We start from the raw sequence: 243,793 nt of genomic DNA on the forward strand, positions 1-243,793 counted from the left end.
AAGTTGAAATGCAGGAAAAACTAGTAGGACTTAGTAATAAGATTGCTGATAATTGTAAAAGGTTAGAAGAACATATCCAGGAATCGCGTGAGGAAAAAGCTCGCATGCGAAATGATATTACTGACTTAACCGAGAGACTAGATAATGTCAATATCTTAGTTGTAAATGAAATACAGAAAAACAACGATATTTTACGAGATGAATTTTCTATGCAAACAGAAACTGTTCGTAGAGAATTATTAGAATCTATTAAAGAGGTCTCTACTAAACCTGTAGAGATTTCTTCAATAGATAATGTAGAATTAGAGACATTAACTCTTCAAGTAGAAAAAGATCATACTGACATAGAAAACATGAAATTTTTAATTACTGAAATATGCAGTAACCTTGAGACCTCCAAAGATAATAACATTGACGAAGGTACAGAGCGTTCACATCGTGAACACGGTGAAGAATCGATACTAGCTAATCGCGTATCCAATACAGAAATGCGAATACAGGAAATTACTAAACGGTTATCGGAATTAGATAATAATGAAAACATTTCAGGTAGTAGAAGCAGTCAAGTAATCAGAGACAACAGTCGCATCGAGTTTGCTAGCTCGGACGACAACAATACGAATAAAGAAATCACGGCAAGCCAATCCGATGCAACTCCGTCTCTGCAATCTAAACAAAATCCAACTATGTTGTCTCTCGCAGAATGTTGGGATGATATGACGACAAATTCAAATGTAGCAAGTCGATTTCCTGTATTCAAACCAGGAGGCGAACTTCACCCTATAATCTTTATAAAAGCTTTTGAAACTTCATTATCTCCTAAATGGAGTAATGAAAAACGGATTCAATTTGTAATAGGACATTTAGAAGCCGAAGCTGCGGAGTGGGCAGTACTGCATAGAAATGAATTTAGGGACTGGGAGGATTTTGTTAAGCAGTTTAAACAAAATTATTCGTCAAGAGGGAAACAACAACACTTAACTTTAGAGTTGCTAGACCCTCCTTCATATTCTAAGCGGTGGGGAGGTTATAGGAATTATTTTGAATGGCATTTAAACCGTGCTAAATTAATTGGAGACCCAATGATTGAAAGTCATCCAATACGAGTCCTAATTAGTGGATTACTGTATTATGTAAAGGAAAGAAAAATGTTACTCTACGAATTATAGGCGAGCCTTTACTAGCTGCTCTACCTTGGCCACCAGCAAATGAGATCCAACAATGCATCCCAGACGAAAAAGTTTTCGAAAAGATTATTAAAAATGCGAACGGAGAATTAAAAGTTATAATCAACATGCTATAGAACCCTCATTTCAGGTAGGAGATCTTGTGCTAGTACGATCTCATCCTAAAAGTTCTAAGATCGGTAAGGAATGTAGAAAATTCTTCTTTATCTTTGAAGGTCCATATGTTGTACATAAGATTGTACATCCCAAAGCGTTACTTCTTATGGAACCTTCAGCAGGTGTAATTAAAGGATTATATAGTGTTGATCAAATGAAACCCTTCATTCCTAAATAAGTTAATATTTAGTATATGTTACATACGGAAGAGCGTTCATAGTTTATTCATGTGAAGTTTTTCGTGATAGTTACGTGTTATTTAAAGAAATAACAGAAAGCTTAAACAAGTGTTCTACAATAATCTACTGGTACTTCAAAAAGAGAAAGATAACCAAAAGGGGGATTTATATGGAAGAAATTTTACTATTAGGTCAAAAGGAATTTTGTATATTTTCATGTTTACTCGGATAGTAGGAACCAAAGGGGATGGTCAATAATTTTAGGGACCATGGGCGTCCAGAGCTATATGGCTCACGAGAACATAACAGAGTGCCTTTAATAGAGGTTTGTAATAGTGTTAATATAGAACACACCAAACGGGGCTCTCTCGCATGTTTCTCCTAAATAAATTGCCATTACCCAACAAGGTGTCAAGGTGTCCGAAGGTAAAGAAAGCCGTGCCGAGATTCTAAAGAAAGTTTTGCTTGATTTCTTCTTGACCTCAGGCATAAATAAGGCATTAGGAAAAGAATGAAGTAAGGTAAATAGTACTATTAGTTATTGTGAGAAACTTATTATTAATATACATTTTTTGGAAAGAATAACTCTAGTAAATGAATAAAACTGAAACTAATTTATCACAATTTGAACGCTCTGTCCTAATGTAACAACGTTAAAGAACGTACTAAATTAGTATTTACTAGCAACTATTAATTGAAGAGGAGTAATCTCCATACATTCGGTTATGAATTACCCTAATAGCACAATTAAGAGTAAATGACAAATAGTCACAACAATATCATAGTAAAAGGATTAAATCTATCTAAGAGCAAGGACTCTAGATTACGTAAAATGTGAGGAAAATGTACTAACAGTTAAATATTGTATATAGAAAAGGTCTTATTTTCGGTTAAAACCTGACAAACTGGGCTTGTGGGTGGGGTATGTAGTGGGACGCGAAATTGAAGCGTCACCCATCCATCAGTGTCAGCCCAGTTTGCAGGTGAATATAAGTTTAATTTAGTTTTGTTTATGTATTTTTGTAATATTTTTGTAATAGCTGTGAATTATCTAAAAGTTTTGTATTTTTCTTATGTTTCATGTACGGAGAGGACGGCGCAACGAACGGAGACAGCATCTTCGCGGCCGCGACCAGAGAGAAAATTGCTGGCCACTATACGTCGCGGGTCGACAGCCAAAGAGCAACAGAAGATCCTGGAACCGAGATGTTGCGTCGTGCTTCTAAAAATTGAAAATGAATGTTTTTTGTAATCTTTTTGTACAACAATGACGTCATAGAGAGCTTTATCTTATTGAAAATGTCAGTCCTAGTTTGTTAAGCCTCAGGTTCAGAACGTCTGTATGTAGGAAGTTAAAACTGGTGGATGCTATTAAAGTTGAAATACGTGTTCTGAGGCTTTATTTATGAAGAATTATGTGAACTGATTAATAGTATATTTGACAAGATTATTGAATTTTGACAGCGTTCATCGCAACTTTGAATCTCAAAGGTTTACTCAATGTGTGATTCTAATATCGATTAAATCAAGATAACGTGTGTCAATATAATTTCTGAGGAGAAACAAACGACATCTAAAATTGGAAAAAGTTCACGAAAACCAATTGACCCAAGTGACGTAATTCTTTGCATACGACTCAACTAATGTTTTACAGTTTCGTTCAAGAACCATTCTGTGGCAATTTAAAAAGAATATAAATCATTTTGAAGTGGGTTGTAACTGACGTAGGTGACGAAGTCTGCACATGGTCATATGTCGAAAGAAAATCATTTATAAGAAACTTACGTCGTTACACTACACTTCCCACACCATTATGTCAAGAGTAACACCACTGTGCCTCTAGAAAACACTGGAAGAATGAGACTCTCCCATGATCCCCACCATACTCGTGCACATGGCACATGGGATGGTAATTCCCTAGTCCGACTGCTGCTAGTCGGTTACCAGTGGTGCAGCATGACCCAGAATACGAAGCGTGTTTTTTTAAGTAAGTACCCTTTTGAAATCAAAAAAGACGTGCTGAGATATCTCAATAATTTTATTTTTAAATGAAAGCCTGTACCTTAATCTACTTTTCTACGTAATTTCCGTCAATATTGAGGCACTTGTCATAACTTTGTACCAGTTTTTGAATACCCTCGTCATAGAAGTCTGCCGCCGGACTTGTTAACCACTGCGTCACCACTGTTATGACTTCGTCATCGTCTTGAAGACGCTGACCGCCAGGTGTTTCTTCAAGTGCAGGAACAGATAGTAGTCACTTGGCGCAAGATCGGGGCTGTACGGAGGATGATCTAGAGTTTGCCATCGAAAAGATGTGATGAGATCTTTGGTCTGATTCGCCACATGTGGACGGGCGTTGTCTTGCAGCAAAACGATGCCCTTGCTCAACTTCTGTGGACTGTTGCTTTGATTCTGGTGTTACGTAGGCCGCCCATGTTTGATCGTAACAATTTGGCTTAAGAAATCATCACCGTCGTTGTGGCACCGCTCAAGGAAAGTCAATGCACTGTCTAAACGTTTGGTTTTGTGTACATCCGTCAACATTTTCGGTACCCAACGTGCGCACAATTTTCGGTAATTTGAGTGCTCGGTAACAATACCATACAAAACACTACGAGAAACATATGGAAAGTCATCCGGCAAGGAGGAAATCGTAAAGAGTCTGTTTTCTCTCATCTTATTGTCCACTTCCTGCACCAAACTTTCATTAACGACCGAAGGACGCCCACTCCGTTGTTCATCATGCACATCTGTGCGGCCATCTTTAAATGCTCTCACCCACTTTCTTACCATTCCACCACTGATAATGTTTTCTCCGTAAACAAGACAGATCTCACGATGAATATCGATCGCTTTTAGGCGTTTAGCACTAAGAAATCTTATAGCAGCCCGTACTTCACAGTCGGCGGGACTCACAATCATCGGAGGTATCTTAAACACTCAGTACACAACGTAAACAAGGAATACTCACACTGTAATGACGTCAGTGCATAGATTAAGGTACAGGCTTTCATGTAAAAATAAAATTATTGAGATATCTTAGCACGTCGTTTTTTAAATTTCAAAACGGTTCTTACTTAAAAAACACGCCGCGTATTTCAGGGATCCATTACTTGTTTTCAGATGGCAGGTGCGGATGTAAAGGGGTTACAATGTGCTTGGTCGACAATATGGCTACGTTCCCTTGTGCTGGTCAGACATGGTTGACCGAAATCTTGACGTCGAGTATGCCTGTTCTCACATTCACATGCAGTCCCATATTGCCCACTGTCACATCTGAATGTCTCACAAATGTGGACACTGCATGACACGAACAGACAGCCAAATAAGGACTGAAAATGACACCCCTTTCAAACTCTGTCAGACGCTGGTAATGCTCTGTCACCCAAGTATGCAGCGTCTCCATGTCTTTCACAGTATAAGATGTCGGTTGAGCAATTAGCATACCCATGAGATGCTATAGAATATATCCCCGGTGGTCGACAGTGATGCATGTGAATTAAAAGAAATAAAAAACAAGCAATGGATAACGACTTGTCTCATTAAATTACCAGGGATAGCTCAATTAAGCATACAAATATGATATCGCACCTCACATGGATTTATTGATAGTGTGATCCATCAGCCTGTGCAAAGAAAATAATTATCGCTGTAACAAGTAGATTTATTGCTAAAAGACATCAAATATATTTTACCCACTGAATCAAGAATATAATTATCAGTGGAACAGGGCACTGAAAACACATATGATAGCCTTGGTACAGGTGGATCAGTACATGATACAAACAATACAAAATTATGTTGATGAATATGACCAGTGAGTATGGGATAAATTAATAAGTTAAAGAACAAGTCCCTAAAATGTGTGAACAATTATCACTTCTCTCATCTAAGTGCGTAGTGGTTGCAGCTAGCTGGCTATGAAAATTAGATCAGCAAAATACAAGATAAATGACTTTTCACTCACCCTATCTCAGTAAATGCAAATACAGCTGATGTTAATGGTGTATGAGAGAAGAATATGGCTGCAGTAACGGCTACAAATTCTAAGTTCAGCCTCAGCATCTGAGTTCTGCTCTGAGTTGGAGATATCTCACCTTGCAGCTCTATGACAAAGCATAGAATCTCTATGAAAACCTAAGAATACGGATTCTCCTACTCTCCTCTAGAAAACTCCGCTGGTTCTGCCAGCACCAGAATCTCACCAGTCAATTGCAACAGACCTTGTGAGTTCTGACAAATCATAGTTTAATAAACATGTTGAGCAAATTCTCTACTCGTACAGATTCTGCTGTGGTTAATTGATGATGTAAGTTTCTCCCTTAGAATGGAGCAGAAATCAGAAAATCTCACACACTATGAAAAGGCCAGATTTCTAGTTGCAGCCAATGACATGATGTCCACAACAATTGTGCGGGAATTCTTCCCCACTGCCACAATAATTGCTAAGAGCCAATCAGAGATCTCCTTTCTAAATTTTGGATAAAAGTTCCATCTGGCCTCCTTCGGGACTAATAATTGGATCCCACGCTAGCAGTGTCATCTTTTCTCATGTCCTCCAATCTTCTTTTTCCTGTGCACACCATGAAGCTTTATAATTGGCTGGGCCACACTTGATAGTCACCCCTGTTGCATTCGGTCGGGAGAGCAGTCATCCCTGTGTTTACGTGGCTAAAATTTTGGCTCTCAACAGAAACGTTTTTACGGCCCATGCGATTCCCTCATTAGTCTCAGCTTTCGTTAGCCAGCTAATAGTTCCAGGTTGCAGCTCATTACATGACTCCTCCACCTTCTGAAAAGGAAAAGATATAGAGATAGTCAGAGTTGCAATCATTGGTACTTCTTGTTACTGCTTTCATTTTTCACGCAGCTTTAGTGATTTGGTTTGATTTACTAGATAGATCTGCCTGTTGGATTAGTAAACAGGTTACAAGACAGTCTTGGAAAAAAGCTGCCACATAACAGTGATCTCTCAATATCTGACGCTGTTCATGTTCTGTGTGTGTGTGTGTGTGTGTGTGTGTGTGTGTGTGTGTGTTGTTATACTGACATCAAACCATGTTCTGGGTGCTTCATCTCTTTGTCATATACATATATCTGTAAAAACATATTTTTGGAGGAAATCACATATGCTTCACTATTTGGAAATAAATACCATGTGACTAGGTCAACCTGAAAATGTAGTGGGATGATGGTGGATGTAATGGAATGAAGAATGTGACATGTATTCATAACACATGAACGCATAGCGAAATTTCAGTCAAAAATATTGCACTTATGGCGCTCTACCAAGGAAAAAATATTTTTAGTACAAGACACCCCAAACATCGCTAGGACTAGGGGAGGGATAGGAAGAAAGTGAAATGTAAATACAACTGAAAACGACCAGTTTTAGTATCCAAACCATATTTTCTTTCGTTGTTCGAGCAGTACTAGCCCTGATGTCATTCATCCTCGGGAAGAGTGAACAAAAAAAATATTTTGCATGATCAAGTTCTGCCTTAAATTAACATTACAGTGAGCCTGACATGTCGGGACACACTCTATTCCTCTCCGTAATTGAAAACGGAAACCACGTGTGTACGTGTACCTCACCCCTCATGGTAATGTACATGTGCGTCAGTGAAAAAGACCAATAAAAAGGTGTTCGCATGTGGACGTAATGTGCTGTTCCAGTCTCTTCTGTACCTAAGGTCCATCACCGTTCCCTTTGGATCCCTACGTAATTCTGTGCTCTCCGATACACACGGTCGAACAGCCAAAACTAACGGGGTTCCATTTAAAAAAACGTAGGTTTGTGTTAAAAAACATACTTCCGTGCATTTTTTTATGGTTTGTATTAACCAATTACACTAGCCCCTCTCCTCACGTTCGGTCTATGGAATCGGTTCGTCAGTATTTGATGTGGTTTACGAAATATATCCAGCGGTAACGTTAGGTGAGTCACCCTGTATATATATATACCCTTTTATCCCTTCTATGAACCATTGGCCCCATATTGTCAGTAGATAAAGCAAAGACATAGTCCAGCAAGGAGGTAGATCAGTGAATGCTTTGCTGCCTCAAAAATATACACTTAGGTGACAAAAATCATTGAATACCTGCTAATATCGTGTCCGACCTTCTTTTGCTCGATGTAGTGCAACAACTTGATGTGGCATGAATTGAATAAGTCGTTAGAAGTCCTTAGCAGAAATATTGACCATGCGGCATCTACAGCTGTGCATGGTGGCGAGTGTTGCCGCTGCAGTTATTTGTTCACGAAGTGATCTCTCAGTTATGTCCCACAAATGTTTGATGGGATTCATGTCGGCTGATCCGGGTGGCCAAATCATTCGCTGAAATTGTCCAGAATGTTCTTCAAACCAGTCGCAAACAATTGTGACCTGGTGACGTGGCGCATTGTCATCCACAAAAATTCCGTCATTGTTTGGGAACAGGAAGTCCATGAAAGTGTACAAATAACCATTTGCAGTGAATGGTCGGTGCAGTTGGATCAGAGGACCCAGTACATTCCATGTAAACACACCCCACACCAGCAGCTTGCACAGTGCCTTGTTGAGAACTTGGGTTTATGGCTTCGTGGGGTCTGCGCCACATTCGAAGCCTGCCATAAGCTCTTAACAACTGAAATAGAGACTCATCTGGTGAGGACACAGATATCCAGTCGTCTAGGTTCCAACCGATGCGGTCACGAGCGCAGGAGGGGCGTTGCAGGCGATGTCGTGCTGTTAGCAAAGGCACTCGCGTCAATGGTCTGCTGCCGTAGCCCATTAATGATAAATTTCTCGACCCTTTCGTGACGGATACGTCCGCCGTACGTGCCAAATAGATTTCTGAAGTTATTTCAGGCAGTACTGCTTGTCTGTTAGCACTGACAACACTACACAACCGCTGCTGCTCTCGGTCGTTAAGTGAAGGCCGTCGGCCATTGCGACGTCGGTGGTAGTGGTGGTGGTGGTGGGGGGTGGGGGGGGGGTGGTCATGCCTGAAAAATTGGTATCTTTCGGCACGCTATTGACACTGTGGACCTCGGAATACTGAATTCCCTAAAAACTTCCCGAAAAGGAATTTTCCAAGCGTCTACCTCCAACTACTATTCCATGTGCATAGTCAGTTAATTCCATCGTGTGGTATAATCACTTCAGAAGCCTATCACATGAATCATCTGAGTACAAATTACAGCTCCGTCAGCACACTGCACTTTTATACCTTATGTACGTAATACCATCGCCACCTTAGCGTATGTAAGTACGACAACGGCTAAACCAGAGAGAATCGGTCACATAGAAAGATGTGCGGGCAGTCGTCGTTTCCATGGGTCGTTCACGGTTGCGAAAGAATGATGACTATTGATAGTATATTGGGCACACTCCACTTACGGAGCATACATATGGGTGTAAGCGTAATCTGCAATTGATCTGGAACGACTCGTTACTATCTCCAAGATCGGAACAAATTTCTCACATTCTAAGTAGTATAATTTCCTTTAAGAGTCGAGATAGTAGTTTAATTTCTGCGACACTCCTCACAACGAAAAAAAAGGTCACGTATGTTTCACATAGCTAACTCTACATTTATCATTTCATTCCACAAGTTACAGCATGGCGTGTGGCGATGTGTATAACAACCTCACTAGGGATTTCAACTGCGGATGGTACGTAGGAAGAACTACTGTCGTTTACGTCCGTATAACTCCGGAATTGAGTATTTTTACCATCAATGTCATTACTCAAGATGTATGTAAGAGGACAGAATTCTTTTACTTGTCTTGGTATATCCGCTCTAGGAATTTCGACTAAGTATTTCATTCATGCGCAACATCTTTCTCCTTCGTCTCCAAAATGAGTTTTGTAACGCTTCACACAAAAGTATATAATGCCTTTGAACTGTACCAGTATTAGCTAAAAGAACGATAGTTACGTGCAAACTATTTTAACCAACTTTTCTCACTATATTAACAAAAAGAGGTAACAAGAATCACCCCAACAATACGACCGAGCGGGCTGGGTCAGCGGTTAGGATACTGGACTCGTATTCGGGAGGACGACGGATCGAATCCACTGTCCCGCCCTTGAGACTTCGATTTTCCGTGATTTCCCTAAATCACTCCAGCAAACACCGTTACGGTTTCTTTGAAAGGGCACGGCCGATTTCTTTCTCCATCCTTCCTTAACACTAGCTTGTGCTGTGTCTCTAATGACCTCGATGTGAAGGGCGGCAAAGCCAATCTTTCTTCCTTTTTTTAAAATTAGGCTACTAGAAGGTGCACTTTGACCACCAGAAAATCACTAATCGAGATAGATTCGGCTGATTATAAGGGGTAGTTGCGATTGAACACTCACCCGGAACAAAGGAAACGCAGTTCTGTATCTTCCGTGTAGCTGCATCTTTTGCCCAAAACACCGACCTTCCCGTATGCGCTTCGAAGGTCAATAAATTCTGTGCAACTGTGATTGTGCAGATGGCGTTACATCCGTTCCCCTAAACTTTATGGAAGTTAATCTCTCCGCATGTTGTAAATATACTGACGGCGCTCTCGCACTGATAGCGTGAGTGTCACAACACTGGCTGATTCGTCTGTCGCATAGCAACGACACTGCTCAGCTCAACAGAACCTTTTCCTCAAGATCTGTGACTGTTTCCCCAGATCTGCAGGCCAATCACACATAGTCAGGAACTTAAGATATTCATGTTATGTATAGCTTGACACTTGTGAGATACTGGAAATCGGTACTTACCTAGACGAGTATGCACAAGGGACTCATACGACAAATATCAACGTACTTTAATGACCATAAACAAAAGATTTCATCCTTTCTTCCAAGTGACCTATGCTGTATTTGCGTTGGATTGATTCAGTATCCTAATATTTTAGCAGATCTTAACAGAATTTACATTGCAAAATTGCGTTCTGTTCTGCAGCGCTCGAGTCACACTCTGTCGGAAGTGTATGTCACGGCCGGCCGCTGTGGCCGAACGGTTCTAGGCGCTTCAGTCCTGAACCGCGCTGCTGCTACGGTCGCAGGTTCGAATCCTGCCTCGGGCGTGGATGTGTGTGATGCCCTTAGGTTAGTTAGGTTTAAGTAGTTCTAAGTCTAGGGACTGTTGACCTCAGATGTTAAGTCCCATAGTGCTTAGAGTCATTTTTTGTACGCCACGCTCAGAGGAAATATGCATCACACAAATAAGTATACGTGAAAGTCAGTCACACCAATGTCTTAGATGTTTGTCGCGCCGAAATTGATTTACAGTATGTGCTTCTCAAAATATATAACCGACTCACAATGTCGTATCATGACAAACGTTTTTAATCATAAAAATTGTGAAACGCATAAAAGTTATTTATAGATTAATAATGATTTGGCAAAAGAAATGGTTTACTGTTTTGAAGTACAATGAACTTACTTACCAGTGTTAACCATGTTTGTACCTGTCTGAACATTAATTAGGTTATTATACTCCATTTAGAACATTTAATGAATAAACTAGTAGATCGTTGCATCCAGAAATTAAGCATACACTTCATACCTGCAATTGTCAATCTGCTAATTATTGTTTTCCACTAAGCCACAGTGACAGCATTCAGCACTGCATCAGCACCAATACTACCTCATCCTGAGAGTTTTCCAATGGAAAACCAATAATTCTACTTGCTACATCCAAATATCTCATGATTTTTCCAAGAATTTAAAACAAACGAATTTAGTACCACACGGAGATCCGATCATTTCCACACTGTTCAAAGCCATGGTAGCAGGAATTACGGAGATCGTCTTGGACAGCTCAGGAACACTCATACTTTCTGCGGATGATCTGGTAATCGGCTCAGAAGATAGAGAAGAGTTCTAAAAGGTGCTAAACAGACTCCCGTCATGGCCTGTGGAAAATGACCTACAAATAAACCACAGCAAAATCAGACAGACGATTTTCAGAAGACGTAGTAAACCCTCATCAAAAGACAAGCTATACCTACAGAACAAACCGCTAGAGGTAGTACCAAAATACAGATATCTCGGAGTCACTCTGCAAACGACACTGACATCATTCAACATCCATGTGAAAAAAAGAGCAGTAGCAGCAATAAAAGCAATTTACAACATCGAACAGTCTCAAAAACTCTCAGTAAAACCGTTAGTGACACAATTTACAATGGCCATAGCACCAACAGCAACTTACGGGACCCACATAATCTGCGACAAACTTAAAGTCAGTGACCTAGTAACACTGGAAAAAGTCAAATCACGATGTATGGAAGTGCTTTAAGTCTAGCTTAAATCCTTCTTCATAGAAGACATCAGAATGAAAACGCTCCTGTACACCACCAAGGCCTAACAAATGGTTCAAATGGCTCTAAGCACTATGGGACTTAAAATCTGAGGTCATCAGTCCCCTAGACGTAGAACTACTTAAACCTAACTAACCTAAGGACATCACACACACCCATGCTCGAGGCAGGATTCGAACCTGTGGCCGCAGCAGCAGTGCGGTTCCAGACTGAAGCGCCTAGAACCGCTCGGCCACAGCGGCCAGCAAGGCCTAACAAAGCACACGCCAACTACCACAGGAAACACAAATCGACGTGGAAAGACTTCTACTCAACTAATACCATAATGACAGGAAAATGGAAATAGGCAAACTACAAACTCCGACGTATGGTAGCAGGTACACTACATATGGATTCCACCACAATTTCTACCAAAACAAGACTGAGTTTGTGAACTGTGAAAGACTTTTGGCTACAAAACCGTATTTTTCATCATAATCTCCGTTCAATGTGACAGCCTTACGCCACATTACTGGGAGGGCACGTACGTCCGCACGGTTCGACTCCACTGTTGCACGTCGGAACCAAAGTCTTGCACTCCCTCCCCCCCCCCCCCCACCCCACCAATCTCCGCTACCCTATCATACATATATTGCTTCCCGCGGAACATCCGGGTGTAGGGTTGATGAGGAAGAACAAAAATGTCTCTAAGCATTATGAGACTTAACATCTGGGCCATCAGCCCCTAGAACTTAGAACTACTTAAACCTAACTAACCTAAGGACATCACACGCATCCGTGCCCGGGGCGGGATTCGAACCTGCGACCGTAGCAGCAGCGCGGTTCCAGTCTTAAGATGAGGAAGAACAGTCCAGTGAAGTTTTATGATCTCCTCTTGGGTGTGCAGACATTTGTGAGGCCTGGCGTTGTCATGGAGAAGAAGTTAATTTGCATTTTTGTATCGACAAACACACTGAAGTCGTTCCTTCAGTTTCCTGAGAGTAGCACAATACTCTTCAGAATTGATCGTTGCAACACAGGGAGGACATCAAGTAGATATACCCCTCCAGAGTCCTAGAAGACTTTCGCCACGACTTTACCAGCTAAGGATGCAGTTTTGCTCTTTTTCTTCGGAGGAGAGGTTGTGTGGCGCCAGTCCATAGATTCGAAGTGATGAACCCATGTTTAATCCTGTGACGATGCTCAACAAGAAATTGTCACGGTCAGCCTCGTAGCGCGCAACAATTCCACACTATGGTCCTTCTGGTATTCTGTCAGGTAGCGAAGAATGCAGCGAGCACACAACTGTTGGACTAGTGTGTCAGCGCTCCGAACAGAGACGTCCCGTTGTGCAGCGAGTTGTCTGATTGGGAGACGTCGGTCACGTCGAATGAGAGTGTCCGCACGTTCCAACATTGCGGTAGTCACAGCTGTGTGCAACCGGCCAGCACGTGGGAGATCTGACAGGTTTCCGCGAACTTGTTGCGACGATGGCAGTTGCCTCGCCGGGGACTCACGGTGCTTTTTCTCAATGCTAAGTCTCCGTAGACATTCCGCAGTCACCTACTAATAACTACGATGCTCTGGTGTCCGCCAAAACAAACTCAGTGGCAGCTCTCTGCCTGGAGCGCACCTCCGCTACAGACGCCATTTTGAAGGTCACGTATAGCGGTGCAACCTATCGAAACTTCTTGAAGCCATTGGGGCTGAAGGGGGAATATTATAGAACGTCCCTCTACAAAGTATGCATATACAGCGTGACAATTATTCAGCTATATGAAATAAAATCGTCATAACCTGTCACCGTTTGGCGAAATTTTAGTTTAATGACAATTACAAACTTCAGATTTCCTTTGCAAAGTTTGTTAACTAATCTTTGAAAAAGAGGCCATTCTCTTAATTTCATTCTGGTACAAAAAGCTAAAATTACGTTTCCGGTATTATACACTACTGGCCATTAAAATTGCTACACCCGGAAGAAATGGAGGTGATAAACGGGTACTCATTGGACAAATATATTATACTAGAACTGACATGTGATTACATTTCACGCAGTTTGGGTGCATAGATCCTGAGAAATCGGTACCCAGAACAACCACCTCTGGCCGTAATAACGGCCTTGATACACCTGGGCATCGAGTCAAACAGAGCTTGGATGGCGTGTACAGGTACAGCTACCTATGCAGCTTCAACACGATACCACAGTTCATCAAGAGTAGTGACTGGCGTATTGTGATGAGCCAGTTGCTCGGCCACCATTGACCAGACGTTTTCAGTTGGTGAGAGATCTGGAGAATGTACTGGCCAGGCCAGCAGTCGAACATTTTCTGCATCCAGAAAGGCCCGTACAGGACCTGCAACATGCGGTCGTGCATTATCCTGCTGAAATGTAGGGTTTCGCAGGAATCGAATGAAGGGTAGGGCCACGGATCGTAGCACATCTGAAATGTAACGTCCACTGTTCAAAGTGCCGTCAATACGAACAAGAGCTGACCGAGACGTGTAACCAATGGCACCCCATACTATCACGCCAGGTGATACGCCAGTATGGCGATGACGAATACACGCTTCCAATGTGCGTTCACCGCGATGTCTCCGAACACGGATGCGACCATCATGATGTTGTAAACAGAACCTGGATTCATACGAAAAAATGACTTTTTGCCATTCGTGCATCCAGGTTCGTCGCTGAGTACACCATCGCAGGCGCTCCTGTCTGTAGCTGGTCTCCGAGCTGATAGTCCATGTTGCTGCAAAAGTCGTCGAACTGTTCGTGCAGATGGTTGTTGTCTTGCAAACCTCGCTATCTGTTGACTCAGGGATCGAGACGTGGCTGCACGATCCTTACAGCCATGAGGATAAGATGCCTGTCATCTCGACTGCTAGTGATACGAGGCCGTTGGGATCCAGCACGGCGTTCCATATCATCCTCCTGAACTCACCGATTCCATATTCTACTAACAGTCATTGGATGTCGACCAACGCGAGCAGCAATGTCGCGATACGATAAACCGCAACCGCGATAGGCTACAATCCGACTTTTATCAAAGTCGGAAACGTGATGGTACGCATTTTTCCTGCTTACACAAGGCTTCACAACAATATTACAATGTTTCACTAGGCAACGCCGGTCAACTGCTGAGAAATCGGTTGTAAACTTTCCTCGTGTCAGCACGTTGTAGGTGTCGCCACCGGCCCCAACCTTGCGTGAATGCTCTGAAAAGCTAACCATTTGGATATGACAGCATCTTCTTCCTGCCGGTCAAATTTCGCGTGTGCAGCACGTCATCTTCGTGGTGTAGCAATTTTAATGGCCAGTAGTGTTCATTATCTGTTCTAAACTGAATGAAAATTACTTCAGGATGTTTCGACTGGTATTAGCAAGGAGGTTCAAACTGCACGGTTGGCCGCGGGGCATGATGGGAATTAGTGTGCGCACGGTGGTTTAGTTTAGTGACGAAGCCAGCTTTCATTTGGATGGGTTCTCCGATAAGCAAAACTGGCGCATTTGGGGGACTGAGAATCTGCTTTTTGCGATCGAGAAGTCTCTTCACGCCTCAACGGGTCACTGTGTGGCGTGCAATGTCCAGTCACGGAATAATCGGTGCGATATTCACCGATGGCACGGTGACTGCCGAACGGTACTTGAAGGTTTTAGAAGATAATTTCATCCCCATTATCCAAAGTGACCCTGACTTCGACAATATGCGGTTGTTGCAAAACGGAGCTCGACCCCATCGAAGCAGGAGAATGTTTGATGTCCTGGAGGAGCACTTTGGGACCGCATAATGGCTTTGGGGAACCAGGAGGCCACTGGCATGGGCCTCGATTGGCCGCCATATTCTCCGGTCTGAACACATGCGACTCTTTTTTGTGGGGCTATAGTAAAGAAAAAGTGTACAGCAATAACCCCAAAACCATTTCTGAGCTGAAAACAACCATTCAGGAGGCCATTGACAGCATCGATGTTCCGATACTTCAGCGGGTCATGCAGAATTTCGCTATTCGTTTGTGCCAAATCATCGCTAATGATAGCAGACACATCGAACATGTCATAGCCTAAATCCGAATACCTCCAGTGACGTTTACTTGTTCAATAAAGTGTGTGCACGGTGTAGTTGGTGACTAATTTACGTTTCTTTAAAATATAGTTCAATAATTGTCAGCGAAATTGCAGGAGAAAAAAAAATGTTGCATTACTTATTGAACGCCCTAGTAATTTTAAGATAGGATTTAATGAAAGTAACGGTAGCTACTTGAAATAAGATGATGACACTGGTTAGCATTAAGTGTAAGTACACTCCTGGAAATTGAAATAAGAACACCGTGAATTCATTGTCCCAGGAAGGGGAAACTTTATTGACACATTCCTGGGGTCAGATACATCACATGATCACACTGACAGAACCACAGGCACATAGACACAGGCAACAGAGCATGCACAATGTCGGCACTAGTACAGTGTATATCCACCTTTCGCAGCAATGCAGGCTGCTATTCGCCTATGGAGACGATCGTAGAGATGCTGGATGTAGTCCTGTGGAACGGCTTGCCATGCCATTTCCACCTGGCGCCTCAGTTGGACCAGCGTTCGTGCTGGACGTGCAGACCGCGTGAGACGACGCTTCATCCAGTCCCAAACATGCTCAATGGGGGACAGATCCGGAGATCTTGCTGGCCAGGGTAGTTGACTTACACCTTCTAGAGCACGTTGGGTGGCACGGAATACATGCGGACGTGCATTGTCCTGTTGGAACAGCAAGTTCCCTTGCCGGTCTAGGAATGGTAGAACGATGGGTTCGATGACGGTTTGGATGTACCGTGCACTATTCAGTGTCCCCTCGACGATCACCAGTGGTGTACGGCCAGTGTAGGAGATCGCTCCCCACACCATGATGCCGGGTGTTGGCTCTGTGTGCCTCGGTCGTATGCAGTCCTGTTTGTGGCGCTCACCTGCACGGCGCCAAACACGCATACGACCATCATTGGCACCAAGGCAGAAGCGACTCTCATCGCTGAAGACGACACGTCTCCATTCGTCCCTCCATTCACGCCTGTCGCGACACCACTGGAGGCGGGCTGCACGATGTTGGGGCGTGAGCGGAAGACGGCCTAACGGTGTGCGGGACCGTAGCCCAGCTTCATGGAGACGGTTGCGAATGGTCCTCGCCGATACCCCAGGAGCAACAGTGTCCCTAATTTGCTGGGAAGTGGCGGTGTAGTCCCCTACGGCACTGCGTAGGATCCTACGGTCTTGGCGTGCATCCGTGCGTCGCTGCGGTCCGGTCCCAGGTCGACGGGCACGTGCACCTTCCGCCGACCACTGGCGACAACATTGATGTACTGTGGAGACCTCACGCCCCACGTGTTGAGCAATTCGGCGGTACGTCCACCCGGCCTCCCGCATGCCCACTATACGCCCTCGCTCAAAGTCCGTCAACTGCACATACGGTTCACGTCCACGCTGTCGCGGCATGCTACCAGTGTTAAAGACTGCGATGGAGCTCCGTATGCCACGGCAAACTGGCTGACACTGACGGCGGCGGTGCACAAATGCTGCGCAGCTAGCGCCATTCGACGGCCAACACCGCGGTTCCTGGTGTGTCCGCTGTGCCGTGCGTGTGATCATTGCTTGTACAGCCCTCTCGCAGTGTCCGGAGCAAGTATGGTGGGTCTGACACACCGGTGTCAATGTGTTCTTTTTTCCATTTCCAGGAGTGTGTATTGAAGCAAAACAGTTTCCACACAGTTACATTGAGTCTGGTTTTCCTTTACATAAATAAAGTAATAACATGTATGTACCTCGCCTCGTCAGAAGCAGTACAGCTGAGAATATGGAGCAAAATGTACTTCTGCAGATTTTTCAGTTCTCTTACTAACTGGATAGCCCGAAGGTAGCGTGAGGACTACCTCTGATACTTTGTAGTGTTGTGGTGTTTGATGATTACCCTGACAAGTTGAGCATCAGCACCAAGGACAACGAGCGGGTGCAGAGGTTCCACAAAAATAGCTCTGTACAAATAACCTTCTACGAAACGATGGTAGTACACGTCGCTCAGCATAAATTCCTCTCTAACTCGAAGATCATGGACCACTTAATATCAATGTTAATGGACAAATTGGCCAAAGCAGGCTTAGCTTCAAAGCAAGCTGTGGAAAATGCTGATACCCTGATTATCAACACGGCACTACCTTTGGCCCCCTACACATTCAACCTTCGTATTTGTTGGAGATGACGTGGATCTTCTCGTCTTTCTGAGAGATCTCAATCAAGAAAACAGTATATTATTGATGAAACCAGGAAGAGAGAAAAATCCAACAGCAGTTTTACTCTCTTTAGGGAACCGACCACGTTGCTCGAGACAGTATCCTGTTTTTGCATGCAGTCAGAGGCTGTGACACTACTTCCACTATTTACAATCAAGGCAAACTGAAACGTATCACAACCTTGGACTTCAAAACGACGTACAAATACTGAAAGATACGAACGCGGCCAATAAATTCGAAAAATAAAAATTCCAAAAAATGAGGTTAGACGAGATGCAAGAATGGCCTGGGTCAAATCACTATGCTTCAGTCACTAGCGTCCAATGTTACTGACCTACATCGCATGCAAATGCAAAACTAGGTGTTCTGGTTACTCTTGCAGCTGCCTAAAAACAGGCCTCCACTACTCGAAGCCCAGTACCAAGTGTGATACGGTTAGCAAGAATGTGAGCCACCTCGAAAAGCAAGATTTAGAAGAGGCCATGTTGGACGTAGAGGATGAACAAGAGACTAAAACAAGGACAGCAACAGAGGAAGGTCCGGCCGCTGTGGCCGAGCGGTTCTAGGCGCTACAGTCCGGAACCGTGCTGCTGCTACGGTCGCAGGTTCGAATCCTGCCTCGGGCATGGATGTGTGTGTGATATACTTAGGTTAGTTAGATGTAATTAGTTCTAAGTCTAGGGGACTGATGACTCAGTTGCTAAGTACCATAGTGCTTAGAGCCAATTGAACCATTTGAACAAGACATATTTCACATTATTGTTATCAGAATTTCCTGTCGTGGAATCAAATTACCTCCTTACTGTAAGAAACAACATATATTGGTTTCAACTCTAATTATTTACCTGTTATCTGGTACGAACTGAAATTAGTCATTACTTCACTTAGGTGGAACATACCCATATATCTTCTCAGTTTCCAGACGAATCAAATTCACACGAAGGCAGTGGAGCACGAAGCGCAAACAGGATGAAGTTCCTTGGATGTCTTCAGAATTATTATATTAGTAATATAATATTACGTTATTAGTAACAAATGCCAATAAATAAAGTATAATTATTATGTCATTTGCATAAGTTGTTTTAATACCATTTAATTGAAGGACTGATGAAAAGCGTTTGAACAAACATCGCAGCATATTGAGGGATGAGGAGTTGGGTTTTGGTGGTGGTACCCGAAATAAGGCTAGCTTCAACATGCGCTACGGACCACGTGGTTGATCTGGCGAAAAAAGTCACTGAGACTTATTTTGTGGGAAATTTTATCCTCTTTACTTTCCTAAATACTCAAGCTTCTGAACATTTCGTTGTTTCCGCGCTATAAGCAAAAAGACCTTTTAAAAAGTCCCAGTTTTCGTGGTTTTTTACATTTTTTACTCATTTCTGGGCCTAAATTTTGGTGGGACTGCGAAAATTTGAAAATGTATAAGATGCTTGTCAAAAATACTTCTACAAAGCTTTCCGCTACAAATCGTCTTTTGACTGGACTGAAATCAGGGCCGAATACACCTCTGAAGAATCGCACATGGGGAAGTAGTACAGTGTCATAATAACGTTGATCAATGAGTGTACCGTGTTCAAAGAGCTACATTATGCCTCTCCACACCGTAACCTCTGAGCCATGCAACTTGGTGCATTACACGTTCTCACCTCTCGCTATAGGAGGGTGAGTCCAGAATCACTAATCAGTCTGAATGTACTCTCATCCGAGAAGAGCACGAGAACCCACTCCACGTTGGTCCGGCCCCTATGATCTTGGCACCATACCGTTGTCCGGTTGTCAGCGGAACACATCGTACTGGTCGTCGTGGAAAGAGACCGCCCCTACGCACTCGCCGTGCCACTGTGGAGCGTAAGATTGCAGTCCTGTTAAGTGCCCGCATTTTGACGTGGATCTCTTCTTGTTTGCTGCACGATGCAGCGGTCACCTTCTGTTGTAGTTGACCGTGTTCAGACATATACTCCCCTTTGGCAGCAGTGCCTGTGGTTTGGAACGCTTCCAATGCATGTGAAATAAGGCTGCGAGCATACCAAACTTCTGGGCTACACTCGTCACATTTTGTCCTCCTTCCAGTTACCTCATGACTCTTCCCCATATGAAGTCATCCAAATGTTGTCTCCAAGTCATGTTGTAACGAAGAGCACTACCATAGTGCACCGTAACTGCTCACTGATTGATCCACACTGACTTTTCCCATTCCTTCAACTGACTCGTGTTGCGAGGCCAGCGCTGTAGTCATACGGAGCTCACGCCATGTGACGTCCATCCTTCTGTGCACGACTGGGAGACATCTGGCAACATTTTCTTGCACTTTCATTCAGTTTCACCGCGCAGTTAACATTTAGTGTTACTTTATCTATTTCGTCCATAAGTTTTGCAGGGCAGTGTACGTCACCATTCGGCAAGCATCCATTTCTCAATTGTTTCTTGTCAGTTGCGTACTGGCCGCAATAGTCTTGGCCACAAGGTCATTACAGTGGAGTCTTAGAGTGCCACGAATTGTCAGCATGGCGACCTTTGTTGCATCTTCCCTTGACGCGGCAACAGAGAGAGGCGCACAACAACTTTGGACACAATCGCACAACAACTTTGGACACAGTAGTGACACCATGTCGTCCTTTTAGGCGAGTCCCAGTTTTGCGCACAGCATCGCGATGGACGTACCCGTGTGTGGGTACTCCGAGGAGAACGAACGTTGCCAGGCTCCACTTGCCGTCGTCATATGGGTCATATGTCCTGACGCACAGTGGGCCAGAATCCTGAAAACCTTATCTAAATTTAAAAATTTCTGCAACATTGCCAAAAACGGCTGTAATGGGGTTTCTGACAACGATTTTTATATCAAATTTAAAAAATTCAACCTAGGAGATGTAATATTGCGTAAAGAATCAGTAAAAAATTAATGACATGTACAAAAATATTTTCGTTGTATCTTTACAATTTTCAAGGTAAATTTTATTACAAAACTGCCCCTATTACTGTCTTATTACAGAAAATATATATCAGTAACAAAATTTGAATGTTTTACAAGACTTCAAAACCTTCTCATCTTGTGATTCTTGCTCTTCATCTTCATTTCCTTCTTCATCTTATTCTTCACCGATATTTGTATCTTCTTCACTATCCGCAGCATCTGATTCGTCGTGATCCTCTGCACCATGCAGCAAGACGGCAATAGCTTCCGACGACATTTTCCGCGGAGATGGTTTATGCAAAAAATTAATTTAGGGCTCGATTGATGCCGCAAGTCGCCAAAACACATCCTCCATATTTTTCACGCGGGAAGACTTTCGGGCAAAGCTTGGGGGATATTGCCTTATTAATCAGTCTATTGATTCCTGTGGACCTTCCGACAGCTGAGCTGTTGGTAAATGTGTAGAAGCAATTATGTCCGATACGTAGATCAACAGTTTAAGGACTCTTGTTGGCATATTGTACCATGAGTACTCATAATAACTGACTGTCGCAATAGCGTAGCTTCGAAATTTCTCGACGTCAATTTCTATTTTATCAGTGTAAATAACAGCGTTTTGCAACTTCCGCTTAAAAAATGGCTCTGTGCCAGTGTTGCGGCTAGTAGCTAGATTTTAAGGTATCATTCGCGAAGGTAATAGTACATACGGCATGAAAAAGAAGGGGGAATGTCGTGGAATCTAAAACCTATCTCAATTTTTCGCCCTCGTTTTACAATTATTTTGCTTAAGTTTCGGTAAGAAGTTAATTAAAAGGAACCAATTGTTTATTAATGATTAAACAGTGAAATAAGAGTTCCATTTCAAAAAATTTCGGTCTGATTTTGCTGAAAAAAAAAATTCGTTCAAAACGATGCAGTACCACCCTCCCGGCTAACTCGACCCACGGCTCACTAATGAACACCGCGTTGGACCTGAAATTTAACTTTCAGAAGGAACAGCTGGCCGCTTCGAACACCGAGATTCAATAGTACCAACATTACTGTAGCCAATCTATTGAAAGGAAATTGTTAACTTCGAACTTTCCTTTATTTATGGTCACTTTTTCCGGATTTGACCCAATGTCTGGTTTGATAGTACAGGATGCCACTGGTTACACAACAGCATCACCTCTGGTTCGAACAGTCAATAATTTTGACAGCAGACGCTTCATTTCTGACATGTCACATCCTGGTACTGGGGCCCATGTTCTAGGCCTCCATGACATCTTTCAACAAGGTAACGAGGCACCTCATAATGTTGTAGTGACCTATTTAGAGTGTGCTCGACTGCTTCCGCGGGCACGATGATCTCCAGAGCTGTCGCCCAATGGTAACGTCTGGTACTGCGTCGCCGAGAGACTGCCACGCCACCAGTCGCCAGCCACTACCATAGATCAACTCTGACAGAGAGGTGAAGCAGCATTGTCTGCTCGAATCTGTGATCTGAGCTTAGTTCGACACTAAGACGAGTCATGTCAGAGCCATTGCTCCTGTTGCCTTTGCTGGCAGCTCTTTGTGTTAAATTATCTACCCTGTTTCCTCGCAATATCACCTATAAATGTAATCATATCTTCTTCCTACTACGCCGTATGTACAAAATAAATAAAATTTTCAGGAGAGGAATTAGGCCAGTGATTTGCTCAACAGAAATATGTACCAGTTCAAACAACTACTGACATCGTTGGAAAAAAAGATTTTTTTCATAAGTAATCTCTGACCAAATTCATTTGCTAAGAATAGTAGTAAAATACAACTATTTTGTTTTCAGTGGCAAATTATGCCACCAGCCTCACGGCATGGCAATGGGTAATCCACAGGCAGACATCTTGGCCGATATTTTCAGTAATTCGCTGGAAGAAAAATTCTTCAATAATTTTTCAGCTGATGATCTGGGTATTTTGTCGTATTCTCGATGCCTAGACGACATTTTAATTATACACAGCAATTCCCTGGTAGGAATTGGACGCTTGTTTTAAATTTTTAATAATCTTCATGAAAAATCAGCTTCACTTGTTAATTAAGAAATAATGACTGTTGACTTCATTACATGGACCTTGTTATTGGTACTGTTAACGAGAGATATTTCTTCGGTATTTTTCGAAAAGCACCAATACTGATCACATTGTGCTCGCTAGTTCAGTGCATCCTCAGTCCCATAAAAAAATATTTTTTTCATTCACCCATTCATCGTACAGTTTCTATACCTTTGTCACCTGACAAGCTTAATGAAGTGATGAATTTAATAAAAACTATTGTAGTTAATAAAGGCTATGATCCCACGTCAGCTGAGAAGATCTTCAGAGCTAAAACTGACGCTAAAGTGACCACTTCAGGCATGAGTGCAGTTTCCGACAGTAACTAGTACAAAAATACGTTTTTCCTACTCCATTTCCAGGCCCTATTTCCTATAGAATTCGTCGCCTTCTAGTTAAAAAATGTGGATGCAAAGTTACCTTTTCCACTAACAATAAGCTGCAAAAAAATCTTATTCACAACCTAAAGTGCACAGTTGCTCCTATACACAGTTCAGGAGTTTATAAAATCGCTTGTGATACGTGTCCCGTTTATTATATAGAACAAAGTGGAAGATCTTTTAGAGTCAAAAAAATCAAAAGTGTGTGAAATCTTATGGGACTTAACTGCTAAGGTCATCAGTCCCTAAGCTTACACACTACTTAACCTAAATTATCCTAAGGACAAACACACACACCCATGCCCGAGGTTTCAGAGTCAGTTACAAGGAACATTGATTGGGAAAAAGAGACACTAATGTACATAATTCCACTTTGGATGATCATCTGTTAATTTCCAGTCACAAACCAAAAAGTGTTGAAGAAATTTCCATTTTGCATAGGACAAAGAAAGATCATAAGCTCGACGTACTCGAAGAGCTGGAGATTTTCAAGCGTATTTCTAAGAATGATGGCATCATCCTCAATGAACAGTTACAATAACTTAACAAAGATTTTTTAAATGGCTTTAACCCACTACTCGCGGAATTTTTTATTCCTTTATTTTCACTGTTTTGCTGCCTCAAGTTCGGAAACATCTCTTTCTTTGAAACTCAAATATGGGTAGTTACGTTCATGCAGATATTTTTGGATTGTTTGTATAAATATGCTATAATGTCGTGAGCTTTACGTAATGGTTATTTTCTTATAGCCTGATAGGTGGCTCTGTTATATTTCATTTGCTCGAATTTTTTTGTATTTTCAAAAGTACATTAAGCTCTATTACTTTGTACTTTTTTTATAATTAACTGTTGTTTAATTCAATTATTTCTGTTATAGTGATTCAAACGGGTACATGTTACTGTCCGCACCCGATAGGTGGTGCAGCTTCTATTGTTTTCGTGGCAGCAGTGTAAACCACTGGGCCGAGCAGTCTAATGTTGTTCCTAGCAAGGCAAACGTCCCAAAGGCCTGAACGTGATTAATTTTAATTTTTGACATAAGCATGTCTGCTCGAAACTTTGACCAACTATTTCAGCGCAGTGTAACTTCACGTAAGTAGCCTTTGTATGCCATGACAATTGCTTTCTTAATATTTTTGTCTAACTCAATTTTCTACGTATTATGTTATAGGTTTTCTTAAAATTTCATTCTAATAAATACATCTTTAGAGGTGTCTAAATCTAGGTCAATGTACCAAACAGTTATTTGCAACCGGTTGGTTATGTGATCCCTATGCTGAAACTTACACTCATGCTCATAAATTAAGGATAATGCTGATACATGGTGAAACAACGCTCTGGTGGGCGGTTTGCGGGTTTAAATCACCTCGGGGTATGACCATGTGGTGCATTTGACCTGCGGTCGTCGCACGGTGGCGCTGGCAGCAGTCCACATAGGCAGAGGTGTGTTGGTTCATGTCAGAGTACGGTGCAGCAAGTAAGTGTGCAGACGTTTTCAGACGTGCTAATGGTGACTGTGATGAAAATGGCTCAAAGAATACATACTGGTAACTTTACGAGGGGTAGAATACTAGGGTGACTGAAAGCTGGTCAAACACAGCAGGTCGTAGCACGGGCCCTCCGTGTGCCACAAAGTGTGATCTCAAGATTATGACAACGATTCCAGCAGACAGGAAACGTGTCCAGGCGCTACAGCACGGGACGTCCACAGTGTACAACACCACAAGAAGACAGATATCTTACCATCAGTGCCCGCATACAGCCACGGAGTACTGCAGGTAGCCTTGTTCGGGACCTTACCGCAGGCACTGGCACAGTTGTCTCCAGACACACAGACTGCAGACGACTGACCAGACGTGGTTTATTCTCCTGGAGACCTGCAATGTGCATTCCAGTGACCTCTGGTCACAGGAGAGCCCGTAAAGCCTGGTGTCAAGAACACAGTACATGGTCATTGGATCAGTGGTCCCAGGCTATGTTCACGGACGAGTCCAGGTATAGTCTCAACAGTGATTCGCGCCGGGTTTTTATCTGACGTGAACCAGCAACCAGGTACCAACCCCTTAGTGTCCTTGAAAGTGACCTGTATGGAGATCGTGGTTTGATGGTGTGAGGAGGGATTATGATTGGTGCACATACACTCCTGTATGTATTTGACAGAGGAACTGTAACAGGTCAGACGTCATTTTGCACCAGTATGTCCACCTTTTCAGGGGTGCAATGGGTCTCATCTTGCTCCTGATGGATGATAAAGCACATCCCCACCGAGCTGCCATCGTGGAGGAGTACCTTGAAACAGAAGATATCAGGCGAATGGAGTGGCCTGCCTGTTATCCAGACCTAAACCCCATCGAGCACGTCTGGGATGCTCTCGGTCGACGTATCGCTGCACGTTTTCACACCCCTACGACACTTCAGGAATTCCGACAGGCACTGGTGCAAGAATGGGAGGCTACACCCCAGCAGCTGCTCGACCACCTGATCCACAGTATGCAAACCCGTTGTGCGGCCTGTGTACGTGTTCATGGTGATCATATCCCATATTTATGTCGGGTTACATGCGCAGGAAACAGTGGCATTTTGTAGCACATGTGTTTCTGGACGGTTTTCTCAACTTACCACCAATACTGTGGACTTACAGATCTGCGACGTGTGTTCCCTATGTGCCTATTCTATACTACTGTCCATTAAAATTGCTATACCAAGAAGAAATGCAGATGATAAACGGGTATTCATTAGACAAATATATTATACTAGAACTGACATGTGATTACATTTTCACGCAATGTGGGTGCATAGATCCTGAGAAATCAGTACCCAGAACAACCACCTCTGGCCGTAATAACGTAATACGCCTGGACATTGAGTCAAACAGAGCGTGGATGGCGTGTACAGGTACAGCTGCCCATGCAGCTTCATCACGATACCACAGTTCATCAAGAGTACTGACTGGCGTATTGTGACGAGCCAGTTGCTCGGCCACCATTGACCAGACGTTTTCAGTTGGTGAGAGGTCTGGAGAATGTGCTGGCCAGGCCAACAGTCGAACATTTTCTCTATCCAGAAAAGCCCATACAGGACCTGCAAATTGTGGTCGTGAATTATTCTGCTGAAGTGTAGGGTTTCGCAGGGATCGAATGAAGGGTAGAGCCACACGGGTCGTAACTCATCTGAAATGTAACGTCCACTGTTCAAAGTGCCGTCAATGCGAACAAGAGCTGATCGAGACATGTAACCAATGGCACACCATACCATCACGCCGGGTGATACGCGAGTATGGCGATGACGAATACACGCTTCCAATGTGCGTTCACCGCGATGTCACCAAACACACTGTTGCGACCATCATGATGCTGTAAACATAACCTGGATTCGTCCGAAAAAATGACGTTTTGCCATTCGTGCACCCAGATTCGTCGTTAAGTACACCATCGCAGGCGCTCCTGTCTGTGATGCAGCGTCAAGGGTAACCGCAGGCATGGTCTCCGAACTGATAGTCCATGCTGCTGCAAACGTCGTAGAACTGTTCGTGCAGATGGTTGTTGTCTTGCAAACCTCCCCATCTGTTGACTCAGGGATCAAGACGTGGCTGCACGATCCTTACGGCTATGCGGATAAGAAGCCTGTGATCTCGGCTGTTAGTGATATGAGGCCGTTGAGATCCAGCACTGCGTTCCTTATTACCCTCCTGAACCCACCGATTCCATATTCTGCTAACAGTCATTGAACCTCGACCACCGCTAGCAGCAATGTCGCGATACGATAAACCAATCGCGATATGCTACAATCCGACCTTTATCGAAGTCGGAAATGTGATGCAGGCTACAATCCGACCTTTATCAAAGTCGGAAACGTGATGGTACGCAATTCTCCTCCTTACATCACAGGCATCACAACAACGTTTCACCAGGAAACGTCGGTCAACTGCTGTTTGTGTATGAGAAATCGGTTGGAAACTTTCCTCATGTCAGCACGTTGTAGGTGTCGCCACCGGCGCCAATCTTGTGTGAATGCTCTGAAAAAGCGAATCATTTGCATATCACAGCATGTTCTTCCTGTCGGTAAAATTTCGCGTCTGTAGCACGTCATCTTCGTGGTGTAGCAATTTTGATGGCCAGTTGTGTATTAGCGCCAGTTTTGTGTAGTGGCACGTTATGTGGCACTACATTCTGCAATTATCCTTATTTTATGAGCATGAGTGTATATACGTTGCGGAGAGACAGTCACGTTTAAAACTGAAACAGAATTTCGTTGCTTCTTGTCTTTGCTAATACATTTTTAATGGCCAATAGCGCACTTGTCCAGTCCCTGCTCGTCCGCGTGTACAAGATCGTCAAGCGGGGTACGTAACATTCTAGAAAGTCTTTTGCGCGGTGACGGCACGTGAACGTGGCCCGTCTACGACAAAGATGTTTCACGCGGCGCTGCCGGCTGCCGGCGCGTGAACTGTTGCGCACGCCCCGGTTGCGAGCCACTGGGCGAGAAGTAACTGCCGGGCTGCACGCGCCGCAGGCTACAAAGACAGGCGCGCCGGCTGCCCGCAGGCAGCGAACGTCCGCAGCGACCCTGAGTGCTTAGCGAAAAGCAAATAACTCGAGGAAATCTGTGTGTGATCAGGTGAAATAAATAAATCTTCACATCGCACTAAACCGAAAACAGGCAGAGAAAGTATATGTACGAACCTCCCACTGAGTGAAGTGATACCGTGGTTAAGACACGTGTAGCTGAGGTTCGGACTCGTCCCAGGTATGGATGTGCCACTGCTTTACGTCCGGAGTACTTAAGAAATAAAGTTTTGTAAGGTACGTGCACCACGCATAGTGAGGTGTGTTTAGCGACGGATGAGCGACAACTTTTAGTCAATTAGAAATGCGGTCGTTTGTACCTTCTGAGGAGATCAGTTACCATTATTTCGAATCAGATTATAAAAATCACTTTCTTGCTTACATTACATTTGACTGAAATTGATTGCCGATTTCGACTTTGTAGCCATCACCAGACCTAAGTATGAGAAAACAAAACAAAAACGTATCAATAAATTTACCAAACGAAAAAACTTTGGCAGCCACACGTAGGCACGTAGTCAATATGTAAGCAGCAAGGATAAGGGGGGCTCATTTATACTGTAGATTAAATAAAAAGGGCTCTGAGCACTATGGGACTTAACTTCTGAGGTCATCAGTCCCCTAGAACTTAGAACTACTTAAACCTAACTAACCTAAGGAAATCACACACATCCATGCCCGGGGCAGGATTCGAACCTGCGACCGTAGCGGTCGCGCGGTTCCGGACTGTAGCGCCTAGAACCGCTCAGCCACTACGGCCGGCGATTAAATAAAGTTTACAACGATAAGCCCTTGTAAGATACTAATTACAGGCAATTACTATCATATGCATCAATTACAGTGAAAAACCTAGTACACATTTAAAGAAAAAAATGCACACGTGCAACTATTTACACTATAAAAGCATCAAATGGCCCAGACTCACACGAATGTCGGAAAAAGGAATCCACTGCAGAGACTCGTTTGTTTCTTTAACAAAAGTGTGTTTTTCCCCACCTCTCTGATCGTCTAGCATCAGCAAAGTTCATCTCACAGTTTGGCCCTTTAAGTATTCTCAGATACGACGATACGCCAAAATACCTTGATGTCACATTAAACAGAACACTGACATATCATATACATCTCTCCAGTACTGCTAAGAAGGTAAAAACAAGTGTGGACCGGGTGAGGAAGTTAGTAGGTAGTACACGGAAAGAAAACTACATTAGTTCTCTGTGGAGCATTCTTTGCATTGATATACTCTGCAGCAGTATAATGTGCACCAGTTTGGGCTCCGTAGCGGTCATACGAAGAAAGATGACATTCATTTGAATGCAGCTATGAGAACCATTAGTGGCACAGTCAGATCTACAGTTACACGCTGACAGTCAATACCATCCTGCTCATCTTAACTGAAAGGCTCCTTTCTACAACCTTTGCCAACAAGTTTCTAAAAATGCGTCAATCTCTCTTGACAAATTAAAAATAAAATCAGTCAGGTCGACAGCAAACACCATAATAATTGAAATAGAATCACAAGTACACAAGAAAAAAATAATAGGAGAAAACAGCACAGCTTAAGAAAATTAGGTGTGAAGAACTCAAGAAGTTTATAGCCCTGCCGGCAGTCACCACGTCTCAACGTATTTAACTGACCAGGAATTCTTAGAAGAGCTTTACGAAATAAACCTGAGTGAACACATTACTAAAGACGAGTTCGATAGCGAGGTTAAAATGAAATTTAAAACAGGACCAAAGGGCAAAAGGACAGTAAACAGTAGTCGCCAAGAGTACGATTACTGTTGCTTCAGAAAGAATGGGTTTTTATTCAATTTTAATCTTTGTATGTCAACGACTTCGTTGCTGTACGAAGACGTTTTAACTGTTGTGACTTCGGTCACCCATCGAAGCGTACGCGGGAGATGAGCAAAACCGGGACACAAAAAGTCAGAATGCAGGCAGGAGAATCTTGCAGGCTGTATACCATGCAAACACAGAAACAGAATGTGGTGTCACCGCCAGACACCACACTGGCTAGGTGGTAGCTTTTAAATCGGCCGCGGTCCGCTAGTATACGACGGACCCGCGTGTCGCCACTGTCAGTGATGGCAGACCGAGCGCCGCCACACGGCAGGTCTAGAGACACTGACTAGCGCTCGCCCCAGTTGTACAGCCGACGTTGCTAGCCATGGTTCACTGAGAATTACGCTCTCATTTGCCGAGACGATAGTTAGCATAGCCTTCAGCTACATTTGCTACGACCTAGCAAGGCGCCGTATTCAATTGATATTGAGATTCTATTAACGTATCATCAAGAGCGATGTTCTACAAATGTGAATTTAAGTTAAGTATTCCAGAAGCTACGTACTTTTCTTTATAGCATTCATTACGTATCCTGTTTCAGACCTCACGCCAGCCTGCGTGAGTTTAAGCGCGTGCCTTTCGGCTTCCTCTCATTGTGTCTAGGCTGTCTTGTCTAGACACAACATAGAACATGCGATAAGGCAGGGGGGCCAGACTCTCCTACAATAAACAGCTCTACAAAAGACAAATAGAGCGCACCGAGGACGATGTTCTGGACAACGTCCATTAATGAGGCGTGCTAGCATAACTGTCAGAAACCCACCCCCCTGACACACGCAGGAACAGACGTAACACAAACAGGCAAAGGTACAAATCGCCATCGACTAGAATGAAAGGCCGGCGGCGAGCCGTTGCCTGGCGGCAACACATGGGAATACTACGACCCCAAATGCAGATACTAGTAATAATGTACGTGACGTAACGAGCGAGCTGTGGCAGAGATGGCGGCCCGGCAGCAACCACGTGGTGCCGAACGTTAGCTGAACACGACTGAACTACAACGGTAGTGGATGACATCGGAAGTTCACTGAGGCTTTTTGCAGATGATGCTGTGGTGTACCGAGAGGATGTAACAGTGGAAAATTGTACTGAAATGCAGGAGGATCTGCAGCGAATTGACGCATGGTGCAGGGAATGGCAATTGAATCTCAATGTAGACAAGTGTAATGTGCTGCGAATACATAGAGAGATAGATCCTTTATCATTTAGCTACAAAATAGCAGGTCAGCAACTGGAAGCAGTTAATTCCATAAATTATCTGGGAGTACGCAATAGGAGTGATTTAAAATGGAATGATCATATAAAGTTGATCGTCGGTAAAGCAGATGCCAGACTGAGATTCATTGGAAGAATCCTAAGGAAATGCAATCCGAAAACAAAGGAAGTAGGTTACAGTACGCTTGTTCGCCCACTGCTTGAGTACTGCTCAGCAGTGTGGGATCCGTACCAGATAGGGTTGATAGAAGAGATAGAGAAGATCCAACGGAGAGCAGCGCGCTTCGTTACAGGATCATTTAGTAATCGCGAAAGCGTTACGGAGATGATAGATATACTCCAGTGGAAGACTCTGCAGGAGAGACGCTCAGTAGCTCGGTACGGGCTTTTGTTAAAGTTTCGAGAACATACCTTCACCGAAGAGTCAAGCAGTATATTGCTCCCTCCTACGTATATCTCGCAAAGAGACCATGAGGATAAAATCAGAGAGATTAGAGCCCACACAGAGGCATACCGACAATCCTTCTTTCCACGAACAATACGAGACTGGAATAGAAGGGAGAACCGATAGGGGTACTCAAGGTACCCTCCGCCACACACCGTCAGGTGGCTTGTGGAGTATGGATGTAGATGTAGATATAACATGAGGGGTAGCCCCAGTGCGTGGTCCAGCTGCGTGCCTGGGAATCCCATGGTGACGTTGAGTCAATGAAGGAGACGCGCCGGGAGTGCCAAAGATGGCGGACTTTGTGAAACCATCATGACAGACAATTCACACTTCGTATAGAAATTAATAGTAGCCAGATGAATCATGATACCATTATCTGCATGACGATTCTGATGGTGTGATCAGTTTTTCAATATCTTTATTAGTTTAAAGTTTAGTATCTGATTGTAAATTATACACGTTACACCACCAACGTATTTCCAAAATCTAAACGGTTATCCGATTTCGTCGGTCTTTAGAAAGCTATTAGTGTGAACCTAAATTGGTATAAGTTACAGGCCTTGAACTTGAATAGTACGGAAGTTATTGGGGGTCAAAGTGGCATCAGGCCATAAGTACTCCACAGTTACACAAAAAACGGTAGCAGCATGCTTATAAATATATTCTTTCATCTATGTCTTTGTCTATATCCGATATATTCTATTCGTGAAGAAACTGGTCAAATATTTACTGTGTTTTAGAAAGCCAGAGACATTAGGCTACTGGCCTACTTTTGCTTGCTATTCCTTTGAGATATGTTTATTTAATTTGTTTATGTATTTAACAACGTATGTTAGAGCGTGTTTATGGTCCGGCTGTAGGAATATTTATTTAATTTCAAGTTATTTAAATGTAAATCTAGTATTTGGAATGTGTTTCATTATGTTTGTGAATGTGCGTTGGCTTGAATGGCTTGAAGACATGGCGGGAGTGCTCTAGTCAATCGCAGCGCTAGTGAGTGGGGAGACTGGATGGAAGTGGGAGAACTGTACGGGAGAGGACAGGAGAGTTCTGGACAGAGTCGCACAGGACGGGGTGTCCAGGACGCGCGGTCGCGGTAGAGACTTGGAGAGTCTGGAGCGGTTTGCGCGTGGTCGCGGCAGATAGAAATACTTCGGAGTGCCGACTTGTGCACTTGGGAGATTTTCCGTGGCTTCTACAGTGAGGATGTAGTGTGCGTTTAGAAGTGAATATCTCGCGAGCTATGTTGTTGTTCATAACTAATTACGTGCAGTAGGAATCTATTGTTTCCCTGTTATTCAACTTAGATTTTATTTAATTGTTGGACCATCGACACCAATAAGTGTTTTGCAGAAATATACCGCTTTCTCAAAAGTACTTCTACTATCGTACTCATCATTTAAACTCGATAAAATAGTACCTGCAGATTTTATTTAATTGCAATCTTTCATTTATAAATTTAAATGTTACATTCATAATTCGCAATTGCCGAGTGATCGACCATTCGATTCATACGTGTATTCACATTGTATACTGTAGACTCAGCAGTATTTGGCTTGTAATGCGGCAACTACGTATCACAGCTCCGAGACAACGAAACCAGCCAAAACTTTTAATATTTCAACTCTGAGTCTGAGCGTACATAGTTGAGGGCCACCAAACCATCACATTTCTTTTTGAAAGCCCGCATGTAGTTCTTCAGTTCTGGGAGGCTATACAGTTTAGGTGTCGGCCGGGGTGGCCGAGCGGTTCTAGGCGCTACAGTCTGGAACCGCACGACCGCTACGGTCGCAGGTTCGAATCTTGCTTCGGGCATGGATGTGTGTGATGTCCTTAGGTTAGTTAGGTTTAAGTAGGTCTGAGTTCTAGGGGACTGATGACCTCAGAAGTTAAGTCCCATATCCTCAGACCATTTGAACCATTTTGAACAGTTTAGGTACTTCAGCATTACCGACGATATAGACGATGTGATATAGACGATATATAGACTAGATAGACGATATGATATAAAGAATCATACCATTCATTAACACCAAGTCACTGGCGTAGAGTACACCAGACAAGCTATAATGGAAGACCACACCCTTCAGTTACGGAAGGTGAAGTTGAGTACAAGGACATGTTGCTCTGTTAATTACATAGCATTGATTAAAAAAATGGCTTACTATCGCACTACAGAGGTAGGGAAGCATAAGACACAAAAGTGTTGCACACACACACACAAATACACACACACACACACACACACAAGGGCTATGCTCATACAGTTGCAACACACCAGCGGTGAATTTGGAATTACTGCAGACTATGAGATTACAACTGGAGTCTCATGTTGTAAAACAAAACAACATTGATTTTAAGACAAGGTGACAAAAACACATCTGTAACGTCTGTAAAGGGTGAAAAAAAAAGCAACATGAAAGCTCTTAATCGACCATGGACACATCTAAGTCACCTGCAACAAGTGGTTGAATGGGAAAAGAAGTATCGTGAAATCAAACAATTAAGCCGGCGATTGTAGCAGAATAGTAAGCTAAACACCCCTTCAGCATCTTAAAGAGAGAGAAAAGGACTATCCGAACTGTCACTCTACTTGAGGCATACCTAACTGACCTACAACCACGTGGTTCAGTACACAACGAAAGCATCATGATATCCGACAACTAAAACCACAATTTATAACGAAGTAATAAGCAAAAATACTACTGAAATGCCTGAATGAAAGAAAATTCCCACTAAAGCATTTAGACAACACAGGAGACTACCGACTTCTATCGCATCAGACCAAGTATACCAGTGTGGACCCCTTTAGCTCTATGTGTTGGGATATTAGCATGCATGCCCCCCCCCCCTAATCCTCTGACAAAAAAAAATAGTAATAATAAAAAATCCTGCTATATCATTACAGTCATTACATGAACAAGTCAGCAGTGTACTCCTTTCCTTGATAACAACTTTATTTCGAGTTAGTTTAATTTTCAAGTGCGGTTTAACGCATTAATAATAATTGCTAGAGAGAAGAGACATTGTTGTAATAATTCCTCACGTATTCAGGAATCTAAGCCCGGGAACGGATGTCGACTGTAGCCATTTTGAGAGTTTTTAATTTACTCAAAATAGTGGCAAACTTTTAAGCGATACCTTCTTATGCCACACGAAGACGTAGATAGATCGTGAGGACCGCTTTTATGACAGCTGGGACAGAGCTAGAATGGCGGCAAAAGACGCGCTCAGTTTGCCACGTCACAGCAGATAGACTTTGGGTCTTGCCCCTCCATACACGTTGTCAATAGCCCTATATTTTGCGACCGGAAGAGCGCTATAATGAGGCGCATCTGGAGTCATACAAGGTCGGGCCGCCACCATCGCAGCCCCATTCATATCAGCTTCGATGTGGACCAACAGATGCAGCTTCGTCTGCGTAGCGGACGCGTTTTGTTTGTGACGCTTGTCGCTTTGTTCTTAGTAACCGCCGGCCGGTGTGGAAGAGCGGTTCTAGACGGTTCAGTCTAGAACCGCGCGACCGCTACAGTCGCAGGTTCGAATCCTGCCTCGGGCGTGGATGTGTGTGGTGTCGTTAGATTGGTTCGGTTTAAGTAGTTCTAAGTTCTAGGGGACTGATGACCTCAGATGTTAAGTCGCATAGTGCTCAGAGCCATTTGTACTTAGTAACCCAGCAATGTCGCTCACGTACGACTGCCTCTTCGTTCGCACAGCGGGCGCGATCATCTCTCGCTACTGCCACAGGGTGAAGACGCGAGCCATTATGTAAGATTCCCTTGTATAACTCAAGTTGATTGGCATTCAGTTGTGTAAATTCTGTTCACTTTAATTAAATTTTCTATCCATGTATTCCTTTTTGGTAACGTTTAACGTAAATGAAGGCTGCCTTCGGTTGAATATTGTGACTCTATAATGTCTGAAAATGTCCATTGTTTTCTGTGAGACATACTGTTGGTTTAACTTTTGAATTGTGACCTGTGTGACCAGTTTTATTTCGCCTTCATGCTACTCAAGGACCCCCTGCAAACAGGAACATTTCCGACCGATAAGACGGTGGTAGATATTTAAAGACTCTAGCTCCCATGTATAAAACAGCTACAAACGTCTGCTAACTTTACAAAACAAAGTTAGTGTGTTAAATACACTCCTGGAAATGGAAAAAAGAACACATTGACACCGGTGTGTCAGACCCACCATACTTGCTCCGGACACTGCGAGAGGACTGTACAAGCAATGATCACACGCACGGCACAGCGGACACACCAGGAACCGCGGTGTTGGCCGTCGAATGGCGCTAGCTGCGCAGCATTTGTCCACCGCCGCCGTCAGTGTCAGCCAGTTTGCCGTGGCATACGGAGCTCCATCGCAGTCTTTAACACTGGTAGCATGCCGCGACAGCGTGGACGTGAACCGTATGTGCAGTTGACGGACTTTGAGCGAGGGCGTATAGTGGGCATGCGGGAGGCCGGCTGGACGTACCGCCGAATTGCTCAACACGTGGGGCTTGAGGTCTCCACAGTACATCGATGTTGTCGCCAGTGGTCGGCGGAAGGTGCACGTGCCCGTCGACCTGGGACCGGACCGCAGCGACGCACGGATGCACGCCAAGACCGTAGGATCCTACGCAGTGCCGTAGGGGACTACACCGCCACTTCCCAGCAAATTAGGGACACTGTTGCTCCTGGGGTATCGGCGAGGACCATTCGCAACCGTCTCCATGAAGCTGGGCTACGGTCCCGCACACCGTTAGGCCGTCTTCCGCTCACGCCCCAACATCGTGCAGCCCGCCTCCAGTGGTGTCGCGACAGGCGTGATTCGAGGGACGAATGGAGACGTGTCGTCTTCAGCGATGAGAGTCGCTTCTGCCTTGGTGCCAATGATGGTCGTATGCGTGTTTGGCGCCGTGCAGGTGAGCGCCACAATCAGGACTGCATACGACCGAGGCACACAGGGCCAACACCCGGCATCATGGTGAGGGGAGCGATCTCCTACACTGGCCGTACACCACTGGTGATCGTCGAGGGGACACTGAATAGTGCACGGTACATCCAAACCGTCATCGAACCCATCGTTCTACCATTCCTAGACCGGCAAGGGAACTTGCTGTTCCAACAGGACAATGCACGTCCGCATGTATCCCGTGCCACCCAACGTGCTCTAGAAGGTGTAAGTCAACTACCCTGGCCAGCAAGATCTCCGGATCTGTCCCCTATTTAGCATGTTTGGGACTGGATGAAGCGTCGTCTCACGCGGTCTGCACGTCCAGCACGAACGCTGGTCCAACTGAGGCGACAGGTGGAAATGGCATGGCAAGCCGTTCCACAGGACTACATCCAGCATCTCTACGATCGTCTCCATGGGTGAATAGCAGCCTGCATTGCTGCGAAAGGTGGATATACACTGTACTAGTGCCGACATTGTGCATGCTCTGTTGCCTGTGTCTATGTGCCTATGGTTCTGTCAGTGTGATCATGTGATGTATCTGACCCCAGGAATATGTCAATAAAGTTTCCCCTTCCTGGGACAATGAATTCACGGTGTTCTTATTTCAATTTCCAGGAGTGTATGTGACATCAAACATGTAAAAATTTATGTCTGAAGACACAAACTCTAATTTAATTTTGAGCAAATGCTAGTTTTTCACGCGTTTCAGTGTTTACGACTACATACCTTCTGAAAATTGTGTCTGTACAGTGGTATAATTTTGCACACACAGCCTGCGGTGTGGAGGTTGCACGGCCTACATATCGGCAGCCCTTCTCACAGCAATGCTCTTCCAGCGGCCTAGCCACGAAAGGGTTATATCACCAGATGACAGAGCTCAATCGTGCCCGCTGCCTAGACCACCGGAGCAGAGCGAGCACCGCCGGTGGTCTCTGGCTCCGTTGATGTGTTTGCCTCCATGCGTCACGTGATCGAAAATACTTCCTCTAGTTCTCTTCGCGGCGTTTAGATTGTTTGCAGATGCTGCGGTCATCTACCGTCCCCTAAAATCATCAGAACATCAAAATCAATTGCAAAGAGGTCTAGACAAAAGTCTGTACCGTTTGAGAAGTGAAAACTGATTCTAAGTAACAGAAAGTGAGAGATCATCCACGTGAGTACCGAAAGGAATCCGCTGAATTTCCATTACACAATAAATCACACATATCTAAAGACTGTGAATTGAACTAAATACCTGGGGTTTACAATTACCTAGAACTTAAATTGGAATGATCACATAAATAACATTGCGGGGAAAATGAAATGTCGTGTGACGAGGGCCTCCCGTCGGTTAGACCGTTCGCCTGGTGCAAGTCTTTCGATTTGACGCCACTGCGGCGACTTGTGCGTCGATGGGGATGAAATGATGATGATTTGGACAACACAACACCCAGTCCCTGAGCGGAGAAAATCGAACCCGGGCCCTTTGGATTGACAGTCCGTCGCGCTGGCCACTCAGCTACCGGGGGCGGACACATCGCGGCGAGAGATAACCAATTGGCAGAAAACTTAGAAGACGAAACAGGTCTAGTAAAGAGACTGCCTACATTTGTGCATTCTCTTCAGGAGTATTGCTGCGCGGTGTGCGATCCGCATTAGACAGGACTGACGGAGGACACTGAAAAAGTTCAAAGAAGGGCAGCTCGTTTTGCACTGTCGTGAAATAGCAGAGAGACTATTACGGATATGGTACGCGGGTTGAAATAGCAATCACTAAAGCAAAGGCGTTTCTCGTTGCGGCAGGACATTTTCACGAAATTTCGATCTCGAAGTTTCTCCTCTGAAAGTGACAATATTTTGTTGACGCCCGGCCACGAAAGGAGACTCGACTATCGCAATAAAATAAGAGAAATCATAGCTCCCACGAAAACATTTAAGAGTTCGTTTTACCGTGTGCTATTCGAGAGTGGAACGATAGAGAAATAGTCTGAAGGCGATTCGATGAACCCACTGCCAGGCGGTTAGGTGTCAAATGCAGAGCAGTCATGGAGATGTAGATACAGATGTAGATCGAGGTCATTAGAGGCGGCGTACGAGCTCGGATTGTTCCAAGGATTTTTTAATAGAAAATCGGTCTTGTCCTGTTTAAGGGGCTCCGGAACGCCCTATACTTGCAATGTTAAAATAACGCTTATAAATTACATCTTTCCTCACAAAGTATTTGAGGTAGGAAGTTGAACTTTTTACAGATTATTTATTGGAATATGGGATACAACTTAACACAGGAATTTTACAAAATTTTAGTTCAGTTATTAAAGATGATTTTTTTAAATTGTAATGAAAATTCACAACATTTTTTTGCAATTTTTTATTTATATATTCAAAAATATACAGTTTTTTGGAAAAAGGCTGTGTTAAATTATGCAGAAGGTACTGTGTAACATTTACTGAAAGTTTGAAACAAATATGTTTGGAAGATCCTTAGAAAACATGTAATTAGTATGAGAAAATAAAAGTTTTGGGAATCGAGCGACAAAGATTGGATTAACTTTTTAGTGCATTCCAGGTCCATAGGATGGATTATCTTCATCCTCTGCAAACTCCTCCTCCAGCTTCCTCTTGTTCCTCCTCCTGTTTACTCTTGCTTGTATTTCCAGACTCTTTACAGCCTTGTCTGCAGCCCGAAGGCGTTCCTTGTCTAAAGCAAGCATCGCTCGTACCATGTTAGAACCTATCTTCATTCCCATATTTCTAAATACCTTGCACCTTACAATGTTGCCATCATTGAAAGTCGCAACAGCATCATACACACCAAAGTGAAGTGTTTCTATTCCAACAAATACAGTCTTGGGGATTATCGACCATATAACACTATTTACACTTTCATTGGGGTTTTGAGACGTTATACTTCGCGTACATGCAATAGCTTTGACCAACTGAGTTGAGTGGAGAGGAGCCTCTTGTAGCTGTAGATGCAGGTAGCATGCAGCAGCCCTTATCAGTTAGGAGGCCTAGGTTATTTGCAAAGTCAAACAGAAGGAAGAAGGTTCTGCTGCTAGGTTCACTCACTTGGTTACCGTCTTTATTGTTTACAATAATAACACATACCTTTGGCTTTCCAACATTTCTCCTTTTCTTAAAAGCCTTCAGAGGATTTCTAATAACTTTACTTTTACTCATTATTATACTTCAACAAAACAGAGACTCAAGAAACAGAATTAATTACGAATATTTTCGAGATAACGACAGAGTAAATAAACACGAAACAATCGACAATCACACCAGCGATATATATTGAACCATCACAGGTTAGCCACAACACATACTTTATCTCACATCACTAAAATGTACCTGATGAACACGGACGTTAATAATAACACCATTTGACAGCAGTTTAACTGCGCCACAGTGGGTCACGCCCATGTAGAACACATTTCAAAAAAAAATTAAAAATAGTTGTAGTCTTCGGAATTGAATAAATTATATATCTATTAAAAGGTAATAGTCTGCAGATTCAGAAAACGCAAAAAAGTAAAAATTGAACTTTTCATGATTTTGAGCCTTTCCGGAGCCCCTTAAAGGAACAATCCTGGCATTTGCCTGGAGCGATTTAGGGAAGTCGCAGAAAAACCAAATATGGATGCCAGGACACGGATTTGAACCGTTTTCCTCGCTTTAATACTTGACTTATTGAGTTAAACCTTTAACTGAAGTGAATATCTCTTATGAATTTTACAATTTTATAATCGGCCAGTAATTATATGAAATAGTGAAAATCAAGTATTTGTCGCCGCTGTAGCTGAAACTGGGTGACAGTTCAAGCCGTTTAGCATCACATGTTGTTAGATTCGCGGCGGTCTGTTGATCTTTAGTACCCTGCAAACTGAAGACTTAACTTTCATATCACCCGCCCGGGTTGGGAGCACTGTTAATATACAGCGAAGGCGAACAACACACGCGTGCCCACGCTTCACTTTCCGGCCAGTCGCAAAACGCAAGTGCCTCCGTTGGTGGGTTGCGGGGCCCTCTCTCCCCCTGTCGGTTCCCACCCAGAAAATTTCACCGTTACGCTTGTTGTTAACTTCGGCTCAAGGACTATTCGCAAACTTGTCTGCCGAGCGACTTACGCGTGCAAACACAGGACCAAAGATACACTACTCAGTTCTTTTGAAAATGCTGGCAGCATTACTGAAATTAGCTAAGAGAGAATTTCAGATACGATTGCTACGTTAGTAAAGGGAGGAGAGTGAAGAAACATACCTTGGAGTCTACAAAATATTATTATTAAATGGCTCTGAGCACTATGGGACTCAACTTCTAAGGTCATAAGTCCCCTAGAACGTAGAACTACTTAAACCTAACTAACCTGAGGACATCACACACATGCATGCCCGAGGCAGGATTCGAACCTGCGACCGTAGCGGTCTCGCCGTTCCAGACTGAAGCGCCTAGAACCACTCGGCCACATCGGCCGGCGCAGATTTAAAGTATTCGCCGTTACCTAACGGGAAAGACGCACTGAGGTGGCAAAAGTCATGGGGATACCTCCTAATATCGTGTCGGACATCCTTCTGCCCGGCGTAGTGCAGCAACACGACGTGGCGTGGACTCCACAAGTCGTTGGAAGTCTCCTGCAGAAATACTCAGCCATACTGCCTCTATAGCCGCCCACAACTGCGAAGATGTTGTCGGTGCAGGGTTTTGTGAACGAACTGCCTTCTAGATTATGACCAATAAAGGTTGATGGGATTCATGACGAGCGATCTAGGCGGCCAAATCATTCAATTGAATTGTACGACGGCAGTTCAATAAGTAATGCAACACATTTTTTTTCTCGGCCAATTTTGGTTGAAAAAACCGGAAATTTCTTGTGGAATATTTTCAAACATTCCCGCTTCGTCTCGTGTAGTTTCATTGACTTCCGACAGGTGGCAGCGCTGTACGGAGCTGTTAAAATGGCGTCTGTAACGGATGTGCGTTGCAAACAACGGGCAGTGATCGAGTTTCTTTTGGCGGAAAACCAGGGCATCTCAGATATTCATAGGCGCTAGCAGAATGTCTACGGTGATCTGGCAGTGGACAAAAGCACGCTGAGTCGTTGGGCAAAGCATGTGTCATCATCGCCGCAAGGTCAAGCAAGACTGTCTGATCTCCCGCGTGCGGGCCGGCCGTGCACAGCTGTGACTCCTGCAATGGCGGAGCGTGCGAACACACTCGTTCGAGATGATCGACGGATCACCATCAAACAACTCAGTGCTCAACTTGACATCTCTGTTGGTAGTGCTGTCACAATTGTTCACCAGTTGGGATATTCAAAGGTTTGTTCCCGCTGGGTCCCTCGTTGTCTAACCGAACACCATAAAGAGCAAAGGAGAACCATCTGTGCGGAATTGCTTGCTCGTCATGTGGCTGAGGCTGACAATTTCTTGTCAAAGATTGTTACAGGCGATGAAACATGGGTTCATCACTTCGAACCTGAAACAAAACGGCAATCAATGGAGTGGCGCCACACCCACTCCCCTACCAAGAAAAAGTTTAAAGCCATACCCTCAGCCGGTAAAGTCATGGTTACAGTCTTCTGGGACGCTGAAGGGGTTATTCTGTTCGATGTCCTTCCCCATGGTCAAACGATCAACTCTGAAGTGTATTGTGCTACTCTTCAGAAATTGAAGAAACGACTTCAGCGTGTTCGTAGGCACAAAAATCTGAACGAACTTCTCCTTCTTCATGACAATGCAAGACCTCACACAAGTCTGCGCACCCGAGAGGAGCTCACAAAACTTCAGTGGACTGTTCTTCCTCATGCACCCTACAGCCCCGATCTCGCACCGTCGGATTTCCGTATGTTTGGCCCAATGAAGGACGCAATCCGTGGGAGGCACTACGCGGATGATGAAGAAGTTATTGATGCAGTACGACGTTGGCTCCGACATCGACCAGTGGAATGCTACCGTGCAGGCATACAGGCCCTCATTTCAAGGTGGCGTAAGGCCGTAGCATTGAATGGAGATTACGTTGAAAAATAGTGTTGTGTAGCTAAAAGATTGGGGAATAACCTGGTGTATTTCAATGCTGAATAAAACAACCCCTGTTTCAGAAAAAAATGTGTTGCATTACTTATTGAACTGCCCTCGTAGGGAATGTTTTTGAAACGAGTTGCGGACAATTCTGGTCCGTTGACATAACGCATTTTCAACCATAAAAATTTCATTGTTGTTTGGGAACATGAATCCCGTGAATATCAGCAGATCGTCTCTTAGTAGCCGCACAGAAACATTCCCAGCCAATGATCGGTTCAGTTAGATCAGAGGAGCCAGTCCATTCCACGTAAACGAACCCCCAGAACGACGCTGCAGGCCATGACATGTGGCACTCGCGTCTGCCGTCTGCTGCCATAGCCCATTAATGCCAAATTTCACCGAACTGTCCTAACCGCTACGTTTGTCGTATGCCCCACATTGATTTCTGCGCTTAATTCACGCACCGTCGCTTGTCCTTCAGCACTGACAAATCTACGCAAACGCCGCTGCTCTCGGCAGTTAAGAGGGGGCCATCGGCCACTGCGTTGTCCGTAATGAGAGGTGATGCTTGAAATTTGGTATTCTCGGCACATTTTTGACACTGTGGATCTCGAAATATGGAATTCCCTAGCGATTTTCGAAATGGAACGTCCCATGTGTCTAACTTTAACTACTATTCCACTTTTACACTACTGGCCATTAAAATTGTTACACCAAGAAGAAATGCAGATGATAAACGGATATTCATTGGACAAATATATTATACTAGAACTGACATGTGATTACATTTTCACGCAATTTGGGTGCATAGTTCGTGAGAAATCAGTACCCAGAACAACCAACTGTGGCCGTAATAACGGCCTTCATACGCCTGGGCATTGACTCAAACAGAGCTTGGATGGCGTGTGCAGGTACAGCTGCCCATGCAGCTTCAACACGATATCACAGTTCATCAAGAGTACTGACTGGCGTATTGTGACGAGCCAGTTGCCGGCCACCATTGACCAGAAGTTTTCAATTGGTGAGAGACCTGAACAATGTGCTGGCCAGGGCAGCAGTCGAACATTTTCTGTATCCAGAAAGGCCCGTACAGGAACTGCAACATACGGTGGTGCATTATCCCGCTGAAATGCAGGGTTTCGCAGGCATCGAATGAAGGGTAGAGTCATGGGTCGTAACACATCTGAAATGTAACGTCCACTGTTCAAAGTGCCGTCAATGCGAACAAGAGGTGACCGAGACGTGTAACCAATGGCACCCCATACCATCACGCCGGGTGATACGCCAGTATGGCAATTACGAATACACGCTTCCAATGTGCGTTCACCGCGATGTCGCCAAACACGGATACGGCCATTATGATGCTGTAAACAGAACCTGGAGTTGTCCGAAAAAATGACGTTTCGCCATTCGTGCACCCAGGTTCGTCGTTGAGTACACCATTGCAGGCGCTTCTGTCTGTGATGCAGATTCAAAGTTTAAAAAAAAGGCTGTGAGCACTATGGGACTTAACTTCTGAGGTCATCAGCCCCCTAGAACTTGGAACTACTTAAACCTAACTAACCTAAGGACATCACACACACCCATGCCCGAGGCAGGATTCGAACCTGCGACCGTAGCCGTCGCGCGGTTCCAGACTGTAGCGCCTAGAAGTGCTCGCCCAACTCGGCCGGGCGGCGTCAGGGGTAACCGCAGCCACAGTCTCCGAGCTGATAGTCCATGCTGCTGCAAACGTCGTCGAATTGTTCGTTCAGATAGTTGTTGTCTTGCAACCGTTCCCATCTGTTGACTCAGGGATCGAGACGTGGCTACACGATCCGTAACAGCCATGCGGATAAGATGCCTGTCATCTCGACTGCTAGTGATACGATGCCGTTGGGATCCAGCACGGGGTTCCGTATTACCCTCCCGAACCCACCGATTCCATATTCTGCTAACAGTCATTGGACCTCGACCAACGCAGGCAGCAATGTCGCGGTACGATAAACCGTAATCGCGATAGGCTACAATCCGACCTTTATCAAAGTCGGAAACGTGATGGTACGCATTTCTCCTCCTTACACTAGGCATCACAAGAACGTTTCACCAGGAAACGTCGGTCAACTGCTGTTTGTGTATAAGAAATCGGTTGGAAACTCCTCATGTCAGCACGTTGTAGGTGTCGCCACTGGCGCCAACCTTGTGTGAATGCTCTGAAAAGCTAATCATTTGCATATCACAGCATCTTCTTCCTGTCGGTCATACTTCGCTTCTGTAACACGTCATCTTCGTGGTGTAGCAATTTTAATGGTCGGTCGTGCGCCCATAATCTCATTGGAAACGTTTTCGCATGAGTCTAAGTACATACGATAACTCCGCCAGCGTATCCCTTCGTGTACGTGATACTAATGCCATCTGTGTATGTACATTACGCTATCCCATGACTTTTGTCAGTGTAACGCACTATGCATGGTTCGGCATAGCAGATGGACTCGGTGGAGCTATTGTACTTCCTGTCAAGAGCAGGCAGGGTCTTTCTATTGGTAAATTCCACTGAGTGCAGTGTCGTCCGAGGTAGACAAGACCACACTGTGATATCTGACCCCATGATTTACCTGAAAATGCGGAATGGAATCTGACTAAAAGACTCCAATACAATGAAGAAGAGAACGAATTTCATTCATGATTTAAAATAATATTTCTCAAGCAAGGACAGCTATTCTCATGAATCACAGAAAGCGGAAAGCAATGGTGGGTTGAAGTAGGCAAATAAACTAACTAATCATACTCCATTAAAAGGACGTTTACGAGTACTAAATCGTGGTATCCTCTCCTCGACGTTTAGCAATCATTTAACAAGCAAGGTTGACATCAAAACTTCGGTTCCTTGTGGGGTTTGTATTCTTAGTAATTCTATGGACATAATTCGGTCAGTGCAGAATCACTTGTGAACACACTAATATTCAAGCACTCACTACAGAAGTGGAGGGAAAACATTAGAATGTAACTTTACCAATAATTCCTAGGAACTGCATGCGGATGTTGTAAATCCTGTCTTGTGACCATTCATTCTGCTCAAGAAAATCTGTAGAGCAAAGTGACATCCTAACGGGAGTGGCTACTAAAAATCAAGTCGCCCATCCAAAACTAAAGTAAAAATCAATAAGTATTTATACACGAGAAACTAAGTTTCATAATTACCTTAATAAATCAGTTTAATAACTGCAATGAATATCTGCATAATGAAACGAAAACGACTCACCGAAATTCCAACCAAAACGTTTTACGCGAAGTGTGATCGGAAGCAGAACATGTGACTCGCAATAGCATCAGAGCCCCACTTACTGTTACTCCCCACTTTCTAACATCTAACACATCCCAGAAGTTGAGCTCTGCTTCAGTCTCCTAAGGTGTCTACGGCCACAACCAAATGATCGCAAGGGCGATCCCGACTTCCAAGCCATTTGCCCAATCAGGTGGAATCTAAGAACGCCAGTAACCGTTACACAGACTTCCACCAGTTTACCAAACAAAACTTCGAACGAGAGTCCGGTAGAAAATTCCACTGTCTAATCCTTGGTCTGACTGATCAATCGGAAGACGTACTTTTAAAAAGAGTAGAACAATCCGTCTCCGCTCCGCACGAAAGCTTTGAAAGCTGTAATTCAACAAATGTTCCCGCAACAAGAACCAAGAAAGCTATATACTGATTCTACGACGCCACACATTCACGTGTCACAGAGCTAACAGTGGTTAGATTATGGGTAAAGCGTAAAAAATAGGATTCTGGTACGAGAAAAAGGAAACTCAGTAAAGTTGGTACCACATAAAATCCTTCTCCCTCGCATAATTACACTCTGAACCGCCAAAGAAACTCCTATAGGCATACGTATTAAAATACAGAGATTTGGAAATAGGCAGAACACGGCGCTGCGGTCGGCAACGCCTATGTAAGACAAGTGTCTGGCGTAGTTGTTAGATCGGTTACTGCTGCTACAATGGCAAGTTATCAAGGTTTAAGTGAGTTTGAACGTGGTGTTATAGTCGGCGCATGAGCGATGGCACGCAGAGGTAGCGATGAAGTGGGGATTTTCCCGTACGACCATTTCACGAGTGTACAGTGAATATCAGGAATCCGGTAAAACATCAAATCTCCGACATCGCTGCGGCCGGAAAAAGATCCTCCGAGAACGGGACCAACGACGACTGAAGAGAATCGTTCAGCGTGACAGAAGTTCAGCCCTTCCGCAAATTTGTGCAGATTTCAGTGCTCGCCCATCAACAAGTGTCAGTGTGCAAACCATTCAACGAAACATCATTGATTTGGGCCTGTGGGCTTGTGGGCTTTATTCCTCTCCTGGGCCCATCAACCCCGTCATTGGACAGTTGATGACTGGAAACATGTTACCTGGTCGGACGAGTCTCGTTTCAAAGTGTATCGTGCGGATGGACGTGTACCGGTACGGAGACAACCTCATGAATCCATGGATCCTGCATGTCAGTAGGGGACTGTTTAAGCTGGTGGAATCCCTGTAATGGTGTGGGGCATATACAGTTGGAGTGATATGGGACCCATGATAGTCTAAATACGACTCTAATAGGTGTCGACTCTGATCCTGTCTGATCGCTTGCATCTATTCATGTCCATTGAGCATTCCGACGGACTTGGGCAGTTCCAGTAGTAAAATGCGAAACTCCATACGCCCAGAATTGCTACAGAGTAACTCCAGGAACAGTTTTCCGAGTTCAGACATTACCGCTAGCCACCAAAGTCCCCAGACAGGAACGTTATTCAGTATATCTGGGATGCCTTGCGACGTGCTGTTCAGAAGAGACCTCCCCCTTGTTTATGGAGAGTCCTGCAGGATTCATGGTGTCAGTTCCCTTCAGCACTTCTTCAGACGTTAGTAGAGTCCATGTCACGTCGTGTTGCGGCACTTTTGCGTGCTTGCAGAGGCAGTACACGATATTACACAGGTGTACCAGCTTCTTTGGTTCTTCAGTGTAAGATAAACGAATAGCATAATAGCAATTTGCTGGGTTAGTTGAACCCAAGTTAATCATTACAAATAACACTTTCCTGGAAGATGGCCGAGGCAGGTGCCTTTCATTACTCCAAACCCGGGAAGAATAATCGCACTGAACCCGTTGTTATTCTATCAGGCTCTAGCGATATTTTTTCCCCGAGGTGATTCGCCCGGACTCAGCGATGAGGACGCAAGGGAGAACTTTTAACCTAGCAGCCCATCACAGATTTTAATAATTATTTTAACAGCGCACACATTATGAAGCACAAAAATATTCAGAATCATATTGGATACAAAATTTACACATGTAATACACTCCAAGGGAGATTCGTTCTAGACGTCGCTCAGACAGCACACAATTTACAAATGGGATTTAACACTACTAATTTCATAATTATACAAAACGACGGTTCAGTCATCATGATCTCATAACCAGTTTACTTGATACGGCACATAGAAACAGATTTACGGTCCCTACCACCAAATTTACCTTGATGTCTAACATAAAAAGTAAACAACCTAAGTATGTGCAAAAGGCTACATACTAGTTCTTGTACTAATGTGTTGTGTGTGTACTTACACTAGCATTTCTTACTGAAGTTACACTTCAGCCTCATTACAATACAACAAAAATCAATAATTACAAAGGGTTTGACACCCTCATTATGATCAGTTATGATTGTGTGCAAAAGATTACATGAGGATACTAAGCATGAGTGTGCGTGTGTGTGTGTGTGTGTGTGTGTGTGTGTGTGTGTGTGTGAGTGCGTGCGTACGTGTATGTATATTTGATGAAATCCTCAGTTCTTCCTAGTTAATAGGCTTCAGAACACCTTCGAACCTTAAATCAGCTCTCAGTAATAATCCATAGATGTTACAATTCGTTGCAAACTTACTGCACGCGTAATATCTTATGCGTAGCTGGTTTGGGTACAACTAGTTTCAAATTCTAATTTGAATTATTAACTGAATTATTTTGCGTACTTGGTGCCCAAAATATCAGTACATATTAGAATATTATTTGAAGTTCGTAACAGTTTGTAAATTAATATATTCTCACAAATGGCGTTTGAATATTGATAGTCTGTTCAGAACAAGCCACTAAATAAAAAAAAATACTTTTGAAATCACTCGCTAATCAATTTGTGCCACATTTATCAGCTTCCAGAAAACTGAATTAATATTTTTTTCTTGCCTGATTAGAGGTATACTCTGATCAAAAGATGTGTTCGACACAAATTAACGAAGACACACGTTTATTAATCATTTGCTAACAGGTATTACAGAATCATTATATATGAAAGACCATTTCACGACTAAGTTTGATACGTAATTCGTAATCTTTTTTTGAACATTCTCCCCAGCTGTTGTCTCCGTCGCAATACCTTCAGCGCTCTTTGTTCAGTAACACGCACTGCCCGTCGGTAGACCATCACTGGATACCATTGCCGGCCGCGGTGGTCTAGCGGTTCTGGCGCTGCAGTCTGGAACCGCGGGACTGCTACGGTCGCAGGTTCGAATCCTGCCTCGGGCATGGGTGTGTGTAATGTCCTTGGTTAGTTAGGTTTAAGTAGTTCTAAGTTCTAGGGGAATTATGACCTAAGATGTTGAGTCCCATAGTGCTCAGAGCCATTTCAACCATTTGAACCTGGATACCATTGCCAGGAACTTGTTCATTCGACGTGAAAGAGGTAAAAAAGAAAAGACATTTTTAGCATACTCATGGTATACAGTACACGTAAAAGAACAGCTAACGCTTTTTACTTAAATGGCGTCACCCAAGCGAAAAACAATGACAGTGCTGCTTCTTAAAATCAAGACCACTGCAATATGTTCTACCTATTTTATCCGGTCAGTTCACTAATACTGTCCATTGATCTACAAGCATTGACTGTTGTGCAAATAAAGTCGGCCAATATGAATTACGACTTCTGTTATTCGTTGCACTGTTTGACTTTCTTGTCACTCATGTAAAGCAATAAGGCAGAGCCTGTATAATTCCGAATTCCTATGTAAAGTTCCTTCGGACATAAGTGCATGTATGAGAGAACAGGCGCCGTGGCGTCAATAGGCGTTACGAAATACATGAAATGTATTCGCAGCTGCAGATACGGACTACCATCGGAATTCAGAACAATACAGGCGCTCCACTATTGTATTTATACGCCGACATCGGACAAGCGACTTTCAAGTAAAAGGATTCGCTTGTACGGGAATGTGCATAATGAATGTACGAGTACAGCTTGTAGACACGTGGTTGACGATTTATAGAAGTTTGGGTTTGGCTGTGAGTCGTGATCGGACAGCCAAATTGTAAGACGACAGCTCGCACTAACTGGGAAATACGTGTTCAAGTCCCGATCTGGCCCAAATTTTCATTGTCATCATTCCATAATACAGTTACAGCAGTCCATATTCGCAATTGCGAATACATTTCATTTAAAATGTAATAAATGAATGCTATGATCATTTGATGCGATAATTGCTATAAACGACGGATATTAGTAAAAATCTCGGTTGGGAAGTTTAGAGTAACAAAACATTGGGTGTCGAGAAGTAAGTACTCAATACCAAGAGGAGTCAATAAATATTCCTATCTGTAGCGTTGCTCTTGGGGGGCGAAAAGAAATCGAACTTCTGTAGCGTTGCTCTTGGGGGGCGAAAAGAAAACGAACTGTGAAAAATGTCTAAAAAGTTAATATTTTGGTGGGCCACTTGGCAACAGAATCAGGGATTGATTACAATATTATAATAACATACGTTGAGCATTAAATACCTGAATAAGAGCAGCAGATTGATGTATTCGAGACCGCCTCAACAACTACACACATAGTAGGGTGTGCTGTACGTTTCTGGTTGTTCTCACTGTTTAGGAAATAAGTATTTGAGTCATTTTCTGTTTCATTGGGATATTGTCTCGAGTTTACAGTTGGACAGGTACAATATTTCGACGACCAGAATACCGGATTGTTACCCACGAACCGCCTCAAATATACGTTAGGCAAACATTTGGAAACTATACTCGCATCTCACACTTACACAGAGATTTTACTCTAGATGCAGACAGATGGAGTACACTGAACATGTCGCGGCGGTGAATAAGTAACTGAGATCTTACGTGTTTAGTCCCATTAGACCTGTAAACAGCAGCAAGAAGTCGTTCACACTGATGCATGTGACTTTCACCGAATTTCCACTTGAGACTTTCTGATGTTGTTTCGGGAATACGGCAACTAGACAGTCAGTCAGACTCTAACCAGTTAAATACCCAATAGTCATCCGACTACATTAGCGGCGGTGGAACGTGAGAAATGCCCTGTTTTGACGGCTTGCTGCCCTGCCGCTGGGCTTAAGCCCAGCGCTTGGGCAATGACTCAGCCCGCACCTCGGTCACGGCTTGAGCAGCGCGCGGGGAAGCTCCATCAGGAAAACACGCGGGTCACTGGGCCGGTCGGCTGGGCGCAGCACGTGACGCGCCACGACTACGAGCGACGCTCAGCTGTTTCTCGGAAACCGACGGTGCTGCGCGCCCTGCCGCGGCCGGCGGATGTTTAGCAACTGGGCTGCTCGCGGGCCACAGGGAGTTCCACGGCACCCCGGCACCGCACACTCAGCTGCGACAGTCTGTGACGTATTACAGTTTCCTACCGTTCACTGCAGCATCAAAGTAAATAAACCGGAATAGTCAGAAAGCGTAGAGGGCACTGATAAGAAATTTCTTAGGGGACTAAAACCATGTGCAGGACCGAGACTGGAACTCGGAACCTTTGTCTTTCGCAAGCAAATGCTCTACCTACTCTAACAATACCACCACTTGCAAAGTAGGTTAGAAATCAGATTAATAATGTTGCTAACGCAGCATATGTTCGTTTTATCGGGCAACAACAAAGTTGTTGACTGTGGATGGTATCGTCAGAATGGAAATAATGAAGTCACTGCAAAAAAGTCATCAGTTTTGGCACTTATCTTGAATGGATTCCCACGTAGATTTCGTCGAAGTTGTTGTGGTGTCACCGCCAGACACCACACTTGCTAGGTGGTAGCCTTTAAATCGGCCGCGGTCCGTTAGTATACGTCGGACCCGCGTGTCGCCACTGTCAGTGATTGCAGACCGAGCGCCGCCACACGGCAGGTCTAGAGAGACTTCCTAGCACTCGCCCCAGTTGTACAGCCGACTTTGCTAGTGATGGTTCACTGACAAATTACGCTCTCATTTGCCGAGACGATAGTTAGCATAGCCTTCAGCTACGTCATTTGCTACGACCTAGCAAGGCGCCATTACCAGTTACTATTGATGCTGTAAAACATGTACCGTCAAGAGCGATGTTCACCAATTATGGATTAAAGTTAAGTATTCCAGCAGCTACGTACTATTTTTGCTACTATAAATTCCTTGTCCAGTTACAGACCTCACGCCAGCCTGCGTGAGCTTAAACGCATGCCTTTCGGCTTCCTGTAATAGTGGGTTGGCTGTCTTGTCAATCCACAACAGTTGTTATGGCTCATCTTGTTGATTCTAGGGTGATTCCACTTTGACTGCTAGAAGGTCCAGATCTGTATTTTGGCAATATTTGAAGACCTAACAAACGCATTTTTCAGGAAATTCTTAATGATCAAACAATCCCAGATCATGACAATGGTATGGTAGAAATAATTTTTGCCTTGGTGTTCACGATCTACATTTTCATTAGACTTCTTGTAAATTCACATATACTTCTTCTTAATTGTCACATCATCAAGAAAACAGTTTTGTATCAATCTTGATATATTTAATTTCCACTTTAAACAAACACAACACTTGACTGTTCTTTTACAAAGCGAAATAACAACTTAACTTCTGCAAAGTGAAACAAAACGCATTCGCGCCAAAACGGTTACAAGTAAGTCAATGATTATGACAGTCTCACAGAAATGAATACACACAAGAACCATATCACTGTAATATATCGATTCATCGGAGTACCTATACATTAATAAAATCAAATGTGAATATTGTCATAAAAATATGTCTGTTACTTCGCAGAAAAGTAGTACGATATTACTGGTATCGAGAACTGGGGTTGGAGTGCGGTAATGGTCACGTAAATAAAGAACCATTACAATACCCAAGCATGACTCTCGATCGCGAAAGGCAAAGGTCCAGAGTTCGAGTCTCGGTCCGGCCAACAGTTTCAACCCTACTAGGAAGTTTCATATCCGCGCACACTCCGCTGCGCAGTGAAAGTTTCGTTCTGAAATTATCCCCAAGGCTGTGACTAACAAGGGTACCATCAGAGTTGTTCATCACGAATTCCGATTGGTCTTGGGTATGTTGTAGACGGACTTGTCCTGAATGGATGGCTGGACGCTTTTCATGAGATGGACCCTAGTTTGCGAGAAAATTTTACAGACAGCCCGTACACCCGTAATGTTCGGGAATTTTCGACGGAGCGAACGTAGCGGAATTATTAGTCTTCACGGCTACGACGCTGGTTGTACGGGTTCAAACCTTGTATCTGGACTTTTTCTTCAGCTTCGTCCAACCATCATTAAATAGTGCTATTCTGTCGAAAACTGACATTCTGAACCTGTGGCTGTGTACAAAATATAGGGTGACTCTTATAGAGAAGATAACGACAGCCAGCCACTTTTTACAGTGCTATTTATTTATTTAAATAGCAGCGTTGCCGCTACCGACAGGTTCATCTTCGGATGGCTCGTTCACGTTAAGAAACAATTTACTTTATCTTTCACTTTTTGTTTCCCCAAATTATGAAATTTCCTTTGGGTGGTGGAGCCCTACAACCAAAATATGATGTGAGGTAATGTCTTTTTAACTGTAACTATCGTTGTGTGGCACAATTACAGTTGAAAAGATATTGCCTCACATCTTGTTTTGGTTGTAGGGCACCACCACCCCAAGGAAATTTCATAGTTGCGCTACCTAGCCGCGCGATCTGAGGCGCCTTGCCACGTTTCGCGCGGCTTGCCCCGTCGGAGGTTCGAGTCCTCACTCGGGCATGGGTGTGTGTGTGTTGTCCTTTGCGTAACTTAGTTGAAGTTAGATTAAGTAATGTGTAAGCCTAGGGACCGATGACCTCAGCAGTTTGGTCCCACAGGAACTTACCATCATACAAATTTCATCATTCGGGGAAACAAAAAGTTCGGGGAAAAAATGTAAAATCTATCTTAAAGTGAACGAGCCGTCTGAAGATGAACCTCTCGGTTCGAAACTGGTAACAACGCTATTTAAATACATAGCACTATAAAAATGGGCTGGCTGCTGTTATGTTCTCTGTAAGAGTCAACCTATATCATTAAACAGTATATGCCATGCTAAACCATTCAAAAGTAGTCATTCTCCCCATAATATTTCATTAATAAATCAGTTCAGTACAGCAGCTATGTTGAAGTGCCACCTATTCTGATTTTTACGGAATTGGTGGCAGTATCGTGTTACTCGCTATCACTTGCATCGCTTATTGTGTTAGAATTCTGGTTGTTATTTGTTGTAGAAGCAACCGAAAAACATTTGCAGACCGCGACGCAAGTTTAATGAAAGAAGCTGCCTTGCAGAAACACGGTTTTTCAGAACCGATACTGGAAAGCCGGCCGGGGTGGCGGGGCGGTTCTAGGCGCTATAGTGTGAAACCGCGCGACCGCTATGGTCGCAGGTTCGAATCCTGCCTCGGGCAAGGATGTGTGTAATGTCCTTAGGTTGTTAGGTTTAAGTAGTTCTAAGTTCTAGGGGACTGATGACCTCAGAAGTTAAGTCCCATAGTGCTCAGAGCCATTTGAACCACTTGATACCGGAAAACACAATTTCGTTTGCATTCAAAAAGGTTGTTCTTTCTTCTGGCTACTTCGATTCGAACTACGCGTATTTGATCACTCCTGTGAAAACAGGTGCTCTAAACTGATGCAGATTTAAAGAACGTATTTTTTTGGAAACTTCCGTCGAAGCTATTTCTGTGTTAGTCTTAAGCAAGTCGGAAGCATTCTGAACGTGTTTCGTGAAAACTTTAAACTGCCTGTGAAAGCAAACATCAAACGGAAGAATAATCCGTACCGCCTGCGTGGCAGTCGCAAGCCATTGCGCTACGCATGTTTCGTCAAAACGCGACTATCGTTACGGATGTAGGAAGAATCTGTAAAACTCTTAGCGGTGATTTTTTTTTTCGGAAAATAGGGGTCGTCGCATGATTGCCGCTAGCTATGAACTAAGAACAGGTATCTCTAAAACATGCCGGAGGCTCATTAAAGTCCGTCGTTAACAGGTCTAATGATCTCCTTGTAAGCCATGTCTCTGCAATATCCTTTCTTCCTGGAATGCCAGTCGTGTAAGTTTCGCAGGAGAACTTTTGCGAACTTTGGAAGGTAGGGGACGAGGTACCAGCGGAAATAAAGCTCCGATGACGGGTCGTGAGTCGTCATTGGGTTGTTCAGTCGATAGAGCACTTGCTCGCGAAAGGCAAAGGTCCCGACTTCGATTCTCGGTAGGATACACAGTTTTAATCTGCCAGGAAATTTCAGAAGGAAATATGATGAAAGTCACATGCATCAGTGTAAACGAATACTTGCTACTGTTTACGGTTTTAATGGGACTAAACATCTAAGGTCATCAGTTAACTATTCACCCCCAGGACATAATCAGTGTACTCCATCTGTCTGAGTTTAGAGTAAAATCTACGTGCAAGTGTGGGGTGCGACAATGTTCTCTAAATGTTTGCTTAGTGTAATCTGAGGCGGAACGTGGGTAATCGTCCGGTATTCACTTACTGGGTTATGGTAGACCGTCTACAAATCAGATCTAGGATAGCCGGCACTTGGCTTATTCTAACCGGTGATGGTGCACCTTCTAGATCCGCAAACGAGTGCCTCGACGTGCACGGCTAAGCGAACAGCCACGAATGAACGGTTGTCGACCAAGTTCTCAATGGAAATACGTGATAAAGGCGACATATTGCACTACAGCTGTAGTATGAGTCATAACGGCCGCAAACTCGAAGGACTATTTCAACACCACAACAGAGCAAAGAAGGAAGAAAGAAAGGAAGATTAAAACTTAACCTCCAGTCGACTACGAGGTCACTAGAAACAGAGCACGAACTGAGGTTGCGGAAAGATAAGGAAGGATATCGGCCATGCCATTTCAAAGGAACCATCCGAATATTCACCTTTAGCATTTCAGGGAAATCAAACGAATCCCAAACCTGGATGGCCTAACAGGAATTTGAACCGTCGTCCTTCCGAATTCGAGTCCAAGGCTGTAGCGCAGTCGATCACAATGGAGCGAGATGGCTCACTGGTTAAGATAAAAGAAAAAGTAAAACTGTGATCAACCGTAAGGGCAGTGTCAAAGCCACAGTGGATGTTGTTATTGCGTGTGGTATACACTTGCCTTCCTTCGACCTTTGAACAAACTTCCGCATGTTGTTATAAAGGGACCTGCTACAGTTTAATGCAGACACCAAACCAGGGTTGTACCTTGTCATTGCTCATGTTAACAAATTAGTGCCACAGATGTATTCACATTTTTAGCCCAGATAGACGTGTAGATGCCCAATGTTAAAACAACCTCAAAAATAAATAAGAAGTGAATGTATATTTCACATGCACGTCACGGATGTATGTTCCATTGTGAACTCCACAAGGTTAAACGATAACTGTTTACAGTGTATCACGGTGGTCTAGGAGAAGGCGAGACGAACAATTCTGGTATGTCTTGCACAACAACAAATTATCCTACAAAAGTCGTCTGAGCTGTGGTGCACGCGCGAGGCGTGAGATTTTTAATATCCTCTCGCCCTCTTACGCCAACGGCTTAGTCGTGACTTACATATTGTACAGCTGATGTTTATGTAAATGTTACCTCATAATTTCGTGAATTTTAATAGCGTATAATTAACAGTTACATCCTTTTGTTTCTCTGGCCTTCTTACCACGAGACGACTGTGCTCGCAAGGGTTAAGTTTACATCGAATTGCAAACGTAATAAGTTTTTCATAACGTATTCAAAAGTATTTTCTTTTCGTTACTCTCACAGGAAAGGTTAACTTACAAATGTTAACCAAAGCCTGTGGCATAAAAGGGCGAGAGGATATTAAAAACCTTGCACTGTACGCATGCGCTGTATCTTAGATGGCATTTGTAGGTCATTCTGAGTTTGTTTTCCGCCTTGATAGATCACAGCTGTCTCATATCAAAGTGTTCGTCTAGACAACGCCCACACTACTGTTGCCGACTGTAAACAGGTATCGTTTACACTCTATACCTATACCTATACCTATACCTATAAACGGGGTATACTTTCCTTTCTCTTCTTGGTCTTGGGTTTATTCCATTTTCTTTCATTGTTTTGTTCTCGTTGTTTGATGTTAAATATTTTGTTATGCTATAGATACCTTTATGATCATAATCTTAACAATAATGAACTTTTTTATATAGTGTCTCTAACGTGTTCAACTACCAGTAATCAAATTGTAGAGGGCGGTTCTTGTTGAAATATCAAGTACGAGTTGCAACCGGTTGGCTGTATTATTCGAATCATGTTCTTGAACGGCTGCTATTTCACAGCCATGTTTAAAACTGTCATTTCACTTACTAGATGGGATGCCCGGTTCTCTGCGGAACAATATCAACTGAAGTGTGTCTCTGGTAAACACAGAGATTTTTACTTGTTCCTGAGAAATAGTCCTTCAGTCATCAGAAGTAGAAAATTGTGTGCATTTCTGGCAATTCTTTTTTATCTCATGGTTGCTGTACTACGAAAGGTTCCATTAACAGAAAAGAGTAACGAGAATGTTAGCTTAGTGTTATGGCAGAAGAGACAGACAGTTGTCGCCTTGTGACTGTCGTTAAAGATAGCACATTGTAGGATCAAAAAATTATGTTTGGAAACCAAAACTACGCCGAAGGCAGCCAGAATACGAAATGAAGGTGGTAACTTGGTATAGAAATACGCCATCCTCCCGATTATACGGGTCAAGTTTATCTGGAGTGTGAATTATCCGTGGATAGTTCACTGGGTGTTTAAAAGAAAAAAATTATGCATAAAATATTGTATTACAATTAGAAATAATATGTCCGTTTACAGCAAAAAATACACAGACTGACTCGCTTCACTTATTAACGATATGTCGTCATCCGTAGGTGCATGTCCTGGGCGAAAAATTCTACAGCAAAACTTGCTCGCATCTGGAAGACACTTCTATCACTGCCGAGACAAAGCTCACCCTCGTTTTATCTCTAATTTTCCCTATGGTGACCTGCGCAGCAGAAACTTGGACGATGAAGACGGCGAATCGTCGTAGGATTTATGCTCTGTAAATGTGATGCTATAGACGATTACTTCGAGTACCATGGATTGAACGGCGGACTAAGCAGCCTATCCTGAGGCAGACTGGCATCAGAGTAATACTGCCAACTCTTATCAACTAAAATAAACTGAAATATTTTGGTCACATTGCCAAGGCAAGCGCCAATAGAAAGAACAATCATAAGGGAAGCCGAAGACTTAGAGGGCACCCACCATTGCGGTGGATATACCGTGATGGGCTTGCAGCAAGCAAGTCTACCTTTTCCAAGCCAGAGCTTCGTGGAGACAAGTCGTCAAGGGGCTTACCATGTGATGCCACTACGCTCTTGCGTATGGCTAAACCAAAGGGAGGGACATGACGAACACATCCGTGTGCAGTTAAATAGCGATCCCTAACAACCGGAATTTGAGCAGCTAAGTGTCGCGGGTATAGTGAACAAAATGTGTTCAGCAAAGGAAGGGAGCAAAGACGAGTCCGTTATCAAGCTCACAGAGGCACTGAAATGTGTGCAGGGAAAAATTTATTTAACTATATCGGTGCTTTGAATGTCGGAAAAAAGAGACTTGAAGTTAGGAAAAAAGTAAATGAAGAACAGAAATACAAAAAAAAAATTGAACATTCATGGCCGGAAAGTGAACCGAAAGCAAGCGATGTGAACTACGTATGTTGAGTGTAATTTTATGCAAAAAAAATTGTTACTGGCGAATAAGGCGTGATTAATGCAATGGAATTTCAAATGTAACATGTAGCACGTTTTTTAAATACAGTACATAGAAGTTTACGGTAAAAACGTGTTTCTTTTCTGTTGTCCATATTTTCCGCCTGACCTCGTAGTCTCGGATCCTCATTAGGAAGTGCGATGTTGATTTCGATTTCATCATCGACATTATACATCGACGGCTGATAGTAATCGATCCCAAAACATACATATTTAACGTCGATCACAAACGATGAATTTATAGAGTGGTGTAAAAAGCAGCATATAAAAACATCCAATATATACTACTCAATAAATGCAGTAATGAGTGAACAACTTTTTCTCTACAGATTAAATTGCTCTTTTTTTACATGCTGGTAGTTCCAGTTAATATGTGCTTGTAAACTGATTCTCAACGCTCACTGAACATTTAACCAACGCAGAATTCTCCTTCATTTTTGTAATGTATTTCATAACAAAGTAAAAGTTAAAAAAATGAAATATCAATAACTCGCTGAAATCGATTCCCTGCGAATACGACGTTTCCTTATCATTCCTTACTCATTTTTATGGTTTCGTACCTCGGTCAATGAATCGTAGAATTTGCCAGGAAACACGGTTTGACAGTACAACTAAAGTATAAAATCCGAAAATTGTTAGTTTGTATGTAATTATAACAAACGAAAAAAATTTCTTTTGATCATTTGTTATGTCCGTCCGTCTGTTAAGACCCTTTTTTCTCAGGAACAGGTACACAAATCAAGTTGAAATTTATGTCGCATACTAGCATCTACAGCCCAATGGCGTTGTAATAAATGTAACATTCTAAGTCAATGCAAACAAAATATGCGGCCATTTGTGTCACATGTTTTCTTACTCGCAAACTGAGTCAGCAAAACCTCTAGGGTCTTCCCATTGACCTAGAATCATGAAACTGGCGAGAAGTGCAAGTAAAGGATAAAATCCAAAAATATGTCATACGAAAACAATTTTTTTGTCACTTACCAGACAGTCTGTCTGTTCTTGCGTCAAGACCCTTTTTTCTCATGAATGAGGAGAAGCTTGTCTTCCCTGTGTCGATATCGATAACGCAAAAATCGTCGAGATTCTTGATTTGCGGGCTGGATGAACTACCTACATACATAATTACGACTGTACAGGACCCTCGCCACGCGAGTCATACTCGCATTCATCCGGATGTATGTCGGTTAGACAGCACGAAAATGAAAGTGTTGGAAGTGTTTACTATTGCTAGTAACTATCTTCCAACGTAACAAACGAAAACGGTAAAACTATTCGAGAGCCTACAGATCGCAAACGTCTGAAGAATCTTAATTGTGGATATGTTGTTTTCCTTTGTGTAATTACTTGCGTTCACGTGTATCATTTATCGTAATTAAAAAAATCGAAAAAATTGGGGCACACTCTATTTGGCCCTACGAAATGATGAACTGAAAGAATGGTGAAACACGATAGTTCGCGCTTAGCTGCAACAATAGCCAAAGTACTTGCATTAGTACAAAAATATTGCTCTCCCCATGTCCCTCCCCCTCCAACGATTATGTTTGGTCAAAAATGAGTTGCACTGATGGGTGTCGTTATGAAATAAGTAGAGAAAAAGGTTTGTCCTTTAAAAAATGGAAAAATTATTTATAGTTGTAACAAAAGCCTGGTCTTTTTGGCAATATCGAAGGTCGATATTTTATGTTTAATATCGATGTGTTACGATAATGTAAATGCTTTAGCAATGATATTAAAATATCGATGTTAAACTCCCAACATCAAAGTTAGTATGTATATGTAAACAAGAGTGTCTGTTTCTTTGTAATTCATACAAATTTACAGTTTTATCCCGATCTCGGTGAAAGTTTGCACACTTTACCTTCAAGACAACAGGAAGATCACTTTCCATTGACCCAGAGTACACAGTACAAGTAAAGGAAATTTGTAATTATATCATACGAAAACAATATGTTTGAAGAGGAAAGGTTGTTACCCTAAATCTCTAAGTTCTTGGCCGATTTACATCAAATTTCTACCCTAATGAACGTCAGGCGAATATGTATGTTTATTATCAAATATCTCGAAAAGTACTTGATCGGTTTACTTCAAATTTTTTGGCCGATGTACTTCAAATTTCTACATTTTGATGAAACAATGAAGAATATCAATGAAAAATTAAATGCCTAACAAACGGAATACATAGTGGTAAACTGTTTGTAACTCCTATCGCGAGAATACGTTACAGCGGCAATACCAATCTTGGAGACAGTACCATCAGACGTCACTGGATAGAGGGACGAACGAAAGGTCGAGAATTTTACAGAAACATCCAGAATGAAATATTCACTCCGCAGCGGTGTGTGTGCTGATATGAAACTTCTTGTCAGATTAAAGCAGCGTGCCAGAGATCGCGACCTTTCCCTTTCACTGGCAAGTGTTCAACTGAGTCCCGGGGACACGAGTTTCGGTCCGCCACACTGTGTTAATCTGCCAGGACGTTTCGTTGACAGAAACATGATTGCCAACTCTTATTTATTGATTAGTTGTTGTTACATATGATAAATGGTTCAAATGGCTCTGAGCACTATGGGACTTAACATCTGAGGTCATCAGTCCCGTAGAACTTAGAACTACTTAAACATAACTAACCTAAGGACATCACACACATCCATGCCCGAGGCAGGATTCCAACCTGCGACCGTAGCGGTTGCGCGGTTCCAGGCTGTAGCGCCTAGAACCGCTCAGCCACTCCGGCCGGCACATATGACATATACCATAGGAGATATTCGTGTTTCAAAGCTATTTTTATTTTTAAAGCTCACAGTGCCACACAAACGCTAAGGCAGTCCGTGGATATAGTAGGGTCTACCAAAAAATGTCACTAGATCGCACGCCGATGAAAAGATCGAATAGAACCCGAGATTTCCCACACTGTGACGTAAACTGCTCGAACAGAGTCGTACTGAAATAGAGCCTTACTTGAAACAGCGAAAATTGAGTTGAAACAATACCCTTCCATTGCAAGCGATTGCAGTTTCCCATTGTAATGGTACTTGAATTACGTAACCATTACGGCACCTCACCTCAACCTCTCGATACCAGCAATATTTTACCGTGTTGCTGTAAAATAGTTAACATATTTCTGTGACAACATTCAGATTTGATTTCATTAATGTAGAGGTACTTCGATACATCGATATGTATATATTGCAACGATATTATTCTTATGTGTATTCTTTATTTTGTCACTATGATCTTTGACATTCCTGTAACTCTGATTTTTGGGTGCGTAAGCTGTTATTAGAGAGTCAAGCATTGGTCGCCATGTTAAAAAGGTGCAAATTGCAGTCAGTTTATGAAATGTGAACTTTAACATTGAGGAAGATATTTTCAAGTACGTTTTATATTGTGAAGTGATGTTTTGGAACGAGTTACGTGTTATTACAACAAAAGTAATAAAAAAGGAAGTGTAACTTAAATTCGGAGTGCTGATTACTTTTTTATATCACCATTGTCCTAACTTGCAAAAGTTTAATCTTCAAGAATGGTTTATGAAACACATCTATAAAACTTCAGAATATCGCAGAATAACACCTAGGCCTCTTTGCATCCGGGCTTGGAATCATCACTACCTAGATTTTCGACGATTGAGCCATGAGTTCACAACGAGACCAGCGTGGGAAGCACGAAAAGATGAGTGCCTAGTTTATCAATTATTTCAAGAAATTACTTTATTAACTGTGCTCTAATGACACCTGCCACATAATATAACTTTGTTGTTGCCCGAAAATGCAATATTTAGCAGCGTGAGCAACACTACAATCATAATTAATTTTTGACCTTTGTTGTGGTAGGGTTGTTAGACCATGCGACTTGCCTTCGTTATGAGTATCAACGTGGCAAAGGACAAATAATTATGTGTGGCAGGTATTAAACGTCCCGTTCAACGCCGGGCACTAGACCTAGTTGTAAACATCGACCATCCTCGATCCCTAGCTTGCATTACTAATCGGGAGCTTACTGTACTTCTGGAAAAGGTGGACAGATTTCATAGGGGGCGACGGCCAGTTGCGGCCTTGAGATAACAACTCGTCTCGCCCACTACGAAGCTCACTCGAGCGAGACCGAATTCTCAAGGTGAGTCAACAGTCTTCAGAGTCCTTCATTGACGGCTCCACTCACTCCAGTTCCGAAGAGTACCCGCCCCGCGCCGCGCCGCGCCTCGCGACCTCCTACACAGAAGTGCCCAGCTGATCGGCGAGCTGTGTGGCAGACTAGACCGAAGAGTTTCTTGTGGCGGCGGTGGCGGTCCTCCGAATGGGCGCAAAAAAAGCCGCCGAAGGATTTCCCGAGCCGCGCACGACCTTCCCCACTCTGCACGCTGGTGCGCCCCGCTCCCCCCCCCCCCCTTTTCCTGCGCCCGACGCAGCCCCGAGCGGCGCGCCGCGGCGTCCACTAGCGGCGGCGGCGTCCGTCGTATAAAAGCGACGCCGGTGCGGCGCGCCGCCTCCAGTCGTCGGGCAGCCGTCGCCGCGTCAGCTGCACTTGTCTCCACACGCGCCGCTGGGATTTGCCCTCGAGGGCTAGCCCGGCCGACACAAACGACCTACCCCACGAGGAGGCACTACTGCAGCGACGCTACAAGACGGCGAAGGACAACCCGGGACCACAATTCGCCTGGAACGGAATGCCGCCCCAGCAGAAGAACTCCCCGCCCTCCCGGCAGAAGCAGGCCGACGACAAGGAAGCCGCCAACGGCGGCGTCGCCTCACGACCGGCCGTACCCGAGCTGGTGGTCGTCTGCAGCTCTAAGACGCCCTCTCCGGAAGATGCGCCGCTGCCGCAGCCGCCGGCGGACCAGCCCGAGAAACTGCTCGATTTCGACGACGTGTTGCCGCACATGGGGGAGTTCGGCGTCTACCAGAAGGGCCTTTTCATCCTGCTGGCGCCGTTCGCCTTCTTCGTCGCCTTCGTGTACTTCACGCAGATCTTCGTCACGCTGACGCCCGAGAACCACTGGTGCAAGGTCCCGGAGCTGATGAACCTCTCCCTAGAGCAAAGGTCAGTTGCGAATAGTTGCCCAAGTTCTTGTTCCACGAAAAACACTGGCAATGAAGTTGTAAACAATGGGAGTACCGCACAACTGCTGTATTGATCACTCCATAAGAAGCCACCAGCTGATAGCCTAATGATTTTTCTTGACACATTTCGCGTAGAACCCATCATCAGACTATCAGAAACATTTTTGGTGATCAGATAAATAAAGACAGTATAAAACAAACAAAACTTTCATCTCAGCTGCCATGATGTTTATGACAATCTGATGACGGGTTCTGCCGGCCGGAGTGGCCGAGCGGTTCTAGGCGCTACAGTCTGGAGCCGCGCGACCGCTACGGTCGCAGGTTCGAATCCTGCCTCGGGCATGGATGTGTGTGATGTCCTTAGGTTAGTTAGGTTTAAGTAGTTCTAAGTTCTAGGGGACTGATGACCTTAGAAGTTAAGTCCCATAGTGCTCAGAGCCATTTGAACCATTTTTTTGATGAGGGGTTCTACCCGAAACGCGTCAAATAATGTCATTAGGTTATCGGCTAGTGGATTCTTATTCAGTGACATATACAGCAGTTGTGAAGCACTCCTACTGACTTCCAAAACAGTCGCACTCTTACTTCATGTCTTTATGTCACAGTTGAATGGGAATATTGAGAAACATCAAATGTCCATTTTGTGACAAAATTGAGCTACATCTGATTTTGTACATACATACATGCATACAGGCCCGATCGCGAAATAGAGAAACCCCACGTGTTTTGCGATTTTCTGTGTTGTTATGCAGCAATTTTATCACATAAAACGATGGGAAACCTCCACATCTACCAAAGGTAGGGACGTCCTCAAAATTTTATGTTCTCAGCACTGTTCTAAACAGAAAGAATAATCGATATGTGCTTGTAAATGACAAAAAAATGGATTTACCTAAGGCTTTTTCCACCACCCCTAACAAAAGAAGATATCATCCAAAACATCTACACTGACGTACGCAATTGGCCAACAGGCGTCAAAGAAAGAATCATGAGTAGAGTATAATTTCACAGACAGTGGAAAAATAGGCATAATTTGTTCGATTTTTTCGGATTAATGATGAAGTACGACTTAAGTAATGATTTATGCTCGTTTATTACAAAATATTAAGAAAGCTCACATGTTCACTACATAAATTTTAACTTAACATCAAGAAAACGTATCACGATTGTATACAGTCAGTTGGTATTGTTCCCTCTACATTCATTTTAAAGAAAAATAAGAGTAAAACCAAAATCTCGGCGAAATTTTAACTCTGGAATGCTCTTGTACTTCCTGAAAAGCCTATTCTTTTTTTTAATTTGGGTTTTCTCGATATTCCTATTCAGTTACAAATGAAGTTTTAGCTTATAAGTAATGAAAATTCGTAGTGTTCCCCCTTAGACTCAGCTCTTAACCAAATACAAGAATATCGTACACATGGTCTTTCAGAATTAATATCGAAATCTAACATGGGTAAAAGTGTATGATAATAGGTGCAAAAGAACTCCGGTGAACATGGGCCCGCCATCCGTTTGAGAGATAATAACAAACGTGTGGTTAAAGTCATCGGTGACTTCACTATGAAATATTGCCCACGTTAGCATTAACGTATTTGAAGTGTTAACTCTGTGATGAAGTCCCCGTCTAGCAGGACTCAAATTTCACCCATGGCTCATGTTTGATGAATGTGGTTGATGCGTGACAGGGCACCACACATTTTGCTGCTAATGGAAGACAGCCTCTATCGTGACAATGGCGTTGAAGATAGTTAGGTTGGGCGGGGCCTGTATGTTTGCTGCAGTATCACCTGATCTCAGTCCTCTTGATTTTTCTGCCTGTGGTCAATTCCAAAGTTACCAAAGTGAAGTGTACAGCACCCCAGTTGATACGTTTGAAGCCAGCCGCTGTGGCCGAGCGGTTCTAGACACTTCAGTTCGGAACCGCGCGCCTGCTACGATCGCAGGTTCGAATCCTGCCTCGGACATGGATGTGTGTGATGTCGATAGGTTAGTTACGTTTAAGCAGTTTCTAAGTCTAGGGGACTGATGACCTCAGATATTAAGTCCCATAGTGCTCAGAGCCATTTGAACCATTTTTGATACGTTTGAAGAAGTGGGGCAGCGAGTTGCACATTCCTGACAAGATTTACGACATGATTCGGAGATGTTCGAAAGCATTCGTAAACCTTTTCTGAGACGAGTGCAGTACTGAATCCAAATGCTAAGGCGACGAACGCCTCCTTCAATAGATACAAGCGTTCAGTTGCAACATTTAACTTGCTGAACTAGTACTGTATTTCTTCCACAATGTTAATTGCACTCAGTAACGAAGTGTGAGCTGATATGAAACTTTCTGACACATTAAAACTGTGCCCCTGCAGGGACTCGAACCCGGGGTCTTTACCTTTCGCCGAAAGTGCTCTACGACTGTTACCCGAGCATGATCCATTAGACCTCCTCACAGCTTTACTTCCGCCAGTGCCTCATCTCCTACCATCCGAACTTCACAGAAGTTCTTCTGCGTAACTGGCAGGATTACTACTCCTGGAAGACATGACTTAGCCGCAGCCTGGGGGTTGTTTCCGTATTGGAATTTTCACTCTGCAGCGAAGTGGGCGCTGATATGAAACTTTCTGACAGATTAAAACTGTGTGTGGACTGAGACTGGAACACAGGACCTTTGCCTTTCGCGGGAAATTGCTCTGCAGGCTGAACTACCTGAGCACTACTCACGACTGTTTCGCCGTATTTCTTGTTAAGCACGCCATGGGCGAGATTTGAGCCCTATTAGATGTGAGCTTGATCGAAAAACTTACATTCATTTGTATTAATTAGGACAATTCTTTATGCAAACGACAAATACAGTTCAGCGATGACTTATATTAAAATATTTTATTAATATACGGCTCATAATAATTAACACAATTTCTTTTGTTTTTAACGTAGCTGGAACAGTAATAAATCGTTTACTAAACAACCTTTTCATTTTTTTACAAACCGATTTTCACAGGTTTCCAACTGAAACATTAATCAGCAAATAAAAGGGAATGGATCGATAGGCAGACGCGCATCTGTCACACTCCAGAGATAAGAGCATTTAAGTGCGTTTCTCTACAGGTCAATGGCGAGACAGATAACTGTAAAAGGCTTGTGCGATTGTGTTGTGACTAAATCGTAATCGTGGCTCCGTAAAGGTTATCAATCAGCAAGAAGCACAAATTTTCTCCTGAGGAATACCTAGCCTCTTAGTTGCTTTTCTGCAGCGTTGTTTAGCATGCTCGTTGTGTTGTTAGACGGAAATGCAATGCGTGTGATGGAAAGACAATTGTTCTGATACATACTGATACTTTTTTCCTCCTTTTTTGCGCATTCGAGTATCAATTTTTGCTGCTAATGTATGTTAATTTTTGATAAAATGAACAACACTTTACTGATTTTAATGAAAATAGTTATCTGTAGTGTCGAATTCAAAAAAACTTAGATTCATTATTACCGTTCTGTACCTTACAACAAAAGCTGATATTGGAATCTACTTGTGCAATTTTGCAGTGTTTCTGCTTCGCATTCTCAGTCCCAGTTTACAGCTGGCCTTAGAAAATATGTCGTAAAAGTTACTGTGGTTTTGCTGCATCTACTCTTACTGTCCTGGTGTCACTATGGTTAATAACGCCACCTTTCCCCATGTGTGATTGCCTTTTTAAATTACTTTTCAAACAGTCTTTCTGCCAAGGGACATTGACTTGGCTCATTTTGGTTGCTTAACGTTACGGCTGCACTGAAACGAAAATTATGACAACTTCTGCTCTGTGAAAAAGTAATTTCACTTTACGACAAAAGCGTACTGCAGCCTAAAGCAAAATCAATTCGAATAACAGACTCGACTTACGGAGAATAATCCCACTTCATCTAAATTGAAAGCCTCAGTATTTCTCTGTCAGTGTAGTGAAACGCTTCCCGTAATGTTCACGTACACTTTCATAGTGGACATATTCTTAAATTGCACGAAACGCAACCATTTCTAATTGTCACTAAAGACGACGAACACCACGCGCAAATGTCAATTTTCGTGTGCAAACTGTATTGACGAATACGGAGAGAAGGCGAAATCCTCTCTTAAAACTCTACCCTGCGGTTCTTTCCGACAGTTGTGTTACGAAAATGTAGATAGCGGAGTACAGGAAGTCCGCTAGCTGCATGCCGAGTTTCCTGTTCTCAACTTGAGCCGACCTGATTAGTGTTTCAACCGCGTCGCCGCTTCCTATTAGTTTCGGAATTGCTCCTTTACTCATCTTATGTATAGAGATTTTCAAAACCTCCACTGGTATTTTAGTGTCTAGATCGAAAGGTAGTGAAATAATTAGCATTGTCAAGTGTCTTTTTATTCATTCTCAAATACGTTTGAGGACACAAATGTGATTCTTGCCAAATATGAGTTGTTACAACGTTTCAGAAATTATGTGTGAAACAGACACTGGAAAATATAACTTTACTGCCGTTTCGTGTCTGGCAGGTACTGCGAAATATGAAAATAATTTTACCTGGAGAATTTTGAATGTCTTGTTACGTAGAGACCAACATATGTTAATCATTATCACAAACACTGACACGCAGTATTACGCCAGCCGGAGTGGTCGAGCGGTTCTAGGCGCTACAGTCTGGAACCGCGCGACCGCTACGGTCGCAGGTTGGAATCCTGCCTCGGGCATGGATGTGTGTGCTGTCCTTAGGTTAGTTAGGTTTAAGTAGTTCTAAGTTCTAGGGGACTGATGACCTCAGCAGTTAAGTCCCATAGTGCTCAGAGTCATTTGAACCATTTGAACGCAGTATCACAATTCGTTAACGGAGCATAGATGTTACACACTCAGGGCTGGGTACCTCCTAGTAAACTAAATGATATTGTCACGTTGTTACCACAGTAAAGTTCAAATCTGAAAGCAGCGTCGTGAATGAAGAACAATACTTAGCACAGAGGTCATTATGGACACATACGTACAGAAAACAGAACTGCCACCTGGATGGAGCATGCTGCTATTTATACGAACATCGAATGTCCAGTATCTGAAAAGCTTACAAATACAAGCAATTTCGAAACCTTTTAGAAATGATAAACACTAAATAAGAAACACGCAATTTTAATCCGGATACATATTAGCGGATAGAAATGATAAACACTAAATAAGAAACACGCAATTTGATCCGGCTACATATTAGCGGACATTACTATGTGATGCGCCCATCCTTCGTCTGGCATTTAAGATTTATGAACTCAGCTGGGAACGCTTTCAATGAGGTGTCTGAATGTCTGGAGGAATAGCAGCTCAATCTTCTTCAAGAGCCTGGACGCTGGGGCCTGGACAAAGTAGACGTTCTGACTCATCCCAAAGATATTCCATTCGGTTCAGGTCGGGACTCAAGGCAGGCCAGTCCATTTCAAGAATATTATTGTCCACAGACCATTGCCTCGCAGATGCTGCTTCACGATACGGTGCATTATCATGCTGTTACAAACAGTCGTCGTTTCCTAACTGTTCCTTTATTGTAGGCAGTACATAATGAGCAAAATGTGTTCATATCTCTCCATATTTAGGGTTATGTTAAGCGCACTGAGAGGATCACTTTCTGACCAAGAAAAACATCCCCATACCGCAACATCATCTCCTCCATACTTCACTCTTAAGTTAACGTTCTCCCTTCCAGCTGATTGCCACACTTTAGCTCATTCGTTTCCAGAAAGCCACTGTCCAGTGTCGTCGCTCTGTGCATTACATCAAGAGTCGTTTGTCATTGGCGACACAAATGTGTGGCTTACGATGAGCTGCTCGGCCATTGTACCCATTCTCTTTAACTCCATCGGCTCAGTCACTGTGTTAGCTGGACAGCTGGTAGCATTTTGGAACTCACGAGTGATTCCTTCTGCTGATTTCACACTATTTTTTTACAACCACAGTGGTGCTCGACTCTCCCTGTCCGTTAGTAAATAAGATCTACCTGTTCTTGGCTGAGATGTGATAGCTCCTCCGCGTTTCCACTTTACAAGAATATCACCAGCAGTCACCTAGGGGAACTTGAAAAGGCTTTATACGACCTCGATCGAGTTGTTATTTATGTGATATACAATGACTAGCCTACATTCGAAACCAAAGAGCTCTCCTGACCGATCGATGCTGCTATTACTGCTTTTCTACTGATAACACAATACTCCCCACCTCCTTGTACATCAGCGGATCCACCTCTCATGGCATGTAGTGGTCAACTACGCGTGACATCGGGGTATCCGGATATTTTTGATCAGATGGTGTATTTGCTGGTGACTGGATTTGAGCTGGCGACAGGCAGGCATCTCCAACCAGCAATGCTAGCAGCTTCTGCATTCTGCTCGCAGCTCAGCTAGCTGTACTATTACTTCCATATATAAGTATTGCACGATTACTTTTTCAAAGACGAGAAAGATGTTTGCTTTAAGTAAAGGCCGGCCGTTGTGGCCGAAGGGGTTCTAGGCGCTTCAGTCCGAAACCGCGCTGCTGCTACGGTCGCAGGTTCGAATCCTGCCTGGGGCATGGATGTGTGTGCTGTCCTTAGGTTAGTTAGGTTTAAATAGTTCAAAGTCTAGGGGACTCATGACCTCAGATGTTAAGTCCCATAGTGCTCAGAGCCATTTTTTGAAGTAAGGCCATACCTGAAGCAACAATGAAATTCACCGAGTCGGTTTGAAATGTTTCATTTACTGTCTTCACTTCTTTTTCATTATGACACTCTATTTGCAGTTCTATTAACGCATCCATTCTACGATCTTTATTTTCTGTGACACATTATTATGCGGGGAAAAGCATTATTAACCTATTGCTGTTAAAGAAAAAATGTTTCGCATCTTTCTGTGGTCTGACGTCTCTGTGAGTCGAACGGAACATGCAAGTTTAATGCACGCGACAATTATTTGAACAATGACAATAGTGTCCAGCTGTGGAGTCACTGAAATGATCAGTCTTCTGTGCACATATTTCTTTCCAAGGCAAGCCTTTTTATTTCTTTAACGAATACCAATATCAAAAAATAAAAACTTTGTGCTTACTCATGTCAGCGACTTTATTCTCATTAACTTGCTGCACTTTTCATGCGGCTAGCAGGGAACAGAAAGCCACCAACATGGTTCACTCTCATTAAACCAACTGACATCTGCCTGCAAGCCTTTTAAATTTATTGTTTCACATATATGTTGGACAGTCGCTAGTTCTCCTTGTTTCTTAACGTTTCCTCGGACTCTTTCCCTCGCATACTCTTCACTTGCTGATAAACACTTAAAACCTGCTGACTCAATCCACTCGACTGTCGCACCGTCGAGCAGTAGTCTGTTGATCAGAATTATAACTATGTCCACTGTAATTTTGTCGTAAAGGTTCTTGTCTATTAAAATACAATACTGTTACGTGGCATGGTCCAGGATATCGTGTAAATGTTTACCGTGATAATGATTTTTGAGTTCACCTCTGTGACCTTCACACGAAGATCATTTCTCAGATTTATATGTCTGGGCTTTATTCAGATAGATTCTTCAGCAGCTAATATAGTTTCTTATAGGCTACGTACACGTCGAAATGGCTCGTGTGTGGTGCTCTGAATTGGGTGGATTCTGACGTATGATTGACCGTACAGTGTTAAAAAAAAACATTTGAGAGAACTGCCGTTCTCGAAAATCGTCAGTATATACTCATTCCCAATTATATACTCTCGACTAAATATATAAACTCAAAAAGCAACTACGTCTTCACCAGGCTGTTAGTTTAAAAGAGAACTTTGTTAAGCACTACTAGCTGATTTAGAGCCCTCTCTCGATTTCAACTGAACAAATGGATTTGTCCATGGACTGCAGTGTTATCTTCAAGTGCGTATGGTATGCGATTTTTGCTTTGCGTAGTGTCTCGTTTGTCTTGACCACCCCAAATAACTTTTTGTCGAGAAGCGAAAAAGAAATGCATGAAGCAAGTGTTTAGCTACCAGGGCGGTCATTCTCTAGCATGACTGCCTTCATTGTAACTTGGTTCGTTACGAATATATGAACAGCAGTACGTCTTTTTAATAATTCACCCTTCCTTTTTTTGGTAATCACTGCCTCTGCTCTAGGTCCGTTCATGCACGTAAAACGGTGTACCATTCTCGTAAATATGACGTTACTAAAAACGTAACACAAAACTGACTTCGACTCTCTCGTACCAACTGTTCAACTGTTCAACTGTGTGTGAAATCTTATGGGACTTAACTGCTAAGGTCATCAGTCCCTAAGCTTACACACTACTTAACCTAAATTATCCTAAAGACAAACACACACACACCCATGCCCGAGGGAGGACTCGAACCTCCGCCGGGACCAGCCGCACAGTCCATGACTGCAGCGCCCCTGACCGCTCGGCTAATCCCGCGCGGCTCTCTCGTACCAGCACATAGGATGTAATCCTAGCAGTAAAGAAATTTGTCGGTTTCTTGGAGTTGACAATGAAGAAACGGAAACGCAAAGACAATTCACGCTGGTCATTCAGTTCGTCGTCTTCATTTGAGGATTTGTGTGAGCGCAACGTACACCAACGAAGAGAAGGTGGAAATAATACTCATCTGAGGAGAAGTAGTTACTAGGTTAGCAGAGAAGTAATAGCAAAAATGGTTTCTTGTTCACAAAATGGGTACATGTAGTACAACACTTTCGTATTTCTAAACGATGTATTTGTGTACAGTAAAGGCAGTTCTTGATTAAAAACTACATCATCATAACCTTTTTTTGTTGTGGTTGAAAGTAGGCATAACGCTACTTGGGGAGAGCAATCCTACAGAGAGGGATACCCTGACAAGAACCCACCTACCCGACGGATCTTTCTTCATCTTATTGTGACTCTTCAGGAAGTGAGAAGTTTCTATGCAGGGCAACGCAGTCGTAGAACTCGCACACACGAAGCCGCTGATGTTACTGTTCTCGATACTGTTGCAATAAATCCAAACTTGAGCACACAACAGCTTGAACAGGGGACTGGAATTTATAAAACGAGTGCACATTTCGTTTCAACATGTCGCCAGTTCCATTCTTACCACATACACTTATACCAGTAATTCCTGAATAGTGTGCAGTTCTGTCAGTGTGCACAGCAGCAAATCTTTTCCCACCTTAACTTCTTATCCGAAGTTCCTTTGACCAATAGATGCTCATTCTCAAACAAAGGACAAATAAATACAAGGGACATGTAGTATTCAACCGGCTAAAACCCACTACGGTTTAGACACTAGGAACAACAGCGCCAATGGGGACTTAATGTCTGGTGTGGGTGACTGATATATTGGTCCTTATGACTATAGTGGTAACCCAAACGGCAGGGTATAAGCCAACTTCCTGAAATGAATTCTTCTTCGTCTTATGGATGAAGTGCCGCTAAGAATCAGAATGCTTGCGTGGTATCAACACGATGGATGTCCAGCACATAATGCCTTGAGTGCGTTGATGTTCGGAGCCATCTTGCCAGATGGACTGGTCGTGAAGCAACAGTGGATTGGCCTGCTCTATCTCATGACTCACCTCCTCCAGAAGTTTTTCTTTGTAGATGTTTGAGCGGCGTAGTCTATCGCAAAATTCCACCAGTTCTAGAGAGCAAACAGGAGCGTATCGTACTTGCTCATAATTTACTTCAGCAGGTAACAATGGAACAGCAATGAACTCTTTCACCCAACGCATAGACCGATGTACTACAGTCTTTCGCCCTACTTTGAGCAACTTTGAATGTTCTACCCCTTTTTGAGACCACAATGGATTACAGTACAACAAAATGGTATTAAAGAGCGCCATTTCTGTTTATTATTAAGTTGAAAGTTGAATTTACATGATATTTTTCGATCAGGTCTTGATAAGATGAACTGAATTACCGAATAAAAAATATTGGTTACTATTTGAAGAAGACGAGCCGTCGTTCATATCTTCGCATCGCACTAAGTTACAAGACAGACAGTCTCCCTAGAAACTAAACAACATTCGATTGATGTCTTTCTACTTTTCTTCTGGTCAAGATAATGAGACATGCTTTTTTGTCGAAAGCTGACATTTTGAGAACGTGGCTGTGTACAAAATACAGGTTGATTCCTGCAAAGAAGGCAAGAGCAACCAGCCACTATTGATAAATGCTATTTCTTTGGACAAACAATGCCGTTTCCGGTTTCGAACGAATAAGTTCATCTTCAGACGCTGTTTCTACATCTACATCTACATTATACTCTGCGAATCAGACTTAAGTGCCTGACAGAAGGTTCATTGAACCACCTTCACAATAATTCTCTATTGCTACAATATCGAACAGCTCGCGGAAAAGACGAACACCTATATCTTCCGTCCGAGCTCTGATATCCCTTACTTTATCACCATGATCGTGTCTCTCTATGTAGGTCGGCGTCAACAAAATATTTTCTCATTCGGAGGAGAAAGTTGGTGATCGAAATTTCGTGAGAACATTCTACGCCTTTCTTTTGATGATGTCCACTCCAAATCCTGTACTACGTCAGTGACTCCCTCTCCTGTACTTCACGTTAATACAAAACGTGCTGCTCTTCTTTGAACTTTCTCGATGTACTACGTTAATCCTGTCTGTTCAGGTCTAGATATACATTTGCTGAAGTTTACATCAGAATAAACTTCAGAAATATATATTTAGACGTGAACAGTCGTCTGAAGATGACCTCGTCCGTTCGAAATCGTAACGGTGTTATTTGTGTAAAGAAACTGTAGTGGCTGGTTATTGTCTTATCTGCAGAAGTCACCCTCTATAATTAGGACACCACATGTGGACAATTTCGAGGGTGACGTATTCACATGCATTTCTGCCTTTAAATTGGGGACATCCTCGAAAGTTACCAGTACTGATTAATGAAGCATTCATTTGAAGTAGTAGCCTCACAGTTATGAGACTGTTCTTTGAGTTTGTCGAGGATGTGGTGCACACCCCGAATACGTCAAAGAAATAAACTGTTCTCGTCCTACACTAAATTAAAAGAACAGCGTCCAAAAAACAAGGAATCTCCAAACCAAAGTCATGCAACACTTCATTCATGGTGCAAACTTAACTTGCGAAGTTGTTTCTGAGAATGTCGTCATACTTCATTCCGGAACCGCGCGACCGCTACGGTCGCAGGTTCGAATCCTGCCTCGGGCATGAATGTGTGTGATGTCCTTAGGTTAGTTAGGTCTGAAGTAGTTCTAAGTTCTAGGGACTGATGACCTCAGATGTTAAGTCCCATAGTGCTCAGAGCTAATGTCGTCATATGTGCAACACTCGTGCAATTTGAAAGCCACTAGGCATAGCAGCATCGTTTCGTTGACGAAAGTTTTCACCAGGTTGGAGCACATTCACGCGTCATCTGCCACCACTTTACAACCGTCTTCAGCTGCAACACTCACCTCCCCGTCGTGGAGTGAGCAGTCACAGTCCTGACACAGCGTGTCGCCACTAACTTTATTGATGAGTAACGCCAACTTCAGTTCTACTATGTGTTCTCAAAGTGCACTCTAAGCGAAAGAGAATGCAAAACAGGACGAAGAGTTCATTCGTCAAACTAACGTGCATGCACTGTAAACAAACATCTCCTTCTTTTCCAAACTGCGAGTGAGGCTGTTTGCGGCACTGAGGAAGCAGAGTTCAAGGCAGCAGCGCTTTTAACGCCGGCCGTGCTGTTTGCATAACCAGTACCTGAGGGCCAGTGGCCGTGGTCAGGAATACCCGCAGCAGCCATCAGCCGTCGACCCGTTCAGCGTGTATGTTTAACCTATTTCCGTGTACGAGATAAATCTCTTGACAATGTGTTATCTGTTTGTAGTCCTTCAGCTAATATTTTATATAGCTATAATCAATTTTTGAGCTGATAAGACAGGAACACAGAGTTGTTTTCTTTGTTTTCCCCGGTCTGTACGCTTACACCATCACAGTCGTTATAGCTGAACTTAAGCATGCTTGACAAATGCTGGGGACCGGTGAGACCTGCACAACTGCCGCCGTGTTATATTGATACGTCTACGTGAAGTCACTGGTGAAAGGCAATGCCAAGCAGTCTGTGTCAGAGATGCACGCAACAGTGCTGTCTGCGTTCACTTACCGGGAAAAACATTTTGTCGGCAGTCTGTAGGTCGTGACCCCATGAGCTTGTCAGAGGCTTATGTCATTCATTACAGTACAGTATTACTACAATCACCGAAATGTCGTGCTGGTAAAAAGGTGCAAATGAGTAGGATAAGGGAACATAGCCACAGCACTGTGCCCGTGTAGCAAATGTCTGCAGGCGTTCTGGAATTTGTGGAAGGAGCGGCGCAGGAAAGAAAGATAAGCACCACATCTGGAGGAAAGAAACAAGTCTGCTAATGCAGCGCAGATTTCTTCTCGCCTCGCTAGTGATTCGGCCGCCCACGTTTTCCCAGGACCGTTTCGCAACCGTTGCACAGTCAGCCAGACATTTTACATTTCCAACTGTAGTACTAGCGTCTCCAATGGCGTGTTATTTATGACACGGACTTGAATGATAAAAAGGAGAGAGTTTAAGTCCCTGAGGCACTGGACTGGATCAGAGAAAAGGTTTCGCAAGAAGGAGGTAAGATCTACACTGAAGCGCCAGAGAAACCGGTATAGGCATGCGTTTTCAAATACAGAGATATGTAAACAGGCAGAATGTGGCGCTGCGGTCAGCATTGCCTATATAAGACAAAAAGTGTCAGGCGTAGTTGTTAGATCGGTTACTTCTGCTACAATGCAGGTTAACAAGATGTGAGTTTGAAGGTGGTGTTATACTCGGCGCACGAGCGATGGTACACAGCATCTCCGAGGCAGCGATGAATTGGGGATTTTCCCATACGACCTCCACGAGTGTATCGTGAATATAAGGAATCCGGTAAAACATCAAATCTCCGACATCGCTAAGGCCTGGAAAAGATCCTGCAAGAAAGGGACCAACAACGACTGAAGAGAATCGTTCAACGTGACAGAATTTCATCCCTGCCGCAAGTTGCTGCAGATTTAGATGTGGGCCATCAACAAGTGGCAGCGTGCGAAACATTCGATGAAACATCATCGATATGGGTTTTCGGAGCCATAGGTCCACTCTTATACCCCTGATGACTGCACGACACAGAGCTTTACGCCTCACCTGGGCCCTTCAACACCGATATTGTGCTGTTGATGACTGCAAACGTGTTGCCTGGTCGGACGAGTCTCGTTTTAAATTGTATCGAATGGATGGACGTGTACGGGTATGGAGACAACCTCATGAATCCATGGACCCTGCATGTCAGTAGCCGACTGTTCAAGCTGGTGGAGGATCTGTAATGGTGTGGCCTGCCGCAGTGACCGAGCGGTTCTAGACGCTCTGGACGGTTCTGGACCCGCGCGACCGCTACGGTCGCAGGTTCGAATCCTGCCTCGGGAATGAATGTGTGCGATGTCCTTAGGTTAGTTAGGTTTAAGTAGTTCTAAGGGACTGATGACCTCAGATGTTAAGTCCCATAGTGCTCAAAGCCATTTGAACCATTTAATTTTTGTAATGGTGTGGGGCGTGTGCAGTTGGAGTGATATGGGATCCAGCATCCATTCATGTCCATTGTGCATTCAGACGGACTTGGGCAATTCCAGCCGGACAATGCGACACCCCACACGCCCATAATTGCTACAGAGTGGCTCCAGGAACACTCTTCTGAGTTTAAACACTCCTACTGGTGACCAAACTACCAAGACATAAACATTATTGAGCATATCTGGGATGCCTCGCAACGTGCTGTTCACAAGAGATCTCCAGCCCCTTGTACTCTTACGGATTTATGGACGGTCCTGAGGGGTTCATGGTGCCAGTTCCCGCCATCACTACTTCAGATAATAGTCAAGTCCATGCCACGTCGTGTTACGGCCTTTCTGCGTGCTCGCGGGAACCGTAGACGATATTAGGCAGGTGTGCCAGTTTCTTTGCCCCATCAGTGTACATCTGCACCTAGATGGCGTTCAGAAACAGTTTGATAGGGTTGTAAGGGTGTTGCGGAGCAGGTCGTGCAGAGAAATAATTGTTAAGAAGAACATTCGATAAGCTGCACTGTTTCCGAGTTACCTAGCACGGAAGTTAGCCAATCAGGCCGCTGCGCGCGCAAATTCAAATGGCCCGCCAGATACGGTGTCGCCAAACGCGCGCTTCGTTTGGTTTCCTAAAGCTGAACGAGAGAGCGATACAGAATTTGGACATGGGACAGTAGTAAGGATCGAACCCGAGCCAAAGGCTGAGCAGTCTTCCCGTGCGCTATCATGCACGCTATGGTAACAAGTGACACTATTTGGGAGGTCACTTGAAATTGTGCGCGCAACTGCCTGATCGGCTAACTTCAAAGTTAATTACCTCGGATTTTTTTAACAATTATATCTCAGCACAATCTACCGTGTACCTCCCCTACAAGCTTTCCAGACTCTTTCTGACCACTTTGTATCCTCCCCTAGCAATCTTACAGTCTCTTACGGAGGGCACAAAAGGCACCACTATTTGTTCCCACCTTCCACGTTCCATTCGCGAATAGCGGGTGGGAAGAATGATTATTGAAAGACCTTCGTATTACCTCAAATTTCTCGGATTTTCTCGTTGTGGTCTTTTAGCGAGACGTGTGGTAGGAAGTAATACTTTGTCCTATACTTCCCAGAACGTACTTCTCGGAATTTCAATAGTAGACCTCTCTGTGTAGCTTCTTTCTCGTAGCGCTTACTACTGGACTTTGTTGAGCATCCCCGTAACGCCCACATACCGAGTAAAGGACCCGTTGACGAAATGTGCTGCTCTTAGATTGATCTTCTCTTTCACTTCTGTTAATCCTACTTGGGAAGGGTCCCAGACTGATGAGCGATACTCAAGAATTTGTCGGTTAAGTTTTTTTGTAAGCCAGTTTCTTTCGTTGACGAATTTCATGTCCTTAAGATACTTCCAATGAATCTCAGCATGGCATCTGCTTTTGATCCGATGTGCTTTATGTTGTCGTTCCACTTTACGTCACTCCGAATGGTTAGATCTAGATATTTTACGCTGTTTTCCAGTGGCTTGTCGTCAATTGGTTCAAATGGCTCTGAGCACTATGGGACTTAACATCTGAGGTCATCAGTCCCCTAGAACTTAGAACTACTTAAACCTAACTAACCTAAGGACATCACACATATCCATGTCCTAGGCAGGATTCGAACCTGCGACGTAGCGGTCGCGCGGTTCCAGACTGAAGCGCCTAGAACCGCTCAGCCACTCCGGCCGGCTGTCGTCAATTGCGTTATCGTCCTGTTGTGAATTTCCTCGCCTATTTATACGCAATACCGTATATCACATTTATTTCCGTTCTGGGCCAACTAGTCTCTCTCTCAACCACCGATCCTCTGCAGCTCTTCCTACAATCTGTTACAATCATCTGGCGCCTGCTATAGACAAGCGCAGATTTGTGGAGAAAAAATCTCCATGCCTTGAATCTATAGTGAAATACATGAACATAGCCAGACCAAGAAGTGAAATGAACTTTTACCGTTGTTTAAATGCAAAAATACGTCACCGCAGTTCCAAAATGTGTCTCAAAACCTGTTGCTCGCTCAAGAAATTATTTTCTAATCTGTGAAGAAATATCGCGATGCTTTGTGGGTGTTATCGTTGAGTCAATAGTGACGTCCACGAGCATTGCCACACCAAGAACTGAAATGAACTTTTACCATAGTTCATGTGTAAAAACACGCAAATGATTAGGATTACGTAACTGAGCAGGATCGCTGACTGAGTATTCTGAATTCTGCGAAGTTCAGAGTGTTACAACGAACGAACCAAAAGTTCGTTGTATTTAATAAAAGATGTTCAGTCTCTCTCCACGCGCTTTGTGTGAAAGTCTCCAAAGTATCAGCAGTGGTCACTAGAAGTCTGTGACGACCTTACAAATAAACTTTCATCTCAGGAGAGAAGCTGCACCAATAGTATTTCCAAGAACACTTGTTTGTACGTTCTCTGCCACACATGGCTGAATTACAGTAGGTGTTGTTGCATGAAATAGGGGCAGTTCTTCGGGTTTTAAAACTTCACTGAAGTTGCGACTGCTGTTCACAATCAACTCAATGCGTAGGATTCGAGAGCCCATTTTCTGTTGCATGGCGACGCAACAATAAAAATCCGGCCTGCTGCTACGACGCTCAACAGTTCTGGATTCTAGACTGCAGTCACTACGGTAGTTCTCACACGTATCTGACCACAATAGTGGTTCAGCATGAAGCGTATCTTATCCGAAAACTCAATATTTTGCCAATCAAAGCGCCACGGATTTCGTTTGCGAGTCCATCGGTACCTGACGCTTTCCTGTTTCCTGTGTAATGAGATCTACCGCAATAAGTACGTGCCCACGGGACCACCCCGTAGCAGACTGTGTCGAAATATGCACATAGACTAGTGCTTACTAACAGCAGTGCTCCAGTTTCATGCCAATGTGGTGCTTCGTTTACCTGTACGGTATCTTACTCCAGTCATTTTGCTTTCTCAAGTACCCACCCGTTGCTTCGTATAGCCCCCTTCCATCTACTGTTATTACAGACATATCACTGCAGTAACAGTTTTCACTGTAGAAGACAAAATTTCATGGTGCGGCAAACCAGAGGTATATTACTTTGCCCCATTCGAAGTCACTCATATCTTTAAATTGCGCCTTTGACGTCGTCGAGGTATACTGGTATGCCTTTCACATTTACGCTTCGCTAGGCGTATCACAGAGCAAAAGAGCTCTTATTACCGGTATGCTCTTCTGCACTCTCAGAGTTTGTATTTTTTGGATACTGCAAATTTCACAAAAGTCAGGATACTATCGCAGAGAACAGCGGACTCAAGTGAAAACACACTGGAGTTGTGGTAGGCATGGGGAAGATTTTTCAGCGCAGATGGGCAAAGGCGGAAAGAAGATAACATACCCGGACGAACAGAAAGAGAGAGCATTGTATTCTGCGTGATGTGACAATGCGTTCGGAAAGATTCTACGAGTATAACAATGCAAACACAACTCCCTCCCTCTCTCTCTCTATATATATATATATATCATGTCTGAAACTTGTTCCACCAACTGAGTGAGATCTTCCATACGTATTATAGATATTTGTCACAACTATATCCTTGAAACACAATAGAGGAAATGCAGTGTTTTATTAGATAATAAAATAAATGTCACAGAAAGAAAGAAACAAATATTTTTGGAACTGACGTGTTCATCTCTCTCTCTCTCTCTCTCTCTCTCTCCCCCTCTCTCACACCCACACCGACCCACCTACACAAACACACAGACACACACACACACACACATCCACGTGCAGGTAAAGACGGAAAACGACAAGTAACAGTCGGCTCAATTGATGGCAAGTTTGTTTCCGCTTCGTCTCGTTGAGACCCCGCCCTGCTTGTCGTTTAACAATGATTGAATCCAGGCTACTCTTTGGAACGGTCACTCAAAGCATTCAGTGTCGATTTAACGGCCGCTGCAGCACAAAAACCTTTCTCAGCGCAAAGAAACTACCCGGCTATTTCCAGCAGCTACGACCGTAACCCCCTTTCCATTGTTTACGTGTGTCTGTACGACAAAGGTGAGATGGCTCACGTGCTTTTTCACAGTTTGGCGTATTCGTAATCGGTTGCGTGATGTGTTAAGACAGTAGTTTCAACGAGTCGTCTAAAGCGGCCTGACTGTTTAACATGAGATTTAAAAAAAAGGTACTGGATGCAGCTATACCTACGTACTACGTTTCTCTAAAATGTTTTTTCGATACAGTTTATTTTCTTATTGCAGGACATTTTTACTGAGTGCCTATGTACTCTGGTTTTATACAGTTCATGACAGTTATTTACTGACATTTTTTACGGTGTAAGTTCCTTGCAGCTTTAGGTGTTTTAGAAGCTGTCGTGCTTGCGGATTCAAGAACCTGTGGAATCCAGCATATCGAGATCAGCTTTGTATTGCCGAAGTGCAACTGACACCCTCGCGAACGTTCAACTCTGCGCACTGTCACACAACACATACGCCCGACACAACAGAATGTGTATCAACATCAGCAGGAACTAAAAAAAAAAAAAAAACGCCAAAGTCGTCACTTGGTCAACCAGGAGTAAACAAAGTACATAGGACAAAAATGCTTCTTGCGCCTCCCAACGACAATACATTACTGATTTACTTTTCGGAAGCACTGTTTACATATTACACTAATTTCAGGCCGGTTGGAGGCCATTATTCCACATAAGCGATTTATCACATAGCACATTATCCTCTCCCCCTTACGTCGTATGCATTAATTGTGATACGGTCTGTATACAGATTTTGCATTAGGCGCTCAAGACGTCGATGCAGCCCCTACTAATATTATGATGCGTCTTGCATCTTGCATCCCTCTCAGCTTGACACCCCAAGCGGCGACTTGAGTCACTTGGACCTGAAACCAACCCTGGCTAATTATGCACATTAAAACGGCTGGGCCACGAAATGTTCCTAGATAAGTAACGCCAATGCCAGTGGAGCAGCATAACTCAACCACAGTGTAACGTTCCCATATAACAATTATACATGACTGTGCTTAAACTGACACACAATATTTTTTAGCGCAACGCAATCTGACTTTCAAAAATCCCTACAAAAGAATGGCCCTGACTAACATTAACCTTTTCGTTTCACAAATCACTTACCTCACAAAAATCTTCGTTACTCGAACTACTGCAATACAGCGAGCGCCACTACTGCCAGCTAAATAAAAGATTCAAACTACGGAAGGCACTAACTACTAGTAGGCATAGTTAGCAAATGAAAGATTTTAATAGAGTACAAACAATGTATTTACCTTAATAGTGTTGAAAAACCATAATATACATAGCAGTTCATAATATCCAGTATAACAAATTTCAAAATTCCGCCATCTCTCTCCCCACATCCACCACTGCTGGCGGTTCACCTCCAACTGCGCAACGCTACGCGCTGTTCACATCCAGCTGCCGCTGCCAAACACTACAATGGCAGACAACAATGCAAACTAGCCACAGACTGCACACAGAACAGCCAGTGATTTTCATACAGAGTGCTACGTAACGTTACCAATAAGAAAACATAAACAGCCTACTTACATAGAGAAAACATAAACAGCCTACTTACAACAGTATCTCACCAACACTGTTATAACGAGACATCTGGTGCATATATACAGACATGAATTGTGATATGTTGACAGATGTACTACCGCCTTTTCCAGTAGTACTTGAAAATAGCTCGAAAGCGGAAATTAGTATAGTGGAAATAATAAAAACATATTGCCAAATGGGAGTTCCGTTATCACTTAAAAATATCTTTTCAGTGATACTATGTGATCCCTTTTTCTGTAGATAATACTTTTCTATTAATTTCTTTTGTCTTAATGTTTGTGCATACAATTTCAGGCAAAACAAAGCAACGCACCTCGAAGGACGTAGCCAAACGGAACGGAAATCGTTAGATGTGCTCTAAATGTACAGACAAACAAATGGTTAAAATTTCAGAAAAATTGAATGATTAATTCAAGGGAAAGGGATTTTCAGATTGAGCAAGTCAGTAACGTGTTGGTCCACCTTCTAGTATGATAAAAGAAAAAAATAAAAGAAAAATATAAGTTAAATATATTTGAATTTTTTTCAATTTTAATCTGAGAATTATGTATATATTGTGTTTCATACTAGAATGTCGTGTTCCCAGTTTGGCACAGCTTTGCCACAGGAAACACGAAAGCGGTCGAAGACGTCCGTCTTCTGGTCGGCTCCTGATCGTTGTCAGAAGGGGGCTAGTTTTTGATTACGCAAAGGTTTCTATTATTCGGAAAAGAACAACACGGATTTCTTTACGCAATTAGTATGAATTTTATAATTACCTAAGGGACCTTTAACCATGAACAATAAAAAAAACTTGCATTTGCAAATGAAATAGTTAATAAATGGGGCAGCTATGAGTTGTATAGAAGACAAGGAGCGGCCTTCTGTCTACGACCAGCCGGCCGGTGTGGCCGAGCGGTTCTAGGCGCTACAGTCTGGAAGCGCGCGACCGCTACGGTCGCAGATTCGAAACCTGCCTCGGGCATGGATGTGTGTGATGTCCTTAGGTTAGTTAGGTTTAAGTAGTTCTAAGTTCTAGGGGACTGATGACCTCAGATGTTAAGTCCCATAGTGCTCAGAGCCATTTGAACCATTTTTTTGTCTACGACCAGGACGCCGCAGTATTCTCTGCTGTAGTAAAGGCTGTTTGAAATTTATAAAAATAATATGATATGGAAGAAAAAAAATAAATAAAGGAAAAGGATAGAATAAGAAATCTGGTAAACACTAAATATATTCAAACAATTCTCGTAAGCAATTAGGGCTTATTTATAAACAGTATAACTTATAAGTAATTTCCTAACTGTATGGTGCGATCAGATTTCAGCCTGTCCTCTACTAGCTTCTTGGTTCACGATTTTGTCACACATTCCAGTCATTACTTTTCTCCTTCCTTCGAGACAATTCTTCACCGTTCAACACCTTCATAACAATAACTTGCCGATTTACAGTTTGGAACATAAATTACTTGAATTTTATCATTTAATAACTATTGTCTGCAAGCTGGCAAGACCGCTCACTTTTATGGCTTAAAGACGACCTTCTTTACGCTTTCACATTACAAGCAGAAGTACGATAAAATCTGAAGATCTACAAAGGTTTTTACTGTCATCTTTTATTTACAGCGAAGCGGAACGTTCAGTTCAGCTTCTGTTAAAATGTTTCTTTGACTGCGCAATCGATGTATTAGCGTCCGCGCTAGATGCGCATCTTTACAGTTTCGTAAATTATATAAAACAAATGTCTTTCAAAGAATAGGTCTCATCTCATAAGTTGATCATTTAATATACAGATAGGTGAATACCTTTCCAAGGGTACTCACAGGTTTCATACGACGGAAATCCCAATAATATTACCAACAAAAAAAAAATGGTTCAAATGGCTCTGAGCACTATGGGACTTAACATCTATGGTCATCAGTCCCCTAGAACTTAGAACTACTTAAACCTAACTAACCTCAGGATATCACACAACACCCAGCCGTCACGTAATATTACAATCTCTGACCTTATGCAAGGAGTTAACCGGCTTGTTACTGATTAATAGAGTTGTTGGAAGTCCTAAGGGATATCATGCCACATTTTGTCCAACTGGCGTGTCAGATCGTCAAAATCTCAATCTGGTTGGAGGGCCCTACCCGTAATGCTCGAAACACTTTCGGTTGATGAGAGATTCGGTGATCACACTGGCCAAAGTAGGGTTCTACAAGCAACGAATACAAGCAGTAGAAACTCTCACCGTGTGTGGGCGGGCATTATCTTGCTGAAATGTAAGCCCAGGATGGCTTGCCGTGAAGGGCAACAAAACGAGGCGAACAACACCGTGTAAGCACCACTGTGTTGTCAGGATACCGCGGATGAAAACCAAAGCGATCCTTCTGTGAGAAGGAACGGTACGCCAGACCATCAACTCTGGTTCTCGGGCCGTATGACGGGTGATGGTCAAGTTGATATCCCACCCCTGTCCGAAACGTCTCCAGATACTTCGCTGGTGATCGTGGCTCATTCCGAAGCGGGAGTCATCACTGAAGACAATTCTGTTCCAGTTAGTCACATTCCAAGCCAACGACGTGTCTGAGCAGGGCCTTCCACCCACCTCAGTATTTTGACGATCTAGCGCTCAAGTAGGATAGAATTTTACGCTATATCCCTCAGGAGGACTCCAACAACTCTATCAGTCAATGCCAAGTCGAATAACTGTTTGCATATGGCTCAGAGATGGACCATTGCATTACTGAATTGCTCAATTCGTGAAGCTGTTTCATTAGTTTTTACAAAGGGATTGGGACAATACGGCCACCGCGACTCCTTTGGAGAAACATTTCAGAATGGCAAGAAAGATTGCTGGCGTCATGCACGGAGGAAGAGAAACTACTGTGCTGAATAGCGAGCAGCACTGCAGCCTGCGAGATGTGCCAACAAAAAGGAGAGAGCGGTTTTTAGTGTGCATCTTCCTGCGGTTTGACTCAGGCACGACACGTGTGTCGAAATATTTTCTCAACACCCACTGAACTCTGTATTCAGCTCTCTGTGTTTTCTTTTGTGCGTACTAACAAGTTTATGTATAGACAGCGCGAACTGATTACTAAAACAACGCCGAGAACACAGTGCAAATACCAGATGTACTTTGGAACTTACAGTCACTGTACTAGACCTAGATGTCTGTGAGAAACAGAATTGTCTAGTTCACTTTTTGTTCTCGTCTTCTTCAGCTGTCTATTAATTTACATCCGTAAAAAACAGGACTTCAATACATTCAGAATTTGTTTACTTTTTTCTATCCGCTGAAGGCAACGGAACACCAGAAAATCGCAAACTGTCCTTCCGTTAAGGTTACAATGGGCGAGACATTTATGTGGTGATTGATTTACCATGCTATACACGTGGTAGAAGTAATGTGTGTTAATTACACGTGGTAATATTTAGTGTAAAAAATTGCACTCAAACTTCAGCCCAACATTTAACGCCAGTAAATTAATTATCCACAGAAATGTAACTGAAGTACATTGTATTTGCTTTTATGCACACAAAAAGTACGCAAGCATTTGCCGTTGGTTACCGCGCGACTGTTTTCTGAGGTTGGCATTGTTGTAAACGAGGTATTCGTGGCCCGTCCTCTATCGGTATCTTATGCCCCCATAATTTAAAACCCGCCCCAGCTAAAACTGTGAGCATTATACAGTATACACCTTCACCACAACACAGCACGAGCGCACTGGAGCATGAAAAGAAATGAGTAACGAACTGAAAGTGATCGCAATATTTGAAATGAGACAAACGAAATCAAAACCTTACTGGCTGCTCATTATGTTCTTATTCTTTGTCACCAACCTTCGGTTTGATGCGGCCTGCCACGACTACCAGTCCTGTCTCAACATCTTCATGTCAGTGTGGCACCTATAACCAAAAGCCTCGATTATGTTTTGGATGTACTCCAATCTTCTTATTCCTTTCCTCGTCGATTATGCGAAGGAAAACCTCATTTCCTATCTTATCAGTCCACCTGATTTCCAGTATCCTTTTGTAAAACCTCATCTCAGAAGTTTCGACCCACTTCTTTTCGTGTTTTATCACAGTCCTTGGTTCATCTCCCTATAACGCTGCGCTCGAGACTTACATTCCCAAAAATCTCATCCTCAAATCAAAGTCTACGTTTGATACAAGCAGATCTTTTAGCGGCGAAAGCCCTCTTTGTCTATGCTAGTCTCCTTCTTATGCCCTCCTTCCTTCGTCTGTCATGCGTTATTGGGCTTCCGAGATGACCCTTAATTTTGGCGTGAAATCTAGTGCTAATCTCATTTCTGCTACTCCATATTACTTTCGTCTTTCTTCGTTTTACTCTCAGCCCATATTCTGTGCACATTACATCGAACAAATCGTTTTTAATTCTACCTTATTTTCACTGAGGATGGCAACTCATCGATGAATCTTATCATTGATATCTTTTCACCCTGAATTTTACTTCTACTACTAAAATTTTCTTTTATTTGCATCTTTGCTTCATTTTCAGGCTGAACAGTAATGGCAAAATGCTACATCCTTGCCCTACGCCCTTTTTAGGTCGAGCACATCTCTACTGATGTCCTACACTTTCGTAACGAGTAGTTTGCTTCATCGTTCTGCGTTGATTGACACAAGAGTGTAGGACGGATGTACCAGGCAAGTGCTACTTGTGCAGAGTAGATTTGGTAGAAAAAAGTATAATGCTGATACAGACTGTTACCTCATCTTCACCGAATTCCACTTCCGCCACGATTTGTGCAAGTAAATAACGTCACAAGTGTCTGCCAAGACCATTCATCCCCGCTTGGGAACGCCGCCGTCCGCTGGAACTTATTATTTCGCAGAATTCTCTTCCGCTGCTTCACAGACTAAGCGATGTCCTGCATTCGCTATTGCCATCAGTGGCTTCTAACCAGCTCCTGTCTCCTCAGTAAACATTATGATTCAGCTGCTATGGAATGCTTTTCCAAAATCTGTTTGAAGAAAGGCTGATTACTGGCTGTCACAACACACTTTTGTGTTTGGCTGACCCTGTCAGCTAATTTCTTAACCCGGTCAGGCTGATAATTGCTTTTTCTGATTCCCTGTCGTCCGCTCTCCTCTACAGTGCTCGAAATTTCTGTGAAAACTCTATGACATAATGCTTTAATTAATAGACAACTATAGTCAGACTCTCTTTCTAAATCACACTCACATATCTTCGTTGAACCATTCTGTCTGGGAAAGGAAACCTTTGGTGATATTGCACTGTCCTCAAATTGGATACCATCCGACACACAATGTCACGTTCGTATAGTGAGACATTTGGAGACTTCCCATCACATTTTGTAGGATGATGAGGCAATAAATAAGTTTCAGACACCATAATACAGGGTATAGTTTTAAATTTCGCGCCTATACATACATTATGTGATCAAAAATATCCCGACATCTGGCTGAAAATCACTTACCAGTTCGTGGCGCTCTCCAACGGTAATGCTGGAATTCACTATGTTGTTGGCCCACCCTTAGCGTTGATGACATCTTTCACTCTCGCAGGCATACGTTCAATCAGGTGATGGAAGGTTTCTTGGGGAAAGGCAGCCTATTTTTCATGGAGTGCCCCACTGAGGAGAGGTATCGATGTCGGTCGGTGAGGCCTGGCACGAAGTCGGCGTTCCAAAACATCCCAAAGGTGTTCTGTAGGATTCAGGTCAGGACTCTGTGCAGGCCAGTCCGTTACAGGGGTGTTACTGTCGTGTAACCACTCCGCTACAGGTGCTCGATCGTGTTGAAAGATGCAATCGCCATCCCCGAATTGCTCTTCAACAGCGGAAAGCATGAAGGTGCCTAATTCACCATTGTAGGCCTGTGTTGTGATAGTGTCACGCAAAATAACAGTGGGTGCAAGCCGCCTTCATGAATTTCAATGTTGGCACTGCACACGCTGGCAGATGATGTTCACCGGGCATTCGCCATACCTACACCGTGCCATCGGATCGCCACATTGTGTACTGTGATTCGTCACTCCACACAGCGTTTTTCCAGTTTTTCCACTGTTTAATCGTCCAATGTTTACGCTCCTTACACAAAGCGAGGCGTCGTTTGGCATTTACTGGCGTGATGTGTGGCTTATGACCAGCCACTCGACCATGAAATCCAAGTTTTGTCACTCCCGCCTAACTGTCATAGTGCTTGCAGGGGATCCTGATGCAGTTTGGAATTCCTGTGTGATGGTCTGGATAGATGTCTGCCTATTACACATTACGACCCTCTTCAACTGTCGCCGGTCTCTGTCACTCAACAGACGAGGTCGGCCTATACGCTTTTGTGCTGTACGTGTCCCTTCACGTTTCCACGTCGCTATCACATGGGTACAATGGACCTAAGAATGTTTAGGAGTGTGGAAATCTTTCGTACAGGTTTATGACACAAGTGACACCCAATCACCTGACCACGTTCGAAGTCCATGAGTTCCGCGGAGCGCCCCATCCTGCTCTCTCACGATGTCTAATGACCACTGAGGTCGCTAATATGGAGTACCAGGCAGTGAGTGGCAGCACAATGCACCTATTATGAAAAACGTATGTTTTTGGGGATGTCCGGATACTTTTGATCACATAGACTATCTAGAAGGTAACAGCAGACGTCGCGCAAAAATTAGCCGATACACAGTATTTCACGACCAATGGTTCATCATATGCAGTCAGACTAAGATGGCAGGTGTGCTGTGAGTGTGTAACCGATTAGAACAATGCGATTTTCGTGATCACATCCATAGCGAAATTCGCCCCGTACATGATTAGAGCTGTATTTGATGGGAATTGTTGTTTAATTTGAAACAGGAATTCAGCAAAGAACAAGAAAATGTCACAAGGAAGGAGCGTCCTGGCCGCCCTAGTTGTCCAGTGATGGCACATAGTTTCCACGTAGCTACTACCCCCCCACAGCAAATCAATTTAAGGAACCAAATAAACTTGTTATATGCCGACAGGTCACTCGTTAGACGCGAACACTGCCAGAAGATTTCTGTGCTGCAGATGTTAACGCCTTGTTGAACAGTAATATAAGTGTTTAAGTTTACAAGGGGATCATGTTGAGAAGGAAAATAAATTTCAGGCTGGTACGTGCAGCTGTGACGTCGCTACCAGAGTTTGCGACTTATTTATTCACTCCCTGCCGTACATTCGCAATGAAACATTTGGCATCCTCTTTGTTTAACATACTGCATACAGCCCTACTCTATAATACAAAATAGGGTAGGAATACAATGGTCAGAAACTGAAGTAAGTGCACACTGTTTCTCAACCGATTTCAATGAAAGGGTGCTCTGGGAGCAGGCCTCGTATGCTTCGCGCAGTGCAGCCGCTCTATGTTTCATACTTCTCATCAAGCAGCTGCCCCTACTGTAGACAGCGATCATTTGTTTCTAAGGAAGACTCGTGGATTGCATTAACAAACCAAAAACTGCTTGAGTACTCATACAAAAAAGGGACATTTATCAACGGTAACCGCGATGCAATTGCACGCAATAGTGTTTGATCGCAGAGGCTGGTCACGTCTAGACATTAATATTAGTATTGTGAAATCTTACGAATTCTGTTGATTCAGTTTTCCAGAGCTGAGATGCTAAAGAAAAATTAGCTTTCTGTGCACAGTCGATCTTTTAATGGCTGCTCATCAGCAGCACGTACGGAAAGTTTCTTTTCAACATCAAAATTCAGCTATGTATCGGAGTCTCACGGTGCCACCAATGTTTGGTGACCTGATAATCGCATCACTAGGAGGGGTGTTCAATAAGTAGTGCAACACTTTTTTCTGAGATCAGGTTGGTTTTATTGAAGATTCCAATACACCATATTATTCCTCGTTCGTTTGGTTACAAAACCCTATTTTTCAACATAATCTCCGTTCAATGCGAAGGCCTTACGCCACCTTACTGGGAGGGCCTGTAGGCCCGCACGACACCACTCTACTGGTCGACGTAGGAGCCAACGTCTCGCGGCGTCAACAACTTTCCCATTGTCCCCGTACTGCTTCCCACGGAGTCCATTATTCATTGGGCCAAACAGATGGAAGTCCGAAGGTGTTAGATCTGGGCTGTAGGATGAATGAGGAGGAACATCCCAACGAAGCTTTGTGAGCTCCTCTAGTGTGCGCAGACTTGTGTGTGGTGTTGCATTGTCATGAAGAACGAGAAGTTCGTTTGCATTTTTGTAGCGACGAACACACTGAAGTCGTTTCTTGAATTTCTTGAGGGTAGCACTGTACGCTTCCGAATTGATCGTTACACCATGAGAGAGGCCATCAAACAGAACAACCCCTTGAGTCCCAGAAGACCGTCGCCTTGATTTTACCTACTGAGGGTGCGGCTTTTGACCTTTTCTTTCGGGGGAGAGGTGGTTTGGCGCCACTCCATGGATGGTCGTTTTGTTTCCGATCCGAAGTTATGAACACACGTTTCATCGCCTGTGACGATTTTCGACGAAAAATGGTCACGATCAGCCTCGTAACGCACAAGCAATTCCGCACAAATGGTCCTTCGTTGTTATCTTCAGGGTCTTCTGTTAGGCTGTGAGGAACCCTGCGGGCACACACCTTTGAGTACCACAAGTGGTGCACGAGTGTATCAGCCCAATCAACAGAGATGTACAATAGTGCAGCGAGGTGTTTGACTGTGATCCGTCTGCCACCTCGAATGAGAGTGTCCGCACGTTCCAACGTTGCCGGAGTCACAGCTGAGTGCGGCCGGCCGGCACGCGGGAGGTCGGACATTTTTGCGCGACCTTGTTGCGATGATGGCAGACGCCTCGCCCAATGACTCACCGTGTTTTTGCCCTCTGTCAGGTCTCCGTAGACATTCTGCAAGCGTCTGTGAATAACTGCGATGTTCTGGTTTTCGCCGGCCAATGTGACCGAGCGGTCCTAGGCGCTTCAGTCTGGAACCGCACGACCACTACGTTCGTAGGTTCGAATCCTGCCTCTGGCATAGATGTGTGTGATGTCCAGCGCCGGCTTTAGGGTGGGGCGACCCGGGCGGTCGCCCAGGGCGCCGGGGCCCAAGGGGCGCCACGTACTAAACGCATGTAAAAAAAAAATTACAATTTACAATCACCCATTTCGCGAAACTAAAATATTATTCAGTCTCATTCAACATACGTCACTAATCTCACGAATGCGCGATGGATTCGGGGTAGCAGAAGAGAAATCATGCTGAATGCAATCTTCGTATTGTCTGCAACCATCCATGTTTGACGCGGGCTAGCACGGGCTCTACCAAAGCGCCTCTCTTATTTGTTTCAAGAACTGCAACAAGGAAGAGCCCATGCAGCCGCACCATCTCTCGTTCACAACAGAAACTACCGGTCGCTCCAAATAAAAGAAAATACAGACTGTGAAATATACATTACATTATGATTTAATTAATACGAATGTATTTATATCGAATATTTGTGACTTCATGACTCATGTACATTAATTAATAGATCATGCAATGCGTGCACTTCATTCATAGAGAATTCTCCCCTAACGTACTGAAATAATACAGCGCCACACAATGTTTGTTAGACTGGATATGTTGGCAGCGCTACGATTTGCACCCGCATGTCAGTAATTGTCAGTAAGAGTCGGAGGCAGCGGTCATGTTTTCGTGGCTGAATAATTGTGAGTGAAACGAGTGTCGTGACTGTGTCAACATTTTAATCTTCTGGTAAGTTCGAAAATACCGTGTTGCAAAGCACTGCCAGGTTCGCTATTTATACAATAAAGGGCGCCAACTGGACGACTCGCCCGGGGCACCTGGATGGCTAAGGCCGGCCCTGGTGATGTCCTTAGGTTAGTTAGGTTGAAGTAGTTCTAAGTTCTAGGGGACTGATGACCTCAGATGTTAAGTCCCATAGTGCTCAGAGCCATTTGAACCTCTGGTTTTCCGCCAAAAGAAACTCAATGGCACTTCTCTGTTTGGAACACACTTCCGTTATAGACGCCACTTTCAAGGCTACATACAACGCCGCCAACTATCGCAATTTCATGAAGCTATAAAGGCTTAAGCGGGAATATTCGACGATGTCCCACAACAAATTTCACATCTTTTCAAATTAGACTGGACGAGAAAAAACTGTGTCGCATTACTTACTGAACGCCGCTCGTACAGTACTATCCACGCTGGAACACTGTCTGTGTCATCAGAGGCTGCTACGGATCGGTACAAATCTCTTGTACCGTGTTACAAAGAAGAGATAGTTACGCTGTTACGTGAACGCCAGTACTGAAGTGAGAGATGACAGCATGCGGGCCGAGCAGTCTCGTTAACGGCTACACAGGTGGCTACGGCACCATGGCAACCGGGTCACGGCCATCCGCGCCGCCAGCTGGCGAGGTGCGAGAGAGCCGCTCGCCGTTTGTTGACGTCTGCTCCGGGAACTAGAGGTCTGTGATGGGTTTGCTTTTAACATCGACAACAACTTTCTTCCTTGTCGGTATGGCATTTCAGCAGATGCATTATGTGAGATTCGTATACAGCGGAACGCTGCAACTAACAAAAACAGGATCTCCGCTCGTCCAAGAACTACACGTCCTACGTGAAAGTGGCAAACTATTGGTTCTGCGCAATACATCAGCGCCAACCGTAGACTTAAACTATGTCATACTGCAGTTTCGATCTCATTCCCGTACTTGCAGAAAAAAAAATAATGAATTAAGGACTGACCAAATACTACAATGGTAAGGCCGAAAACTGACATATGCCACGAATTTGCTACCGGTAAAAAAATTAGATTGTTACATTCATGGGTTCCAGCTATAAAGCTACATCAATTTGGTTAATTTGACATTGAGCACATAGACCCTGCTAAGTCTCCTTAAGACTGTTCGTAGATGATGTGGTTGTGCATAAGACAGCAGCAACGTCAGAAGACCGTAGCAAACTGCACAGTACTTATGATAGTGCAACAGCTGGCAGTCTGCCCTGAACGTAAATAAACGTAACGCATTGCGCATACTTGTGAGAGAAGAAATCTACTACTGTACAATTACACAACAGGTGACAAACTGCTGCAAACAACTACAATAAAATACCTAGGTGTACCCATCTGGGACGAACAGATAAAACAAACTTTGATAAAAGAAGAAGAGTCAACGGAAAAATCTTAACACGTATCAGTAAATAAGCAACACATATTTTACCTGAAAGCAGGTTGGTCGTATTCAGGATTCCAACATATCACATTATTCCCCATTTTTTTACTACAAAAGCCTCTTTTTCAGTATAATCTCCGACGGACTTACGCCACTTTACTGGGAGGACCTGTACGCGCGCATGGTATCGCTCTACTGGTCGACGTCGGAGACAACATCTTGCTGCATCAATAACCTTTCCACCATTTACGTACTGTTTCCCGCGGAGTACATTCTTCATAGGGCCCAACAGACGGAAGATGTAAGGTGCGAGATCCAGGTTATGGGGGGGGGGGGAGGGGGGAGCGAGACAACAGTCCAGTGAAATTTTATGAGATCCTCTCCGATTCGCAGAGTTATGTGAGGCCTTGCGTTGTCATGGAGAAGGGGAAGTTCGTCTGCATTTTTGTGGCGACAAACACGCCGAAGTCGTTTCTTCAATCTCCTAAAGGTATCACAACACACTTCAGAGTTGATCGTTGCGCTATGAGGGGAAGATCCCTTCAGAGTCCCACAATACCGTCGCCGTCACTTTACCTGCTGAGGGTGCGGCTTTGAACTTTTTCTTGGGAGAACCGGTGGTGTGGCGCCATTCCATGGACTGTGTTTTGTTTCCAGTTCAAAGTGATGAACCCATGTACACTACAAGCTATTAAAATTGCTACACCATGAAGATGACGTGCTACAGACGCGAAATTTAACCGACAGGAAGAAGATGCTGTGATATGCAAATGATTAGCTTTTCAGAGTATTCACACAAGGTTGGCGCCGGTGGCGACACCTACAACCTGCTGACATGAGGAAAGTTTACAACCGATTTCTCATACACAAACAGCAGCTGACCGGCGTTGCCTGGTGAAACGTTGTTGTGATGCCTCGTGTAAGGAGGGGAAATGCGTACCACCACGTTTCCGACTTTGATAAAGGTCGGATTGTAGCCTATCGCGATTGCGGTTTATCGTATCGTGATACTGGTGCTCTCGTTGGTCGATATCCAATGACTGTTAGCAGAATATGGAATCGGTGGGTTCAGGAGGGTAATACGGAACGCCGTGCTGGATCCCAGCGGCCTCGTATCGCTAGCACTCGAGATGACAGGCATCTTATCCGCATGGCTGTAACGGATCATGCAGCCACATCTCGATCCCTGAGTCAACAGATGGGCACGTTTGCGAGACAATAACCATCTGCACGAACAGTTCGACGACGTTTGCAGCAGCATGGACTATCAGCTCGGAGACCATGGCTGCAGTTACCCTTGACGCTGCATCACAGACAGGAGCGCCTGCGATAGTGTACTCAACGACGAACTTGGGTGCATTTTTTCGTATGAATTCAGTTTCTGTTTACAGCATCGTGACGGTCGCATCCGTCTTTGGCGGTGAAAGCACATTGGAAGCGTGTATTCGTCATCGCCATACTGGCGTAGCATCCGGCGTGATTGTATGGTGTGCCATTGGTTACACGTCTCGGTCACCTCTTGTTCGCATTGACGGCACTTTGAACAGTGGACGTTACATTTCAGATGTGTTACGACCAATGACACTCCCCTTCATTCGATCCCTGCGAAACACTACATTTCAGCAGGATAATGCACTAACGCATATTGCAGCTCCTGTACGGGCGTTTCTGGATACAGAAAATGTTCGACTGCTGCCCTGGCCAGCGTATTCTCCAGATCTCTCACCAATTGAAAACGTCTGGTCAATGGTGGCCGAGCAACTGGCTCGTCACAATACGCCAGTTACTACTCGTGATGAACTATGGTATCGTGTTGAAGCTGCACGAGCAGCTGTACCTGTACACGCCATCCGAGCTCTGTTTGACGCAATGCCCAGGCGTATCAAGGCCGTTATTACGGCCAGAGGTGGATGTTCTTGGTACTGATTTCTCAGGACCTATGCACCCAAATTGCGTGAAAATGTAATCACATGTCACTTCTAGTATAATATATTTGTCCAACGAATACCCGTTTATCATCTGCATTTCTTCTTGGTGTAGCAATTTTAATGGCCAGTAGTGTATAATCGCCTGTGATGATGTTCGACCAAAAATTGTCATGATCAGTCTCGCACGCGCAAAGGATTCCGCACAGATGTTCCTTCGTTGCTCTTCATGATCTTCCGTTAGGCTGCGAGGAACCCAGCATGCAAACACCTTTGAGCATCCCAAATGGTGGACTGGTGGACGAACGTGTCAGCGCTACCAACAGAGACGACCAGTTCAGCATCGCAGTGTTTGATTGTGACACGTCGATCACGTAGGATGAGAGTGTCCGCACGCCCCAACACTGCAGGAATCAGCTGTGTGCGACCGTCTGACACGCGGGAGATCGGAGAGGTTTGCGAGATCTCGCGATGATGACAGACACCTCGACCAACGGCTCTCTGTGCTTTTGTTCACTGCCAGGTCTCAGTATAAATTCTGCAGAGCACATATGAATATCTGCGATTCTCCGCTTTTCCGCCAAAAAAACTCGATGACAGGTCTCTGCATGGAACGCACCTTCGTTAAAGATGTCATTTTAAAGGTTATGTATAGCGTCGCCACCTATTGGAACTTGATGAATCTATAGGGAATAATCCACGATGCCCCACAACAAATTCTGCATTTTTTTCACCTGAAACTGGCCTAAAAAAGAAGCGTAGCATTACTTGTTGAACGTCCCACGTAAATGTAACTCACCCAGGAAAGAAGTGGCTAATAAAACGTTTGTTCGACCAGTCTTGAGTATTGCTAATCAGTCTGGGAGCCTTACCAGGCTGGATGACTAGAAGAGATGGACAATACGCATCAAAAAATGGCACATTTCAGCACAGGATCAACAAAATGGCAGACGCTACAGGTGAGGTATCGCGCGTCACGCAGAAGTTTACTATTAATATATCGGGAGAGTAAATTTAAGGAAGAGTCGGATAATATATTACTTCCTCCCACAAAGATCCCTTCAATGATCACAACTAGAAAATTCGAGAAATTAGAGCTACTAAGGAGATTCACCGACATTAACTTCTCCCAGGCCCCTTTTGCGAATGGAATAGGAAAGCGAAGATCAGTACCCTCCACCACACAAAGTAAGGTGGCTTGCGGATTGTAGATTCAGATGTAGATGTATGTTTTGGTAACCGCATGTTACAGGATTTTTTTAGTGTTATGAAAGCATTGCAACACTACTTGGAGTATCAAAGGAAATAAATCATAATTGCATTACTACTCCGTGACGAGCTATACACCATTGGTCCGTTATACCAAAATACTCATAAAATATCCCTGACCTGTCTTCGAAATTTTGCTATGGAGTTTCGGTCGAGTGTGTAAAGTAGTGTTCAAATAGTTCAAATAGCTCTGAGCACTATGGGACTTAACATCTGAGGTTATCAGGCCCCTAGACTTAGAACTACTTAAACCTAACTAACCTAAGGACATCACACACATCCATGCCCGAGGTAGGATTCGAACTTGCGACTGTAGCAGTCGCGCGGTTCCGGACTGAAGCGCCTAGAACCGCTCGGCCGCCGAGGCCGGCGTAAAGTAGTGTGATGAAGATCACTATGTCTCAACAACGGCGGTGTTTATTTCAAAAATGGAGAATCATCCAATCCGAAAAACTTCAGCAGTGTGAACTTGTCGTGTATTATGCTCCTGTCAAAACAACGTTCCTGTCACTCTTCAGTACTGCAGTCGTAACGCCTTCTACTCACATCGTGTTGTTAAATTACGATAGCTCCACTGCTCTGAGTTAAGGCAGTACACAAAGACAAAAAGACGGCAGATCGAAAGAACCTGTGGAGGTACAAGGACAATGTGAGTTACAAAAGTGCGCCCTGAGCTGTTTCGTCATATCTGCTTCCTTCCAAGCACTGAAGTGAGAAACCTTAAATGTCGAACGTGGAATGTTGTTTGGCATCCTGTAGCTCTTAGGAGCTCCTTCTAACTACAGCAGGAAGAGTGAAGGCCAGGTGCAGCCTCCGCTTTCTGCAGTCACGGCTCACTCTCGCCTTAATCGCTGGCTACAATTTCTTCCACATGATTTAAACAGTATCGACTACATGTGAATTCTGTTATTATTCGACAATATTCTGTAACCAAAAAAAAAAAAAAAAAAAATGGTTCAAATGGCTCTGAGCACTATGGGACTTAATATCTGTGGTCATCAGTCCCCTAGAACTTAGAACTACTTAAACCTAAATAACCTAAGGACATCACACAAATCCATGCCCGAGGCAGGATTCCAACCTGCGACCGTAGCGGTCACGCGGTTCCAGACTGAAGCGCCTAGAACCGCACGGCCACACCGGCCGGCGTGTAACAAAGATAAGAAAGTTTACTTCATGGGCCTTTGGTTTTCAGGGTCAAAAAAATTACGGCTAATATGTTCACCCACCTCGATCACCCCAATTTTTTCATTAACCATAGTTCAAAACGGCCGTTTTTACCCCCTTAATGAGTCAAACAATTTTTCGACTTTTTTATCGTGATGGGGTCCTATATGCTGTGTTTCGTTTTAAAAATAGTGCATAATTACGCTGACCTCTGGTACTGCCGGGAGGATGGTGTTCCAGCACATTGACCATACGTTTATTCCGTGTTCTCTCTCAGCAGTTGTTCCGATACACCTGTTGTTCCCTCTAGATCCTTATAGTACCGGAAGCATTGCACTCGATCCTACTTACAGGCGTAAATCAAGCAGTTAATTGGTACACAGATTATTCAAAATTAATCATGCAAATGAGTGAACAGGAAGGAGGCCATAACTCCGGGAAGAACCTAAATTTGACTCAGTACTTGAAACGTACTGGGCACTACAAACATTAACTAAAGCACCAAGAACAAACACTAACTAAAGCACCAAGAAGACATGGTCGGAGGGCAATGTAAAATGGTGCATGTACACATCATCAATAGGTATGTAACTGATCAGATTTGTAATTATTTGTGGCATGTACAACGGAATCAGAGGGTACAAATGTTGAAACATTTTTTGTAGGCGACAATCAACAGTATGGACACACACTGCGCAACGTAATTAAAAGCTCACTTTTTCGGAACTCCGTAATTCCCACCCACTAAGACGTATAAGTTTGAAATTTGGCTCAGAGGTGCCCACAATCTTCTTCTCCAATGGTGCAAAAGCGTGGCGCCCTGCGACATCACCCTAGGGATCGGTGCTTCAAACAGCAAGATGTCTACATATGCGAAAAAAGGGCACCGCTCAGAACTTGAAGTGACGCTTAAAGTGGGTTGATGAGGTCAGTTGGGCACCAAACTTCGTCGTTTCACCCTTTCTTATCCACACTTCGCCCCTTCTTTTGTCGCTTCTGTGATGAAGGTTAGAACCGCCATTCCCAGCGTTGTAATCAGATGGTTTTCTTATGAGTGCCCGAGGAAAACATTCCAGACAAAGCGTTGCTCAGAATCAGCAAGAAAAGGTTCAGGGGGTGTCATAAAGGGCTTTAGTGGAACCACCCCTTTCCTTGGGGCGACGATTCTGACACATTTCGAGGTCAAAAACGACAATCGCGGTGCACTGAGCAACAGGAAGAAGTTCTTCACAAACTTTGACACTGCTGAAACCCTCGTACGTTTCAAAACTTATCTTTGTGGGGCAGAATCCCTAGTAAACGTGATCCAACCCCTTGACCCCCGAAAATCCAGCTGCCTACCTATAAGCTCATCTGACCACTTTATAGGTTGTTTCTGTACACGTTTCATTTTCAAAATTCTCAATAAAGGAGGGCGAGTGTCACCATGGGTTTTACCGAACTGTCGTTTTATTCACGCTTGTGTCAGTGTTGCAACCTGCAACTGTACTCGGGCTCTTTCACTGCCTGTTTTACACGTGGCTCTTCTGCAAGGGGGTTTGGTAGTGAACGGTTGCATTTGCGCCCCTAATACTGAGTCATATATTGGCTAGCCTTTGAACAGCAGTGAATTGAATACACAATTGTCTATACTACAACCTTGCGCTACATGAGGTACACTATACAAGTTCAGATTGAAACTTATTTATTTAAAAAGAAATTCTAACTTTGTGGCCATGCGTATTAAAGTTCACAAATAAATCAGATCTGGATAAATAATAATCGGTGCAATTCAAACACATGGTTTATTGTCTCACACCTACACATTTTCTCGTTGTTCTTTCACAGTTTATTCGCATACTTTGGCGTCCATGCTTACACTCGCGGCAATTTGCCGCTCCGAATTTACCACCACAACGGACAACGACCAAAGACCTGATTTTCCCGCTCATATCCCCAGTCCTGAGTCGGGTCATATGACACTACATTTATCAAAATAATTCCTAAACATGGCCACAGTTCGTTTACTATTCTTATGAGATTTAAATACTTAAACCTAAATACATTACATAATTTTACACACATTTATCACCACATAATTTTATAATTCGTTGCAATTAAAAAAAACACTATGCAACGGAACTACGAGCGCTCATCATAAAAAAACAAGTATTTTCAAGTCCATCTTGAATTACTCTATTTTCGCTCTGTATTTAATACATAATTTTATTTTTAAGCACGGAAATTTTAAATCAGAACTAATTTATGACATGCTATCAGATTTACATAATTAGGAATAACTCGATGTTTTGGCACAGTTTCACCCTCTCCCTTCAGTTAATGACGTCTTTGCACGAAATACGAGACATACAAATACTTGTCTGGCACTACAAAGATCGAAACTGAATGGAGCCTTCATAATAAAATAATGACTTACTTTGCAGATGTAAACATCTTTATAACTTGAAATGTTTGGATTGAAGTACACCAGCCCAACATATTATTTCTGCTGCTGTGCTTTAAATTTAAATTACGAACTACTTGGAAGAGCTCGTTTTGACATGACTTCTATTTCAATGATCCAAGGACTCACTACAAGCACACCCTACAATATTTACTTAAGTGCAAAGTCATGTACAGTGATTATATGCAATTATGTAACCAAGTAATTTAAACCATCTGAAACTGCTGAATGCTGCCTTCATCAGGGAAAGATGAGTCTATAAATATATTGATTTGTCTTTGTGCTTTTCATATCCCATCCATTTTTCCATAGCTGATATTTCCACTGCTTATCACCCGTTACCTTACAACACCCCCCCTCCTCCCCCCGTGATCACTGATCACGCCCAGGAGGGAACAAAATAGGAGCGCTGAAAACCACAAGCGAAATTTACTGCTTTAGATCACTTTCAGATTTCGCCGAATAGTTTTGAACGATCTCTAGTAGTTCCTACCTTTGCTCGAGAGCAAAAATTGATGTCGCGCTGCACTCCAAAAGGACAGAACACTTTTAATCGGAATGCAGCCCTACAACGTCCATAGAGAAGGTTTGGAAGGTCCGAGAGAGTCAGCAGTGTCTAAAGGTTACGAGGAACGCCTTCCTGTTACTCCTCGAACTGCGAACTTTAGTTTTCTGTCTCGAAATTTCTGTAAATTAACGCCTCATGGACAGAGGTGGTTTCATCGACGACCTTTATGTCTCCACCTGGGGCCTTTTCGTGCCGATTCTGAGCGGAGACTGTCTGGAATTTTTCCTCGGCCACTCTTAGGAAAACCACGTGACTCCAACGCTGGAGGATACGGTTCTTATCTCCATCGCAGAGGCGCCAAAAGAAGGTTGGATGGTTGATTGATTTGGGGAGGTGACAAAATACCGAGGTCAGTGGTTCAAATGGTGAATGGCTCTAAGCACTATGGAACTTAACATCTGAGGTCATCAGTCCCCTAGACTTTGAACTACTTAAACCTAATTAATCTATGGACATCACACACATCCATGCCCGAGGCAGGATTCGAACCTACGACCGTAGCAGCCGCGCGGTTCCGGACTGAAGCAAATCATCAGTCCCATTGGATTAGGGAAGGATGGGGAAGGAAGTCGGTCGTACCATTTCGTATGAACCATCCCGGAATTTTCCTGAAGCGATTTAGGGAAATCACCGAAAACCTAAATCAGGACGGTCGGACCCGGGTTTGAAGCGTCGTCCTCCCGAATGCGAGTCGAGAGAGCTAACCACTGCGCCACCTCGCTAGGTTCAAAAGAAGGGGTGAAATGTGTGTTAGACTGTGGCGACCTACCCATTGTGTGACACGTCCGCGGTGACATTTGGCGGAAATGTGGTGAAGTCTGCTGCCAAACCGACATAATTCACGCACCTTACAGCTCACATGAACTTCTGAGCTGTGGCCTTTATTTCGCATGTGTCGACATTTTGTTTGTAGCGTCGTTGATCCCGAGGGTGACGTCTCGGGGCACCACGCTTCTGTACCATTACAGAGGAAGTTTGTATGTATCTTTGAGCCAAATGTCAAACTTACATGTCGCAATGGGTGGAAATTGCTGAATTTCGAAAAAGTGATCTCTTAAATTCCGTTGTGCAGTGTATTTTAGGAAAAGCATGACTACCTTTCTGTAATGAATTTCACGTATTTATTTACAAATCTTTAACATAAAATAGAATTTATTTGGAAGGATTTCAACCTTTACTTCAGTGATCCAAGGTCCGCTTCGAATAGCCCATGCTGTTTCCTATCTGCTTTGCACCTTTATTATAATGGGTTTGTCTCCATTTATTTTGTGTTATACTGGTAATGATACCAGTTGCAAAGGTGTTTGTTAATTTGCCTGTCTATGTACGAGATATTCCATGCTTCGCACGCCTGTGTCTCCCATACTAATTTATTAGTTACTGTAGTGGTGGTTTCGCCCTCTTATTATAATATTTGAATTTAAATTTTCTTGCCCTGACTTAGTAGCTAGTTCTTAGGTAAATTGTTTAATGTACTTTACTATAGGTACGCATTTGTCCATTTGCAGGACTGTTTCCTATCACATTTTGCTTACAATTTTCGTTGCGCTAAGTAATTTTGAGACAGCTTGTCTCTGGCGCTTGCACATACGCTTGGCCGCTGGCCGAGCCTCGCCGCGGAACTGCTCGCGACGCCGTTTCCTTGTTGTTTACGTGTGACCCTTATTCCTAGCCCGGCGTAGCTCCGTCTACGTTTTTATTGTTGTTTTTAGTATTGACACACTTAATCTTATGATTATACGTCTTTATTCTGTGTTAGTTTTATTCTGTGACATGGCCAACATTTATAGGTTCTGAAGAAGATGCCACTATTGGCATCAAAACCTAGGTAAACTAAAAAAATTTTACCTTGCAACTGAAGGCTGAATTTCTTATTGTCATGTATTTATTCCTACCTGTTTCGGTTGTTAAGCATCGTCCAGGGTTCAAAATCGTTCAAATGACTGTAAGCACTATGGGACTTAACATCTGAGGTCATCAGTCCCGCCGGCCGGGGTGGCCGAGCGGTTCTAGGCGCTACAGTCTGGAACCGCGCGACCGCTACGGTCGCAGGTTCGAATCCTGCCTCGGGCATGGTTGTGTGTGATGTCCTTAGGTTAGTTAGGTTTAAGTAGTTCTAAGTTCTAGGGGACTGATGACCGCAGAAGTTAAGTCCCATAGTGCTCAATGCCATTTGAACCATTTTCATCAGTCCCCTAACTAGTTAAACCTAACTAAGCTAAGGACATCACACACATCCACGCCCGAGGCAGGATTCGAACCTGCGACCGTAGCAGCAGCGCGGTACCGGACTGAAGCGCTTTGAACCGCTCGGCCACAGCGGCCGGTATCGTCCAGGGAAACAGAAAAACAGTACAACTTTTACATGACTTGTAAAAGTTGTATTATTTTTCTATTTGCCTGGACCGAAGTCAATAGGAATAAATATACGAAATTCAATACAGCAAAGTTGTCATGTATTATGGAAATGTATTATTGTTGCTTGTGTTCATTGCTGCTAAAAGGCCAGCTAGGGTATGTAATAAGCGTGACTATATGCTGAGTGGCCACTATGAAGGACACGGAGAAGCGCGTACTCGTGTAGGCGTTACCAGCACCTGACAGAGTTTGGAAGCGGTCTCAGAGTGGGCCTCTGTTTTGGCCGCCTGGTCGCACCGTGAGGTGTCTACATTTCTGGGACATTCGGTTGTGGAAGTGGCCCGATGTTGCACTGCTCGTGATGCAAGTGCGAATTTAGCGGAAGCAAAATGACGGTTTGGGTTGTAAGTGAGAGACTGTTTGGGAGCTGATTGGTTGAGACGAGGGAGGGACCAAACGGCGAGGTCATCGGTCTGATCGGGTTAGGGAAGGATGGGGAAGGAAGTCTGCCGTGCCCTTCCAAAGGAACCATCCCGGCATTTAACTGAAGCGATTTGGAGACGGGGGTTTGAACAGTCGTCCTCCTGAATGCGAGTCCAGTGTGCTGCTAAAGAGTAAAATGGTATGTATGGTGGTATAGAAAAAGAAGTAGAGTCCATATACAAATGGGTGTGAGTTTCAGAGGAAGAAGGGCGAAAAGTGGATTGGGGAGGGGGTGTAAGGGGGTTGCGGTTACTCGTCTAAACTCGGCAGCACTGTTATTGTTGTTTGTGATAGTGGGGGGGGGGGGGGGAGACATAGGGTGGTTGGTATCAAGTTACGATCTTGAAAGTGTGTGTCGCTCGTGGACTAAAGAGTGCAATAAGTTACATCCGCACAAAAAGCATAACAAAGAGGTGATCACTCACGTCCGTAGTACAAGACGAAACAATGGAATACTGACCTAGGCTTGGCGCCGCTCACTGGCCGAATTGCGACAGTAGTAAAAGAGCGGTTTTCGTGTGCGGCGAGCGGCATGGCGGTCGGTGTGACACAACAGGGCCGACCCTTCCCCGACGCGAACGCCACCTGCCCGGTAACGTTCGCCGCGCAAGGTAATTCGGGCGACACGCACGCGCCGGCAAATTTTATGGTCCGCAATAATGTGAAGAAACCGCGACAACTCGGGCGCTGCCAGCCAAAGGGTGTCGTAACCGTTGCCGGACACAGCCCGGTGTAACCACAAAACACGTAAATAATACCTCCCGTTTTTCCGCCTGATTTAATTTCTAGCGTTTCATACGCCCGATAGGCATTACAAATCCGGTTACCGCTTCACAAAAGAAACTAAATTTCTCAACTGAAACTTTCATTTCCACGAATTCTTCGGAAGTAGATAGCATGGTTAATATGATAGACGAAAGAAAATAATTTCTGAATTAGACGCCGCAGTCGGGATTTACGATGTAATTACCGTAAAATAAGGTGTGTAGAAACATTTTTCAACTTTAGAAGAAGAAATTGAGAATTTTAAAAAGAAATATTAAAATAAAAATATTATGGGATTACAAGTCTCGTGCCTAACTTTAAACATGTAATAAATTCGGGACCTAACTCACGCTTTTACACTGACACTACAGAAGTCACGGAATGCCTCCTAACATCCTGTCGGAGCTCCTTTTGCCCGGCATAGTGCAGCATCTCGACGTGACACGGACTCAACAAATCGTTGGAAAGTCCCTGCAGAAATATTAAGCCACGCTGTCTATACAGACGTCCATAATTTCGAATGTGTTCCCGGTGCAGGATTTTGAGCACGAACTGATCTCTCGCTTATGTCCCATAAATGTTCGCTGGAATTCATGTCGGGCGATCTGGGGCGACAAAATCATTCGCTCGAATTCCCCAGAACGTTCTCCAAACCAATCACGAACAATTATGGTCCGATTGGATGGCGCATTGTCATCTATAAATATTCGTTGTTTCGGAACATGAAGCCCATGAATGGCTGCAAATTGCTTTCAAGTAACCTAACATAACCATGTACAATTAATGATTCGTTTAGATTGACCTGAGGACCCATTTCATCTCATGCCATTGTGGAGCCACCGCCAGCTTGTACAGTGCCTTGCTGACAACGTGACTCCATGGCTTCGTGGGGACTGCGCCACACTCGGACCCTACAATCAGCTCTTACCAAATGAAATAGCGACTCAGTCTGACCAGGTCACGGTTTTCCAGTCCTCCAGGGTCCAGCCGACATGGTCACGTGCTCAGGAAAGCTGCTGCAGGCGATGTCGTGCTGTTAACAAAGGCACTCGCATCGGTCGCCTGGTGCCGTAGACCATTAATGCCAAATTTCGCCGCACTGTCCAAACGGAAACGTTCCCCGTACATCCCACATTGATTTGTGCGTTTATTTCACGCAGTGTTGCTTGTGTGTTAGCACTGACAACTCTACTCAAACGCCGCCGTCTCGGTCGTTAAGTCAAGGCCGTCGATCAATTTGTTGTACGTGGTGAAAGGTAATACCTGAAATATGGTGTTCTCGCCACACTTTTGACACTGTGGATCTCTGAACACTGGATTCCCTAACGATTTCCGAAATGGGATGTCCCATGCGTCCAGCTCAAACTATTCCGCGTTCAGAGTCTGTTAATTCCAATAGTGCGGCCATAATCAGGTCGGAAACCTTTTCACGTCAGTCAACTGATTACAAAAGACAGCTCCACCAATGCATTGCCCTTTTATACGTTGTGTACGCTATACGACCGCCATCTTGTATATGTGTATATCGCTATATCATGTCTTTTATGACAAATATCTCATATGCAAATTATCTGAAAATTTACGGTCGGAACCACCAGTTTCATCACGTGATTCGTGCCCGCAAACTTAGCACAAAGTGCCTCTTGATGTACCGAAGAATGAATCTCATCTTTCTATCGTTGCAATTTTTTGCTCTTTCATTGTCAACTAAATCTTAAAATTCTTTCTGCATTGTGTTGTAATGTCGTTCCATGGCAAATCTGCAGTGTTGTCGATAATATTGAGAATTCTCATCCCTCTTTTCTGTCATTCCCGTCATGTTTCGAATGCTTGTTTTTGTGCAAACAACCACACGACCTGGTTCAAATGGCTCTGAGCACTATGGTACTTAACATCTGAGGTCATCAGTCCCCTAGAACTTAGAACTACTTAAACGTAACTAACCTAAGGACATTACACACATCCATGCCCGAGGCAGGATTCGAACCTGCGACCGTAGCGGTCGCGCGGTTCCAGACTGAAGTGCCTAGAACCGCTCGGCCACACCGGCCGGCCCACACGACCTGCGAATTTGTTTTATGCTACGAAAGAATAGCGAAGGGTTAAACAACGTTGATACCACGATTCTGCGGAACTGAAGCTATTCGTACTCACCGAAATATGCTGCTCCGCAATGCTAAATGAAATGTCGCGCTAACTGAGAACTTCCGAGAAGTAACGATTCTTGGCCAACATGCGGTCTGCACTTCGTGTTCGCGTGCAGTTTGGCCCACCGCGAATGAGCTTGATACACATTATTCTATAGCATAGACGCGAAGTCACTGTATACTTATAAACCATAGTATTTTCGTTGGTATACTCAAAAAGGGAGGAGCTGGGCATCATGTTGTCATTCACTGTTCCATAGTACTCCCGCTGCGATATATTTCATGAAAACATCATGATTAGAGCTCATATGGAGTCTTACTGACGGTTGTTCTCTCAGGGAAACCTTTCGCGACTTGAAGACTTGGAAAGGAGAAAGGGATAACGATAGGGGGTGGAGCAATACCAGTGGTTCAGGAAGTACCCTCTGCCACACATGGTAATGGGTTGTGTAGAATAGATGTAGATGTAGATTTCCCATATTGTATGCTAAGCATGACATTTAGGAAAAACATGCGAAATACTGGCTAACGTTTGTCAACGGGTCGAGTTATCTAAATATGTTAAATTGTGAAAGCAACAACGTCCCATCTGCTTGACATTGACGCTGCCAGTGTAACAATATGTAAGAGAGGAACACGCGCAAGTTATTAACCATAACAGTCAACGTATTTCTGGTGCACATGACGTATGTATACCTGCAGATAGGTTTCGAAGTGATGTGAGACTATACAGGTCTTTTTTTTATTTTTTTATTGTCACATATTCCTACAGGAAATATGATTGTTCAAAACTAGAAGAGAAGTTCTATAATGACATGTCCGAAAATCAACAATGCTTGTTGAGATACAGGCTGTTTTAACGGTGACAAGTAATTTTCGTATTCGGCGATGTAGACCACCACAAGAGACGGCATAGTAAACTATCACAATATGAATGTGTGGGCAACAGCAAATACTCGATCAGTCATGAAAGTGAGACATCGGGATCGTGCCAGTGCCGGCCGCGGTGGTCTAGCGGTTCTGGCGCTGCAGTCCGGAACCGCGGGACTGCTACGGTCGCAGGTTCGAATCCTGCCTCGGGCATGGATGTGTGTGATGTCCTTAGGTTAGTTAGGTTTAAGTAGTTCTAAGTTCTAGGGGACTTATGACCTAAGATGTTGAGTCCCATAGTGCTCAGAGCCATTTGAACCATTTTTGATCGTGCCAGTATCAGTGTATTGGTTGGAATTGTCGGTGACAGACTCATAGGGCTATACGTTTTAGCAGACAGATTAACACGTGCTATGTATCGCTGATTTCTGCGCGATTAATTACCAGTGCTATTGGAGAACGTTACTCTAGCAGAGAGACAACGACTGTGTTTTATGCAAGACAGGACTCCACCCCATTTTCTACGAGACGCGGGACGTTTCAGGGTTCGATGGCAGGGAGGCCCGACGTTGCAGTGACGTCTGACCAGTGTAAGTGATGCAGTCCGTTGGAGCCAGGAGTATTAGAAGTAGTGCACCATTCACTGCGAAAAAAGGCTGAAAGATATCTCGGGATGCAGCATTGGCTACAGTGTTTGCTTCTAAGTAACCGTCAGAAGGGAGTGAAAGGACAGATCGGCCCATATCTCAACAGGCACTGATTTATGGACACGTCATTATAATAACTTTTCTTCTGGTTTTGAGCGATACTAAACCCTACAGGAATATGTGACACCACATTTAAACACCCTGTCACATATCCCTACAGGGAATATCATTGGTCAAAACTAGAAGATACGTTCCATAATGACATGTCCGAAAATCAACTATACTTGTTCAGTATCTGTAGTCAACTTTTTTCTTGTGACATCAGATTTGTGGGCTAAAGCTGTCGCCACACAGGATAAGGCAGCTAACGCTGACGTGCACACAGATGGGATATCCAACATCATGAACTGGCGGCTCTAGGCGCTTCAGTCCGGAACCGCGCGATTGCGACGCCGCAGGTTTGAATCCTGCCTGGGGCATGGGTGTGTGACATGTCCTTAGGTTAGTTAGGTTTACGTAGTTTTACGTTCTAGGGTACTGATGACCTCAGATGTTAAGTCCCATAGTGCTCAGAGCCATTTGAACCATCATGAGCTGCAGTACCGTCGGCGGAAGGGGCGAGCTGCTTAATGTGATTTTGCGTTCTCAGCTCTCTCCAGCTTTATTTGGCTCGCAAACCATACAGTTTGCCCACTAAAATGGACGCGCGTGAAATTACTACATCAGCTCTAGTAAAACGCATATTTCCTCTCTGGACCATTTGCTACACTCGTGCTCATAAATTAAGGATAATTGCAGAATGTGGTGCCACACAACGTGGCACTACACAAAACTGGCGCCACGGTATTGGTGATAAGTTGAGAAAACCGTCCAGAAACACATGTGCTACAAAACGCCACTATTTCCTGCGCATGTACCCCGACATCAATTTGGGACATGATCACCATGCACAACTACATACGCCGCACAACGGGTTGGCACACTCTGGATCAGGTGGTCGAGCAGCTGCTGGGGTATAGCGTCCCCATCAGTGCCTGTCGGAGCTCCTGAAGTGTCGTAGGGGTTTGAAGACGTGCAGCGATACGTCGACCGAGAGCATCCCAGACGTGCTCGATGGGGTTTAGGTCTGGAGAACAGGCACGCCACTCTATTCGCCTGATATCTTCTGTTTCAAAGTACTCCACCACGATGGCAGCTCGGTTGGTCAGTGCGTTATTATCCATCAGGAGGAAGGTGGGACCCACAGCACCCTTGAAAAGGCGGACGTACTCGTGCAAAATGACGTCCCGATACACCTGACCTGTTACAGTTCCTCCGTCAAAGACATGCAGGGGTGTACGTACATCAATCATAATCCCACCCCACACCATCAGGCCACGACCTCATACAGGTCCCTTTCAAGGACATTAAGGGGTTGGTATCTGGTTTCTGATTCACGCCAGAGGAAACCCCAGCGAGAATCACTCTTCAGACTATACCTGGACCCGCTCGTGAACATAACGTGGGACCACTGTTACAAAGACCATGTACTGTGTTCTTGACACCAGGCTTTACGGGCTCTCCTATGACCAGGGGACAGTGGAATGCACCTTGCAGGTCTCCGGGCGAATAAACCATGTCTGTTCAGTCGTCTGTAGACTGTGTGTCTGGAGACAACTGTTCCAGTGGCTGCGGTAAGGTCCCGAGCAAGGCTATCTACTGTACTCCGTGGCCCTCTGCGGGCACTAATGTTGAGATATCGGTCTTCTTGTGGTGTTGCACACTGTGGACGTCCTGTACTGTAGCGCCTGGACACGTTTCCTGCCTGCTGGAATCGTTGCCATAATCTTGAATCACACTTTGTGGCACACGGAGGTCCCGTCCTATGACCTGCTGTGTTTGACCAGCCTCCAGTCGCCCTAGTATTTTACCCCTCATAACGCCATCAGTGTGTGTTCTTTGAGCCATTTTCAACACGCAGTCACCATTAGCACGTCTGAAAACGTCTGCACACTTACTCGCTGCACCGTACTCTGACATGCTCCTACACACCTCTGCGTATGTGGACTGTTGCCAGCGCCACCGTGCGACGACCTCAGTCAAATGCACTGCATGGTCATACTCCGAGGTGATTTAAGCCCGCAAACCACCCACCAGAGCGTTGTTTCACCATGTATCACCATTATCCTTAATTTATGAGCAAGAATGTAGTTATGTTGTTCTGTCTGTGGTGCACATAAATGAAAACTTCAGTATCTACGAACGTTAAAAATGAAAGATACATTCCACTCAGTAAGCCGCAAGCTTATAAAATTTCACCAAATGAAAAAAATTCACTGCTAAACAGATACTTTATTTTTATTTATATAACAACAAATATTACAGAAATTATTTCTATTAATTTCATAGGAAAGTTCCATAACCTTTTAGAAAGTGTGAAGGTGAAAAAAAATAATTCTATACTACAGGATGCTAAGACTCTACTGATCTACCCTCCGTTCTATTACGTGGCGCCAGACCAACTACGTAATGCTGAAACTCACCAAAATATTACTAACTGACGTCTAATTATAACAAATTCGAACCAAAACGACACATTTTCATGAATCTTTAATGATCCATTGCTTAAAACGGGTTACTATCACAACGCGCGAGGTATAACTCGAAAATAACTAAATACAAAGATTCCTTAACCACAAATACGACGTTTCCGGTCAGTTTATTACAACGACAGGTGCCAATAATGATTCATTCTCGAGACATTTAGCCGGCCGCGGTGACCGAGCGCCTTTAGGCGCTTCAGTCCGGAACCGCGCGACTGCTACGGTCGCAGGTTCGAATCCTGCCTCGGGCATGGATGTGTATGATGTCCTTAGGTTAGTTAGGTTTAAGTAGTTCTAAGTTCTAGGGGACTGGTGACCTCAGATGTTAAGTCCCATAGTGCTCAGGGCCATTTTTCGAGGCGTTCAGAAGCAGCATACATTCACAGAGTGTTACGTACAAAATAAAACCCACAGAACATGGGCTTCTGCTGAACACAAGTGCTGTACGACATCTCGTTTTCTGCTTGTGACTTAAGCCCTTTTTATACGATGAACGAAGCTGTTCAAGAAAGATTATTGTCTACTGGAGCGCTCCAAGAGTACTAGGCACGAACTAAAAACTCGTATAAGATCTTGTCGCAGCGTGTTTAAATGATAAACGTAGACACAATGTACAACTAGCATAACAGTGCCAAATTCGTGGTTTCTCATTAGTTTATCATTAATTATTTATGAAACATACAAAGATTTAAAATCTTCCGTGAAAATATTTACGAAAAGTTATCTATACTCACTTTCTCAGAAAGTTCCTTGCGATAACGAAACGACCATAAACAGAAACAAAACTCAACATACGATAAGTGAACCGGAAAGCAATTTGGCAGACTCAGCACTGAGCAGATAAGTGACCACAGCAGACAGCTACTTACTCGTGCATGCGCAGTGAGGCTACTAGTACCGGATTTAGAACTAGCCATATTCCTTTATCTCCAGAATTTTCGCTAGTCCCTACTAGCGCAATCATAATAGTGAGCCCGTTCACACAACAGACAGCCGCCATTCACGCAACTGGCAGTCAATCGATTACAAGTTCGTTCATCGCGTGAAACGGGCATTAGGCAGCGTTCTTGCTTGCTGTTGCCTCTACTACACATGGTACGCTGCCAAAACTTCACAGAACTTTTTTGTGTTTCACGTGACAAAATGATCCCGCAACGTGAAATAAGAGGAAGTGACGTTACAAAATTTGTAGAGCACGACGTCAACGTTACCTAATCGTCCCGTGTTCCAACAGCGTAATAACCAGACAATCTGTGCTCGCTTTCGGATACCCTCTCGTAGCGAGACGAAAGCGTACCGCAAATCCACTATTAGAGGCAGTTCGTACGTTTTACAGTAGGGAGGCCGTTACTGTCCCGTAGGCAGAATTGCCAACTTTTCTTCCTTCTGAACTAGTGTTTACGTTTAACCCAGCGTAACGGCACATTTTAATCGCACACGCACGCTTGAGTCGTGATGAGAAGCCATGAACTTGGATTTGCGAGGTGGCACGCCGCCCACATCTCGCTAAGGACGCCGAAGCTGTGGCAGTCGCGCTCATATGTCGCATAACCGGCTGTGGGCGTGGTGGAGTAAGCTGCAGCAAAGCGGGTAGTTGCGGGGGGGGGGGGGGGGGGGGATGCGAGGTGCGGCTCACCCCGGCTGAGCGGTCACAGGCCGCGCGGGCTCTGTGAAGTCCCCAGCGCTGGTACCACGGCAAAGGGATACAAAGTGGTTCAGGAAAAACAACGTTACTGCCGGCGATAAAAGGTGTCACACGCACAAAAAAACCAGTGCTTTCCCACACAGTCCGCTGAATGTGAGGCTTCCCAGTTCACTTCTACTGCCAACGTAGAAAATAACTCTCTGGTAGCATGGTACAAAGAAAATCAGGCTTCTGTACACACCCCGTCACGCGTTACTCCATACAGTGCATGCTGTCGACAAACGCTACAGCTGTTAAGTACTTTCGAATGTTGGCCAATCTGGCCCTTTAGCGCACATCAACATGGTTATAAGCACTCTGACCTTTTTACGATGAACTGTTCCGGCTGAATTTGTCAAAAGAACACAAAAATGGCTCTGAGCATTATGCGACTTAACTTCTGAGGTCATCAGTCGCCTAGAACTTAGAACTAATTAAACCTAACTAAGGACGTCACACACATCCATGCCCGAGGCAGGATTCGAAACTGCGACCGCAGCGGTCGCTTGGCTCCAGACTGTAGCGCCTAGAACCGCACGGCCACTCCGGCCGGCAAAAGAATACTAATCGCCGCAAAAATAAGACAGTTCTCCAGTTTTAAAATCCAGTAACAAGATGTAAGTATTAAAAGCAGTGTCTAGTTGACCGCTATATAAAAAATTATGTACTCACTCCCAAAATTCTGACGCTGAAACCTTCATATGTATGATTCTGCTCATTGCTCACACAATTTTTACAGGAATCCTAGGTGAAAGCTATTGCTTAGATACCTGTGCGCGCTGCATTTAGTTAATCTTCCCTTCGTGGTCGGTAGAAGAGTGATACGTAAGGTTGTGGAGCACATTCGGAGGTTGCTCACCTAATGCTATGTCCCGCGTCCGGCCATCCTGATTTAGGTTTTCCGTGATTTCCCTAAATCGCTCCAGGCAAATGCCGGGATGGTTCCTTTGAAAGGGCACGGCCGACTTCCTTCCCAGTCCTTCCCTAATCCGATGAGACCGATGACCTCGCTGTCTGGTCTCCTTCCCCAAACCAACCAACCAACCTAATGCTGTGTCTTCATAAGTTGTCAGTCGGCTTCTTTGGGGTACCAGGACTCTATCTTCAGCATCTCCGTCATGCTCTCTCATGGTTCAAACGCGCATGAAGTTATTTGTGTTGCCGTTTCTGTGTACATCCAATACCCCTATTTGGTATGGGTCCCACACACTGGGGCAATACTCTACGATCGGACCGTTTTGTAACCACCTTTATAGGCTGACTGCATTTTGGCGGTGTCCTACCATTCTACCGATTACTGTCAGCTGCTTTAAATGCGACAAAGTCTGCGTGGTCGTTCCATTCCAGCCGGTCTGGATGGCCGAGAGGTTATAGGCGCTTCAGTCCGGGACTGCACGACTGCTACGGTTGCAGGTTCGCATCCTGCCTCGCGCATGGATGTCTGTGATGTTCTTAGGTTAGTTAGATTTAAGTAGTTCTAGGGGACTGATGACCTCAGATGTTAAATCCCATAGTGCTCAGAGCCGTTTGAACCAGTTTGAACCGTTCCATTTCATATTCTTACAAATTTTTACACACAGTTATAACTACGAGTCGGTTAAAAATTTGAATCATTGATGTTATAGTCATTTTTGAGTTTTGTAAAGTGAAGAGTTTTATTTCTCTGAACACCTGAAACAAATTTTCACCATTTGCTCCGCTCTGAAATGTTATCAAGATCTGATCGAACGTTTATGCAGATTTTTTCAGGCACTGATTCATTCCAGATAACTGTTTCAATCGCAGAACTTCTGAGGCAACTTCTAATACGATCTTCCAGGTCATATTTACACAAAACGTACAGCAAGGTTCAAATGGCTCTGAGCACTATGGGACTTAACAGCTATGGTCATCAGTCCCCTAGAACTTAGAACTACTTAAACCTAACTAACCTAAGGACAGCACACAACACCCAGTCATCACGAGGCACAGAAAATCCCTGACCCCGCCGGGAATCGAACCCGGGAACCCGGGCGTGGGAAGCGAGAACGCTACCGCACGACCACGAGCTGCGGACTGTACAGCAAGGGTTCCAACATAGTTCTCTGGAGCACCCCTGAAGTTGCTTCCATGTACGTCGATGGGTCTCCAGCCAAGAAAACGTGCTTTCGTCCATAACCAGAAATCCTCCAACCAGTCACAAATGCATTTGATACTTCATAAAATCACACTTTCGTTAAAAATCATTGACGGAACAGTCTGGTGCTTTTCGAATTGAAGGAAACCTACGTCCTCTATATCACCTTGTTCCTTGGCTTTGAAGATCTCATCTGATAAAAGCTGTAGTTGTGCTTCGATTCAGCCGAAATTCTTATATTACTCGGTACTTTGGGCAACGGCCTTACCGTAGTGGATACACTGGTTCCCGTCAGATCACCGAAGTTAAGCGCTGTCGGGCGTGGTCGGCACTTGAATGGTCGCTTTTGCCCTGAAGACGGAGTGCTTACGCGGTACTTTATTGCGCATATTGTAATGGTAAAATATATTAGTTACACGTTTTGAAAGCATGGAGAGTCTCCTTGGCTCCAAGTACAAACACATTCTAAGACGGAAAAAGACGCACCACAAATGAATCTTCCGCATGGGACAGAATTAGGCAGATGTTATGTACATACATCTACAGACAAACAACATTACAATTTCAGAGAAATTGTATGGTTTATTCAAGGGAAAGAACATCACAAACTGAGCAAGTCAATAATGCGTTGGTCCACCTCTGGCCCTTTTGCAAGCATTTATTCGGCTTGGCATTGATTGACAGATGTTGGATGTCATCCTGAAGGATATGGTGCCAAATTCTGTCCATCTGGAGAGTTACGTCGTCAAAATTCCGAGGAGGTGGAGGACCCTGACCGTAGTGCTCCAAAAAGTTCTCAGTTGGCGACCTTGCTGACCACGCTATGGTTTGGCAAGCTCGAGGACAAGTAGTAGAAACTCTCGCCGTGTGCGGTCAGGCACTATCTTGCTGAAATGTAAGTCCAAGATAGCTTATCATGGAGGGTAACAACACAAGACGTAGAATATTGTCAGCGTACCGCTGTGCGAAAGAGTTAGTATCCTCCACTAAGTGAGGCGTCTCCATACACGTTCTCTGCTGGAGTTTCATTGAATGGAGTAGAAGTTTCTTTAGTGATGAGTCCCGCTTCGAATTGACACCCGATGACCAACTGAGACGTGTCTGGAGACGGCGCTTTTAATGTCATTTACACATGATAGTTTCTGTCTGATAGCCTTTCTTTAACTTTTATTAATTATTATCGCTTCAGAATTCTTCCACTGTGAAGGGACTCATCCTTGCAAGATTTCTAGATTTCCGGAAAGCTTTTGACACCGTTCCTCACAAGCGACTTCTAATCAAGCTGCGGGCCTATGGGGTATCGTCTCAGTGCGACTGGATTCGTGATTTACTGTCAGGAAGGTCGCAGTTCGTAGCAGTAGACGGCAAATCAACGAGTAAAACTTAAGTGATATCAGGTGTTCCTCAGGGAAGCGGCCTGGGACCTCTGCTGTTCCTGATCTATATAAATGACCTGGGTGACAATCTGAGCAGTTCTCTTAGGTTGTTCGCAGATGATGCTGTAATTTAGCGTCTAGTAAGGTCATCCGAAGATCAGTATCAGTTGCAAAGCGATTTAGAAAATATTGTTGTATGGTGTGGCAGGTGGCAGTTGACGCTAAATAACGAAGAGTGTGAGGTGATCCACATGAGTTCCAAAAGAAATCCGTTGGAATTCGATTACTCGATAAATAGTACAATTCTCAAGGCTGTCAATTCAACTAAGTACCTGGATGCTAAAATTACGAACAACTTCAGTTGGAAACACCACATAGATAATATTGTGGGGAAGGCGAGCCAAAGGTTGCGTTTCATTGGAAGGACACTTAGAAGATGCAACAAGTCCACTAAAGAGACAACTTACACTACACTCGTTCGTCCTCTGTTAGAATATTGCTGCGCGGTGTGAGATCTTTACTAGGTGGGATTGACGGAGGACATCGAAAGGGTGCAAAAAAGGGCAGCTCGTTTTGTATTATCACGTAATAGGGGAGAGAGTGTGGCAGATATGATACGCGAGTTGGGATGGAGGTCATTAAAGCAAAGACGTTTTTCGTCGCGGCGAGATCTACATATTTACGAAATTTCAGTCACCAACTTTCTCTTCCGAATGCGAAAATATTTTGTTGAGCCCAACCTACATAGTTAGGAATGATCATCAAAATAAAATAAGAGAAGTCAGAACTCGAACAGAAAGGTTTAGGTGTTCGTTTTTCCCGCGCGCAGTTCGGGAGTGGAATGGTGGAGAGATAGTATGATTGTGGTTCGATGAACCCTCTGTCAAGCACTTAAATGTGAATTGCAGAGTAATAATGTAGATGTAGACACTCATTGTGCAGACCGTATCTAAATGGTCACATAAGGCTTGTATTACTTCGCCAGGGATCCCGTCCGGTTCTGGAGAGTTTTTCTCTTTCAGTCTTAAAATTATATGCCTAATTTCTTCTTGTGCAAAGGGATGCACAAGTTTATTGTTCCTGTATTCTTCACTTAACATGTCCCGTAACCAACGCTAATCATCTGTCTCGCCTTCTTCTCCATCGTCAGGAAGTAGTGTTTCCATTAACAGGGCAGCTGACTGTTCCCAACTCTCTGTAACCGTCCCATCATTCCTTCTGAGTTCTCGCAGATTATTTTATATGGTACACCCAAGGGATCGGTTTCTAAGTTATCCTCCACGAATTCTTTCCATCGTTCCATTTTTGTTTTCCGTATGTTGTTGTTGTTGTGGTCTTCAGTCCTGAGACTGGTTTGATGCAGCTCTCCATGCTACCCTATCCTGTGCAAGCTTCTCCATAAGTCTGCCTTAAAACGTTCTTTAAAATACCTGTATCTATGTAACCTTCGGACTCTTTCTTCTTGAGTCATGGTGCTCTGGTATAGCTTCCTAGCTCTTCTTGTTTCGCATCTTAATTTCTGCAGCGCCTCGGTCCAGATGGAAGGCACTCCTATAGAATGACCTCTGCTGATAGGTATCGACGCCTCCTTTGCTCTATGTATAGTCACTGCCAATTCCTGCGCTTTAACATCTACATTATCGCCCAGGGATGGAGTTCCTGGACCCTGAATCACTCTTCTTAGTTCTTCCCGGTTGGCGTCCTTGATCTTATTTTTGGGCCTTATGCCCACGTTTTCTGTGTCAACTTGAATTTCCCTTCCAGTGATGGTATAGCGAATGATATTGTGGTCACTCGATACCATTCCACTCGCAAGTCTCCAGTCGTTCACACGGCGCGCCGCTGCTTGTTTGGAAGTGGCGTCAATATTTGACGTTGTTCCGATATCCCCTTCGTAGGATGGCGGATTGTGATGTGTAGTCAATGCCTGTAGATTGAGTTCCATAGTGACTTCGTCTAGTTGTCTTCCACGGTCATCAGTCAGGTGGCAATGCCACAATACTAACTTCGCATTTGCGTCAATGGAGTACAGAAGAGGCTTAGCTCGTCCTAGGTGACTAACATCTGGAGGAGAATTAAAAGAACTAGCTGGACTGACAGGAAAACGAATGAGGTAGTTCTGCAAGAGATAGAGGCGAAGAAAGCACTACCGAAAATTATAGGCCAATGCAAAGCGAACATCCGATGATCTGTGAGATGGAATGTTCTTCATACATGGAGAGTATTGCTTAAGAGAGAAAGCTGTGGCTGCAGAGACAAGGCCTAGCCTTTAAAAGAAGAAGCCTTCCTGACATTTTCGGCAGTATCAGGTTTATAACTTTTCGTAATGGATATCCAAGGTGGACAGCTTAGCGTGCGGCTCCCACCAGGAACTCAGCATGAACGAATAATCCCACCGGCAAGTCACACCTAACAGCTGATGTACAAGCAAGCCGTCCTTCAAAGGCATGTTGGTTAGTATCTTTCCTGAAAGTCACGCGCAAGGCCAATAAATGCAAGTTGTCGGAAGAGCGTGGTTAAGGTAGTCTTATTTATTCAAAATGAACCCTGTTAGTAACAGTGACTAATCACTTTTGCAATGAATTTACGAAACGGTCTATTGTGTTCCATGGAATGTTACATATTCTACCTCAGTCGTTCATATTTACACCTTTATATGTAGAGATGCGTCCATCAAACCTCTAGAGACCATTGTGTTCAATGTATAAAATTCAAGGACACTTAGGAATTTCGTTCTGCAGCCTCATGACCTTCTTGCTACCGAAAGTACCTATATTACTTGTTGAGGTATTATCGGTATGCGATTTCTGTTTTCGTCGCTTCCTCTGTCGAAGATCGAGAGAACTTGATTGATTCTCCTTGGATTGATGTTTAGTGCCAGAGAAAGGGAGTTACCAAATTAATACTTTCAGTTAATGCGCAAATTGATACTGGGGTGAATATAGATTTCTCATCTGAATCAATAGGTGACAGTGCTGTTGGCGCCTAATAAAGTAATTGCTTCCCACAAACTGACATTATGCGAAAACAACACGCATAAGGGGAAATAACATCTCTGCAACGACGTAATAACACCTAGCCATCTGTTGCTTTGAATGTAGCTGGTTTATTACTGCCTGGTTTACGAAACGTAGGAGAAACAAAGGTCACTTACGAGTACTACCTCTCACTTCGACGCCACAGATTTTAGAAAGTAAGATGAACACTTAACAGTTTCAGACATTGCATTAGACATCATGCAGAACAGTGATTAAGGATGACAGAATTACTGTGTTCGCTGAGGAACCGAATCAACTGTTGGAAAAAGCTTCGACTGGCCACAAGAGTAAGGGAATTATCCTTACCCTAATGCTTGCACATACAGAATTACGAGGGAAATGGAACTGGAAACCGGCTATGACATTACTTCATTAGATGTGTGGCCAAAGCCTGGCGTGCTCTCTCCGGAGCAGCGCCCAACGGAATAGGAGTGTCGTGAATCGGACACTAATACGATCTAATGCCTACTTTCGCTTCCAGATACTCCTACCATCTCGGAACTTCAAGAGCTGGTGTCCTATAGTGCCCTAACATAAAATCGCGGCCCCAGGAAGTACGCGATCGGCACGGAGACTCGTGAGAAATCTGAACGAAATATGAGCTAATCAAATAAGATTCGTCCTTTTCATGCCTATCTCCTGGACAAATAGTCCTCTTCCCTCCTCAAGACAATTGCCACGTAGCAGGAGGTGGCACCCTTATTTCCTTCTATAGAGGCATCGCCGATGAGTCTGCATTCTGAAGTTGATAGACACAAATAGTATACCGAGCGCCCTCGGAGTCGTTTATGGGCCTCACACAGCTTCTATTTTTAACGGAAAACTGAAGGGAGATCACTCCGCGAAACAGTCATGTTGCCGTGCCCTGGCATGACAACCAGAGACAAGGTCTTTGAAACGAAGTTAATTAAGAAATTAGTTAATCACTTAACTATTTGAAAGTGTGACAATAATTGTACAGTAACCCTCAAGATAGTTCTGCAGTTCCTCGGGAGCATACTGATATGTCTAGTCGAATTTTAATCCTTCCAGTCGCGGCGAAATAGCCTGCTAGTTTAAAGGAAATGTTAATAAAACAATCGATCAAAATTTTAAAACAAATTATCTCTCCCGCATTCATTCTTCAATCACTACTTACAACTGTTAATTTCCATGCAGCTTTCACAGTACGTATCCTATCTCAGTCGCTCAGACTGTCAGGTTGATCTGCAGAGAACAAAATTTCAGGGCACGTAGGAATTTACTTCTGCATTGTCATTACTTTCTTGATACAGGACTCAGTTACGTTAATTTTTGAGTTGCGTCAAGTAACTGGGTATAATTGGGTCTTACTAAATATAAGGAAAATTGTTCTAGATGAGGTAAACTGACAAAACCGTGCAGGTAGTAACTAAAAATAATAATTTCATAAATGCAGTTCAATGTAGATACAACGAATAATAATTCCTCAGAATTATACTTCATTATCTACCATAATATTTCAAAACAGTGTGAAAGAGAACGTTTTGAACCAGGTTTTATTGCCCGTTAGAAAGAGTATTCCAACGTCTTATCTGTTCGTAGTGTCTCGAGGATCGAAACTGATTCTGAATATGCTGTTAGCTCACTCCGCCGCAGAGTGGAGCGTCCACCAAGAAAGGGCCACTATCAGTCATATTGTCTTCATGTGTCGGTAATGAGAGTGGGGAGAGGGGGAATTTAACACTTTATTACCTGGATGAGCACCATAACTGACTAGGTGGAAAGGACCATATTTTCTCTTGAATAAACTGTAGTTTCCAAACCTAACACAAAAATCAATCTACACTCTTGCTCATAAATTAAGGATAATGCTGATACATGGTGAAAGAACGCTCTCGTGAGCGGTTTGCGGGTTTAACCCTTTAACTGCTCTGGACATGTAAACGCGCGCGCCTTTGTACCTGTCCCTGTGTGCTCTGAACGTGTTTAAGCGCGCCAGCAGTCCCTCTACCTGATGGTTCAAATGGCTCTGAGCACTATGGGACTTAACATCTGAGGTCATCAGTCCCCTAGAACTTAGAACTACTGAAACCTAAGGACATCACACACATCCATGCCCGAGGCAGGATTCTGCCTGATACTCTGAACGTGTCTACATGTAGACAAAGGCGCGCGCATTAACACGTCCAGAGCAGTTAAAGGTTTAAATCACCTCGGGGTATGACGATGCATTTGACCTGCGGTCGTCGCACGGTGGCGCTGGCAGCAGTCCACATACGCAGAGGTGTGTTGGTGCATGTCAGAGTACGGTGCAGCGAGTAAGTGTGCAGACGTTTTCAGACGTGCTAATGGTGACTGTGTGTTGAAAATGGCCAAAGAACACATATTGATCACGGTATTAGGAGTAGAATACTAGGGCGACTGGAGGCTGGTCAAACACAGCAGGCTAACTACTGGCTTTAGGTATAGTTTTTAAGAGTTCCTCCTGTTGTCATAGGTAGCTTCATACATAAGTTTCTTTACTAGCATAAGCAACCGTGTGCGGTTATTTTTAGATTTCATCTCGTATTTAGCTCGTCTCTTGTTCTATTCATTTCATTTTTTTATATACGTTGATCCACGGTTGGGAATATATGGGCTATTTAGCCCCGACCCATGGATAAACTTTCTCGTATTCGTATGCGCATGAGCATTCAAGTAACTTCCCTTGTCTTGCGCATGTGCATACATAGCGGGTCAGGCTTGTAAGTGAGCGGCCGTTTGTAGCTGCAGTTTATGGCGGGTCATGGCCCATCGAACATACGCCGGTGTGAGGTGGAGCGTACACCATTAAGTTAAGTTGTGGTTCTGACTTTGTACATATGTGCTGTTTGTGTTTTCCTTTGCTTTTTCGTTTATAAATGTATAGCTATGGTGTTGTTTTAATCATTGACAAAGGTCTTCTTAGGCACTTGTGGGTTTTATTGTTGTTCTGAAGAAGGTGTAGTTATCTACGCCGAAACTTGGGTTAACACTTAACACTAGGTGCTTTTTTCGTAATCGAGGCGAGTTTTTAGTTTTTTAATACTTTAATGGAAGCCTTTGCTATACCGATGTATCTGAGAAGTGACAGCGGTCAGGTCACTTTTACTGACAAGGGAACCTCCCCATCGCACCCCCCTCAGATTTAGTTATAAGTTGGCATAGTGGATAGGCCTTGAAAAACTGGACACAGATCAATCGAGAAAACAGGAAGAAGTTGTGTGGAACTATGAAAAAAATAAGCAAAATATACAAAGTGAGTAGTCCATGCGCAAGATAGGCAACATCAAGGGCAATGTGAGCTCAGGAGCGCCATGGTTCCGTGGTTAGCGTGAACAGCTGCGGAACGAGAGATCCTTGGTTCAAGTCTTCCCTCGAGTGAGAAGTTTAGCTTTTTATTTTCAGACAATTATTATCTGCCCGTCCGTCCGTCCGATGCGAGGTAACTGCGCCGTAGTAGGGGGACGCTACACGTAAACGGAAAAATTTGAAAACGTTAAAAACATATGTTTTGACAGAGCACAGGGAAAACTGTGCGACTGTGAAACTGTTGCATTCATTTGTTGCAGGTTATGTGACAAACTCTTATGTTTTCATCACTTTTTTGGGAGTGATTATAACATCCACAAGAAAACCTAAATCGGGCAAGGTAGAAGAATCTTTTTACCCATTCGCCAAGTGTACAAGTTAGGTGGGTCGACAACATATTCCTGTCATGTGACGCACATGCCGTCACCAGTGTCGTATAGAATATATCAGACGTGTTTTCCTGTGGAGGAATCGGTTGACCTATGACCTTACGATCAAATGTTTTCGGTTCCCATTGGAGAGGCACGTCCTTTCGTCTACTAATCGCACGGTTTTGCGGTGCGGTCGCAAAACACAGACACTAAACTTATTACAGTGAACAGAGACGTCAATGAACGAACGGACAGATCATAACTTTGCGAAAATAAAGGAAGTAAACTTCTCACTCGAGGGAAGACTTGAAGCAAGAACCTTTCGTGCCGCAGCTGCTCACGCTAACCACGGAACCACGGCGCTCCTGAGCTCAAATTACCCTTGATGTTGCCTATCTTGCGCATGGACTACTCAGTTTGTATATTTTGCTTATTTTTTTTTCATAGTTCCACACAACTTCTTCCTGTGTTCTCGATTGATCTGTGTTCAGTTTTTCTAGGCCTATCCACTGTGCCAACTTATAACTAAATCTGAGGGGGTGCGATTGGGAAGTTCCCTTGTGAGGAGCAGGACGCACACTGGACAGGGTGTCACTTCCGATGTTTGAGTACGGCAGCGGCCCGATCTTTGTAGCCGGACTGTTTAGACGGGGCTAACAGGAGACTGCGGACTGCTGCTGCAGCCCGCAGCCCAGCCCCGCCGTGGCTGCGCGCGGCCATTCAGAGGCGTCAGCGGATCGTGACCTCTCGCCATTAGCGAGTCCCGGGCGGCCATTGTGGCAGCTGGCGACTGCCCCGTTGTGAAACAGATACCGCGAGCTGAGCTGCCAAACAAAGGGCGGCGCCTGCGCGGCTTCTGTGTGTTTTATGCGAAGCCGATGAAACAGGGTTTTGTGGAGTGAGGGCCGTCTGCCGGCTGGTGTCCGGCTGCCAGTCGATGCCCCAAAAATCAGGTGGAGCGCGGAAGCGGCGCTGAAGGTCTCGTGCTAAGCCCGCGCCTCGCATCAGACGCGGAGACGCCCAGCACCTCTCCACCGTCTGCTGCGCCTGGAAGAGCACCCACGCTGCCCTTCCCCCTTCCTACCTGCCGCCTCGCCACCACGACTTCCCACGCGTTATGTGCCAAGCAGTCAGATGACCTGCCTAGATAAACGTGTCTCCTCTTTTGACAAAAACTTGTACAAGATTCTCTCCTCTTGATACAACGGCTTGGAAAGGTGACGGTATTCTGCTGGGTCCCTGAGCACCTGGGAATAAAGGAAAATGAGCACATTGACATAGAAAACAAGAAGGCCTCGTATGAGTCACAAATTTGACACTGTGAGGTTCGCCAATGGGCTGACAACTCGCTGTCGAGACAGATTGTCATGCATCAATTGGAGCGAAAGTAGCTAGAGGTCGGGTCAAGCTGCAGCTTGTGTGTATTAAATAGCTGACAACGTAGGCACATCACATCCAACTGTACCACGAATCTTACAGAAACAGATTGCCTGCGAGAACACTTCGTGTAAGATGTGTGTCGTATTTGTTGAAACCCGCCAGGATAGCCTAGAGCGGTAACGCACTGCTTCCTCGACTCGGATAGGCGCGCCGGCCCCGGATCGAATCCGCCCGGGCGATTAACGACTAGGGCCGGTGTGCCGGCCAGCCTGGATGTAGTTTTTAGGCGGTTTCCCACATCCTCCTAGGTGAATACCGGGCTGGTCCCCACGTCCCGCCTCAATTACACGACTCTCAGACATTTGAAACACTTTCACACTATTTCACGGTTTACACTAGACGCAGACAGCCGGGGTTCACTAATTCCGTCCCGGGGGGTATGGGGTGGCGACAGGAAGGATATCCGCCCACCCCTTAACTTAACCATGCCAAATCCGTACATAACCCTGCCGACCCTGCGCACAATGCGGGATAAAGGCAGTAGCGAAAGAAAGAAAAAGAAAGTGTGTCGTATTTGTTGAATATTAAGCAAAAGCACTCTAGATAACGAATTTATTAACAACGTCTGAATACCAGAATGAGATTTTCACTCTGCAGCGGAGTGTGTGCTAATATGAAACTTCCTGGCAGATTAAAACTGTGTGCCATACCGAGACTCGAACTCGGGACCTTTGCCTTTCGCGGGCACGTGCTCTACAAACTTTTTTTATGTCATTTTGTTCTAGATTGTTCGTTGAATTTGTTCGTGGCGGACGTCCGATGGCATCCGTTCGGGTTGATCGTTCACTCAGGTTTTTTTTTTTTTTTTTTTTTTTTTTTTTTTTTTTTTTTTTTTTTTTTTTTTGCAGAGGGGTAGCTAAACCCTCTGACCGAACACGCTGAGCTACCGTGCCGGCATGAGATAGAGCCAACAGCACCCGGTGTATCAACTGAGCTACCCAAGCACGACTTACGCCCCTTCCTCACAGCTTTACTTCTGCCAGTACCTCGTCTCCTACCTTCCAAACTTTACAGAAGCTCTCCTGCGAACCTTGCAGAACTAGCATTCCTCAAAGAAAGGATATTGCGGAGACATGGCTTAGCGTACACTCCGCTGCAATGTTAAAATCTCATTCTGGAAACATCCCCCAGGCTGTGGCTAAGCCATGTCCCCGCAGTATCCTTTCTTTCAGGAGTTCTAGTTCTGCAAGGTTCGCAGGAGAGCTTCTGTAAGGTTTGGAAAGTAGGAGACGAGGTACTGGCAGAAGTAAAGCTGTGAGGACGCGGCGGGAGTCGTGCTTGGGTAGCTCAGTTGGTAGAGCACTTGCCCGCGAAAGGCAAAGGTTCCGAGTTCGGGTCTCGGTGTGGCACACAGTTTTAATCTGCCAAGAAGCTTCAACGTCTGAATAGTATTGAAAAATTCAACTGATATTACGCACCAATTTGTTGCTATGGAATAGCTGTATATTCATCAAACCACGTCGGAGTTGGAAGAGCACTCGAAACAGTGGATGCACGCATAAAGAAACAGAAGTCAGTTTCATGTTGTGGCTAGTGTTTTCTGAGAAACTAAAGCACAGGTTACCTTGTACAGAGTAGTGCAATAACAATAGTGCAGCCCTTGCGTTCTGGGCTACATGGATGGAAGAGTGTGTGAGGAAAGGCCTGGACTGTAAATAAAGATAAGTTTGTGTATATACATTTTTTTCAGAACGGACCTGTCAGTCATGTGCTTCGACACCGGAAAAACTAACAGATTTACAGTTGCACAGGCTGGACGAGTTCCTACTCACTCGACTCCGTGCGGTTCATAGTCCCCATATGCATGACTTTTTTCTCTGGTGTCAAGATCTGCTCATCGGTGACACCAGTGGCATACACATAGTAGTGTCCCATATCCTAGAGCAGTTAATTTTATTTTCTGACGAGAGGGCAACAATAGATTTAAGTAGACATCAGCCCTCTATTTTAGCGGATGACGAGACGACTGTTTAAAAATTTTGTCAATTGTCCAGGCTCAGCCCTAACCTCTTAGGTTGGAGATGTTAGTGTGGTGCAAAGTAGCTTCCCCATCCTTTATTAGTCCAGTGATCAGCCAGCTGCAATTTCTGCTGTACTGTTTTGCATCATTCATTGTGTTTTCCCTAACTGACTCTTTCAGAATAGACCATAGAATCGGTTTTAATGTGTGTGTGTGTGTGTGTGTGTGTGTGTGTGTGTGTGTGTGTGTGTAAGTGCTGTGTTTTTTAAGAATGTGGTCCGGCTCATGTTGACATTTTTATGGATTTCCTTTAACTCTCTCACTCGTCCCAAAGATCTTCGTAAAGGCACTAAAGACCCTGATGACGTGCGCCCAAGAACTTACGTCATCATCGTCATCTTCTTGACGTTGCGTAGCCTCGGCAGTAACGAGGGAAACAAAAGAAGAACTGCGGGAAGAGCTTCCAAGCCAAGTCAAGCGTCATGCACCCGACCCGGTGACCACGATCGGGACATAGTTTTACTGGACAGGAAAAACAGGGAGAAACGAATGCCAACGTGGATGCGCTACAAGATCGGAAATGCTGTGAAAAAAGAGTGGGCGTTTTAGCGTGGATATCGTATCTCTAGAAAAGAAAAGAGGAATCGAGTGTTGAGGAAATGAGGAACCTGAGAAAATAAAGGCAACAGATATTGTAGAACTGTGTCGAAGAACGCTGATTGCAGGATAGCCAATTACAGTTTCAAATCCCTTCTAAAAGGACAGAATTGTTATAGTCGGATTCTATATCTAAGTACATAGTCTTTACGCTACTGTAGAATACACAGTTGACTATAACTGAATAAAAGTGTCTTACTTAGTCGATGGTCGACAGCATGCACAATTTTTTTTTTAAAAAAATGCATAACACTCCGCTCTCTGTAACAATGTAATTTTATTTTCCCATCTGTTACCGTTCTGAGTCATCATCAACGGCAGGAAAATTATCACAGATATATCACATGACATACATGCTTTAAAATGAGTTATCATAGGAAACCATAATTGCCATGATAATATAAAATCGAAAATTGTAGTAAAATAAAAATATGTTGGCACATTGACACAAGGACAACAAGTGATGTCAATGAATAAAAATAATTTTAAAATATGGATATGTATCTGTTCTACCACACACCAGGGTCGTTTGCTTATAGAATTCTGCATTTCTGTATAAACTATGTATGAACGTTAATGAATCTAAAAACTAGAGAAGCACACGTCCCTGAAGAAACAATTCAGTGTAATAAACTGTCAGAGCGAGTGAGGTGGCGCGGTGGTTAGCACACTGGACTCGCATTCGGGAGGACGACTGTTCAATCCGCGTCCGGCCATTCAGATTTAGGTTTCCCGTGATTTCCCTAAATCACTCCAGGAAAATGTCGGGATGGTCCCTTTAAAAGCGCAAGGCCGATTTCTTTCCCTGTCCTTGCACCATCCGAGCTAATACTCCGTCTGTAATGACCCCAATGTCGATGGGACCTTTACCCCAATATTCTTTCCTTCCTTTAACAGACAGTCAGGACCAGCAGCTTCGCAAGAATCGAAAATGAGGTATTACTTGCCAGAAAGCTAAGCACTGCCTTGAAACAATACGTGTGAACACATGGATTACTTGCAGAGGTATATATCCTAGCAGCTTTGTTTTTCGTACGTTCTGTCCTTATTCCCCGTAGCTGAGTGATCAGCGCATCTGCCTGTCATGCAGCGTGCCTCATCATCATCGACACGCAACTCGCCCAGTGTGGCGTCAGCTGAAAAAACTTGCAACTCGTTGGATGAACTTCCCCAAGTGGGAACTCCCGGCCACCATTTCATGTCGAAGAGTAAATATAGACAGCGGTTATGAACAATATGCACACAGCACAAGGGAAATATGTGGACCTGCTGTCTTATTTCTGTTGTATCCGCACTGCTGTAGTTCAATATCAAAATCCACACTACCTAACAAAAAAAGCGAAGTACCCAGAAGGGAGCAAAACTTGGCGGCCGAGAGGGTATGTGACATTACTTCATAGATTACAATATCGCATCAAATTTACGACTAACTTGGCAGAATCACACTTATTAGTATGGCGTTGCATCCTCTCTGTCCTGATGCAAGCACTGATCCGATTAAGAAGCTGTTGTATCCGCTCCTGAGGTAAGCTGACAACAACTGTTGTAAATGGTACTTGAGATCCTGGAATGCTGGCAATGGTATAGAGCTGACTTCCCACACATGTTCTATAAGGAACAGATCGGAGGATCTTCCCGGCCACGGGAGTACCTCAGTATTAAGTTTTCTTTAATTTACGTCTATGGTCACAATCTTTTTTGTTCAACAGATTACCGGTTTCGGTCTTTAATGATCATCATCAGATCTGTTTCATAAAAACAAAGTCCTAATGTACTGCAGCCATAGCGACATTGTCAAATGTTAAATGCGGAATCAGCACCAGCATTTAACATTTGACGATGCCACTATGGCTGCAGTACATTAGGACTTTGTTTTTATCAAACAGATCTGATGATGGTCATTAAAGACCGAAACCGGTAATCTGTTAAACAAAAATCATTGTGACCATAGACGTAAATTAAAGGGAACTTATTACATATACGGGTCACTGTGTTTTTCGTGACGATGTCGCAGCTTGTGAAAGTACCTCAGTATCATGCAGATAGTTCATAGAGACATGTGCAATGTGTGGATAAACATTATCCAATTGAAAAATAGCACCACGATACTGTCACGTGAGAGGTGACATATGAGGATACAGGGTGTGTGTGACGTACCGTTGTGCCAACGAAGTTCCCCTTCCCGCCTCCCCCCCCCCTCCCCAATCACTACCAGCAGTGATCTGAATTCATACTTGATGGCTCCCCACAGCATGACGCTAACAGTATTATCATTGTGCGTCTCAAAACCAGTGGAAGAACGTAACCTCTTCCCCGATCGATGTCATACTCGGCGACGATACTCGTCTGGGGTAGTGCTGAACTGCGATTCATCGCTGAAGGCAATGTGACGCCATTCATCAGCATCCCATGCTTCCTGATCGTGACACCACTTCAAACACAGCCGTTTGTATCGAGGTGTTAACTGCAGTCTACCCATGGGATAGTTATTCCCTGCTCTGGAAGCTGCTACCTCCGACGAATGGTGCGATATGACACAGAACATCGTTGGGAGTCTATTACTTGATCTCAGATGGCTGGTGCAGATGTGAAGGGGTCACGATGGCGCACAATACGGCGATCCTCCCTTGTGGTGGTCTCACTTGATCGACTGGAATGTTGACTAGTAGCATGCTACCCTCACGTTCCCAGACTGTCCAACGTCAGACCACTGTCGCATCCAAATGTTCCACAAATCTGGGCGTTACTCGATTCGGTTAGCTGATGAAATCGAAAACCAAATGAGGCTCCTTCCAAACTCGTGTCAGATGCTGACAACGCTGTCTCACACGCGTATGTGGTCCCTCGTACTGAGGACTCGAGCCTGACGCTGTACACGCCCCTTCTACATCCTGCCAGTCGTGGCAGCAAATCTAGACGCGGTTAACGCCAATACACCATGGTGGCGGTTCTAGTTGTCACGGAGAATTGTAGCTCTAATAATTTACATAACCATCGATGGGATCCCAATTCGGTTTTACAGAGAGTACTGTACTGCATTGGCTTCCTTACTTAGCTTGCATTTAACGCGAATCTCTTGCCCAACGTAAAGTCCCGAGCGACTGGAAAAAAGCGCAGGTGACGCCTGTATTTAAGAAGGGTAGAAGGACGGATCCTCAAAATTACAGACCAATAAACATCGGTTTGTTGCAGGATTCTCGAACATATTCTCAGTTCGAATATAATGAATTTCCTTCAGACAGAGAAGTTGTTGTCCATCCATCAGCACGGCTTTAGAAAGCATCGCTCCTGCGACACGCAACTCGCCCTTTTTTCACTTGATATCTTGCGAACCACGGATGAAGGGTATCAGACGGATGTCATATTCCTTGACTTCCGGAAAGCATTTGACTCGGTGCCCCACTGCAGACTCCTAAGGTACGAGCACATGGGATTGGTTGCCAAGTATGTGAGTGGCTCGAGGACTTCTTAAGTAATAGAACGCAGTACGTTGTCCTCGATGGTGAGTGTTCATCGGACGTTAAGTCCACTGTTGTTTTCTATCTACATAAATGATCTTTTGTATAGGGTGGATAGCAATGTGCGGCTGTTTGCTGATGATACTGTGGTGTACGGGAAGGTGTCGTCGTTGAGTGACTGTAGGAGGATACAAGATGACTTGGACAGGATTTGTGATTGGTGTACAGAATGGCAGCTAACTCTAAATAGAGATAAATATAAATTAATGCAGATGAATAGGAAAAAGTATCCTGTAATGTTTGAATACTCCATTAGTAGTGTAGCGCTTGACACAGTCACGTCGATTAAATATTTGGGAGTAATATTGCAGAGCGATATGAAGTGGGACAAGCATGTAATGGTTGTTGTGGGGAAGGCGTATAGTCGTCTTCGCTTCATCGGTGGAGTTTTGGGAAGATGTGGTTCACCTGTAAAGGAGACCGCTTATAAAACACTAATACGACCTATTCTTGAGTACTACTCGAGCGTTTGGGATCCCTATCAGGTCGGATTGAGGGAGAACATAGAAGCAATTCAGAGGCGGGCTGCTAGATTTGTTACTGGTAGGTTTGATCATCACGCGAGTGTTACAGAAATGCTTCAGGAACTCGGGTGGGAGTCTCTAGAGAAAAGGAGGCGTTCTTTTCGTGAATCGCTGCTGAGGAAATTTGGAGAACCAGCATTTGAAGCTGACTGCAGTACAATTTTACTGCTGCCAACTTACATTTCGCGGAAAGACCACAAAGATAAGATAAGGCAGTCATTTTTCCCTCGTTCTGTTTGGGAGTGGAACAGCGAGAGAAGATGCTAGTCGTGGTACGAGGTACCCTCCGCCACACACCGTATGGTGGATTGCGGAGTATGTATGTAGATGTTGGGTTGGGTTGTTTGGGGGAAGAGACCAAACAGCGAGGTCATCGGTCTCATCGGATTACGGAAGGACGGGGAAGGAAGTCGGCCGTGCCCTTTCAAAGGAACCATCCCGGCATTTGCCTGGAGCGATTTAGGGAAATCAAGGAAAACCTAAATCAGGATGGCCGGACGCGGGATTGAACCGTCGTCCTCCCGAATGCGAGTCCAGTGTGCTAACCACTGCGCCACCTCGCTCAGTGTATGTATGTAGATGTAGATGTAGATGATTTGTACGTGTACAAAGTAGCGCTGACTGCCGATTTTCTGTCAGCCAGTGCATCCACAAGAGAGCAGTGGTGTTGGACGGCCTGCCGCTCCCTGTTGCAGGAAGGCGCTGGCGATCCCGCCGGCCGAGTCTGGCGGCTTCTCCAAGTGCCGCGAATACGCGCTGGACTGGGCGGCGCTCAACCTGTCCACTGTGCAGGCGGCAGACCCCGCCTGGCCGACGCGGCCCTGCTCCCGGGGCTGGGAGTTCGACAGCGACGAGGTGCCCTACTCCACCATCGCCATGGAGGTACGGCTCCTGCAGCTCGCCGCTATTACTAGCTAGTGCTGCGCGATCCAAAAACCGACGAGTTCGGTGCTGTCGCAAACTGGCGAAAAATACGTAAATACCACGTGCGACTCTAAGAGCTCCTTCCGTTTCACATTGTTGATCTGCTCGTGCTGGCACAACTCGAGATCTCAACGAGAACAGCTGTTGGCTTTTCTTGTAAATGTTCACAGTTCTCAAATATGTATATGGTTTCGTTATTTTTATCTGTCTTCCGTCTTTTCCTTTAGTTGCTCTATATTCGGGTTTGTATGTACCGTCTATGCAACTAAATGAAGGCAGTTTGTGTCTTGCCGTACGCGTTTCGCTTCTTTTATTTGGGAAGCATCATCAGTGGTCTGAAAAAGAAATATATTTTCACACAGTAAAATACACAAACACCAACATATAAACATTTGCACACAGAAAATTACACCCAAACGCATATATATATATGCACACAGCAAATTACAAACATACAAAAAAAATTTGCACACACCAAAATACAAACACACACACAAATTTAATAAAAGGTACACATTCGCGCGCGCGTGCACAATCACACACACACACACACACACACACACACAGAGAGAGAGAGAGAGAGAGAGAGAGAGAGAGAGAGAGAGAGAGAGAGAGAGAGAACAAATGAAGAACATCAAACACAATAGAAACAAAAGACAGACAAGCACACAACAGTTGGCAACACAAAGCCGGCCGGTGTGGCCGAGCGGTTCTAGGCACTTCAGTCTGGAACTGCGCGACCGCTACGGTCGCAGGTTCGAATCCTGCCTCGGGCATGGATGTGTGTGATGTCCTTAGGTTAGTTAGGTTTAAGTAGTTCTAAGTTCTAGGGGACTGATGACCTCAGAAGTTAAGTCCCATAGTGCTCAGAGCCATTTGAACCATTTGAACCTCAGATGTTAAGTCCCATAGTGCTCGGAGCCATTTTGCCAACACAACACACCGAAAACACACATATGTTGATTATCAAATTCAAATGGCTCTAAGCACTATGGGACTTTACATCTGAGATCATCAGTCCCCTAGACTTAAAACTACTTAAACCTAACTAACCTAAGGACATCACACACATCCATGCCCGAGGCAGGATTCGAACCTACGACCGTAGCAGTAGCGCGGTTCCGGACTGAAGCGCCTAGAACCGCTAGGTCACCGCGACCGGCTGTTGATTATCAAATGGATGTGAAAGTGGAATATACGATGTGAAAAATTTGGATGAAACAACACCAGAAATCGGCCACCTGGAGTATGAACGCTAACAAATTCATCTCCAAGACCACACACATGGGTTGACTGCGCTGGAAATCGTTAAGTAACACCGAACGATACATTCACAATAAGGAACTTGTGCTACAAAAGTTGCTTCTAACCTGAAAGTAAGAGAAAAACACGACAGAAAGTAATATAGCACAATATTATATCTATCACATAATACATTTATTGTATGTATAAAAGAAATATGTATTTCAGGCCACTGATGATGCTTCCCAAATAAAAGAAGCGAAACGCGTATGGCAAGAAACAAATTGCCTTTATTTAGTTCCATGGTGGCTAGCACACTGGACTCGCGTTCGGGAGGACGACGGTTCAATGCCGCGTCCGGACATCCTGCTTTAGGTTTTCCGTGATTTCCCTAAATCGCTCCAGACAAATGCCGGGATGGTTCCTTTGAAAGGGCACGGCCGGCTTCCTTCCTCATCCTTCCCTAATCCGATGAGACCGATGACCTCGCTGTCTGGTCTCTTCCCCAAAAACAACCCAACCCAAGACTTCTGACTGCAGCGATAAGTTCTCCTTTCAGTTTTCACTATAGACGACGTATTCGCTGTGCAAGAATTCGGCAATTGCGTCGATATTTAAAATTGTTTTTATGTATCGTTTATTTTTCCGTCTCGGCTGCACATTTCTTTTATAATATGACTAGCTTGGTCCACACTCCATCATCCTCGGATTTATGTAGTGTCTGCGCAGAACCTATATGCAGAATTCTTATGCGTAGTTTTTGCTTAGATACGACGAATTTCTTTCGTAACTACATAGATCTGGAAATTATCTAGTGTGATCAAAACTAATCAAATCGAAATGAATTTCCATTGAGCCGGAAAAATAAACGACACGTAAAATTTTAAAATTGTTATTTCAATTCCCCACGAAGGTGAGGCGTATCAGCGGATAAAACCGCTTTCCAGGCAGTGGTTCTACACATTTAATAAGCTTCGGTTAAGTAGGAGCTGTGAAGGAGTGGTAAGGTGCCGGGCTAACATTAATTCAGACGTCCTCTAAAACAAATTTGACTAAAAAACAATTCTTATTCAACAGTTATTAAAAACATATTGTCCTACCCCTTTTATTTTTTTCTTCTTTTAAGGGGTAACCATTACAAGACTGACTCTTAATTGATGATATTTACACTGATCCAACATCAAGGGTAAAATACCCATAATTTGACCCCAAAGCAAAAGTTTCAACTCAAGTTCGATAACTACTTGTGATAAAAAATTTAAAATCCCCAATGGTATCTTAAACAAATTTATAATAACAAACAGACAGCAACAACATTCTGATAAATCCAGTTTAGTAAAGCCCTTGAAATACACAACAAATTACAGTGGGACCCATTATCACAAGTTTTGTACACAGCAGGTTTTCTTGTGCTACAATTAAAAATTTTCTCATTTACTGCACAGAATTCCCGAACAATTTCAAAACAAGTTTAGATGAAAGACTCCTTCAGATGAAATTAAGAGACGTGAACTGCTTAGATACAAAGGTAATTACTTAACTCAGGAACAAATCTACAGCATTAGAATTCATCCACCGCTACCTCAGTGGGTTTTCAAAGGCGTAATCTTGCAATGCATGAAAGGGAAGCAGAGGTTGGGAAGGGAGTGAGACAGGGTTGTAGCCTCTCCCCGATATTATTCAATCTGTATATTGAGCAAGCAGTAAAGGAAACAAAAGAAAAATTCCATGGAGAAGAAATAAAAACGTTGAGGTTCGCCGATGACATTGTAATTCTGTCAGAGACAGCAAAGGACTTGGAAGAGCAGTTGAACGGAATGGATGGTGTCTTGAAGGGAGGATATAAGATGAACATCAACAAAAGCAAAACGAAGATAATGGAATGTAGTCGAATTAAGTCGGGTGATGATGAGGGTATTAGATTAGGAAATGAGACACTTAAAGTAGTAAAGTAGTTTTGCTATTTGGGGAGCAAAATAACTGATGATGGTCAAAGTACAGAGGATATAAAATGTAGACTGGCAATGGCAAGGAAAGCGTTTCTGAAGAAGAGAAATTTGTTAACATCGAGTATAGATTTAAGTGTCAGGAAGTTGTTTCTGAAAGTATTTGTATGGAGTGTAGCCATGTATGGAAGTGAAACATGGACGGTAAATAGTTTGGACAAGAAGAGAATATAAGCTTTCGAAATGTGGTGCTACAGAAGAATGTTGAAGATTAGATGGGTAGATCACATAACTAATGAGGAAGTATTGAATAGGATTGGGGAGGAGAGAAGTTTGTGGCACAACTTGACCAGAAGAAGGGATCGGTTGGTAGGACATGTTCTGAGGCATCAAGGGATCACCAATTTAGTATTGGAGGGCAGCGTGGAAGGTAAAAATCGTAGGGGGAGACCAAGAGATGAATACACTAAGCAGATTCAGAAGGATGTAGGTTGCAGTAGGTACTGGGAGATGAAGAAGCTTGCACAGGATAGAGTAGCATGGAGAGCTGCATCAAACCAGTCTCAGGACTGAAGACCAGAACAACAACAACAATCTTGCAATCATATTTTATTTCACTCGTCACCCTTGCGCACTCTTCCTGGTAGTACATTAAATGAAACAAATCAGGTACCACCGGTCCCACACATGCGTAAAAAATAATGGCCCCCAACAGGGCAAACTCAATGGCAACCTTGTAACAGGAACAGTTAAAACAAACAAATGACCACTCACGAAATAATGGAACTACAGGAGCCCCACGGGAGCAGATTCAGTTATAATATTTAGCAAGACTAACAACACACAGATGGGCAAATACTCAATAATAAAGTTATTCAGCTCCACGTGGATTTATCCAGTACTCGTGTGTAAATGCAACCAGAGCGCCGCGACAGTATAGTGAAGACTGCACAGACCTCCAAGCGTTGCTGTCTCCTTCTGGCAAACGCCAGTATTGTGCAACGAAAGCGCTCTTGCATGCAAAAAGAGAATTCCTTTCCAAATTACAGCTTTCCAAACAACGACTCTCAACTACAACTACTCCGCGCTATCACTGCAGGTGCGGCGAAGTCGTTTTCCGGCACATACACGGGCTGCTCCCAGCACGTGGCCCCGCTCGCCAGCTTCCTCGTGCCGGTGCTAACTGAAGACTCCCGTGGCTGCCCGTCACAGGCCGCATCGTGGACAACATTCGCACCACGAGCCTCTCAGGCGAAGAGATTCTACACAAGCAGCGGTTCCATCAGAGAGGCACAAAGTCGAAAAATAGCAAAACTTTGAGGAAGGTTTCGACCCGCGGCAAATAAGTTTAAAATATAAAAAGCAGATGAAATTAAATGGTGCTTTCCTAAAAATACGTTTGGTGGACAATTTTTACCGTGTTCACAAATTTTAAGGTGATTTAATATTACAGTTAAAACATGCTGGCGAAGGTGTCGACCTCACGCAACGTTACTCGTAAGGACTTCCAGAGTTTCACAAGACGACTTCACGGCATACAGAAAATAAACATCAGTGGACCAGCGGAAGTGGACGTTCGGAAATATGCTCCTATCGGAGGACAGAGTAGCCGAATATGCTCCTGGCTTAAAGGCTCAGACTGAAAAGTGGGGTACCAGCTTCCTCAATCTACCTTGCTCAGCGCCTTTACGTATTTTCCCAAAAACTTTGGTCTGCGAACGTATTCGCGCTTTTTATGCTGAGAAAAAAATGGTTCAAATGGCTCTGAGCACTATGGGACTCAACATCTTAGGTCATAAGTCCCCTAGGACTTAGAACTACTTAAACCTAACTAACCTAAGGACATCACACACACCCATGCCCGAGGCAGGATTCGAACCTGCGACCGTAGCAGTCCCGCGGTTCCGGACTGCAGCACCAGAACCGCTAGACCACCGCGGCCGGCTTATGCTGAGAGAGAAGGACCGAAAGGCAGTTGGAAAGAGACGAAAAAGTAATAAATTCTGAACGATAACAGACAGTGGTTGTGGTTCAGAAAGAGGGAAGGAGACAATGGCAATGTGAGAGAAACAGAGGGACACAGTGGTAGTGGGTCATAGTTGACAGCTACAGAACAGTGCTAGAAAAACAGTGAAGGAGACATTGCCAGTGGAAGAGGAAGAAAGGGAAGGCTCTGAGCACTATGGGACTTAACTGCTGTGGTCATCAGTTCCCTACAACTTAGAACTACTTAAACCTAACTAACCTAGGGACATCACACACATCCAGACCCGAGGCATGATTCGAACCTGCGACGTAGCGGTCGCGCGGTTCCAGACTGTAGCGCCTAAAACCGCTCGGCCACTCCGGCCGGCGAAGAAAGGGAAGGACAAAGCGGAAGCGGATGAGAGCTGCTAATAGTGACAGAGTCTATGACAACGACAGCGAGGAAGAAAGAGGTAGTGACGGTGAGAATCGAGTGAGAATGAAGAATGAAATAGTAGCAGCAAGTGAGAGCAAGAGGGAGGCAGTAACAGTAAGAGGAGAGTGTAGTAGTACGGCAGAGTGAAGGAGACTGTACTGTGACACAAGACACGGTGAAAAAGAGACACAAAGAGATAATGACAAATGGTTCAAATAGCTATGAGCACTATGGGAGTTAACATCTGAGGTCATCAGTCCCCTAGAACTTAGAACTACTTAAACCTAACTAACCTAAGGACATCACACACATCCATGCCCGAGGCAGGATTCGAACCTGCGACCGTAGCGGTCGCGCGGTTCCAGACTGAAGCGCGTAGAACTGCACGGCCACTCTGGCCGGCAGAGATAATGACAATGAGCTGAGCTGAATGAGTGACTGAGACTGGACAAATGGGAGTGGATGGGTACGAGCGACTTACGGCGATTGACTGGTGGGTATGGGGGAGTTACAGTTAGGAGAGATTGTGGGAGTGAGAGGTGAGTTGCATGTTAAAAAGAGTGCGAATGTGTTTGCATGCCAAAATCACTTGTAATATTTTTGAACATGCTATGGAAGGTAGAATGCGGCACCTTTGAGTCAGAGCATATTCGACTTTCCTGTGCTCCGATAGGAGCATTTTTCTGTTAGTTTCCTTCTTTTCCCTGCTGTAGCAGAGCATCTCACACATGTGAACAGAACTTCACGAGTCAGTAAAATTATGGTAGTTTACTTATGTGATATTGAAATAACGCAAAATTAATATTACACCTCAGACCAGATTTTAATTGCACAAAAAATTTGCATGTGCTTCGGTACGACAACATGGGTCTTCCAGAACCATTCTGATGATAGAGGAGACACTCTACAGAATATTTCTCCGTGCTGCATCACTTTATAAACTACATCCGCGCCGCACACCGCATTTTACGAGTACGAGTGTATCTCAGAAACGAATAAGGATATCAAGAAAATTTTCAGTTCTATTCGAGATCGGGATCTTAGGAATACATTGTGAAAATTACGCCCATTTGCTGCGCATAGCCCTCTTGGAATCTGCGGCTCGGTTTTTGTACCCAAAAACCATATTTTTCGAGTGTTTCTCGATAACAAATGGTTCAAATGGCTCTGAGCACTATGGGACTTAACAGCTATGGTCATCAGTCCCCTAGAACTTAGAACTACTTAAACCTAACTAACCTAAGGACAGCACACAACACCCAGCCATCACGAGGCAGAGAAAATCCCTGACCCCGGCGGGAATCGAACCCGGGAACCCGGGCGTGGGAAGCGAGAACGCTACCGCACGACCACGAGATGCGGGCTTTTCTCGATAACAGATAATGATTTTTAAAAATGGGGATGATGGTACTTCTAGATAAATCTTCGTACATCTATAATTGGATGATGGTGGGACAACAGCTGGTATACTGTAATTTTCATTAAAAATGAAACTCCTCCAGCTGTACTTAAGATTTCATATTTATTTGGCTACTAGTTTCGACGTTGCGTCAATGCCATCTTCAGGCCCTGTATAACACACTATACATAAAACAAATAATGTGAGACATCAGTAGTCTGTGAGCTATTGTACAAAATAAATATATTATAAACATATAATGGATGACTTCATTACAGCCGGCCGCTGTGGCCGAGCGGTCCTAGGCACTTCAGTCCGGAACCGCGCTGCTGGTGTGGTCGCAGGTTCGAATCCTGCCTCGGGCATGGATGTGTGTGATGTCCGTAGGTTAGTTAAGTTTAAGTAGTTCTAAATCTAGAGGACTAATGATCTCAAATGTTAAGTCCCATAGTGCTTACAGCCATGAGAACCATTTTTGAAGTTACACTTGGCGGCCGAACCCGAGTGGGACATCCCGGCCAACAGTGCCATACAATCATATTATTTCATTTTTCTTTCTTCGATTCACTCTCAATCCATGTTCTGTACTCATTAGACTCTTCACTCCACTCAACACCTCCTGTAATTTTGCTTCACTTTCACTCAGGACAGCAGTGTCATCAGGGAATCTTAATATTGATATCTGCTCATGTTGAATTTTAATCCCACTTTTGAACCTTTCTTTCACTGGTACTTTCGTCACTGCTTCTTCGAAGTATTGATTGAACAGCAGGGGCGAAAAACTACATTCCTGTCCTACACCCTTTTCAATCCCAGAACTTCTTTTTTGATCTTCTACTCTTATTGTTCCCTCTTGGTTCTTGTAAATATTGTGCATTGCTTGTCTTTTCCTACAGATTACCCCTATTTTTTTCCCTCAGGATTTCGAACGTCTTGCACCATTTTATACTGTCGAAAGCTTTTTCCAGGTGACAAATCCTACGAACGTGTCTTGATTTTTCTTTAGTCTTGCTTCCATTATCAACCGCAACGTGAGAAATGCCTCTGTGGTGCCTTTATCTTTCCTCAAGCCAAACTGATCGTCAAGTAACAGATCCTCAAATTGAAGCACGAAGGAACAACCTCAGCTACAGCTAGACCAGTCAGGCACCAAGCACTGACGTACGGGAACCGTCGAGCATCGCGAAGGCTGGTCGCAAAAAATCACATGAAATCGGCGGAAAGAATCACTAATGAGTACCAAATGGCTACCAACAATCCAGCTAGCACAATAACTGTGGTGTCACCGCCAGACACCACACTTGCTAGGTGGTAGCCTTTAAATCGGCCGCGGTCCGCCAGTATACGACGGACCCGCGTGTCACCACTGTCAGTGATTGCAGACCGAGCGCCACCACACGGCAGGTCTAGAGAGACTTCCTAGCACTCGCCCCAGTTGTACAGCCGACTTTGCTAGAGATGGTTCACTGACAAATTACGCTCTCATTTGCCGAGACGATAGTTAGCATAGCCTTCAGCTACGTCATTTGCTACGACCTAAGAAGGCGCCATTATCATTTGCTATTTATCTTGTGATGCATGTACCGTCAGACCGATATTCATCAATTATGAATTAATGTTAAGTATTCCAGCAGCAACGTACCTTATTGGCTATATTAATTACATTGTCCTGTTCCAGACCTCACGCCAGCCTGCGTGAGCTTAAACGCGTGCTTTTCGGCTACCAATCATAGTGACTTGGCAGTCTTGCCAAGTCACAACAATAACTGTGCATAAGGATTTAAAAAGAATGGGGTAAAATGGACGAGTGGCTTCTCATAAGCCACGCATTTTTGTAGTCACAGCTAAGCGACTCTTTGAGGTCGTGTGAAAATTTGGAGTGATGATAAGTGCTTTATGCTGTGGCTGTCCTACGGAAGGAATTAGGCTAGATTAGAAAAGTCTTGGTCACATAATGCTTTATTAAACTTGACCACCGGTTTCGGCTTTGTTGTATCCCATAGCGTTGTTTGGGCTTCCTAAGCAGAAAACAAAGAATGAAAGACAAATAAACAGTTCTGATAAAAGGCAGATGCGTTATACATAAGCACTCAGGTCCGACAGAATGCTCCAGAGTGTTCCAAGTTGGTTATTTTACAGTCACTGGCAGGGAGGCGGTGTACTCGCAGGCTGATATCACAAGACTGAAGGGATGGTGGTAGCCGCTAATTCACTTCGATCGCGGCACCCCCTGGACCGCATGAGGACGGCGTGGCCATAGGTCGGCCGTCAATTGGCGGTCGCGTTTGATGTGTGTGGCTGCTTCTGACGGCAGCGCTTGTAACGTCGGATGCCAGCCTACGAATGGCGAAGTTACGCGTCCGCTTGCTGTCTTTTGCGAACGACAGCGGACATCAACAAATCTAAAACTTTTGCAGCGTCACACACGCGCCTATGTGACGGTGCTAACTTTTTAGATCTCATGACGCTTGCAAAGACGAAACCGATAATTAAGTTTGGTGAAATATTATGTCACCACGACACTGTCTATTATAATCTAATACGATATCCGTTAGTTCATTCATTTTGAGAAGCAAGGGGCGATCTGTGATGTTACATTAGTGAAGATGAATTTCTCTGCCAAGATCTCTAGTAAACGCTTTCCATATATGAAGGTGGTAACTTGATTACCGAAATCCGTTATCGAAAATAAAGCTTATTATTAGCGATCTTGGCAAAGAAGTTTATCTTCACTAATCTAATACGATAAAAAATTCGAAGGTCTCCTCAGGAGGTACATCCGGCCTCACCCGCGAGAGTTTTGGTTTGGGGAATCCCTGGAGAAGGCTCTCTGTCGTCATGTGTAGTGCCATAGTGCCAACAGAGAATTATGGAGGAGATGATGTTACAATATCGAGGTGTTGTCCTCGTTTAGGAGTTTAGGATGTGGTCCCCGAATTACCCTTTTTTTGTTTTTGTTTTTGAGTCATCAGCCTTCTGACTGGTTTGATGCGGGCCGCCTCGAATTCCTCTCCTGTGCCAACCTGTTCATCTCAGAGTAGCACTTGCAGCCTACGTCCTCAGTTATTTCCTGGACGTATTCCAATCTCCGTCTTCCTCTACAGTTTTCGCCCTCTTCAGCTCCCTCTAGTTCCATGGAAGTCATTCCCTGATATCTTAACTGGTGTCCTCTCGTCCTGTCCGTTCTCCTTCTTAGTGTTTTCCACATATTCCTTTCCTCTCCGAGTCTGCGCAGAACCTCCTCATACCTTACCTTATCAGTCCACCCGATTTTCAACATTTTTCTGTAGCACCGCATCTCAGATGCTTCGCTTCTCTTCTGTTCCGGTTTTCCGACAGTCCATGTTTCACTTCGATACAATCCAGTGCTCCAGACGTACATTCTCAGAAGTTTCTTTCTCTCTCTTTGATAGTAGCAGACTTCTCTCGGCCAGGAATGCCCTTTTTGCCAGTACTAGTCTGCTTTTGATGTTCTCCTTGCTCCGTCCGTTATTGGTTACTTTGCTGCCTAGGTAGGAGAATTCCATAACTCCGTCTACTTCGTGACCGTCAAGCCTGATGTTAAGTTTCTCGCTGTTCTCATTTCTGCTACTTCTCATTTCTGCTTTCGTCTTTCTTCGATTTACTCTCAATCCGTATTCGGTACTCATCAGACTATTCATTCCATTCAGAAAAATCATGTAATTCTTCTTCACTTTCATTCAAGATAGGAATGTTATCAGAGAATACTATTATTGATATCCCTTCACATTGAATTATAATTCCACTCCTGAACCTATCTTTTATTTCCATCATTGCTTCTTCGATGTACCGATTGAGAAGCGGGGGCGAAACATTACATCCTTATCTTACACCCTTTTCAATCAGAGCACTTCGTTCTTGCTCGTCCTCTCTTATTATTTCCTCTTGGCTCTTGTATATGTTGTCTATTACCCGCCTCTCCCTACAGCTTGCAACTATTTTTCTCAGAATTTTGAACATCTTGCACCATTTTACATTGTCGAACGGTTTTTCCAAGTCGACGAATCCTTGTGAATGTGTCTTGATTTTTCTTTATTCTTGCTTCCATTATCAACCGCAACGTCAGAATTGCCTCTTTGGTGCCTTTACCTCTCCTAAAGCCAAAGTGATCGTCATCTAACACATTGTCAATTTTCTTTTCCATTCTTCTGCATATTAGACTTGTCAGCAAGTTGGCTCCATGATCTTTTGAGCTGATTGTGCGATAATTCTCGCACTTGTCCACACTAGCAGTCTTCGGAATTGTGTGGATGATATTTGTCCCAAAATCAGATGGTATGTCTCCAGACTCATACATTCTCCATACGGACATGAATAGTTGTTTGGTTGCCACTTCCCCCAATGATTTAAGAAATTCTAATGGAATGCTATCCATCCCCTCTCTCTCATTTGATCTTAAGTCCTCCAAAGCTCTCTTAAATTCTGATTCTAATACTGAATCCCACACCTCTTCTAAATCGAATCATCTTGCTTCTCCTGTCACATCATAGAAACCTTCGCCGTCATAGAGGCCTTCAATGTACTCTTTCCACCTGTCCGCTGTCTCCTCTGCCTTTAATAGCGGAATTCCCGTTGCACTCTTAATGTTCCCACCATTTTAATGTAACCGAACGTTATTTTGACATTCCTGTATGCCGATTTCTTCATATTTTTCATGCAGCCATTTCCTCTTAGCTTCCCGCTTAAGAAAACGCTAAATGCGGAAGGATGTGAACATGTAGGATGATCAATCGTTAACGCAGCTGCTTCAGCGGCGTGCGCCGGATGCAGTGCAAGTCACAGGGGGTCCGCAGTAAACGTAGTACATGTCGCTTCAGTTGTTTCTAACATATTTATCATAAAACCTTAAAGAGGAAGTAAATTACTCAAGCGTGTTAAAAAAGGAGATGCTGAAACTGCCTGCCTCTGTTGTTCGAGCATTTCTCGTACCTGCCTAGGGAATTGCTCATTACACTCTACAGTTCCCTCTGAGAAATGACAGCATTTCTTGACGGATGTTAGTTTTAAGTTCATCGAAAGTAGTTTTGATTTGCTCACTTTCTCTTTTAATACACTCGAGAGATAAAATCGCAAGGGTTAAATGGGGCGGAACGGGAGGGGGGAGAGGGGGGGGCGAGGAGGTCTTATTTTGTTAGTGATAACTCTATCTTAAAACACGTCGTGAATTTCCTGTAGAGAGGAGTTGGTAGTATGTGCCGCCAGAGTCCGGCTGAAAGGTCGAGAAGGCTCGTTCTCTCTCAGGTAATTGGCGAGAAAGGGGACGAAATGCTTTCCACATATCTCTCATTGTTGTTTTCAGAAAAACAAAATTAGAATCTTTTGTTCTCTCAATGTTACCAGCCCGCTGCACTTCTATTTTCTGTTCATGCAGGTGTGCCTTGTGTATTACGTTGGGCTTTTCAGAGCTCCACTAACGGTTACTTCGTGAATTAACGTACCCACGAAGGTGGAACCATGGTTCGTCCGAATAGAAAGTTAGGTGAAGGTCAATTTCTCTTCCACGCACCCTATTCAAATCTATTCACAAAACTGCAAACTTTTTTGAAGGCTACCCAGCTTGAGTTCTTGCGCTGTAGCTATTTTGTACGGCTGTAACTTCAGTGACTTTATAGCCGTTTGAAAAGAGCCATAGGAAATTCTCATTTGCTGTGGGAGATGCCGAATCGATTTTCTAGGAGACCTTACTAGAGCATGCCCAATGCTATCCAGATCTTCATCTGCGAGTACTGTGCGTGGCTGTCTCTATTTTCTGTCAAGAGCACTTCTCATTTCACGAAATTTATTCATCAATGAATGAATCGTAGTCCAATTAGGAACCTGAACACCAGGAAATTGCTCTTGAAATAATCTTTTCACTCGAAACACTTTCACTCAATATCTTGCGTTGCATCGCTTAACAAACACGTGCTATCTGCGCAAAATTTCTACAGAAACAAAAGACCTCAGAGCAGATGGGAAAAGATCTCAATGCCAGCCGGCTGGCCGCCAGCAGGGGAAAAAATCCCCGCCAAGCAGCTGCGTTAAGGACTGATCACCCTGAATGTAACACTGTTGTGTACTGCACACAATAGAGGAACAGTTTGGAGACGGTGGCTGCACCTTCTATGTACGACTTCGTACACAATGGTGTAACTAACCTGCTTCTACGGGTTATTACGTTAAGATTAGGATCGCCACCGATCTAATCATACAACTAATCAAAGGTTTGGCCGAGTCGGAAAATAAATTAATTTGATCACAGACAAAAGACTCATAAAAATCTATACATTTTGATGACGCTCATAGGGAATGCGATGTAATTGATAGTATTGCCCCTGCACTGTTCACGAGAATCAAACATTTAAAATAAAATAGAAAATGCATGAACACTGTGCATAAGATCAGCTCCCAGCAACGCACCTGAAAATAAGACTTCATCTAAAGCATTTGTTTTAAAATAAAAGAGGAAACTAATCAGTGGACCTGTGCTTAAGGAAACGCGTTGGATGTGCTAACAGGAAAGCTATGAGGTGGGTGGCTTAGGTGCAAAACCGTAACCTCGGAATACAAGAGAAAATTGTGGATAAGATCATTTATTCCTAAGACATGGATGTGAGGCATGTACACAATTTCTGATAACATTAATTCCTAAAACATTAAAGGAAAGCATCGATACATTCACCGTTATAATTTACACCTAAAATCAATGGTGTGAATCATTCATACAGCTGCTGTTGCCTGATAACTGATCGCAATAACTCGTAAAACGGTACACGTTTCGCAGCACACCCGCGTGCCCACGTGGTTTGTGGAGACGCAGTTTCTAGGTATCGTGGCCAAGTTGCAACAATATCACATCACACAATCATGAACAGTTAACATTCTTTAAAACAAACATGAGATCGGACAGTTAGTGATGACGGTAGCCCAACAACTCTATTGTTCAACCATGTGGTTGACTCCCCACGGACGAAAGATACATAAAGCAAGGAAAATTTACGAGATGGCAAAGCTATTAATATATAGAAAAATAAAAACTTATACAGTCACAGCTGAAGGCAAACAGACATTCATACAGAAGCGAGTGCTCACTTCTTATCGACACCTTTGTGTGGCGCTCTTCCGGCGGATCCAAGTCTCCTACAGAAATTTACTAAAGGAAAAATCTGCCAAAGTTTTGCATTCCTTGCTACGACAAGGCAAAACAATCTTTCAGAGTTGAAAAGCGAGACAAAAAGCTAACAGGTATCCTCTCGCCAAGTAGCAACGTGCCACCCGGTAAGTCTAACTCACCCTTCTTCGACTGGAGCACAGCTGTGGACGCTTTCCGTACCGGCGGCAGACTGCCTCCCTTTTTCTTCTCCAGCCTCTTCCACTCTCTGCGTGGCCTGGAAAAACCCAAAGATGCCATTTCTGCCACCAACCTAACGCAGGCGGATTTCTCACAAGTAGCGCAAACCTCTTTTCTTACTTGACCACTACGAGAGTTGGCTATTCTGTACAATTGCTGCTGAATCTGTGTGACTATCGCAGACTTTCTGCAGCAGACAACGCCACCGTCTAGCAACGTGACACACGACCACATTCATTCAATCACACCACTGTGAGAATTATGAGAAAAGAGAAACAAGGAAAAGAAAGAGAAATGCTACTGAAAATGGGCTACCGGACTAATGAAAGGTGGCTACAGGACCCTTTCAATGGTAGGGAGAGGTGGGCTACGGTGTGATTGGTCAACTATCATCCCAGGGAAAATGGACAGGAACAGAAATGATTAGCGAACAGGTTAACACAATAAACTGAAAATTTATTCAAGCTGTATTTCTCCAGGTGTACGATGGTTCATTACAAATAATGCAGCAAGAAATAATGTACAGCTCTCAATGTCAACAAGGATGAGACTCTCTGAACTAAAGCTTCAGCTCTGATGTTGGAACTGTGACTAGGTGGCCTCTGCTTAGTGTCACGTAGCAGAGTGGCTCCAAGCGCAAGTGGGCCACGTGGCTGCCATTGGCCATCCTGTGTCACGGCAGCAGAGGGCACTCGTGGTACGGAGACAGTGGAGGCGTGGCTCAGCGGTCGTGCACCATAGGGTCCGCCGGATCCTGCGAGACTGCTGTCGGTGCCTGACGGAAACTTGCAACCCCATTGCCATCCCTGGGGCTGTATCGATAATTTGGTGGAAGAGACCAAACAGCAAGGTCATCGGTCTCATAAGATTAGGGAAGGATGGGGAAGAAAGTTGGCTGTGCTCTTTCAAAGGTACCATCCTGGCATTTGCCTGAAGCCATTTAGGAAAATCACGGATGGCCGGACACGGGATTGAAAAGTCATCCTCCCAAATGCGAGTCCAGTGTTCTAACCACTGCGCCACCTCGCTCGGTATCGGGGCTGTATCGATACGTAACATCACAGTATCATCAAGCAGCATCTGTAAGGCGATGGTTTGCGGACAATAACGTTCCTGAAATGGAATGGCCTGCACAGAGTTCCGAACTTTACCCAAGGGAACACCTTTGGGATGAGTTAGAACGTCAACTTCACTCGAGACCCCAGTGTGCAATGAGACTACCTTCTCTGGTTTCGGTTCGTGAGAAAGAATAGGCTGCTATTCGTCCACAGACATTCAGACACCCCATTCGAAGTTTCGCTAGCAGAGTTTAAGCTGTCTTAAAGGAGAAGGGTGGACGCACCTACATTACCATTAGAACACTAAAGGGGAGGAAAATGTTACAGTGTTCCTAAACAATTCTAAATTTTATTATTCCATATTATAAACAATGTAAGTCATAATTTACAGCTTCCTGGGTCGTTAATTACAATTATAGAGTCTCCACTTTTATGTCACACACAAAATGAGTACTAAATGTCCCCGAGAATGAAATTTTCTCCCTCCAGCTGAGTGTGCGCTTATACGAAATTTTCTAGCAAATTGAAACTGTGTGCCGGCCCAAGATTCGAAATTGGGACCACTGCCATTCGTGGGGACGCGCTCTACCAACTGAGCAACCCATGCACGGCTCACGAGCCATCCTCATGGCTAAGCCATGCCTCCGCAATATCTTTTCTTCCAAAAGTGCTATTCCTGCATGTTTTGCAGGAGAGATTCTGTGAAGTTTGGAAGGTGCGAGATGAGGCACTGGCGGAAGTGAAGCTGTAAGGAGGAATCGTGAGTCGTGCTTGCGTAGGTCAGTGGGTAGAGCTCTTGTACGTGAAATGCAAATATCCTGCGTTCATATTTCGGTCCATCATACAGTGTTAATCTGTCAGGAAGTTTCATAAATGTTTTACACACTGTACTCACAATACCAAATTGCTGTCAACGGCGAATTGGTACCAAATATAATGTAAATCTTGCGACAGTTTAGTAATCTAGGGCTAAAGTCCTGCTAATATCTGCAGAGGTACTTTTGATCGGGTTGTGTAATTAGTTGCCTGAGTGAAGATCCTCATCTCCTCTAACAGTATTTTGTGGCCGTTCTCTGGCTATTGTAGGTAGTTCTCTTTGTTTCATACGGTCACAACGCTCGATGACTGTGTGGGCGTTTGTTTCAACGTAAGAACTACTGCTTTTGAGGGGAAGGCTTTACACACGTGGCACTCCATTACCAATGATATTTATAACGAGGCACAACTTTTCCCAACCTTCGGAGCGGGCCGTATCACCAGTTTTAACCATCACTCTGAAGAACGAGTTCTATCTCGCAAGTTGTCGCATCGCAGTAAGGAAAAAATGCTGCTGGCTTCACTAAGAATGGTTCCATTAATTTTCCAAAATGATTCTGATAATACATAGAAGCAGAACAGCTTACGAAAACATGTTTCCTTGAAAATACTGAAGAGACTAAAATTCAAAATATCGTAATAATTATGACCAAAAAAGAAAAGATCTGTTGCGCATTATTAATCGGTGGTGTGAGACCATAATATTAGAAATAATCTTTTTATCCAACAATTTCCTTAAAATCACACAACTATAAAAATCGGTAAGACAAACACTTCCTTTCCTTTTAAGCAAAAAGGAAAATGTTATCCACAAAGTTAACTCAAGAAATAAATGTACCTTTGCTTCATTTATATGGAACTATATTCTTTGTAGTCGCAGCACATGACATGAAATCTTCAATTTCTACGCATACTATGTCCTTTCATCCTCCCCTAATCCGAGCATGACTTCTCTACCTCATGATCTCACCGTGGACAGGACGTTAACCCCTAATCTTTCCTCTAAATTTTTTTTCCAAACGTAGCCTGTATTTCTAGAAATGGCTAGCACATTTGTTGTTATCTATGAATCTTCTGCGTATTATTCTCGGGCTCTAGAAAATTACGTTCATTCATGCTACCCGAGAAGGAGCCTCGTCTTACGACATATCATTTATGGAACATAAATACTTTTCCACAAAGTAATAATCCATCAGATATTGCTTGAAGAGGACTATATCTGAAAATATCAGTGTCAAAAAACAGAAACATAAAGTATCGTCTCCTTAAAAATCATCGATGAAAAAAATTCTAACACACTATTTTGCACGACAACTGTGTTGTCATCACTCCAGAAATAAATGTTCTGTTGCGTTTTTACTGATAATTACACATTAACATTTTTAATTGTCCTAAAGGCATTCTGAAACATATGTATACAGTACTGCCTTCCGAGCTTCAGGGATTACAAAGAAACGGAAATGTTATGGAGTATCTCCGATAGAGAAACGTGTGAGGTACATCGTCTGGCATATTTCAGGGGCAATTTTAACTCCAGAAAGTGGCAGGATCCGCATTGCTGTAGGGATTCTGGTGCACAGCTTAAGGCTATTTACAAGCTTCGCAAGAAGCCGTATGCGTGGGAAATGCTTTTAAGCGGCAGTCGTGCGTTTGTGTACACTGCGACGCCGTGCCTTCTTTTTTTCCCGTTCGTGATTGTCTGGAGGTGGGAGGGGGAGGACTCTGACGTAAGCGAGGCTAAGCGATAGAATACTTGTGACTGGCTTCTCTGATGAGTTAACGTCAACATACGCCCTGAGGATGGCGTCATGGAATAGTCGCCGAAACGTCGTAATTTTATAGTTGACAATGCGGTCACAAACCCAAAATAATTTTATTGACTATGACAACGCCTGCGGAAGTCTACGTTTACATTTAATGTCAAAAATATTTTTCTAGTAAACTTTATCATCTTCTACTACAGCGTCCAACACGTGGCTGCGTCTGTTTGAACATAAGCCTTCACATATTATCCTGTTCTCCCACACCTTCCACTCTCCACTCTATCCCAGTCTTCTCTCGCTTCGTCTCGTATTCCTTCATACAGATGATCCATCCGTCTCTCGTACTCCCTCTAAGTCTTTTGCCTCTTATTGTCATTTCATGTGTCTGATTTGGTATCCTGTCAACTCCCATTCTTTTACCGTGAGCACACCGTCTTAATCTCTCTTTTCATTTACTCGAAACTTCTCACTTTCTTTAGTACTTGCCCTCTAATACTTACATTCGTTGCCACTCTCGTCAGTAAAGTTAATAATGAATGAATATATACAACTAAATAAAAATGACTTTTTTCCGAACTGAAATAGTGTTGTCACTTGTATAACCTGACATTTCTGAATAATCAGCTTCGACCAGAAAAGGTTTTGTACGACGACCCTTCAAGTACATCAATCAAAATCCACTGTGTTACCTTCCTGTGCCATTTTTAGCGTGTATACTTCGAATACAGCCTACTTCCTTTTTTTATTACTATTTATCGGTATTCTCCTCAACACAGGGAATTCTCTCCAACATGACAACATACTCAGAACTTATTACGATAATTATTACTCAAGTACTCAACACTATCTCTTCAAGAAGTTTCTCTAGGTACTTCCATCTTGTGTATCCTTTTCTTCTGCGTCGAATCTTCAAATTGTAATCTATACATTTTGGAGCCAGAGAGTAATCGGTCATTCTCTTCTTCTTGTTTCCTCAGTTTTCCACACCATTGCCAATTTTGGTATTCTTATTTCTTTCATTGTTCTTAAATGAGTGTAATGCTGTAATTCTCTTCGATCCACATAATCCTTCTTCCACTTAGATGATCTTATCACTTCGGTGTTCCTTAAGAGGTCTTTCCTTGATATTCTTGCTAGTCTTCTCCAGAAATCCGCCTCTAATACTTCCAGCTTGTCTCTGATTAGTTGTTCAGGTCACTGCTCCATCCAAAACTATACTCTTTTATATCGACTTCTATACTTGTCTTATATTCATCACATTTCTGCTCCATAACATTGAATTAACCATCACAGTGACCTTGCTTTCATTAATAAATTATTTTACTAACTTCTAAATTTAAATTCCCTCTTTTTTCTAAAATGGACCCCGTGTAGCAAAAATTGTTGACTTTCTTGCTTTTCTTTTTCATCTAGATCGTTATTAACACATTCTATATTTTGATAATAACTCTACAAACCCTAGTTTTTGTATTCCATTACTGGATAATTATACATATAATTTCCAATCCTCTCCTGTTTGTTTTCATGAAATTCTTTTGTTGTGTTTGATTATTACACAACAGTAAAGAGATGATGATAATGATGTTTGGTTTGTGGGGCGCTAAACTGTGCAGTCTTCAGCGCCCGTGCAAAGTCCCAATTTTTACACCGTGCATTGTTTTTATCACAATCCAGTCTAGTCATGTTACAAATGATGAAGAAGATAATGATGAAGAAGATGATGATGAATTGATGAGGACAATACAAACACCCCATCCCCGAACAGAGAAAATCCCCAACCCGGGACCCCGTGGTCCAGAGGCACCAGCGCTAGCCAATAGACCACGAGCTCCAGGCAAGAGTAAGGAGAGGTCGGCTGTAGAGTGGTGTGCCAACTGTCGTCCCAGGGAAGCTGGACAGGTGCAGAAATTATTAGCGAACGAGTTAACACAGTAAACAGAAGATTTACATAGCTTTTGTTTCTCCCAGTGTACGAAAACCCATTATAAGTAATGCAGCAAGGAACACAGTCCAGCTGTCAATGTGAACAAGGAAGAGGCCCTCTGAATTAAGCACAAACGATGGTGTCGTAACGAAGAGGCTCCACGCGCAAATGGGTTGAGCGGTTTCCTCCAGCCGTCCTATATTGCGGCAGCGAAGTGCGCTCGTAGACCAGAGCTGCTGGAGGCGTGGCTCAGCGGACGTGCTCCATTGGGTCCACCAGAGCCCGCACGACCGCTGTTAGCGTCTGACGCAAACTTGCACTTCTGTTGCCAATATGAAGATGACTGTGGTGTGATTTTGATATGTGATGCAAAATATTCGTCTTTGACAACACCCTGTCTGTCCCTCAAAGTTTATGTGTGACCGCACTGTCGCAGCCACTGTCCACGCGCGAGACAAATTATCAGACCTACACTACTGGCCATTAAAATTGGTTACACCACGAAGATGACGTGTTACAGACGCGAAATTTAACCGACAGGAAGAAGATGCTGTGATATGGAAATGATTAGCTTTTCAGAGCATTCACACAAGTTTGGCGCCTTGGCGACACCTACAACGTGCTGACATGAGGAAAGTCGCCAACCGATTTCTGATTCACAAACAGCAGTTGACCGGCGTTGCCTGCGAAACGTTGTTGTGATGGCTCGTGCAAGGAAGAGAAATGCGTACCATCATGTTTCCGACTTTGATAAAGGTCGGATTGTAGCCTATCGCGATTGCGGTTTATCGTATCACGACATTGCTGCTCGCGTTGGTCGAGATCCATTGACTGTTAGCAGAATATGGCATCCGTGGGTTCAGGAGGGTAATACGGAACCCCGTGCTGGATCCCAACGGCCTCGTATCACTAGCAGTCGAGATGACAAGCATTTTATCCGCATGGCTGTAACAGATCGTGCAGCCACGTCTCGATCACTGAGTCAACAGATGGGGACGTTTGCAAGACAACAACCATCTGCACGAACAGTTCGACGACGTTTGCAGCAGCATGGACTAACAGCTCGAAGACCGTGGCTGCGGTTACCCTTGACGCTGTATCACAGACAGGAGCGCCTGCGATGGTGTACTCAACGACGAACCTGGGTGCACGAATGGCAAAACGTCATTTTTTCGGATGAATCCAAGTTCTGTTTACAGCATCGTGATGGTCTCATCCGTGTTTGGCGACATCGCGGTGAACGCACATTGGATACTGGCGTATCACCTGGCGTGATGGTATGGGGTGCAATTGGTTACACATCTCGATCACCTCTTGTTCGCATTGACGGCACTTTGAACAGTGGACGTTTGATTTCGGATGTGTTACGACCCGTGGCTCTACCCTTCATTCGATCCACGCGAAACCCTACATTTCAGCAGGATAATGCACGACAGCATGTTGCAGGTCCTGTACGGGTCTTTCTGGATACAGAAAATGTTCAATGGTGGCCGAGTAACTGGCTCGTCACAACACGTCAGTCACTACTCTTGATGAACTGTGGTATAGTGTTGAAGCTGCATGGGCAGCTCTACCTGTACACGCCATCCAAGCTCTGTTTGACTCAATGCCCAGGCGTATCAAGGTTGTTATTACGGCCAGAGGTGGTTGTTCTGGGTACTGATTTCTCAGGATCTATGCACCCAAACTGCGTGAAAATGTAACCACATGTCAGTTCTAGTATAATATATTTGTCCAATGAATACCCGTTTATCATTTGCATTTCTTCTTGGTGTAGCAATTTTAATGGCCAGTAGTGTACTACTGATTGACTTGGAAACGTATATTGGTGGACCTGGATTAATCCTAGGAAATTCTATATTATTAAATAGGTATAAATAAGTGTTACCAGACTCGTTTTGGCCCGAAAGCTGTGTCACCTATACCACCAACAAAAGCTCTTTAGTAATTTAACCAACATTCAGAAAGATCCCGATATCCAGCCATTGTACTGGACAACGCACACTGTTAACAATTCATACACCGTCTCATTCTGGCAACCTTATTAACGATATACACAAAAATAAGGCAGGATAACAGTTCAAAGTCCAAAGATCACACAAAAATACCACACTCAAATTTACACTGAAACAAAAGGAATTTATTGACTTGAGTTGAACCTCACCAAGTTCACTTCGGTCATCGAACACGACCTCTAACATCTCTGGGCCCCGATCCGATATAGGGCTCTGCCTAGTGATCTCGTGTACGCTCACCAGCTTCAGTCACCTGGATCTCTGGAAAATCATTGTTCAACGAAAGTGCAGGTTTCTAGTTTCCACCTTCCGGTACAAACAAATTGCGTGAAAATGTAATGGGCATTCTGAAGATCTTGATTCACCTAGTCCATAACATCTCAGATACCGACAACCTACAAATGGAACTGAAACACTTACAAAATATGTTCCTGAACAATTTATATTGGTCTCAGCAAGTGCAGAGAGCACTACAGACGTGCGAATGGCACACAAAAGAAGAGGATGACATTTTCAAAAGGACAGCTTATGCACCATGTATTGGAAATATTTCCGCAAAAGTAGGCAGAGTGTTACAAAAACGTAACGTTAAATTGATCTTTCGCCCTGCAATTAAAATTTCGGCGCTACTTGGATCTATTAGAGCACAGAGCTGAGCAAAGCAGGTGTTTGTAGGCCTCTGGCAAATCTTGTATATGGCAAACGACGTAGCCCCACACTGTTTAGGAACGCAAAAACAGACGACGTACAAGCGTCCTTCAAGCCAGCACATCCGCTATAGCAGAACACTCTATTACTGCCGGCCATTCAGTGAAATATATAAACACAAATTGTTCCTCATTATTCAGTCTTCTGCAACTCCTTCATCAATGAATCGACAAAATACGACGGAGTCCCTTATCAATGCTGTCACAGAAAAAGATCATGCTGTGCTTAACCTGCGTCGTTCTGCGATTTTCCCGCGTGAAGATGATCGGTTGGATGGACTGGATTGGATTGTTTGGTTCAAATGGCTCTGAGCACCATGGGACTTAACATCTGGGGTCATCAGCCCCCTAGAAATTAGAACTTCTTAAACCTAACTAACCAAAGGACATCACACACATCCATGCCCGAGGCAGGATTCGAACCTGCGAATAGCGGTCGCGCAGTTCCGGACTGAAGCGCCTAGAACCGCTCGGCCACACTGGCCGGCTGGATTGTTTGGGGGAAGAGACCAAACAGCAAGGTCATCGGTCTCATCGGATTAGGGAAGGACGGGGAAGGAAGTATGCTGTGCCCTTTCAAAGGAACCATCCTGGCATTTGCCTGGAGCGATTTATGGAAATCATGGAAACCCTAAATCATGATGGTTCAAATTGTTCAAATGGCTCTAAGCACTATGGGACTTAACATCTGAGGTCATCAGTGCACTAGATTTAGAACTACTTAAACGTAACTAACCTAAGGATATCACACAAATCCATGCCCGAGGTAGGATTCGAACCAGCGATCGTAACAGCAGCGCAGTTCCGGACTGAAGCGCCTAGAACCGTTCAGCCACACTGCCCGGCCGGATTGTTTGGGGGAAGAGACCAAACAGCAATGTCATCGGTCTCATCGGATTAGGGAAGGACGGGGAAGGAAGTCTGCCTTGCCCTTTCAAAGGAACCATCCTGGCATTTGCCTGGAGCGATTTAGGGAAATTACGGAAACCCTAAATCATGATGGTTCAAATTGTTCAAATGGCTGTAAGCACTATGGGACTTAACATCTGAGGTCATCAGTCCGCTAGATTTAGAGCTACTTAAACCTAACTACCCTAAGGACATCACACACATTCATGCCAGAGGCAGGATTCGAACCTGCGACCGTAGCAGCACCGCGGTTCCAGACGGAAGCGCCTAGAACCGTTCGGTCACAAGGGCCGACAAATCAGGATGGCCGGACGCGGATTTAAACCGTCGCACTCCCGAATGCGGGTCCAGTGTGCTAACCACTGCACCACCTTGCTCGGTGAAGATGATCGACCTGATATCTGTGAGGCAAGCATTCACCGGGATGGGCGCGTGGCGCAACACACAGACATGCTGCAGAAACTGCAGTCCACTTTCTGCTGCTATTACATGCTCAAACATGTGCTCTGCAATTGAAAAGTCTGGTGAGTTATTTAATACCGAGACGAAAAGTGCTATGAGAAACTGGATCTGTGCATTGCACATAATGCACCTTATTTCATTAAAAATGTGTAAACAAAAGTTTGTCACTATAAAAAAAGGCAGCCTAATCGGTTGAGGCGACGGTTTGTGATAAACAGGAGATTCAGGATCGAATTCTGGGACGACATAAATTTTCGTTTGTGACGACATATTGACTATAAAACACAGTATTGTGCAAAACGTAACATGAAACTAACTTTAGGAAAATGTGTCACTGCCAACCAACATAGCTCCAGCATACGTGAACAGTACATAGAAAGAACTGTTACAGCATTGTATTGTATGTTAACCGGGGACCTAGAAACGACGAAGAGGCTCCGTCCCCGCCGCAGCCCCAGTGGTCCACAACCGCAGGACGACTACCGCAGTCCACTTCACCCCTCCACAGCCCCACACCGAACCACTCTTTCAGGGTTATTATTGTCTCACACCAGATGAGTATAACCCCTATGTTTGCGTGGTAGACTAATGGTGGTGTACGTGTGCGAGGAGAACTTGTCTGCGCAGCAATCGCCGACATAGTGTAGCTGAGGCGGAATAAGGGGGAACCAGCCCGCATTCTCCGAGGCAGATGGAAAACCGCCTAAAAACCGTCCCCAGACTGGCCAGCTCACCGGACCTCGACACAAGTCCGCCGGGCGGATTCGAGCCGGGAACCAGGCGGTCCTTCCCAGTCCGGAAAGCCGTGCGTTAGACCGCACGGCTAACCGAGAGGGTCACTGTTACAGTATAGTACACAAAGTAACTCAAAGAAATATTCAACGAGACGAACAGAAATTACACTTTTATTGAAAGCCGGCCGAAGTGGCCGAGCGGTTCAGGGCGCTACAGTCTGGAGCCACGCGACCGCTACGGTTGCAGGTTCGAATCCTGCCTCGCGCATGGATGTGTGTGATGTCCTTAGGTTAGTTAGGTTTAAGCAGTTCTAAGTTCTAGGGGACTGATGACCTCAGAAGTTGAGTCCCATAGTGCGCAGAGCCATTGAACCCTTTTTTTTTCTTTTTTATTCAAAGACATTCGTTACCCTGACGTCACTGCAATTTATGACGGTCCCGTGAACATTACAAAATGCGACATGGTTTTTAATAGGGTTTGTGGTCAACACGGAGGTCAATGCATGCTCTGCGCTGTGCTCCCATAGTGACCACAATGTTACTAAGGAGTTCCACTCCTCTACCAACCGAAGTCAGGGCCAGATGCATCCCTGAAAAGACGCACCCGGGGAAGGAGTAAACATCACAGCAATTTTGACGGTATCGTGTTCAGAGATGTGGAGGTCATTACTCCCACGCAACATTATGCCTCCCCACACCATAAGACCTGGATCACCAAAACGATCATATTGGACAATGTTTTTGGGTTCATTACTTATTCCCACCTCTCACCACGCGAACGTGATTTTTTTGGTGGTCCAGGTGTTATGATGTTGGGAGGCATAATGTTGCGTGGGAGTAATGACCTCTAAATCTCTGAACGTAGTACACTCACCTGTCAAAGTTAATGTGACGCTGTCCTCCTTCCGCATGCGCGTCTTTTCAGGGATGCATTTGATCCTGACTTAATATTTACGGATGACAATCCACGACCGCATCGAACAGCGCTGGTGAAGGAACTCTTGGAATAAGAGGATATTCGGCGAATGGTCTAGCTCGCCCATTCCTCCGAGCTAAATCCCATCGACCACTTGTGGGACGCACTGAGGGGACGTATTGCAGCACGTTAACGTGCACCGACCACCGTCCAGCAGTTGTCAACCGCGCTGGTGGAGGAATGAAACGCCCTACCACAAGAATTGCTTACCAACCTCGTGGCCAACATGAGAGCAAATTGCGTAGCTTGCATTTGCGTCAGTTATAACCAGACGCACTATTAACAACCACGTTCCGTCTTTTATATTGTCCACAGGTCCATCATAAATCACGGGGACTTCAGTACAATTATTATCTTTGAATAAAAATGTCATTCCCTTTCATCTCATTTCGTACCTCTTTCATTTACCTCTGTACTATACTGTAGCAGATCTTTCTACATACATCAAAAAAAGTTTTGCATCACCTCGGTTCCGAGACTTCCGGAACCTGTACAAAAAACTGGAATAGACATCAACATAAACACCATTTCCGCTCTTTTTATTGCTCATGAAAACCACATATTGCATGTTGTACCACAATACAGTGAGATCTTCAGAGGTGGTGGACCAGACTGCTGTACACGCCGGTAGCTCTAATACCCAGTAGCGCGTCCTCTTGCATTGGTGCATGCCTGTATTCGTCGTTGCATACTATCCACAAGTTCATCAAGGCAGTGTTGGTCCAGATTGTCCCACTCCTCAACGGTGATTCGGTGTTGATCCCTCAGAGTGGTTGGTGGGTCACGTTGTCCATAAACAGCCCTTTTCAACCTATACCAGACATGAAACTTCCTGGCAGTTTCATGTCAGCGCACACTCCGCTGCAGAGTGAAAATCTCATTCTTTATACCAGACATGTTCGATAGGGTTCATGTCTGGGGAACATGCTGGCCACTCTAGTCGAGCGATGTTGTTATCCTGAAGAAAGTCATTCACAAGATGTGCACCATGCGGGCGCTAATTGTCCTCCACGAAGACGAATGCCTCACCAATATGCTACCGATATGGTTGCATTATCGCTCGGAGGATGGCATTCACGTATCGCACAGCCGTTACGGCGCCTTCCATGACCACCAGCGGCGTACGTCGGCCCCACATAACGCCACCCCAAAAACAGCAGGGAACCTCCACCTTGCTGCACTCGTTGGACAGTGCGTCTAAGGCGTTCAGCCTGATCGGATTGCCTCCAAACACGTCTGATTGCCTAAACCATCGAATTTATCTCTTACGATACGAAGAATTCGACTTTGTGCCCATCTCAGTGGAGTAGACCAGGTGTGTTGACAGATTAAGAACGGAATGGGGTAACCAACCTTACCTAAATAACAGCCGACTACAAACTCAGTGAACTATGTATATTTTGATAAAAGCCGACAAATGCATTAGTAATGAAGCTTAGATCATTGGAGAATGTAAACAGGCACTGAAATACGTGAAATGGTAAGGCGACCACTGCCGGCACTGTAGCTCAGCGTGTTCGGTCAGAGGGCTGCGTGCTCTCTGTAATAAAAAAAACTGAGTCGAAGAATCAACGATCAACTTGAAGGGACGTCTTGTGACATCAGCCCAGACCAAACGCGAACAAAATGAAAAAAAAAGTGGTCAGCGTGACGGATTGCCGTCCTACGGGCCCGGGTTCGATTCCCGGTTGGGTCGGGGATTTTCTCCGCTCAGGGACTGGGTGTTGTGCTGTCTTCATCATCATTTCATCCCCATCCGGCGCGTAGGCCACCCAGTGTGGTGTCGAATGTAATAAGACCTGCACCAAGGCGGCCGGACCTGCCCCGCAAGGGGCCTCCCGGCCAATGACGCCAAACGCTCATTTCCATATAGTGAAAGCTGCACGATATTTCAACGAGACAGCTGCTATTCATCTTCAGGTGCTTACCGACAAGTTGCTGCAGTGCCTCACCAATATATGCGCTGGCTTGTTGGAAAAGCGTGGGCGCCAAGGTGTGGGGCTATAACGTCATCCTAGACAAATCATAGAGCACGGCGACGTGCAGAGCGTCTGCCGGAGAAACGGGCCACGGTCTCCGCATGCGTACAGAGGAGACATTTTACATGAAAGTCGCTTGCTCTGAGTCGGCGGATAAATACGATAGTGTAGTGCCTGTGTTATTCCGAATTACGATGCAAGGTTCATTCGGACGTCCAGGTATGTTTTTTCGGAACACACATAACGGATGCACGATTACTGTTTGTACTCCTATGGTTGACGACATATGGAAGTTTGGGTCTGGCCGTGAATCGTGCTCGGATAGCCAAATGGTAAGGCGACCATCCGCGATAAGCGAGAAATTTGGGTTGGACTTCCGGTCCGGCACTTATTTTCATTGCCGTTATTCCATTATAGAGCTGATGGTAGTCCATATTCGTAATTGCGAATACATTTCATGTATTTCATAATGGCTGTAGTCGCCGCTGCGCCTGTTCCTTCGGACATGCATGCATGCATGCAACCGCTCGTGAGTGGGGCATCACTCGCTGATTTTTTCAAGACTACTGTGTCTGACAAAAAAGTGAAGAACCCAGAAAGGAAGGAGAAAACTAAACTTCAAATGTTGCGAGGGTATATGATGGTACATTAGTGATGCTATTTCAGTAATTACAAACTTGCAGATGTTTTGGGCTGGATGCATGCGCCTTTTCCATTTGGATGTCAAAAAGCCGTTGTATCTTCCGCTTAGGCACGGCGGCCCATATCTGTTTTAATTGGTCCTTCATATCATCGTTTCTGACACCGGAAGGACGAAGACAAAAAATGGTTCAAATGGCTCCGAGCACTATGAGACTCAACTTCTGAGGTCATCAGTCCCCTAGAACTCAGAACTACTTAAACCTAACTAACCTAAGGACATCACACACAGCCATGCCCGAGGCAGGATTCGAACCTGCGACCATAGTGGTCGCGCGGACGAAGACATTCGAGATGGTCTCACACATGGTCTGCAAGTAACAGGTCTGCGGAACTCGCCGGCCACTGGATTACCTCAGCATCACACTGGCAATTCATACAGATATATGCAATGCGTGAAAGTGCATTGTCCTGTTGGAAGACAACACGATACTGTCTCCTGAGCGGTGATACATGAGGATGCAGGATGTCTGTGACGTGCCGTTGTGCCGTCAGAGTTCGCTCAGTCACTACCAGCAGAGGTCTGTAGTCATATCAGATGGCTTCCCACAAAAATGGTTCAAATGGCTCTGAGCACTATGGGACTTAACATCTGTCATCAGTCCCCTAGAACTTAGAACTACTTAAACCTAAGGACATCACATACATCTATGCTCGAGGCAGGATTCGAACCTGCGTCCGTAGAGGTCGCGCGGCTCCAGACTGTAGCGCCCAAAACCGCTCGGCCACCGCGGCCTGCCTGGCTTCCTACACCATGACTGCCAGGACTAAATTCGCTGTGCCCCGCGAAGATATTGGAAGAGTAGGACCTCTGCGCAGGTCATCGCCCTGCTCGCTCAGCACAGTAGGAAGCAGTGCATCAGCAGACCATGCTTCCCGCTTGCGGCACCACTCCAGACGCAGCCGTTTGTGTTGTGGTGATAAATGCAGTCTGCGTATGAGAAGGTAATTCCCTAATGTGCCTGCTGCTAGTCACTGATCTATACCGCAGGTTAACACGGGATGTTGCAGAAAGTCCATTACTTGTTCTCCTATATCGCTTCGGGCAACTGCCGGCATGGTTCCTTTGAAAGCGCGCGGCCGACTTCCATCCCCATCCTTTCCTAATCCGATGGGACCGTTGAACACGGTGTTTCGTCCCCTCCACCAAATCAACCAAGCAACCAATCAACTTGTTCGCGGAAGTGCACAATACGGCGATGTTTTCTTGTGGTGTTCAGCCACGGTCAACCGAAACTTTGACGACGACTATCTCTGGCAGCAAGATCCCATGCAGTCCAACTTCGCGCCATTGTCACATCTGAATGCCTGACAGATTAAGATAATGCACGATTAGAACTAGGCCAAATGGAGACCCACATTGAGAGCCCTTTCACTGTCAGGTGCTGATAACTCACGGTAGCTCCGTGTCCTAAATAGTTATCACTTATCATCTGATTATGCTCACGGCCCTTATGAACCCCACCAGCGACAACAACACTAAACAGAAACAGTGCTAAAGCAGTCTGGTGAGAGCTCTACCTGTCACAGAGAATTGCAACTCTAATCATTTATATACCCGCCGATGGTGTGCACATATATGAAGTTTATGAGGTTACATTGACATACAGCCATGTCGTGATGGTGATTCACTTTTTTTCACTGTATATCTACAAATATATATACACTACTGGCCATTAAAATTGCTATACCAAGAAGAAATGCAGATGATAAACGGGTGTTCATTGGACAATTATACTACACTAGAACTGACATGTGATTACATTTTCACGCAATTTGGTGCATAGATCCTCAGAAATCAGTACCCAGAACAACCACCTCTGGCCGTAATAACGGCCTTGATACGCCTGGGCATTGGGTCAAACAGAGCTTGGATGGCTTGTACAGGTACAGCTGCCCATGCAGTTTCAACACCATACCACGGTTCATCAAGAGTAGAGACTGGCGTATTGTGACGAGGCCAGTTATGCAAACAAGAGGTGACCGAGACGTGTAACCAATGGCACCCGATACCATCACGCTGGGTGATACGCCTGTATGGCGATGACGAATATACGCTTTCACCGCGTTCACCGCGATGTCGCCAAACACGGATGCGACCATCACGATGCTGTAAACACAACCTGGATTCATCCGAAAAAATGACGTTTCGCCATTCGTGCACCTATGTTCGTCGTCGAGTACACCATCGCAGGCGCTCCTGTCTGTGATGCAGCATCAAGGGTAAACGCAGCCGTTGTCTCCGAGCTGATAGTCCATGCTGCTGCAAAAGTCGTGGAACTGTTCGTGCAGATGGTTGTTGTCTTGGACACGTCCCCATCTGTTGACTCAGGTATCGAACGTGGCTGCACGATTCGTTACAGCCATACGGATAAGATGCCTGCCATCTTGACTGCTAGTGATACGAAGCCGTTGGGATCCAGCACGGTGTTCCGTATTACCCTCGTGAACCCACGGATTCCATATTCTGCTAACAGTCATTGGATCTCGACCAACGCGAGCAGCAATGTCACGATACGATAAACCTCAATCGCGATAGGCTACAATCCGGCCTTTATCAAAGTCGGAAACGTGATGCTACACATTTCACCTCCTTACACGAGGCTTCATAACAACGTTTCACCAGGCAACGCCGGTCAACTGCTGTTTGCGTATGAGAAATCGGTTGGAAACTTTCCTCATGTCAGCACGTTGTAGGTGTCACCACCGGCGCCACCCTTGTGTGAATGCTCTGAAAAGCTAATCATTTGCATATCACAGCATCTTCTTCCTGTCGGTTAAATTTCGCGTCTGTAGCACGTCATCTTCGTGGTGTAGCCAGTAGTGTAACATTGGCTCATGAACGAATGGAAATTCTCGTATGACTACGAAGTGTCGCTGTGCCCGGCAGCTGGAGTGGGTGTGCGACAAGTCTGCGCTGGGCTCGGTGGCGCAGTCGGTGTTCTTCGCGGGCGCCATCCTGGGCGGCGTGGTGTTCGGCTGGGTGGCCGACCACTGGGGCCGCATCCCGGCACTGGTGGGCACCAACGCCGTGGGCGCCGCCGCCGGCATCGCCACCGCCTTCGCCTCCAGCTTCTGGGCCTTCTGCCTCTGCCGCTTCCTCGTCGGGCTCGCCTTCGACAACTGCTTCACCATGATGTACATCCTGGGTACGTACAGGCCGAAATTTCTCACACTACGAGTTTGTAGGTCAGAATGCACTTAATTGTCCACGTCGTCCAATTTCATATTGTTGCCTTTTATCCAGTGTTTTCCAATGAGTACCTCACAGCACTGCACCCCGATATTGGTAAGTCCGTAAAATACCAATGTACAGCTATCGTCAACTCCTCACTGGATGAAAACGTTTTCCGCCTGCAAATTTCTTTGTACGTGTGAAAATGTGCAAGTGAAAGGATGTCATTCATGGTGTGGAGAATATATAGAGTGTTCAAAAAGTCTCTCCGCAGTGCCGTCTGATTGTTAGCCACGCGTGTCTTATGACGCGGTGAATATACCGAGATGAAACTCAGTGAAATACAAGGTATTAATTTATTCATATTCATTTATACTTACAAATTTTCACATTAAATGTTGAAAGTGTCCCCCGTGTTGTTGAATACACAATTCAATCCGTCTAAGCATGTTTCCAAACACAAGCTGTAACATTTCTTCTGTAACAGAAGCAGTGCATATTGCAGTTTCTAATTCATCGATGGATTTTGGACGGTTCTTATAGACAGTTGCTTTCACTGCACCCCAGAAGAAAATGTCAGGTGGTGTTAGGTTAGGCGATCGTGGAGGCCAAACTCCCTGTGAAATTATCCGATCACCAAAAACATCGGCAAGCAGTGACACTGAAACGGGAACTGTATGCGCGGTTGCACCATCTTGTTGAAAAATAACCGTTCAGTATTTCACTAAACACAAGTTCTCCTATGAATGGGCACAGAATATCACTGAAGTATGGTTGTGCCTACATTGTTTCGTTGAAAACTATGGGACCCACAATCCGACGTCTAGAAATTGCAACCCAAACTCCTATTTTCAAAGAAAGAAGTGGTTCCTCATTAATACACAATGGATTTGCAATACTCCACATACGAAAATTTTGCGAGTTCATGTACCGTGATAAATGAAACCACGCCTCATCAGTGAAAAACGTTTCATTAAGAATATTCCTTCTATTTCGTTGAACGAAATTTCTGAACCATTGACAATAATGCAGTCTCTTGCCATGATCAGTATTTTTCAGTTCTTCCACGACTGTTATTTTGTATGGGAAAAGTTCTAATTTTTCCTTATAGCTGTGTGGGCCGTTCCGACACTAACATCGATTTCCTGGGCGAGTTTTCTTACTGACTTGTTTCGAATCATGGATATTTTATCGGAAATAACGATTACTTTAGCCTCAGACAAAACGCTAGGACGACCACTTCTCGGCGCATCTGTCACTGAACCCGTACCTCGAAATTTGGTAGTCAAATCTCGCTCAGTATCGCGATGTGGGAGTGTTGTCTCCGGAAAAACTGAATTAAATGTTTGACGAACTGAAACTGTTTGCTTTGAACACATGTTCGACTAGAAACACACTTCTTCAATGGTTAGCATTTTAACAGTGCCAAAAACGAAACAAACGAACAAAGGAACTAAACTTAAACGTTCACGTCAACACGTAACGACACACACCAACGATACTACTGACGCTGGCTGAAACAGTGGAATGTTGTGGGAGTTTACTTGAAAGGAAGTAACCCAGTCCGCAGCTCGTGCTCGTGCGGTAGCGTTCTCGCTTCCCGCGCCCGGGTTCCCGGGTTCGATTCCCGGCGGGGTCAGGGATTTTCTCTGCCTCGTGATGACTGGTTGTCGTGTGATGTCCTTAGGTTAGTTAGGTTTAAGTAGTTCTAAGTTCTAGGGGCTGATGACCATAGATGTTAAGTCCCCTAGTGCTCAGAGCCATTTGAACCATTTTTTGAAGTAACCCAGGCAGGCGAACAATCATTCGGCACGCGCAGCTAACAATCATACGGCACTGCGGAGAGACTAATTGAACACCCCGTATATTCCAACGATTCATACTTCAAAAAACCCTTGGGTTTGACGTGAAACGTATGGTCGCTCATCGGCCGAAATTCCTTGTCTGACAAAATACCGTCAGATCTGAATCAGTAATAACCAAGAGACTAATAATTCGTAAACACTGTTAGAGCCCACAGCGGATAGCTAATGTCTGGACGTATTCATCGGGCAGTACTTTTTCTGACTGTGACGTCACCGTAGAAGTTAGGCGCATGCGCGTTATTGCTAAGAATTAGCTTTGCGTAAAGTTATCGTGGAAACACGTTTACCTAGGACACTGATTCTGGTGTCATTTTGAAAAGCTTTCAGAGCGTTACCATGTCCCAAGCTTAGGTAATAAAAATAAGCCCTGGTATATAGGTGAACATCAGTATTAAATGGAAAATTACAAAATAATTAAAGCTGTCGTTTCATGTGACTCCGAAGGCTTGCGTCGAAATGAATGCAAAAATTCAAAAACGTCCAGAGCCGACTGAACTACGGTAGCGTCGAAAAGAAAATAGGACTTGCTATTTAGCTTTTCTGTAACCGTTACAATATTCTGTGTAATCACTGTGTTAAAGACAATGATAATAAAATTACATTTTAATACAAAACCCTTGGTACAATCTTATTCCGACGTTTTTACCAAAAATCTGCAGTTCGGTCACAAACCTCTCGCACAGATTTTTTTTATTTCAGTAACCAAAACACCATTAAGGTCAAATTCATGGCCTGGATGAAATAATTATTTTCCTAGGAAATTAAGACCTCTCTTTAACTATCTTTTCATCGAGCTGATCCAGGTGACACTCCAGTTATTTTACTATCGGTTACAAGGCAAACAGTAGCTGGAGTTCCTTATGTGATACGTAAAATACATCCCCGTCAGCTTTTCCAGCAGACAAATTGCGCCATATAAGGTTTGAACGGCGTCCCTGAAATCAATAGCGATTACCGACTTTATTAATACAATGACGGAAATGAAGTGTTACACCTCGAACACTACCAAACGAATACTCCAGTCTTTCCACAACAGTGGGATATGTTGATTAAAATTTCATCCTTAAGGGGGATTACTTTTAGTATATTCCATTACAGAAAAAGCCATTCCTGCAGATTAAGTATGATTTCAATCCATGACGGCTGTCGAGTGTGCGCATCGTAACTGAAATTTTCTAGTGGAGATTTCAACAAAGTATACCCGTAAGATGCGCACGTGAAGGTTACCGTAATCTTTCGGACATTGAGAAAGTCGAATCATTGGCTTGAGGGGCGCTGGGCTTCATAATCACGTATTGCACACAGCTGACTGTAGTACAATGCAGAGGACGTTTTAATGAGATAGAAAATGTGGCAAGAAGAGAAGGCAACAGACACACCCCACGTTGATGCCCATTAATAGGCGTCCGCCAGCGTTTGTTCTGACAGTGTTGGGTGTTATTTATTACCCACTGTGAGATGAACATCTCCACGAAGTGTATTAAATATCGGACTAGCGCTTCATCACTTTCCACTAACATCAGTGTACATGGTGATAAACTACGAAAAGGGCATTTAGCGAGTGTAGGACATTTCTAGCAACTGTCAACGTATAGTGAAACGTATTGCTAACTTAACAGCACTAATGACAATCCATTTTGATTAGTTTTTTATGTGTTGCTCTTACGTCGTAAATAATTTTTTTGAACTGTTGTGCGTACAATCGTTATCCTATCCAGTTGAGTACGATTTGACGGACTTGTGTAGCGCCGTCTGAGTAGGCAACCAAAACGACGCTCCAGCATCGCTGGTAGCTGGCGTTTTTCTTCTGATCTGGAAAATGAATGGTCTGTGTCGAGTGTCTAGTCCACCACGCAGCTTAAACATATCATGGGTATATAAACAAGTTGTTTCCAGTAAAAATGACAAACCTTCGCACTTTCAGATTTTCATAACAAATGGGGAAAGTGAATGAGAGAAATATGTAAATTATCTAAACTGTCTTACCATGAGGTGAGCCACCATAACAAATTTTGTAATAACGACTGTTATCATAAATTAATATAGATATATTTACAATTCAGTATATAGATCTATATTTACATTTTAATTTTTTCAAAGGAGATATGCACATTGGTGTTCTACAATGTCTTTATAGAACGTCTTCCTTCCATCAAGTGGGTGGGATTGTTAGTCACAAGTGAGAGTTGTTAGGTGCGTGGTTTCATAAGTTTCGGATCTTAAGGTAACAATGTACTTGCAATGTACCACTCATGAGTCTTATGGGAGCAACCATAATTTGAGAGAACACGAACGACAGCCACAGTTTGTGGAGGAATTTTTCCGAGTTAACAAGGAGAGTGTTAGCATCCGCTGGATTTTGGAAGACGCAGCCTTACTGCGTGTAGCTGATGTGCTCCCTTTTCCTTCAGTCCTGCACTAATGAAACTGATTTACCACGATGCCAGATAATATTTTTTAATTGCTGTGACGATCAATAGTGGTACCAAACGTATGGTCAAGAGCAGTATCTCTTAGTGTGTTGTTACTGGCAGAAAAGGGCGATTACCAGCCACCGAGGAAAAAACGAAGGCGGTGCTGAATAGCAGAAAGGTATGAATGTCAAACATCTTTCCCCGGCGTTGGGGAGATCGTGATGATCAGAATGGGGGCCCGCAGAGTGAAGTTCTGAAATTTTCTTGAGCGCCCTGTTTGGCGCAGAGCAGTGAGGAGAATGAAACAGGTTTTGGTGAGTTATAGAGACGTACGGATTCACAGCCAAACTGTTCGGAGGGAATGTGTAGCGCGGTTAAGGATTATTGTGACAATCAGGGGAGACTGAATTACGTTGTAAAAACTGAGTTCTTCTAGGTAAGCCAAAGATTTGCATACGATTTGAATGTTTGATTGTCCTATTTGTTAACATACACCGAGAGACATCTATGTGGGACACTAGTAGAGAGTCGAGTGCAGGCGACACGTTTTATTTTGTCTTCCAGTCTAGCGGTCGGAGTTGTAGAAATTTTTGTGTTGCAGTCAGAGCGCTACAGGACTCAAAACAGTGGGGCAGGAAGCGTAACAACTGAATCTAGTTTCACAGGTCTGGGCAGTGCAGAGGAGTCTTGTCTAATAACTGTTACAGAGCGACATGCGTGTGAGAAGTTCATCTGGCTGCACCGACTAACATTTCAGCTGCAGCGGCGTAATTAAGTCGCAAAGCGAACTCGCTCGCGAGATTTCGTGAGTGGAGTACGTGGTCTGCGACAGGAGAGGAACATTTCACGCTGAGTCCCAAACGTAGAGTGCAAATCATACAGGTCATCATTCTGGAGCATTTTTAGAGGGTTAGTAAATATTTTTCCTTTACGTGAGATTCTTATTTACCTCCCGTGTTCACAAGATGAGCGCGAGCTGTGATGGCAGGCACATTCGAGACGGTGTACGTCGCAGATTCTAATTAGAAGGCAGTGAGACATGTATATCGAGTTGATCGACAACGGTGAGATTGCTGTGTACAAGAAAGCTGTAAAGTAGCAAAGAAATGACAAGAATGTAGGTATTTCTTTTTTACTACTTATTCTAAATAATCAAAGTGTAATACCGTCAGGTGGCTTGCGGAGTATGGATGTAGATGTAGATGTAGATTACTAAAATAAGCCATACAACCTACACATTTATGTAATAGAAATTTCTTTGCACATTGTGGGTGGAATGGAGTTTTGCAGTGGTTGCGCGAGCGTGGGTTTACATTAAATAGTTTTTTTTAATTAAAGAACAGATTACAACACGCGAGCGCATACGAAAATTAAATTTAAGCACAAATAATTAATTCAGAAAACTGCTGATACTAGAAATATAACAGTATTATCCCAGAAAGAAATAGAATAATTCTTAACTCAAATGGGCAACAATAACAACAGAACTTACACTAAAATTTGAAAAATGTCTCATTACCGCCTTGAGCTGCTGGTAAAATACTTTATTTGTACAACCAGTTTCAATCGTCTGACCATAATCAGGTTCATAAAAGTGTTTATAGATCGACGACGTAATTTATATTACAGTGCATTATTCATGATTTTATCATCTGATGATAAAGATTTTATGTTTCACCAAACAGGATGTTGTGAGTAGTTTCGCGAACCTAATTATGGTCAGATGACTGAAGATGTTTGTATAAATATTTTATCAGCAGTTCACGGTGGTAATATGACATTTTTCAAATGTAGAAGAGCGCTGGGAAACCACCTCCTCAAAACTTTTGCTGAAACACGTCCACGTATTAGTTATATAAAATAAGCTTGCCCCGTGATTACCTTTACAGTCAGGCACATTGAATAAGTAAGAGAAGCGGCCAACTCACTATGATATCTACAGTCTGCTACTATTGACCAGCCCCAAAGGCGACACAACTACACAAACTAACTACGACGCGGACCATAGTGAGAGCAGTACAATACACTATAATTTATCACAGGTGTACAACCAAGGAACGATGCTCTCGCAGTGTAAATAATTTCACAATGAAAATATTACACTCTCTTACAACACAGCCCAGTCATGCAATAATGCAGTTGACCAGACAGTATTCTTCATGGCCTCGCACTTCTTCTGTACAGCTACAACAGATGCAAGTCGGTCTCACCTATCTAGATACACACCGCCGCACTTTGAACTAGTCGACCAAATAGGCCTACACTCAATGGCCTGCCGCTAACAGATACGGGTCAGAAGAGCATGCGCCATTTGTGCTCTCAACTGTATCTCCGTAACCAACTTCTCCACCGGTCCGCTTCGATAGCTGCGAGGTCGGCTCGGCGGATTGTTAACCGAAGGGCCCCGTATTTGATTCCCGGCCGAATCGGATTCTCCGCTCGAGGACTCGGTGGCTGTGTTCTCCTCACGTTCGTACGAGGGCTATCCACAAAGTACATTACGTTTTCTGAATTAAAAATAAATAAAGTACTGGAAATTTTTTTTATTATACACAGATGAAAGTCACACTTAAATACTACTTTTATACGTAGTTGCCATTTAAATTAAGGCACTTATCGTAGCGATGGACGAGCTTGGAAATTCCTTCGTCGTAAAATTCGGCCGCCTGCGCCTTCAACCACGTGGTTACCTCTTCTTGAAGCTGTGCGTCGTCATCAAAACGCTGCATAGCCAACCACTTCTTCATTGCTGGGAATAAGTGGAAGTCGCTCGGTGCCAGGTCGGGACTGTACGGCGGATGAGGAAACAACTCCCACTTAAAAGATTAGAGAAGTACACGAGTGGCATTTGCCGTGTGGGCCCGGGCGTTGTCGTGAATCAGCAAGATCTTTGAGCCCAAATTTCCCCTGCGCTTGTTTTGTATTGCTCTTCTGAGGTTGTGCAGAGTTTCGCAATACCTTTGAGAGTTTATTGTAGTGCCTCTTTCCAGGAAATCCACAAAAATCACACTTTTTCTGTCCCAAAAGACAGTCACCATCACCTTCCTTGCCGAAATTGTCTGCATGCATTTCTTGGGTTTTTGGGGGGAATTTGTGTACCCCCACTGCATTGACTGCAATATTGTCTCGCAGTTCACATGCTTAACCCATGTTTCGTCACCAGTAACGATGCGATCGAATAATGAATCGCCATCTTTCTCGTAAGCGTCCAAAAACGTTAACACTGCAGCCATTCGCTGATTTTTGTGAATCTCTGTCAAGATTTTTGGTATCCATCTTCGACAAAACTTGTGGTAACCAAGCTTTTCGGTAATGATTTCGTGCAACAAACTTCGTGAAATGTGTGGATAACTCATAGAGAGTCTCGTTATTGTGAAATTACGGTTTTCACGGACCGCGGCATCGACTTTTTCGACAAGTTTGGCAGTCACTATGCTGGGTCTTCCACTTCGCTCTTCGTCGTGGACATTAGTTCGGCCATTTTTAAATTTTATGACCCATTGATGCACTCCACCTTCAGTGATTATGTTGTCCCCATACACTTCACAAAGCTGCCGATAGATTTCTATCGGTGTACAGTTTTTTGCAGTCAGAAACCTTATTACAGCACGCACTTCACACTTCGCGGCATTTTCAATTAACGCTGACATTTCAAACTGTCACAGTAACTCAACGGAGTACAGCACGAACCTCTCACTAGGACGGCGGAATGCCATGACACCAAGATGGCCACGCCAGCTCCGCCCCTAACGGACTCAAACGAAAACGTTATGTACTTTGTGGATAGCCCTCGTATCTTCGTAACTGATATTCCATTATTGAGATGGCTGAGTGGATATGTCCCGAAAACCAATAAATTTTAAAAAAATACTTCTCCACCGTTCCTCCTCACTGACTGTTAACTGCCGTCTTCCGCTACCCAGTTCGACGATGTCCGACTACACTTGGCCACTCCGCACGTTGGCAGTTGCAGACTGCTGCTCGGTTCCATGGCGATCTACTTTCCAGTCTGCTGTGCTTGGCCGCCGTCAAAGAACTTACTGCTGCTCGCTCCCGCACGTCTACAGATATCGGTCGGACGGGTACTCACACCGGTGTCCACACGTAAGAAGTGCCCCCTCGCAGAGAACACCGTCACAACCGGCGTGGGCGGCGAGAAGTTTACATTGGCAGCAATACAAGACACAGAATACCTAAAATAATTATTACTGCCACTACAAAACTACAGGGCTATTACAAATGATTGAAGCGATTTCATAAATTCACTGTCGCTCCATTCATTGGCATAAGGTCACGACACACTACAGATACGTAGAAAAACTCATAAAGTTTTGTTCGGCTGAAGCCGCACTTCAGGTTTCTGCCGTCAGAGCGCTCGAGAGCGCAGTGAGACAAAATGGCGACAGGAGCCGACAAAGCGTATGTCGTGCTTGAAATGCACTCACATCAGTTATAACAGTGCAACGACACTTCAGGACGAAGTTCAACAAAGATCCACCAACTGCTAACTCCATTCGGCGATGTTATGCGCAGTTTAAAGCTTCTGGATGCCTCTGTAAGGGGAAATCAACGGGTCGGCCTGCAGTGACCGAAGAAACGGTTCAACGCGTGCGGGCAAGTTTCACGCGTAGCCCGCGGAAAATTGGCTCATGCCACAACTGGAGACCGACAGCGCCGACTTCATCTTTCAACAGGATGGTGCTCCACCGCACTTCCATCATGATGTTCGGCATTTCTTAAACAGGAGATTGGAAAACCGATGGATCGGTCGTGGTGGAGATCATGATCAGCAATTCATGTCATGGCCTCCACGCTCTCCCGACTTAACCCCATGCGATTTCTTTCTGTGGGGATATGTGAAAGATTCAGTGTTTAAACCTCCTCTACCAAGAAACGTGCCAGAACTGCGAGCTCGCATCAACGATGCTTTCGAACTCATTGATGCGGACTTGCTGCGCCGAGTGTGGGAGGAACTTGATTATCGGCTTGATGTCTGCCGAATCACTAAAGGGGCACATATCGAACATTTGTGAATGCCTAAAAAAACTTTTTGAGTTTTTGTATGTGTGTGCAAAGCATTTTCAAAATATCTCAAATAATAAAGTTATTGTAGAGCTGTGAAATCGCTTCAATCATTTGTAATAACCCTGTACTTGGCGCCCATAACACTGAACAACATATTGGAAGTGAAAGTGTGTAAATTGCATGATTTTGAGCTAGTTATGTTTATTTCAGTATAAAATGATACAAAATCATCATCTTCATAAATATTTAGGTCTAGTTTTTTTTAAAGTAATCTACATTTTTGTATAAATAACTCACTAACTAAATACGCATGTTCCAAGATTCGGCAAAACAAATTTTAAGTAAATAATTACTTGAATTATGTTATGTGTTATACATTGATAAATTTCAGTGCCATTCTGGAAGTGCAAAAGTAAAATATTAAGAAAAAATGAACATAATATTACATGAATTAAAATACTTTGTAGCAGAACTATGTAAAGTACAAAAGAAAATATATAAATTAACTGGTCACAAACGTGTATATAAAGGATTAAATGTCCATATGTACAGTATGTACAATTACATATTTTGTTCAGAGATACATTCAGAAAATGACCGTTTTCGCTTGGCTTCACTTTTATACACATACTCGGGAACATCCTTTATGACAGCCCAGCAGTAATCTGCTAAAATAGTAGGGCTCCACTTTCCGGCAGACCTACATCGTTCTGAGTCTGCTTAGTGTATTCATCTCTTGCTCTCCCTCTACGAATTTTACCCTCCACCCTTCCCTCCAATACTAAACTGGCGATCCGTTGATGCCTCAGAATGTGCCGTACCAACCGATCTAGTGAAGTTGTGCCCCAAATTCCTCTTCTTCCTAATTCTATTCAGTACCTACTCATTAGTTACGTAATCCACCCATCGAATCTTCAGCATTTGGAAAACTTCTACTCTCTTCTTGTCAAAATTATCTACTCATTGCCTCTCAATTTGACATTAAACATCTTATATATCGTGTGAATGAATATTAAGGTTAGTTTCCCTGATGAGTTACAATTTTTAAGTGACGTTTAGGCTTCAAAGGCCAATGACTTTCTAAAAGTTATAAACAAAGAATGGTGTAAGCTCTCGATTACTTACAGTTTTGAAGTGATATTTAGGCAACACGATCTACCGCTGTTTACAAATTAGTGCGAAATATTTTTTAAAAACGAAGTTGTTTACATCTCTTTACGGGTTTGTCAGAAAGGCAGATCTCGGAATGGGGTAATCGAGTTTACGACAGCACTTTCTATTTTTCACAACTTACTATGTAACTTAGACTTAGAGAAAGCTTTTGACAATGTTGACTGGAATACTCTCTTTCAAATTCTAAAGGTGGCATGGGTAAAATACAGGGAGCGAAAGGCTATTTACAATTTGTACAGAAACCAGATGGCAGTTATAAGAGTCGAGGGACATGAAAGGGAAGCAGTGGTTGGGAAGGGAGTAAGACAGGGTTGTAGCCTCTCCCCTATGTTATTCAATCTGTATATTGAGTAAGCAGTAAAGGAAACAAAAGAAAAATTCGGAGTAGGTATTAAAATCCATGGAGAAGAAATAAAAACTTTGAGGTTCGCCGATGACATTGTAATTCTGTGCGAGACAGCAAAGGACTTGGAAGAGCAGTTGAACGGAATGGATGGTGTCTTGAAGGGAGGATATAAGATGAACATCAACAAAAGCAAAACGAGGATAATGGAATGTAGTCGAATTAAGTCCGGTGATGTTGAGGGTATTAGATTAGGAAATGAGACACTTGAAGTAGTAAAGGAGTTTTGCTATTTGGGGAGCAAAATAACTGATGATTGTCGAAGTAGAGAGGATATAAAATGTAGACTGGCAATGGCAAGGAAAGCGTTTCTGAAGAAGAGAAACTTGTTAACATCGAGTATAGATTTAAGTGTCAGGAAGTCATTACTGAAAGTATTTGTATGGAGTGTAGCCATGTATGGAAGTGAAACATGGACGGTAAATAGTTTGGACAAGAAGAGAATAGAAGCTTTCGAAACGTGGTGCTACAGAAGACTGCTGAAAATTAGATGGGTAGATCACATAACTAATGAGGAAGTATTGAATAGAATTGGGGAGAAGAGAAGTTTGTGGCACAACTTGACCAGAAGAAGGGATCGGTTGGTAGGACATGTTCTGAGGCATCAAGGGATCACCAATTTAGTATTGGAGGGCAGCGTGGAGGGTAAAAATCGTAGGGGGAGACCAAGAGATGAATACACTAAGCAGATTCAGAAGGATGTAGGTTGCAGTAGGTACTGGGAGATGAAGAAGCTTGCACAGGATAGAGTAGCATGGAGAGCTGCATCAAACCAGTCTCGGGACTGAAGACCACAACAACAACAACTATGTAACTGTGTTTGTTTGTACTTCAAAGCACGGGAAGGAATAACAGGACTGTGCGTGTCGTGTGCGCAGTGCTGGAGTACGTGGGCCCGCAGTGGCGCACGTTCGTGGCGAACATGTCGATCGCGCTGTACTTCACGCTGGCGTCGTGCCTGCTGCCGTGGATCGCCTACTTCGTGGCCGACTGGAAGCTGCTCTGCATCGCCACGTCCGTGCCGCTGCTGCTGGCGCTCGTCACGCCCTGGGTGGTTCCGGAGAGCGCCAGGTAGGGCGCACCACCGACTGCTGCAGCAGTCAGTAGCCGCTATAAGCAGGGACAAAAAAATGGCTCTGACTACTATGGGACTTAACATCTATGGCAGGGGCGGGCAAACGTTGCACGCGGCTCACGAGCGCACAGCGCTGCACGTGTGCTGCTCGCGTGCAGGCGTCGACCGGGGCTGTGGCGACAGCCGGCAGGTTGCGGCAGTGTAGTGCCAGGCTAAGCTGCGGACGTTGATGCGAAGCGAGCACTATGTAGTGAACGTTGTATTTCAAGAAACGGAGAAGTGGAGATTTGCTATCCTTTAAAAAGTAATGGGAGAATCATTTTTTCTTTGTGCAAAAACGTGAAAATTCGAAATGTTTAATATGTGGCAGTATTCCCGCTGGTCAACGGAAGTTTAGTATTGAAGGCCATTATAATAAATTTCACAAGGACGAGTACAATTTATTGTCGGATTCTGAGCGGATGGGGAATTGACTGAGCTTAAGAAGAGCGATCTGACGATACCAGATGAATCTGTCGTAGTTGGCCGGGCGGAGTGGCCGAGCGGTTCTAGGCACTACAGCTGGAACCGCGCGACCGCTATGGTCGCAGGTTCGAATCCTGCCTCGGGCATGGATGTGTGTGATGTCCTTAGGTTAGTTAGGTTTAAGTAGTTCTAAGTTCTAGGGGACTGATGACCACAGCAGTTAAGTACCATAGTGCTCAGAGCCATTTGAATTTGTCGTAGTTGCTGTTGTCACGAGATATCTGCGACTTTCTCTCGTCATGTCTCTCATCTAACTGATTTAACATTTTATGGAGCACTGTTTTCAAGTTTTCAGGACGACAACAATAATAGCCCAGCGGTATGTGCAAGTTATAAGACTGCGCTTAATATAGCGAGAGCTGGAAAACCATTTGCTGAATTAATAAGTCTCGGTTAAGAGCAAACATCAGCGATGAAAATTTGCGTAACTGTTTGTGTTTATCTGTATGTAGAAATTTTGTTCCAGATATTAAAGTATTGTAAACTCCACCTGTGATAATTAAATAAAACGTATCGTAGGTAATAGGTACTCTTTCAAACCATGATTTCTTTCAAGCACTCCTACTAACTTATTCATTCACTCAATAAAGCAAGCTAGGAAACAAAACGCATTACAGAGGAAGGAGCGGACAGAAGGTATGGTGGGGATGGGAGATAAGCGGGTGGCCAGCTTGCCCCTGTGTGCACGCGGAACACCTGTTAACTGCACGCGTGCAAGTGCACCGCACATGTGCAGGATTCCTGCACGCCCCTGATCTATGGTCATCAGTCCCCTAGAACTTAGAACTACTTAAACCTAACTAACCTAAGGACATCACACACATCCATGCCCGAAGCAGGATTCGAACCTGCGACCGTAGCGGTCGTGCGGTTCCAGACTGTAGCGCCTAGAACCGCTCAGCCACACCGGCCGGCAAGCAGGGACACTTCACCGCTACTGGAAAAGGCGCTCTGGTTATTATTAACTAGGAACGGTAGAGGGACGGAGCCTCAAAATTACAGACCAATATCCTTAACATCGGTTTGTTGCAGGATTCTCGAACATATTCTCAGTTCGAATATAGGGTGAAGTGGGGTAAGTAACCACGTTTTGGCATATTTCAAATTTCACACCAAATTGCCAACTTGTTATTGAAGATGAGATTTTGAAATTTCTCATGCTTAAAGTTTGACTTATTGACTTTTAAACAATATACATTTTGTTTTTGAGAAAAATTATATGGTCAAATAATTGTTTTCAAAATTTTGTGTTGTGAGGTTGCATTTGCCCCATGGTTCGGGGCAAGTCTAACCCCGTATTATTGTACCCATACAGAGCATTGTAAAAGAGACTTGGGGTAAGTGACCTCATTACCCAATTTTTACTGAATTTGAGGATTTTAAAATTATTAAAATATCTTAAATTTTACTCAAGATATGAACTTTTTTGCACACGCCTCTTTGTGTATTATGAAATACACAGAAAATGTTAGCTAAACTGCCGGCCGAAGTGGCCGTGCGATTCTAGGCGCTGCAGTCTGGAACCGCGAGACCGCTACGGTCGCAGGTTCGAATCCTGCCTCGGGCATGGATATGTGTGATGTCCTTAGGTTAGTTAGGTTTAAGCAGTTCTAAGTTCTAGGGGACTGATGACCTCAGAAGTTAAGTCCCATAGTGCTCAGAGCCATTTGTTAGCTAAACTAAAAAATAAGTGTTAGCCTAAACCATAAAACATTGAAACAGAATGCATCATAGATGATTTATTTCTGTTTTAGGCCAGTAATTTATTAGTTTAAATTCTACAAAAGTAATATTTTTTCTTTAGTAGGCAATTTAACAAAAACAATAAAATATCTAGTCTCCGAAGAAAAGAAAAATTCACTTTATAAGTTCACTTTCTATTATTTTTCATGGTAATTGAACTAAAGTTGTTGGCAATTTGTGTTTAATGTTAAACTACCATAATTCAACTTATTATATTCACACTTAGGCCCTAACTATTATTTAGTCACTGAATGATGTATGAATCAAATGTAACACCAAACGTCAGGTCTCCCTTGTGACCCAAAGTAGGCTCAGCCAGCACTGAAATGACATCAGAGGATGGAACTTCGGTCTCATCTCTTCTATCAGGCCAGTAGAATGTGGTACCATGCTTTGTCTTATTTTTACATCTGAGGAAAATCACTTCTGGATCTCCTAAATCACTAATTTTGGTAACTTGGCCAATAAAATGAACTTTCTTACATTTTGTTGCAAAATCTACCAGGACATAGTTTCCAACTGTAATTTTATCGTTGGCTTCAAAAAAGTTTGCCCCTTCTTCTTCTTCACAGTTTATCATTTCTTTCCTGAGGCTGTCCAGTGTTATTATGGTCCCATTTTCTTCAACACTACTTATAAAAGATAGGTCTCCTTCAGTTTCACTTTCTTCACTTGTTGATTCAACTTCCAGTCTTTTTTTCTTGTTACCCACATGAGCAATCAGGGATTCTTTTTCCACAACATTATGAGATGCCATTTCGGAGAAAGTAACTGCACATTGTTTAGAAGATTTACTTTTCATTACCAAGCCCTTTTTTATGCCGATAATGCTTTTTTGTTTAGCTTTCCCCTTATTATTCTTGTTTCCTTTAAAATCTTTTTCTTTATAGATGGCATCTTGAAAAGTGATAACTTCAGCTTCTGGTGCAATCCTTTTCTTCTTTGTTTTACCAGTGGGGCTACACTGTCGGACTGTTTCCAATAATAAGCTTTCAAATGACAAATCAGAAGTTCCAGAACATAATGAAAGATTGATTAGCTCGGGAATGGTTGAGAAAGAACTCTGATACTGGGAGAACTGCAGGGCTCAGTAGATGTAGGCCTATAAAATTCTGGAGGTTGTTCAGCTGGAAGCTTCCCAAAAATCTGAGTACTTCCTGTTAGAGACGTAGCTTCCACACAGTCTATGGCTGCATTATCGTGAGCTGGCAATGGATTTGTTTCTGCCAAAGATTTGGTATGAGCTATATATCTTTTATATGCCTCCGGATCATATTTAGTTTTATCAATTACTTCTCTAATCTAAGGGAATATTCCTGCTTTTTGAAAACCACTTTCCAACAATTCAGGTGGTGTTTCATTCCATACAGCAGTGAGGAGATTGGAAAAGACACGTTTGCTAATTTTTACCCCTTGATGATGTCTCTGGTGACGAGTTAACTTTTGGTCCCAAGTAGATTTCACACTCTTAAACATTGCTACATCCATTGGGTGCAGGATGAATTATCATGCTCAACATTGTTGTCAGTCAAACAATGCTGTACTGTAATTGAAATGGTGGCATTCTTTACAGTTCTGTGTCATATTTTATAAAAGGAAACGTGTTTTAAAAATATAGTAGACTTAAATAAAAAATAAAATATATCTCACACAAACTCAGTAGACCTACAAATCCAGCACATCAGCTATTCTGGTATCCATATGTACAGGAAGGCCAGTTTAGTTGATCTAGTGTGATGGCAAAAACAAGGTTACGGCTTAAATAAATAAATATGTTCCGGTAAGTTTGTTTGGGGCAAGTGTAACCCCCCCCCCCCCTGGTTACACTTTCCCCAGCCAATTGGTTACACTTGCCCCACATGGGAAAATGTTGGGGTAGGCAAATGAATTTCCTTGAGACAGAGAAGTTGCTGTCCATGCATCAGCACGGCTTTAGAAAGCATCGCTCCTGCGACACGCAACTCGCCCTTTTTTGACATGATATCTTGCGAACCATGGATGAAGGGTATCAGACGGATGCCATATTCCTTGACTTCCGGAAAGCGTTTGACTCGGTGCCCCACTGCAGACTCTTAACTAAGGTACGAGCATATGGGACTGGTTCCCAAGTATGTGAGTGGCTCGAGGACTTCTTAAGTAACAGAACCTAGTACGTTGTCCTCGATGGTGAGTGTTCATCGGAGGTGAGGGTGTCATCTGGAGTACCCCAAGGAAGTGTGGTAGGTCCGCTGTTGTTTTCTATCTACATAAATGATATTTTGGATAGGGTGGATAGCAATGTGCGGCTGTTTGCTGATGATGCTGTGGTGTACGGGAAGGTGTCGTCGTTGAGTGACTGTAGGAGGATACAAGATGACTTGGACAGGATTTGTGATTGGTGTAAAGAATGGCAGCTAACTCTAAATATATATATATATATATATATATATATATATATATATATATATATATAAATTAATGCAGATGAATAGGAAAAAGAATCCCGTAATGTTTGAATACTCCATTAGTAGTGTAGCGCTTGACACAGTCACGTCGATTAAATGTTTGGGCGTAACATTGCAGAGCGATATGATGTGGGACAAGCATGTAATGGCAGTTGGGGAAGGCGGATAGTCGTCTTCGGTTCATTGGTAGAATTTTTGGAAGATGTGGTTCATCTGTAAAGGTGACAGCTTATAAAACACTAATAGGACCTATTCTTGAGTACTGCTCGAGCGTTTGGGATCCCTATCAGGTCGGATTGAGGGAGGACATAGAAGCAATTCAGAGGCGGGCTGCTAGATTTGTTACTGGTAGGTTTGATCATCACGCGAGTGTTACGGAAACGCTTCAGGAGCTCGGGTGGGAGGCGTTTTTTTCGTGAATCGCTACTAAGGAAATTTAGAGAACAAGCATTTGAGGCTGACTGCAGTACCATTTTACTGCCGCCAACTTACATTTCGCGGAAAGACCACAAAGATAAGATAAGAGAGATTAGGGCTCGTACAGAGGCATATAGGCAGTCATTTTTCCCTCGTTCTGTTCGGGAGTGGAACAGGGAGAGAAGATGCTACTTGTGGTATGAGGAACCCTCCGCCATGCACCGTATGGTGGATTGCGGAGTATGTATGTAGATGTAGATGTAGATGTAGATTAACTATGTGCGGCATAAAACATTTCATAAGGCACCACCCTTTAACATTCCACAATTGCAATACGATAATTATTATATTAACAGAATTTTCCGTCGGTTCTTGGTAGAACAACACTATAATAATAAATGAAAAGCACCAGTTTGCTTTTGTTCTACAATATTATTTTTATTGCTAACTGGAGTAAATGTCTGAAGATGGCCTTGTAAGCCGAAAACCGGTTAGCAATAAAAATAATATTGTAGAACAAAAGCAAACTGGTGCTTTTCATTTATTACGATAAATATTCGTAAAACAACATTGCTAAGTGACGTTCGTAGTTACGTGAGCAATTATTTTCTAGGTTAAGGGCGGGTAAAATTACATGACAACTTAGAAACTGTGCTTAACTTTTGAAGGTGGCTTCAGCGATCCGTATTACGAGGTAATCTTCAAATCCAACGTCTAGGGTTCTTTTAAATGAACAGGCTGAGAGATGAATAGCTTTCTAGTAAAATTGCAGTTCATTAATCCTTCCACATGACATTTCACAGTTTTTTCCAAAACATCACTAACCAAAACCAAACATAACACTTCCAAACTCATCGAAAGTTACACACAAATTTTCTCGAATGAAACAATCTGAAAATGATCCACTACAAAAACCTGAACTGAAGTGCCTTTCAAAACAGTCTTACGCGCTTGACTCCAAAAATAGTATAACATAGAATGTACAGATGTTCTAGAATCCTCGAGAACATACCGTAAGTCAAAATATGATTTAGAAGACTTCCGTTTTTTAGATTATCAAACAAATTTAAATTCGATAATATTTTCCGAAAGTTTATATTTATGTAAAGATTTTTAGTAGTAATGTCAAGTGACAAAGGTTGCAAAATCTATAAATATAAAATTAGAAACTTCCTGTTACTGAACAATGTCGACTTCATATCGATAGTAAAGTAAATAAAAATCTAAATCGAAACATTATTTAGTAATTATATAAACCTGAGTGGCAAAATTCTGTAAATGTAGATTTATTTTCAGACGATTTGTTGTTAATAATGCATCCATTAACTTTCATGGGATATAATAGATACATCATAGCATATTGGTGTATCAATCGTAAAAAATATTGACAGAAAAATTGTGTGTGACAATCATGAAACCCTATGAACGTCCACAGATAAGACATACATGATTTATGTAAGAAAATTAACGCAAGTCTGGCTGAAATTGAAGTAGTATCGTGCAGTTCATTAATTGAGAAGAACTTCCGATGGATCTAGGTTCATTACAACGCCCAGGGCAGGGTTTACAGCCGTTTCAGGTCATGAGTAGTAGTCGAAGAAAGACCCTTGCGCGTTATAGGATCCTGAAGCTATGCGTACTTAACGTATGGAACAGCAGGAACTACTGCATGGGAAGACGAGCGAATGTGCTGGCATCATTGCCTAACTGGAGCAATTTATCGTCGTGTAAAGAAATTTACAAGAAGCTGAGTCTGTCAAGCCACAGAGAGCCACAAAGAAGTACTCAAGAAATAATTCTTCGCACACTAGGAATTGATACATGATGTGGCATCTTGAGAAAGAAGCTTCATCAACAAGACGTCAACTAGTCTGTGAACTTCTCGCTCCGAAGAATACTGTGGATGGTAGATTTTTCGAGGGCGATTGACGCTCACGTTGGTAAGGCCAAGGCCACCATAACATACAGCCTTCGAAGAAAGACACGTTAATGAAGCCACACAAGTAAATTCGTATCACAGATTCTGATAGCTGATGAAACTACGAATCGAATGGCCGCAAACATAGGCATGTTATGCAATATACAGGGTGTTTCACAGTTCGTGTTCCCCACTTCTAAAGGTTGTATAGGGGACTCCGTAGATCAAGTTTTTCATAGCAATTCATGTCCGGAAACATCATCCAACGGCGCTACAGTGCGTCAAAGTTATAAGCGCCAGCTACAGTAAATGTATGTATAAACAGGGTGATTCCGTGATGTTTTTATAGACGTTCAGGGATGACAGAGAAGGAAAAAGGTATCAATTTGAGGTGGGGGTCCCTGTATCGGAAACGAACGAATCGAAAGTTATAATGGCTCTGAGCACTATGGGACTTAACTTCTCAGGTCATCAGTCCCCTAGAACTTAGAACTACTTAAACCTAACCAACCTAAGGACATCACACACACCCATGCCCGAGGCAGGATTCGAACCTGCGACCGTATCGGTCGCGCGGTTCCAGACTGTAGCGCCTAGAACCGAAAGTTATAAGCGAAAACCGTTGTAGTACCTCTGACAGTGAAGTACATGTACCGGTACTTTTGTTGCTAAGATTTCAGGGGTGACAACTTCCAGAGGTGATAGTATGGACCAAAATAAGAAAAAATGTCTATTGCACATGGGCTCTAATATGTGTACCTTAAGAGCTATGAGCACTTGTTCAATAGAGGAGACGTGTTTCACAGTAGCGAAGATGAACAAGTGCTCATAAGTCCTCAGGTACGCATTTCAGAGCCCATGTTTGCTAGACATTTTTTCTTGTCCTAATCCACCCTACCACCTCTGAAAGTTACATACCCTAGATTCTTAGTAACAACATTACAGGTACCTGTATTCCACTGTCACAGATAACAGAATGATTTTCGATTGTAACTTTCGACTCGTTCCTTTCCAAATCAGGGACTCCTATCTCAAATTGATACATTTATCAGCCGGCCGAAGTGGCCGAGCGGTTCTAGGCGCTGCAGTCTGGAACCGCGCGACCGATACGGTCGCAGGTTCGAATCCTGCCTCGGGCATGGATGTGTGTGATCTCCTTAGGTTTAAGTAGCTCTAAGTTCTAGGGGACTGATGACCGTAGATGTTAAGTCCCATAGTGCTCAGAGCCATTTGAACCATTTTTTGATACATTTATCCTTCTCCATCATCCTTAAAAGTTTGTGACATCATCACGGAATCACCCTGTATATATCAGGTGTAGAAGTATGAAACGGGAATTTGATTGCAAAAATTACACGTCTGTTGTTTGAAAGCCGGCCGGAGTGGTCGTGCGGTTCTAGGAGCTTCAGTCTGGAACAGTGTGGCCACTACGGTCGCAGGTTCGAATCCTGCTTTGGGCATGGTTCTGTGTGATGTCCTTAGGTTAGTTAGGTTTAAGCAGTTCTGAGTTCTAGGGGACTGATGACCTCAGATGTTAAGTCCCATAGTGCTCAGAGCCATTTGAACCAGTTTTTGATGTTTGAAACTGCAAAATAGTATTTTATTCAAAATAATCTCCATTGCTATTTATACATTTCTCCCACCTCTCCGGCAGGCTATCAATGTCACGCAAAAAAAAAAAAAAGTTTTGCTTTTGAAACGAACCAGTCAGCAAGCCATTTCGTACTTTTCCATACGAACTGAAGCGTTGTTCAGGAACAGCGAGTCCCAGTGAGTCAGATAAATGATAATCGGATGGAGCCAAGTCTGGAGAATAAGCCGCATGCCCTAGTATTAGGCAACTGAACGCCTCGATTGTTTCCCTGATCCGTTTTGCTGTGTGTGATGGGACGTTGTCATGGAGCAATATGACTCTGTGTTGCCTTTTTCGTATTCCAGTCGTTTTTCACGTAATTCACGATTTACATCGATCATTTGCTGTTGGTAGTGATCAGTGTGAACGGTTTCACCAGGTTTTAGCAGCTCATAATAGGTGACACCCGTCTGATCCCAACAAACACAGAGCATTGTCTTCTTTCCAATGCGGTTTGGTCTTACAATGGATGTCGATGGTTTGCCTGGATTCACCCATGATTTACAACGCTTAGGATTCTCAAAATATATCCACTTTTCGTCATCTGTCACTATTCGATGGAGAAACGACTTTCTTCTGTATGTGGCGAGCAGAATTTCACAAGTGGTCTATCGATTTCCTTTCTATATTTCATTCAGTTCATGCGGAACCCATTTTCCCACTTTCTGCACCTTTCCCATAGCTTTAAACCGAAGAGAAACGGCTTTCTGCGTCACATTCAATTGTTCCGCGAATTCCTGTTGAGTATGCGTATCATCTTCATCAAATGGTTCAAAATGGTTCAAATGGCTCTGAGCACTACGGGACTTAAAATCTATGGTCATCAGTCCCCTAGAACTTAGAACTACTTAAACCTAACCAACCTAAGGACATCACACACACCCATGCCCGAGGCACGATTCGAACCTGCGACCGTATCGGTCGCGCGGTTCCAGACTGTAGCGCCTAGAACCCCTCGGTCATCCTGGCCGGCTCATCTTCATCCAATAAGGTCTGAAATTCGTTATCTTCGAACTTTTTAGGTAGTTTCCCACGCTCGTCGTTTCTCACGTCAACACCACCACTTTTGAACTTTTTGAACCACTCGATACTCTGTGTTTTCTGTAGAGCATGTTTGTCGAAAGCTTCGACAAGCATTCGATGCGATTCTGCAGTAGTTTTCTTCAAATGATAACAGAAAACCAATGTTGTCCGCAAATCGTGAGACGTAGGCACAAAACTGTATGTTTACGAGTTTGAAACAGATACCGATGTATGGAACTTGGGTTACTGTGTGTTGACATTCGCCGTCGTCAGCCGTTACAGGAAGGAGATGGCGCTGCAGTCGCTGTCTCACGGTCCCTACACTGACGGCTAGCAGTAGCTATAGGGAAATTCCGGTTTCATACTTCTACACCTGGCATATATACATTTACAGGTGCCGGCGCCTGTAGCTTTGACGCTCTGTAGCGTCGTTGGATGACGATCGGCAGATGTTTTCCTATGTAAAACTTGATCTACCCTATGCCCTATGCAACTCCGAGAAGCGTGTAACATAACCTTAATATGAAAATTTCTCCCAAGAGATCAATTATGCGTGAAGTTCTGAAAGTACCAATGTGTTGTGGAACTGTTGGACTATTAGACAGTGGTGTTAGAACCATTGTATGACCACCACAAATCACTTTTATTAAGAATCCTGCAAGCGACGTGGCCATTAACAAAATCCGTGTTAGTTCAGATTTTGCGTCTGGCGCACGCGGTCACAGAGGGAGACATTGATTCTGTGTCTCTGCGTTGGGGCCACGTGGGGAGAGCAACACTAGGGCTAAGAAAGATCTCGCCCCCACAGTAAAGATTCAGCACGGATGAGTGCAGCTAAACTGTAAGGTTGGCTACAAGGACTACTTTCTTAGCTGTGGAGGCGCACTTCCCAGGTGATGAAACTGCTCCGCCTCAAATGGCTCTGAGCACTATGGGACTCAACTTCTGAGGTCATCAGTCCCCTAGAACTTAGAACTAGTTAAACCTAACTAACCTAAGGACATCACACACATCCATGCCCGAGGCAGGATTCGAACCTGCGACCGTAGCGGTCTCGCGGTTCCAGACTGCAGCGCCTAGAACCGCATGGCCACTTAGGCCGGCGCTCCGCCTCATTCACTCAGCTCACTCGTGCAGTCCACTCACTCATTTCGTCTCGTTCAGCGGATTCGTTTCTCGTCAGTGTGCTGATCGGTGTAAAAGTCCCGTCAACATGGTACGTAACACCATCCTCGTGACTTCCTTTGCTATGGAGTCAGATCTGAAGAATCGAGACTTACAAATTCCGCAGCAACGCGAGAATATGGCGTCGACAGAAGTCGGGGCGCAGATAATTCACGCCTCAAGTCAGCACTACGCCTTACTGTCCGCTTACGTATTTCGGCTCCTACCGGTTTGGAATACCCAATAAGCAACCTTACGGTGTGTGGAGTAGAGTGCTTGGGGTGCTACCATTACTTTCTCCCTTTCCTGCTTCATTCTCTAATGGTGTGCGGGACCTTAACCGTCGCGTCGCTTCGCTTCGAACCGTTGCACTGGGATAAATTTCCAGTGTATATATTTGGCAAGCAAGGTAAGAAGAGGTGCTCCTGATAGCCGTGCCTCGTCTCTGTGTCCCACGATAGATCCTGATCCTTTCTAAGGCCGTTAATGAACTGAGGGCACCTGACCCTGATTATAGGTGGTGGTGGTGGTTAGTGTTTAACGCCCCGTCGACAACGAGGTCATTAGAGACGGAGCGCAAGCTCGGGTTAGGGAAGAACTGGGAAGGAAATCGGCCGAGCCCTTTCAAAGGAACCATCCCGGCATTTGCCTGAAACGATTTAGGGAAATCACGGAAAACCTAAATCAGGATGGCCGGAGACGGGATTTAACCGTCGTCCTCCCGAATACGAGTCCAGTGTGCTAACCACTACGCCACCTCGGTCGGTCCCTGATTATATTGATGCGTCTATTGGATGAGGATGTTCATCTCGCTAAACGTTTTGTTGCAACCCAGTCGTTTGTTTCATTGGCAACAACATAAACACATTATCACACTACACAGTCACGATCCGCAGTCATCCAGAGCACGAATACAGTTTCACATCGTAACAGGACGGACGAAAACAGTGGCAAAACACCTCCACTAGAACCAGTCCCTGGATGACACTGTTCCCAACGCTCACTTTCTGAGTATCCGACTGGACCTTTTTTTTTCATCATCGTTCAGAAATAGTGGAGTTTTTCAGTTATCCAGAACAGTTCCGCTCGAACATAGTAATATTTAGCTTCCGACACAGGGAGGTGAGCTAGACACTGTTCGAATCCCGGCACCGGCGAGCCTGCAGTTCATAGCATTACTTCCACCTCTGCATCAGAAACACAACACATAAAACAGTAAACGAGAAGAAAAGTCCCACAACACTGAACAGAGTTTACTATATTGCAACACTATGACGGATTCGTCATTTCCCTCCCAGTGTCAAAGAAGCGCATGCCGCCAGAGAATACTGATTTCCGATGAGAAGACTCACCATTTGCGCATCCTACAATAGAAAGTTCGATCCTGTGAGGAAGAATGCGTGGTACATTAAGGATACGTGTAATGAACAGAACATGATCTTGTTACGTCATACTGTAGAACATGATTTGCACCAATCATAAGGGCTAGCATAAGCCCATACAGGGCCAGCAAATACATTACTGGCCATTAAAATTGCTACACAAAGAAGAAATGCAGATGATAAACGGGTATTCATTGGACAAATATATTATACTAGAACTGACATGTGATTACATTTTCACGCAGTTTGGGTGCATAGGTCCTGAGAAATCAATACTCAAAACAACCACCTCTGGCCTTAATAACGGACTTGAGACGCCTGGGCATTGAGTCAAACAGAGCTTGGATGGCGTGTACAGACACAGATGGCCATGCAGCTTCAACACGATACCACAGTTCATCAAGAGTAGTGACTGACGTATTGTGACGAGCCAGTTGCTCGGCCACCATTGACCAGACGTTTTCAATTGGTGAGAGATCTGGAGAATGTGCTGGCCAAGGCAGAAGTCGAACATTTTCTGTATTCAGAAAGGCCCGAACAGCACCTGCAACATGCGGTCGTGCATTATCCTGCTGAAATGTAGGGTTTCGCAGGGATCGAATGAAGGGTAGAGCCACAGGTCATAAGACATCTGAAATGTAACGTCCGCTGTTCATAGCGCCGTCAATACGAACAAGAGGTGACCGGGACGTGTAACCAATGGCACCCCAATCCATCACGATGGGTGATACACCAGTATGGCGATGACGAATACACGCTTCCAATGTGCGTTCACCGCGATGTCGCCAAACACGGATGCGAATATCATGATGCTGTAAACAGAACGTGGATTGTCCGAAAAAACGACGTATTGCCATTCGTCTACGCAGGTTCGTCGTTGAGTACACCATCGCAGGTGCTCCTGTCTGCGATGCAGTGTCAAGGGTAACCGCAGCCACGGTCTGCTGCTGCTGCAAACGTCATCGAACTGTTCGTGGAGATGGTTGTTGTCTTGCAAACGTTCCCATCTGTTGACTCAGGAATCGATACGTGGCGGCACGATCCGTTCAAATGGTTCAAATGGCTCTGAGCACTATGGGACTTAACATCTGTGGTCATCAGTCCCCTAGAACTTATAACTTCTTAAACCTAACTAACCTAATGACATCACACACATCCATGTCCGAGGCAGGATTCGAACCTGCGACCGTAGCTGTCGCGCGGTTCCGGACTGCGCGCCTAAAACCGCTAGACCACGGCGGCCGGCTACGATCCGTTACAGCCATGCGGATAAGATGCTTGTCATCTCGACTGCTAGTGATACGAGGCCGTTGGGATCCAGCACGGCGTTCCCTATTACGCTCCTGAACCCACCGCTTCAATATTCTGCTAACAGTCATTAGATTTCAACCAACGCGAGCAGCAATGTCGCGATACGATGAACAGCAATAGCGATAGGCTACAATCCGACCTTTATCAAAGTCGGAAACGTGATGGTACGCATTTCTCCTCCTTACACGAGGCATCACTACAACGTTTCACCAGGCAAAGCCGGTCAACTGCTGTTTGTGTATGAGAAATCGGTTGGAAACTTTCCTCATGTCAGCACGTTGTAGGTGTCGCCACCGGCGCCAACCTAGTGTGAATGCTCTGAAATGCTAATCATTTGCATATCAGAGCATCTTCTTCCTGCCGGTTAAATTTCGCGTCTGTAGCACGTCATCGTCGTGGTGTGGCAATTTTAATGGCCAGTAGTGTAATATTTAGCTTCCGACACAGGGAGGTGAGCTACACACTGTTCGAATCCCGGCACCGGGCCGGCCGCGGTGGCCGTGCGGTTCTGGCGCTGCAGTCCGGAGCCGCGGGACTGCTACGGTCGCAGGTTCGAATCCTGCCCCGGGCATGGGTGTGTGTGATGTCCTTAGGTTAGTTAGGTTTAAGTAGTTCTAAGTTCTAGGGGACTTATGACCTAAGATGTTGAGTCCCATAGTGCTCAGAGCCATTTGAACCATTTGAACCCGGCACCGGCGAGCCTGCAGTTCATAATATTACTTCCACCTCTGCATCAGAAACACAACACATAAAACAGTAAACCAAAATAAAAGTCCCACAACACTGAACAGAGTTTACTATATTGCAAGATAATGACGGATTCGACACTTCCCTCCTAGTGTCAAAGAAGTGCATGCCACCACAAACGACTGATTTGCGATGAGAAGACTCACCATTTGCGCATCCTACAATAGAAAGTTCGATCCTGTGAAGAAGAATGCGTGGTACATCAAGGATACGTGTAATGAACAGAACATCATCTTGTTACGTCATACTGTAGTACATGATTATCACCAATCATAAGGGCTAGTATTGGCCCATACAGGGCCAACAAATAAGTTTCGCCCTATCAAGGAGCAATACGAACGAATGTGTTTAAAAATATATTGACCTACTACGAGTAGAACAGTAAGAAATTGGGAGATATGTTTAATTATATGTGAAAACTGAGATATTCGTAGGAGTCTTGCAGTTTGTGGACTGCCTTCTCAAGAAATTAAAATATGTTATAATTAAATATACAAAGTGGCGTAAGAAGTTAAAAGCAAAAGGATAGAACTATCATTACAAAAAGAAGCTCACTGTAACTCTACTGAGTCAATAATGCTTCTGCAACGAGATTCTGCTCCTGTTCCGGGCGCTAACCGCCACACACTGAAAGATGACACCGAACGAACAGGATGCCTTTTTTTGTTTGAAAGTAGCCTTATGCAGGACAATAACCTCTTTCAAGAAAATTTATTCCACTAACAGGATTCCTACACATTACCTTCACCACAGGTATTATCGTGTCAATGGCTTTCGATTATATAGGTCGATCGTGTCTGTGTACTGAATAGAATTTTAATGGCACCGCTTCTTAAACTCCATGGGGTAAGCGCAAACACATGTTTATGTAGACTACATGTGAATTTAAAAGCAGAGTTATAAATTATTTAGTGCATTTTGAATTCACTGGAGAAAAATTATTCACTTGAAAACGAAAACAAAATCGTATTTCAAAGTACATTCCTGCTTTTATCTGTTAGTCTGTAGAATGCTTTTGTAGTCACATTCATACAGCCACGCACCGTATCTTTGAAATCTAATTATAAACACCAGTACAGCAAATATTTATCGAGACGCTCAACAGTATTGTGCAACCATTACAAGCAGTTGTATAATTACTAGTAAATTCTTGAACACTAGGTTTCATAAATTATGGTAGCACCTGTGATCTGTTTCTCTGAATGTTGCAGGTGGCTAGTGTCTCAAGGAAAAATCGACAAAGCGTTACGAATTATGAAGAAATTTGAGAAGATAAACGGCAAGAAAATCGATCCCCAAATTTACAAGGATTTTGAGGTAAGTACGAGGTTGAAATGTCGATAAAAGGTTGTTGCCTGGTTGGAAACTAAATCTAACACTGTAACGTTACTTCCGGTCTGCAGGACAGCTGTCACAAGATCTGCAAAGAGGAAGAGCAGGACAAGAGCTACTCCGTGCTGGACCTCTTCAGAACTCCGAGACTCAGGAGGATAACCATTCTGCTAATCATCATCTGGTAAGAAGCAGTTGAGGCGGAAATCAGGTTCACCGCATAGAACGTCGACTGAGATGCCGTATCTCTCTCTCTCTTTCTTTCTCTCTCATGCTCTACAAACTCACACACTCTCTCCTGTCTTGTTCTTTGTACATTTTTGTTATGTTTACTTATTTAGTTCTGTAGTTTCGCTTTGATCGACTCTCCTGTTTACCCAGTTCAGTTGCTAGTTTATACAGATAAACTTGTGATATGTTGTGGCGCTCCGTGTATTTTGAAGTGTTTCTTGACACACAGCGCTGTAGACTATTTGAAAATTTTGTTGTGGCCATCTGCTTAGATCGGCTCAACTACTTCTTGTAGACAACACCATCACTGTATTGTAAGCATCTTCATAAGTTGGCGTAGGTTCTTTCGTCGACTGCGGACAGACATAGCATTCCCATAATGGAGCCTCGCTTGTGGAATTAGCCATCTGCACTGTGTCCCACGGTACTGTCTTCGAATCATTCCCGTGCTGGACATTTCAGATAACTGAGGACATACGTTGCAATGAGAGTTGAAAAGTTTGGCAAGGAGAGAGGAATTCGTGGCGGGCCATATCAAACCAGTCAGAATACTCATGACTCAATGTATACACTTTCCGACTCTTCCCGAGACGTACTGCCTCGAAATTTCAAGAGTAATCTTCTCCGTGATGCAAAACGCCTCCTCTCTTGAAGCGCCTGGCACTAGAATTTGTTGTGCAGCTGTGTAACGCTCACGATCCAGCGATCCCGTCACGAAACATGCTGCTCTTCTTTGAATCTTCTCTGTCTCTTCTATCAGTCCTATTTGCAGAGGTCCCACATGGATTAACAATATTCAAGAATCGATCGAAAAAGTGTTTCGCAAGTCACTTCTTTCGCGGGCGAGCTATATAGGTGTTAATTTTATTGTTTACATATTTTCCTTGTTCAAAAATTTTGTCACATCCTAAATCCTGGGAATGGGACACCTATTTTATTGTTCCGTTCCTCATAACTATGGGATATTTGCCTAAAAACGCCATTTTTTCTTTTTCTTGCTGATATCTTCAGATTTATACAGTTTAATCCATGGATCACTGTTCATAATTCGTCTTGTCCTGTATGATCACCTAGACGTTGGCAAAAATCATGTTGTTGATGTTGTGGTCTTCAGTCCTGAGACTGGTTTGATGCAGCTCTCCATGCTACTCTATCCTGTGCAAGCTTCTTCATCTCCCAGTACCTACTGCAACCTATGTCATTCTGAATCTGCTTAGTGTATTCATCTGTGGTCTCCCTCTATGATTTTTACCCTCCACACTGCCCTCCAATGCTAAATTTGTGATCCCTTGATGCCTCAGAACGTGTCCTACCAACCGGTCCCTTCTTTTTGTCAAGTTGTGCCACAAGCTCCTCTTCTCCCCAATTCTATTCAATACCTCCTCATTAGTTATGTGATCTACCCATCTAATCTTCAGCATTCTTCTGTAGCACCACATTTCGAAAGCTTCTATTCTCTTCTTGTCCAAACTATTTATCGTCCATGTTTCACTTCCATACATGGCTACACTCCATACAAATACTTTCAGAAACGACTTCCTGACACTTAAATCTATACCCGATGTTAACAAATTTCTCTTTTTCAGAAACGCTTTCCTTGTCATTGCCAGCCTACATTTTATATTCTCTCTACTTCGACCATCATCAGTTATTTTGCTCCCCAAGTAACACAACCCCTTTACTACTTTAAGGGTCTCATTTCCTGATCTAATTCCCTCAGCATCACCCGACTTAATTCGACTACATTCCATTATCCTCGTTTTGCTTTTGTTGGTGTTCATCGTATGTCCTCCTTTCAAGACACTCTCCATTCCGTTCATTGCTCTTCCAAGTCCTTTGCTGTCTCTGACAGAATTACAATGTCATCGGCGAACCTCAAAGTTTTTAGTTCTTCTCCATGGATTTTAATACCTACTCCGAATTTTTCTTTTGTTTCCTTTACTGCTTGCTCAATATACAGATTGAATAACATCAGGGAGAGGCTACAACCCTGTCTCACTCCCTTCCCATCCCTGCTTCCCTTTCATGTCCCTCGACTCTTATAAGTGCCATCTGGTTTCTGTACAAATTGTAAATAGCCTTTCGCTCCCTGTATTTTACCCCTGCTGCCTTTAGAATTTGAAAAAGAGTATTTCAGTCAACATTGTCAAAAGCTTTCTCTAAGTCTACAAATGCTACGAACGTAGGTTTGCCTTTTCTTAATCTTTCTTCTAAGATAAGTCGTAAGGTCAGTATTGCCTCACGTGTTCCAACATTTCTACGGAATCCAAACTGATCTTCCCCGAGGTCGGCTTCTACCAGTTTTTCCATTCGTCAGTAAAGAATTCGCGTTACTATTTTGCAGCTGTGACTTATTAAACTGACAGTTCGGTAATTTTCATATCTGTCAACACCTGCTTTCTTTGGGATTGGAATTATTATATTCTTCTTGAAGTCTGAGGGTATTTCGCCTGTCTCATACATCTTGCTCGCCAGATGGTAGAGTTTTGTCAGGACTGGCTCTCCCAAGGGTGTCAGTAGTTCTAATGGAATGTTGTCTACTCCCGGGGCCTTGTTTCCACTCAGGTCTTTCTGTCGAACTCTTCACGTAGTATCATATCTCCCATTTCACCTTCATCTACATCCTCTTCCATTTCCATAATATTGTCCTCAAGTACATCGCCCTTTTATAGACCCTCCTTCCACCTTTCAGCATTCCCTTCTTTGCAAAAATCAAAGTACGTGGAAAATTATTTTCACCAATTCTTATACCATTCTCTCCATCCATTCCCTGAGCACGTCCTCAATGCAGCTGCTGAAGAATACTGGTAACGTTCAACAACTTCGTCTTACTCCCTGGTTTATCTCTATTTCTGGCGTCAGCTGTTTCTTGTATCTATTCTTATTTGGCGTTTTTATAGAGACCTCGGCATACTTTTATCAGGTGCATGGGAAAGCCTCGTTTCTGCATTAGTAACCAGACATTTTTCCTGTGGGTACGTGCAAATAGTTTTTCATAGTAGATGAAAGCAGGGCTTGTTTTCAAACTCTCATATTTTTACTATAATTTTTGAGATGATAATAAAAGCTGTATCACTACCCCTCACATTTATTCAGTACGTGACAAATGGATCTCACTGTGGATATCAGTGCTCTTTCCTTGTATTACTGTACACCTGCCACCACTTTAAACCACCTGATAGAGGGTTCGGTGTCACTATAAGTGGTGCTCTCTGCTGGCAGGATGGCGATCTCGCTGTGCTTCGACGGGCACGTGCGCAACGTGGGCTCGCTGGGGCTGGACGTGTTCGTGACGTTCACGATCGCGTCGGCCACGGAGCTGCCGGCGGACACGTTCCTGACGATGGTGTTGGACCGCTGGGGCCGGAGGTGGCTCGCCTGCGGCTCCATGGTGCTCAGCGGCGTCTTCAGCCTGCTCGCCAGCGCCGTGCCCACCGGTGAGCGCCCACTCACTCATTTACTTGTTTGCTGTTCTCTCTTCGTCTTTTATTTGCATTCTAAAACATACCAAATGTTGCACATCAAGTTGTATAAACGAATAAAACACACTGACGGTGAAATCTTCTATGGTGTCAGGCAGCGTCATCACTTTTTCTATACGGTCGACGTTTCGACCCCTCTGCTGGGATCGTCTTCAGGAGTTCTTGGTGAGCCGGCCGCTGTGGCCGAGCGGTTCTAGGCGCTTCAGTCTGGAACCGCACGACCACTACGTCGCAGGTTCGAATCCTGCTTCGGGCATGAATGTGTGTGCTGTCCTTAGGTTAGTTAGGTTTAAGTAGTGTGTGTGTGTGTGTGGTTTGAGGTTTTCGGGCGCTAAACAGCATGGTCATCAGCGCCCAAACGCATAGAAACAGGAACACATGCGGTGAAGGGACGAAGACGGACAGCGAACAAGGAGAACGGCTAAAAGACACAGACCTGACGCAGTTCCAAATCCTCACATACAGAGGCAAAACAAGAGGAGAAGAAACGAACTAAAAAAGGAAAGGAAACACAAGGAAAAGAGAACAGAAATCGAAGTGAAACAAGTAGGTAATAGTGACTGGCGGACCTCTTAACTAAAACCTGGGTGAGCCCTAAAATCCGAGGCAACAAATTGGACAGGACACAAAACCGTAAAACCTTAATCACAGTCGTTGCGTCGTCTTGCAAAATAGACGGCAAATCCGATGGCAAGGAAACCACCGCCCTCTGGTCAGAGAATAAAAGACAGTCAAGTAAAATGTGGCGGACAGTAATGTGGACGCCACAAGCACTGCAGATTGGGGGGTCCTCCCGCCGGAGTAAAAATCCATGCGTGAAGGGACTGTGCCCGATGCGGAGGCGAGTGAGGAGAACCTAATCCCGCCTGCATGACTGGTAGGACGTACGCCACGGCCGCGTGTGGCAGCTTATTTTCACCGTCTGCCAGCCACTCCTCTTCCCATTGACGCATAACACGAAAACGCAAAAGGGTGGTAACAGCATGGAGGGGGGCGGCACATTCAACGACGTGAGGGAGGGAACATGCATCTTTGGCAGCCACATCCGCCAGTTCGTTTCCCCTAATACCCACGTGCCCCGGCACCCAGCAGAACGAAACCTCCTTCCCCTGCCGTTGCAGGTGGAGTAGGGCATCATGGATGTTCTGGACGACCGTATCCGCTGGGTAAAAGTGTTGCATGGTCTGAAGGGCACTCAGGGAGTCAGAACAGACGAGAAACTTAAGACTGGGAACACATCTCATCTGCTCCAATGCCCGCAAGATCGCAAACAGTTCTACGTTCTAGGGGACTGATGACCTCAGATGTTAAGTCCCATAGTGCTCAGAGCCATATGAACCATCTGAAGTCCTTGGTGTTCGCGGTTAGCTGATTATTCAGCCGACTGTAAACACCAAAATATCCTGGAGGGCACTCTAGCAGTGGGTTCGAGAAGCCGATCTTGTAGAGGTAGTAGAAAAAAATATGACACGGCCTGACATCCTAGAAGATTTTACCTTCAACGACAACGGTCACGAAATCCTATACACTTACACATAATGCAGTGCCCGATAAGAAAAGTGAAGTACCCGCAAGAAACTGCTGCGTATCCATTTACTTAGTACAAGTACACACCATCGGCGGGTGTACATGATCAGCGTTGCAAATCTCTATGATAGAGTGACCACCAGAGCACAGTAGTGCTTAGTGTTGTTATTGGGCGTGAACAGCGTTAGATGTTGAGTGATCACTTTGAAAGATACTGAGATGCCGCGTACTCGTGAGAGGCATTACCAGCTCCTGACAGTCTGAAAGGGGCCTCCCTGGGAGTCAGCATTCGGCTGGCTGGTCGTGCAGTATCCAAATTTGTGGGATATCTGGATGACAGTGGCCCGATTTTGGACTGGAACGTGAGGGCTAGCGTATTCGTCTTCAAAGTTCTGGTCGGTCACATCTGACCACAACCAGCGAAAATCGCCGTATTCTGCACCAAGCACATTGCAGCTGCTTCACATTGCGCCTGCCATCCGAGAACAAATAAGGGACTCCTTACAGCATTCTGGGTCATCCCGGACCAGTGATCGGGAACTAGCAGCAGCTAGCCTAGGAAGTCGCTGTCCCATTCGTAGACCCCCGTTAACACTACAACATAAACTGCGGTGCCGTGACCGGAATGCACGGACAGGTGATGCATGACATCGCAATGGGTTCAGCGATTAATAACAGTTATGCATTACCACGGATGACCAGTGTCGGCGTGTAGCGGTGACTGGGAGAAGACATAACATCCTTGCAATGTTTTGAAGAGGCACAGCAGTGTTCCGGTGTTACCCCTGGCACCATGGTATGCAAAGCCATCGGATATGACTTCAAGTCGTGACTGGTAATGACTGAAGGAACACTGATGCCACAACGGTACGTCACGGACATTCTGCATACTCATGTGTCACCTGTCATACCACAATATCGTTGTGCCGCTTTTTAAAAGGACAATACTCGTCCGCACATGGCACGTGTCTCTATGAACTGTCTACTTGATTCTGAGGTACCCCCGTGGCCAGAAAGATCGCCACATATGCCCAAAATAGATGTAGCACGAGCTCGATCGACTATTCATATTTGACTCGATTTTGTTTTCACTGAAATAACATGGCATATCTTCTCACCTCGTGAACTTTCATTTCGTTTGCTCCTGTGTACTTCTTTATTATCAGGCAGTGTAATGAATGGTGTTCAATTATACAGTTTTGTAGCTTTACGTAAATTAGCATTTTAACGTTATTTTCTGGCACGAATACATGTCAAGCTAAGCGACAACAATTCTCAAAAAATACCGAAGAAATTTATGAAATATACTATGGCTAAACGGCATTTAACTGTGTGGCCAACCACGAATACCACTATTCAGTCGATAAATTTTCTTTATATATGCGACACTCTTTCTGTATTACGTACGTTGGCTCTGTGGTGTTAATATTCTCATTGCAATAAATGTAAATGTCGTGTGACTAGGGCCTCCTGTCGGGTGGACCGTTCGTCGGGTGCAGGTCTTTCGATTTGACGCCACTTCGGCGACTTGCGCATCGAGGGGGCTGAAATGGTGATGATTAGGACAACACAACACCCAGTCCCTGAGGGGAGAAAATCTCCGACCCCGCCGGGAATCGAACCCGGGCTCTCACTGCAATATAATCGTTAAGATTACGTTGCAGTTCTCGTGAAACTACCACACTCAATTTTCAGAGGTTGGTCGCAAGTTCTCGATTGATACCCTGTCGATTGCTTTGGTTCTCAACCTCAAATTTTCACACATGAAAGGGTGGTTCTGATGTTACGTAACATTCGAGATGTGGGCGTAATATAGTACCGTTAGAAGAGCCAAGACAAAATACAGCCCTCTGATAAAGTGAACTATTTTGCCGCAAACCGTTTTCGGCGTAGACGGGACTGCTGATTTGGACGGAAGTCCAGATCATTTCTTTATTTTACGTGCCATGTTTTTCACAATAACACTTTCTATCTTATAAAAAGAGGGCAGTCATCTGTCTTATTTAGTGTCAGATTATTAGTATAAGGTATGACCAGTTGCGAGACCCTCGCTGCAGCGACGTTATATGTAATCACAGTGGGTGAATCCTTTTGCCTAGAGGTAGCGTCGTGGTATTCTCAGTTTCACAAGTCGAGCTATTTCCTCATTGCTGAAGAGCTGTTTCCACGCTTCATTGCATTATGGGTTCCTCCCGGACAACACAAAGAACGAAACTTCCTGGCAGATTAAAACTGTGTGCCGGACCGAGACTCGAACTCGGGACCTTTGCCTTCCGCGGGCAAGTACTCTACCGACTGAGCTACCCAAGCACGACTCACGCCCCGTCCTCACAGCTTTAATTCCGCCAGTACCTCGTCTGCTACCTTCCAAACTTCACAGAAGCTCTCCTGTGAACCTTGCAGAACTAGCACTCCTGGAAGAAAGGATATTGCGGAGACATAGCTTAGCCACAGCCTCGGAGATGTTTCTAGAATGAAATTTTCACTCTACAGCGGAGTGTGAGCTGATATGAAACTTCCTGAATAGACTAGGTACTGGCGGAATTAAAGCTGTGAGGACGGGGCGTGAGTCGTGCTTGGGTAGCTCAGTCGGTAGAGCACTTGCCCGCGTTAGGCAAAGGTCCCGAGTTCGAGTCTCGGTCCGGCACACAGTTTTAATCTGTCAGGAAGTTTCATATCAGCGCACACTCCGCTGTAGAGAGAAAACTTCATTCTAGAAACACAAAGAACGTTACTCATATTCTTCAAGCAGAAGGGAGCGTGCTTCACAGATTTGTCGCAGGATTAAAGAGGTGTACGGAGAGCAGGGACTCACATGGTGCCCAATACTCCGTAGTTGTTACTTTATGAGATGGGACGTGTGAACATCAAGGACATGCCACTGCCTGGGCAGACGCTCGTTGTCACCACTAGTGCCACGATTTCGGCTGTGGAGGAGCTCACATGATCGAATCGTCCGATTATCACGCGTTACACTGCTGTCCAACAGTCGATAGGAACTGTGCATCACATAATCCACGTGAAGCTACATTATGGCAATCACATAATCAGAAGACGGCCAGAATGGGTTTCATTGACCCGTTTGTTGAGATACACGGAAGAAGAAACGGATTTCACTGCTCAGATTGTGGCAGGTGATGAAACGTGGTGTCGCCACCTCAACCCTGCGTCCAAACGGATCAGTATGATGTGGCGTCATTCCTTCGTCAAAGAAGAAAAAGAAGAAGAAAGACAATCTGTCCGGAAGACCAGAAAAGTAACCTACTCATCGTCTGGCTGCCATAGGGTGCAACAGTTAACGCTGAGCAACAATGCAACACGCTGCTGAGGCTCAAACAGACCATCAAGAACAAGCGCAGGGGTAAGCTCAGGAATGAAATAATACTTCTCCAGGACAACGCTAGGTCACTTGTGGCTAACAAGATCCCGAGCTCCTTCAAAAATTTAGATGAAAGGTCCTGGAACATTCTCCTTACAACCACGATATCTTCCCACGTGAGACGCATATCACATGCTCCTTAAAACAATCTCTGAAAGGTCTGAGGTGAAATTGTGCCAAAGAAGTGCTGGACACTGTGAAAAACAGGATCCTTCAGCAACCCAGGAGTTTCTACCCTGAAACCATTCATTCCCATCCTACGCTCTGGGATCGGTGTATCAATGCTGGTCACTTTTATGTATAGTTCTACTATTCCACATGGATGTGATTATAATATTGCTATTAAAATTTCTCTATACATAACTCAAAAAATGTGTGTGAAATCTTATGGGACTTAACTGCTAAGGTCATCAGTCCGTAAGCTTCCACACTACTTAACTTAAATTATCCTAAGGACAAACACACACACCCATGCCCGAGGGAGGACTCGAACCTCCGCCGGGATCATCCGCACAGTCCATGATTGCAGCGCCTCAGACAGCTCGGCTAATCCCGCGCAGCTTTATATACAACTGTAGTCTCTTTTTCATTTGGACACACCTTATACTTATCAAGAAAGCCAATGGAACACAGTGGCACCGCGTACTTCACATGACCACAGTCAGCTCAGATCTCTACCCCGTTTGTTGACACTGAAAGACAACCTACCTACTTTCCAGATATGAAGTGAACCATTCCTGCACATTTTCCCTAATCAAAAAATGTTCCAGGTTATGAATATAACCCAGGTATAATGTGGTTCATGCAATGAAACTCTTTATTAAATCAAAGAGAAAGAAACCCTTTGCTGTTACCTGACATTGTCAGAAGGAGAGCGAGCTGTTTATCGATGTAAAAAAGATTCCAAAATAGATTTTTTATAACACATGGTATATAACCTGACTACTAGTTCCATCAAAGTTCTGTTGCCATCTTCACATCATCGGATATGTGAATTACAACGCCCCTAACTGTGGCACATTGCCATCTGGACATTGAAAACATGGAGACAGTACACTAAAATGAAAGCCGTAACTGATCAGCAAGGCGCAGAGGTGTCAGATACATCAGACAGAGCACATCCAGTACCGTCACATGTGTGTATGCTGAGCACGGAGCCGGTTAGCAACATACACACATGTGAGAGCAGTGGATGTGCTCCGTCTGATGTATCTGACACCTCTGCACCTTACTGATACAGTCATGGCTTTCTTAATGCACTACCTCGAAGTCTTCAGTGTCCAGATGGCAATGAGCCGCACATAGGGGCTTTATAATTCACGTATCCGATGATGTAAAGATGGCAATAGAACTTTGCTGAAACTAGTTATTGCCGGCCGGTGTGGCCGTGCGGTTCTAGGCGCTTCAGTCTGGAACCGCGTGACCGCTACGGTCGCAGGTTCGAATCCTGCCTCGGGCATGGATGTGTGTGATGTCCATAGGTTAGTTGGGTTTAAGTAGTTCTAAGTTCTAGGGGACTGATGACCTCAGAAGTTAAGTCCCATAGTGCTCAGAGCCATTGTTGAAACTAGTTATTACAGTAATTGGATACGTATGACATGCGATCTGGGCAATAAAACTTCTGCTTTGGAAGCTTTTTTTGCACAGAAAACTCTCAATTCTCAACCTACTGTCAAGCCCTGCGAGTGCGCCACGCAGAGACAATAAATTGTATTTTCTGCGGATACTCCATTTCTGAAGCCAAAATAAAAGTCTGACAGCAAATTGCGTGTACTGACATATACACTGAATTCTAAGAAGGTTTCGTAACCGCTCATAGCAATGATCTCGGAGTCGGCGACAAGTTAAACTGCAACATTTCTTCCTTAAAATTACTATAAGACGAGCAATAGTTGAAGCCCGTCGCTAAGCAGGCTACTCTCCTGTGGCAGGCATCGCGTCCGCGTCGCTGGCCATCATGGGCCGGTTCAGCGTCAACATCTCGTACAACATCGGGCTGCAGTACGCCGCCGAGCTGCTGCCCACCGTGGTGAGGGCGCAGGGCGTGGCGCTCATACACATCATGGGCTACGTCGCCACGCTCATCTCGCCCTTCGTCGTCTACCTGGTGAGTCTGCTCTGACATGTTGGCCCGCACTGCGATACTGTACACCCTGATGCCCTCGCCACCAACATGGACCGCGACATTAACCCTACAGCACTAAAGAGAGGGGGCAGGGGGGAGTGGGGGGAGGGGGAAGGGCACTGTTACATTGCAATTAGGCCATCTTAAACTTTACTACTCTAAATTTTAATTCAAAGGAGGCCATAATTTATAGGTTGTGCACTAGCTAATTACAGTTATTAGTTTTCTGAAGGTACGTTATGTTCAGAATAAGCACAACATGTCCTGTTTTATAACATATAACGACAATTTTACAACTCATAACGTTACTGGGAAAGAAGTCATAATTCATGTTACGTATGCAATAATAACAAATTACGGATATTATAACTCCAGGATTATCTTCCAAACAAAATGAGTGAAAAGTCTCCCCCCATAAACACTATTACACTACTGGCCATTAAAAGTGCTACAAGAAGAAATTCAGATGATAAAGGGGTATTCATTGGACAAATATATTATTCTAGAACTGACATCTGATTACATTTTCGCCCAATTTGGGTGCATAGATCCTGAGAAATCAGTACCCAGAACAACCACCTCTGGCCGTAATAACGGCCATGATACAGCTGAGCAATGAGTCAAACAGAGCTCGGATGGTGTGTACAGGTACAGCTGCCCATGCAGCTTCAACACGATACCACAGTTCATCAAGAGTAGTGACTGACGTATTGTGACGAGCCAGTTGCTCGGCCACCATTGACCAGACGTTTTCAGTTGGTGAGAGATCTGGAGAATGTGCTGGCCAGGGCAGCAGTCGAATATTTTCTATATCCAGAAAGGCCCATACAGGACCTGCAACATGCGGTCGTGCATTATCCTGCTGAAATGTAGGGTTTCACAGGGATCGAATGAAGGGTAGAGCCACGGGTCGTAACACATCTGAAATGTAACGTCCACTGTTCACAGTGCCATCAATGCGAACAAGAGGTGACAGGGACGTGTAACCAACGGCACCCCATATCATCACGCCGGTATGGCGATGACGAATACACGCTTCCAATGTGCGTTCACCGCGAGGTCGCCAAACATGGATGCGACTATCATGATGCTGTAAACAGAACCTGGATTCATCCGAAAAAAATGACGTTTTGCCATGCGTGCACCCAGGTTCGTCGTTGAGTACACTATCGCAGGCGCTCCTTTCTGTGATGCAGCGTCAAGGGTAACCGCAGCCATGGTCTCCGAGCTGATAGTCCATGCTGCTGCAAACGTCGTCGAACTGTTCGTGCAGATGGTTGTTGACTTGCAATCTATTGACTCAGGGATCGAGACGTGGCTGCACAGCCATGCGGATAAGCTGCCTGTCATCAAGACTGCTAGTGATACGATGCCGTTGGGATCTATCACGACTTTCCGTATTAACCTCCTGAACCCACCGATTCCATATTCTGCTAACAGTCATTGGATCTCGACCAATGCGAGCAGCTATGCCGCGATACGATAAACCGCAATCTCGATAGGCTACAATCCGACCTTTATCAAAGTCGGAAACGTGATGGTACGCATTTCCCCTCCTTACACGAGGCATCACTACAACGTTTCACCAGGCAACGCCGGTCAACTGCTGTTTGTGTATGAGAAATCGGTTGGAAACTTTCCTCGTGTCAGCACGTTGTTGAATGCTCTGAAAAGCTAATCATTTGCATCTCACAGCATCTTCTTCCTGTCGGTTAAATTTCGCGTCTGTAGCACGTCATCTTCGTGGTGTAGCAATTTCAATGCCCAGTAGTGTATTACAGTCCAAGCAAGACCTAGCTCGGTGTTCTCCACAAATTGCTCTTGAGCAGTAGTTACGAGATGTGTCATTCTTCATTTGCTCGAGGCAGAGCTGAGCATACATTTCTCCCTTGTGATTCTTGTGGTTTCTACTCCTGCACAGGTGAATTTCAAAATCAAAATCAGAACCATCCATGTCGTGCTAACTGCAACAGCAAAAGGTAAGATTGACTCTGAACCAGGCCAATGTGGTATAAACTAAGACTCTTCTAACTGCAACTGCTTGATATTTCACCTAAGGCAAATTCTAAACGATAAAGTAAATACGCTGACTAGTTGAAAACAGGCACGCCTTTACCAAACATTCGCAATATTTACAAGAGCACCAGCGTCAGTAAACATCTGAAGTCTGGCAGTAAATAATTCGGCGATTGTTAGCAACAATGTATGCCATGAAGTTTCCCAAGAGAGTGTGTCACTCATGTGTCATTATTGGCGGGAACCGCGAAGAGATACCAAATATAATCGTGAATTTAACGAGGGTTTAGTAATCTAGGGTTTATCCGCGACCTTTCTTACTTACGTAGTCTTTCTTTTGTCGTGAGTCTCCCGACTGGTCTGACACGGTTCGCCACGAATTTCGTTCTCGTGCCGCCCTCTTCAACACAGAGTAGCATTTGTACCCTATGTCCTCAATTATTTGTTGGGTGGTTTCCAGTCTTTGTCTTCCCTACAGTTTCTGCCTCTTGTCGCCTCCTGAGGTACCATAGAACTTATTCCCTGATGTCTTAAAACATGTCCTATCATCCTGTCTCTTCTTGTCAGTGTTTTCTCTATGTTGAGGAAAATCGTTTTCCTGCGTAGGCTCTTTTATTTTGAAGTAACCACTTCATTTCATTATTTAGCGATTAGCCAGTTTCACCCTCTTCTGTCTTACCAAGCTACTATCTCAAACGTGAAACCCACATATAAAAAGTAATAACTCTGAGACTTACGCGGATCTGTCACTTTGTCATTATACAACACATTAAAATACGTTTTCTAACTACTGTATTTAAAAAGTATATTTTCATTTTAAGTACGAGAGGTGTCCAATAAGTAATGTAACACTTTTTTTCCTGAAAGCAGATTGATTTTATTCAAGATTCCAATACTCCGTATAATTCCCCATTCTTTTGGATAAAATTTCCTATTTTTCATTATAATCTCCGTTCAATGCGATGATCTTACGCCATCTTACTAGGATAGCCTGTATGCCCGCATGGTACCACTCTACTGGTCGACATCGGAGCCAACATCTTGCAACATCAATAACCTCCCCAACATCAGCGTACTGCTTCCTACAGAATGCATCCTTCATTGGGCTAAACAGATGCAAGTCGGAAGGTGCGGGATCCGGGCGGTAGGGTGGATAAGGAAGAACAATTCAATGAAGTTTAATGAGCTCCTCTCCTCTCGAGTGGGAAAACTTCTGTGAGGCCTTGCGTTGTCATGGACAAGGTGAAGTTTGCATTTTGGTGGCGACGAACACACGACGCTGAGGTCGTTTCTTCACGGCCAGCACGCGGAAGGTCGGATAGGTTTGCGCGACCTTGCTGCGATTATGACAGACGTATCGCCCAACGATTCATCGTGCTTTTGTTCACGGCCAGGTCCCCGTAGACATTCTGCAAGCGTCTCTCAATACGAGGGTTGGAACTTAAATAGTGGCAACTATTTATTCACAACCGATACAAAAGAGTTACATGTTTGCACCTGTTACTGTCCTTCACAGTAGTCACCAGCGTTGTGTAGAACCAGTTGCCAGCGACGTGGAAGGCGTAGTATACCGCCACCAGAGCCTGCTCTGTTGATGGTGCGAATCGAGCGGTCTACAGTTATGGTGATTCTCGTGTACAACTGTGATGGTGTTATCCTAACGCATTACGTTCCTCCACGGCAGACCGTCAGTTCACAGTATTACTGTTCGTATTTGGAGCATCGCCTGCGATCAGCTTTGCGAACGAAGCGGCGACACTTCCTGCTCAACCCACCCATCATTTGCACGACAATGCGCGGGCGCCTACATCGCAAGCTGTGGCTGCTCTGTTCGGTCGATGGGACTGGCAAGTACTGTACCATCCACCGTACTCCCCGGACTTAAGTCCTTGTGACTTTGATTTGATTCCGAAGATGAAGGAACCACTCCGTGGCATTCGCTTCAGAACTGTTCCAGAGATTCGACAGGCAGTAGAACGCGCCTTTCGCGCCATCAGCAGAACAGGCTCTGCTAACGGTATACTAAGCCTTCCACATCGCTGGCAACGGGTTCTACACAACACTGGTGACTACTTTGAAGGACAGTAACAGGTGAAAACATGTAACTCTTTTGTATCGGTTGTGAATAAATAGTTGCCACTATTTAAGTTTCAACCCTCCTATCTGCGATGCTCTGATTTTCTTCCAAAAGAAACTCAGTAACAGCTCTCTGCTTGGAGCGTAGCTGCGTTACAGACGCCATTTTGAAGGCTACGTATACCGCCGTAACCTATCAGAACTTCATGAATCTCTAGGGGCTTCAGCGGGAATATTTATCAATGTCTCACCACAGATTCTGCATTTTTTAACCGAAACTGACCGACAAAAAAGATGGTTGCCTTACTCTCTGAATGCCCCTCGTAGTTACAACAAGGCGCATGAGGCTCGCGTTTATGAAAATACAATTTTGACGAAGTTAAAAAAATGTATTTTAATGGTTTGTATGAGGGCACAAAGACAAAATCGTCACAATGGTTCCATTTGTTCCTTTTTACCAATGAATCTGTTATCTGATATATTAGCCCAAGGGGATAAGTTCAGCTATTCGCTAAATGATAAAATAAGGTGGTTATTTCAAAATAAAACAGCCCACGCAGAAAAATGACTTTCCTCGATAACTTAACAATGGCTAAGGACCCATATATACAAAAGACTATTATTCCACATGTTCCTTTCTTTGCCGATTCAGTAAAGAACTTCCTCATTTCTCATCTTATCAGTTCACCTAAGTTTCAACATCCTCATATACGACCACAGCTCTAACGCTTCGATTCTATTCTTTCCAAGGGAGCGAAATAGCGCTGTAGTTGGCACTCTGGATTTGCATTCGAGAGGACGACGATTCAGATCCCTGTCCAGCCATACAGATTTAGGTTTTCCGTGGTTTTCCTGTATCGCGCAAGGCAAATGCCGGGATGGTACCTTTGACAAGGGCGCTGTCGATTTCCTTCTGCATCCTTCGGTAATCCGATATCATACTCCGTCTCTACCACGTTGTCGACAGGACGTTAAACCACGATCTTCCTTCCTTCTTCTTTTCCGGTTTCCCACAGTCGCTGTTTCACTGCCGTAGAATTCTGTGCTCCAAACATACAATCTCAGAAATTTCTTCCTCCAGTTAAGGTCAATATTTGATATTGGCAGACTTCTTTTGGCCTGCAATGCTCCCTCTGACTGTGCTTCTCTCCTTCTTACATAAAAAAAATGTTCAAATGTGTGTGAAATCTTATGGGACTTAACTGCTAAGGTCATCAGCTCCTAAGCTTACACACTACTTAACCTAAATTATCCTAAGGACAAACACACACACCCATGCCCGAGGGAGGACTCGAACCTCCGCCGGGACCAGCAGCACAGTCCATGACTGCAGCGCCTAAGACCGCTAGGCTAATCCCGCGCGGCCCTTCTTACATCAATTGCGTTGTTCGTCATGAGCTATTTTGCTTCCACGGCAACAACATTCCTCAACCTCGTCTATTTCGTGGCCTCGCTAATCTCGTTTCTGCTACTTCTCATCACTTTCATCTTTCTTCTGGCGTTACTACACTCCTGGAAATGGAAAAAAGAACACATTGACACCGGTGTGTCAGACCCACCATACTTGCTCCGGACACTGCGAGAGGGCTGTACAAGCAATGATCACACGCACGGCACAGCGGACACACCAGGAACCGCGGTGTTGGCCGTCGAATGGCGCTAGCTGCGCAGCATTTGTGCACCGCCGCCGTCAGTGTCAGCCAGTTTGCCGTGGCATACGGAGCTCCATCGCAGTCTTTAACACTGGTAGCATGCCGCGACAGCGTGGACGTGAACCGTATGTGCAGTTGACGGACTTTGAGCGAGGGCGTATAGTGGGCATGCGGGAGGCCGGGTGGACGTACCGCCGAATTGCTCAACACGTGGGGCGTGAGGTCTCCACAGTACATCGATGTTGTCGCCAGTGGTCGGCGGAAGGTGCACGTGCCCGTCGACCTGGGACCGGACCGCAGCGACGAACGGATGCACGCCAAGACCGTAGGATCCTACGCAGTGCCGTAGGGGACCGCACCGCCACTTCCCAGCAAATTAGGGACACTGTTGCTCCTGGGGTATCGGCGAGGACCATTCGCAACCGTCTCCATGAAGCTGGGCTACGGTCCCGCACACCGTTAGGCCGTCTTCCGCTCACGCCCCAACATCGCGCAGCCCGCCTCCAGTGGTGTCGCGACAGGCGTGAATGGAGGGACGAATGGAGACGTGTCGTCCTCAGCGATGAGAGTCGCTTCTGCCTTGGTGCCAATGATGGTCGTATGCGTGTTTTGCGCCGTGCAGGTGAGCGCCACAATCAGGACTGCATACGACCGAGGCACACAGGGCCAACACCCGGCATCGTGGTGTGGGGAGCGATCTCCTACACTGGCCGTACACCACTGGTGATCGTCGAGGGGACACTGAATAGTGCACGGTACATCCAAACCGTCATCGAACCCATCGTTCTACCATTCCTAGACCGGCAAGGGAACTTGGTGTTCCAACAGGACAATGCACGTCCGCATGTATCCCGTGCCACCCAACGTGCTCTAGAAGGTGTAAGTCAACTACCCTGGCCAGCAAGATCTCCGGATCTGTCCCCCATTGAGCATGTTTGGGACTGGATGAAGCGTCGTCTCACGCGGTCTGCACGTCCAGCACGAACGCTGGTCCAACTGAGGCGCCAGGTGGAAATGGCATGGCAAGCCGTTCCACAGGACTACATCCAGCATCTCTACGATCGTCTCCATGGGAGAATAGCAGCCTGCATTGCTGCGAAAGGTGGATATACACTGTACTAGTGCCGACATTGTGCATGCTCTGTTGCCTGTGTCTATGTGCCTGTGGTTCTGTCAGTGTGATCATGTGATGTATCTGACCCCAGGAATGTGTCAATAAAGTTTCCCCTTCCTGGGACAATGAATTCACGGTGTTCTTATTTCAATTTCCAGGAGTGTAGTTAGGATCACACTATCTTCTCAAATGTGTCGGTTGTTCGCTAAAAATTTGGCTAACAGAATCTAGAACGTTATCCGGGACGGTTAATGTTCAACAGAAGCGAAACTAAAATCAACTGCCCTCCAAGAAAGTGTAACAGGTGCTTTAATGCTCTCGTAAACGTAAACTCCGTCCCCAGGCCAAAGGGTAGCGCCATGTCATCCTCTGCCAATGGTGTCACTGGATGCGGTATGAAGGGGCGTGGCGTCAGCACATCGCTCTCCCGGCCGTTGGTTTTCGTAACCTGGAGCCGCTGCCGCTCCGTCACGTGACTACTTAACTTGCCTCGTGAGGCTGAGTGCACCGAGTTCCAGTCCTCCCACCAAGCAAAACATTCCTAGCAGGGCCGGGAACTGAAGCCGGGTCCTCTGCGTGGCGGTCAATGTCCTGACCACTCAGCTGTGCGGTCGGCGCATTAGCCATATTCCTTTATCCAACGCGCGGATTCAATTCGGGTCTGGCTCACGCTGCAGTCTCTCAAGCTAGCGCGCTGTGCGTTCCGCTACCCGAGTAGGATCTCTAATTTTCACAGAGTAGATAGTTGCCGGGCAGGATCGACTGCATTAGCAGATTGTTTTCTGACGATGCTGTTGTGCACAGGAAGGTGTCATCAGTGGAAGATCGTAATAAATACGAGGGGCGTCCAATTGGTAATGCAACACTTTTTTTTATTCAGGAGTCCAATTCACCACATTATTCCCCACTCTTCTGCTTACAAAATCCAGTTTTGCAACATAATCTCCGTTCAAGGCAACGGCCTCACGCCACGTTACCGGGAGGGCCTCTATGCCCTTATGGTACCAATCCACTACTCGACGTCGGAGCCAAGGCCTCTTGTAGTACGATGCTGAGTCAAATTAAAACGTTATTTTTTTTTAAATATTATTTATTGCGCAGAAGTGGTACAAAGCTGTATCACTTTTCAACATAATCTCTCCCACGCTCAATGCAAGTCCTCCAGCGCTTACAAAGTGCATAAATTCCTTTAGAAAAAAATTCTTTTGGTAGTCCGCACAACCACTCATGCACCGCGTGGCGTACCTCTTCATCAGAACGGAACTTCTTTCCTCCCATTGCGTCTTTGAGTGGTCCAAACATATGGAAATCACTTGGGGCAAGGTGTGGTGAGTATGGTGGATGAGGAAGATACTCAAAATGCAGGTCTGTGATTGTTGCAACTGTTGTACGGGCAGTGTGGGGCCTTCCATTGTCATGTTGCAAAAGGACACCTGCTGACAGCAATCCACGTCGCTTTGATTTGATTGCAGGCCGCAGATGGTTTTTTAGGAGATCTGTGTGTGATGCACTGGTAACAGTGGTCCCTCTAGGCATGTAATGCTCCAAAATGACGCCTTTTTCGTCCCAAAAGAGATTCAGCATAACCTTCCCTGCTCATGGTTCTGTTCGAAACTGCTTTGGTTTTGCTGATAAGGAATGGCGCCATGCCTTGCTCGCTCTCTTTCTTCCCGGTTGTCGGAAGTGAACCCAGGTTTCGTCCCCAGTAACGATTCTTGCAAGGAAGCCATCACCTTCTCGTTCAAAGCGCCGAAGAAGTTCTTCACAAGCATCAACACGTCGTTCTCTCAGCTACCGTGGCACCCATCTTGCAGACACTTTGTGAAACTGGAGCACATCACGCACAATGTGGTGTGCTGACCCATGACTAACCTGGAAACATGCTGCAGTGTCATTCAGTATCACTCGGCGGTTTTCCTTCACTATGGCTGCAATGTTCTGTGGAGTCACAACTCGTTGCGATTGACCTGGACGAGGAGCATCTTCCACTGCAGTCACACCATTTGCGAACTTCCTACACCATTCGTAGACTTGCATCACCGTACTGAACCTTCATTCGTCGATGAATTTCAATAGGTTTCACACCTTCACTATGCAAAAACCGAATAACAGAACGCTGCTCTTCCCTGGTGCAAGTCGCGAGTGGGGTGGCCATCTTTATACTGATACTGCGACGGTATGTCTGCATCTGCACTATGCTGCCACCTACAGGCCATTCTGCCCGCTGTTTGTAGCACGCTTACCAACTTACACGATAACGGCACCAAATTTCGATTTGTTACTACAACTTTAAGGTTTTCATTTGACTCACCCTCGTATCAATAACTCCCCATCATGCACGTACCGCTTCCCGCAGAGTGCATCCTTCACTGGGACAAACAGATGGAAGCCTGAAGGTGCGAGATGCGGGCTGTTGGGTGAATGAGGAAGAACAGTCCAATGAAGATCTGTGAAATACTCTCAGGTGCGCAAGGGGTGCGTGAAGCCTTGCCTCGGCATGGAGCAGGAGAAGCTCATTTGCATTTTAGTGGCAACGAACACGCTGAAGCGATTCTTCATTTTCCTGGAGTAGCACAATATGATACCGCCTAACAAAGACGTTGCAATCAACAGGTCTTATACCTGGAGCCACGAACGACGGCTGTCAAGTTTAGGTTTGTTCGGCTCACGTGCGTCACGCATTCTCCGAAACCCAGTGACCGTTCAGTAGTATTGTGAGCGCTCTGCTGTTAATGCCTCAGCAAATGCGAAAATTAAACGTGACCGTAGCAAGTTGTTTAGTGAATTTCTATTCTATTTGTTGCGAATTGTCATCGCTGATGGTGGCGGTAAGTGATAAATTCTGCAGAAGCAAGCGAGAGATATAATTTTCAGGATATACATTTTCTTCGAGCGGAAAGCACACCCATCAGCGTACCGCAACTGTCATTTCGAATCGTCAACAATGCAATCCCCATCTGTGTCTCAACTAGCGCGAACTGCCATTCTTCGTGGATCGGACTATGGTGGAAGGACTGGGTTACAACTTGAACATAGTTTTTTTTATTTTTTTATAATATCTTGACAAAATTTATTACCACAGTATAGTTCACCAATAAATTACAAACTGTCGTAAGTTCCTTTCTTTTGACAATAAACCATTTACTAACTGTAAGAATTAATTTTTTTCTTATATATATATATATATATATATATTGTTGTTGTCTTCAGTCCTGAGACTGGTTTGATGCAGCTCTCTCTCCCTCTCTCTCTCTCTCTCTCTCTCTATATATATATATATATATATATACAGGGTGAGTCACCTAACATTACCGCTGGATATATTTCGTAAACCACATCAAATACTGACGAATCGATTTCACAGACCGAACGTGAGGAGAGGGGCTAGTGTAAATGGTTAATACAAACCATAAAAAAATGCACGGAAGTATGTCTTTTAACACAAACCTACGTTTTTTTAAATGGAACCACGTTAGTTTTGTTAGCACATCTGAACATATAAACAAATACGTAATCAGTGCCGTTTGTTGCATTGTAAAATGTTAATTACATCCGGAGATATTGTAACCTAAAGTTGACGCTTGAGTACCACTCCTCTGCTGTTCGTTCGAGCGTATCGGAGAGCACCGAGTTACGTAGGGATCCAAAGGGAACGGTGATGGACCTTAGGTACAGAAGAGACTGGAACAGCACATTACGTCCACATGCTAACACCTTTTTATTGGTCTTTTTCACTGACGCACATGTACATTACCATGAGGGGTGAGGTACACGTACACACGTGGTTTCCGTTTTCAATTACGGAGTGGAATAGAGTGTGTCCCGACATGTCAGGCCAATAGGTGTTCAACGTGGTGGCCATCATTTGCTGCACACAATTGCAATCTCTGGCGTAATGAATGTCGTACACGCCGCAGTACATCTGGTATAATGTCGCCGCAGGCTGCCACAATACGTTGTTACATATCCTCTGGGGTTGTAGGCACATCACGGTACACATTCTCCTTTAACGTACCCCACAGAAAGAAGTCCAGAGGTGTAAGATCAGGAGAACGGGCTGGCCAATTGATGCGTCCTCCACGTCCTATGAAACGCCCGTCGAACATCCTGTCAAGGGTCAGCCTAATGTTAATTGCGGAATGTGCAGGTGCACCATCATGCTGATACCACATACGTCGACGCGTTTCCAGTGGGACATTTTCGAGCAAAGCTGGCAGATCATTCTGTAGAAACGCGATGTATGTTGCAGTTGTTTGGGCCCCTGCAATGAAGTGAGGACCAATGAGGTCGTCGCCAATGATTCCGCATCATACATTTACAGTCCACGGTCGCTGTCGCTCTACCTGTCTGGGCCAGCGAGGATTGTCCACGGACCAGTAATGCATGTTCCGTAGATTCACTGCCCCGTGGTTTGTGAAACCCACTTCATCGGAAAACAGGTAGAACTGCAACGCATTCTCTGTTAATGCCCATTGACAGAATTGCACTCGATGATTAAAGTCATCACCATGTAATTGCTGATGTAGCAACACATGAAACGGGTGAAAGCGGTGACGATGCAGTATGCGCATGACACTACTTTGACTCAGTCCACCGGCTCTCACAATGTCCCGGATTCATGGCAACAGCAGCTAACATAACACACCAACTGCACCCGATTCTCCTGTGACGGGCCTGTTACGGACCCGTTTGCGTGCTACGACCATACCTGTTGCATACAGTTGGCGGTAAATGTTTTGCAATGTGCGGCACGTTAGATGCTCTCTGTCCGGGTACCGTTCTGCATACACCCTGCAGGCTTCAGCTGCATTTCGTCGACACTCGCCATAGATGAGTATCATCTCCGCCTTTTCAGAATTCGAATACCCCATGGTCACAGTTCCTACAACATTACACTATCACAGACGTCTGGTAACACGGTGTACTACAGTTGGTCTTCGTGCGGAGACGAATGCAAAATAACAATAGCAGCAAGCACTACATGCGGACACTGCGACAGCTAGACCAAACCACAACAGTGCACTACAGCCACACTCGTAAACACGGTCGTCATCGTAAACATGTCCCTGCAGATGCTGCTCGCCGACCGTGGCCCGTGTTTGTTACAACACGCAACTGAACGTGGGAGATTTCAAGCGTCAACTTTAGGTTACAATATCTCCAGATGTAATTAACATTTTACAATGCAACAAACGGCACTGATTACGTATTTGTTTATATGTTCAGATGTGCTAACAAAACTAACGTGGTTCCATTTAAAAAAACGTAGGTTTGTGTTAAAAAACATATTTCCGTGCATTTTTGCATGGTTTGTATTAAACAATTACACTAGCCCCTCTCCTCACGTTCGGTCTGTGGAATCGATTCGTCAGTATTTCATGTGGTTTACGAAATATATCCAGTGGTAACGTTAGGTGACTCACCCTGTATATATATATATATATATATATATATATATATATATATATATATATATATATATATATATGGTGTTACAAAAAGGTACGGCCAAACTTTCAGGAAACATTCCTCACACACAAACAAAGAAAAAATGTTATGTGGACATGTGTCCGGAAACGCTTACTTTCCATGTTAGAGCTCATTTTATTACTTCTCTTCAAATCACATTAATCATGGTATGGAAACACACAGCAACAGAACGTACCAGCGTTACTTCAAACACTTTGTTACAGGAAATGCTCAAAATGTCCTCCGTTAGCGAGGATACATGCATCCAACCTACGTCGCATGGAATCCCTGATGCGCTGATGGAGCCCTGGAGAATGGCGTACATTTGGTACCGGGGTGGCGTAGACAAGAGCTTTCAAATGCCCCCATAAATGAAAGTCAAGAGGGTTGAGGTCAGGAGAGCGTGGAGGCCATGGAATTGGTCCGCCTCTACCAATCCATCGGTCACCGAATCTGTTGTTGAGAAGCGTACGAACACTTCGACTGAAATGTGCAGGAGCTCCATCGTGCATGAACCACATGTTGTGTCGTACTTATAAAGGCACATGTTCTAGCAGCACAGGTAGAGTATCCCGTATTAAATCATTATAAAGTGCTCCATTGAGCGTAGGTGGAAGAACATGGGGCCCAAACAAGACATCACCAACAATGCCTGCCCAAAAGTTCACAGAAAATCTGTGTTGATGACGTGATTGCATAGTTGCGTGCGGATTCTCGTCAGTCCACACATGTTGATTGTGAAAATTTACAATTTGATCACGTTGGAATGAGAAACTAAAATGAGCCCTAACATGGAAATTAACATCTTTTATTTACTTGTGTGTGAGGAATGTTTCCTGAAAGTTTGGCCGTACTTTTTTGTAACACACTGTATATTTTAGTTTCGTCAGTATGTACTGTACTTCCTCGATTCACCGCCAGTTGGCCCAATTGAAGGAAGGTAATGTTGACTTCGGTGCTTGTGTCGACATGCGAATCACTGCTCTACAGCACTAGCATCAAGCACATCAGTACGTAGCATCAACAGGTTAGTGTTCATCACGAACGTGGTTTTGCAGTCAGTGAAATGTTTACAAATGCGGAGTTGGCAGATGCCCATTTGATGTATGGATTAGCACGGGGCAATAGCCATGGCGCGGTACGTTTGTATCGAGACAGATTTCCAGAACGAAGGTGTCCCGACAAGAAGACGTTCGAAGCAATTGATCGGCGTCTTAGGGAGCACGGAACATTCCAGCCTATGACTCGCGACTAGGGAAGACCTAGAACGACGAGGACACCTGCAATGGACGAGGCAGTTGACGATAACCCTAATGTCAGCGTCAGAGAAGTTGCTGCTGTACAAGGTAACGTTGACACGTCACTGTATGGAGAGTGCTACGAGAGAACCAGTTGTTTCCGTACCATTTACAGCGTGTGCAGACACTATCAGCAGCTGATTGGCCTCAACGGGTACACTCCTGCGAATGGTTCATCCAACAATGTGTCAATCCCCATTTCAGTGCAAATGTTCTCTTTACGGATGAGGCTTCATTCCAACGTGATCAAATTGTAAATTTTCACAATCAACATGTGTGGGCTGACGAGAATCCGCACGCAATTGCGCAATCACGTCAGCAACACAGATTTTCTGTGAACGTTTGGGCAGGCATTGTTGGTGATGTCTTGATTGGGCCCCATGTTCTTCCACCTACGCTCAATGGAGCACATTATCATCTACCTGTGCTGCTAGAACATGTGCCTTTACAAGTACGACACAACATGACAACATGTGGTTCATGCACGATGGAGCTCCTGCACATTTCAGTCGAAGTGTTCGTACGCTTCTCAACAATAGATTCGGTGACCGATGGATTGGTATAGGCGGACCAATTCCATGGCCTCCACGCTCTCCTGACCTCAACCCTCTTGACTTTCATTTATGGGGGCATTTGAAAGCTCTTGCCTACGCCACCCCGGTACCAAATGTAGAGACTCTTCGTGCTCGTATTGTGGACGGCTGTGATACAATACGCCATTCTCCAGGGCTCCATCAGCGCATCAGGGATTCCATGCGACGTAGGGTGGATGCATGTATCCTCGCTAACGGAGGACATTTTGAACATTTCCTGTAACAAAGTGTTTGAAGTAACGCTGGTACGTTCTGTTGCTGTGTGTTTCCATACCATGATTAATGTGATTTGAAGAGAAGTAATAAAATGAGCTCTAACATGGAAAGTAAGCGTTTCCGGACACATGCCCACATAACATATTTTCTTTCTTTGTGTGTGAGGAATGTTTCCTGAAAGTTTGGCCGTACCTTTTTGTAACACCCTGTATATTGAATTTTTGTGACAACGAACATTGATCGTGACCGGGCTAAATATCTCAAGAAATAAGCATCAAACGAAAAACTACAAAGAACGAATCTCGTCTAGTTTGAAGGGGGAAACCAGATGGCGCTATGGTTGACCCGCTAGATGGCGCAGCCATAGGTAAAACGGATATCAACTGCGTTTTTTAAAATAAGAACCCCCATTTTTATTACATATTCGTGTAGTACGTAAAGAAACATGAATGTTTTAGTTGGACCACTTTTTTCGCTTTGTGATAGATGGTGCTGTAATAGTCACAAACCTATGTCTCACAATTTTAGACGAACAGTTGGTAACAGAAAGGTTTTTTAAATTAAAATACAGAACGTAGGTACGTTTGAACATTTTATTTCGGTTGTTCCAATGTGATACACGTACCTTATCATTTCTGACACCGCGTGCTGTTACAGCGTGATTACCTGTAAATACCACATTAATGCAATAAATGCTGAAAATGATGTCCGTGAACCTCAATGCATTTGGCAACACGTGTAACGACATTCCTCTCAACGACGAGTAGTTCGCCTTCCATAATGTTCGCACATGCATTGGCAATGCGCTGACGCATGTTGTCAGGCATTGTCTGTGGATCACGATAGCAAATATCCTTCAACTTTCCCCACAGAAAGAGATCCGGGGACGTCAGAGCCGGTGAACGTGCGGGCCACGGTATGGTGCTTCGACGACCAAGCCACCTGTCATGAAATATGCTATTCAATACCGCTTCAACCGCACGCGAGCTATGTGCCGGACATCCATCATGTTAGAGGTACATCACCAGTCTGTCATGCAGTGAAACATCTTGTAGTAACATCGGTATAACATTACGTAGGAAATCAGCATACATTGCACCATTTAGACTGCCATCGGTAAAATGGGGGCCAATTATCCATCCTCCCATAATGCCGCACCATACATTAACCCGACACGATGGCTGATGTTCCACTTGTCGCAGCTATCGTGGATTTTCCGTTGCCCAATAGTGCATTATATGCCAGTTTACGTTACCGCTGTTGGTGAATGACGCTATGTTGCTAAATAGAACGCATGCAAAAAATCTGTCATCGTCCCATAATTTCTCTTGTGCCCAGTGGCAGAGCTGTACACAATGTTCAAAGTCGTCGCCATGCAATTCCTGGTGCATAGAAATATGGTACGGGTGTAATCGATGTTGATGTAACATTCTCAACACCGACGTTTTTGAGATTTCCGATTCTCGCGCAATTTGTCTGATACTGATGTGCGGATTTACCGCTACAGCAGCTAAAACACCTACTTGGGCATCATCATTTGTTGCAGGTCGTGGTTGATGTTTCACATGTGGCTGAACACTTCCTGTTTCCTTAAATAATGTAACTATCCGGGGAACGGTCCGGACACTTGATGATGTCGTCCAGGATACCGAGCAGCATACATAGCACACGCCCATTGGGCATTTTGATCACAATAGCCATACATCAACACGATATCGGCCTTTTCCGCAATTGGTAAACGGTCCATTTTAAAACAGGTAATGTGTCACGAAGCAAATACCGTCCGCGCTGGCGGAATGTTAGGTGATACCACGTACTTATACTTTGTGACTATTACAGCGCCATTTATCACAAAGCGAAAAAAGTGGTCCAACTAAAACATTCATATTTCTTTACGTACTACACAAATATATAATAAAAAATGGGGATTCCTATTTTTAAAAAAACGCAGTTGATATCCGTTTGACCTATGGCAGCGCCATCTAGCGGGCCAACCATAGCGCCATCTAGTTTCCCCCTTCAAGCTAGACGAGTTTCGTTCTTTGTAGTTTTTTCGTTTGATGCTTATTTCGTGAAATATTTGGCCCGGTCACTGTCAATGAACCACCCTGTACATACCTTTAGGCTTCGAAAATGTTAGACAAAACAATTTACTCAAAGAGGTTCCTTAGACCAGAATGAATAAATTATGAGGAAACAGCCTTGTGTGAGCTCATGGTACAAGCCCACAGACGCACATTACACTCTGAGGTAGACCTCGGGCACCCGATCCGCGGAAATAATGCGTGAAATTAACACTGGCTAAACTACAACATACGTAAAACTTCTCTTAAAAAAGGCCGGGATAAAACAACAGTTCACTGGCCCATGTCAAAAGACACTGAACTCAAGGCTAGCACAGAAGCGGGCACGAGAAATTTATTGCTTCAGAACACAAACATTAATCTTAAAAGATTTTATGTTAAACTTAATCAAGCGTGCCAAACAATGCAAAGTATCTTTTCAGTGTGACACGCACCGGATGCCGGTTACCTCGACTGTGAACAAATGCTCGACTCGAAAACTGTAATTAACCACGCCTACAAATAACAAGAACTTCAGTATGTCCGAAGGATTACCCAGCCAATTATTACTAAAGCTTGTCAAGAACTGCAAGTTACTAATACTCCCGCACAAAAAATTTTATTCCTATCCAGGGGACCTCCCTTCTAGACAAATAAAAGCTGAACAGTTAAAGTATAAAATAACACATATAGGCTGCAAGATCCTTTAAAAGAAATGAAACACCAGTAACCCTACAAAGACATGACCTAAACAGATCTCCCTGCTATATTTTCGCTTTTAGTTTAAGAGGAATTAGCCTTAATAGATCCAGTGGTTTGTTTACGAGGGAGAGGGTTGCGCACGTGTAACGAGAGTTCAAAAATAGACGTTACCAAAACACGACCGCAAAGCGGACGGTAGCAGCGTGGTCTAGGCGCCTTGCCATGGTTCGCGCCGCTCCCCCCGACGGAGGTCGGAGTCCGCCCGCGGCATGGGTGTGTGTGTTGTCCTTAGCGTAAGTTAGTTTAAGTTAGATTAGGTAGTGTGTAAGCATAGGGGCCGATGACCTCAGCAGTTTGGTCCCATAGAACTTACCACAAATTTCCAAAACGGACGGGGGGAGCACGAAGCAGTCAAGAATCAGTAAACCGGTGCAGCGTGAGAAAAAGAGCCATCGGCCGGAACGAGTGTCACAGAAATGTCAAAGAACGCTCACCATTAAAGCTGGTAGCGTCAGAATCCAAGCTCCACTTCGACCACGGATGGCAAGCACTTCGTTTTGACATCGGCCATACACACAGCACGCTCAGCTCGCTCAATAGACATAGCTACTTTATGATCCCACGGAGGGGTTGAGTTTGTCTTTGTGCCTTCTTTTCCCTTTTAGTAATTGCCTGCTCAGGCTGGAAAACTGTGAGATGCACCGAAAGTCCCAGTTTCGGCGCTGTTATGTCGGCTGTTCCATGGCGAGTCATTTTTTTGTGTCTTTTCCCTGCTTTTTCCATAGCTGTTTCACAGAGGAAGACTGCACTGTAGTTCCTTCTCTAGACTGTCGCACAAATGACAAAATGGTAGATATCGAAATAGATGACAGAGTTAGATTAGGTAGATCACAGAGGGATAGAAAAACAATTAATATCGCTCAAAAGGGGAAAGGCCGCTAGACCTGATGGGATACCAGTTCGATTTTACACAGAGTACGCGAAGGAACTTGCCCCCCCTTATTGCAGCGATGTACTGTTGGTCTCTAGAAAAGCTTAGCGTTCCAAAAGATTGGAAAAGGGCACAGGTCATCCCCGTTTTCAAGAAGGGACGTCGAACAGATGTGCAGAGCTATAGACCTATATCTCTAACGTCGATCAGTTGTAGAATTTTGGAACACGTATTATGATCGAGTATAATGACTTTTCTGAAGAGTAGAAATCTACTTTGTAGGAATCAGCATGGGTTTCGAAAAAAACGATCGTGTGAAACCCAGCTCGCACTATTCGTCCACGAGACTCAGAGGGCCATAGACACGGGTTCCCAGGTAGATGCCGTGTTTCTTGACTTCTGCAAGGCGTTCGATACAGTTCCCCACAGTCGTTTAATGAACAAAGTAAGAGCATATGGACTATCAGACCAATTGCGTGATTGGATTGAAGAGTTCCTAGATAATAGAACACAGCATGTCATTCTCAATGGAGAGAATTCTACCGAAGTAAGAGAGATTTGTGGTGTGCTATTCACAATATACATAAATGACCTTGTGGATAACATCGGAAGTTCACTGAGGCTTTTTGCAGATGATGCTGTGGTATATCGAGAGGTTGTAACAATGCAAAATTGTACTGAAATGCAGGAGGATCTGCAGCGAATTGACGCATGGTGCAGGGAATTGCAATTGAATCTCAATGTAGACAAATGTAATGTGCTGCGAATACATAGAAAAAAAGATCCTTTATCATTTAGCTACAATATAGCAGGTCAGCAACTGGAAGCAGTTAATTCCATAAATTATCTGGGTGTAGGCATTAGGAGTGACTTACAATGGAATGGCCATATAAAATTAATCGTCGGTGAAGCAGATGCCAGACTGAGATTCATTGGAAGAATCCTAAGGAAATGCAATCCGAAAACAAAGGAAGTAGGTTACAGTACACTTGTTCGCCCACTACTTGAATACTGTTCACTGGTGTGGGATCCGTACCAGATAGGGTTGATAGAAGAGAGAGAGAAGATCCAACGGAGGGCAGCGCGCTTCGTTACAGGATCATTTAGTAATCACGAAAGCGTTACGGAGACGATAGATAAACTCCAGTGGAAGACTCTGCAAGAGAGACACTCAGTAGTTCGGTACGTGCTTTTGTTGAAATTTCGAGAACATACCTTCATCTAGGAGTCAAGCAGTATATTGCTCCCTCCTACGTATATCTCGCGAAGAGACCATGAGGATAAGATCAGAGAGATTAGAGACCACAAAGAGGCATACCGACAATCTTTCTTTCCACGAACAATACGAGACTGGAATAGAAGGGAGAACCGATAGAGGCACTCAAAGTACCCTCCGCCACACACCGTCAGGTGGCTTGCGGAGTAAGGATGTAGATGTAGATGTACTCGGTCCAGATATTTCTGGTGACATACTGTAGCCCTGCTGAAGGTGATAGGTAGTGTCGGAAGTTCCATGCGGCTTTTCGCGGATGATGCTGTAGTATACAGAGAAGTTGAAGCATTAGAAAATTGCAGCGAAATGCAGGAAGATCTGCAGCGGATAGGCACTTGGTGCAGGGAGTGGCAACTGACCCTCACCATAGACAAATGTAATGTATTACGAATACATAGAAAGAAGGATCCTTTATTGTATGATTATATGATAGTGGAACAAACACTGGTAGCAGTTACTTCTGTAAAATATCTGGGAGTATGTGTGCGGAACGATTTGAAGTGGACTGATCATATAAAATTAATTGTTGGTAAGGCGGGTGCCAGGTTGAGATTCATTGGGACAGTCCTTAGAATATGTAGTCCATCAACAAAGGAGGTGGCTTACAAAACACTCGTTCGACCTTGCTCATCAGTGTGGGATCCGCACAAGGTCGGGTTGACAGAGGAGATAGAGAAGGTCCAAAGAAGAGCGGTGCGTTTCGTCACAGGGCTATTTGGTAAGCGTGATAGCGTTACAGAGATGTTTAGCAAACTCAAGTGGCAGACTCTGCAAGAGAGGCGCTCTGCATCGCGGTGTAGCTTGCTGTCCAGGTTTCGAGAGGGTGCGTTTCTGGATGAGGTATCGAACATACTGCTTCCCCCTACTTATTCCTCCCGAGGAGATCACGAACGTAAAATTAGAGGGACTCGAGCGCGCACGGAGGCTTTCCGGCAGTCGTTCTTCCCGCGAACCATACGCGAGTGGAACAGGAAAGGGAGGTAATGACAGTGGCACGTAAAGTGCCCTCCGCCACACACCGTTGGGTGGCTTGCGGAGTATAAATGTAGATGTAGAAGGTGGGTACACGCGACGGTGTGTATGTACGTGTGTCGGTGTCTGCAGGCTGTGGTGAGCCCGGTGCTGCCGCTGATCGTGTTGGGCGCCATCGGCGTGGTGGGCGGCGCGCTGTCGCTCTACCTGCCCGAGACGCTGGACAAGGAGCTGCCGCAAACGCTGCGCGACGGCGAGCAGTTCGGCCTGGGGCAGCGGCTGCTCGACTTCCCCTGCTGCGGAAAGTGAGTACAGCCTCGTGCCGGCACAACTTTCCAGTATCCACCACCTAGTCCGGATGGAGAAAGGGGCAACTGCTGATCAGTGTATCAAAGTTAAAGGTAAAACCTTCAGCCGCGTGTTTGAATCGCTTCATTTACGAGGGTCACTACAAAAGAAATGCAAACTATTTATTTAAAAATCCACATTTTATTCTACATGTTTGAAAGTTTTACAGTGTTTGGATACATCCTTTAGGAACAATATTTTCATTTCTCCACATAATTTCCATCCCTCTCAACTGCCTTACGCCATCTTGGAACCAGCGCCTGTATACCCGCACGGTAAAATTCTGGACCAACCTCTTGAAGCCACTGTTTGGCAAAGTGCATAAGGGCGTTATCATCTTCAAACCTTGTTCCACGAAGAGAGTCTTTCAGTTTCCCAAAGAGATGGTAGTCACACGGAGCCAGGTCAGGACTGTAAGGCGGCTGTTTCAGTGTTGTCCATCCGAGTTTTGTGATGGCTCCCATGGTTTTTTGACTGACATGTGGCCGTACGTTGTCGTGCAACAGCAAAACATCCTGCTTTTGCCGATGTGGTCGAACACAACTCAGTCGAGCTTGAAGTTTCTTCAGTGTCGTCACATATGCATCAGAATTTATGGTGGTTCCACTTGGCATGATGTCCACAAGCAAGAGTCCTTCGGAATCGAAAAACACCGCAGCCATAACTTTTCCAGCAGAAGGTGTGGATTTGAATTTTTTTTCTTGGGTGAATTTGCATGATCCCACTCCATTGATTGCCTCTTCGTCTCTGGTGAAAAATGATGGAGCCTTGTTTCATCACCTGTCACAATTCTTCCAAGAAATTCACCTCCACCATTCTCGTACTGTTCCGAAAGTTCGCTGCATACCGTTTTTCTTGTTTCTTTGTGAGCCACTGCCAACATCCTGGGAACCCACCTGGCACAAACCTTTTTTAACGCCAACACTTTCAGTATTCTGCGAACACTTCCTTCCCGTATCCCAACGTAGCGTGACAATTCGTTCACTGTTATGCGTTTGTCCGCAGTCACCAATTCGTTAACTCTTTGCACATTGTCTGGAGTGTGTGCAGTACGAGGCCTGCCGCTGCGAGGACAATCCTCAATATTGCCGTGCCCTCTTTCATGACGTAACCTGCTTGCCCACCGACTAACTGTACTACGATCGACAGCAGCATCTCCATACTCCTTTTTCAGCCTCTTGAGGATGTTTCCCACTGTCTCGCTTTCACAGCACAGGAATTCTATGACAGCACGTTGCTTCTGACGAACGTCAAGTGTAGCAGCCATCTTGAAGACATGCTGTGACGGTGCCATTCGCGGCAACAGGTTGAACTACGTTTGAAAACAAGCGGGAAGGATGTGTCTACACACTGTAAAACTTTCACACATGCAGAATGAAAACTGTATTTTTACAAAAATAGTGTGCATTTCTTTTGGAATGACCCTCGTAGAAGCGACAGATTTCGGTGCCATACTGTATCGTCAATAGAGGGGCCTGATGTCGGTGCAATGCGTCACCAAAATCTGTCGCTTCTAAATAGAGACATTCAAACACGAGCTGAAAGTGTAACCATTAATTCTCAAATCTTGCTGTACAGACACTGTATCCAGTTAGAAAGGTGTCCCTAGGTGTCGTACCTGTTTCTTTCTCCAGTTTAGCTTATCAAATGTATCTGTGTGTGTGTGTGTGTGTGTGTGTGTGTGTGTGTGTGTGTGTGTGTGCATGTGTGTGTGCATGTGTGTTTGCGGTAATAGCAGCATGTAACCGGTCTTCAGCTGTAACGGATTTTTTCATCACCAGATTAACCTTCCTATTAAAACCACTCTAAACACCCGATTCCTGAAGTAACCCTTTTTTATTGCTGTTATTTTCAACGATAAACGTAGAGTTTGAACAAAGGTCGAATAATTCTAATGAAGGTGAAAGAGTAGATCTCGATCGATATGAGATTACGGGGGAGACCTGGTGGTCAAGGAAGGCAGAATTCGGTTATGATTGTGGACGGGGCCGTAATCAGTTGCTATTGGTTGCCTTTTCTTTTAATCACATACACATTATTTAAAATCAACAACAAATTAAAATAATGTCAATAATTTAAGAATTGTTGCACGGATGACGGCCTTAATGGCAATAAATTAAGAACTGATTAAACTTGCTGCAACTTACAATTACACTTATTAAAATATTAAAGGCAAGTGACCAAGGTCTTAAAGCTCGCTGCAAAAATACAATTGCGATTTTAAAATTTTATGACAAGTAACGACACTCAAATTCTAAAGGTGGCAGGGGTAAAATAGATGGATTGAAAGGCTATTTACAATTTGTACAGAAACCAGGTGGCAGTTATAAGAGTCGAGGGACATGAAAGGGAAGCAGTGGTTGGGAAGGGAGTAAGACAGGGTTGTAGCCTCTCCCCGATGTTATTCAATCTGTATATTGAGCAAGCAGTAAAGGAAACAAAAGAAAAATTTGGAGTAGGTATTAAAACGAGGATAATGGAATGTAGTCGAATTAAGTCGGGTGATGCCAAGGGAATTAGATTAGGAAATGAGACACTTAAAGTAGTAAAGGAGTTTTGCTATTTGGGGAGCAAAATAACTGATGATGGTCGAAGTAGAGAGGATATAAAATGTAGACTGGCAATGGCAAGGAAAGAGTTTCTGAAGAAGAGAAACTTGTTAACATCGAGTATAGATTTAAGTGTCAGGAAGATTAGATGGTTAGATCACATAACTAATGAGGAAGTATTGAATAGGATTGGGGAGAAGAGAAGTTTGTGGCACAACTTGACCAGAAGAAGGGATCAGTTGGTAGGACATGTTCTGAGACATCAAGGGATAACCAATTTAGTATTGAAGGGCAGCGTGGAGGGTAAAAATCGTAGAGGGAGACCAAGAGATGAATAACTAAGCAGATTCAGAAGGCTGTAGCTTGCAGTAGGTACTGGGAGATGAAGAAGCTTGCACAGGATAGGGTAGTATGGAGAGCTGCATCAAACCAGTCTCAGGACTGAAGACCACAACAACAACAACAACGACACTCATGGCTGAAGACCTTAATGGCAATAAATTAAGAATTGTTTCACGGCTGAAGGCCTTAATGGCAATAAATTAAGAATTGTTTAATTTTTTGCAACTTACAAACTACAGTTATTAAAATACTGAAAACAAGTCACCAAGGTCTTAAAGGTTAACTGATAAAATACAATTGACACATTAGAATTTTAAGGCAAGTAGCGACAGTCACGGCTGAAGGCCTTTAACGTCAGGAATGGCAATTATTAAAAAAATTTACAAACATACTGTCAAACAGCAAGGCAACAGCAAAAGTTAAATTAAACGACGGGCAACTGATTACCAAACAGGTGAGACAAAATGATAGTAAACTTGCTAGCACAACCGTTTAAACTTGCTGTAACGCCAAGAATGGCAATTATATTTAAAAAATTTAGAAACATACAATAAAACAGCTTCCGAAAGGAGAAAGGATTCACTACTACCAGAGTAGAAGAAACACCAACCGACCTACAAATCAAGGAAACTGTCAAAATTACACGCCTTACCGGACAGCTGCGGCAGGGCGAGGAAACGTGCACTGCCGTTACCTATACTAAACTCCAGGGCAGGTAACTGGGGCGTTAGCGGCCACCAGGCAGGAAAAATACCGCTGGTTTAACTTAACAAATAGTAACACATAGACTGCATCAATTAGTAACAAGAAGTCGAGGAAAGCTAATTAGATCCGCCTTCCCCAAGCACTCCATTCGTTGCTCTTCATTTCGGCGACACTGCGAGCAGTAATAAGAACCCAAATCACTGGAGAAGCGCGAGATCTCAAAGTGGTGGAGGTTTCACTACTAGGAATAAAATCCACTTAACTTAAAGCTTGTTGGACCCGGTTGACGACCAGGTCGTGTACCCTCGCGACCACAGCCCTTCCTCCTGGCAGTGCACGTGTGCCGCCAGCAGTCCCGGCGTGTTCTCGCACTGCACTCTTGGCTCCTTCAGAGTCCCCAACCGAACTGCTCACTCACACGACCCGGAAGAACAATGACGTCCCCCCAAAGATAGGGCCACAGTTACTACATATCGAAAACGCCGCTGCTGCCACTAGCGGACAGGCTTGCAAAACCAAGTGGCGCCACTCAACACAACAAGAAGACCAGCAAGCGAACCATGTCAACAAAGGGATACAGTCCGGCCTTCAACAGAGGACGGAAACCTGCAACAGCACCAACGCGAGCCGCAGCACGGCTCAGAGGGTGTGGCAGAAATTGGTCACTGTGTCTCCAGCGAGGAAGAAAAGCGCAGCGATGGAGAGAGCGGATGGTCACAAGTACACGACTTCCTTGCGTCATACTTTTGGGATATCAATTTCTCACGTTGAAGCAACCACAAAATTAAGAGTTCAGTTATATCCCAAGTCATGGGTATATCAATCAAATATATCTTCTCTTTCAAGGGACATTGTGGAAGTTTTCTCCTTATATGATGTCGCAAGTTTGTAGTCACTCCTCCCGTATTTTACCCTTTGAAGCAAGTAGAGCATTTTACTTCACTGTTATCACATGTCGTAAAATACTTCCAAACTAGGGATGATGGCATTCTGCAGTACAACGGATGTCGGCGGACGACTATCAGAAACTATTGAGTAGACGAAGTGGTGCACATTGCACGAGCATGTATACCGTCTAATACGCCACACCACACAGCAACATCTACATTACTGTCTCAGCAAACCTGTATCGATTCTTCTGTCACTATCAGTTCCAGACTGTCGGCGTTTTTATTACAGTAGCACTGATTGCGTTTCCGTTTTCTGTAATAACACAATATTTCGAAGCAACGGAAATTTAAGAATAAACATTGTTGTTGTTGTTGTTGTTGTGGTCTTCAGTCCTGAGACTGGTTTGATGCAGCTCTCCATGCTACTCTATCCTGTGCAAGCTTCTTAATCTCCCAGTACCTACTGCAGCCTACATCCTTCTGAATCTGCTTAGTGTACTGGTCTCCCTCTTCGATTTTTACCCTCCATGCTGCCCTCCAGTACTAAATTGGTGATCCCTCGATGCCTCAGAACATGTCCTACCAACCGATCCCTTCTTCTAGTCAAGTTGTACCACAAGCTCCTCTTCTACCCAATTCTATTCAATACCTCATCATTAGTTATGTGATCTACCCATCTAATCTTCAGCATTCTTCTGTAGCACCACGTTTCGAAAGTTCTATTCTCTTATTGTCTAAACTATTTATCGTCCACGTTTCACTTCCATACATGGCTACACTCCATACAAATACTTTCAGAAACGACTTCCTGACATTTAAATCTATACTCGATGTTATCAAGTTTTTCTTCTTCAGAAATGCTCTCCTTGCCATTGCCAGTCTACATTTGATATCCTCTCTACTTCGACCATCATGAGTTATTTTGCTCCACAAATAGCAAGACTCCTTTACTACTTTAAGTGTCTCATTTCCTAATCTAATTCCCTCAGCATCACCCGACTTAATTCGACTACATTCCATTATCCTCGTTTTGCTTTTGTTGATGTTCATCTTATATCCTCCTTTCAAGACACTGTCCATTCCGTTCAACTGCTCTTCCAAGTCCTTTGCTGTCTCTGACAGAATTACAATGTCATCGGCGAACCTCAAAGCTTTTATTTCTTCTCCATGGATTTTAATACCTGCTCCTAACTTTTCTTTTGTTTCCTTTACTGCTTGCTCAATATACAGATTGAATAACATCGGGGATAGGCTACAACCCTGTCTCACTCCCTTCCCAACCACTGCTTCCCTTTTATACCTCTCGACTCTTATAACTGCCATCTGCTTTCTGTACAAATTGTAAATAGCCTTTCGATCCATCTATTTTACCCCTGCTACCTTCATAATTTGAAAGAGAGTATTCCAATCAACATTGTCAAAAGCTTTCTCTAAGTCTACAAATGCTAGAAACGTAGGTTTGACTTTCCTTAATCTTTCTTCTAAGATAAGTCGTAGGGTCAGTATTGCCTCCCGTGTTCCAACATTTCTACGGAATCCAAACTGATCTTCCCCGAGGTCGGCTTCTACCAGTTTCTCCATTCGTCTGTAAAGAACTCGCGTTAGTATTTTGCAGCTGTGACTTATTAAACTAATAGTTGGGTAATTTTCGCATCTGTCAACACCTGCTTTCTTTGGGATTGGAATTATTATATTTTTCTTGAAGTCTGAGGGTATTTCGCCTGTCTCATACATCTTGCTCACCAGATGGTAGCTCGTTCGCAAAAGAAAAAAAAGTCTGATTTGAAAACAAAAAATTTAGCATTGCTGCTGTTGTAAACTGACATGCTGTTTTTTTATCCGTTACTAGTAAAAATGAAAAAAGCTGTTATAACTGAGACCAAACAAATACCGAAAAGTAGCAGTTATTCATAACAAAAATTCGAGTATAGGTTTTCCCAATCCTTAATAAGTGTGTGTGTGTGTGTGTGTGTGTGTGTGTGTGTGTTTTGGTGGGCATGGGTGGGCAGATAGCTAGTTGGGCATATGGTGAGATTTATGGGTGAGTGGGCATGTTGGAGTTTTCGTGTGTTGGAGAGTGGAAGTGGTGAGTGTGGTTGTTAAGAAGTGTGGTAGTCTTGGTGTATGGAGTTGCCAGTGTGTGGGAGTATTGAAGTGTGGAGTTTTAGAGTATGGGAATATGGGAGTGTGGATGTGTGGGAGTGTGAAAGTTGTTTGGTTGTGTGGTAGTTTGGGAATAACTGTTCACGTAAACTTGTAATTTGAATACAGCAATATTCTGTAACTAGATTGTTGCGAACGCAATAAAACAGAGACTGACTGACGCCTGTGCTGTGTGTCCACAGAAAACCAGAAGCGAAGGACGCAGCAGCGGCGGTGGAGACGGGCAAAGAGGCGTCACCGCCGGCCAGCCCGTTCCAGCGAGGCCTGGGCAACCGCGCCTCGCTGCGAGCCTCCATCCGCGGGGAGACCTACCGCTCCAGCATGATCCTGCGCTCCTCCGTGCGCTCGCGCCGCGCCGCCTCGCCGCCAGATGCCAGCACCGCCGCAGGCGCAAGCGCTGGCGCCGCCACGCAGCCCGACGCCGTTTGATGAGGCGGAGCAGACCAGACAGCCCTCTAGCGTCGCTGCGTCGCAGCACTCGGAGCAGTTAACGCTTGCCGTCCTCTGCTCTCCCTTGCCCTCTCCATCGCTGTCTCGGGCTATATCGGTGGAAGAATAACCAGCGTATGGATCTCTCGTACACCAGTCTCTGATTCGAGCCACAGCTGACGCTAGTGTTTTCAGTTCCTAAGATCCACGCCCTCCCTTCTCCTTTCATGTTTAGGAAGCTGGGTGGAATAAAGGTTTATATAGACTCACTATTTTTGTCGTCAGGTCCCGTCGGCCTTCGCTGCCGACTGATCATTCTCTAGCTAAAGCATCATTGTATGTCAGCACGCATACCGGTCTCCCGATCCTTAATGTCGCATTTAGGACCAAAGCCACAACTGCTTCTACAAGTAGCTCATCAGTTATCGCCATGGAGCCTCCCACCAATGGAAAATTCTCATCAGTACCGGAAATGAAATCTCGTTAAACAGGTGTCGGTCAAGTGGCCTAGCTGCTCGGCTATGGCGGTGGACAACATTCTGATATCCTTCTCAAAAGTTTAATCATCTTCAACATCAGATGTGTGCCTACCCCGCCGCTAAAATTCTTTTTCAGCACAAGACAGAAATCGATGTTTTAAGCACATGCGCAAATGCAATTTTCTTCTTTTGTGAGCTTACGATTGCGTTCCTTTCATACTCTTTCTGAGTCTGAGACTATCTCTGCACCCAATCAATATTCACAGTAAGTGTTACAGAGCGTATTACTATACATAAAAATTAATATTGTATCAAACATGAAACCACACAGTCTACGCTTTGACCATAACAGACGCGGGTGGACTCAGTAAAAGTGAGATATTTCTTTAGTTTCATCACGGTCCTATACACGAGCTATTTAATTTATGTCAGTCAGTTCTCCCAGATGCTCTCCGCCAATAATATGGCAAATATAAACAACTTAGTTTAAAAGACTGGAAGCCACCGGTGATAGAGTAGCGTACTTTCAACATCTTTGATAGAATTGTGGTATTTAATGTCTGTGTGGCTGCATAAGTTTTCTCGCTGACAGAATATAGTATTTTGATCGTATTGGACAATGTTGTTAGGCAAAGTTTCACTACCTTTACCAATGTAAACATGTTACTAGAACAGAGTATATACGAAAAGAAGGGACTGGCCTTCCTGTAGGTATTATTTCGTAAAGTAGGCCAACTAAAATTCGTATTAGAATATGTACACGCCGATAACTTTTCTACTCAGAAAACTGCCTACTGCTCTGTACGTCTGGATGTATTTCGTAGTCACCACAGGCACCGCCGAAGAGGGAAGTTGGTATATACTTGTAAAAGCGAAATTAAAAACTGTTTGCTTCATCTAAACAAAATGTGATTAGCATTTCTGGAAAATATCATCGTCTATACTATAGCGATAGTATTTGGCACAGTCAGACGACAAATGCAAAGCACGTATGCGAAATATTAGCACAAGAAGTTAACCTGCGTATTACTTTGCGCCCAAAATCCCACTCATTACTCAGTATGCTGGGAAAGCCTGGAAATTCACTGTGTGAGTGAGAAGCATCTGAAGCTAAACTGTAAAATCTCGCGTGGAAGCCAAATCACAACGCTTCGACGGGACTGTCCAACGACATATATATTAGCATTCCTTAGGTTACTAGACTACTCTGATCTTCTCGCTAAACAACATTTCTGAAAAGCAAGATTGCTCCGTAGAATAAGTACTTTTCTTCTCCCCTGGCGTCGTGCAGTTCTGCCGCAGATTCTTTAGTTTTCGTGCACAACATTCCTACGCTTAACAGCTCAGCTATCAACGATTTCTCCGTATCTTTTCTTCATTTTTGTAACACACGCGTGTTTTTCTCAGGGTGCTATGAAGGCAACTGAGCACGAAGTTACATTTGAACATTTATCTCCCACGGTGTTCCATTTACGGAATGAACGCAGATTGCCATGTCATCTGTGGTAGCTGTCTAGCTTAATCAGGAAACTGCTGAAAATTCTAGTTCTCTGGCTTTCGAGCAGCAAGCCCTTTCGAGAGATCGAGGGTCGTCCCAACGTAGCGTGACAAATCCTCATAGTTTCCTATAGTTGAAGCTCAGTTCTGGCACAATTGAAACGACCACGCAGTGTGTGTTATGAGAGTTTGATTACTTCCTTTACGTGTTCGTATTTTTCTTCTCTTGCCTCCTTGCAGTCTATGGAAAACAAGTCACGTGCTCACTATAACACACTATTGTGTGCACATATCCTCAGGTTATCATTTGTGGTGGCATGTATTTGCTGTCACTTAAAAACTGTTGTGAGGATACCATCTCGAATTAACGACTGGTGACAAAGAATGCGTGATCGAGGAACATGTGTTGATACGCCGAGACCCTACGTTTGCCCTATGCCACACCATTGCCCTTCAGACGTTCCGGCAACTCGTTCTGTGAAATTCGGGCGACCTCCATCGCACATGGGTAGTCAGAGCGATGAGCTAGAGACAGATCTAAGTACAGTATTGTTCCTGTAACTGGACGTAAGACGTCCAAGAGATACGCCGCAATTCTTGTGGTTAGAGACACTAGTCATTTTTATGTATTTAAAAAATTCTAATATTTAAATGTAAAAACTGAAACTGTGTTTGTTATTCAAAGGATAAATTTGGAGATTACAACAAAGATTTTCTGTATATATGTGTACTTATATTATTTAAAAATTATAAATGCTTCAAATGATGAAGACATATAAGATAAATAAAAGAAATATAATCTCTTTTTCTGAAATATCATTTATACAGTTATTTCTAGAAAGTAACAGATTATATGATGATAATGTAATAATCAATTGTTCAGTAACGATGTATGTCGCCCCACGATACCTCAGTTGCTTAGAATACTACAGACGATAGGAAAATTGTATGCATACATCAAAAACTTGTCATTAATATTCATCGTAGAATATGCTCCAGTAAGGGGGTAGGAACGTGTGATCTCACTATGAATAACACTTAGAAAAACTTTTGGGGCGAGTTTCTCGCACCAAAACAAGGGGGAAAAGGCCACTCAGGCGTATGTACGAAGATACTTTGTTCTTCAGAATGACTGTACTTGGTTTATTATACGTTTATAATCGTCAGCTTATGGGAATTACTTAAAATTTAAATTAAAACAACTAACAGGAAGCGCTTGAAATGTTTCATCTTTTTTGTAAACTATTGGTTAGGAACTTGTGAGATAATGGTCTCCCCCACCATCCCAAAAGCCATTCAAACGGTGCCGATTAATTTCGCAGGCTTCTGTGACACGAGTCTCATCGTTAGGACGTCCACTAAAAAATAACTAATTCTTCAGCGTTAATGTAGTCACTAACAATATTTCCCATCTTAGGGAATCGTGATCGCTGTCATATTAAAAGTTACGTTCTGTTGTAAATACACTCCTGGAAATTGAAATAAGAACACCGTGAATTCATTGTCCCAGGAAGGGGAAACTTTATTGACACATTCCTGGAGTCAGATACATCACATGATCACACTGACAGAACCACAGGCACATAGACACAGGCAACAGAGCATGCACAATGTCGGCACTAGTACAGTGTATATCCACCTTTCGCAGCAATGCAGGCTGCTATTCTCCCATGGAGACGATCGTAGAGATGCTGGATGTAGTCCTGTGGAACGGCTTGCCATGCCATTTCCACCTGGCGCCTCAGTTGGACCAGCGTTTGTGCTGCACGTGCAGACCGCGTGAGACGACGCTTCATCCAGTCCCAAACATGCTCAATGGGGGACAGATCCGGAGATCTTGCTGGCCAGGGTAGTTGACTTACACCTTCTAGAGCACGTTGGGTGGCACGGGATACATGCGGACGTGCAATGTCCTGTTGGAACAGCAAGTTCCCTTGCCGGTCTAGGAATGGTAGAACGATGGGTTCGATGACGGTTTGGATGTACCGTGCACTATTCAGTGTCCCCTCGACGATCACCAGTGGTGTACGGCCAGTGTAGGAGATCGCTCACCACACCGTGATGCCGGGTGTTGGCCCTGTGTGCCTCGGTCGTATGCAGTCCTGATTGTGGCGCTCACCAGCACGGCGCCAAACACGCATACGACCATCATTGGCACCAAGGCAGAAGCGACTCTCATCGCTGAAGACGACTCGTCTCCATTCGTCCCTCCATTCACGCCTGTCGCGACACCACTGGAGGCGGGCTGCACGATGTTGGGGCGTGAGCGGAAGACGGCCTAACGGTGTGCGGGACCGTAGCCCAGCTTCATGGAGACGGTTGCGAATGGTCCTCGCCGATACCCCAGGAGCAACAGTGTCCCTAATTTGCTGGGAAGTGGCGGTGCGGTCCCCTACGGCACTGCGTAGGATCCTACGGTCTTGGCGTGCATCCGTGCGTCGCTGCGGTCCGGTCCCAGGTCGACGGGCACGTGCACCTTCGTCGACCACTGGCGACAACATCGATGTACTGTGGAGACCTCACGCCCCACGTGTTGAGCAATTCGGCGGTACGTCCACCCGGCCTCCCGCATGCCCACTATACGCCCTCGCTCAAAGTCCGTCAACTGCACATACGGTTCACGTCCACGCTGTCGCGGCATGCTACCAGTGTTAAAGACTGCGATGGAGCTCCGTATGCCACGGCAAACTGGCTGACACTGACGGCGGCGGTGCACAAATGCTGCGCAGCTAGCGCCATTCGACGGCCAACACCGCGGTTCCTGGTGTGTCCGCTGTGCCGTGCGTGTGATCATTGCTTGTACAGCCCTCTCGCAGTGTCCGGAGCAAGTATGGTGGGTCTGACACACCGGTGTCAATGTGTTCTTTTTTCCATTTCCAGGAGTGTAAGTTAACTGACAGATAATGCAATTGCAAAATGGCTCTGAGCACTATGGGACTTAACTTCTAAGGTCATCAGTCCCCTAGAACTTAGAACTACTTAAACCTAGCTAACCTAAGGACATCACACACATCCATGCCCGAGGCAGGATTCGAATCTGCGACCGTAGCGGCCGCGCGGTTCTTGACTGTAGCGCCTTTAACCGCTTGGCCACCACGGCCGGCATAATGCAATTGCGTGAGTGCTGAGTTCTTGTGGTGAGGAGAAATAATTAACTCTTCACGTTATATCATGCACCTGAAGCGCTAATTTATAGGCCTTATTGTTGTAGCTCGAAAATAACGAATATTCGTGTAGTGTACAGTGTGTTAAGTGATTTAATTCTATTTTTAAGAGTGTGATCTGTGTTGCAATGTGCGATGAGTGTGGATGTTGCCGTAGGATAGTCAGACAGGGGTCGTATGACTAGGCAGTGGACTGTAGATTCACTTGGATGACTGTAGCGGGGAATTGAATGGGGAACTCAACGAGTATCTCCAAAGGAACTATAGGCTCTGCAAAATAAACAAGAGAATCGCTGAACAGGAGACAATTATTTTTGTCCTTCAGGCTGAATAAAAAAAAACCGCGAATCTGAACTGGGTTGAAGTGGGAAAAAGGTCGTGGGAACTGGTTAAAGGCAACAAACAGTGGGCGAAAAGGGAGCAGCTCTTCAACTTCTTCGTCTATCTTGAGAGTACAGTATCGAATAAATGTCTTGTTACCGAAAGCATGGTGGTCACAATAGTGTGCAATAGATTTCTAGCGAAGAAACTAAGTGTGGCTCGTCACCAAAAGAAAGCAGAAGAAAAGAGTATTTCTGTTAGGTAGTAGGTACCAGGCCACAACTACTGTGAAGCCAAGTGCTAGGCTTAGCTAGGTGACGTAAGACATAGGGTATTTGTGGAAAGGTTTTGACAAAGAGAACCCAGGTTATTATAGCAGGTGGAGCGCGGAACAACCTAGCTAAGGACAGTAATTACAGCATTAAGAGCGACCTGGATGAAACAGGAGTAGCAACTATACTCACAAATGTTTTGTGATGATCCTACAGCACCATGACCAGCCCTGTGTGATCACTGTTGTGAGTCGAATGACCACTAAGTTTAGCAGGCTGCTGCTGACTGAAATAAAATATCATATGACTGCAGAAACTGTTGCCACAGTTCGGATATGGAGTATACCAGACATGGCCTTCACCTGAATAGGAATGGGAAAGGTAGTTTGATTGAGCTTCTTTCAGAAAATGTACCGGAGGCCACCATCAGCAAAGCAAGATCTCTGTGGTTACTGGCGTCAGACATGTACCTTTTTTAGGGTAGAATCAGGAATCAGGCATCCTGTTTTGAAAGAACTCAGAATAACAGAAGAGCCTCACAAAATACTTAAGAATGAACAGAAAAGTAGGGTTAGCTTATTTAATCAAAATGTTAGAGGACTGAGTAACGAGGAAGAAGAGCTTCTTGCTTGTTTAGAAAATTTAGAGAGCTGAAAAGATAGACATCTTGTGCCCATCTTAGCACCACATAACGACAGGGTTAGGTAAATTGCACTATTGGCCATTAAAATTGCTACACCACGAAGATGACGTGCTACAGACGCGAAATTTAACCGATAGGAAGAAGATGCTGTGATATTCAATCACTGCATCAGAGCATACACACAAGGTTGGCGCCGGTGGCGACACCCACAACGTGCTGACATGAGGAAAGTTTCCAAACGATTTCTCATACACAAACAGCAGTTGACCAGCGTTGCCTGTTGAAACGTTGTTGTGATGCCTCGTGTAAGGAGGAGAAATGCGTACCATCACGTTTCCGACTTTGATAAAGGTCGTATTGTAGCCTATCGCGACTGCGGTTTATCGTATCGCGACATTGTGGCTCGCGTTGGTCGAGATCCAATGACTGTTAGCAGAATATGGGATCGGTGGGTTCAGCAGAGTAATACGGAACGCCGTGCTGGATCCCAATGGCTTCGTATCACTATAGTTCAATTCTTTTATCTTGGCGGCTCGCGCATGCCCGCCTAGACGCGGGAGATTGCTGCGTTGCCAGTTGCACACGACGCACGCGCCAAGAGAAGCAGCGCCATAGTATAGCATAGTTCGCAAGCTTACGTTTAGGGGGGAGCGCGCAGTTCATGAAGTAAAGCCACCACGGCCGCAGTAACCCTTTCGCTGCTACAAAGACGTGCTCCCTGCATTCCACGCTGTGGGCGATTTTGTCACTGCACTGCTCGCCTGTGCAGACACACTGTGTTCCGACTGCTTTTACACTCTTTATCATTCGATTCCACAAAAACTATTTGGCTCAAAAATTAGATTTTTACCTATCTTCTTGACTGATACCTTCCCCCCATAAATGACTTAATTTTGTTTCGATGTTCAACGCAGTTATTATACAGCATTAAATACAGTAAACCATTGCACGAAATTTTGAAGAGTTTGCAGAGGTTAAGTCCATAGAGTATACTTTCCGGATGGTCGATTTTAGTTGCCACAATGTTGAGAATGAAATGTGGACAAGATAACTATATTTTTCATTTAATTTAAGTACCACATAAGTGTCGTATGTAATATTGAGAAATATTCCACCTTTCGCGACTGTAACGAAAGTTTTACTTACACTGGGCACGTTTGGCTTTATTTTAAAGCACTTCAATCAATCAAAAGGAAGTAGACAAAATACATTAAACAAAACTGTGGACTTACAAAAACATGAGGACTTGAATATACCGTCTGTCAGTGAAGTGCTCAGAGCTATGTCAAATATAATTTTGTGTGTGGCACACACAAACATCATTTATTTGCTAAAACACTGATGAGCCAACACAAACGTTGAATATTGTGCTACCGCAGCACAAAACTACGAAAGGTGACTTGGCAATGGAGGACACAAAATACAGTCCTCTTATGACGCTTCAAAAGAGAGAAACGCGTCTGGTCTAAATAAGTCGCTTATTACAGTTTCAGAAGAGGGATATATTTCAATACCATTGGTAAAACTGCGACTGTGGAACAAAAACAAGAAATAGAACATGAATACCATTGTGTATGTGCCATAGCTTTCACCGATGGAAGTGCTTTAAAATAAAGCCAAACGCGCCCTGGGTAAATAAAACTTTTATTACAGTCGCGAAAGACGGAATATTTCTCAATATTACATACGACACCTATGTGGTACTTAAATTAAATGAGATATTGTTATACAGTAAATATTATATGAAATTTAGGTATCTTGTTCACATTTCATTCTCAACATTGTGGCAACTAAAATCGACCATACGGAAAGTATACGCTATGGACTTTTACCTCTGTAAACTCTTCAAAATTTCGTGCAATGGTTTACTACATTTAATGCTGCACATCAAAACAAAATTAAGTCATTTATGGGGGGAAGGTATCAGTCAAGAAGATGTGTAAAAATCAAATTTTTTGGCCAAATAGTTTTTGTGAAATCGAATGATAAGTGTGTCAAAGCAGTGGGAACACCATGTGTCTGCACAGGCGAGAAGTGCAGTGATGACAAAATCGCGCACAGCGCGGAATGCGGGGAGCACGTGTCTGCAGCAGCGAAAAAGTTGATGAAGAGGCAAAGCACTAGAAATTTCATTCAAACGAATAAAATTCGTGAAGTAAGGCACTCCAATATTGTTTTAAAATAAAGAAAATATTAAGCACCGCACAAGATTTGAACTCATAACTTTTGGCTTGGCAGCCCAACAACTTAACCGTTCCGCTACCTCAGCTCGTCAAACAAGGTAACTCCATAAGGACTCTAACACTCACGCAACTACTTATAAACACTGTTGGTATGACTATGAATTACTCACGCTTCATCGAAGTACAATAGGAAATAAACAATTACCGCTGTTCTTTATTGCGAAAAAGCAGTTCGTGAGATTGAAACAAACACCTTTCCTTGCTATCGCCTGAATTAGGAGTCTTATTGCTTGTTTGGTTTAATTAATTAATAGAATATGAAGCAGTTGGTATAAAGAATGCTTTTTCCAAACTTTCTATAAAAGAAAATCTGCTATCAAGACATTGCTTTTGTTCTATTACTTTATTTATGACTGAACGTTTCTAAAACTAAAGACACTCGTCCGTGCTCTGCACTGCAGTCGAGATCTGGCAACGTCGTTCTCTGTTCATTGGCTGACTGTGTTTTGTGACGTCAGATGCGCAGAACGAACCTAAACTCGGCCGCCAAGATATATGACGCGCACTATAGCAGTCGAGATGACACGCATCTTATCCGCATGGCTGTAACGGATCGTGCAGCCACGTCTCGACCCCTGAGTCGACAGATGGGCGCGTTTGCAAGACAACAACTGTGGTGTCACCGCCAGACACCACACTTGCTAGGTGGTAGCCTTTAAATCGGCCGCGGTCCGCTAGTATACGTCGGACCCGCGTGTCGCCACTGTCAGTGATTGCAGACCGAGCGCCGCCACACGGCATGTCTAGTGAGACGTCCTAGCACTCGTCCCAGTTGTACAGACGACTTTGCTAGCGATGCTACACTGGCAACTACGCTCTCATTTGCAGAGACGATAGTTAGCATAGCCTTCAGCTACGTCATTTGCTACGACGTAGCAAGGCGCCATTACCAGTTTATATTGAGATTATATAATGTATCAACAAGAGCGATGTTCTCCAATTATGGATTAAAGTTAAGTATTCTACCAGTTACCTCCTTTTTTAATTAGACTCAACTCCTATAACTGTTCCAGACCTCACGCCAGCCTGCGTGAGCTTAAACGCGTGCATTTCGGCCTCCTCTAGCTATACGGTGTTGGCTCTTCGGCCAACACATCAACAACCATCTGCACGAACAGTTCGACGACGTTTGCAGCAGCATGGACTATCAGCTCGGAGACCATGGCTGCGGTTACCCTTGACGCTGCATCACAGACAGAAGCGCCTGCGATGGTGTACTCAACGACGAACCAGGGTGCACGAATGGCAAAACGTCATCTTTTTTTCGGATGAATCCAGGTTCTGCTTACAGCATCATGATGGTCACATCCGTGGTTGGCGACATCGCGGTGAACGCACATTGGAAGCGTGTATTCGTCATCGCCATACTGGCGTATCAGCCAGCATGATGGTATGGGGTGCCATTGGTTACACGTCTCCGTCACCTCTTGTTCGCACTGACGGCACTGTGAACAGTGGACGTTACATTTCAGATGTGTTACGACCCGTGGCTCTACCCTTCATTCGATCCCTGCGAAACCCTACATTTCAGCAGGATAATGCACGACCGCATATTGCAGGTCCTGTACGGGCCTTTCTGGATACTGAAAATGTTCGACTGCTGCCTTGGCCAGCACATTCTCCAGATCTCTCACCAATTGAAAACGTCTGGTCAATGGTGGCCGAGCAACTGGCTCGTCACAATACTCCAGTCACTACTCCTGATGATCTGCAGTATCGTGTTGAAGCTGCATGGGCAGCTGTACCAGTACACGCCATCCAAGCTCTGTTTGACTCAATACCCAGGCGTAGTAAGGCCGCTATTACGGCCAGAGGTGGTTGTTCTGGGTACTGATTTCTCAGGATCTATGCACCGAAATTGCGTGAAAATTTAATCGCATGTCAGTTCTAGTAAACTATAGCATTGCACACGAATTGCGTATGAGAAAAGCAGGAGTTCTTACATGTGTTAAGACAGAACACAAGTACAAAAAGATTGAGACTAGTAGATTTCATAGTGATGAGCACACAGAAGTGTTGCTTGTGAATAAATATTGAAAAACTTTTCATTTTTAATTGTAATTGTATATGGGTCCTCAGCGGGAAATTTTGAAATGTTTATGGGGAATTTGGATTCCTTACTATGGTGTGTGTCAGACGGCAGCAAGCAGCAACGGTCGAGATCGCAATAACCTTTGTTCGTTATGACCTGTTTCAGGTTATATTAAAGCCATCCTCAGAGTTTTTGGGGCCCCTGTGGCCTGTGGCTAATGCTGCCGGCTTCTCGGTTTTTCACGGTTGTACAGTGTACGAACGTTGTCACAAGTGAAAAATCGAGGAGCCACCAGCACCAGCCACAGGCCATAGGGGGCCCAAAAAATCTGAGGATGGCTTTAACACAAGCCGAAACCGGTCATCATAAACAAATGCTATTGCGATCTTGAATGTTGTTTTAACCAGAGTATAGCACCAGATCGTTGCGCTCCACGGTTAATGTTATCTACATTTATGAAACAGTTAGCTGTCTGTGGTGACTTCACTACATATTTTCTAAGGGTTTATGACAGGAAGAATGATCTGTAAACCTTATTTGTACCCTGCAATTGATCTCAGTAATTAACTTGCCATCACAGGTAAATAAAGAAAGTAGGATCCTAATAGACGATATTTTCTTTGGTGAAGCTCAAAGTAAGAAAGTAGTTGCTTACCCAGTAACAAGGGCTCTCTCACATAATGATGCACAGTTACTTAGCCAAAAGAAGACAGTGCCTTATGGTACTGATACATCTCAGTATGAATCAGTTAGAACAATTAATGACTCCAGGAAAAATTTTTTTAGTTTACAAGAGATGACCTGGGATGAAATTTATAATTACCCAAATGCTAACACAAAAATTTAATCTATTTCATGATAAATTCATGTCATTATTTGCATAAACTAATCAGAAAGGACATTACACAGCCATGTAAAACCATGGCTCACTGGAAGGGTTAAAGTATCTTGTGAAAGGAAAAGGGAAATGTATTTATTGGCAAGATCAAGTATAGATCCTACAGCACTTATGCACTAAAAACTACTCAATTTTCTAAAGGTTATTAAAAATCAAGAAACATGCACATAATGTCAGAAGTCAGTAATTCTGACAACAGACTTAAAGCTATATGGAATGTAGTCAAATGGGAGACATGACAACTATCAACAAAACAGGATAACATCTCCACTGAATCGAATGGAAGGGCTATAAATAATGAGTCACAGGTAGCAAATGTATTTAATGATCATTTCTTAAATAAAGTAGAAAATAGAGGGACAAACAGACCAAGAGAAAAATCACAGTAGCAAGTTGGAAAAGTAACTCTCATAAATTCAATCATATGAAAGTATCACCAGTTTCTCCTTCTAAAATTAAGAAAATTACATACTCTCTCAAAAGTCAAAGCTCATCTGGATTTATGGTGTTTTGAATATAGTATTAATGATTTGTTCTCATACCCTGTTTCACGTGAAACTTGGATTGCACCATTGACTAAAGACATTTTCCCAAAGAAGTCATTGTTAAACCCCTCTTTAAGAAATATGATAGGACAGATGTCAATAACTACTGACCTGTTTCAATACTGACTTCATTTTCCCAAATTTTTGAGAAGGTGATGCATTCCAGAGTGGTATCTCATTTGAGCAACAATAATATCTTCAGTAAATCACAGTTTGGATTTCAGGAGAGCTGCTCTATTGAAATGCCATTTACGTGTTCATTCAACAAATTTTACAAGCGTTAAATTATAAATAATGGTATTTTCTGCGTGTTATGTAGGGCGTTTGACTGTGTGAATCACAATATTCTCTTAAATAAACTAAAGTTGTATGAGACTAATGGTATAGACAGCCAATGGATAATGTCGTATCTTTCCAAAATAATGCAGAAAGTTGAAGCTAGTAATTCAACATTTGTAGTTCGAGGACATTATTCCAACTGGGGATAAATGACATATAGGGTTTCCCAAGTCCATTGTTCCTCATATAATATGCAAACGATCTTCTGTCCAATATACAACAAGCAAAATCAGTTCCTTTTGCACATGACACTAATAACTTAATAATCCAAGTGTACATACATCAATATAAAGAAATGGTAAACAGGGCTCTTAAAAGAATCACTGTCTGGTTTTATAGGAATGGTCTCCTCCTCAATTTTTAAAAGACACAATAGCACTATATTCATTCCTGCACATCTAAGGGTACTATGACAACGACAAGTGTGACACATGGTAAGGAAATAATAAATTGGATGGAAACTTCAAAGTTCTTAGGTGTACATATTGATGAGAATTTAAACTGGGAAAAGCACACTTTGGAACTCCTAAAACTACTCAACTCAGTCACATGTGAACCTAGAATCATTGCAAATTTTGGGGTGAGACAAATCAGTAAGTTGACACATTTTGCATATTTCCATTCAATAATGTCATATGGAATAATGTTCTGGAGTAATCGACCTTTAAGAAACGAAATTTTAGTTGCTCTAAAATATGCTATAAGAGTAATACGTGATGCTCACCCAGAATCATCTTGTAGTCAACTGTTCTGAGTACTGATTCACAGCTATTTATACACTTGTGACGTTTGTTGCAAAAGTTACATTGCAGTTCAAAAGAAACAACGATGTACGTAATTACAATGGCACAAAGAAAACTGACATTCATTACTCCACACTTTGGTTGTCTTTCATACAGAAAGGGGTCCACAATGCTCCAACGAAAATTTTTGATAACTTACCGAGCGATTTAAAATGTCTGCCAGGCAGGAAAAAAATTGAAAACAAACTTTTAGTTTCTCCTTGACAAATCCTTCTATTCCACAGAATGATTTATATCTTTGTAATGTGTACAAAGTGGCGGGAAGCCATATTTACAAATTCATTTGCGATATAAATGTAAAATGACTCGTTCTACATCGTTACGATTTACCATGCAAATTATCCATGGAACATGAAACTTACTAACTAACCATTTGGATAACTTTCTAGTTTTTATTCAGGTAAGAGGTTTCGAGCAGCTGCACAGGTTATCTTCAGATCCAAAAAAGTAGGTTTTTTTTTCATTTCATTAATAATAAGAATCAAACGAACTGGAGCTGGTTGAAATTATAAGTCACTATACAGATGACTCAAATACTCATGTTTCGACAGAGGTTACCCCACAGTCATCGTAGATAATTTCCAATGCATATCGTATACTGTGACCAATATCTGCAAGAACTTGATCGTGTAGCCAGTCAAATGTCTACAAGTCTGGTCAAAAGCCCCTGCAAAAGTCGCCTGTGTGGCATAGTGAGAGTAGACATGCACCTTCCAAATATCGAGAGAGGAGGAGGAGGAGATTAGTGTTTAACGTCCCGTCGACAACGAGGTCATTAGAGACGGAGCGCAAGCTCGGGTGAGGGAAGGATGGGGAAGGAAATCGGCCGTGCCCTTTCAAAGGAACCATCCCGGAATTTGCCTGAAGCGATTTAGGGAAATGAGGAGGAGGAGGAGAAGATTAGTGTTTAACGTCCCGTCGACAACGAGGTCATTAGAGACGGAGCGCAAGCTCGGGTGAGGGAAGGAAATCGGCCGTGCCCTTTCAAA

General features: G+C 44.2%; 1 protein-coding gene across 1 annotated transcript; it reads left to right on the forward strand.

Annotated features, from left to right (window-relative positions):
* The first annotated feature begins 62,968 nt into the window (after positions 1-62,968).
* LOC126161559 (organic cation transporter protein-like) lies at positions 62,969-232,296 on the forward strand. Its single transcript, XM_049917497.1, has 10 exons — positions 62,969-63,506; positions 131,645-131,831; positions 163,145-163,403; positions 175,188-175,380; positions 190,903-191,008; positions 191,095-191,207; positions 194,477-194,691; positions 201,574-201,749; positions 222,275-222,447; positions 229,322-232,296. Exons 1-10 carry the CDS (start codon positions 63,133-63,135, stop codon positions 229,566-229,568), a joined length of 2,043 nt encoding a protein of 680 aa, XP_049773454.1. The 5' UTR covers positions 62,969-63,132; the 3' UTR covers positions 229,569-232,296.
* The last annotated feature ends 11,497 nt before the right edge of the window (positions 232,297-243,793 follow it).

The sequence above is a fragment of the Schistocerca cancellata genome, chromosome 2 (genome assembly GCF_023864275.1).
Source record: "Schistocerca cancellata isolate TAMUIC-IGC-003103 chromosome 2, iqSchCanc2.1, whole genome shotgun sequence".
Taxonomy (NCBI): domain Eukaryota; kingdom Metazoa; phylum Arthropoda; class Insecta; order Orthoptera; family Acrididae; genus Schistocerca; species Schistocerca cancellata.

Excerpts from the sequence above, each read along its gene's own strand:
- LOC126161559 (XM_049917497.1), top strand. The coding sequence starts at position 63,133 with ATGCCGCCCCAGCAGAAGAACTCCCCGCCCTCCCGGCAGAAGCAGGCC. Across the intron at positions 163,404-175,187 it reads CACCATGATGTACATCCTGG|TGCTGGAGTACGTGGGCCCG; the intron begins GTACGTACAGGC and ends TCGTGTGCGCAG. Across the intron at positions 194,692-201,573 it reads CGCCAGCGCCGTGCCCACCG|GCATCGCGTCCGCGTCGCTG; the intron begins GTGAGCGCCCAC and ends CTCCTGTGGCAG.